We start from the raw sequence: 288,358 nt of genomic DNA, 5'->3' as shown, positions 1-288,358 counted from the left end.
GTAATTTTGCGCCGATTGTTCCCACAGCGTCCAAATCCCAGAGCAAAGTGAAACTCACACACATGAGTAAAGTTAAAGTATCTCAGAGGTACTCGGCTCTGTGACTCGTTGGATAACCTAAACCTTTGTTTGGTTCCGGCCAATAATTGATCAATATATCTTCCTGTCTGTGCGCATCAGCTCTACTCAATGGGGATACGCATACATTCAGCGTCAATCTCCACCTCTGCCCTGAATATGAATGCGTCTTGTTTCTCCAGAGCTGAAAAGATGAGAGAAGCTGGCTTTTGAATTAACCTCTTGGCTGCCGAATTCAGAGCCGACAGGAAATCAATGCAGGGTGGCCAAGCTTCCTGGTCTGATTAAAAGGCGGTGACACATTATATTGTAGTCATGTTATAGTCTTCTGGCCTCAACATTAGGTTCAACGTATCGAGTGATAAGCACCGCTCCCATTGTCTGGTAATCGTTCTGCTGTTCCCACTAACACGTCCTCTGGACCATCCTTTGTTACGTTATTGCCCGATTACCACTCACTTTGCCTTTATCCATTGTGCCCTTTATTATTTAATCACTGCTGCGTTCCACTGTATCACAGACGTTCCCATTTGACCTTTCTCGCTGCGTATTATTTCCAGGCGCTATTTTTGTTGACAAATCTGTAATCTTGAACTTTTTCCTAAAATATAGGAATGATTATCCGACAGAACGTGAAACCGGGTTCTTCATCCACAGAATCTGCACGACCTGCTGTGTTTTACATATTTCTCTGTTTTTATTCATCCTGTTTCATTGTCCCTTTTAAGGGGATGTGCTGTCTGTCTGGGATCATTCTCTGTCTCTTTAAAATGGTGTGCTATCAGCTCTGCAACATTCTGTATCTGTTTAAAAGCGATGTGCTGTCAATCCCGGTGTTCAAATTTAAAATTTCAAAAACTGCCTTTCGAGGGTGCAGGAATTTTAGTTTGTTTGTGTGTTTGTGTAAGCCAGTGTGTGTGCAAACGTGCTGTGCGATCTTACTGTTATATGAGAAAAATGCATTACATGCAGCTTGAAACCGTACTGATTTGATTGAACACTCTTTCGTGGACTCTCGGACGGTAGACGAATCTGCTATGGGATTTTGCTATTCCACATCTGAAAGAAGGGAAAATACACAAGTTAGAAATATAGCGATTATATCGAGGGCTTGCGTGTGGGCTGTGTGATGTGATGACATCCTCCACCCTTATTTTCAAATTCAACTCAAATCAAATAAAATCAAGACAAGACGAGACAAGACAAGACAAGACATGACTGACTGACTGAATTTGTATATATATATATATATATATATGTATATTTATATCCAATCCCAACTTTTTAACTTCAAAATTAAATGTACTTTTTCTGTTCTGTCTGCACGGGGCTCTATTACATTTGACCTCTTTCACAGCACAAGCAGCTGCTGTCAGATCCAGCAGAAAGACACACGCGACTTTAAAAGATCGCCTTTGTAGCCCACAGCTTCCCTCGTGTCTTGTCTTCCAGCATGGGCTTCCTGTGTTTGGGTATTTATTGACTGTACCTCCTCATTTCCAATGGAATTCTTCCAGTCACACAGCCTTCGTTCAATCAAAAATATATGGGTTATGAATCAATTATTTATTTATTTAAAACAAATCAAATTCAATTAAAAAAAAATTAAATGTATTTATTTTCTTAAAATGTTAAATATATCTATATTTAAAAATTGGCTTTCAGTCTGGGCTGGTTTTACGTCCTTCCCTCCTTCCTGCCTGTCTATCACCTGTGGCTTCAATAACCGTCTCTGTCCCGCGTGTTCCTGAGCCCGACTGCACAATTGCCTTCAGGGATGATAGAAATCTCACTTTATTCTTTTAAAAGGGAACTGCTGTCAGTCCAGGCTCATTCTGCATCTGGGTAAAAGGGATGTCCTTGCAGTCCCGGATCATTCTGTGTCTGTTTAAACGGGCTGGTTGTCAGTTCCGGTTCATAATCTTTCCCTTTAAAACGGATTGTCTCATAAACCCGGGTCATCCTGTATAGTTTGAGAAGGAGTATGATTTCAGCTGCAATGACCGAATTGTTAAACTTTTGTGTTCCCAATTACATTGGGGTTGCCTGCGCCGGTGCACACCCAGATCACAGGGCATCTGTTCATTTACTCGAAATATGCTCATCTTTTCCTGAATCAACTCCTTGATATTGCAGTTGCCTCGAATTTGCTCCCAATATACCCAACAACACAATTTACGGTCATGGCAGAGGCCGCTTGGCCTAATGGTTAAGGCGTCTGACTTCGATTTTTAACACTAAGTTATCAGAAGATTTCAGATTCGAATCCTGCCTCGGACAATTTGCTCGCTGCCAGAAACTTTATATTCTTTGTTGTGATTCTGCCAAAAGACCAACCATCACTTCCAGTCACTCAGCTGAAGTAAAGGAAGGCTGTTTGCTTTAACAATCTCATGGCACGTTTTCATCAATGTCGATCTGCATGCACGGGCAGACCAAGCTGTGAAGTGGACTTTCTTGCACATTATTTATGTTTGGATACAAAAAGCAGGAGATTGAACGGCTGAGGCTACGCTGTGTGTGAGATGAAATGGCCGAGAGGTTAAAGCGGTGGACTGTTAATCCACTATGCCCTGACACGGATTTTTTCGAATCCCATCCTCGTCGGTGTTTTGTATTACAGTTTGACCCATGCCTGGTCCTATTGTCAATCACATTTAACCTCATCGCCAAATTCCCCTTTTAATTACAAGGATACTGTATTTGCTCATGTCATGTCTCAAATTAATAATATATTCGTCAAAAGGATAACATTTGCCGGACTATGCGGAGGTGGACTAATTAGATAGGTCTCTGAGGGACAGCACAAGCACGAGGGGCCTAATATCTTTTCTCACAACCGTCAAATTTGAGAGCTACGCTCTTCACTGTGGCGGCTCGTTGGTCGAGGCGTACGATTCTCGCTTCGAGATGGTCACATTTGAAATGCGACAGGTCTCCGGACGAGCCCCGCCATTTTTTACTCGACATGTGAGAAAACAGACATATTTCATATTAAAATGTGTGATTTTGCGCGGATGTTCCCACAGCGTCCAAAACCCAGAAAAAATTGAAACTCACCCAACTGAGTAAAGTTAAAGTATCTCAGACGTACTCGGCTCTGTGTCTGGTTGGATAACCTAAACCCGTGTTTTGTTCCGGCCAATACTTGACCAGTATATCTTCCTGTCTGTACGCATAAGCTCACCTCACAGCGGATAAGCATACATTCAGCGTCAATCTCCACCTCTGCCCTGAATATGAATGCGCCCTGTTTCTATAGAGCTGACAAGATGTGAGAAGCTGGCTTTTGAATTAGTCCATTGGCGACCGAATTCCAAGCGGAGAGGATATCAATCCGCGGTGTCCAAGCTTCCTGGTCTGATTAAAAGGCGGTGACACCTTTTATTGTAGGCATGTTATAGTCTTCTGACCTCAACATTAGGTTCAACGTATCGGATCATAAGTACCGCTCCCATTGTCTGGTAATGATTCTGCTATTCCCACTAACACCTCCTCTGGACCATCCTTTGTTACGTTATTGCCCGATTACCACCCACATTTTGCCTTACTCCATTGTGCCATTTATTATTTAATCACTCCTGCTTTCCACTGTATGGCAGACGTTTCCATTTGACTTTTGTCGCTGCGTATTTTTTTCCAGGCGCTATTTTTGTTGAAAAAATCTGTAATCTTGAACTTTTTCCTAAAATATAGGAATGATTATCCGACAGAACGTGAAACCGGGTTCTTCCTCCACAGAATCTGCACGACCTGCTGAGTTTTACATATTTATCTGTTTTTATTCATTCTATTTCCGTGTCCCTTTTAAGGGGATGTGCTGTCTGTCCGAGATCATTCTCTGACTGTTTAAAATGGTGTGCTATCAGACCCTCATCATTCTGTGTCTGTTAAAAAGGGATGTGCTGTCTGTCCCGAATTTCAAATTTCAAATTTCAAAAACTGCCTTTGGATGGTGCAGGAATTTTAATGTGTGTGTTTGTTTGTGTAAGCCAGAGTGTGTTCAAACGTGCAGTGCGATCTTACTGTGCATTTCATGTCTTGTGAGAAACATGCATTACTTGCAACTTGAAGCCATACTGATTTGATTGAACCCTCCTTCGTGGACTTTCTGACGGTAGAAGAATCTGCTGTGGGATTTTGCTATTCCACATCTGAAAGAAGGGAAAATACACAAGTTAGAAATATAGCGATTTTAGCCAGGGCTTGCATGTGGGCTGTGTGACATGATGACATCCTCCACCCGTATTTTGAAATTCAAATCAAATCAAATCAAGACAAGACAAGACATAACTCACTGACAGACTGTGTATATACATGTATATATATATATGTATACATGAATTCAATCTGAACTTTTTAACTTTCACAATAAATGTGCTTTTTCTGTTCTGTCTGCATTGGCTCTATTACATTTGACCTCTTTCACAGCACAAGCAGCTGCTGTCAGATCCAGCTGAAAGACACACGCGACTTTAAAAGATCGCCTTTGGAGCCCACATCTTCCATCGTGGCTTGTCTTCCACCATGGGCTTACTGTGTTTGGGTATTTATTGACTGCACCCCTCATTTCCAATGAAATTCTTCTGCTCACACAGCCTTCGTTCTATCAGAAAATATATCCAGATAACGATTCATTTATTTATTTATTTCAAACAAATCAAATTCAATTAGTTTAAAATAAAATTAAAAGTATTTATTTTCTTAAAATGTCAAATATATATATGTTTGAGTGTGGGCTGGTTTTATGTCCCTCCCTCCTTCCTGCCAGTCGATCACCTGTGGCTTCAATAACCGTCTCTGCCCCGCGTGGTCCTGAGCCCCACTGCACAATTTCCTTCTGGGATGATAGAAATCTCACTTTATTCTTTTAAAAGGGAACTGCTGTCCGTCAAGGCTCATTCTGCATCTGGGTAAAAGGGATGTCCTTGCTGTCCCGGATCATTCTGTATCTGTTTAAACGGGCTGGTTGTCAGTTCCGGTTCATAATCTTTCCCTTATTTTCATAAACCCGGGTCATCCTGTATTGTTTGAGAAGGAGTATGATTTCAGCTGCAATGACCGAATTGTTAAACTGTTGTGTTCCAATTTACATTGGGGTTGCCAGCGCCGGTGCGCACCCAGATCGCATTGCATCTGTTCATTCACTCGAAATATGCTCATCTTTTCCTAAAACCACTCCTTGATGTTGCAGTTGCCCCCAATTTTCTCCCAATATACACAACAACACAATTCACGCTGTTGGCAGCGGTCGCGTGGCCTGAAGGATAAGGCGTCTGTCTTCGATGAAAACCGCGAAATTAACAGAAGAGTCCTGCCACGGTCAACTTAGCTCGCTGCGTGAAATGTTTTATTCTTTGTTGTGATTCTGCCGAGAAACCAACCATCTCTTCCAGTCACACACCTGAAGTGAAGGAAGACTGTTTGCTTAAAGAATCTCATGACACGTTTTCATCATTGTCGATCTGCATGCAGGGCAGAGCAAGCTGTGAAGTGGACTTTCTTGCATATTATTTCTGTTTGGAAACAAAATGCAGGAGATTGAATGGCTGACAATGCGCTGCACAAATGACGAGGTGGTCGAGAGGTTAAGGCGATGGACTGCTAATCCATTGTGCTCTGCACGCATGGGTTCATAGAAACATAGAAAATAGGTACAGGAGAGGAGTAGGCCATTCGGCCCTTCTAGCCTGCACCGCCATTCAATGTTTCATGGCTGAACATGCAACTTCAGTACCCCATTCCTGCTTTCTCACCATACCCCTTGATTCCACGAGTAATAGAAACGTTTCGAAGCTGCAATCTTCTGATAACTTCGTGGTTATAATCGAAATCAGACGTCTCAATCATTAGGCTAAGCGAGTTCGAATCCCATCCTCGTCGTCGTTGGCTTACAGCTTTGACCTCGTTTTGTCAATCCCATTTAACCTCATCGCCAAATTCCCGTTTTACTTACAAGGATGCTGTACTTTCCTCATGTCATGTCTCAAATTAATAATATATTCGTCAAAAGGAGAACAGTTGCAGGACAATGGCGAGGGGGACTAATTAGATAGGTTTCTGAGGGACAGCACAAGCACGATGGGCCGAATATCTTTTCTCACCACCGTCAGAATCTGAGAGCTGCGCTTTTCACTGTCGGCGGCTCGTTGGTCTCGACGCATGAATCTCGCTTAGGAATGATCACATTTGAAATGCGAGAGGTCTCGGGCCAAATCCCGGACGTGCCCCGCCATTTTTTACTCAAAGTTCCGCTTCTCACTTCCACTCGACATGTGAGAAAACAGACATATTTCACGTTATAACGTTTGATTTTGCGCCGATGTTCCCTTAGCATCCAAATCCCAGAGCAAAGTGAAACCCGCCAAACTGAGTAAAGTTAAAGTATCTCAGAGGTACTCGGCTCTGTGACTCGTTGGATAACCTCAACCCTTGTTTGGTTCCGGCCAATACTTGGATCAGTATATTTTCCTGTCTGTACGCATAAGCTCACCTCAATTGGGATAAGCATACATTCAGCGTCAATCTCCACCTCCGCCCTGAATATCAGTGCGTCCTGTTTCTCCAGAGCTGAAAAGATGAGAGAAGCTGCCTTTTGAATTAATCCCTTGGCTGCCGAATTCAAAGCGGACAGGAAATCATTCCGGGCTGGCAAAGCTGCCTGGTCTGATTAAAAAGCGGTGACACCCGATATTGTAGGCATGTTCTCGCCTTCTGGCCTCAACATTAGGTTCAACGTATCGGATCAAAAGCACCGCTCTCATTGTCTGGTAATGGTTCTGCTGTTCCCAATAACACCTCCTCTGGACCATCCTTTGTTACGTTATTGCCCGATTACCACCCACTTTGCCTTTCTCCATTGTGCCATTTATTAGTTAATCACTCCTGCGTTCCACTGTATCCCAGACGTTCCCATTTAACCTTTCTCACTGCGCATTTTTTCCAGGCACTATTTTTGTTGAAAAAATCTGTAATCTTTAAATTTTTCCTAAAATATCGGAATGATCATCCGACAGAACGTGCAACCGGATTCTTCCTCCACAGAATCTGCACGACCTGCCGAGTTTTACATATTTATCTGTTTTTATTCATTCTATTTCCGTGTCCCTTTTAAGGCGATGTGCTGTCTGTCCGAGATCATTCTCTGTCTCTTTAAAATGGTGTGCTATCAGTCCAGCATCATTCTGTGTCTGTTTAAAAGGGATGTGCTGTCTATCCCGGATTTCCAATTTCAAATTTCAAAACCTGCCTTTGGAGGTTAAGGAATTTGAGTTTGCTTGTGTGTTTGTGTAAGCCAGAGTGTGTGCAAACGTGCTGTGCGATCTTACTATCATGTGAGAAAAATGCATTACATGCAACTTGAAACCGTACTGATTTGATTGAACACTCCTTCGTGGACTCTCTGACGGTAGACGAATCTGCTGTGGGATTTTGCTATTCCACATCTGAAAGAAGGGAACATACACAAGTTAGAAATATAGAGATTTTAGCCAGGGCTTGCGTGTGGGCTGTGTGATACGATGATATCCTCCATCCTTATTTTCAAATTCAAATCAAATCAAACCAAGACAGGACTGACTGATTGACTTTGTTTATACATGTATAAATATGTATATATTTATATGTATTCGCAAATTTTGAACTTACAAAGTAAATATGCTTTTGCTGTTCCGCCTGCAACGGGCTCTATTACATTTGACCTCTTTCACAGCACAAGCAGCTGCTGTCAGATCCAGCAGAAAGACACACGCGACTTTAAAAGATCGCCTTTGTAGCCCACATCTTCCCTCGTGACTTGTCTTCCACCATGGGCTTACTGTGTTTGGGTAATGATTGACTGCACACCTCATTTCCAATGAAATTCTTCCAGTCACACAGCCTTCCTTCAATCAAAAAATATATAGATTATGAATCAATTATTTATTTATTTAAAACAACTCAAATTCAATTTTTTTTAAATAAAATTTAAATGCATTTATTTTCTTAAAATGTTAAATATATATACATATTTCAATCTGGGCTGGTTTTACGTCCCTCCATCCTTCCTGCCTGTGGCTTCAATAACCGTATCTGCCCCGCGTGGTCCTGAGGCCCAATACACAATTGCATTCAGGGATGATAGAAATCTCACTTTATTCTTTTAAAAGAGAACTGCTGTCAGTCAAGGGTCATTCTGCAACTCGGTAAAAGCGATGTCCTTGCAGTCCCGGATCATTCTGTGTCTGTTTAAACGGGCTGGTTGTCAGTTCCGGTTCATAATCATTCCCTTTGAAACGGATTTTCTCATAAACCCGGGTCATCCCTTATAGTTTGAGAAGGAGTATGATTTCAGCTGCAATGACCGAATTGTTAAACTGTTGTGTTTCAATTTACATTGGGCTTGCCTGCGCCGGTGCGCACCCAGACATCCGTGCATCTGTTCATTCACTCGAAATATGCTCATCTTTTCCAAAATCCAGTCCTTGATGTTGCAGTTACCCCGAATCTGCTCGCAATATGTACAATAACACAATGGATGGTGTTGGTAGAGTCCGCGTGGCCTAATGGATAAGGCGTCTGACTTCGATTATAACCGCGAAGTTATCAGAAGATTGCAGGTTCGCGTACTGCCGCGGTCAACTGAACTTGCTTCTGTGAAATTTTACATTCTTTGTTGTGATTCTGCCGAGAAACCAACCATCTCTTCCAGTCACTCACCTGAAGTGAAGGAAGGCTGTTTGCTTTAAGAATCTCTTGACACGTTTTCATCACTGTCGATCTGCATGCACGGGCAGAGCAAGCTGTGAAGCGGACTTTCTTGCACATTATTTCTATTTGGATACAAAATGCAGGAGATTGAATGGCTGACAATGCGCTGCACAAGTGACGAGGTGGCCGAGAGGTAAAGGCGATGGACTGCTAATCCATTGTGCTCTGCACGCATGGGTTCATAGAAACATAGAAAATAGGTACAGGAGAGGAGTAGGCCATTCGGCCCTTCTAGCCTGCACCGCCATTAAATGAGTTCATGGCTGAACATGCAACTTCAGTACCCCATTCCTGCTTTCTCACCATACACCTTGATTCCCCTAGTAATAGAAACATTTCGAAGCTGCAATCTTCTGATAACTTCATGGTTTTCATCGAAATCAGACGCCTTAACCATTAGGCCAAGCGAGTTCGAATCCCATCCTCATCGTCGTTGGCTTACAGCTTTGACCTCGTTTTGTCAATCCCATTTAACCTCATCGCCAAATTCCCGTTTTACTTACAAGGATGCTGTACTTTCCTCATGTCATGTCTCAAATTAATAATATATTCGTCAAAAGGAGAACAGTTGCAGGACAATGGCGAGGGGGACTAATTAGATAGGTTTCTGAGGGACAGCACAAGCGCGATGGGACGAATATCTTTTCTCACCACCGTCAGAATCTGAGAGCTGCGCTTTTCACTGTCGGCGGCTCGTTGGTCTCGAGACATGAATCTCGCTTCGGAATGATCACATTTGAAATGCGAGAGGTCTCGGGCCAAATCCCGGACGTGCCCCGCCATGTTTTACTCAAAGTTCCGCTTCTCACTTCCACTCGACATGTGAGAAAACAGACATATTTCACGTTATAACGTGTGATTTTGCGCCGATGTTCCCTTAGCATCCAAATCCCAGAGCAAAGTGAAACCCGCCAAACTGAGTAAAGTGAAAGTATCTCAGAGGTACTCGGCTCTGTGACTCGTTGGATAACCTCAACCCTTGTTTGGTTCCGGCCAATACTTGATCAGTATATTTTCCTGTCTGTACGCATAAGCTCACCTCAATTGGGATAAGCATACATTCAGCGTCAATCTCCACCTACGCCCTGAATATCAGTGCGTCCTGTTTCTCCAGAGCTGAAAAGATGAGAGAAGCTGCCTTTTGAATTAATCCCTTGGCTGCCGAATTCAAAGCGGACAGGAAATCATTCCGGGCTGGCAAAGCTGCCTGGTCTGATTAAAAAGCGGTGACACCCGATATTGTAGGCATGTTCTCGCCTTCTGGCCTCAACATTAGGTTCAACGTATCGGATCAAAAGCACCGCTCCCATTGTCTGGTAATGCTTCTGCTGTTCCCACTAACACCTCCTCTGGACCATCCTTTGTTACGTTATTGCCCGATTACCACCCACTTTGCCATTCTCCATTGTGCCATGTATTAGTTAATCACTCCTGCGTTCCACTGTATCCCAGACGTTCCCATTTAACCTTTCTCACTGCGTATTTTTTCCAGGCACTATTTTTGTTGAAAAAATCTGTAATCTTTAACTTTTTCCTAAAATATCGGAATGATCATCCGACAGAACGTGCAACCGGATTCTTCCTCCACAGAATCTGCACGACCTGCCGAGTTTTACATATTTATCTGTTTTTATTCATTCTATTTCCGTGTCCCTTTTAAGGCGATGTGCTGTCTGTCCGAGATCATTCTCTGTCTCTTTAAAATGGTGTGCTATCAGTCCAGCATCATTCTGTGTCTGTTTAAAAGGGATGTGCTGTCTATCCCGGATTTCCAATTTCAAATTTCAAAACCTGCCTTTGGAGGTTAAGGAATTTGAGTTTGTTTGTGTGTTTGTGTAAGCCAGAGTGTGTGCAAACGTGCTGTGCGATCTTACTACCATGTGAGAAAAATGCATTACATGCAACTTGAAACCGTACTGATTTGATTGAACACTCCTTCGTGGACTCTCTGACGGTAGACGAATCTGCTGTGGGATTTTGCTATTCCACATCTGAAAGAAGGGAACATACACAAGTTAGAAATATAGAGATTTTAGCCAGGGCTTGCGTGTGGGCTGTGTGATATGATGATATCCTCCATCCTTATTTTCAAATTCAAATCAAATCAAACCAAGACAAGACAAGATAAGACAGGACTGACTGATTGACTTTGTTTATACATGTATAAATATGTATATATTTATATGTAATCCCAAATTTTGAACTTCCAAAATAAATATGCTTTTTCTTTTCCGCCTGAAACGGGCTCTATTACATGTGACCTCTTTCAGAGCACAAGCAGCTGCTGTCAGATCCAGCAGAAAGACCCACGCGACTTTAAAAGATCGCCTTTGTAGCCCACATCTTCCCTCGTGACTTGTCTTCCACCATGGGCTTACTGTGTTTGGGTAATGATTGACTGCACACCTCATTTCCAATGAAATTCTTCCAGTCACACAGCCTTCCTTCAATCAAAAAATATATAGATTATGAATCAATTATTTATTTATTTAAAACAACTCAAATTCAATTTTTTTTAAATAAAATTTAAATGCATTTATTTTCTTAAAATGTTAAATATATATACATATTTCAATCTGGGCTGGTTTTACGTCCCTCCATCCTTCCTGCCTGTGGCTTCAATAACCGTATCTGCCCCGCGTGGTCCTGAGGCCCAATACACAATTGCATTCAGGGATGATAGAAATCTCACTTTATTCTTTTAAAAGAGAACTGCTGTCAGTCAAGGGTCATTCTGCAACTCGGTAAAAGCGATGTCCTTGCAGTCCCGGATCATTCTGTGTCTGTTTAAACGGGCTGGTTGTCAGTTCCGGTTCATAATCATTCCCTTTGAAACGGATTTTCTCATAAACCCGGGTCATCCCTTATAGTTTGAGAAGGAGTATGATTTCAGCTGCAATGACCGAATTGTTAAACTGTTGTGTTTCAATTTACATTGGGCTTGCCTGCGCCGGTGCGCACCCAGACATCCGTGCATCTGTTCATTCACTCGAAATATGCTCATCTTTTCCAAAATCCAGTCCTTGATGTTGCAGTTACCCCGAATCTGCTCGCAATATGTACAATAACACAATGGATGGTGTTGGTAGAGTCCGCGTGGCCTAATGGATAAGGCGTCTGACTTCGATTATAACCGCGAAGTTATCAGAAGATTGCAGGTTCGCGTACTGCCGCGGTCAACTGAACTTGCTTCTGTGAAATTTTACATTCTTTGTTGTGATTCTGCCGAGAAACCAACCATCTCTTCCAGTCACTCACCTGAAGTGAAGGAAGGCTGTTTGCTTTAAGAATCTCTTGACACGTTTTCATCACTGTCGATCTGCATGCACGGGCAGAGCAAGCTGTGAAGCGGACTTTCTTGCACATTATTTCTATTTGGATACAAAATGCAGGAGATTGAATGGCTGACAATGCGCTGCACAAGTGACGAGGTGGCCGAGAGGTAAAGGCGATGGACTGCTAATCCATTGTGCTCTGCACGCATGGGTTCATAGAAACATAGAAAATAGGTACAGGAGAGGAGTAGGCCATTCGGCCCTTCTAGCCTGCACCGCCATTAAATGAGTTCATGGCTGAACATGCAACTTCAGTACCCCATTCCTGCTTTCTCACCATACACCTTGATTCCCCTAGTAATAGAAACATTTCGAAGCTGCAATCTTCTGATAACTTCATGGTTTTCATCGAAATCAGACGCCTTAACCATTAGGCCAAGCGAGTTCGAATCCCATCCTCATCGTCGTTGGCTTACAGCTTTGACCTCGTTTTGTCAATCCCATTTAACCTCATCGCCAAATTCCCGTTTTACTTACAAGGATGCTGTACTTTCCTCATGTCATGTCTCAAATTAATAATATATTCGTCAAAAGGAGAACAGTTGCAGGACAATGGCGAGGGGGACTAATTAGATAGGTTTCTGAGGGACAGCACAAGCGCGATGGGACGAATATCTTTTCTCACCACCGTCAGAATCTGAGAGCTGCGCTTTTCACTGTCGGCGGCTCGTTGGTCTCGAGACATGAATCTCGCTTCGGAATGATCACATTTGAAATGCGAGAGGTCTCGGGCCAAATCCCGGACGTGCCCCGCCATGTTTTACTCAAAGTTCCGCTTCTCACTTCCACTCGACATGTGAGAAAACAGACATATTTCACGTTATAACGTGTGATTTTGCGCCGATGTTCCCTTAGCATCCAAATCCCAGAGCAAAGTGAAACCCGCCAAACTGAGTAAAGTGAAAGTATCTCAGAGGTACTCGGCTCTGTGACTCGTTGGATAACCTCAACCCTTGTTTGGTTCCGGCCAATACTTGATCAGTATATTTTCCTGTCTGTACGCATAAGCTCACCTCAATTGGGATAAGCATACATTCAGCGTCAATCTCCACCTACGCCCTGAATATCAGTGCGTCCTGTTTCTCCAGAGCTGAAAAGATGAGAGAAGCTGCCTTTTGAATTAATCCCTTGGCTGCCGAATTCAAAGCGGACAGGAAATCATTCCGGGCTGGCAAAGCTGCCTGGTCTGATTAAAAAGCGGTGACACCCGATATTGTAGGCATGTTCTCGCCTTCTGGCCTCAACATTAGGTTCAACGTATCGGATCAAAAGCACCGCTCCCATTGTCTGGTAATGCTTCTGCTGTTCCCACTAACACCTCCTCTGGACCATCCTTTGTTACGTTATTGCCCGATTACCACCCACTTTGCCATTCTCCATTGTGCCATGTATTAGTTAATCACTCCTGCGTTCCACTGTATCCCAGACGTTCCCATTTAACCTTTCTCACTGCGTATTTTTTCCAGGCACTATTTTTGTTGAAAAAATCTGTAATCTTTAACTTTTTCCTAAAATATCGGAATGATCATCCGACAGAACGTGCAACCGGATTCTTCCTCCACAGAATCTGCACGACCTGCCGAGTTTTACATATTTATCTGTTTTTATTCATTCTATTTCCGTGTCCCTTTTAAGGCGATGTGCTGTCTGTCCGAGATCATTCTCTGTCTCTTTAAAATGGTGTGCTATCAGTCCTGCATCATTCTGTGTCTGTTTAAAAGGGATGTGCTGTCTATCCCGGATTTCCAATTTCAAATTTCAAAACCTGCCTTTGGAGGTTAAGGAATTTGAGTTTGTTTGTGTGTTTGTGTAAGCCAGAGTGTGTGCAAACGTGCTGTGCGATCTTACTACCATGTGAGAAAAATGCATTACATGCAACTTGAAACCGTACTGATTTGATTGAACACTCCTTCGTGGACTCTCTGACGGTAGACGAATCTGCTGTGGGATTTTGCTATTCCACATCTGAAAGAAGGGAACATACACAAGTTAGAAATATAGAGATTTTAGCCAGGGCTTGCGTGTGGGCTGTGTGATATGATGATATCCTCCATCCTTATTTTCAAATTCAAATCAAATCAAACCAAGACAAGACAAGATAAGACAGGACTGACTGATTGACTTTGTTTATACATGTATAAATATGTATATATTTATATGTAATCCCAAATTTTGAACTTCCAAAATAAATATGCTTTTTCTTTTCCGCCTGAAACGGGCTCTATTACATGTGACCTCTTTCAGAGCACAAGCAGCTGCTGTCAGATCCAGCAGAAAGACCCACGCGACTTTAAAAGATCGCCTTTGTAGCCCACATCTTCCCTCGTGACTTGTCTTCCACCATGGGCTTACTGTGTTTGGGTAATGATTGACTGCACACCTCATTTCCAATGAAATTCTTCCAGTCACACAGCCTTCCTTCAATCAAAAAATATATAGATTATGAATCAATTATTTATTTATTTAAAACAACTCAAATTCAATTTTTTTTAAATAAAATTTAAATGCATTTATTTTCTTAAAATGTTAAATATATATACATATTTCAATCTGGGCTTGTTTTACGTCCCTCCATCCTTCCTGCCTCTGGCTTCAATAACCGTATCTGCCCCGCGTGGTCCTGAGGCCCAATACACAATTGCCTTCAGGGATGATAGAAATCTCACTTTATTCTTTGAAAAGAGAACTGCTGTCAGTCAAGGGTCATTCTGCAACTCGGTAAAAGCGATGTCCTTGCAGTCCCGGATCATTCTGTGTCTGTTTAAACGGTCTGGTTGTCAGTTCCGGTTCATAATCTTTCCCTTTGAAACGGATTTTCTCATAAACCCGGGTCATCCTGTATAGTTTGAGAAGGAGTATGATTTCAGCTGCAATGAGCGAATTGTTAAACTGTTGTTTTTCAATTTACATTGGGCTTGCCTGCGCCGGTGCGCACCCAGATATCCGTGCATCTGTTCATTCACTCGAAATATGCTCATCTTTTCCTAAATCCAGTCCTTGATATTGCAGTTACCCCGAATCTGCTCGCAATATGTACAATAACACAATGGATGGTGTTGGTAGAGTCCGCGTGGCCTAATGGATAAGGCGTCTGACTTCGATTATAACCGCGAAGTTATCAGAAGATTGCAGGTTCGCGTACTGCCGTGGTCAACTTCACTTGCTTCTGTGAAATTTTACATTCTTTGTTGTGATTCTGCCGAGAAACCAACCATCTCTTCCAGTCACTCACCTGAAGTGAAGGAAGGCTGTTTGTTTAAAGAATCTCATGACACGTTTTCATCATTGTCGATCTGCATGCACGGGCAGAGCAAGCTGTGAAGCGGACTTTCTTGCACATTATTTCTATTTGGATACAAAATGCAGGAGATTGAATGGCTGACAATGCGCTGCACAAGTGACGAGGTGGCCGAGAGGTTAAGGCGATGGACTGCTAATCCATTGTGCTCTGCACGCATGGGTTCATAGAAACATAGACAATTGGTACAGGAGAGGAGTAGGCCATGTGAGAAAAATGCATTACATGCAACTTGAAACCGTACTGATTTGATTGAACACTCCTTCGTGGACGCTCTGACGGTAGACGAATCTGCTGTGGGATTTTGCTATTTTACATCTGAAAGAAGGGAACATACACAAGTTAGAAATATAGAGATTTTAGCCAGGGCTTGCGTGTGGGCTGTGTGATATGATGATATCCTCCATCCTTATTTTCAAATTCAAATCAAATCAAACCAAGACAAGACAAGACAAGACATGACTGACTGATTGACTTTGTTTATACATGTATAAATATGTATATATTTATATGTAATCCCAAATTTTGAACTTCCAAAATAAATATGCTTTTTCTGTTCCGCCTGCAACGGGCTCTATTACATGTGACCTCTTTCAGAGCACAAGCAGCTGCTGTCAGATCCAGCAGAAAGACACACGCGACTTTAAAAGATCGCCTTTGTAGCCCACAACTTCGCTCATGGCTTGTCTTCCAACATGGGCTAACTGTGTTTGGGTATTGATTTATTGCACCCCTCATTTCCAATGAAATTCTTCCCGTCACACAGCCTTCCTTCAATCAAAAAATATATAGATTATGAAACAATTATTTATTTATTTAAAACAACTCAAATTCAATTTTTTTAAAATAAAATTTAAATGCATTTATTTTCTTAAAATGTTAAATATATATATATATTTCAGTCTAAACTGGTTTTACGTCCATCCCTCATTCCTGGCTGTGGCTTCCATAACCGTCTCTGCCCCGCGTGGTCCCGAGGCCCAATACACAATTGCCTTCAGGGATGATAAAAAATCTCACTTTAATCTTTTAAAAAAGAACTGCTGTCAGTTAAGGGTCATTCTGCATCTGGGTAAAAGGGATGTCCTTGCAGTCCCCGATCATTCTGTGTCTGTTTAAATGGGCTGGATGTCAGTTCCGGTTCAGCACATGGGATTGAGAACTGGTTGTCAGACAGGAAGCAAAGAGTAGGAGTAAATGGGTACTTTTCAGAATGACAGGCAGTGACTAGTGGGGTACCGCAAGGTTCTGTGCTGGGGCCCCAGCTGTTTACATTGTACATTAATGATTTAGACGAGGGGATTAAATGTAGTATCTCCAAATTTGCGGATGACACTAAGTTGGGTGGCAGTGTGAGCTGCAAGGTGGATGCTATAAGGCTGCAGAGTGACTTGGATAGGTTAGGTGAGTGGGCAAATGAATGGCAGATGAAGTATAATGTGGATAAATGTGAGGTTATTCAATTTGGTGGTAAAAAGAGAGAGACAGACTATTATCTGAATGGTGACAGATTAGGAAAAGGGAAAGGGCAACGGGACCAGGGTGTCATGGTCCATCAGTCATTGAAGGTTGGCATGCAGGTACAGCAGGTAGTTAAAAAAGCAAATGGCATGTTGGCCATCATAGCGGGGGGATTTGTGTGCAGGGGCAGGGAGGTGTTGCTACAATTGTACAGGGCCTTGGTGAGGCTACAGCTGGATTATTGTGTACAGTTTTGGTCTCCTAACTTGAGGAAGGACATTCTTGCTATTGAGAGAGTGCGGCGAAGATTCAACAGACTTATTCCCGGAATGGTGGGACTGACCTATCAAGAAAGACTGGATCAACTGGGCTTGTATTCACTGGAGTTCAGAAGAATGAGAGGGGACATCATAGAAACTTTTAAAATTCTGACGGGTTTAGACAGGTTAGATGCAGGAAGAATGTTCCCAATGTTGGGGAAGTCCAGAACCAGGGGTCACAGTCAAAGGATAAGGGGTAAGCCATTTAGGACCGAGATGAGGAGAAACTTCTTCACCCAGAGAATGGTGAACCTGTGGAATTCTCTACCACAGAAAGTAGTTGAGGCCAATTCACTAAATATATTCAAAAGGGACTTAGATGAAATCCTTACTACTCGGGGGATCAAGGCTTATGGCGAGAAAGCAGGAAGGGGGTACTGAAGTTTCATGTTCAGCCATGAACTCATTGAATGGCGGTGCAGGCTAAAAGGGCCTGCTCCTGCACCTATTTTCTATGTTTCTATGTTTCTATAATCTTTCCCTTTGTAACGGATTTTCTCATAAACCCGGGTCATCCTGTATAGTTTGAGAAGGAGTATGTTTTCAGCTGCAATGACCGAATTGTTAAACTGCTGTGTTCCAGTTTACATTGGGGTTGCCTGCGCCGGTGCGCACCCAGTTCGCCGTGCATATGTTCATTCATTCGAAATATGCTCATCTTTTCCTAAATCCAGTCCTTGATATTGCAGTTGCAACGAATCTGCGCCCAATATGTACAATAACACAATAGCTGCCGTTGGCAGAGGCCGCGTGACCTAATGGATAAGGCGTCTGACTTCGATTATAACTGCGAAGTTATCAGAAGATTGCAGGTTCGAGTCCTGCCGCGGTCAACTCAGCTTGCTGCGTAAAATTGTACATTCTTTGTTGTGATTCTGCAGAGAAACCAACCATCTCTTCCAGTCACTCACCTGAAGTCAAGGAAGGCTGTTTGCTTAAAGAATCTCTCACGACACGTTTTCATCATTGTCGATCTGCATGCACAGGCAGAGCAAGCTGTGAAGTGGACTTTCTTGCACATTATTTTTGTTTGCAGACAAAAAGCAGGAGATTGATCGCTGACGATGTGTTAAAGAAGAGACGAGGTGGCAGAGAGTTTAAGGCGATGGACTGCTAATGGGCTCTGCGCAATGGGTTCGAATCCCATTCTTGTTGTCATTGTCTCACAGCTTTGACCTTCCTGGTCGTTTTGTCATTCACATTTAACCTCATCGCCAAATTCCCATTTTACTTGCAAGGATGCTGTTTTTTGCTCATGTCATGTCTCAAATTAATAATATATTCGTCAAAAGGATAACATTTGTAGGACTATGGAGAGAGGGACGAATAAGATAGTTCTCTGAGGGACAGCACAAGCACGATGGGCCTAATATCTTTTCGCACCACCGTCAGAATCTGAGAGCTCCACTCCTTACTGTCGGCGGCTCGTTGGTCTAGTGTTATGGTTTTTGCTTAGGTATGATCACATTTGATATGTGAGAGGTTCGCGGACGAGCCCCACCATTTGTTACTCAAAGTTCCATTTCTCACAGCCGGTCGACATGTGAGAAAACAGACATATTTCACATTAAAACGTGTGATTTTGCGCCGATGTTCCCACAGCGTCCAAATCCCAGAGCAAAGATTTAATCCCCTTCCCACTGAATACTGCGGACAGACATGGTCACCTTGGTAACGGAATGGTCATTCTGTCATCACTTTCTAAACAATAGCACACAAGACAATGGGTCATCAATAAATGGTAACTGAATTAAACACTCTGCAATTACATTGTAAATAATAGGAAATAAAATGCTGGATAATAGCTGGTGCAGAAAGTAGCTTATCTCTCGCAAAGATTAAGAATGATGTGTTTTATTTACACACACACACACGCACATAGCAACGACTCTGTGTGCATTTTTTTCAGTTGTTCTACTTAACCTATGCAATTTATTTCTTAGGATTTTAGGAACCGGCGGGAAGCCATTCGGCGGTGTTTGCTGTGTCAGTATCTCAAGAGGTTGCGCGCGGTTGCTCCTCCAACTGCCCGGGGGAATGGGGAAGCTATTTAAAGGGACAGGGACTCTCTTTTCTCTGCGTATTTATACTTAAAGGATCAATCCAGTTTATCTCAGAGTGTTGGCGGACTTCACGAACCGAGCTCCCATTAACATTCGCTCCCTTCTGTATTGTCCTGTCATTGTAAAGCTGTCTATTCGAGTGACTTGAGCCTTTCTAAAATGGCACATTGAATTTATAATCCATTTGACTTGCTTGTTTAATTTGGGAAACTTTCAGGATTGTGCAGTGTGACGAAGGTTTTGTTTAAAGGTGGAGTAAAATGTGTTTCAAAATATTCTTTCCAACCCTCCCTCAACCCCCCAAATTTTAGAACACTCTGCAATACTGACTGGGAAGTTCCCAAGTTCGGTCCATGGTCTGGACTGTTAGTTTATCTCAGCCAAGGCAGCAGTTCAGGGGTTATAATTGTCCTCAGTACCATTGGGCTAAATGTGAGTAATAATTAGCCACTACCCTTGCTCTTGATACTGACCCAGTGACATCAATTTGGAGGTTTGTGGATGTCATTTGGAGGTAGGATTGGATTCGGCTCTGGTGACTACCACGGTGGAATTCCTGCTGACACTCTCTGAGTCGACTGATGGTGAAGCAGCAGAGGTTAACAAATTTCTGTGGATTTGCACCCAGCCATATTTCCTGGATTAAGTAACTCGCAGTTGATTTTAGACCGTAAGGATAGAGGGAGAGTGTCTAGAATAAGGCTTTTACATCTTTGGAGGGGCAGGAGGGGACAGAATGTCCTATAGAATCTAGATTTGTCGATTCTGAATTTATATCCTGTACTTAAAATAACAACTCTTGTAACCTACATTTGCAGGGTATTAGAATGGGAGGATCTGCAGCTTGGTAACTCAAACCAAACATCACTTCAAAATTGAGAGATTCACCAGATTCAACAGAATCACCTTATCATCAGCCTTTGGAAAAACACCAATCACAGCGGTGAGAAACAGGACACATGTTCTGTGTGTGGATAGAACTTCAACCATTCGTCAACCTCTGAGACTCGTGTGCCCAGCTGACTAAACACTGTAAATGTGGGAACTGTGGGAATGGATGCAGATGCGCGTTGGGTGGAAACGCATCAGGGAGAGACCGTTTACCAGCTGAGTGTGGAAAGAGATTCAGTCTCTCATCTCACCAACTGATATTCGAGGACTTAGATAACAGACTTTCTCCTGTGAATATAGAGCTGTGTTATTGGGCCATGATGTTTTTACTTATTCATCTAGTTGACTGTAAACCTTTGCCAATTAGTTGATGTGATCGGTTTACTTGTAGATATTTAAAAAAATACATTTCCTGAGTGGATTCAAATTTAAATTGAAACCAGCTTTGCAGGGGTGATACTCTACTCACACATTGAAGGTGTGAGAGATGCTGTGGACACACGTAAATTCCAGTATCAGAAAGTGATTAACAGACTGGATTTTCTTTTTTGTGATCCCGGGTGTGTTAACTATCCCTACCCTGGACATCAAGGCACTCTGGACGGTATGGGGAACTGGGACTTGTCCTGAGAGTAACCAAAGATCTGAGAACTGAAACAATCTACAGTTAGAAAGGAGTAAAGGCGCAAAATGAAGCAGTCGATAACAAGACATCAATTTTTCTCCTCTTATCATGGAGGCATCAAGTATCGACACACTGTGTTATTTGAAATATCAAAATAGTAAACTCCAGCTCAGTTTTATGGGTGATTAACATCAGCAGAAACAAATCCCAGCTCACAGAATGAACACGATTCTCTCAGGATGTGATTAACAGCAGTAATGACAGTAGAACCCAAGCCATGCAGTCACTTGCGAGCTCGCAATTCAAATGACTGAGTAAATCCCTTCCCACACTTCGCCATTGTGAACTCGCAGGAGTTTCAGCAGATCAGATGACTGAGTGAAACCTTGGCCACACATCCCGAGGTGAATGGTCTCTCCCCAGTGTGACTGCGATGATGGATTTCTTGGTCAGACCAGGAACTGAATCCCTTCCCACAGTCTCCACATTTTCATGATTTCTCCATGGAGCAGGTGTCCTTGTGTCTGTCCAGGTTGGACGATCAGTTGAAGTTTCGTCCACACACAGAACACGTGTAGTTTCTCCCCGCTGTGAATGGTGCGATGTTTTTCAGGCTGTATAACTGGTTGAAGCTCTTTCCACAATCAGTGCACTGGAACATTCTCACTCGGATAGGGTATGGTTGTCTCGGTGCTTTTCCAATCACACTGATGTTTGAAATATTTTCCCAGACAGAACAGAAAAATGTTTCTCCTTCCACATTCAAAGGCCGATGGTATTCATCATTTCCAGCTTACATGGTTGGGTAAATACGCAAAGTGAGAATAAAATCAATGAGTTGCTGATTTTCTCTGCTGGTCACTGGGCCTTTTGTTTTGGCCCAATACAGTGAACCCGGGCTGAGCAATAGGGTGAACCTGGGTGGCTCAAGAGGGTGAGCCCGGTCTGGCCCAATAGTTTGAGCCTGGGCTGACCCAATGGGGTGAGACTATGTTTGCCCAATAGGGTGAGCCTGGGCTGGCCCAATAGGGTTAGCTTGGGCTGGGTTGGCCCAATAGGGTAAGGTGTGCAGGCCCAGGGTCACCAGACATCTATCAGAACAACAAGGCTCCCTTTCAGGAGTGACTGAGCTGTACATAAACATGTGACCAATCCAATTGACAGATATCCTGAAGCCCCGCCCACCCTTTGTCCCTGCACAAAGGACCGTGCATGCGCTGTGAGTCCGCCCTGACCAATACGCCGCTCAGCACACTCCCACCACCGGGGAAAACAGTTACTACCAAGAACGGTGCCAAGAAAACGGTCACTAAAACACCACCGAAGAGCGGTAAGAAGCGCAGAAAGTCGAGGAAGGAGAGTTACTCCATTTACACCTACAAAGTGATGAAGCAGGTTCACTCTGACACTGGCATCTCCTCCAAGGCCATGGACATCATGAACTCGGTTGTGAAGGATATTTTGGAGCGCATTGCGAGTGAGGCTTCCCGCCTGGCCCATTACAGCAAGCGCCGCACCATCAGCTGCCGGGAGATCCAGACCGCCGTGCGCCTGCTGCTGCCCGGGGAGCTGACCAAGCACGCCGTGTTGGAATGGACGAAGATGGTGTCCAATTAAACCAGCTCCAAGTCAAACTGCACGCTGTCCTGAGAGATCAGATCCAAACACAACGGCTCTTTTAAGAGCCAGCCACAAGTTCTCTGAAAGAGCTGCACAAACGCATCTCCCTTTAAACTTAAATGACGAATTATTTCATCAACAATTGTGTGAGAACCTTCGGAGTTCCAGCTGTAGATTTAGTTTTGACTTCTCAGATAAGCAGCTTCACTCTCAGACCTGTTCATTTACACACCCTGCCGAATTAAGATCATGTTTAGGGGCTGAGACTCAGATTTCAGTCACAAATTCTCTCTCACAAGTACTTATCAAGTTTATTTTTCAATTCCTGTTGCGTCAGTCCGTTTATTAACCCGACATTCCCCGCAGTGTAACAATCCAGAATGGGAGTTCTTACAGAGACCAGAACCGGGGCATTTTGTCCTAATATGTCCTTACTATACAGTATTAATGCACACGAAGCTCATACTTGAGAGAAGGTCACTCTGTGGCCAGTAAAATTTATTAGCCAGCACTGAATTGATGAAGGTGGGTGGAGCTTCCCCCTTTATACCTGAAAGTCCAGGTTAGGAGTGTCTCCCACAGGTTCACCCCCTTGTGGTCAATGTACTCACTGTGTACAACATAGATCAGTTTATACATGGGTTACAATGACAGTTGAATACATGACATCACCTCTCCCCAAAGTCTTATTTGGATCACTGGTTAAGTCGCTCTGGTGGTTTATGCTCCCTTGTAGAGCGCCTGATTTGGGGCTCCAGTTGTTGGGCGCTGGTCTGAGTGTCTGCTGTTTGCGGTGCCTCAGGCCTGTCCGGACTGCTCACAGTGACTGGGCACTCCTCCGCTTGGTTCCGGTGTTCGGTCACCTGTGGAGGAGCGAACTCTATATCGTGTTCTTCCTCTGCTTCTTCGATGGGGTTGCTGAACCTCCTTTTTGTTTGATCCACGTGTTTGCGGCAGATTTGTCCATTGGTAAGTTTAACGATCAGAATTCTATTCCCCTCTTTGGGAAATCACAGTGCCAGCGAGTCATTTAAGCCCTGCAGCGTAGTTGAGGACAAAGACAGAGTCATTGACATCAATACATCGCGCCCTTGCATTCCCGTCATGGTAGTCACATTTTGACTGGCGCCTGCTCTCAACAATTTATTTCATGATGGGGTGTATAATGGATAACCTGGTGTTGAGTGTCCTTTTCATTAGCAGCTCTGCGGGTGGAACCCCTGTGAGCGAGTGTGGTCTGGATCTATTGGCCAACAGGAGGCATGATAAGTGGCTTTGTAGGGAACCCCTTGGATTCTGAGCATCCCCTGTTTGATTATCTGCACTGCTCATTCCACCTGACCATTTGAGGCCGGCTTGAACGGTGCCGTTCTGACACGGTTGATACTAATTCCTACCATGAAGTCCTGGAATTGAGTGCTTGTGAGACACAGGCCATTGTCGCTGACGAAGTCGTCCGGTAGACCATGGGCAGCGAACATTGTGCATAGACTTTCTGCCTTGGCAGAGGATGTGCTTGAATTGAGAATGTCACACTCGATCCATTTGGAGTAGGCGTCGACTACAACCAAAAACATTTTTCTCATGAAAGGACCTGCGTAATCCACATGGATGCATGACCATGGTTTGGCGGGCAAGGACCAGGGGCTAAGAGGGTTGATGCCTTGGCGCTTTGCCCCGCTGGGCACACGTGTTGCATCTGTGAACACAAAGTTCCAGGTCTGCATCTATCCCTGGCCACCAAACGTGTGACCTGGCAATTGTCTTCATCATGACAATGCCCGGGTGCTGATTGTGGAGTTCTCTGATGAAAATCTCTCTGCCCATCTGGGGCATGACAATACGGTGTCCCCATAGTAGGCAATCGGCCTGAATCGAGAGTTCATCCTTGCGCCAGTGAAATGGATTGAGTTCCTCAGGGAATGCCCCGTGCGTGGCTGCCCAGTCCCCATTCAGGACACATTTCATGACTAAAGACAGTAGCGGGTCTCTATTTGTCCAGACATAGATCTGATGGGCTGCCACAGGTGAGCCTTCGCTTTCAAAACTACAACAGCCATGACCATCTCAGCAGCATGCTAGGTTGCCCCTCGGTGGTGGCTAGTGGGAGCCTGCTGAGTGTATCGGCGCAGTTTTCAGTGCCCGGTCTGTGCTGAATTGTATAGTCATAGGCGGCTAACGTGAGTGTCCACCTCTGTATGCGGGCCAATGCATTTGCATTTATGGCCTTGTTGTCGGCCAAAAGGGACGTTAGGGGTTTGTAATCTGTCTCCAGCTCAAACTTCCTGCCAAACAGGTACTGGTGCATTTTTTACAGCATATATCCATGCAAGCGCCTACTTTTATACAATCCCGTAGCCCCGTTCTGCCTGGGACAGACTTCTGGAGGCATAAGCTACTGGCTGTAACTGAGCATTGGCATTCACATGCTGCTTCACAAACCTGACCCCATAGGACGACGCATCGTATGTTAAAACAAGTTTCTTACATGGGTCATATCACGTTAACAGATTGTTGGAGCATAACAAATTTTGTGCTCTATCAGAAGCCCTTTCCTGGCTGTTCACCCAGACCCATTCACGACCTTTGGCAGGAGCACGTGTCGCGGCTCTAACAGCGTGCTCATTTTGGGATGAAAGTTCCCAAAATAATTCAGGAGCCCCAGGAATGAATGCAGCTCCGTTGTGTTACGGGGTCTGGGTGCTCTCTGGATCGCTTCCGTTTTGAACACAGGAGGTCTTATCCCGTCTGCTGCTACCCTCAACCCCAGGAATTCTACCTCTGGAGCTAGGAAGATGCACTTCAACTTTTATAATCGCAGACATACCCGGTCCAGTCTGCGTAGCACCTCCTCCAGGTTGCGGAGGTGTTCTTCAGTATCACAACCCGTGATGAGGATGTCGTCTTGAAAAACCACTGTCCTTGGAATCGACTTGAGGAGGCTTTCCATATTTCGTTGAAAGATTGCGGCGGCCAAGCGAATTCCAAACGGACATATGTTGTACTCAAACAACCTTTTTTGTGTCATGATGGTGGTCAGCTTATTCGCCAGCTCCTGGGTCATGTAAGCTGAGGTCAGGTCCAATTCTGAAAAAAGTTTGCCACCGGATAGCGTGGCGAAGAGGTCCTCCGCTCTCAGTAGCGGGTACTGGTCTTGTAGTGACACCCAATTGATGGTGGCCTTGTAATCACCACATATCATAACCGACCCATCCGCCTTGAGCACCGGCACAATCAGGCTCACCCAGTAACTGAATTCGACTGGCGAGATAATGCCTTCCCTCAGCAGGCATTCCAATTCGCCTTCTATCTTATCCCGCATCATGTACAGTGCCACTTTGGCCTTTTGGTGTACTGGACTGGCGTCCGGGTTTATGTGAATCACTACCTTGGTCCCCATGAAAGTGCCAATGCCTGGTGGAAATAGTGAGTCAAATTTGTCCAGGACCTGTGAGCATGATATTCGCTCCACAGAAGAAATTGCGTTGACATCGCCCCATTTCCAGTTCATGACAGCAAGCCAACTCCTCCCAAGCAGTGCGGGACTGTCTCCCAGGACAATCCAGAGTGGCAACCTGTTCTCTGAATCTTTGTGGGTCACAACTACCGTGGCACTGCCTAGCACCGGAATGATCTCCTTTGTATATGTCCATAGCTGTGCGTCAATTGGCAATAATGTTGGCCTCCTGGCCTTGGACGCCCACAACTTGTCGAACTGTTTTATACTCATCAGGGACTGGCTGGCCCCCGTGTCTAACTCCATTGATACTGAGATGCCATTGAGGAGCACTTTCATCATTATCGGTGGCGTCCTGGTGTATGAACTGTACATGTGCTCCACATGAACTCGCTAAACTACAACTTCCAGCAATTTCCCCCATTGTCCCTTTGGCCACATAGGGCTTACATCGGGCCCGTCCTCCTTGTACATCAATGCGGCTGCAGACTTCCTGCACATATGCGCCAAGTGACCGCTGACGTTGCAGTTTCTGCAGGTATATTGCTGATAGCTGCAAGCTCTGGCTGTGTGTTTTCCTCCACATCTCCAACATGAGCCGTTGTTGGAAACAAAAGGTCCATTACCAGTCGATCGTCTCTGACTGTCTCTGTAACTGTCCTTAAGCGCACCATTGTCAGGTGTTGATGGCCCCATTACTCGTCGCATTGTCCCTTGCGATGGCATGAATCACCGTTCAGTTAGCCATTGTCTATGTTGAATTCCCACTTTGGCTTCGACTACATGCGTGGGCATGTCCGATTGACCCTGTCTGCTTAGAGAACTGTGTGCCACGTTAACAATGTTGACTCCCTGTCCATTTGCTGCATTTAAACCAACATTTTTGTCAAACATCATTCTGGTCTCTTCCTCCCCCGAAATAAATGTCTGGGCCATCAAAGCCGCTGTTCCAGGGTCAAGTCTTTAGTCTCAATCAGTTTCCTGAAAACCCCAGTGTGCCCGATGCCCTAAATAAAAAAGTCTCACAGCAATTCCGCTCTGCAATCATTTGTGAACTTACATCGCTCGCCGGTCGCTGGAGGTCTGCCATGAAGTCTGGAACACTTTGCCTTTCTCGCCGCCGGTGCATGTAAAACCGATGTCAGTCATGTGCATGCTGCTCGCCAGTTTAAAGTGTTCCCCGATCAACTTACTGAGCTCTTCAACAGCGTTGTCCACCGCCTTCTCCGGCACGAGGAGGTCCTTCATCAGTGAGTAGGTCGTGCATCCACAAACCATCAGTTGATGAGCCCTGCCTTTGTTGGCCGAATCCTGTCTCAGCCATTCCTTACTGAGGAAACTTTGCTGCAGTCTCTCAATAAACTCGTCCCAATCATCACCAACACAGTATCTCTCGTTTGTTCTGCTAGTGGCCATGCTCGGGTGCTTTAAATCCCAGTTTCTCGTCGCCAATAATATGTCCTTACTCTACAGTATAAATGCACATGAGGCCCATACTTGAGACAAGGTCATTCTATGACCAGTAACCTTTATTAGCCAGCACTGAAGTGATGAAGGTGGGTAGAGCGACGCCTTTTGTACCTGAAAGTCCAGGTTAGGAGCGTCTCCCAAAAGTTCACCACCTAGTGGTCAATGTTCTCACGGTGCACAACTTCGGTCAGTTTATGCATGGGTTACAATGACAGTTGAAGACATGACACTGTCCCTCTACCCTTTTCACAGAAGGACTCCCAGTTCTGGTCTCACTGCCGCCTTTGCGGGGGGTTGATCGACAATCTATGAAACCCAAATTTTTCAAATATTGGGTTGGAATGTGTCCATTACAGAATCAGTGAGGATAGATTCCCGCCCATTACAGACAGTTTGAAATAGCACACGAATTTAATCCAGCCTGTAACTTGCAAGGGACACCTGGAATAAGACTAAATAAATTAAAATCTGTTGGCAAATCTTTGACTAATGGTGAATTTATTAACATAATTGCGCTATTTTTAAAATTTATGGCGGGGTTTTTTAATGAAAAATCGTTATACTGACTGTTGGAGACAGCAATTTCGGCCCTACTTTCATTGGTGGGCTAAATAGACTGGGCTTGGTTATTGGAAAAGACCAATGAAATTCACTCGCGAGCGACTAATCACAAGTTCGCTCCCTGCATTTCTCCAGAAGGTTAACAAGGGCAGATGTGGGAGGAGTTTCTCACTCTTTCTCTGAACATGTGGATTGTCTAGAAGAGGAAAAACCGGCGGTAAAGCTCGACCCAAGGCCAAGTCTCGCTCCTCCCGGGCGGACTGCAGTTCCCTGTGGGCCGTGTTCACAGGCTCCTTCGGAAGGGGAACTACGCTGAGCGTGTGGGTGCTGGAGCCCCGATCTACATGGGTGCTGTGCTCGAGTATCTGACCGCTGAAATCCTGGAGCTGGCCGGCAACGCGGCTCTCGACAACAAGAAGACCCGCATCATCCCAGACATCTGCAGCTGGCCATCCGCAACGACCAGGAGCTCAGCAAGCTGCTGGGAAAGGTGACCATCGCTCAGGGCGGGGTGCTGCCTAATATCCAGGCTGTGCTGCTGCCCAAGAAACCCACCGGTCCGTCCAAGAGAAAGTAAAGCGGACAAGATTTAATCTGATAACCCAAAGGATCTTTTCCGAGCCACCCACAGTATCAATATAAGGGCAGGCTAAAGTTATATGGATGACAATTGTCCCAGATCTAAATGAACATTGAATATCAGCATTTAAGCGGTTAGTTTCCTGATCAGAAATGACCCTCAGACATTGTCGGTTATAAACTGATCACTGTCGACAGACAAGTGCAACAGGTTTGCTGTTCTAAAATCCTGCTGCAAGGTACCATAAATCATTTCTGGCCTGCGAGGCGGTAAACTTATCCCGTTTCCGATGGCCGGGAATCGAAGCCAGGCCCAGTGCTTGACAGGCAGCTCACTGCTCACTGTACCATCATCGCTCACATTTCAGAAAGTGACAGGAAGAGGATGTTTAAATATACCAAACTTAGTGCCTTCAGCAGGTTATGTCATACAAATTAGTTAATTTACAAAAAACATTCCTCATATCTGTTGATTATTTTTTAAACTAAAATGGCTTAAAACTAATAAATATGGTGCGGGCTCAGCCCAAGCAAGGTAACAATTCACAATGACCGTTTTTAATTGTAGGGAAAGTGGCCCAGCACCGTGCTTACATTCTGATTACTGAACATAATATTTGTCCCACTTAAGAGCCGCAAGAATTAGTTAGTCCGCAAATACAAGGCATATTGTGTGGTGGATGGTGGTATAGTGGTGAGAATAGCTGCTTTCCAATGCAGGTTAGACCGGGTTTAATTCCCGCCCATAGCAGTCGATGTAACTTTAAAATCCCTGTCAGATCAGAAATGAATTATGTGAGCTTCCAACAACAGCATTTTATATATAACAATAATTGTTAATGAAATGAATTTTGACGAAAATCATTCATGTGCGTCTCCCATAGCATTAAAACAGAATTTGAACCAATACTTGAATTCTCAGTCAGAATTGTTGGACCCATCAACCGCTCATTCCCTTTATACTCGGCTCTTAACATCCATTTATATTCGGCTCACACAAAGTGTGCAATGACGGCCGGTCGCACGATCAGGTTCCGTCTTCTTTGTATTTCACTGAAGCCGGTCTCTCTCTATTTTGACTCGCTGATCCCAATATCCGCTAACTGCAAACCTGCGGCAGTGTTTGTTGATCTAGATTTCTACATGTTCGACAGAGAGTGACCGATTTATTACCGAGATCAGGCAACGCCCAGCGTAATTGCAGAGATTTAATGTTAATTTAGATCTGGGACAATTGTGATCCAGAGAGCATTAACCTGCCCTTACATTGATATTGTGGGTGGCTCTGAACAGAGCCTTTGGTTTATTAGATTAAATCCTGTTCGCTTTACTTGCTCTTGGAAACACTGGTGGATTTTTTGGGCAGCAGCACAGCCTGTATTTCAGGCAGCACCCCGCCCTGAGCGATGCTCACCTTTCCCAACGGCTTGTTGAGCCCCTGGTCGTTGCGGATGGAAGCTGCAGATGTCTGGGGTTGATTCGGTTCTTCTTATTATCGCGGGCCGCGTTGCTTGCCAGCTCCACGATTTCAGCGGTCAGATACTCGAGCACAGCACCCATGCAGACCAGGGCTCCGGTACCCACAGGCTCAGCGTAGATCCCCTTCCGCAGGAGCCTGTTAACACGGCCCACAGGGAACTGCAGTCTGGCCCGGGAGGAGCGAGACTTGGCCTTGGCCCGCGCTTTACCGCCGGTTTTTCATCTTCTAGATATTTCCACAATCTACACGCTCATGGAAAGAATGAGAAAATCCTCCCACATCTGCCTTATACCTTCTGGTGGAATGCAGGGAGCGAACTTGTGATTGGTCGCTCTGTGGTGAATTTCATTGGTCCCTTCCGATGACCAATCGCAGCCTGTTTAGCCCACCAAAGAAACCTGGGCAGAAATGACTGTTCTCAACAGTCAGTCTATGAAGACTTAGACATTCAAAAATCACGCCAATAATTGTTAAAATTGCGGATTAGGATAGTAACTTCCCCATTAGCCACATATTTCCAAACACTTTTTGTTTCCTTTTGTCTTAATCCATGTTTCACTTGCAAATTCCAGGCTGTTACAATCAGGATTAAATTCGGGTTCAGTTTCAAACTATCTGTAATGGGAGGAATCACTCCCCACTTACTCTGTAACGGGACACACTCCAGCTCAATCTTTGTAAAAGTGAGCTTTCATAGATTATCGATCGATCCCCCGCACAGGCAGCAGTGAGACCAGAACTGGGAGTCCTTCTGTGAAAAGGGAACAGGGACAGAGTGTTCAAACTGTCCCGGTTCTTGTCTCTGTAAGAACTGCCATTCTGGATTGTTACACTCGGACTCGAAGGTTAATAAACGGTGAGCCTATCGGGCCAGCCCAGGCTCACCGTATCGGGCCAGCATGGTCTCACACTATCGGGTAAGCCCAATCTCATCCTATCGAGCCAGCACAGTCTCATCCTATCGGCCCAGCACAGGCTCATCATATCGGGCAGCACAATCTCACCCTATCGGGCAGCACAGGCTTACACTATTGGGCCAGCACAGTCTCACTCTATCGGGCCAGCACAGGCACTCACTATCGGGCCAGCACAGTCTCACCCGATTGTCCCAGCACAGGCTCACCCTATCGGGCCAGCCCAGGCTCACCCTATTGGCCCAGCACAGGCTCACCCTATCGAGCAGTACAGTCTCACCCTATCGGGCAGCACAGGCTCACACTATCGGGCAGCACTGGCTCACCCTATTGTCCCAGCACAGGCTCACCCTATCGGGCCAGCACAGTCTCACCCTATCGGGCCAGCACAGTCTCACCCTATCGGCCTAGCACAGGCTCACACGATCGGCCCAGCACATTGTCACACTATTGGGCCAGCACAGTCTCATCCTATCGGGCAGCACAATCTCACCCAATCGGGCAGCACAGGCTTACACTATTGGGCCAGCACAGTCTCACTCTATCGGGCCAGCACAGGCACTCACTATTGGGCCAGCACAGTATCACCCTATTGGGCCAGCCCAGGCTCAGCCTATCGGGCAATTCTAAAACTCATCCTATTGGGCCAGCACAAAAGACCCAGTGGCCAGCAGAGAAAATCAGCATCTCATTGATTTTATTCTCAGTTTGCACACAGCTGGTGCAGGTCTGAACCCAACTATGTAACGTGGAAATGATCAACATCCTCGGCCTTTGAATGTTGAAGCAGGAATGTTTGTCTGTTCTCTCTGTGGGAAAATATTACAAACATCTGGGAAAGCACCACGACACACAAACATCTGAGTGAGATTGTTCCAGAGCACTAGAAAGAGATTCAACCAGTTACACAACCAGTTACACAGCCTGAAAAAACTTTGCATCATTCACAGGGGAGAGAAGCTACACGTGTTGTGTGTGTGGACGAATTTTCAACTGATCGTCCCACCTGGAGAGACACAAGGACACCCACACCATGGAGAAACCGTTGGAATGTTGAGACTGTGGGGAGGGATTCAGCTCCCCGTCTGATCTAGAAATTCATTGTCACAGTCACACTGGGAAGAGGCCGTTCACCTGCTCCGTGTGTGGGTAGGGTTTCACTCCATCATCTGCTGAATCTCCAGCGAGTTCACACTGGGGAAGTGTGGGAAGAGATTCATTCAGTCATCAGAATTGCGAGTTCTCAAGTGACTGCAGGGGTTGGGTTCTACTGTTATGACTGCTGTTAATCATATTCTGACTGAATCGTGTTCGTTCTGTCAGTTGGGATTTGTTTCTGCTGATTTTCATCATAATGAAAACTGGGCTGGAGTTTAATATTTTTATATTTCAAATTACACAATGTGTCAATATTTGATATCTCGATGATAAGTGTCGACTATTGATGTCCTGTTACCGACTGTTCCATTTTGAGCCTTTTCTCCTTCTAACTCTCGATTGTTTCAGTTCTCATGCCTTTGGGTTACTCTCAGAGACACGTTCTAGTTCCCCACACCTTCCAGAATGCCTCTTTGCCTTGATGTCCAGATTAGGGATAGCGAACACGCCCGGGGTCACTGAACACAAAATCCAGTCTGTTAATCACTTTCAGTTACAGGATTAGCATGTGCCTAGAGCAGTTGTTGAGATAAGCGACTGCATCTCTTTCCAAACTCAGCTGGCAAACGGCCTCTCCCTGATGTGTTTTCACCCGACGCGACTCTGCATCCATTCGCACTGTCCTCACATTCACAGTGTTGAGTCAGCTGGGCACACGAGTCTCACAGGCTAGACGACTGGTTGAAGGTACATCCACACACAAAACATATATTCTGTTTCTCCCCGCTGTGATTGGTGTTTTTCCAAAGACTGATGATAAGGTGATCCTGCTGAATCCGATGATTCCCTCAAATTTTGACGTGATGGTTGCTTTGAGTTTCCAAGCTGCAGATCCTCCCCTTCTAATACCCAGCAAATGGAGGTTACAAAAGTTGTTACTTTAAGTACAAGATAGAAATTTCCACTGTGATAGTCATCAGAGCCGAGTTCAATCCTGCCCTCAAGTGACATCCACACACTTCCCAGTTGATGTCACTGGATCGGTATCAAGAGCAAGGGCACTGGATAATTCTCACTTATATTTAGCCCAGTGGTAGTGAGGACAATTAGAACCCCTGAACTGCTGCCTTGACTGAGAACAACAGCCCAGATCAAGTAGCGAACTTGGGAGCTTTCCAGTCAGTATTGCAGAGTGTTCTAAAATTTGTGGGGTTGGGGGAGGGTTAGAAAGAATAATTTCAAACAAATTTAAATCCACCTTTAAACAAAACCTTCGTCACAATGCACAATTCTGAAATCCTTTCAAGTTAGAATAGCAATTCAAATGGATCATCAAAAACAATTAAGACATTATAGAAAGGCTCAAGTCACTGAAAATAAATAACTTTACAATCACTGCACAGTACAGAAGTGCGCGACTGTAAATGGGAGCTCGGCTTGTGAAGTCCTCCGACACTGCGAGATAAACTGGACTGTTCTTTTAAGTATAACTAGGCAGAGAAAGGGGAGTCCCTGTCCCTTTTAATATCTGCTCCATTCCCCGAGGCAGCGGGAGGAGCAATTGCGTGCGGTATCTTTATATCCTGACGCAGCAAGACCTAATAAAACATATTGCATCAGCTTAAGCACAACAACTGAAAAGTGTGCAGACAAACTCTTTGCTATATATATAGGTGTAAGTGTGTGTGTAAACTAAACACATCATTCTTATTGTTTGCAAGTGAATTCCACAGAGATAAGCTATTATCTGCACCAGTTATTTTTCAGCATTTATTTCCTATTATTTATGATGTAATTGCAGAGTGTTTAATTCCTTTATCATTTATTGATGACACATTGTCCTGTGTGCCCTTGTTTAGAAAGTGATGTCACAATGACGATTCCGTTACCAAGGTGACCGTCTGTCCGCAGTATTCAGTGGGAAAGGGGATTAAATCTCACCGAGGGTAATGAGCAGCCACCCATCAGTCTCTGCAGTTTATTGTCCAGTGATCACCTCACCATCACACAGACGCTCCTCAGATTTACCTCCAGTGTGGATGACTTGTGTAAGTGATGTTGAAAATGAAATTGTAGGAGTGAAAGAGGAGTTGGGGGAGGTGGGTTTGGTGAGTAGGGGCGAAAGAGTAGATGGTGAGGGGGAGTTGGAGAGTAGAGGTGAATGAGGTGTATGAATGAGGGGTATTTACTGCCCATTAATTGCCTTTCTTGAACTATGATGGGTTTCTTTTTCCTTTAAAATGTTTTGTATTGTGTGTTCCACCGAAGCTAAATGCGGGGCTGCAGTTCTTTGCAGGCACGGGGCTGTTTCTGGTGAATTAATGTGGGTAGTGTTAATTGGGAATAGATTTTAGTGGGATCATTTTGTGCTGAATGCGTTGATGGTCTGCGGGGTTGTCCACAGTCCCAATGACGAGTTGCTGTTGACAACAAATCCAGGATTCCCTTACATTGTGACACCAAATCCAGGGACCACTTACATTGTGACACCAAATCTGACATGTCCTTACTATACCGTATAAATGCACACGAGGCCCATACTTGAGAGAAGGTCACTCTGTGACCAGTTACATTTATTACCAATACCTCAAGTGATGAAGGTGGGTGGAGCTTCCCCTTTTATACTTGAAAGTCAAGGTTAGGAGTGTCTCTCACAAGTTCACGCCCTTGTGGTCAATGTTCTCAAGGTGTACAACTTCGGTCAACTTATACATGGATTACAATGATAGTTGAATACATGACATCACCTCCCCCAAAATCTTATTGAGATCACAGGTTAAGTCTCTCTGGTGGTTTACACTCCCTTGTAGAGCACCTGAGTTGGGGTTCCGGTTGTTGGGCGCTGGCCTGAGTGTCTGCTGTTTGCGATGCCTCAGGCCTGTCCGGACTGCCCACAGTGACTGGGCTCTCCTCCACTTGGTTCCGATGTTCGGTCACCTGTGGTGGAGTAAACTCTACGTCGTGTTCTTCCTCTGCTTCTTCTATGCGGTTGCTGAACCTCCTATTAGTTTGATCCACTTGTTTACGGCAGATTTTTCATTGGTAAGTTTAACTACCAAAACCCCAATTCCGCTCTTTGGCAATCACAGTGCCTGCAAGCCATTTGGACCCTGCAGCGTAATTAAGGACAAAAACAGTGTATTGACATTAATGCATGGCGCCCTCGCATTCCTGTCATGGTAGTCACATTGTGACTGACGCCTGCTCTCAACAATTTCTTTCATAGCAGTGTGTATAAGGGATAACCTGGTTTTGAGCGTCCTTTTCATTCGCAGCTCTGCGGGTGGAACCCCTGTGAGCGAGTGTGGTTGGGACCTATTGGCCTACAGGAGGCGTGATAAAGCACCTTTGAAGGGAACCCCCTTGGATTCTGAGCATCCCCTGTTTGATTATCCTCACTGGTCGTTCCGCCTGGCCATTTGAGGCCGGCTTGAACGGTGCCATTCTGACATGGTTGATTCCATTGCCTGCCACTAAGTCTTGGAAATCAATGCTTGTGAAGCACGCGCCATTGTAGCTGACCATGGCATCCGTTAGACCATGGGCGGCGAACATTGCCCGTAGAATTTCTACCGTGGCAGAGGATGTGCTTGAATTAAAAATGGCACACTCAATCCATTTGGAGTAGGCATCTACTACAACTAAAAACAGTTTTCCCATGAAAGAACCCGCGTAGTCCAAATGGATGCGTGAGCATTGCTTGGTGGGCCAGGACCAGGGGTTAAGGGGGGCTTCTCTGGGTGCGTTCCCCAGCTGAGCACACGTGTTGCACCTGCGAACACAAAGTTCCAGGTCTGCATCTATCCCTGTCCACAAAATGTGTGACCTGACAATTGCCTTCATCATGATAATGCCCGGGTTCTCAATGTGAAGTTCTCTGATATAAACCTCTCTGCCCATCTGGGACATGACTACTTGGTTTACCCATAGTAGGCAATCGGCCTGAATCGAGAGTTCATCCTTGCGCCTATGAAACGGTTTAAATTTCTCAGGTTATGCCCGATACGTGGCTGGCCAGTCCCCATTCAGGACACATTTCTTAACTAAAAACAGTAGCGGTCTTTATTTGTCAAGACTTTAATCTGACGGGCTGTCACAGGTGAACCTTCGCTTTCGAAAGCTTCAACAGCCATGAGCATCTCAGCATCATGCTCAGTTGCCCACTCAGTGGTGGCTAGTGGGAGCCTGCTGAATCTGTCGGCACAGTGTTCAGTGCACGGTCTATGCTGAACTGTGTAGTCACAGGCGGTTAACCTAAGTGCCCACCTCTGTCTGCGAGCTGACACATTCGCATTTATGGCCTTGTTGTCGGCCAAAAGGGACGTTACGGATTTGTGATCTGTCTCCAGCTCAAATTTCCTGCCAAAGTAGGGCCTTCCAAGAGCAATTATTTTACCTCAGCCTGAGCCAGAAGCAGTGTGGGAGGTGTCTGCTCTTTACAAAGGAGGTGTTCACAAAACTCTGCCACCTCTTGTAACCAAACCTGCAGCCTCACTCCATGACAAGGACAGCGCTGCTACTAGCTGTGCAGGTGACCGTGATTCTGAATTTCCTCAGTCTGGGATCCTTCCAGGCAGTCTTCTCTCTTTCCAGAGAGAAGCAGGTAGAGCATGGGTCATGCAATGTTAACAGTTTGTTGGAGTGCAACAAGTTGCGTGCTCTATCAAAAGCAACTTTCCTGGCTGTTTCCCCAGACCCAATCGGGACCTTTGCGTGGGCGCACGTGTAGCGGCTCTAACAGCACGCTCAATTTGGGAAGAAAGTTCCCAAAATATTTCAGGAGCCCCAGAAATGAATGCAGCTCCGTCGTGTTACGCGGTATGGGTGCTCTCCGGATCGCTTCCGTTTTGGACACAGTAGGTCTGATCACATCTGCTGCTACCCTCCTCCCCAGGAATTCTACCTCTGGAGCTAAGAATACGCACTTTGCCTTTTTCAGTCGCAGCCCTACCCGGTCCAGTCTGTGTAGCACATCATCCACGTCGTGGAGGTGTTCTTCAGCATCGCGACCCGTGATGAGGATGTCGTCCTGAAAAACCACCATGCTTGGAATCGACTTGAGGAGGCTTTCCATATATTGCTGAAATATCACGGCGGCTGAACGAATCTCGAATGGACATCTGTTATACTCAAACATCCCCTTGTGTGCCGTGATGGTGATCAGCCTTTTCGACTCACTCGCCAGCTCCTGGGTCATGTGAGCTGAGGTCAGGTCCAATTTTGAAAAAGGTTTGCCAGCGGATAGTGTCGCAAAGAGGTCCTCCGCTCTCGGTAGCGGGTACTGGTCTTGGAGTGACACCCGATTGATGGTGGCCTTATAAGCGCCAAATATCCTGACCGACTCATCCGCCTTGAGCACCGGCACAATCGGGCTCGCCCAGTCACTGAATTCAAATGGCAAGATGATGCCTTCCCTCAGCAGGTGGTCCAATTCCCATTCAATTTTTTCCCGCATCACGTACGGCATCGCTCTGGCCTTGTGGTGTACTGGCCTGGCGTCCGGGTTTATGTGAATCACTATCTTGGCCCCCATGAAAGTGCCGATGCCGGTTTGAAATAATGAGTCGAATTTGTCCAGGACCTGTGAGCATGATACTCGCTCCACAGAAGAAATGCATTGACATCGCCCCATTTCCAGTTCATGACAGCAGGCCAACTCCTCCCCAGTAGTGTGGGACCATCCCCCAGGACAATCCAGAGTGGCAACCTGTTCTCCGAATGATCTCCGTAGCTGTGCATCAATCATCAATAATTTTGGCCTCCTGGCCTTGGACACGCACAATCTTTCAAACTGGTTGATACTCATCAAGGACTGGCTGGCCGCCGTGTCTAGCTCCATTAATACTGGGATGCCATTGAGGAGCACTTTCATCATTATCGGTGGCATCCTGGTAAATGAACTGGATATGTGCTCCACATGAACTCGCTGAACTTCAGCTTCCAGTGATTTTCCCCAGTATTTCTTTGGCCTCCTAGAGCTTACATCGGGCCCGTCCTCCTCGTACATTAACCTGGCAGCAGGCTTCCTGCACATACGTGCCAAATGACCGCTGACTTAGCAGTTTCTGCAGGTATATTGCTGATAACTGTGGGCTCTGGCTGGGTGTTTGGCTCCACACCTCCAGCATGAGCTGGAGGACCAGTTGTTGGAAAGAAAAGGTCAATTACCAGTCGATCGTCTCTGACTGTCTCTGTAACTGTCCTGAAGTGCACCATTTACAGGTGTTGGTGGCCCCATTACTGGCCGCATTGTCCATTGCAATGGTATGAATCACCGTTCAGCTAGCCATTGTCTCTGTTGAATTCTCTTTTTGCGTTCGACTGCATGCTGGGGCATGTCCGATTGCCCTTGTCTGATTAGAGAACTGTGTGTCGCATTAACAATGTTGACTAACTGGTCGTTTGCCGCATTTGAGCCAAGATTTTTGTCATACATCATTCTGGTCTCTTCCACCCCTGAGATAAATGAATGGGCTATCAGAGCCGCCACTTCCAAGGTCAAGTCTTAGGTCTCAATCAGGTTCCTGAAAACCCTAGCATGCCCGATGTCCGCAATAAAAAATTCTCGCATCATCTCCGCTCTGCCTGCATCTGTGAACTTACATATGCACGCCAGTCGCCGGAGATCTGCCATGAAGTCAGGAACGCTTTTCCCTTCTCACCGCCAGTGAATGTAAAACTGGTGTCTCGCTATGTGCATGCTGCTTGCAGGTTTAAGGTGTTCCCCGATCAACTTACTGAGCTCTTCGAACGTCTTGTCCCCAGTTTCTCTGGTGCTAGAAGTGCCTTCATCAGGGAGTACGTTCTGGATCCACAAACCATCAGGACATGAGCTCTGCATTTGTCAGTCGAATCCTGTCCCAACCAATACTTAGTGAGAAAACTTTGCTGTGGTCTCTCAATAAAGTCGTCCCAATCATCGCCAACACAGTACCTCTCTTCTGTGCTACTAGTGGCTATGCTCACGTGGTTTAAATCCCAGTTTCTCGTCGCCAATGATACGTCCTTACTATACAGTATAAATGGATACGAGGTCCATACTTGAGAGAAGTTCACTCTGTGACCAGTTACCTTTATTACCAAGACCTCAAGCGATGAAGGTGGCTTGAGCTTTCCCTTTTATACCTCTAAGTCCAAGTTAGGAGTGTCAGCCACAAGTTCACCACTTTGTGGTCAATGTTCTCAAGGTGTACAACTTAGGTCAGCTTATACATGGGTTGCAATGATAGTTGAATACATGACAACGTCCAGGGACCACTTACATTAAGACACTAAATCCAGGAACAACTTGCATTGTGACTCCAAATCAGGGGACCACTTGTACTGGGGCATGAAATCCAGGGACCACTTACACTGAGACATCAAATCCGTAGAACCCTTACACTGTGGCACCAAATCCAGGGACCAGTTACAATGAATCATCAAATCCAGGGACCACTTACAATGAGACTACAAAATTACAGAATTACACAGAAATGAGCCATTCGGACTAATCAATCTGTGCTGGTGATTATGCTCTGCTTGGTAATGAGAGAGCCTCAGTATGGAGAATGGTCATGCCGGTGAAAGCAGCTCTAGTGGGAGAGGTGGGTAATGAATGAAGAGACAATGGAGGAATCAAACGGTGACTGGTGGGGCCTGGTGACAGATTATTGTCAGAAGTCATTTTTAGGCAGGTTGATGATTAGATATAACCAGTGCAACAATTGTATCCATCTGTTATTGTTCCAAGATACACAAATCTAATGTCACTAATTTATTTTTCCATGAGTAATGTAGAGATTACGATGTGTTGTTGACAGAAAGAAACGAGGCTTGCACAGGAAAGAAGGTTCCTTAAATGAACACATTGTGAGGCTGTTTTGCGACTCGGCTCTGTGAGGTTAAAAACATGAAATGGAAAAGGGCATGTCCAGTAACACTTATATTGCCAATAGTGCTTTCTAAGTTAATCATTATATCCTGAGCCGAATATCCTAATGACTATCTCAATCACTAATCCCAATCCTAACAACTAACCACAAACCACAACCACTAAACCTACATCTAAACCCAGCCCCTCACCAAGGCTAAGAACATAAGAAATATGGGCCGCAGTAGCCATCTGGCCCCTTCAGCCCACCCCGCCATTCAAGAAGATCTTGGCTGATCTGATCTTGACCTCAATTCCATTTCCCTGCCCTCTCCCCATAAACCTTGACTCCACTATCTTTCAAAAATCACTCTATCTGCAACTAAAATATTTTCAATGACCCAGACTCCACTGTTCTTTGGGGTAGATAATTTCAAGGATTCACGAACCTCTGAGAGAAGAAATTCCTCTTAATTTCCATTTTAAATGGGCGCCCCCTTATGCTCAGACTTTGCCACCTAGTTCTCGATTCCCCCACAAGAAGAAACAGAGATCAGTGGGGAAGCTAAAGACCTGATAAAGGAAGTATTTAAACAATTATTTTGATGCAAGAAATACTGCAAGGTATGTTAGTAACAAGTAATTGTTATCAACTAACCCATCAAAATTAGCAAAGGCAATTACAAATGTCAGAACATTTCAAAGTTGATCATATGCAGTAAGTGTGAAGATCTATTTACCGCATTCAAAAATCGTTAAATACAGAAAATAACAGATTTACAGTCTGACGCAAGATAGTTCTTTGAAGGGTTGGTTTAAAGGAACGTTAAATGAGTGTAAATTGAGACACGCCGGTTCAGTCTGAGACTTCCACAAGCCGTATAATCAAACAAAACAAGTTTGGGATTTGATGTGGTAATAGATGAATTACGTGAGAAGTGAAATAATCTAGAGTAAGAAAAGGCCGAAAATGAAAGTGAAGGAAACATTTATTCGTCTCTTTTTATGGAGAAATGAAATATTGGACACACGGTGTTTGAAACAAGCTGATTTATTCAATATTGAGACAGAACACTAATCTCCAGCTCAGGTATAGGGTTATTCAGATCAGCAGAAACAAAGTCTCAGTGCCAGAATGAACATGGTTCAGTGCCCAATCGGAGCCCAGTAAATCCTCTTCCATTCACAGACGTAACCTTTGGCTTTTACCCAGCATTCCCCGCGACGGAGGACTTGCCGAGGCCAGACTTCAGAGACCCAGTGCGCAGGCGCGAGACCAAGCTGTGTTTGGAGCATGCGCGGTGCGTGCAATGGCGGCGCGGACATGGTGATCATCTGTTCCGCAAAACAGTCCATTTTCAGCGGGTCGGAGGTGAGTAATTGACCAGCGGGTAGGCGGGAAGGCTTCATAAACAACTGGTGCCTGCCGGAAGCTCGGAATAATAACCGGAATATCGGCGGCTGCAGCCTCGAGGCTTTCTCCCGGTCACAGGCCCAGTGTAACGGCGGCCATGTTCGTACAGTAAGGCAGGGTCAGTTCTCCGCCATTTTGATTCAGTGAGCAGCAAAGTGCATGCGCGGCCATCTTGGTAAAGTAACAGCTCAGTTATTTTATTCTCGACACCTCGGATTTCTCACCATCTCCGAGAGGCGCTGCTCAGTGCTCAGCTTCTGGTTACATCCCAGACAATTGTAACGGGAAAGCCCCAGAGCTGTTCACTCCCTGGGTTAGAGTCCCCATGTACAGTCCCAGGGTTAGAGTCCCCATGTACAGTCCCAGGGTTATTGTTTCGTAAGAACATAATAACATTAGAAATAGGAGCAGGAGTGGATCATTTGGCCCTTGGATCCTGCTCTGCTATTCAATAAGATCATGGCTGATCTGATCATGGACTCACATCCACTTCTCTGCCCGCTCCCCATAACCTTTTAATCCCTTATCGCTCAAAAATCTGTCTATCTCTGCCTTAATTATATTCAATGACCCAGCCTCCACAGCTCTTGGGCAGAGAATTCCACAGATTTACAACCCTCTGAGAGAAGAAATTCCTCCTCATCTCAGTTTTAAATGGGTGACCCCTTATTCTTGAAACGATGCACCCTCGTTTTAGTTTATCCTATGAGTGGCAATATCCTCTTTGGATCCACCTCGTCGACTTCCCTTGATATCAGATGTTTCAATAAGATCACCTCTCATTCTTTTGAACTCCAAAGTGTATCAGCCAACCTTCTCAACATATCCTCATCAGACAAACTCTCATCGCCGGAATCAACCTCTGAACAGCCTCCAATGCAAGTATATCCTTCCTTAAATACGCAGACCATACTGCACGCAGTATTCCAGGTGTGGTCTCACCAATACCCTGTACAGTTGTAGCAGGATTTCTCTGCTTTTATATTCTATCCCCATTGCAATAAAGGCCAACATTCCATTTGCCTTTCTGATTACTTGCTGTACCTACATACTAACTCTTTGTGTTTTATGCACAAGCACCCTCAGGTCTCTCTGTCCTGGGTAGCACATGCAATTTTTATCCATTTAAATTATAAGTTGCTTTTCTATTATTTCTGATAAAGTGGATAACCTCAAATTTTCACACATTATACTACATCTGACAAATTTTTGCCCACTCATTTAGCCTGTCTATATCCCTTTGCAGATTTTTTGTGTCTCAATTTGCTTTCTCACCCAGCAAACTTGGCTATATTACACTCGGTCCTTTTAGCCAATTCATTAATATAGATTGTAAATAGTTGAGGACCTAGCACCGATTCCTGCAGCACCCCATTAGTCACCATTTGGCAACCAGAAAAATAACCATTTATCCCGACTCTCTGTTTTCTGTTCGTTAACCTATCCTCTATCCATGCTAATACACTGCCCCCAACCCAGTGAGCTTTTATCTTGTGCAGTAAGCTCTTATGTGCCACCTTATCAAATGCCTTCTGGAAATCCAAACACACCACATCCACTAGTTCTGCCTTATCCATCCTACTCATTATATCTTCAAAGAACTCCAGCAAATTTGTCAAACATGAGTTCCCTTTCAAATGTTTTCCAAATGTCCCACTACTGCTTCCTTAATAATGGTCTCCAGCACTTTCCCAATGACAGATGTTAGGCGAACTAGTCTATAGTTTCCTGCTTTTTGTCTGCCTCCTTTTTTAGAGAGAGGCGTTACATTTGCAGTTTTCCAACCTGTTGGGACCGCCCCAGAATCCAGGGAATTTTGGTAGAATACAACCAATGTGTCCACTATCTCTGCAGCCACTTTTCTTAAGACCCTATGATGTAAGCCATCAGGGCAAGGTGACTTGTCTGCCATTATTTTTCTGAGTACTGCTTCATTATGAATAGTTATTGTATTAAGTTACTCCCTCACTATAGCCCCTTGATTATTCACTTCAGTATTACTCTCAGTGACCGAGTGTTTTACTGTAATTAAACTGATCTCAAATTGTTTCTGTCAGATATTAACTCCTGCACGGTCCCAGCAAACACTCCCATTCCCTTGTCCCTCTGATGTTTCTGCAGGATGGCTTTGTGAAGACGGGCTCATGGAGAGAAACACCCTGCACGGAATGATCCCAAATTGAGAATCTCCAAGGGACAAGGTTCCCAGCTTTAATCATTCTCTGTCTTTTCTCCCCAGGCCCAGTTCCTTTGCTCAGATTCTGATAAAAGTAAATTGGGAAAAGTGCACTTTGATTTTTACAGAGTGATTTATTGCAGAGAGCTGCGCATGCACAGTTCAGACCCGCCGCCTGTGTCGATTCCCAGTGAAGAGACTAGCACATGCGCCCTCCCCTCCCCCAGCCCTGCCTGTGATCACCATTCACTCAGTGAGTAGAAGAAGATGGTTTAAAACAGCCAGGAATGGAGACACCATGATCCCGGTGTAAGGCAGCAAGCAGCAGCGCAGCGCTTTGGGAGCGTGTCCGCAGATGGGCTCAGAGATCGGCGCTGAGTCCGGGGGAGTTCAGGGGTGTCGGGAGCTGTGTGCAAGGGGCAGAGTGGAGCAAGAACCAGTCTCAGTGCATGGTGTGAGTGGGGGAAGGGAGAGGCCATTCTCGGGCTGTGTGTGGACAGCGTGTGTCCAGGGTAAGGGAGATAGAATGGTCAGAATCTGCTAATTACAATCTGCTGCTTTCTCTCTCCAAACCAGTCGTGAATATTCCTGGTTTAGTTCCGTCGGGGGCTGTGTGTAAGAGGCAGAGTGGAGCAGGATCTAGTTCCAGAACTTGATGTGAGTGGGGGAAGGAAGGGGCCATTCTCGGGCTGTGTGTGGACAGCGTAAGGTAACAGAGAAAGTAAACCACCTCGCTCTTTCAAATCATTGCTGCTTTCTTTCCCCAAATCAGCAGTGAATGTTCCTGATTCAGTTCCAATCTCACCGTGTCTGTTGTGCTTGGGCAGTGAGCAGTGGAAACACAGCCTGACAGTGAGGATGTGAGGAGTTTCACAAAGTGCATCTATTACAGGCACCAGGAGAGGAGTGTGGGGGAAGATATTTTAAGGACGGGTTATGTTGTTTCGGTGAGCTGAGTTCTCCAGAACCGTGTTGCTGATGATGGAGAGATACATTGTCACTGACTCATGTACATCATATTCTCCCTGTATCCATATGTTAGAACTAATAATGTTCTCGTATTATTAATCTCAGAGCAAAATTCTTCAGCCAGAACAAATGTGATCTTTCCTCCACAAGGAATAGTGCAGGCAGCTCCTTCTCACATACAGTAAGTAGAATATCATTCAAAGAGCGCAGCGACACAGAACTGGCCTCAATCCTATTGTCACAGACAGCAGAAGCAGTCAGTCCCACAGTGATCCGAAGCGGCAGAGTTACATTGTGAATCTTACAGCCACATGGAGCAGTCGAATCAGATGCTGTTTCACCATTGAAACAGATCACACTGACAGATACATTAAACACCCACACTCACTTGACAGAAACTGGCAGGTAGAGAATAAAAGACAATCATCGATCAGAAAAAATGTCAAACAGGTAGTATAAACCACACTCGCCTATTAGAAGCTGATGGGTACAGAGCAAAAGCCATATTCATGTTTCAGAATCTGACGGATTCAGTATTTAGTCCCCCGAACATACCAGAAGATGACAGGTGCAGAATAAACCCCACATTCCCGTACCATAGACTGACAGATACAGTATACAACACACACCCACATATATGAAAGTGACAGTAACAGAATAAAATCCCCACTTGCACACCAGAGAGTGACAGGTAAAGTGTAAATCCCATGTGCACATATCTGAAAACTGAAAGACAGTAAGTAAAATTGTTACTTGCATCGCAGAAACTGATCGGGGCAGAGTAAAACCCACACCCACACATCTGAAAAATGACAAGTGGAAGGCAAAATCTTCATTCACATATCTGAGAAATACAAGTAAAAAGTAAAATTGATTCTCACGTTCACATACTAGAGACTGGCAAATACAGATTAAACCCAGACTACCATAGCAGAAACTGAGAGGCACAGATTAAACCTCAACACACACCAAAACCTGACAGTTACAGAAAAATACACACACTTGCATATCAGAGACTGAGAGATACAGTATAAAACCCATACTCACATATCAGAGGCTGACATATTACAATCCATATTCCCTTAACATAAATTGGCATACAGTGACATGCCCATACTCACGAACTAGGAATTGACAGGTACAGAATAAAGATCTCTCTTTCATTCCAGAAACTGACAGGTACAAAGGAAAGTCCACTCATAATTAAACAGAAACTGGCAGCTATAGAGTAAGGCCCACAATCACATCTCAGAACTTGACAGTTTCAGAATAAAACCCAGGCTCCCATAACAGAAATGGAGAGATACAGAGAAAGGCTCACACTCACATACCAGAGACAGATAGATACAGAGTAAAACTCAGATACATTTACCAGAGACCGACAGATTCAGCGTAAAACTCACCTCCATAACACAAATTGAAAGTTAGAAAGTAAAACCGATACTCAATCAGGAATTGGTGGTACACAGTAAAACAATATTAACATACTGGAGAATGCCGGGTATGGAGTAGAGCTCACATTCACATAACAGAGATGGACAGATACAGCACAGAACACACACTCACTCACCAGGAATGCAAAGAAACATAGAAACATAAAAAATAGGTGCAGGAGCAGGCCATTCGGCCCTTCTAGCCGGCACTGCCATTCAATATGATCAAGGGTGATCATGCAACTTCAGTACCCCACTCCCGCTTTTTCTCCATACCCCCTGATCCCCTTAGCCGTAAGGACCACATCTAACTCCCTCTTGAATATATCCAACAAACTGGACTCCACAACTTTCTGTGGTAGAGAATTGCACAGGTTTACCACTCTGGGTGAAAAGATTTCTCCTCATTTCAGTCCGATATGGCTTACCCCTTATCCTTAGACTGTGACCACTGATTCTGGACTTCCCCATCATCGGGAACATTCTTCCTGCATCTAACCTGTCCAGTCCTGTCATAGTTTTATATCTTTCTATGAGATCCCCTCTCATTCTTCTAAATTCCAGTGAGTGTTAGCCTAGCCGATCCAGTCTTTCTTCATATGTCAGTCCTGCCATCCCGGGAATCAGTCTGGTGAACCTTCGCTGCACTCTCTCAATAGCAAGCACGTCCTTGCTCAGATTAAGAGAACACACCTGCACACAATACTCAAGGTGTGGTCTCACCAAGACCCTGTACAACTGCAGTAAGACTTCCCTGCTCCTATACTAAAATCCTCTCGCTATGTAGGCCATAATGCCAGTTGCTTTCTTTACTGCCTGCTGTTCCTGCATGCCAACCTTCAGTGACTTGATGTACCATGACACCCAGGTCTCTTTGCACCTCCCATTTTACTAATCTGTCACCATTCAGAAAATAATCTGCCTTCCTGTTTTTGCCACCAAAGTGGATAACCTCAATTTTTCCACATTATACTGCATCTGCCATGCAATTGCCCATTCACCTAACCTGTCCAAGTCACCCTGCAGCCTCTGAGCATCCTACTCACAGCTCACACAGCCACCCAGCTTAGTATCATCTGCAAACTTGGAGATATTACCCTCTATTCCATCATCTAAATCATTAATATATTTAGTAAATATATGGGATCCCAGCACTGACCCTTGCGGCACCCCACGAGTCACTGCCTGCCATTCTAAAAAAGACCCGTTTATTCCTACTCTTTGCTTCCTGTCTGCCAACCGGTTCTCTTTCCACGTCAATACATTACCCCCAATGCCATGTGCTTTAATTTTGCACACTAATCTCTTGTGTGGGACCTTGTCAAAAGTTTTTTGAAATTCCAAATACACCACATCTACTGGTTCTCCCTTATCCACTCTACTAATTACATCCTCAAACAACTCTGGAAGATTTGTCAAGCATGAATTCACTTTCATAAATCCAAGCTGACTTGGACCAATCCTGTCACTGCTTTCTAAATGCTCTGCTATTACATCTTTCATAATTGATTCCAGCATTTTCCCCACCACCGATGTCAGGCAAACCAGTCTATAATTCCATGTTTTCTCTCTCCCTTCTTTTTTTAAAAAAGTGGGGTTACATTAGCTACTCTCCAATCCATAGGTACTAATCCAGAGTCTATGGCATTCTGGAAAATGACCACCAATGCATTTACTATTTCTCGGGCCACTTCTTTAACTACTCTGGGATGCAGACTATCAGGCCCTGGAGATTTATCGGCCTTCAGTCGCATCAGTTTCCCGACAACCATTTCCTGACGAATAAAGATTTCTCTCAGTTCCTTCCTTCCCGTTAGATCCTCGGGAGGTTATTCGTGTCTTTCTTAGTGAAGACAGAACCAAAGTATTTGTTCAATTGGTCTGCCATTTCCTTGTTCCCCATTATGAATTCACCTGATTCTGATTGCAAGGGACCATGTTTGTCTTCATTAAACTTTTTCTCTTCACATATATTACGAAGCTTTTGCAGTCATTTTTTAATGTTCCCTGCAAGCTTACTCTCATACTCTATTTTCCCCCTCCTAATTAGACACTTTGTCCTCCTCTGCTGAATTCTAAATTTCTCCCAGTCCTCAGGTTTGCTGCTTTTTCTGGCCAATTTTTATGGATCTTCCTTGGATTTAACACTGTCACAATTTCCCTTGTTAGCCACGGTTGAGCCACCTTTTCGGTTTTATTTTTACGCCAGACAGGGATGTACAATAGTTGTAATTCATCCATGTGATCTTTAAATATCTGCCACTGCCTGTCCACCGTCAACCCTTTAAGTATCATTTGCCAGTTTATCCCAGCCAAATCACGTCTCATACCATTGAAGTTTCCTTTAAGTTCAGGACCCTAGTCTCTGAGCTAACTGTGTCGCTCTCCAGCTTAATGAAGAATTCTACCATATTATGGTCACTTTTCCCCAAGGGGCCACGCACGACTAGATTGCTAATTAATCCTCTCTCGTTGCACAAGACCCAGTCGAGGATGGCCTGCTCTCCAGTTGGTTCCTCGACATATTGGTCTAGAAACCCATCCGTTATACACTCCAGGAAATCCTCCTCCACAATATTGCTACAAGTTTGGTTAGCCCAATCAATATCTAGGTTAAGGTCACCCATGTTAACTGCTGTACCCTTATTGCACGCATCACTAATTTCCTGTTTGATGCCATCCCCAACCTCCCTACTACTGTTTGGTGGTCTGTACACAACCCCAACTAACGTTTTCAGCCCTTTGGTGTTTCACAGCTCTACCCATATAGATTCCACATCATCCCAGCTAATGTCCTTCCTTACTATTTCATTAACCTCCTCCTTAACCATTAACACTACCCCACCTCCTTTTCATTTCTGGCTATCCTTCCTGAATATTGAATACCCCTGGATGTTATGTTCCCAGCCTTGGTTACCCTGGAGCCATGTCTCAGTAATCCCAATTACATCATATCCGTTAACAGCTATCTGTGCAGTTAATTCGTCCACCTTATTACGAATGCTCCTCGCTTTGAGACTCGGAGCCTTCAGGCTTGTTTTTTTTAACAATCTTTGTCCTTTTAGAATTATGTTGTAATGTGGCCCTTTTTGATACAGAATGAAACCCACAGGCAATTACCAGAAATTGACAGATACAGGATAAAATCCATGCTCTCGTATCAGAAACTAACATACAGAGTAAAACCCTCATCCACATACCAGAGATGGACAGATCGAGTCAATCCACACTCCCATACCAGACACCCATTATAAGAAAATAAGAACATAAGAAATAGGGGGAGGAGTAGGGCATACGGCCCCCCGAGCCAGCTCCACCATTTAATACGATCATGGCTGATCCGATCATGGACTCAGGACCACTTCCCTGCCTGCTCCCCATAACCCTTTATTCCCTTATCGGTTAAGACACTGTCTATCTCTGTCTTAAATATATTCAATGTCCCAGCTTCCACATGTCTCTGAGGCAGCAAATTCCACAGATTTACAACCCTCTGAGAGAAGAAATTCCTCCTCACCTCAGTTTTAAATGGGGGCCCCTTATTCTAAGATTATGCCCCCTAGTTCAAGTCTCCCCCATCAGTGAAAACATCGTCTCTGCTACCACCTTGTCAAGCCCCCTCATTATCGTATACGTTTCAATAAATCACCTCTCATTTGTTCTTCTGAATTCAATGAGTAGAGGCCCAACATCCTCAATCTTTTCTCATAAGTCAACCCCCCATCTCCGGAATCAACCCAGTGGACCTTCTCTCAACTTCCTCCAAAGCAAGTGTATCCTTTCATAAATATGGAAACCAAAACTGCACGCAGTATTCCAGGTGTGGCCTCACCAATACCCTGTGTAACTGTAGCAAGACTGCCCTGATTTTATACCCCAGCACCTTTTCAATAAAGGCCAAGATTGCATTGGCCTTCCTGATCACTTGCTGTACCTGCATACTAACCTTTTGTGTTTCATGCATAAGTACCCCCAGGTCCCGCTGTACAGCAGCACTTTGCAATCTTTCTCCATTTAAATAATTACTTGCTCTTTGATTTTTTTTCTGCCATAATGCATGACCTCACACTTTCTAACATTATACTCCATCTGCCAAACTTTTGCCCATTCACTTAGTCTATTCTAAGACTATGTCCCCGAGTTTTAGTTTCTCGTGAAAGTGGAAATATCCTCTCTGCATCCACCTTGTCGAACCCGCTCATTATCTTATGTTTCGATAAAATCACCTCTCATTCTTCTGAGCTCCAATGTGCTGAGGCCCAACCTACTCAAGCTATCTTCATAAGTCAACCCCCTCATCTCTGGAATCAACCGAGTGAACCTTCTCTGAACTGCCTCCAATGCAAGTATATCCTTCCTTAAATACAGAGACCAAGATATGGAGTCCATTACAGGCAAAATTTCAATCAAACCAGTAGCACACTGGCAGCTTAACAGTGTCTCATTGGCCTGCAGACTTTTCTTAAATAGATTTGCTGAGTGGATATAAACTTAAACCAGCTTTGCAGGCGTGATGCTCTATTCACATATTGAGGGTAGAAGAGATGCTGTAGGGTACATGCTAAGTCCAGTAGCTGAAAGTGATTAACAGACTGGGTTTTGTGTTTAGTGATCCCAGGCGTGTTAGCAATACCAGCAAAATCGAAGCCCATGGAATAACGGGGACAGTGGCAGCATGGATATGAAAGTTGCTAAGTGATACAAACAGAGTAGTGGTGAACGGTTGTTTTTCAGACTGGAGGAAGTGGTGTTCCCCAGGAGTTGGTATTGGGGCCACTGCTTTTTTTTTAATCTATATTAATGACCTAGACTTGGGTGTACAGGGCACAATTTCCAAATCTACAGCTCACACAAAACTTGGAAGTACAGTGAACAGTGAGGAGGATGGTGACAGACTTCAGGAAGACATAGACAGGCTGGTGGAATGGGCAGACAATTGGCAGATGAAACTTAATGTAGAAAAGTTCAAAAGTGATACATTTTGGGAGGAAGAAAGAGGAGAGGAAATATAAACTAAAGGGTACAATTGTAAAGGGGTGCGTGAACAGAGAGACCCAGGAGTATATGTGTACCAATCACTGAAGGTGGCAGCACAGGTTGAGAAAGTTGTTACAAAAACTTACGGGATCCTAGGCTTCATCAATAGAGGTATATAGTACAGAAGTGTTGATATTATCTTTAACCCACATAACACTCTGGTTTGGCCGCAACTGGAATATTGTGTCCAATTCTGGTTCATCATCATCATCATAGGCAGTCCCTCGGATCGAGGAAGACATGCTTCCACTCTAAAAATGAGTCCTTAGATGGCTGAACAGTCCAAAACGAGAGCCACAATCCCTGTCACAGGTGGGACAGATAGTCGTTGAGGGAAAGGGTGGGTGGGACAGGTTTGCCGCACACTCTTTCTGATGCCTGCGGTTGATTTCTGCATGCTCACGGCGATGAAACTCGAGGTGCTCAGCGCCCTCCCGGATGCACTTCCTCCACTTCGGGCAGTCTTTAGCCAGGGACTCCCAGGTGTCGATGGGGATGTTGCACTTTATCAGGGAGGCTTTGAGGGTGTCCTTGTAACGTTTCCTCTGCCACACCTTTGGCTCGTTTGCTGTGAAGGAGTTCCGAGCAGAGTGTTTGCTTTGGGAGTCTCTTGTCTGGCATGCTAACAAAGTGGCCTGCGCAGCGGAGCTGATCAACTGTGGTCAGTGCTTCAATGCTGGGGATGTTGGCCTGGTCGACGACGCTAACGTTGGTTTGTCTGTCCTCCCAGGGAATTTGTAGGATCTTGCAGAGAAATCGTTGCTGGTATTTCTCCAGGGACTTGAGGTGTCTACTGTACATAGTCCATGTCTCTGAGCCATACAGGAGGGTGGGTATTACTACAGCCCTGTAGACCATGAGCTGGGTGCTGGGGGTGAGGTACCTACTGTACATAGTCCATGTCTCTGAGCCATACAGGAGGGTGAGTATTACTACAGCCATGTAGATCATGAGCTGGGTGCTGGGCGTGAGGTACCTACTGTATATAGTCCATGTCTCTGAGCTATACAGGAGGTGGGTATTACTACAGCCCTGTAGACCATGAGCTGGGTGCTGGGGGTGAGATACCTACAGTACATAGTCCATGTATCTGAGCTATACAGGTGGGTGGGTATTACTACAGCCCTGTAGACCATGAGCTGGGTGCTGGGGGTGAGGTTCCTACTGTACATAGTCCATGTCTCTGAGCCATACAGGAGGGTGGGTATTACTACAGCCCTGCAGAACATGAGCTGGGTGCTGGGGGTGAGGTACCTACTGTACATAGTCCATGTCTCTGAGCCATACAGGAGGGTGGGTATTACTACAGCCCTGCAGACCATGAGCTGGGTGCTGGGGGTGAGATACCTACTGTACATAGTCCATGTCTCTGAGCCATACAGGAGGGTAGGTATTACTACAGCCCTTTAGACAGGATCTACTGCAATATAAACAGAGACAGGGTCTAGTGCAATATAAACAGAGACAGAATCTAGTGTAATATAAACAGAGACAGGACCGAGTGTCATAGAAACAGAGACAGGGTCTAGTATAATATAAACAGAGAAAGGGTCTAGTGTAATATAAACAGAGACAGGGTCTCGGGTAATATAAACAGAGAAAGGGTCTAGTGGAAAATCAACAGGGACTGGGTCTAGTGTAATGTAAACAGAGACAGGTTCTAGTATGGAAGTGAACATGGGGAGTCTAACCCTAGGAGTGAACATGGGGATTCTCACCCTGGGAGTGAACATGGGGATTCTAAACCTGGGAGTGAACATGGAGATTCTAACCCTGGGAGTGAACATGGGGTTTCTCACCCTGGGAGTGAACATGGGGATTCTCACCCTGGGAGTGAACATGGGGATTCTAACCCTGGGAGTGAACATGGGAATTCTAACCCTGGGAGTGTTCATGGGGAGTCTAACCCTGGGAGTGAACATGGGGAATCTAACCCTGGGAGTGAACATGGGGATTCTAACCCTGGGAGTGAACATCCCGTCCTATTCTCAGTATTTGCGGCTGTTAATGGGACTGCCACTTTTTTGCCTTCTCTTTTGTAATTAAAAGGACATTGTGTCTCCTTACCTCAGCGTAACACCTAGATATTTAAAGGGACATTGTCTCTGTTTCCATGGACACATAGAATAGCACAGAAGGAGGCCATTTGGCCAATCCAGTCTGTGCCACATCTTGCGAAGAGCAATCACATTAGTCCGACTCCTCCACTCTTTCCCCATAGCCCTGCTATTTGTTTCCCTTCAGGTATTTATCCAGTTCCCTTTTGATAGCTGCTGTTGAATCTGCTTTCACTGCCCTTTCAGAGACTGTGTTCCAGGTCACGACGACTTGCTGTGGAAAAAAGTTTATGTAACTTGTTAGCGTTAGTGTTTTCTTAGAAGAATCACTCAACACTCAGAGTCGGTTCCAATGCTGATGCAGCTTTTATTACGCTCAGCGGGGAGGAAAAACTCACGACCGTATCCAGGTTTCTCTCCACAGAACAAAGGATTACATGCACCTTTATATGTTTCACAACAGTTACAAAACAGTTTACTACAGCTACACAGCCCATCACGGCTGGACACAAGCCAATCACAATGATTATAGATTACATATAGGTTATTTTAACCCAATAGAATTCCCCTCGTATCCAGGGAACCATATGTTCGGTTATTGTCAGCTTGGGCTGATCGATGACTTTATAGGTTCTCTCCCTAATTCTTTCATCTGGGAGAAATAATTGGTTTATAACCTTGTTTACAGGAGATGGTTTCCCTCTTATCTTTCTTCCTGGGGAATTAATTGGTTTATGACCTTGTTCACAGGAGATGGTTTCCTTCTTATCTCTGTCTTCCCGCATCCCAGGCATTCCTACAGTGGGCCTCACAGGGTTATTGCTTGGTCATTGAACGTTCAACAGTTCAAAGCTTGACTACCTGATTTCCCATCATGCCTGGGCAGCCATTTTATGTGTGTGTCCATTTTAAGCTTATGTGAGTTTTGATATATCTAGCAGGTGCCTAATGCCTAGTATTCTGGTATAATCTAAAGGTGCCTACCTCCTACAACAACTCCCCCTTTCGGTAAAGGGACTAGTCCTAGTCCCCTTTTAACCAACCATTCGACCTTTATTAGATTTTGTGCACGGCCCGGTACTCCCTGCCTTAACGTGTTGGCCAGTCACGCGGTTTCAGGAGTCCCGGTTGCTTAAATCGAATTGAGAAAGGCCAAATCCTCCTGCCCCCTTACAAAACAGGCTTGTTTAGTATCCGGGGAACGGTGATTTGTCCGTCTTCGTTGTGCGTGGTGTCTGCATGCCTGGCAGGCCATTACGCCCCATGTTATTGCTAAGATCAATTGTATCCCGACCAGTATATGTGAAATTATTCGAATCCATGGGTGGATGTTCACATTTATTCCCCAGTCCCAGACCTTTCTCCACCAACTCTGACTTTGTAAGTCTACCTCGGTATCTTCTTCCAGTACTTTGATTTTAGTTTGCAGTTGGTGATATAGTTTTACAGATTGACCCACTCTGAGCCTCAACTCTCGTAATACTTTGGTTAGATGTGGGATAAGGACCTGCTCTGGCTCGTCATAATCCTGTAAATGATGATGGAGCTGATCGGTTACCTCGATAACTTCGGACTTCTGGCGCCTAACCTGGGTGATATGCGCTTGCCCGATCGCGACAGGTCGTAGTGATGTAAAGCAAAGGTTTGGCTGCGGTATAGGGCACTGCAGGTCATTATACCGGTATGAACGCTCTGTGGTAGAGACGCAGTATCTTCCCCTCCCTCCGTAGCCTGCCCTCGCGAAGTGCATGTGTGCGGGCACTATTTCTAGTACACACCCGTCGGTTCGGTTAAACCCGCACTCCTCTCGCTCCCCTCTACCCACCGGGTGAGGACATACTGTGATTTCCCCCTTTTGCTTGCAATCTGCTAGGGAAATCCCGGTAAGTATGTTGTTTCGACGAATGGCAGAGGTGGTGGTCAGGTAGTAGCGTATGGAGACATTTTCCCGGATTATTCCGATATTCTCTCGTTGGTATAGGGGGAACGGCCCTGAGTCCGGCGTGGCTATAGGGATCATCAGGACTATCCCTATCCCGGTACTCCTACCCATCTGGCAATCTGGAATTGCTGGGTATACTCTGGTCAGTCCCTTCAGAGTACAATTATCCAGTGTCCCCCTTTGGTTAGCCAACTGAGCTAAATGTGAACTGTCTATCTAATCAGGTACTTCCCCGCGTTGGATCTGGTCGAGATTGTGGCAGATCTGTCCCACTATCCACAGACCATAAGCGTGACAGAGTTGCCCCTGTCTTTGCTTTCCCAGTATCTTCCTGTTCTCTATCAATGAGGTGATTGATGGTTCTGGCGTGAGCTTCCAGGACTGAGATGCCATCCAGCTGGATTTTGGCACACTCCTTTCCTAGGTTGGCTTGGTCTTCCTGGTTTTGCTCCACCCTCTCCAATAACCCCTTCATCACCCCTCTAAGCTGTTCCACCCTCTCATTTAATCCTTGTATGTCTATCGAGTTCACTACGGAGGTCCCTGTATTGAAAACGGTAGCAACATCATTAACTATTTCCCTCTTCATCCTGGGAGCTAACCCCTGTCTCCGGAACCTACTGGCACCCATTGCATCGGCAGCCTGCTGCATTACAACTTTACTTAATACATTGTACATCTTCCTTGACTGTTCTGTACAGTATTCTGGCATCTGGATGCCTGAAATATTGATCAGAACAGGCACAATTTCATGTTTAACATTATCATACAACAGTTCCCCCTCGTACATTACAATCCCATTCTCTGGTCCCTTCGTAGTTATGGGGCAAGGCAGTTCCTCGGGAAATGTAGTGATTCTTATGGGGCGCGGTGTCGGAGGGGGTGAGAAACATACATACAATGATATTGCAGCCGCCCCCGCCTCCTCGTAATACCCACACAGCCCCATTCCCTTCTTGCGGATGACTGATTGCTGGGATTGTCCCGGAGGCGCGCAAATTATGCCGAAAGTACATTCATCAGGCCCTTTGACATCCCTCCGTTTAATGCATCTGCTCCTTATACCCGTGGAGCACTGTACACATAATCTTATTCTTATTAGGATTCTTATTAGGATTCACTTGTAACCATGCATTAAAATAAGTCCTGTCCTTGCTCCAGTCCTTGGCTGCTGGGATGCACATTCCGTCCGTTAAATTAAACAAGACTCCATAGTTCAGGTAGTTGTTTATTTCCAGCGTGCTCTGCTGTCCGTCGGTGTTGCCCAGGGTACGTGCATGTCGCAGGGCTATCCATATTACGAGTAGCGCCTTTCGTATTCCCATTCCGGTAAGTATTATCTGTAATTTTAAACAGACGGCCTGGTCGTCACCAGGGGTTAAGTTTTTTTTGCTCTACGAGTGTCCCTGTCACCCTGCAATATCAGAAGCACAAGGTTATAATCGAACCATTTCGAGCTGACTCTGTCGGGCGTGCGCCCGTGTCTTTACCCACTTAAATATTACCCAAACTTCTATGACCAAGGCCAAAGCTATTCCTCCAAACATCGCTGTCTGCTTTACCGTTAGGTTGGGTTTGTGGACTACACCTACCCACCGTGGGGTACATTGGCTCTGCTGCCAGAGGTGATGGTGCTATGGCTGCGCACTGCACTATCCGTCTAGTCCTGTTATCTCTTCCAGCCTGTTTATCTTAGGTTTTAACTCTTCAATTTGTTTTATTGAATATCTATTTCTTTATTGTATCAGGCAAGTATTATTACGTAAGCTAGTTCTGTTTTTATTTTTGTTTCCTCTGTTAGGTGAGTCTTTTTTTTCCTATTAAGAAATCCAAATTAATAATGTTCAGTATAAAACGGCTGTCAATGGAAAGGGTTAACTCCTTTCCAGGTTTGTAAGAAGACCTGATGTCATTACGTGACTTCACGTAATCATCTGAAAAAAAAGTTTTTGTGCCTTCAAAACTGGCTTCGAAATTAGGAATCCGTTAAAAACAGCATAAATCATTAGAGTAAACTCCAATGTTTTCTTAACTTCTAATTCAAGTACTTGCCAAATAATTTTTTTTTTTAATTGTTTTAAAACAAGACCACACATACAATAGCAATTTTGTTTACTGAAATTCAATTCTGTTTTTTTTTTATTTCTCTCTTTCTCCTCGTTATCTTCAAAACCCTCCTGCTTGTTTAGACTGTTCGGGACATTTTTGATAAACACTGTCCATTTTGGAAATCTTTTCAAACTGCATTGAAACATTTTCATAATTGAAAATTCGAATCCATGTAGAGTGTTTTTTACTTATTCCAATTTTTTTTTTCTCTTCTAATTAAACCAATATCTTTTTCACAGCAAACATCTACTAGTATTTAGTAAGTTATCTCTTTTTCCATTTAGTCCGTTACATCTTTTTTTCCTTTCTTCAAATTAGGTTTTGTATTTTACACGGAGGGTTCGTAACTCCATAAAGTTGTTAATTTAAAATCATTTGTTTACTTTCAAAGTGGCGTCTTTATCTTTTTCTTTTTCTCCATAACTGGAATGGAGTCCAGCTTTGAGAGTTTGAGTGCTGCCTTTCGTTATCTCAAAATGCTCCAGTTTCAAAGTCGTTACTAAAGCTTGCTGTTTTTTAACATTTTCCAAAAGTTCCTTTTACACCTTCGCAGATAGCTCGCCACTTGCCCAGGAGTTTGACCTGATCAGATTTAATTTAATCTTTTTCTTTTTTTTAAATCCACCTCAGTATTTCCTGTGCCTTCTCTGAATATCTCAAAATCCCAATTCAAACTTTGTAATTTCAATCTTTATTTAAAATTTTTTTTTTTAAAGCATTCTTTATCTCATTCCGAGACTAAATTTATGTCTTTCAACCCAATCAATCATTGCATGTTTTCTTTCGGCAAGTAAGTGAGCGTGTCAAATAAATATTTTGCTCAACAAACCTATCCTTTATTTGTTTATTTTCCTAGCTCCGTAACTTATCATCCGAATAAATCCACACCTGCGTTTCTAACTTAAATGTCTTAAAACTTCCCACATACAGGACAACATTACAAAGGGTTAAAAAAAGACTTTCACTCTGATTCTAAAATAAACAGACACTTGCATTCCTCTTCCAACCAGGCTTTCGGAACATGAAAACATAAAAAAATTCATTCTGCAGTCAAAAATCACACAGACACTTCTCACTCAACGATCAGACATTTACAACAGTCTCTCTTCTTGTTTTGGCCGGCTCTATTTTTGGATCCATGACCTTTCAGGGAATTCGTAGTTTTATCTAAATAATTCCTCACATAACTAGTTCCTGAGGATTCCACCCTGCTTTAATCATTTTTTCAATTAGCTTCTTTTGTTTTTCCGCCAGGTGGCGGGTAAGCGACCCTTCTGGTCCCCACTCGAGTTTACTTGTTTTCATGGCCATTCCTGGGTAGGACTAGTACCGTTAGGAATCTACTCTCAGAGGTCCGCTTTCTTTCTAGCGCGACTTGTAGTAAACTGTCTCTTGGCTACTGTCAGGTCACAAGTTCTGCTGTTACACAAACTTATACAATTCTTAAAAATGCGTTTAAGCAATTCCCGCAGTGCTCTACGTATCCTTAACGACTACCTACCACCGCTCAGCCCGTTGGTCCGACCCTGTTCACAGGTTTGGATTCCGTTAGCCGCTGTACACCGCTTGGTTCTACCCCGGGGTATTTCAAATTACACTACTGGGTCCGGAAGATGTCTCTCGGTATCACGATCCCACGGTCTAAATGTGTTCCCTACGCCTACTTGGTTCCTGGCCGTCACGTGGGACAAAAGTCCTCTTAATTCAGGCTCAGGCTAGGCGTTTGAGTTATTAGACCGTCTCCTCATGTCGATCAACCAGCTTCCACCTTCCGCACCCTTTATACTTAAAAATTGTTTTTTATACTCACCCGGGTTTTTTCCAAGGGCGTCCAGCGACTCCGGGAAATCCTGCCGACTACGCCATTGTTAGCGTTAGTGTTTTCTTAGAAGAATCACTCAACACTCAGAGTCGGTTCCAATGCTGATGCAGCTTTTATTACGCTCAGCGGGGAGGAAAAACTCAGGACCATATCCAGGTTTCTCTCCACAGAACAAAGGATTACATGCACCTTTATATGTTTCACAACAGTTACAAAACAGTTTACTACAGCTACACAGCCCATCACGGCTGGACACAAGCCAATCACAATGATTATAGATTACATATAGGTTATTTTAACCCAATAGAATTCCCCTCGTATCCAGGGAACCATATGTCCGGTTATTGTCAGCTTGGGCTGATCGATGACTTTATAGGTTCTCTCCCTAATTCTTTCATCTGGGAGAAATAATTGGTTTATAACCTTGTTGACAGGAGATGGTTTCCCTCTTATCTTTATTCCTGGGGAATTAATTGGTTTATGACCTTGTTCACAGAAGATGGTTTCCTTCTTATCTCTGTCTTCCCGCATCCCAGGCATTCCTACAGTGGGCCTCACAGGGTTATTGCTTGGTCATTGAACGTTCAACAGTTCACAGCTTGACTACCTGATTTCCACTCATGCCTGGGCAGCCATTTTATGTGTGTGTTCATTTTAAGCTTATGTGAGTTTTGATATATCTAGCAGGTGCCTAATGCCTAGTATTCTGGTATAATCTAAAGGTGCCTACCTCCTACAACAAACTGAAGTCCATTATCCCTGGAACTAATCTCCTAAATCATGTCTACACCTTCACTAAGGCCTTCTCATCCTTTCTAAAGTGTGGTGCCCAGAATTGGACACAATACTCCAGTTGTGGCCGAATCTGTGTATTATACAGGTTCATCATCATTTCTATGCTTTTGTACTCTATACCTCTATTCATGAAGCCCAGGATCCTGTAAGCGTTTTTAACCGCTTTCTCAAGCTGCCCTACCACCTTCAACGATTTGTGCACATGTACCCCATGGTTTCTCTCTTCATGCATCCCCTTTTGCATTGTACCCTTTAGTTTATATTTCCTCTCATTCTTTCTACCAAAATGTATCACTTTGCAATTTTCTGTGTTAACTTGCAACTGCCACGTGTCCGCCCATTTCACCAGCATGTCTATATCTTCCTGAACTCTATCACTCTCCACCTCACTGTTCACTATACTTCCAAGTTTTGTGTCACCTGCAAATTTTGAAATTGCCCTGTCCAAGCCATTAAATCACATGCACTCCAAACCTATCTTAGTCTGCCTCGCTTTTGCCCCATCTGATCCCTCCTATTTCTGAACTATTCTTTACTCTGGTGCTATTTCTATCTCTTATATCTTCGATTTACGGCCTCTACTTCTGGTCTCCTCCAAAAGTGGAAACATTTTCTCCACAGCTACCCTATCAAACCCTCTCCTAATCTTAATGACCTCCATCAGGCCAACCCTCGGCCTTCTCTTCTCTAGAATAAAGAGCCTCCAGCCTGTTCAACGTTTCCTGATAGGTTTTTCCTCACAGTCCTGGTATCAGCCTTGTGAATCGTTTTTGCACAACCGCTGATGTCAGGCTCACCGGCCTATGGTTCCTTGTTTTCTCTCCCCCTCCTTTCTTGAACAGCGGGGTTAAATTTACCACCTTCTCATGATAGAAAATGACAGCATGGAAGGAGGCCATTCAGCCCATCGTGTCCCTGCCGGTCGACAAAGAGCTATTCTGCCTCAACCTACTTTCCAGCTCCTGGTCCGTAGCCTTGTAGATCACGGCACTTCAAGTGGATATCCAGGTTCATTTGAAATGCGATGAGGGTTTCTGCCTCTACCACCTTTTCAGGCAGTGAGTTTCAGACCCCCACCATCCTCTGGGTGAAAACAATTCTCCTCAAATCCCCTCTAAATCTCTGACCAATTAAATCTGTGCCCTCTGGTTGTTGACCCGTTTTCTAACGAAAATAGATCCTTCATATCCACTCTGTCCTGACCCCTCATAATGTTATACACCTTAATTCCATCTTAGTGCACGAACAATGGGCGCGGCTTCAGGGTCCCAGTGACCAGAAAAGAAATAACAATTTGTATTTAGAAAGCGCCTTTCACGACCAATGAAGTACTTTTGGAGTGTAGTCACTGTCATAATGTGGGAAACGCGGCAGCCAATTTGCGCACAGCAAGCTCCGACAAACAGCAACGTGATAATGACCAGAAAAGCTGGGTTTTTTCTATTGATTGAGGGATAGATATTGACCAGGACACCAGAGATACCTCCGCTGTTCTTTTTTGAAATAGTGCCATGGGACCTTTTACATCCACCTTGGCAAGGTCTCATCCGAAATACAGCATCTCCGACAGCACAGCATTTCCTCAGCACTGCAGTGGAATGTAAACCTAGATTTTGTGCTCAAGTTCCTGGTGTGGGACTCAATTCCACAACCTTCTGACCCAGCGGTGAGTGTGCTACCCACTGAGCCGCAGTATTATAAAGCAAAAAAAATAAATGAGGAGAAATTAGGGCAGATTACCTAAGATAGGTTTTAAGGTGCGTCTTAAAGGAAGAAAGAGTAGTGAGGGCACTCCAGAGGCTAGGGCCTTGACAACAGAAGGTGCCAATGGTTGAGTGATTATAAAAACTTAAGAAATAAGAGCTGGAGTAGGCCATATGGCCCTTTGAGCCTAGTCTGCTCAGTCTGTCCTCATCGGACAATCTCCTCATCCTATGAAATAGTCTCGTGAAGTTTCATTGCATTCCCTCTATGGCAAGTATGTCTTTCCTTGGGTAAGGGGACCAGAAGTGTACACAGTATTCCAGGTGCGATCTCACCAACGCCCTGTATAATTGTAGTATGATTGTTGTATGTAACAATCCTAATTATAAAAGGAGGCAGACAAAAAACAGGAATCTATAGACCAATTAGCCTAACATTTGTGGTTGGGAAAATATTGGAGTCCATTATTAAAGAAACAGCAGTAGGACATTTGAAAAAGCAAAATTCGTTCAGGCAGAGTCATCATGGATGTATGAAGGGGAAGTCATTTTTAACAAATTTGCTGGAGCTCTTCGAGGATGTAACGAACAGGATTGATAAAGGGGAAACAGTGGATGTGTTGTATTTGCACTTCCAGAAGGCATTTGACAAAATGTCACACAAAGGTTACTGCACAAGATAAATGTTCACGGAGTTGGGGGAATATATTAGCATGGATAGAGGATTGGCTAACTAACAGAAAACAGAGAGTCGTGATAAATGGTTCATTTTCTGGTTGGCAACCAGTAACTAGTGGGGTGCCGCAGGGATCAGTGCTGGGGCGCCAGCTATTTACAATCTATATTAACGACTTGGAAGAAGGGACTGAGCGTAATGTAGCCAAGTTTGCTGATGATACAAAGATGGGAGGCAAAGCCATTTTTAAAGAGGACACAATAAAATCTACAAAAGGACATAGGCAGTGCAGTGGAGTATTTAAAATTAACACTCAACACTAGATCTGTGTTCGAAGATCCAAGTAGTCTTTAATTTCTTGCAAGGGAGAGACAAGTCTGTAGTCAACCTATTGCTGAGCTGTCCACACTTTCTCTCTCTGAACAAAGAAAACACAGGGTCTGTATACAGATCCTCGGCCTATAATGGCCAGACATTCAATATATGGGACATACATTGATTTGAATGGTCAAAACCTTGTCACGCAAAGTAAAGGTACAATCCTGGCCACACCTTTCTCCAGTACTTTTCCATAAAGCTCACTGTGTCCCCAAAGTTCATTAGCACATTGGAATGTTATCTTATCTCTCTTGCCTTGACCAGATGGTGTTTTTCGCTTGTGTCACTTTTGACACCTTGCTCTGTTTATTTGCCCCTTTGGATTTCCTGTTGTTCAACAGTTAGGCTTCCTGTAATTGGGCCTCCTGTAATTGTCCTCAGAATACAGAGCTTGTAACAATTCATCATTCTGATGTATTATTTCCCTTTAAACACCCTTAAAGTTGATCACCACAAAAGCCTACGTCAGCTCGTTTTAATTCCGTGACCCATTCTTAAGCCTTTAATTATAACAGAGCTCGATAGCCCCATTTCAGAAAGGCTAAGTGAGTGGGCAATAATTTGGCAGATGGAGTATAATGTTGGAAAGTGTGAGGTCATGCAGTTTGGCAGAAAAAAAATCAAAGAGCAAGTTATTATTTAAATGGAGAAAGATTGCAAAGTGCTGCAGTACAGCGGGACCTGGGGGTACTTGTGCATGAAATGCAAAAGGATTATATGCAGGTAAAGCAAGTGATCAGGAAGACCAATGGTATCTTGGCCTTTATTGCAAAGGGGTTGGAGTATAAAAGCAGGGAAGTCTTGCTACAGCTATATAAGGTATTGGTGAGCCATACCTGGAATACTGCGTGCAGTTTTGTTTTCCATATTTATGAAAGGACATACTTGCTTTTGAGGCAGTTCAAAGAAGGTTCACTAGGTTGATTCTGGGGATGAGGGGGTTGACTTATGAGGAAAAATTGAGTAGTTTGGGCCTCTACTCATTCGACTTCAGAAGAATGAGAGGTGATCTTATCGAAACGAATAAGATAACGAGGTGGCTTGACAAGTACATGCAGAGAGGATGTTTCCACTGATTGGGGAGACTAGAACTAGAGGGCATGATTTTAGAATAAGGGGCCTTCCATTTAAAACAGAAATGAGGAGAAATTTCTTCTCTCAGAGCATTGTGAAGCTGTGGAATTCGCTGCCTCAGAGAGCTGTGGAAGCTGGGACATTGAATAAATTTGAGTCAGAATTAGACAATTTCTTAAACGATAGCGGGATAAGAGGTTATGGGGTGCAGGCAGGGAAGTGGAACTGAGTCCATGATCAGATCATCCATGATCTTATTGAGGGCCTACACCTATTCTTATTTACTCTTATAACAAAAGCTAACATTTGTAACATAAGCTAACATATCATTTGATGTCTTAATTGCTTGCTATACCTACAAGGACATACTTTCTGTGATTCATCTACAAGGAGACCCAGGTTCCTCTGAAAGCTAACATTTTGCAGTCATCATTAAAAAAATATTCTCTTCTTTGTTTTTCCAACTAACCTGGATAACTTCACACTTCCCAACATTGTATTCCATTTGTCATGTTCTTGCCCACTCAGTTAACCTGTCCATATCTGTCTTCAGCCTGTTTGCAATGAAAAAGGAATTAATAACTTGTAGTAAAGAGGCCTTTTGGGGAAGAGTGACCATAATGATAGAATTTTATTTTCAGCTTGAAAGTGATTTAAGTGCAATTCGAAACTAGGGTCTTAAATCTAAATAAAGCAAACTACTTGGGTATGAAGGGAGAGTTGGCTAAGGTAGATTGGGGAAACTTCATTAAAAGATATGGCAAACATTTAAAGAGTTAATACATAGTTTACAACAAATATACTTTACTTAAAGCCCAAAGGGAATGTCATCATCGTCATAATGCGAGCCTCACGACCTCACAGCCTCGCTATTGGCCCATGCTGTGGATGGGACCTCCCCTGGTCCCATCCAAAGGGAAAGTGGTCCAACTGTGGCTAACAAGACAAATTAAAGATAGTCTTCGATCAAATGAAGAGGCTTATTCCATTGCCAAAAAGAGCAGTAAGCCTAAACTAGCAAGAGGCATGAAAACAGATTGTAAAAGCTTCTATAGGTATATAAAAAGGAAAAGATGAGAGAAAGTAAATGTGAGACCCCACAGGCTGAGACAATAGATTTTATAATGGGGAATAAGGAAATGCCAGAGAAATTAAACAAATACTTTGTGTCTGTCTTCACGGAAGAAGACACAAAAAAACATCCTGGAAATAGTGGAGAACCACGGGTCTAGCGAGAATGAGGAATTGAAAGAAATTATTATTATTATTAAAAAAATAGTACTGGAATACTGAATGGGACTGAAACCTGATAAATCCCCTGGACCTGATGGCCTTTATCCTAGGGTTTTGAAAGAGGTCGGTATAGAGATAGTCGATACATTGGTTGTCATCTTTCAAAATTCCATACATTCTGGAACGGTTCCCGCAGATTGGAAGGTAGCTAATGTAACCCCGCTATTTAAGAAAGGAGGGAGGCAGAAAATGAGGAACTACATCCAGTTAGCCTGACATCAGTAGGAGGGAAAATGCTAGAATCTATTATTAAGGCTGTGGTAACGGCACTTAGAAAATAATAATAAGATTTGGCAGAGTCAACAAGGATTTATGAAAGGGAAATCACTTTGTCAAATCTATTGAGTTTTCTGAGGCTGTAACTAGTAGAATAGATAAGGCGGGACCAGTTGATGTGGTGTATTTGGATTTTCAGAAGGCATTCGATAAGGTGCCACACAAGAGGTTATTAAACAAGAGTAGGGCTCCTGGGATTGATGTTACAACATTAGCATAGTTACCGAATGGAAAACAGAGTGTAGGAATATACTGGTCATTTCCGGGTTGGCAGGCTGTAACTCCTGGGGTGCCACAAGGATCGGTGCTTGGGCCCCAGCTATTCACAATCTATATCAATGATTGGGATGAGGGGACCAAACTAATATATCCAAGTTTGCTGCTTACAAAGCTAGGTGGGAATGGAGGTTTTGAGGAGGATGGAAAGAGGCTTGAAGGGGATATAGTCAGGCGAAGTGATCGCTGCAATGTAGAGGATGGTCCTATGAGGAGATATTGTGTACACTGGGCCTATATTCTCTAGAGATTAGAAGAATGAGAGGTGCTCTCATTGAAACATACAGAAGTCTAATCAGGCTTGATAGGGTAGAAGCAGGACGGACATTTCCTATGGCTGGGGAGTCTAGAATCAGATGCTACAGGCTCAGAATAAGAGATGAGGAGAAACTTCTTCACTCAGAGGACTGTGGAGTCACAGTCTTTGAGCACATTCAAGACAAAGATCAATAGATATTTGGATATTTAGGGAATCAAGGGATACGGGGATAGTGCAGCCCTCGAGCCTGCTCCGCCATTTAATAAGATCATGGCTGATCTGATCCTGGGCTCAGCTCCACTTCCCTGCCCGCTCCCCATAACCCTTTACTCCCTAATCGTAAAAAAAATTGTCCACCTCCACCTTAAATATATTCATTGACCCAGCCTCCACAACTCTCTGGGGCAGAGAATTCCACAGATTTGCAACGCTCAAAGAAGAAATTTCTCCTCATTTCAGTTCTAAATCGGCGACCCCTTATTCTTAAACTATGCCCCCTAGTTCTAGCTGCCCCCACAAGTGGAAACATCCTCTCTGCATGCACCTTGTCGAGCCCGTTCAGTGTCTTATAAGTTTCAATAAGATCACCTCTCATTCTTCTAAACTCCAATGAGTATAAGCCCAATCTGCTCAACCGTTCTTCATTAATCAAACCTTCATCTCAGGAATCAAGCTCGTGAACCTTCTCTGAACTGCCTCCAGTGCAAGTATAACCTCCTTTAAATAAGGAGACCAAAACTGCTATACTTCGAGCAGTGAAGGTTGAGAGTAGATTGGATAGAAGTTTTCAAAATCATGAGAGGTCTAGACAGAGTAGATAGAGAGAAAGTGTTCCCATTGGCGGAAGAGTCGAGAACCAGAGGACACAGATTTAAGGTTATTGAAAAAACAACCAAAGGCGACATGAGGAAAAAAAAAATTTGTGCAGCGAGTAGTTAGGATCTGGAATGCACGGCCTGAAAGGGTGGTGGGGGCAGATTCAATCCAAGGACAAAAATTTGCAGGGCTACGGGGAAAGGGCGGGAACTAGCAAAGAGCCAGCGCAGGCTCGACAGAACGAAAGGCCTCACTCTGTGCTGTAATCATTCTATGATTCGATGAAATCCAGAAAATCGAACACCAGCCCAGTTATTACATCAGCAGCAACACACCCCAAATGTCAGAGTGAACATGGTTCAGGCCAGGATGTGATTAACAACTACAGTATCAGCAGAATCCAAACCCTGCAGTCACCTGTGAACTCGCGGTGTGTCAGCAGGTTGGATGAACGAATTAATCTCTTCCCACACTCAGAGCAGGGAAACGGCCTCTCCCCAGTGTGAACTCGCTGGTGTCTCAGCAGGTTGGATATCTGAGTGAATCCCTTCCCACACACGGAACAGGTAAAAGGTATCTCCCCAGTGTGAACTCGCTGGTGTCTCAGCAGGCTGGATGATTGAGAGAATCCCTTCCCACAGTCAGAGCAGTTGAACGGCCTCTCCAGAGTGTGAATTCGCTGGTGGCTCAGAAGATGAGATGATTTAATAAACTCTTTCCCACATATGGAGCAGACGAATGGTCTCTCTCCAATGTGAACTCGCTTATGTTCAGTGAGGTGGGAAGAACAAGTGAATCCCTTCCCACACATGGAGCAGGCGAACGGCCTCTCCCCAGTGTGAACTCGCTGGTGTTCAGTGAGGTTGGATGACTGAGCAAATCCTTTCCCACATTCAGAGCAGGTGAATGGCTTCTCCCCGGTGTGACTGCGTCGATGAGTTTCCAGCTGGGATGGGGATTTGACTTCCTTCCCACAGTCCCCACATTCCCACGGTTTCTCCATGGTGCCCGTGGCCTTGTGTCTCTCCAGTTTGGACGATGAGTTGAATGCTCGGCCAGGCACACAACACGTGAATGGTGCGATGTTTTTTTCAGGTTACTTGTTAAAGCTCCTTCCTCAGTCTGTGCACTGGAACACTCACTCGGATGTGTGTGTGTGTCTCGGTGCTTTTATAGTCACACTGATGTTTGAAATCTGTTTCCACAGACAGAACAGACAAACATTTCTCCTTCCACAATCAAAGGATGATGATATTTAGATGAATCGAATGACTGTCAGACCTTGATAAAATTATTGGTTCGAGTTTTCCATCTGCGAATCCTCCTCATCGAATATCCTGTAATAGTTTACAAAAGTTAGCACTGGAAGTGCAGGATAGAAAATGTGAAGAGGCAATTCTAGTTCCTATGGAACATTCTTTCCTCTCTTGTTCCCCGAAAGCTGTAAATCCCCGTCCCACACACTCTCCCTCCTCCCTGTGCTGAAATCCCAAACCCATCGCACCTCTCCATTATTACTTTCCTCCATCCCGGTTTCTCCCTCCCTCTGCTCTGGTTGGGTTCAGTTCTTCCCCCGCTCTGTACAGTGGCAATAAAATTAATGAGGCAATGATTGTCTCACCTGATCATTGGGGCCGTGAAGCCCCGCTCACTCCCTTCTCCTGTACCAGATGGCCACCTCGCTGCCCTAAACCCTCCCTGTCCAAGATGGTGACCACTTACCCCGACAGCCTGTACTGGCCTGGCCGATCACCTCCCAGAACCGTCGCATCTGCCTCAGACGATCTCCACCACTGGCACTGCGCATGCTCACAGCACAGGCCGGCTCCGCGCCTCTGGTCATTGATTGGGCACTTTCTGCCGCGTGGGAATTCTGGGTAACGAAGCCGCCGTTAAACGACGCATTTGCTCCAATGGAGATGTTTTGTTGTTTTACTTTTCCAGACAAAGACCATCTCTTTACACATCCCCTTTCTACACAGTTGCAGCAGACATGAGAAAGGACCTGAGATTAAAACACTCCAACATTTCATAACAGCAAAGGTTACACTGGAACAAATCATCAGTCATTTCCCATTCAGGCAGAATGCAGAGCACTGCAGCAACACACCGGCACCTTAACCGTGTCTCCGCAGCCTGCAGGCTCCTGTTAAACTTAAAACCAGGTTTGCAGGCGGGATGTCCTATTCGCACTTCGAAGGTGGGAAAGATCCTGTGGGGAACACGTCAAGTTCAGTCGCAGAAAGTGAGTAACAGTCTTGGATTTGTGTTTAGTGATCCCGCGTGTGCTGCATCTCTTCTTCTTAGGCAGTCCCTCGGAGTTGAGGATGACTTGCTTCCAGATGAACATGTGTTCTAAGATGACTGATGAGACCAATGCGGGATCTGCAGTCACTGTCATAAGTGGGCCATGAAAGTCCTGATGTTCCAGGTACAGATCTTCACTCTAGAGGGTGGAAGATGTCTTTACGTGAATTATTTAAATGTGGGTTGACTGCTGCACACCCAGCTACCACACGGACTTAACAGAGCAAGGTCTTGGTCCTATGGCGAGGGGATACAAGATGATTGGAGACGAGGCTGTGCTGCATGGACCCAGTACACACAGAAACACATATTCTAACTGACACCCTCCGTCAGGTCCTCTCTCCCTGGATTTCAGAGATCGCAGTGTAGGTGAGCGCATTAATCTTTGAGCAGCTTACAATTTGTCCACAGTATGCTGAACCTGTGCCCCGAGTCCCCCGGTTCCAACTCCAGCTCACTGCCCTCCATGGGCAAGCTCTGCTGTACTTTTTCCGCTCTCTCCAGCCGCTCACGCTTTGGTCGTTGGTTCTTTACTAATGACTACACCGATTCTGGCCTCATGTCCCGACCTCGCTGCTGGTCCCGATTTCGCTGCTGGCCTGTACTGTACCTTTTCTGTCTCCTGTCTTCGCTGCTGGAACGTGCTGTACCTTCCCTGGTTCCCGACCTCACTGATGGCCCGTGCTGTACCTTTGCTGGGCCCCGACCTCACTGATGGCCCGTGCTATAACTTTCCTGGGTCCCGACCTCAGGTGATGGCCCGTGCTATAACTTTCCTGGGTCACGACCTTGATGCTGGCCCGTGCTATAACTTTCCTGGGTCGCGACCTCGATGCTCTCCCGTGCTGTACCTTCCCTAGTCCCCGACCTCACTGATGGCCTGTGCTATAACTTACCTGGGTCGCGACCGCGATGCTGGCCAGTTCTATAACTTTCCTGGGTCCTGACCTCAATGATGGCCCGTGCTATAACGTCCCTGGGTCCCGACCTTACTGATGGCCCGTGCTATAACTTTCCTGGGTCACGAGCTCGATGCTGGCCCGTGGTGTACCTTCCCTGGGCCCGGACCTCACTGGTGGCCCGTGCAATAACTTTCCTGGGTCAGGACCTCGATGCTGGCCCGTGCTGTACCTTCACTGGGCCCCGACCTCACTGATGGCCCGTGCTCTAACTTTCCTGGTTCACGACCTAACTGATGGCCCATGCTATAACTTTCCTGGGTCACGACCTCACGGATGGCCCTTGCTATAACTTTCCTGGGTCACGACCTCACTGATGGCCCATGCTATAACTTTCCTGGGCACCGACCTCGATGCTGGCCCGTGCTGTACCTTTCTTGGGATACCTCCCGGTGGTTTCCATGGCCGCAATCATTTCTGCGTGTAACATAGGAACAGTAGTAGGCCATTGAGCCCCTGGAGCCAGTTCCGCTATTCAATGAGACTGTAGCTGATCTATGACCTAATTCCACATCCCTTATTACCTTTGGCCTACATCCCTAAACATGGGTTAACAGAAAGCTATCAATCTTTGATTCAAAACGATCAATTCATCGTGCATCATTGGCCGTTTGCAGAAGATAGTTCCAAACATCTTCCACCTTGTGTGTAGAAGCGTTTCATAATCTCACTCTTGAAACGTCGGGCTCTAATTTTTAGACTATGGCCCCTAGTCCTAGAATCGCCAACCAGCAGAAATAGTTTCGCTATATCTACCCTCTCTGTTTCCCGTAATATCCTGAAAATTTCAATCAGATCACACCTTAACTTTCTGAATTTTGGGAATACAACACTAATGTGTGTAGTCTTTCCTCATACCCTAACACTTGAAGTCCGGGGGGATCATTCTAGCACTCCTTCCAAGGCCAATATATACTTCCTAAGGTGTGGTGCCCAGAACTGCTCACTGTACTCCAGGGTCCAATTAGGGTTTTGTTTGGCTGCAGTATAACTTCTATCCCCTTATGGTCTAGTTTTCCAGATATAAAGGCCAACATTCCATTAGTTTGTTTAATTATTTTTTGTACCTGTGTCTGGCATTTTAATGATCGATGTACCTGGATCCCCCAGTCTCTTTGGATCTCCAATGTTTCTAACTTTTCACCATTTAGAAAGTACCATGTTATATCCTTCTTAGGTCCAATGTGGATAGAAACATAGAAATTTACAGCGCCGGAGGAGGCCATCGTGTCCGCACCTGCAGTCAAAGAGCCACACAGCCCTTTGTCAGCAGCCCCAAATGTTACACATAAACCTATGAACAACGACGGAAATGCAAAGTGCACCCAGCCCAACCAGTCCTTCCCACACCACTGCAACATCCCTTATACTAAAAACATCTACACTCCACCCCAACTCGAGCCATATGATATCCTCAGAGAGGCGAAAGCCAGGTAAAAACCCTGGCCAATTTAGGGAGAAAATATTTGGGAAAATTCCTCTCCAACCCGTCGAGGACATCACTCTGGCTGTATTCTATTTCCTGCAGTATTTACCATTATATCTGTGCCGACCTACAAAAGGTCATCTAATCTAATCTCAATTACGAGCTCTAGTTCAGTAACCCTGCAGGTTACTGCACTTTAATACCCATCCAGCCATCTCTTAAAAGTGACGAGGGTTTTTGCATCCACCACTCGTCCAGGCAGCGAGTTCCAGATCCCCACAACCCTCTGTGTAAAGAAGCCCCCTCTCAAATCCCCTCTAAACCTTCCACCAACCACCTAAACACTATGCCACCTCGAAATAGCCCCCTCCACCAATGGAAATATACCCTTATTATCCAGGCCTCTCAATATTTTGTATACCTCGATGAGGTCTCCTCTCAATCTCCTCTGTTCCAATGAGAACAAACCCAGCCTATCCAATCTGTCCTCATAACTAAGATTCTACATTCCAGGCAACATCCTCGTAAATCTCCTCTGCACCCTCTCTAGTGCAATCGCGTCCTTCCGAAAATACAACGAACAGGACTGCACGCAGTACTTCAGCTGTGGCCTAACCAAAGTATAATACAATTTAAGCATAACCACCCTGCTATTATATTCTATGTCTCGGCCATTAAAGGCAAGCATTCCGTATGCCTTCTTGACCACCTTATCCACCTGGCCTGCTACTTTCAGGGATCTGTGGACAAGCGCTCCAAGATCCCTTTGTTCATCGACACTATTAACTGACCTACCACTTAATGTGTACACCTTTTCCTTATTGGCCCTCCCAAACTGCATCACCTCACACTTCTCTAAATTAAATTCCATTTGCCGCTGCTCTACCCACCTGACCAGTAGATAGATATCCTCCTGCAGCCCATGACTTTCCTCTTCATTATCAACCATACAGGCAATTTTAGTATCGCCTGCAAACTTATTATTCATACTTCCTATATTCAAATCTAGATCATTGATATATATCACAAAACGCAAGAGATTCAGTACTGAGCGCTGTGGAACACCACTGGAAACATCCTTCCAGTCACAAAAGCATCCATCAATCATTACACTTTGCTTCCTACCTCCAAGCCAATTTTGGATCCAACTTGCCACTTTGCCCTGGATCCCATGGGCTTTAACCTTCATGACCGGAACTAATATCCTAGGGGGAGTGTTTGCTACTGCTCTTGGGAAGGAGTAAAACTAACATGGAAGGGGGATGGGAACCTATGCAGGGAAAATAAGAACATAAGAACATAAGAAAATAAGAACATAAGAATTAGCAACAAGAGTAAGCCAACTCGTCCCTCAGCCTGCTCCGCCATTCAACAAGATCATGGCTGATCCAGCCGTGGACTCAGCTCCACTTACCCGCCCGCTCCCCGTAACCCTTAGATCCCTAATTGGTTAAAAATATTTCTACCTGTGATTTGAATACATTCAATGAGCTAGCCTCAACTGCTTCCTTGGGCAGAGAATTCCACCGATTCACAACCCTCTGGGAGAAGCAATTCTTTCTCAACTCGGTTTTAAATTGGCTCCCCCGTATTTTGATGCTGTGCCCCCGAGTTCAAGTCTCCCCGACCAAAGGAACCAACCTCTCTGCCTCGATCTTGTCTATCCCTTTCATGATTTTAAATGTTTCTATAAGATCACCCCTCATCCTTCTGAAATCCAACGAGCAAAGACACAGTCTACTCAATCTATCATCATAAGGTAACCCCCTCATCTCCGGAATCATCCTAGTGAAACGTCTCTGTACCCCATCCAAAGCTAGTATATCCTTCCTGAAGCAAGGTGACCAAAACTGCACGCAGTACTCCAGGTGCGGTCTCACCAATACCCTGTACAGTTGCAGCATGACCTCCCTGCTTTTGTACTCCATCCCTCTCGCAATGAAGGCCAACATTGCATTCGCCTACCCGATTCCCTGCTGCACCTGCAAACTAACTTTTTGGGATTCATGCACAAGGACCTCCAGGTCCCTCTGCACTGCAGCATGTTGTAATTTCTCCCCATTCAAATAATATTCCCTTTTACTGTTTTTTTTCAAAGGTGGATAACCTCACACTTTCCGGCATTGTATTTCATCTGCCAAACCTTAGCCCATTCGCTTAACCTATCTAAATCTCTTTGCAGCCTCTCTGTGTCCTCTACACAACCCGCTTCCCCACTAATCTTTGTGTCATCTGCAAATTGTGTTACACTACACTCTGTCCCCTCTTACAGGTCATCTATGTATATTGTAAACAGTTGTGGTCCCAGCGCCGATCCCTGTGGCACAACACTAACCACCGATTTCCATCCCGAAAAGGACCCATTTATCCCGACTCTATGTTTTTTGTTAGCCAGCCAATTCTCTATCCATGCTAATACATTTCCTCTGACTCCGCGTACCTTTATCTTCTGCAGTAACCTTTTGTGTGGCACCTTATAGAATGCCTTTTGGAAATGTAAATGCACCACATCCTTCTGTACACCTTTATCCACCATGCTCATTATATCATCAAAGAATTCGAGTAAATTAATTAAACATGATTTCCCCTTCATGAATCCATGTTGCGTCTGCTTGATTGCACTATTCCAATCTAGATGTCCCGCTATTTCTTCAGTAATGATAGCTTCAAGCATTTTCCCGACTACAGATGTTAAACTATCCGGCCTAAAGTTACCTGCCTTTTGTTTGCCCGCTTTTTTAAACAGAGGTGTTACATTAGCTGCTTTCCAATCCCCTAGTACCTCCCAAGAGTCCAGAGAATTTTGGTAGATTATAACGAATGCATCTGCAATAACTTCTGCCCTCTCTTTCAATACCTTGGGATGAATTTCATCAGGACCAGGGGACTTGTCTACCTTGAGTCCCATTAGCCTGTCAAGCACTACCTCCCTAGTGATAGTGATTATCTCAAGGTCTTCCCTTCCCACATTCCAGGGACCAGCAATTTTTGGCATGGTTTTTGTGTCTTCCACTCTGAAGACCGAAGCAAAATAATTGTTTATGATCTCAGCCATTTCCACATTTACCATTATTAAATCCCCCTTCTCATCTTCTAAGGGACCAACATTTTCTTCAGTCAACCTTTTCCGAGAGACAGAGGGAAATAAAAAGGAGGCAGGAGCAAAATATAGAAAGGAGAATAGTAAAAGTGTAGGGCAGATAAACCCAAGGCAATAAACAAACAGGGCCACATTGCAGTAAAATTCTAAAGGGACAAAGTGTGTTTAAAAAAAGGACAAGCCTGAAGGCTCTGTGCCTCAATGCGAGGAGTATTCGGAATAAAGTGGATGATTTAACTGCACAGATAGCAGTTAACGGATACAATGTGATTGGCATCACGGAGACATGGGTCTCGGTTGATCAGGGCTTGCAAATCAACATCCAAGGGTATTCAACATTTAGGAAGGATAGACAGAAAATAAAAAGAGGCGGGGTGGCGTTGCTGGTTAAAGATGAAATCAATGCAATTGCATGGAAGGACATTAGCCTGGATGATATGGAATCGGTATGGGTGGAGCTGTGGAATTCCAAAGGGCAGAAAACGCCAGTGGGTTTTGTGTACAGACCACCAAATAGTAGTAGTGAGGTTGGGGACAGCATCAAACAAGAAATAAGGGATGTGTGCAAGAAAGATACAGCAGTAATCATGGGATACTTTAATCTGCACATTGATTAGGTTAACCAAACTGGTAGCAATGCGGTGGGGGAGGATTTCCTGCAGTGTATTAGGGATGGTTTTCGAGACCAATATGTCGAGGAACCAACCAGGGAGCTGGCCATCCAAGACTGGGTGATGTGTAATGAGAAAGGACTAATTAGCAATCTTGTTGTGCGACGCCACTTAGGGAAAAGTGATCATAATATGGTAGAATTCCTTATTAAGATGGAGAGTGACAAAGTTAATTCGCAAACTAGGGTCCTGAACATAAGGAAAGGTACCTTCGACGGTATGAGGCGTGAATTGGCTAGAATATTCTGGCAAACGATACAAAAAGGGTTGACGGTGGATAAGCAATGGCAAACATTTAAAGATCACATGGTTGAACTTCAGAAAATGTACATCCCTGTCTGGAGTAAAAATAATACTGGGAAGGTGGCTCAACCATGGCTAACAAAGGAAATTAAGGATACTGTTAAAGCCAAGGAAGAGGCATAAAAATTGGATAGAAAAAGCAACAAACCTGAGGACTGGGAGAAATTTAGAATTCAACAGAGGAGGTCTAAGTGTTTCATTAAGAGGGGGGAAACAGAGTACGAGAGGAAGCTTGCAGGGAATATAAAAACTGACTGCAAAAGCTTCTGTAAATATGTGAAGAGAAAAAGATTAATAAAGACAAATGTAGGTCCCTTGCAGTCGGATTCAGGTGAAACTATAATGGGGAACAAAGAAATGGCAGACCAATTGAACCAATACTTCGGTTCTGCCTTCAAGAATGAAGATACAAATAACCTTCCGAAGGTACTAGGGGACAGTGGGTCTAGTGAGAAGGAAGAACTGAAGGATATTCTTATTAGGCGGGAAATTGTGTTAGGGAAATTGATGGAATTGAAGGCCGATAAATCCCCGGGGCCTGATAGTCTGCATCCCAGAGAGCTCAAGTAGTGGCCCTAGAAATAGTGGATGCATTGGTGATCATTTTCCAAGAGTCTATCGACTCTGGATCAGTTCCCAAGGATTGAAGGCTAGCTAATATAACACCACTTTTTAAAAATAGTGGGTGAGAGAAAACGGGTAATTATAGACCGGTCAGCATGACATCAGTAGTGGAGAAAATGTTGGAATCGATCACCAAGGATGAAATAGCAGCGCATTTGGAAAGCGGTGACAGGATCGAACTAAGTCAGCATGGATTTATGAAAGGGCAATCATGCTTGACGAATCTTCTGGAATTTTTTGAGGATGTAACTAACAAAGTGGACAAGGGAGAACCAGTGGATGTAGAGTATTTGGACTTTCAAAAGGCTTTTGACAAGGTCCCGCACAAGAGATTGTTGTGCAAAATCAAAGCACATGGTATTGGGAGCAATATACTGACGTGTATAGCGAACTGGTTGGCAGACAGGAAGCAGAGAGTCGGGATAAACGGATCATTTACAAAATGGCAGGCAGTGACTAGTGGAGTGCCTCAGGGCTCAGTGCTGGGACCCCAGCTCTTTACAATATACATTAACGATTTGGATGAAGGAATAGAGTGTAATATCTCCAAGTTTGCAGATGACACGAAGCTGGGTGGCGGTGTGAGCTGTGAGGAGGACGCTAAGAGACTGCTAGGTGACTTGAACAGTTTAGGTGAGTGGGCATATGCATGGCAGATGCAGTATAATGCGGATAAATGTGAGGTTTTCCATTTTGGGGGCAAAAACACGAAGGTAGAATATTATCTGAATGGTGGCAGACTAGGAAAAGGGGAGGTGCAACGAGATCAGGGTGTCATGGTTCATCAGTCATTGAAAGTTGGTATGCAGCTACAGCAGACGGCAAAGAAGGCAATTGGTATGCTGGCCTTCATATCTAGGGGATTTGAATATAGGAGCAGGGAGATCTTACTGCAGTTGTACAGGGCCTTAGTGTGGTCTCACCTGGAATATTGTGTTCAGTTTTGGTCTCCTAGTCTGAGGAAGGACGTTCGTGCAGTTGAGGGAGGGTCGTGAAGGTTCACCAGAGTGATTCCAGGGATGGCTGAGCTGTCATATGAGGAGAGACTGGATCAACTGGGCCTTTATTCACTGGAGTTTAGAAGGATGAGAGGGGATCTCATAGAAACATATTAGATTCTGATGGGACGGGACAGGTTAGATGCGGGAAGAATGTTCCCGATGTTGGGGAGGTCCAGATCCAGGGGACATAGTCTTTGGATAAGTGGTAGGCCATTTAGGACTGAGATGAGGAGAAACTTCTTCACTCAGAGTTTTGTTAACCTGTGGAATTCCCAGCTGCAGAGAGTTGTCGATGCCAGTTCACTTGATATATTCAAGAGGGAGTTAGATATGGCTCTTACAGTTAAGGGGATCAAGGGGTATGGAGAGAAAGCAGGAAAGGGGTACTGAAGGAATGATCAGCCATGATCTTATTGAATGGCGGTACAGGTTCGAAGGGCCGAATGGCCTATTCTTGCATCTATTTTTTTTCGTTTCTAAGTTTCTATGACCAATCTACCATGCGGGTCCTTATCAATAGCCTTGCTAAAGTCCATTTAAGCTACATCGTACACACTACCCTATTTGACCCTCGTGGTTATCTCCTCAAAAAATTCAATCAGGTTAGTCAAACATGATCTTCCCTCAACAAATCTGTGCTGACTGTCGCTAATTATTTCTTGCCTATCCAAATGCAGATTTATCCGGGATGTCTTTCAGGACTTTTTCCAATAATTTTCCCTCCACTGAGGTTAGGCTGACAGGCCTGGAATTACTTGGCCTATCCCTTTTTCCCTTTTTAAACATTACCAGTCCTCCAATCCTCCGGCACCATGCCCATATCCAAAGAGGACTGGAAAATTATAGTGAAGGTCCATGCTGTTTCCTCTTTTACTTCGCGCAACAACCTGGGATGCATTTCATTCGGGCCTGGGGATTTATCTACTTTAAAAGCTGCTAAACCACTTAATATGTCCTCTCTCACTAAATATATTTCAACCAGAATATCGCACTCCTCCTCGGTAGCAATATCTGCATTACCTCTTTCCTTTGTGAAAACAGATGCAAAGTATTCCTGAAGAATCCTACCCAGATATTCCGCCTCCCCACAAAGATTACCCTCGAACAGGCCCTACCCTTTCCTTAGTTACCCTCTTACTCTTATATATTTATAGAACATCTTAGGGTTTTCCTTAATTTTACTGGCCAACAATTTCTCGTGCTCTCTCTTAGCATTCCTAATCTAATTTTAATTTTACCTCTGATCTTTCTATATTCCTCTAAAGATTCTAAAGTATTTAGCCGTTGATATGTGACCTAAGCGTCCCTTTTTTTCTTAAGTCCCTAGACATCCAGGGGGCTCTAAAATTATTTTTCCCAGCTTTTTTCTTTAAGGGCACATGTTTGGCCTAAACCTTTTGAATCTTCTTGAATGCCTCCCACTGTTCTGACACTGATTTACCTACAAGCAGCTGTTTCCAGTTCACTATGATAAATCACTCCTTATGACCTCATATTTGCCTACATTGAAATCTATTTGCCACTTTTGCCCATTCACTGAATCTGTCGATATCCTTTTGTAATTTTATGCTTTCATCTACACTGCCTGCAAGGCCGCCTATTTTTGTGTCATCGGCAAATTATGATATATGACTTTCTGTGCCATCGTCCAAGTCATTAATAAATACTGTGAATAGTTGAGGCCCCAGCACAGATCTCTGCGGGACACCACTAGTCACATCCTGCCAATTTGAGTACCGGCCTTTATCCCTACAGTCCGTCTCCTGTCGTTTAGCCAATTTCCCAACCACGTCAGTAATGTGCCCTCAATTGCATCGGCGTCAACCTCAGATAACAATCTCTTATGTGGGACTTTCTCAAATGCCTTCTGGAAATCCATAAAAATAAAATTAAACCAAATTAATAGCGAATTATTTCTCCCACTGAATTATTTTTAGTATTGCTTCTCTCACTGGTATTTTTCCAATAACTTCCCTGGATCCCAAGGCTAGGAGAAGCATTCTAGAACGTATGGTGAGCTGGGATTTGTCCATGAGAGTAACCTAATGTATAAAAATTGAGATAGTCTAGTGTGAGAAAGGAGAGAGTTCGAGAGGCCAGCGGTGAGTCAGGAGGCAGAGCGGGAATTTGCAGCTTCAGCAGCGAGGAAAAAAAGAAGTAGAAGGAAATCGAAAGGTAACTTCACATCCAAGGGGGTAAGTGATTGGCTGGTGGTTGCTAAGTAGTTTTTCTTTTTCCTTTCTATATCAGTAAGTAATCTTTAGCATTGTTGTTGCCAATTTAAGTTTATCTAAGGGTCAATTCATGGCAGGACAGCTCGGACACGTGTTATGCTCCTCCTGTACAATGTGGGTAGTCAGGGATGCTTCCTGAGTCTCTGACAACTACGTGTGCGGGAATTGTATCTGCCTGCAGCTCCTGACGGACCGCATTGTGGCACTGGAGCTGCAGGTGGATTCACTCTGGAGCATGCACGATGCTGAGAATGATGTGAATATCACGTTTAGTGAGTTGGTCTTACCGCAGGAAAAGGGTACACAGCCAGAAAGGGGATGGGTGACCAACAGGAAAAGCAGTGCAAGGAAGGTAGTGCAGGGGTCCCCTGCGGACATCACCCTACAAAACAGATACACTGCTTTGCCTGCTGTTGAGCGGGATGGCTCATCAGGGGAGGGCATCAGCAGCCAAATTCATAGCACCGTGGGTTGCTCTGCTGCACAGGAGGGCAGGAAAATGAGTGTGAGAGCGATAGTGATAGGGGATTCAATTGCAAGGATAATAGATAGGCGTTTCTGGTGCAAGGGTCAAGAATGTCTCGGAGCGGGTGCAGGGCATTCTGAAAAAGGAGGGTCAACAGCCAGTTGTCGTCGTGCATATAGGTACTAAAAATATCGGTAAAAAAACATGATGAGGTCCTCCGAGACGAATGTAGGGAGCTAGGAGCTAAATTAAAAAGTAGGACCTCAAAAGTAGTAAACTCAGGATTGCTACCAGTGCCACGTGCTAGTCGGAGTAGGAATCCCAGGATAGCACAGATGAATACGTGGCTTGAGGAGTGGTGCAAAAGAGAGAGATTCAAATTCGTGGAACATTGGATCCAATTCTAGGGAAGGTGTGGCCAGTACAAACCGAACGGGCTGCACCTGGGCAGGACCGGGATCAATGTACTAGGCGTTTATATTTATGTCCTAAATGTTTATCATTTTCTATCATTGAGTTTTCAAACTCACTTTTTTCACACCCAGAGACTCGATTCAACTTCCTCTTTCTTCTCATTCAACTGGAAGATTTAAAGTTCAAATTCTTGCAACATTTATAATACATTAATTTGTAGCATTATAATATATATGCACCGTCATTCACGATTAATAGTAATAGTTTATTAACAGCAGAAAGAGGATGATGACTGACATTGTGATGACTGCAGGCATCAGGAATGAAAAATGTTACAAACTACAGGTACATCCAATTGTAATGTTGATCACACAGACATGGAAAATTGTATATATTAAAACTACACATGTATCCAATTGTATTATAAAGTATTGGAAATTTGCAATGCATTCAAAACTACATGTATACTCAATTATAATATTAATGACTACAGACATGGGGAATTGTAATATATTAAAACTACAACTGTAGCTAATTGCAATAATGACCACTAGTGATAAGAGATATTGTAAGATATTAAAAATAGAGGAATTCCTATTTGTAATATTGATCACCCTGCTAACAAGCTCCCAGGTAGACATAGAATCAGAGAATCATGGACATTTACAACATGGAAGGAGATCATTTCGATCCGTCATGTCCGCGCTGGCCAACCAAGAGCTATCCAGCCTAAACCCACTTTCCACCTCTAGATCCGTTGCCCTGTAGGTTATGGCATTTTAAGTTCACATCCAAGTATTTTTTAAATGTAATGAAAGTTCCTCCCTCTACAACCTTTCAGGCAGTGAGATTCAGATGGCTGCCACACTCTGCTAAAAATATTGTCGATCATATCTCATCCAAACCTCTTACCAATTATTTTAAATCTATGTCCCCTGCTCGTTGAGCGCTCTGCCAAGCGAAACACGTCCTTCCTATCCACGCTAGCCAGGCCCCTAATCATTTTATACACCCCAAGCTGGTCTCCCCTCAGCGTCCACCTTTTCAAAGAAAACAGACCCAACATCTCCAAACTTTCCGCACAGCCAAAATTTTCCAGTCCAGGCAACATTCTTGTAAATCTCCAGTGCAATCAATATCTTTCCTGTAACGTGGTGACCAGAACTGCACGAAGTCGTTCAGCTGCAGCCTACAATTCAAGCATAACCTCCTTGTTCTTGTATTCCATGCCTCGACTAATAAAGGCATATGACTTCTTAACCACCTTATCGAGCTGGCCTGCTAGCTTCAGGAATATGTGGACCTGCACTCCAAGGCCACTTTTTTTCCTCTACACTTTTCAGTGTCCTACCATTTAATGTATATTCCCTTGCCTTGTTCGACCTCCCTAAATGCATTATCTCACACTTCTGCGGATTGAATTCCATTTGCTTCTGTTCTGCCCAACTGACCAGTTCATTGATATCTTCCTGCAGTCTGCAGCATTCTTCTTCATTGTCAACCGCACAGATATTTTGGTGTAATCTGTAAACTACTTAATCATACCCTCAACATTCAAGTCAAGTTCATTGATATATAGCATAAAAAGCAAGGGACCCAAAACTGAGCCCTATGGAACCCCACTGTACAGCCTTCCAGTCTCAAAAACACTCATAAATCATTACCCTTTGCTTCCTGCTCTGAGCCAATGTTGGATCCAACTTATCTCTTAACCCTCGATCCAATGGGCAATTACTGTCGTGGCCAATCTGCCATGTGCGACATTATCAGAAGCTTTGCGAAAATCCATATACACTGCATCATACTACGGTATTGGGCCTTTGAGCAGCGGGAATATAATTAAAACACTGCTCTGAGGTTACAGCTGGCGATTTGTGGGGATTCGGTTGTTGCACACCTAGACCACAGAATCGTCTCACCCATGTATAATAGTTGTATATTACATTATGGTTATGTTACTGAACTAGTACATCAGAAATCTAATGACCTGGAGATATTAGATAAATTACATCACGAAGCAGGGAAATTTACATTGAGTTAAGTAAATGAATCTGGAGTAAAAGGTGAGCATCATGTAACTACCAGATTGTCGTTAAACCCCATCTGGTTCACGAATGTCCTTTACGGATGGAAATCTGCCATTTTTACTTGGTCTGCCATATATGTGACTCCAGACCCACAGCAATGTGATTGGTGCTTAACCCCCCTGTGAAATAGTCTAGCAAGCCACTCCATTGAACCAAACAGCTATAAAGATGTATATTCTGGCAATACCTTCACCACACGACTGCAGTGATTTCAGCAGACAGCTAACCACCAGCTTCTCAAGGCTGGCCTTGGCAACGGCGGCCAGGTCCCAGGAAGGAATACAAAAATAACAATTACAGCTTAATTAAATGTTATTGAAATATAAACCGCTGATAAAATTATGACGAAGCATTATACGTTTTTACGTTAAGAGTCCTAAGATTAATTCAAATTGAATATGTTGTGTGTTATGTCAGAATAAAGGTTCTCAGCTGTCTCCTGATCCAGCTCCCTGCGTCGGTCAAGGGATCCTTTTATTAAACTGAGAGCGGTATTTGTGCCAATAGTTTATAGATTCGTTTCCATACTCGTTCAACACAATCACCTGATTATTGAGGGGAAATTATTTTAACAGCAAATAAACACGAGTTTTCAGTCCAGTAAAGAGGAACTGGTTTGATGAAATGACGTGTTTAGTGACATTTTATAATGTTTCAGATATGTCAAGATGTTGTAAAGCAGATATTGGCCATCAAATTAAATTTTTTTGCATCAATTGAAATGGTTATTGTTAGCTTTAACTGATTTAGACGGTTTTAAGATGATCATATTTTGCAAGGTGACTTTTCCATTTATAACAATGTGAATATTTTATCGGTGTACTTCTGTAGATGAGGCGCTGCTTCACATTTTCGACAGCTGGAACTGAAGGTGGATTCAGTACATCCGCAGTGTCAGGTCTGGTGGTGTAAAATAAACCTGTTACTGGAATCCTACTTTCCTGGTTAGAAAAACTGGCTGAATGTTCAGGGTTAATCTTCTTTTTAACTAAACTCAGAACATGTGATGTTGGTTTTGTAACTTCCCTTTTAATTTAATTTAGCTCAGTGATTTCCTCTGTTGCCAGGGTAACACTCTGTCAGATCTCAGCACAAGAGGAACTGGCTCCAATTTATATCCGAGAGACTGCGAATCATTCAATGTAAACTGCTGTCTGTGAGGTCAGCGGACCAGGCGTTGGGACATCTTCTGGATATCTGGAATAATTATAATACATTGGCCACAATATGAAAATAAGAGCATACAGCTGATGTGAGGGTGCAGTAGGTTTTACAGATGCACATAATTCGCGATACCCCCTCTTGCTGTGGTTTAATAATGGTTCTTATATTGATAAAGCCTGTTTCATCCCTTTTTAAAAAGAGAAATTGAGCAAACAGACTTGTTCGCACAATTGCACATGCCCGCCTGCTGTTCCGACCTCCTCCTACAAAAACAATAAAAATATTTTCCAATGCATCAGTGCAACTTTGAGCAATGCCATAGGTATTCACCAGTAATTAATTAATTCTTGTTTATAAAGCACCGTTCCTGCAAGATTCACACTTAACTTAGCCCAACCTATCTCCTGTCACATTAATTTCCTGCTACCACTCAGACAGCAAAGTTTAATGAAATGTTAAACGAGTTACTAATGGCAGAAGATCTGCTAGTTCTATTTACAAGAGACACACTTTATTCATCTGACAACTGTTTAGAGAAAGCCTTTACGCAAGTGAGTGTAATATTGGTTCCAGGCAATTAACAAATGCTCGATATATCGGACAGTACAAGAGCAAAGACAGATAGGAATAACTAGCCTTCATTCAGGTCCTCTATCCTGTTCCACCAATAATTTGGATGAGAGCACGTGATATACCTGGCTCTGTTGCGCAGGCGCACTCTTGCTTCCTGGCTCTCAAGCAGGCTCACTATTGCTCCCTGCAGTCTATCCGGAGAAAGATAGAAAATAGATGAGGAGTAGGCCATTAGGCCCTTCGAACCTGCACCGTCATTCAATATGATCATGGCTGATCATTCACCTCAGTACCCCTTTCCTGCATTCTCTCCATATCCCTTGATGCATTTATCAATGAGGGCCATATCAAACACCCTCTTGAATATATCAAACGACCTGGGATCAATAACTAACAGCGGTAGAGAATTCCTCAGGTTATCAACTCTCTAAGTTTCTCCTCATCTCAGTCCTAAATGGCTTACCTCTTACTCTTAGACTGTGACACCTGGTTCTGGAACTCCCCAACATCAGGAAAATTCTTCCTGCATCTAACAGGTCCAGTCCCGTCAGAATTTCAGACGTTTCTATGAGTTCCCCGCTCATTCTTCTAAACGCCAATGAATACAGGCCCAGTCGATCTAGTCTCTCCTCATATGTCAGTCCTGGGTGCCAGTCATGTCTCAGTTTGCATTCTGCGACTGGCGGCTCTGGACAATCTGTGAGACACGGTAAGAAAGTCACTGTTCGCTGGGATACAGTCTGTCACATTATTACTGAATTAACTCGACTCTATTCAGGACAAAGCTCTGACAGCACGGCTGCTCAGTTCCAAAATGTTATAAACAGACAAAGAGGGATTTTAAAGTATAACAGCGCTGGTCCGGGATATAAACCCCAGGGAATGGCTGGAACCGGAGCATAATACAGGGGATGGTCCAGGATATAAACCCCAGGGAATGTACTGTACCGGGACATAATAAATGGAATGGTCCGGGATATAAACCAATAGGGAATGTACTGAACCGGGAATTAATACAGAGGTGGTCCGGGATATAAACCTCAAGCAATGTACTGAACCGATACATAATACAGCGGGTCGTCCGGGATATAAACCCCAGGGAATGTACTGAACCAGGACATAATACAGGGGGTGGTCCGGGATATAAACACCAGGGAATGAACTGAACCGGGAAATAAACAGAGGTTGACCGGGATATATACCCCAGGGAATGTACTGAACCGGGAAATAATACAGAGGTGGTCCGAGATATATACCCCAGGGAATGTACTGAACCGGGACATAATACAGGGGGGGGGGGGGGGGTCCGGGATATAAAGACCAGAGTATGAACTGAACCAGGACATAATACTGGAGGTAGTCCGGGATATAATCCCCAGGGAATGTACTGAACCGGGACATAATACAGGGGGGGGGGTGTCCGGGATATAAACCCCAGGGAATGTACTGAACCAGGACATAATACAGGGGGTGGTTCCGGGATACAAACCCCAGGGAATGTACTGAACCAGGACATATTACAGGGGTTGGTCCTGGATATTAACCCCAGGGAATGTAGTGAACTGGGACATAATACAGGGGGTGGTCCGGGATATAAACCCCAGGGAATGTATTGAACTGGGAAATAATACAAGGGGTGGTCTGGGATATAAATCCCAGGGAATATATTGAATCGGGACATAATACAGGGAGTGGTCCGGGATATAAACCCCAGGGAATATACTGAATGAAGACATAATACAGGGGGTGGTCCGGGATATAAATCCCAGGGAATGTACTGACCCGGGACATAATACAGGGTGTGGTCCAGGATACAAACCCCAGGGAATGTACTGAACCACGACATAATACAGGGGATTGTTCGGGGTATAAACCCCAGGGAATGTATCGAACAAGGACACAATACAGCGGAATGTCCGGGATTAATCCCCAGGGAATGTACTGAACCAAGACATAATACAGGGGTTGATCCGGGATATAAACCCCAGGGAATGTACTGAACCTGGAAATAATACAGGGTGTGGTCCGGGTTATAAACCCCAGGGAATGTACTGAACCAGGACATAATGCGGGCGAAGGTCCGGGATACAAACCCCAAGGAATGTACTGAACCTGGAAAAATACAGGGTGTGGTCCGGGTTTTAAACCCCAGGGAATGTACTGAACCGTGACTTAATACAGGATGCGGTCCGGGGTATAAACCCCAGGGAATGTACTGAACCAGGACATAATACATGGGATTGTCCGGGATCGAAACCACAGGGAATGTACTGAACCAGGATATAATAGAGGGGGTGGTCTGGGATATAATTCTCAGGGAATGTACTGAACCGGGACATAATGCAGGCGGTGATCCGGGATATAAACCGCAGGGAATGTACTGAACTGGGACATAATACAGGGGGTGATCCGGGATAGAAACCCCAGGGAAAGAACTGAACCGGGACATACTACAGGCGGTGTTCCTGGATATAAACCCCAGGGAATGTACTGAACCGGCACATAATACAGGGGGTGGTCCGGGATATAATCTTCAGGGAATGTACAGAATCAGGACATTATACAGATGATGGTCCAGGATATAAACCGCACGGAATGTACTGAACCGGGATATTATACAGGAGGTGGTCCGGGATTTAAACCCCTGGGAATGTACTGAACCAGGTCAAAATACAGGTGGTGGTCCGGGATATAAGCCCCAGGGAATGTACTGAACCAGGACATGATACAGAGAATGGTCCGGGATATCAACCCCAGGGAATGAACTGACCCAGGACATAATACAGGGGATGGTCCGGGATATAAACCCCAGTGAATGTACTGAACCGGGATATAATACAGGGAATGGTCCGTGATATAAACCCCAGGGAATGCACTGAACTGGGACATAATACCGGGAATGGTCCGTGATATAAAACCCAGGGAATGTACAGAACCGGGAAATAATACAGGGTGTGGTCCGGGATATAAACCCCTGGGAATGTACTGAACCGGGACATAATACAGGGAGTGGTCCGGGATATAAACCCCAGTGAATGTACTGAACCGGGATATAATACAGGAAATGGTCCGTGATATAAACCCCAGGGAATGCACTGAACTGGGACATAATACCGGGAATGGTCCGTGATATAAAACCCAGGGAATGTACAGAACCAGGAAATAATACAGGGTGTGGTCCGGGATATAAACCGCTGGGAATGTACTGAACCAGGACATATACAGGGTGTGGTCCGGGATATAAACCCCAGGGAATGTACTGAACCAGGACATAATGCGGGCGAAGGTCCGGGATACAATCCCCAGGGAATGTACTGAACCAGGACATAATACAGGCGATGGTCCGGGATATTAGCACCAGGAAAGTACTGAATGAGCACATAATACAGGTGGGTGGTCCGGGACATAATCCCCAGGCAATGTACTGTACCAGGATTAATACAGGGGATTTTCCGGGATATAAACCCCAGGGAATGTACTGAACCGGACATAATACAGGGAGTGGTCCGGGATATAAACCCCAGGGAATGTACTGACCGGGACATAATACAGTGAGTGGTCCGGGATATAAACCCCAGTTAATTTACTGAACCAGGTTATAATATAGGGAATGGTCCGGGATATAAACGCCAGGGAATGTACTGAACCAGGACATACTACAGGGGGTGGTCCGGGATATAACCCCCAGGGAAAGTACTTAACCAGGACATTATACAGGGTGTGGTCCGTGAAATAAACCCCAGGGAATATACTGAACCAGGACATAATACAGAGGGAGGTCCGGGATATAATCCCCAGGGAATGCACTGATCCAGGAAATAATACAGCGGATGGTCCGGGATATAAACCCCACAGTATGAACTGAACCAGGACATAATACAGCGGAATGTCCTGGATTAATCCCCAGTGAATGTACTGAACCAGGACATAATACAGCGGATGGTCAGAGATATAAACCCCAGGGATTGTCCTGTACCAGGACATAATACAGGGGATGGTCAGGGATATAAACCCCAGGGAATGTACTGAACCAGAACATAATACAGCGGATGGTCAGGGATATAAAGCCGAGGGAATTTACTGAACCAGGACGTAATACAGGGGGTGGTCCGGGATGTAAACCCCAGAGTATGAACTGAACCAGGGCATAATACAGCGAAATGTCCTGGATTAATCCCCAGGGAATGTACTGAACCAGGACATAATACAGCGGATGGTCAGAGATATAAACCCCAGGGAATGTCCTGTACCAGGACATAATACAGGGGATGGTCAGGGATATAAACCCCAGGGAATGTACTGAACCACGACATAATACAGCGGATGGTCAGGGATATAAACTCCAGGGAATGTACTGAACCAGGCCATAATAGAGGGGGTTGTCCGGGATATAAACCCTAGGGAATGTACTGAACCAGAACATAATACAGGGAATACTCCGTGATATAAACCCCAGGGAAAGTACTGAACTGGGACATAATACAGGGAATGATCCGTGATATAAACACCAGGGAATGTACTGAACCGGGACATAATACAGGGGTTGGTCCGTGATATAAATCCCAGGGAATGTACTGAACTGGGACATAATACACGGTGTGGTCCGTGATATAAACCCCAGGGAATGTACTGAACTGGGACATAATACAAGGGTTGATCCGTGATATAAACCCCAGGGAATGTACTGAAGTGGGACATAATACAGGGAGTGGTCCGTGATATAAACGCCAGGAAATGTACTGAACCAGGACATAACACAGGTGGTGGTCCGGGATATAAACCCCAGGGAATGTACTGAACCTGGATATAATACAGGCGGTGGTCCGGGATGTAAACCCCAGGGAATGTACTGAACCAGGACATTATACAGGGAGTGGTCCGGGATATAATCCCCAGGGAATGTACTGGCCCGGGGCATAATACTGGCGGTGGTCCGGGATATTAACATCAAGAATGTACTGAACCGGGAAATAATACAGGGGGTGGTCCAGGATATAAACTCCAGGGAATGTACTGAAAATGGAAATAATACAGGGGGTTGTCCGGGTTATAAACCCCAGGGAATGTACTGAACCGGGACATAATACAGGGGATTGTCCGGGGTATAAACCACAGGGAATGTACTGAACCAGGGCATAATACATGGGATGGTCCGAGATATACACCCCAGGGAATGTACTGAACCAGGATATAATACAGGAAAGGGTCCGGTATATAAACCCCAGGGAATGTACTGAACTGGGATATAATACAGGGGGTGTTCCGGGATAGAAAACCCAGGGAATGTACTGAACCAGGATATAATACAGGGGGTGGTCCGGGATATAAACCCCAGGGAATGTACTGAACCGGGATATAATACACGGGCTGTTCCGGGATAGAAAACCCAGGGAATGTACTGAACCAGGATATAATACGGAGGGTGGTCCTCGATATAAACCCCAGGGAATGTACTGAACCTGGATATAATACAAGGGTTGGTCCCTGATATAAACGCCAGGGAATGTACTGAACCAGGACATAACACAGGGGGTGGTCCGGGATATAAACCCCAGGGAATGTACTGAACCGGGATATAATACATGCGGTGGTCCGGGATATAAACCCCAGGGAATGTACTGAACCGGGACATAATACAGGGGGTGGTCTGGGAAATAAACCTCAGGGAATGTACTGAACCAGGACATAATACAGGGGGTGGTCCGGGATATAAACCCCAGGGAATGTAATGAACCACGACATAATAAAGGGTGTGGTCCGGGATATAAACCCCAGGAAATGCGCTGAACCAGGACATAATACAGGGGGCAGTCCAGGATATAATATCCAGGGAATGTACTGAACCGGGACATAATACAGGGAATGGTCCGTGATATAAACCCCAGGGAATGTACTGACCCGGGATATAATACTGGCGGTGGTCTGGGATATAAACATCAAGAATGTACTGAACCGGGAAATAATACAGGGGGTTTTCCGGTATATAAACTCCAGGGAATGTACTGAACCTGGAAATAATACAGGGTGTGGTCCGGGATATAAACCCAGGAAATGCGCTGAACCAGGACATAATACAGGGGGTGGTCCGGGATATAATATCCAGGGAATGTACTGAACTGGGATATAATACAGGGGGTGGTCCGGGATATATTCCCCAGAGAATGTACTGAACTGGGACAAAATACAGGGAATGGTCCGTGATATAAACCCCAGGGAAAGTACTGACCCGGGATATAATACTGGCGGTGGTCCGGGATATAAACATCAAGAATGTACTGAACCGGGATTTAATGCAGGGGGTGGTCTGGGATATAAACTCCAGGGAATGTACTGAACATGGAAATAATACATGGGGTGGTCTGTGTTATAAACCCCAAGTAATGTACTGAACCGGGACATAATACAGGTGATTGTCCGGGGTATAAACCCCAGGGAATGTACTGAACCAGGACAAAATACAGCGGAATGTCTGCGATTAATCCCCAGGGAATGTACTGAAGCGGGACATAATACAGGTGATGGTCCGGGATATAAACCCCAGGGAATGTGCTCAACCAGTACATAATACATGGGATGGTCCGAGATATAAACCCCAGGGAATGTACTGAACCAGGATATAATACAGGAAAGGGTCCTGGATATAAACACCAGGGAATGTACTGAACTGGGATAAAATACAGGGGGTGTTCCAGGATAGAAAACCCAGGGAATGTTCTGAACCGGGATAGAATACAAGTAGTGGTCCGGGATATAAACGCCAGGGAATGTACTGAGCCGGGATATAATACAGGGAATGGTCCGGGATATAAATCCCAGGGAATGTATTGAACTGGGACATAATACAGGGGGTCGTCCGGGATATAAACCCCAGGGAATGCACTGAACTGGGACATAACACAGGGGGTGGTCCGGGATATAAACCCCAGGGAATGTACTGACCCGGGACATAATACAGGGGGTGGTCCGGGATCTAATCCCCAGGGAATGTACTGAACTGGGACATAATACAGGGGGTGGTCCGGGATATAAACCACAGAGAATATACTGAATCAGGACACAATACAGGGGGTGGTCCGGGATATAAACCCCAGGGAATGTACTGACCCGGGACATAATACAGGGGGTGGTCCGGGATCTAATCCCCAGGGAATGTACTGAACCGGAATTAATACAGGGGATGGTGCGGGGTATAAACCCCATGGAATGTACTGAATGAAGACATAATACAGGGGGTGGTCCGGGATATAATCCCCAGAGAATGTACTGAACCCGGACATAATACAGGGGGTGTTCCGGGATATAATCCCCAGGGAATGTACTGAAGCAGAACATAATACAGGGGGTGGTCCGGGATATAAACCCCAGGGAATGTACTGAACCAGGACAAAATACAGGCTGTGGTCCGGGATATAAACCCCAGGGAATGTACTGAACCAGGACATAATACTGGGGGTGGTCCGGGTAATAAACCCCAGGGAATGTACTGAACCAGGACATAATACAGGGGGTGGCCCGGGATATAATCCCCAGGGAATGTACTGAACCAGGATATAATACAGGGGGTAGTCCAGGATATAATATCCAGGGAATGTACTGAACCGGGACATAATACAGGGGGTGGTCCGGGATATATTCCCCAGGGAATGTACTGAACTGGGACAAAATACAGGGAATGGTTCGTGATATAAACCCCAGGGAATGTACTGACCCGGGACATAATACTGGCGGTCGTCCGGGATATAAACATCAAGAATGTACTGAACCGGGAAATAATACAGGGGGTTTTCCGGTATATAAACTCCAGGGAATGTACTGAACCTGGAAATAATACAGGGTGTGGTCCGGGATATAAACCCAGGAAATGCGCTGAACCAGGACATAATACAGGGGGTGGTCCGGGATATAATAACCAGGGAATGTACTGAACTGGGACATAATACAGGGGGTGGTCCGGGATATATTCCCCAGGGAAGGTACTGAACTGGGACAAAATACAGGGAATGGTCCGTGATATAAACCCCAGGGAAAGTACTGACCCGGGACATAATACTGGCGGTGGTCCGGGATATAAACATCAAGATTGTACTGAACCGGGATTTAATGCAGGGGGTGGTCTGGGATATAAACTCCAGGGAATGTACTGAACATGGAAATAATACATGGGAGGTCCATGTTATAAACCCCAGGGAATGTACTGAACCGAGACATAATACAAGGGATTGTCCGGGGTATAAACCCCAGGGAATGTACTGAACCAGGACAAAATACAGCGGAATGTCTGCGATTAATCCCCAGGGAATGTACTGAACCGGGAGATAATACACGTGATGGTCCGGGATATAAACCCCAGGGAATGTACTCAACCAGTACATAATACATGGGATGGTCCGAGATATAAACCCCAGGGAATGTACTGAACCAGGATATAATACAGGAAAGGTTCCTGGATATAAACACCAGGGAATGTACTGAACTGGGATATAATACAGGGGGTGTTCCAGGATAGAAATCCCAGGGAATGTACTGAACCGGGATATAATACAGGGGGTGGTCCGGGATATAAACGCCAGGGAATGTACTGAGCCGGGATATAATACAGGGAATGGTCCGGGATATAAATCCCAGGGAATGTACTGAACTGGGACATATTACAGGGGGTGGTCCGGGATATAAACCCCAGGGAATGCACTGAACTGGGACATAACACAGGGGGTGGTCCTGGACATTAACCCCAGGGAATGTACTGACCCGGGACATAATACAGGGGGTGGTCCGGGAACTAATCCCCAGGGAATGTACTGAACTGGGACATAATACAGGGGGTGGTCCGGGATATAAACCGCAGGTAATATACTGAACCAGGACACAATACAGGGGGTGGTCCGGGATATAAACCCCAGGGAATGTACTGACCCGGGACATAATACAGGGGGTGGTCCGGGATCTAATCCCCAGGGAATGTACTGAACCGGGATTAATACAGGGGATGGTGCGGGGTATAAACCCCAGGGAATGTACTGAATGAAGACATAATACAGGGGGTGGTCCGGGATAAAATTCCCAGGGAATTTACTGAACCCGGACATAATACAGGGGGTGTTCCGGGACATAATCCCCAGGGAATGTACTGAACCAGAACATAATACAGGGGGTGGTCCGGGATATAAACCCCAGGGAATGTACTGAACCAGGACAAAATACAAGCTGTGGTCCGGGATATAAACCCCAGGGAATGTACTGAACCAGGACATAATACTGGTGGTGGTCCGGGTAATAAACCCCAGGGAATGTACTGAACCAGGACATAATACAGGGGTGGCCCGGGATATAATCCCCAGGGAATGTACTGAACCAGGATATAATACAGGAGATGGTAGGGGATATAATCCCCAGCGAATGTATTGAACCAGGATATAATACAGGGGGTGGTCGGGGATATAAACCCCAGGGAATGTACTGAACCAGGACAACATGCGGGCGAAGGTCCGGGATACAATCCCGAGGGAATTTACAGAACCTGAAAATAATACAGGGTGTGGTCTGGCTTATAAACCCCAGGGTATGTACTGAACCAGGATATAATACAGGTGATGGTCCGGGATATAAGCCCCAGGGAATGTACTGAACCGAGACATAATACAGGCGGTGGTCCAGGATATAAACCCCAGGGAATGTACTGAACCAGGGCATAACACATGGGATGGTCCGAGATATTAACCCCAGGGATTGTACTGAACTAGGATATAATACAGGGGGTGGTCGGGATATATTCCCCAGGGAATGTACTGCACTGGGACAAAATACAGGGAATGGTCCGTGATATAAACCCCAGGGAATGTACTGACCCGGGACATAATACTGGCGGTGGTCCGGGATATAAACATCAAGAATGTACTGAACCGGGAAATAATACAGGGGGTGGTCTGGTATATAAACTCCAGGGAATTTACTGAACATGGAAATAATACAGGGGGTGGACCGGGTTATAAACCCCAGGGAATATACTGAACCGGGACATAATACAGAGGATTGTCCGGGGTATAAACCCCAGGGAATGTACTGAACCAGGACATAATACAGAGGAATGTCCAGGATTAATCCCCAGGGAATGTACTGAACGGGGACATAATACAGGTGATGGTCCGGGATATAAACCCCAGGGAATGTACTGAACCAGGACATAATACATGGGATGGTCCGAGATATAAACCCCAGGGAATGTACTGAAGCAGGATATAATATAGGGGGTTGTCAGGATATAAACACCAGGGAATGTACTGAACTGGGATATAATACAGGGGGTATTCCGGGATAGAAAACCCAGGGAATGTACTAAACCGAGACATAATACAGGGGGTGGTCCGGGATATAAACCCCAGTGAATGTACTGAACCAGGACATAATACAGGGGATGGTCCGGGATATAATCCCCAGGGAATGTACTGAACCGGGAAATAATACAGACAATGGTCGGTGATATAAACTCCATGTAATGTACTGAACCAGGATGCAATACAGGGGGTGGTCCGGGATATAATCCCCAGGGAATGTACTGAAACGGGATTAATACAGGGGAAGGTGCGGGGTATAAACCCCAGGGAATGTACTGAATGAAGACATAATACAAGTGTTGGTCTGGGATATATTCCTCAGGGAATGTACTGAACCGCTACATAATACAGGGAGTGGTCCGAGATATAAAATCCCAGGGAATGCACTGAATGAAGACATAATACAGGGGGTGGTCCGGGATATAAACCCTAGGGAATGTACTGAACTGGCATATAATACAGGGGTTGGTCCGTGATATAAACCCCAGGGAATGTACTGAACCGGGACATAATACAGGGTGTGGTCCGAGATATAAACCCCAGGGAATGTACTGAACCAGGACAGAATACAACGGATTGTCCGGTGTATAAACGCCAGAGAATGTTCTGAAACGGGACATAATACAGGAAATGGTCCGGGATATAAACCCAAGGGAATGTTCTTAAACGGGATATAATAGAGGGAATGGTCCGGGATATAAACCCCAGGGAATGCACTGAACCGGGATATAATACAGGGAATGGTCCGGGATATAAACGCGAGGGAATGACTGAACCGGGACACAATACAGGAAATGGTCCGAGATATAAACCCCAGGGAATGTACTGAACCGGGACATAATACAGGGAGTGGTCCGGGATATAAACCCCAGGGAATGCACTGAATCTGGATATAATACAGGGATGGTCCGAGATATAAACCCCAGGTAATGTAATGAACCGGGATATAATACAGGGAATGGTCCGGGATATAAACCCCAGGGAATGAACTCAACCGGGATATAATACAGGGAATGGTCCGGGATATAAACCACAGGGAATGTACTGAACCGCGATATAATACAGGGAATGGTCCAGGATATAAACCCCAGGGAATGTACTGAACCAGGACATAATACAGGGGGTGGTCCGGGATATAAACACCAGGGAATGCACTGAACTGGGACATAATACAAGGAATGGCCCGTGATATAAACCCCAGGGAATGTACTGAACCTGGACATAATAGAGGGGGTGGCCCGGGATATAAACCCCAGAGTATGAACTGAACCAGGACATAATACAGCGGAATCACTGGGATTAATCCCCAGGGAATATACTGAACCGGGACATAATACAGGAGTTGGTCCGGGATATAAACCCCAGTGAATGTACTGAACCGGGATATAATACAGGGAATGGTCCGGGATATAAACCCCAGGGAATGTACTGTACCGGGATATAATGCAGGAAAGGGTCCGGGATATAAACCCCAGGGAATGTACTGAACCGGGATATAATACAGGCGGTGGTCCGGGATATAAACCCCAGGGAATGTAAAGAACCGGGATATAATACGGGGGGGGGGATCCGGGATATAAACCCCAGGGAATGTACTGAACCGGGATATAATACAGGGAATGGTCCGGGATATAAATCCCAGGGAATGTACTGAACTGGGACATAATACAGGGGGTGGTCCGGGATATAAACCCCAGGGATTGCACTGAACTGGGACATAACACAGGGGGTGGTCCGGGATATAAACCCCAGGGAATGTACTGACCTGGGACAAAATACAGGGGGTGGTCCGGGATATAATCCCCAGGGTATGTACTGAACGGGGACATAATACAGGGGGTGTTCCGGGATATAAACCGCAGGGAATGTACTGAACCAGGACATAATACAGGGGTTGGTCCGGGATACAATCCCCAGGGAATGTACTGAACCGGGACATAATACAGGGGGTGTTCCGGGATATAAACCCCAGGGAATGTACTGAACCAGGACAAAATAGAGGGGGTGGTCCGGGATATAAACCCCAGGGAATGTACTGAACCAGAACATAATACAGGGAATAGTCCGTGATATAAACCCCAGGGAATGTCCTGAACTGGGACATAATACAGGGAATAGTCCGTGATATAAACCCCAGGGAATGTACTGAACCGGGACACAATACAGGGGGTGGTCCGTGACATAAACCCGAGATAATGTACTGAACTGGGACATAATACAGGGGGTGGTCCGTGATATAAACCCCAGGGAATGTACTGAAGTGGGACATAATACAGGGAGTGGTCCGTGATATAAACGCCAGGGAATGTACAGAACCAGGACATAACACAGGGGGTGGTCCGGGATATAAACCCCAGGGAATGTACTGAACCGGGATATAATACAGGCGGTGGTCCGGGATATAAACCCCAGGGAATGTACTGAACTGGGACATAATACAGGGGTTGGTCCGTGATATAAACCCCAGGGAATGTACTGAAGTGGGACATAATACAGGGAGTGGTCCGTGATATAAACGCCAGGGAATGTACTGAACCAGGACATAACACATGGGGTGGTCCGGGATATAAACCCCATATAATATACTGAAACAGGACATAATACAGGGGGAGGTCCGGGATATAATCCCCAGTGAATGCACTGAACCAGGAATTAATACAGCCGATGGTCCGGGATATAAACCCCAGAGTATGAACTGAACCAGGACATTATACAGCGGTATGTCCGGAATTAATCCCCAGGGAATGTACTGAACCAGGACATAATACAGCGGATGGTCAGGGATATAAAACCCAGGGAATGTCCTGTACCAGGACATAATACAGGGGGTGGTCCGGGATATAAACCCCAGGGAATGTACTGCATCAGGACATAATACAGGGAATAGTCCGTGATATAAACCCTAAGGAATGTACTGAACTTGGACATAATACAGGGGGTGGTCCTTGATATAAACCCCAGGGAATGTACTGAACCGGGATATAATACAGGCGGTGGTCCGGGATATAAACCCCAGGGAATGTACTGAACCAGGACATTATACAGTGGGTGGTCCGGGATATAATCCCCAGGGAATGTACTGAACCGGGACATAATACAGGGGGTGGTCTGGGATATTAAACCCAGGGAATGTACTGAACCAAGACATAATACAGGGGGTGGTCCGGGATGTAAGCCCCAGGGAATGCACTGAACCTGGAAATAGTACAGCGTGTGGTGCGGGTTATAAACCCCAGGGAATGTACTGAACCAGGACATAATGCGGGCGAAGGTCCTGGATACAATCCCCAGGGAATGTACAGAACCTGAAAATAATACAGGGTGTGGTCCGGCTTATAAACCCCAGGGAATGTACTGAACCGTGACATAATACAGGCGATGGTCCGGGATATAAACCCCAGGGAATGTACTGAACCAGGATATAATACAGGGAATGGTCCGGGATATAAACCCCAGGGAATGAACTGAACCAGGACATAATAAAGGTGGTGCTCCGGGATATAAACCCCAGGGAATGTACTGAACCAGGACATAATACAGGGGGTGGTCCGGGATATAAACCCCATATAATATACTGAAACAGGACATAATACAGGGGGAGGTCCGGGATATAATCCCCAGTGAATGCACTGAACCAGGAATTAATACAGCCGATGGTCCGGGATATAAACCCCAGAGTATGAACTGAACCAGGACATTATACAGCGGTATGTCCGGGATTAATCCCCAGGGATTGCACTGAACTGGGACATAACACAGGGGGTGGTCCGGGATATAAACCCCAGGGAATGTACTGACCTGGGACAAAATACAGGGGGTGGTCCGGGATATAATCCCCAGGGTATGTACTGAACGGGGACATAATACAGGGGGTGTTCCGGGATATAAACCGCAGGGAATGTACTGAACCAGGACATAATACAGGGGTTGGTCCGGGATACAATCCCCAGGGAATGTACTGAACCGGGACATAATACAGGGGGTGTTCCGGGATATAAACCCCAGGGAATGTACTGAACCAGGACAAAATAGAGGGGGTGGTCCGGGATATAAACCCCAGGGAATGTACTGAACCAGAACATAATACAGGGAATAGTCCGTGATATAAACCCCAGGGAATGTCCTGAACTGGGACATAATACAGGGAATAGTCCGTGATATAAACCCCAGGGAATGTACTGAACCGGGACACAATACAGGGGGTGGTCCGTGACATAAACCCGAGATAATGTACTGAACAGGGACATAATACAGGGGGTGGTCCGTGATATAAACCCCAGGGAATGTACTGAAGTGGGACATAATACAGGGAGTGGTCCGTGATATAAACGCCAGGGAATGTACAGAACCAGGACATAACACAGGGGGTGGTCCGGGATATAAACCCCAGGGAATGTACTGAACCGGGATATAATACAGGCGGTGGTCCGGGATATAAACCCCAGGGAATGTACTGAACTGGGACATAATACAGGGGTTGGTCCATGATATAAACCCCAGGGAATGTACTGAAGTGGGACATAATACAGGGAGTGGTCCGTGATATAAACGCCAGGGAATGTACTGAACCAGGACATAACACATGGGGTGGTCCGGGATATAAACCCCATATAATATACTGAAACAGGACATAATACAGGGGGAGGTCCGGGATATAATCCCCAGTGAATGCACTGAACCAGGAATTAATACAGCCGATGGTCCGGGATATAAACCCCAGAGTATGAACTGAACCAGGACATTATACAGCGGTATGTCCGGAATTAATCCCCAGGGAATGTACTGAACCAGGACATAATACAGCGGATGGTCAGGGATATAAAACCCAGGGAATGTCCTGTACCAGGACATAATACAGGGGGTGGTCCGGGATATAAACCCCAGGGAATGTACTGCATCAGGACATAATACAGGGAATAGTCCGTGATATAAACCCTAAGGAATGTACTGAACTTGGACATAATACAGGGGGTGGTCCTTGATATAAACCCCAGGGAATGTACTGAACCGGGATATAATACAGGCGGTGGTCCGGGATATAAACCCCAGGGAATGTACTGAACCAGGACATTATACAGGGAGTGGTCCGGGATATAATCCCCAGGGAATGTACTGAACCGGGACATAATACAGGGGGTGGTCTGGGATATTAAACCCAGGGAATGTACTGAACCAAGACATAATACAGGGGGTGGTCCGGGATGTAAGCCCCAGGGAATGCACTGAACCTGGAAATAGTACAGCGTGTGGTGCGGGTTATAAACCCCAGGGAATGTACTGAACCAGGACATAATGCGGGCGAAGGTCCTGGATACAATCCCCAGGGAATGTACAGAACCTGAAAATAATACAGGGTGTGGTCCGGCTTATAAACCCCAGGGAATGTACTGAACCGTGACATAATACAGGCGATGGTCCGGGATATAAACCCCAGGGAATGTACTGAACCAGGATATAATACAGGGAATGGTCCGGGATATAAACCCCAGGGAATGAACTGAACCAGGACATAATAAAGGTGGTGCTCCGGGATATAAACCCCAGGGAATGTACTGAACCAGGACATAATACAGGGGGTGGTCCGGGATATAAACCCCATATAATATACTGAAACAGGACATAATACAGGGGGAGGTCCGGGATATAATCCCCAGTGAATGCACTGAACCAGGAATTAATACAGCCGATGGTCCGGGATATAAACCCCAGAGTATGAACTGAACCAGGACATTATACAGCGGTATGTCCGGGATTAATCCCCAGGGAATGTACTGAACCAGGACATAATACAGCGGATGGTCAGGGATATAAAACCCAGGGAATGTCCTGTACCAGGACATAATACAGGGGGTGGTCCGGGATATAAACCCCAGAGAATGTATTGAATCAGGACATAATACAGGGAATAGTCCGTGATATAAACCCTAAGGAATGTACTGAACTTGGACATAATACAGGGGGTGGTCCGTGATATAAACCCCAGGGAATGTACTGAACTGGGACATAATACAGTGGGTGATCCCTGATATAAACCCCAGGGAATGTACTGAACCAGGACATAATACAGGGAGTGATCCGGGATATAATCCCCAGGGAATGTACTGAACCGGGACATAATACAGGAGGTGGTCCGGGATATAAACCCCAGGGAATGTACTGAACCTGGATATAAAACAGGGTGTGGTCCGGGTTATAAACTCCAGGGAATGTACTGAACCAGGACATAATGTGGGCGAAGGTAAGGGATACAATCACGAATGAATGTACAGAACCTGAAAATAATACAGGGTGTTGTCCGGCTTATAAACCCCAGGGAATGTACTGAACCATGACATTATACAGGCGATGGTCCGGGATATAAATCCCAGGGAATGTACTGAACCAGGATATAATACAGGTGATGGTCCGGGATATAAACAACAGGGAATGTACTAAATCGGGACATAATACAGGGGATGGTCCGGGATATTAACCCCAGGGAATGTACTAAACCGGGACATAATACAGGCGGTGGTCCGGGATATAAACCCCAGGGAATGTACTGAACCAGGACATAATACATGGGATGGTCCAAGATATAAACCCCAGGGAATGTACTGAACCAGGATATAATACAGGGGGTGGTCGGGATATAAACACCAGGGAATGTAATGAACAGCGTCACAATAAAGGGGGTGGTCCGAGATATAAACGCCAGGAAATGCGCTGAACCAGGACATAATACAGGGGGTGGTCCGGGATATAATCCCCAGGGAATGTACTGAACCAGGACATAATACAGCGGAATGTCCAGGATTAACCCCCAGGTAATGTACTGAACCGGGACATAATACAGGAGGTGGTCTGGGATATAAACCCCAGGGAATGTACTGAACCAGGACATAATACAGGGGGTGGTCCGAGATATAAACACCAGGGAATGTACTGAACCTGGATATAATGCAGGTAGTGGTCCGAGATATAAACCCCAGGGAATGTATTGAATGAAGACATAATACAGGAGGTGGTCCGGGATATAAACCCCAGGGAATGTACTGAACTGGCACATAATACAGGGGTTGATCCGTGATATAAACCCCAGGGAATGTACTGAAGTGGAACATAATACAGGGAGTGGTCCGTGATATAAACGCCAGGAAATGTACTGAACCAGGACATAACACAGGTGGTGGTCCGGGATATAAACCCCAGGGAATGTACTGAACCTGGATATAATACAGGCGGTGGTCCGGGATGTAAACCCCAGGGAATGTACTGAACCAGGACATTATACAGGGAGTGGTCCGGGATATAATCCCCAGGGAATGTACTGGCCCGGGGCATAATACTGGCGGTGGTCCGGGATATTAACATCAAGAATGTACTGAACCGGGAAATAATACAGGGGGTGGTCCAGGATATAAACTCCAGGGAATGTACTGAAAATGGAAATAATACAGGGGGTTGTCCGGGTTATAAACCCCAGGGAATGTACTGAACCGGGACATAATACAGGGGATTGTCCGGGGTATAAACCACAGGGAATGTACTGAACCAGGGCATAATACATGGGATGGTCCGAGATATACACCCCAGGGAATGTACTGAACCAGGATATAATACAGGAAAGGGTCCGGTATATAAACCCCAGGGAATGTACTGAACTGGGATATAATACAGGGGGTGTTCCGGGATAGAAAACCCAGGGAATGTACTGAACCAGGATATAATACAGGGGGTGTTCCGGGATATAAACCCCAGGGAATGTACTGAACCGGGATATAATACACGGGCTGTTCCGGGATAGAAAACCCAGGGAATGTACTGAACCAGGATATAATACGGGGGGTGGTCCTCGATATAAACCCCAGGGAATGTACTGAACCGGGATATAATACAAGGGTTGGTCCCTGATATAAACGCCAGGGAATGTACTGAACCAGGACATAACACAGGGGGTGGTCCGGGATATAAACCCCAGGGAATGTACTGAACCGGGATATAATACATGCGGTGGTCCGGGATATAAACCCCAGGGAATGTACTGAACCGGGACATAATACAGGGGGTGGTCTGGGAAATAAACCTCAGGGAATGTACTGAACCAGGACATAACACAGGGGGTGGTCCGGGATATAAACCCCAGGGAATGTAATGAACCACGACATAATAAAGGGTGTGGTCCGGGATATAAACCCCAGGAAATGCGCTGAACCAGGACATAATACAGGGGGCAGTCCAGGATATAATATCCAGGGAATGTACTGAACCGGGACATAATACAGGGAATGGTCCGTGATATAAACCCCAGGGAATGTACTGACCCGGGACATAATACTGGCGGTGGTCTGGGATATAAACATCAAGAATGTACTGAACCGGGAAATAATACAGGGGGTTTTCCGGTATATAAACTCCAGGGAATGTACTGAACCTGGAAATAATACAGGGTGTGGTCCGGGATATAAACCCAGGAAATGCGCTGAACCAGGACATAATACAGGGGGTGGTCCGGGATATAATATCCAGGGAATCTACTGAACTGGGACATAATACAGGGGGTGGTCCGGGATATATTCCCCAGAGAATGTACTGAACTGGGACAAAATACAGGGAATGGTCCGTGATATAAACCCCAGGGAAAGTACTGACCCGGGATATAATACTGGCGGTGTTCCGGGATATAAACATCAAGAATGTACTGAACCGGGATTTAATGCAGGGGGTGGTCTGGGATATAAACTCCAGGGAATGTACTGAACATGGAAATAATACATGGGGTGGTCCGTGTTATAAACCCCAGGGAATGTACTGAACCGGGACATAATACAGGTGATTGTCCGGGGTATAAACCCCAGGGAATGTACTGAACCAGGACAAAATACAGCGGAATGTCTGCGATTAATCCCCAGGGAATGTACTGAAGCGGGACATAACACAGGTGATGGTCCGGGATATAAACCCCTGGGAATGTGCTCAACCAGTACATAATACATGGGATGGTCCGAGATATAAACCCCAGGGAATGTACTGAACCAGGATATAATACAGGAAAGGGTCCTGGATATAAACACCAGGGAATGTACTGAACTGGGATAAAATACAGGGGGTGTTCCAGGATAGAAAACCCAGGGAATGTACTGAACCGGGATAGAATACAAGGGGTGGTCCGGGATATAAACGCCAGGGAATGTACTGAGCCGGGATATAATACAGGGAATGGTCCGGGATATAAATCCCAGGGAATGTACTGAACTGGGACATAATACAGGGGGTCATCCGGGATATAAACCCCAGGGAATGCACTGAACTGGGACATAACACAGGGGGTGGTCCGGGATATAAACCCCAGGGAATGTACTGACCCGGGACATAATACAGGGGGTGGTCCGGGATCTAATCCCCAGGGAATGTACTGAACTGGGACATAATACAGGGGGTGGTCCGGGATATAAACCACAGAGAATATACTGAATCAGGACACAATACAGGGGGTGGTCCGGGATATAAACCCCAGGGAATGTACTGACCCGGGACATAATACAGGGGGTGGTCCGGGATCTAATCCCCAGGGAATGTACTGAACCGGAATTAATACAGGGGATGGTGCGGGGTATAAACCCCATGGAATGTACTGAATGAAGACATAATACAGGGGGTGGTCCGGGATATAATCCCCAGGGAATATACTGAACCCGGACATAATACAGGGGGTGTTCCGGGATATAATCCCCAGGGAATGTACTGAACCAGAACATAATACAGGGGGTGGTCCGGGATATAAACCCCAGGGAATGTACTGAACCAGGACAAAATACAGGCTGTGGTCCGGGATATAAACCCCAGGGAATGTACTGAACCAGGACATAATACTGGGGGTGGTCCGGGTAATAAACCCCAGGGAATGTACTGAACCAGGACATAATACAGGGGGTGGCCCGGGATATAATCCCCAGGGAATGTACTGAACCAGGATATAATACAGGGGGTAGTCCAGGATATAATATCCAGGGAATGTACTGAACCGGGACATAATACAGGGGGTGGTCCGGGATATATTCCCCAGGGAATGTACTGAACTGGGACAAAATACAGGGAATGGTTCGTGATATAAACCCCAGGGAATGTACTGACCCGGGACATAATACTGGCGGTCGTCCGGGATATAAACATCAAGAATGTACTGAACCGGGAAATAATACAGGGGGTTTTCCGGTATATAAACTCCAGGGAATGTACTGAACCTGGAAATAATACAGGGTGTGGTCCGGGATATAAACCCAGGAAATGCGCTGAACCAGGACATAATACAGGGGGTGGTCCGGGATATAATATCCAGGGAATGTACTGAACTGGGACATAATACAGGGGGTGGTCCGGGATATATTCCCCAGGGAAGGTACTGAACTGGGACAAAATACAGGGAATGGTCCGTGATATAAACCCCAGGGAATATACTGACCCGGGACATAATACTGGCGGTGGTCCGGGATATAAACATCAAGAATGTACTGAACCGGGATTTAATGCAGGGGGTGGTCTGGGATATAAACTCCAGGGAATGTACTGAACATGGAAATAATACATGGGGTGGTCCGTGTTATAAACCCCAGGGAATGTACTGAACCGAGACATAATACAAGGGATTGTCCGGGGTATAAACCCCAGGGAATGTACTGAACCAGGACAAAATACAGCGGAATGTCTGCGATTAATCCCCAGGGAATGTACTGAACCGGGAGATAATACACGTGATGGTCCGGGATATAAACCCCAGGGAATGTACTCAACCAGTACATAATACATGGGATGGTCCGAGATATAAACCCCAGGGAATGTACTGAACCAGGATATAATACAGGAAAGGTTCCTGGATATAAACACCAGGGAATGTACTGAACTGGGATATAATACAGGGGGTGTTCCAGGATAGAAATCCCAGGGAATGTACTGAACCGGGATATAATACAGGGGGTGGTCCGGGATATAAACGCCAGGGAATGTACTGAGCCGGGATATAATACAGGGAATGGTCCGGGATATAAATCCCAGGGAATGTACTGAACTGGGACATATTACAGGGGGTGGTCCGGGATATAAACCCCAGGGAATGCACTGAACTGGGACATAACACAGGGGGTGGTCCTGGACATTAACCCCAGGGAATGTACTGACCCGGGACATAATACAGGGGGTGGTCCGGGAACTAATCCCCAGGGAATGTACTGAACTGGGACATAATACAGGGGGTGGTCCGGGATATAAACCGCAGGTAATATACTGAACCAGGACACAATACAGGGGGTGGTCCGGGATATAAACCCCAGGGAATGTACTGACCCGGGACATAATACAGGGGGTGGTCCGGGATCTAATCCCCAGGGAATGTACTGAACCGGGATTAATACAGGGGATGGTGCGGGGTATAAACCCCAGGGAATGTACTGAATGAAGACATAATACAGGGGGTGGTCCGGGATAAAATTCCCAGGGAATTTACTGAACCCGGACATAATACAGGGGGTGTTCCGGGATATAATCCCCAGGGAATGTACTGAACCAGAACATAATACAGGGGGTGGTCCGGGATATAAACCCCAGGGAATGTACTGAACCAGGACAAAATACAAGCTGTGGTCCGGGATATAAACCCCAGGGAATGTACTGAACCAGGACATAATACTGGTGGTGGTCCGGGTAATAAACCCCAGGGAATGTACTGAACCAGGACATAATACAGGGGGTGGCCCGGGATATAATCCCCAGGGAATGTACTGAACCAGGATATAATACAGGAGATGGTAGGGGATATAATCCCCAGGGAATGTATTGAACCAGGATATAATACAGGGGGTGGTCGGGGATATAAACCCCAGGGAATGTACTGAACCAGGACAACATGCGGGCGAAGGTCCGGGATACAATCCCGAGGGAATTTACAGAACCTGAAAATAATACAGGGTGTGGTCTGGCTTATAAACCCCAGGGTATGTACTGAACCAGGATATAATACAGGTGATGGTCCGGGATATAAGCCCCAGGGAATGTACTGAACCGGGAAATAATACAGACAATGGTCCGTGATATAAACTCCATGTAATGTACTGAACCAGGATGCAATACAGGGGGTGGTCCGGGATATAATCCCCAGGGAATGTACTGAAACGGGATTAATACAGGGGAAGGTGCGGGGTATAAACCCCAGGGAATGTACTGAATGAAGACATAATACAAGTGTTGGTCTGGGATATATTCCTCAGGGAATGTACTGAACCGCTACATAATACAGGGAGTGGTCCGAGATATAAAATCCCAGGGAATGCACTGAATGAAGACATAATACAGGGGGTGGTCCGGGATATAAACCCTAGGGAATGTACTGAACTGGCATATAATACAGGGGTTGGTCCGTGATATAAACCCCAGGGAATGTACTGAACCGGGACATAATACAGGGTGTGGTCCGAGATATAAACCCCAGGGAATGTACTGAACCAGGACAGAATACAACGGATTGTCCGGTGTATAAACCCCAGAGAATGTTCTTAAACGGGATATAATAGAGGGAATGGTCCGGGATATAAACCCCAGGGAATGCACTGAACCGGGATATAATACAGGGAATGGTCCGGGATATAAACGCGAGGGAATGACTGAACCGGGACACAATACAGGAAATGGTCCGAGATATAAACCCCAGGGAATGTACTGAACCGGGACATAATACAGGGAGTGGTCCGGGATATAAACCCCAGGGAATGCACTGAATCTGGATATAATACAGGGATGGTCCGAGATATAAACCCCAGGTAATGTAATGAACCGGGATATAATACAGGGAATGGTCCGGGATATAAACCCCAGGGAATGAACTCAACCGGGATATAATACAGGGAATGGTCCGGGATATAAACCACAGGGAATGTACTGAACCGCGATATAATACAGGGAATGGTCCAGGATATAAACCCCAGGGAATGTACTGAACCAGGACATAATACAGGGGGTGGTCCGGGATATAAACACCAGGGAATGCACTGAACTGGGACATAATACAAGGAATGGCCCGTGATATAAACCCCATGGAATGTACTGAACCTGGACATAATAGAGGGGGTGGCCCGGGATATAAACCCCAGAGTATGAACTGAACCAGGACATAATACAGCGGAATCACTGGGATTAATCCCCAGGGAATGTACTGAACCGGGACATAATACAGGAGTTGGTCCGGGATATAAACCCCAGTGAATGTACTGAACCGGGATATAATACAGGGAATGGTCCGGGATATAAACCCCAGGGAATGTACTGTACCGGGATATAATGCAGGAAAGGGTCCGGGATATAAACCCCAGGGAATGTACTGAACCGGGATATAATACAGGCGGTGGTCCGGGATATAAACCCCAGGGAATGTAAAGAACCGGGATATAATACGGGGGGGGGGATCCGGGATATAAACCCCAGGGAATGTACTGAACCGGGATATAATACAGGGAATGGTCCGGGATATAAATCCCAGGGAATGTACTGAACTGGGACATAATACAGGGGGTGGTCCGGGATATAAACCCCAGGGATTGCACTGAACTGGGACATAACACAGGGGATGGTCCGGAATATAAACCCCAGGGAATGTACTGACCTGGGACAAAATACAGGGGGTGGTCCGGGATATAATCCCCAGGGTATGTACTGAACGGGGACATAATACAGGGGGTGTTCCGGGATATAAACCGCAGGGAATGTACTGAACCAGGACATAATACAGGGGTTGGTCCGGGATACAATCCCCAGGGAATGTACTGAACCGGGACATAATACAGGGGGTGTTCCGGGATATAAACCCCAGGGAATGTACTGAACCAGGACAAAATAGAGGGGGTGGTCCGGGATATAAACCCCAGGGAATGTACTGAACCAGAACATAATACAGGGAATAGTCCGTGATATAAACCCCAGGGAATGTCCTGAACTGGGACATAATACAGGGAATAGTCCGTGATATAAACCCCAGGGAATGTACTGAACCGGGACACAATACAGGGGGTGGTCCGTGACATAAACCCGAGATAATGTACTGAACTGGGACATAATACAGGGGGTGATCCGTGATATAAACCCCAGGGAATGTACTGAAGTGGGACATAATACAGGGAGTGGTCCGTGATATAAACGCCAGGGAATGTACAGAACCAGGACATAACACAGGGGGTGGTCCGGGATATAAACCCCAGGGAATGTACTGAACCGGGATATAATACAGGCGGTGGTCCGGGATATAAACCCCAGGGAATGTACTGAACTGGGACATAATACAGGGGTTGGTCCGTGATATAAACCCCAGGGAATGTACTGAAGTGGGACATAATACAGGGAGTGGTCCGTGATATAAACGCCAGGGAATGTACTGAACCAGGACATAACACATGGGGTGGTCCGGGATATAAACCCCATATAATATACTGAAACAGGACATAATACAGGGGGAGGTCCGGGATATAATCCCCAGTGAATGCACTGAACCAGGAATTAATACAGCCGATGGTCCGGGATATAAACCCCAGAGTATGAACTGAACCAGGACATTATACAGCGGTATGTCCGGAATTAATCCCCAGGGAATGTACTGAACCAGGACATAATACAGCGGATGGTCAGGGATATAAAACCCAGGGAATGTCCTGTACCAGGACATAATACAGGGGGTGGTCCGGGATATAAACCCCAGGGAATGTACTGCATCAGGACATAATACAGGGAATAGTCCGTGATATAAACCCTAAGGAATGTACTGAACTTGGACATAATACCGGGGGTGGTCCTTGATATAAACCCCAGGGAATGTACTGAACCGGGATATAATACAGGCGGTGGTCCGGGATATAAACCCCAGGGAATGTACTGAACCAGGACATTATACAGGGAGTGGTCCGGGATATAATCCCCAGGGAATGTACTGAACCGGGACATAATACAGGGGGTGGTCTGGGATATTAAACCCAGGGAATGTACTGAACCAAGACATAATACAGGGGGTGGTCCGGGATGTAAGCCCCAGGGAATGCACTGAACCTGGAAATAGTACAGCGTGTGGTGCGGGTTATAAACCCCAGGGAATGTACTGAACCAGGACATAATGCGGGCGAAGGTCCGGGATACAATCCCCAGGGAATGTACAGAACCTGAAAATAATACAGGGTGTGGTCCGGCTTATAAACCCCAGGGAATGTACTGAACCGTGACATAATACAGGCGATGGTCCGGGATATAAACCCCAGGGAATGTACTGAACCAGGATATAATACAGGGAATGGTCCGGGATATAAACCCCAGGGAATGAACTGAACCAGGACATAATAAAGGTGGTGCTCCGGGATATAATCCCCAGGGAATGTACTGAACCAGGACATAATACAGGGGGTGGTCCTGGATATAAACCCCATATAATATACTGAAACAGGACATAATACAGGGGGAGGTCCGGGATATAATCCCCAGTGAATGCACTGAACCAGGAATTAATACAGCCGATGGTCCGGGATATAAACCCCAGAGTATGAACTGAACCAGGACATTATACAGCGGTATGTCCGGGATTAATCCCCAGGGAATGTACTGAACCAGGACATAATACAGCGGATGGTCAGGGATATAAAACCCAGGGAATGTCCTGTACCAGGACATAATACAGGGGGTGGTCCGGGATATAAACCCCAGGGAATGTATTGAATCAGGACATAATACAGGGAATAGTCCGTGATATAAACCCTAAGGAATGTACTGAACTTGGACATAATACAGGGGGTGGTCCGTGATATAAACCCCAGGGAATGTACTGAACTGGGACATAATACAGTGGGTGGTCCCTGATATAAACCCCAGGGAATGTACTGAACCAGGACATAATACAGGGAGTGATCCGGGATATAATCCCCAGGGAATGTACTGAACCGGGACATAATACAGGAGGTGGTCCGGGATATAAACCCCAGGGAATGTACTGAACCTGGATATAATACAGGGTGTGGTCCGGGTTATAAACTCCAGGGAATGTACTGAACCAGGACATAATGTGGGCGAAGGTAAGGGATACAATCACGAATGAATGTACAGAACCTGAAAATAATACAGGGTGTTGTCCGGCTTATAAACCCCAGGGAATGTACTGAACCATGACATAATACAGGCGATGGTCCGGGATATAAATCCCAGGGAATGTACTGAACCAGGATATAATACAGGTGATGGTCCGGGATATAAACAACAGGGAATGTACTAACTCGGGACATAATACAGGGGATGGTCCGGGATATTAACCCCAGGGAATGTACTAAACCGGGACATAATACAGGCGGTGGTCCGGGATATAAACCCCAGGGAATGTACTGAACCAGGACATAATACATGGGATGGTCCAAGATATAAACCCCAGGGAATGTACTGAACCAGGATATAATACAGGGGGTGGTCGGGATATAAACACCAGGGAATGTAATGAACAGCGACACAATAAAGGGGGTGGTCCGAGATATAAACGCCAGGAAATGCGCTGAACCAGGACATAATACAGGGGGTGGTCCGGGATATAATCCCCAGGGAATGTACTGAACCGGGACATAATACAGGGGATAGTCCGGCGTATAAACCCCAGGGAATGTACTGAACCAGGACATAATACAGCGGAATGTCCAGGATTAACCCCCAGGTAATGTACTGAACCGGGACATAATACAGGAGGTGGTCTGGGATATAAACCCCAGGGAATGTACTGAACCAGGACATAATACAGGGGGTGGTCCGAGATATAAACACCAGGGAATGTACTGAACCTGGATATAATGCAGGTAGTGGTCCGAGATATAAACCCCAGGGAATGTATTGAATGAAGACATAATACAGGAGGTGGTCCGGGATATAAACCCCAGGGAATGCACTGAACTGGCACATAATACAGGGGTTGGTCCGTGATATAAACCACAGGGAATGTACTGAACCGGGACATAATACACGTGGTGGTCTGGGATATAAACCCCAGGGAATGTATTGAACCAGGACATAATACTAGGGATTCCCTAGGGTATAAACCCCAGAGAATGTTCTGAAACGGGACATAATACAGGGAATGGTCCGGGATATAAACACAAGGGAATGTTCTTAAACGGGATATAATACAGGGAATGGTCCGGGATATAAACCACAGGGAATGTACTGAACCGCGATATAATACAGGGAATGGTCCGGGATATAAACCCCAGGGAATGTACTGAACCAGGACATAACACAGAGGGTGGTCCGGGATATAAACCCCAGAGTATGAACTGAACCAGGACATAATACAGCGGAATGTCTGGGATTAATCCCCAGGGAATGTACTGAACCGGGACATAATACAGGGATTAATCCGGAATATAAACCCCAGTGAATGTACTGAACCGGAATATAATACACGGAATGGTCCGGGATATAAACCCCAGGGAATGTACTGAACCAGGACATAATACAGGGGGTGTTCCAGGATATAGACCCCAGGGAATGTACTGAACCGGGACATAATACAGGGGGTGTTCCGGGATATATACCCCAGGGAATGTACTGAACCTGGACATAATGTATGTAACAGAGCCTCCAAGGGAGCAAGCCATTTTGGATCTGGTCCTGTGGAACGAGACAGGAAAAATAAACGATCTCCTGGTAAAATATCCTCTCTGAATGATTGATCACAATATGGTTGAATTTTTAATACAGATTGAGGATGAGGAAGATGTGTCAGAAACGAGCGTACTATGCTTAAACAAAGGGGACTACAGTGGGATGAGGGCAGAGTAGGCTAATGTAGACTGGAAACAAGGACTAAACGCTAGCACAATTGAGGAACAGTGGAGGACTTTTAAGGAGCTCTTTCATAATGCACAGCAAAAATATATTCCAGTGAAAAAGAAGGGCGGCAAGAGAAGAGATAACCATCTGTGGATAACCAAGGAAATAAAGGAAAGTATCAAATCACAGACCAATGCATATAAGGTGGCCAACGTTAGTGGAAAACTAGAGGATTGGTAAAATTTTAAGCAACTGCAAAGAATGACTGAAAAAGCAATAAAGAAAGGGAAGATAGATTACGAAGGTAAACTTGTGCAAAACATAAAAACAGATAGTAAAAGCTTCTACACATATATAAAACGGAAAAGAGTGACTAAAGTAAATGTTGGTCCTTTAGAAGATGAAAAGGGGGATTTAATAATGGGAAATGTGGAAATGGCTGAGACCTTAAACAATTAATTTGCTTCCGTCTTCACAGTGGAAGACACAAAAACCATGCCAAAAATTGCTGGTCATTGGAATGTGGGAAGAGGGGACCTTGATATGATCACTATCACTCGGGAGGGAGTGCTGGACAGAATAATGGGACTGAAGGTAGACAAGGCCCCTGGTCCAGATGAAATGCATCACAGGGTTGTAAAGAGATGGCGGAAGTTATAGCAGATGCATTTGTTATAATCTACCAAAATGCTCTGGACTCTGGGGAGGTACCAGCGGATTGGAGAGCAGCTAATGTAACGCCTCTGTTTAAAAAAGGGGTCAGGCAAAAGGCAGGTAACTATAGGCCGGTTAGTGTAACATCTGTAGTGAGGAAAATGCTTGAAACTATCATGAAGGAAGAAATAGCGGGACATCTGGATAGGAATAGGTCAATCAAGCAGACGCATCATGGATTCATGAAAGGGAAATCTTGTTTAACTAATTTCCTGGAATTCTTTGAGGATGTAACGAGCATCGCGGATAGAGGTGTACCGATGGATGTGGTGTATTTAGATTTCCAAAAGGCATTCGATAAGGTGCCACACAAAAGGTTACTGCAGAAGATAAAGGTATGCGAAGTCAGAGGAAATGTATTAGCATGGAAAGAGAATTGGCTGGCGAACATAAAGCAGAGAGTCGGGATGAATGGGTCCTTTTCCGGTTGGAAATCAGTGGTTAGTGGTGTGCCACAGGGATCAGTACTGAGACCACAACTGTTTACAATATACATAGATGACCTAGAAGAGGGGACAGAGTGCAACAAAATTTGCAGATGACACTAAGATTAGTGGCAAAGCGGGTTGTTTCGAGGACTCAGAGAGGCTGTAAGGAGATTTGGATAGGTTTAGCGAATGGGCTATGGTTTAGCAAATGGAATACAATGTCGGAAAGTGTGAGCTCATCCACCTTGGGAAAAAAAACAGTAAAAGGGAATATTATTTGAATGGGGAGAAATTACAACATGCTGTGGTGCAGAGGGACCTGGGGGTCCTTGTGCATGAAACTCTTTTTGGAGTTCATCTGCAAAACAAAAAACATTAAACGCTGCCACCCGACCTGGGTGACACACCAGACATTTACAAGGCCCCTTTTTTTTTTTCCCCTTTTTTTTTTTTTTTGTTTTTCCTTTTTTGGGGTTTTTTTTTGGGCACTAAAATCACAATTTCCCCCAGTACCCCCTATAAAAGGGAAGGGGGACACTAAAAGCACCGGCAATTAAAACAAATTAAACTTAAAAACAAATTAAAATTTGGTTGCCAGGCATGATGATGCACTCCAGTCCTTCCGGTGCCCACCTCTCGCGGAAGGCCGCAAGAGTACCGGTGGACACCACGTGCTCCATCTCCAAGGACACCCTGGACCGGATTAAAGTCATGCTTTAAACAGAACGCCCGAACAGGGACTTGAACCCTGGACCCTCAGATTAAAAGTCTGATACTCTACCGACTGAGCTATCCAGGCTTTTTCTTGTGCCTGAATCACAAAAAAGGTTAGTTTGCAGGTGCAGCAGGTAATCAGGAAGGCAAATGGAATGTTGGCCTTCATTGTGAAAGGGATGGAGTACAAAAGCAGTGAGATGTTGCTGCAACTGTATAAGGTATTGGAAAGGCCGCACCTGGAGTACTGAGTGCAGTTTTGGTCACCTTACTTAAGGAAGGATATACTAGCTTTGGAAGTGGTACAGAGACGATTCACTCGGCTGATTCGAGAAATGAGGGGGTTACCTTATGATGATAGATTGAATAGACTGGGTCTTTACTCCTTCGAGTTCAGAAGGATGAGGGGTGATCTTATAGAAACATTTAAAATCATGAAAGGGATAGACAAGATAGAGGCAGAGAGGTTGTTTCCACTGGTCGGGGAGACTAGAACTAGGGGGGCACAGCCTCAAAATGCGGAGTAGCCAATTTAAAACCGAGTTGAGAAAGAATTTCTTCTCCCAGAGGGTTGTGAATCTGTGGAATTCTCTGCCCAAGGAAGCAGTTAAGGCTAGCTCATTCAATGTATTCCAGTCAAAGATAGATAGATTTTTAAGCAATAAGGGAATTAAGGGTTATGGGGAGCGGGCGGGTAAGTGGAGCTGAGTCCGCGGCCAGATCAGCCATGATCTTATTGAATGGCGGAGCAGGATCGAGGGGCGAGATGGCCTACTCCTGTTCCTAATTCTTATGTTCTTATGTTCTTATTTACCTCCTTCACCCCTACTCTCCAATTACTCACTCCAAGTCCGCTTTCACCCCTACGATTTCATTTATACCATCACTTACACTAATCATCCACAGTGGAGGTAAATATCAGGAGCTTGTGTGTGATGGTGAGGTGATCACTGGACAATAAAGCTTAGAGACTGGTGGAGGGCTGCTCATTATCCTCGGTGTTATTTAATCCCGATTCCCACTGAATACTGCGGATAGACATGGTTATCAATAAATGGTAAAGGTATTAAACAGTCTGCAATGTAATTGCAAAGAAAATGGAAATAAAATGCTGGAAAATAATTGGTGAAGATAGTAATTTGTCTCTGTGGAATTGACTTAAATATTAAGAATGATGTGCTTTACACATACACACACATATATATAGAGCAAAGAGCTTGTGTGCTCTTTTCAGTTGTTCTGCGTAACCTGATGCGATACACATTCTATGTTCTTTACCCCATCCGGCGGTGCTTGCTTCGTCAGAATATAAAGAGACCGCGCACTGTTCCTCCTCCCACTGCCTGGGGGAATGGGGCAGATATTTACAGGGACAGGGACTCCCCTTTCTCTGCCTCTTTATAGTTAAAGGGACAGTCCAGTTTATCTTGGGGCGTTGGAGGACTTCACTAACAGAGCTCCCATTAACAGTTGCTCACTTCTGTACTCTGCAGTGAGTATAAAGCTGCCTATTTCAGTGACTTGAGCCTTTCTAAAATGTCTCACTGTTTTTGATGATCCAGTTGTATAATTTGTAAATATTTCAGAATTGTGCAGTGTGACGATCGTTTTGTTTAAAGGTGGAGTCAAATTTGTTTCAAAATATTCTGTTCTAACCCTCCCCCAAATTTTACAATACTGCAATACTGACTGGGAAGTTCCCAAGTTCGATCCGTGATCTAGGCTGTGAGCTGATCTCAGCCAAGGCAGCAGTTCAGGGATTATAATTGTCCTCAGTATCACTGGGCTAAATATGAGTAAAAATCAGCCAGTGCCCCTGCTCTTAATACCGATCCAGTGACCACAACTGGGAAGTGTCTGGATGTCATTTGAGGACAGGATTTGAAGCTGTGATGCCTACCACAGTGTAAATCCTGCTGTCTCTCACTGAGTTGACTGACGGTGAGGCACTGGAGGCTAACTAATGTCTGTGGAATTGCACCCAGCCAGATTCATCACTTTCTGGAGATAATAAAGCTCGGACAATGAAAGGAATGTTGAATTAAACAGTGAAGTTTGAGGGTGAGTGTCTAGAATAAGGAATGTACAGCTTTGGAGGGACAGGAGTGGACAGAATTTCTGTAGAATCTTTAATTGTCTGTTCTGAATTTCTATCCTGTACTTGAAGTAACAATGTTTGTAACCACCATTGTTTTGCAGGGTATTAGAAGGGGAGGATCTGCAGCTGGGAAACTCAATCCAAACATCGCCTCAAGATTTGCCAGATTCCCGGATTGATCAGGATCACCTTCTCATCAGCCTTTGTAAAAACACCAATCACAGCGGGGAGAAACAGGACACGTGTTGTGTGTGTGGATATACCTTCAACCAATCGTTCAGCCTGTGAGACTCGTGTAGCCACCTGACTCAACACTGTAAATGTGCGGACAGTGGGAATGGATGCTGTTGTACATGGAAAGTGATTCAGTCGCTCATCTCACCAACGGACATTTGAGGAGTTAGATAACAGACTTTCTCCTGTGAATATAGAGCTGGTTTATTGGGCTGTGATGTGTTTACTTATCCATCTTGTTGTCTTTAAACCTTTGCCAATTATTTGATGTGATCGCTTTACATTTACATATTTTTAAAACTACGTTTGCAAAGTGGATTCAAATTAAAATTGAAGCCAGGTTTGCAGGCGTGATGCTCCATTCACACATCGAAGCTGAGGGAAATGGTGTGGGGAACACGCTAAGTCCAGTATCTGTAAGTGATTAACAGACTGAGTTTTGTGTTTAGTGATCCTGGGCGTGTTACCGATACCTTCCCTGGATACCACGCTCAGAGAGACATTCTGGAGGTATGGGGAACTGGGACTTGTCCGAGAGTAATTGAAGGTATGAGAACTGAAATAGTCTAGAGGTAGAAATGTGCAAAATGGTGCAGTTGGTAACAAGATATTAATTGGTCTCATTTTATTTAGGAGACATCAAATATCGACACGCGGTGTTATTTGAAATATCAACATATTAAATTCCAGCCCAGTTATAGGGGTTATTAACATCAGCAGAAACAATCCCCAAATGTCAGAATGAACACGATTCAGTTAGGATGTGATTAACAGCAGCAATAACAGCAGAATCCAACCCCTGCAGTCACTTGTAAACTCATTGGTGTCTCAGCAGGTCGGATGAATGAGTGAATCCCTTCCCACACTCAGAGCAGGTGAACAGCCTCTCCCCAGTGTGACTGTGACGATGCATTTCCAGTTTACAAGGTTGGGTTCAGTTCAACAACCGCTGTGTGTAGAATGAGAATAAACTCAATGAGCTACTGATTTTCTCCACTGGGTCTTCTGTGCTGGCCCAATAGGTTGAGCCCAAGCTGGCCCAATATGCTGATCCCGGGCTGGCCCAATAGGGTGAGCTGTGCCTGGAACCGAGGGGCAAACACGGGGCCTGTGGGCCGTGATTCAGGGCCTGGGGCCGAGCCCGGGTGTGCGTGAAGCGAATGGTGCGGAGTGTTGTCTCTCAGACCTGGGCTCGCACTCGGGCTGTGTGAAGCCCGCGTCCCCCTGGGGTTAATTAACCCATGGAACTATTTGTTCTGCACTTTTCTGACCGACAGGCGACAAGTCCCACGCCCGCACCCCCTCCCGGCCCGAATCATTCCATGCAGGTGGTGCTGAGAAACAGGACTGGGGGAGTATGCACTGAGACTGGTGTAAAGCACTTCGCCTTGGAGAGGCATACACTGGGACTGGGGTAAGGCACTTCGGCTGGAGGAGGCATGCACTGGGACTGGCTTAAGGCACTTCGGATGGGGGAGGCATACACTGGGACTGTGGTAAGGCACTTCGGCTGGGGCAGGCATGCACTGGGACTGGGGTAAGGCACTTCAGCTGGAGGTTTGAGGATGTAACGAGCACAGTGGATAAAGGAGAACCAGTTGATGTCATATATTTGGGTTTCCAGAAAGCATTCTATAAAGTGCCACACAAAAGGTTACTGCACAAGCTAAGAGCTCACGAAGTTGGGAGTAATATATCAGCATGAATAGGGGGTTGGCTAACTAACAGAAAACAGAGTCAGGATAAATGGGTCATTTTCAGGATGGCAAACTGTAACTAGTGGGGTGCTGCAGGGATCAGTGGTGGGGCCTCAACTATTTAAAATTTATATGAATAATTGGATGAAGGAACCGACTGTATTATCAGCAAATTTGGCTGCATTACAAAGATAGGTGGGAAAGCAAGTTGTGAGGAGGATGAAAATAATCTACAAAGGAATATGGATAGGCTCAATGTGTGGCCAAAAATCTGGCAGATGGACTACAATGTGGTAAAATGTCAGATAATCTCCTTTATAGGAAAAATAAAACAGCAAATTATTTAAATGAGGACAATTACAAAATGCTGTAGTACAGAGGGATCTGGAGGTTCTTGTGCATGAAACTCAAAAAGTTAGCATGCAGGTAGAGCAAGTAATCAGGAAGGCAAATGGAATGTTGGGCTTTATTGAAGGAAGATGGAGTATAAAAGTAGGGAAGTCCTGCTACAACTGTACAGGGTATTGGTAAGACCACACCTGGAGTACTGCGCATAGTTTTGCTCTGGACTTGTCTCCATTCCCGTGCCAAGGGGATTGCTACACCAGACTCGAGGGGCAACATTTGGGGACACTGATCCCCCATCAATTCCCATTCCCCTTTTTTCTGGTGGATAATGGAGGGGCCACTGTGTGTAATGTGCAAGTCAGTAAGAATTGTCAGCAAGCTCTTTCTAATCGGAGATTTTATTCAGTGAAAACTTTCACACACTATTGTAGATTTTGTATCAAAGATCAGTTTGGGATTAAAGAAAGTTCACAATTTTAATGCAAACTAAATTTCTGTTGTGAGTCGCTGAATTAAGGGGAAACGTAACACACAGCATTTCTTAAATGGACACTGTTTTCTCGGAGCTGCAATCAGCAATATTTCCAGAATATTAATGTCCAGCGCAGTTATAGGGGTATTAACATTAGCAGAAACAAACCCCAACTGTCAAAATGAACATGGTTCAGTCGGGAAGTGATTAACAGCAGCAGATTCCAACCCCTGCAGTCACTTGTGAACTCGCTGGTGTGTCAGCAGGTGGGATGAGTGAGTGAATCGCTTCCCACACTCAGAGCAGGTGAATGGCCTCAACCCAGTGTGAACTTGCTGGTGTCTCAGGAGAGTGGATGACCGAGTGAATCCCTTCCCACACACAGTGCAGGTGAACGGTCTCTCCCCAGTGTGACTGCGTCGATGAATTTCCAGCTCAGATGGTGATCTGAATACCTTCCCACAGTCACCACATTTCCACAGTTTCTCCATGGTGCGGGTATCCTTGTGACTCTCCATGGTTGGCCGATCAGCTGAAGCCTCGCCCACGCACACATCACGTTTACAGTTTCTTTGCGCTGTGAATGGTGCGATGTTTTTTCAGGCTGTATAACTAGCTAAAGCTCCTTCCACAGGCAGTGCACTGGAACACTGTCACTCGGGTGTGTGTGTCTCGGTGCTTTTCCAGTCACACTGATGTTTGAAATCTTTTTCCACAGACAGAACAGACAAACATTTCTCCTTCCACTTTCAAAGGCCGATGATATTCAGGTCCTGGTGAATCGATTGACTCCGTCAGATCTTGATGTGATGTTTGGTTTGTGTTTCCTGTCTGAAAGTCTCCCCTTCTAATATTCTGTAAAAGGAGAAAATAAAACTCATCACTGTCAGTACAAGACAGAAATTGAGAATACACATATCTAGTTTCCATGGAACATTCTTTCCTTTCTTGTTCTTCCAAAGCTGTAAATCCCTATCCCACACATTGTCCCTCCTGTTGTGCTGAAATCCAAACTCATTGCACATTTGTAGACTGTTTCTTCTCCACTCCCAGTTTTCACCACCAATTCTGGCTGCGTTCAGGTCCACACTCACTGATTCCACTCCCTCTCCACCCCTGAAGGTGCTGACTCTGGCTGGGTTCAGTTCTACACTCACTGGTTCCCCTCCCTCTCCACCCCTGAAGGTACTGACTCTGTCTGGGTTCAGTTCTACACTCACTGGTCCCCCTCCCTCTCCTCCCCTGAAGGTGCTGACTCTGGCAGGGTTCAGTTCTACACTCACTGGTTCCCCTTCCTCTCCACCCCTGAAGGTTCTGGCTCTGTCTGAGTTCAGTTCTACACTCACTGGTTCCCCTCCCTCTCCTCCCCTGAAGGTGCTGACTCTGGCTGGGTTCAGTTCTACACTGACTGGTTCCCCTCCCTCTCCGCCCCTGAAGTTGCTGACTCTGGCTGGGTTCAGTTCTACACTCTCTGGTTCGCCTCCCTCTCCACCCCTGAAGGTGCTGAGTCTGGCTGGGCCCCGTTCCACAGTTACTGGTTTCCCTCCCTCTCTTCCCCGAAAAGTGCTGACTCTGGTTTTGAGGAACAGGGTGAATGAAGGGGACCCAGTGGATGTGGTGTATTTGGACTTCCACAAGGTATTTGACAAGGTGCCATATAAAAGGTTACTGCACAAGATAAAAGTTCATGGGGTTGGGGTAATATATTAGCATGGATAGAGGATTGGCTAACAAACAGAAAACAGAGAGTCGGGATAAATTCTCGGTTTGGCAATCAGTAGCTAGTGGGGTGCTGCAGGAATCAGTGTTGGGACCTCAACTATTTACAATCTATATCAACAACTTGGATGAAGGGACCGAGTGTAATGTAGCCAAGATGGGAGGAAAAGCAAAGTGCGAGGAGGACACAAAAAACCTGCAAAAAGACTGACAGGCTAAGTGAGTGGGCGAAAATTTGGCAGATGGAGTATAATGTTGGAAAGTGTGAGGTTATGCACTTTGGCAGAAAGAAATTCAAAGAGCAAGTTATTATTTAAATGGAGAAAAATTTGCAGTTTAGCGGGACCTAGGAGGTCCTGCTGCATGAAACTCAAAAAGTAAGTATGCAGGTACAGCAACTGAACAGGAAGGCCATTGGAATCTTGGCCTTTATTTCAAAGGGAATGGAGTATAAAAGCAGGGATGTCTTGCTACAGTTATACGGGGTATTGGTGAGGCCACACCTGGAATACTGCGTGCAGTTTTGGTTTCCATATCTAGGAAAGGATATATTGCTTTGGAGGCAGTTCAGAGAAGGTTCACTCGGTTGATTCCGCAGATGAGGTGGTTGCCTTTTGAGGAATGATTGAGAAGTTTGTGCCTCTATTCATTGGAATTCAGACGAATGAGAGGTGATATTATCGAAACATATAAGATTAGGAGGGAACTTCACAAGGTGGATGCAGAGAGGATGTTTCCACTGATAGGGGAGACTAGAACTAGAGGGCATAATCTTAGAATAAGGGGCCGCCCAATTAAAACTGAGCTCAGGATAAATGTCTTCTCTCAAAGGGTTTGTAAATCTGTGCAATTTTCTACCTCAGAGAGCAGTGGAAGCTGGCTCAATGAATAAATTTAAGACAGAGATAGACAGTTTCTTAACCGATATGGGACTAAGGGGTTATGGGGAGCAGGCAGAGAAGTGTACCTGTGTCCATGATCGGATCAGCCATGATCATATTAAATGGTGGAGCAGACTTCAGGGGCCGTGTGGCCTACTCCTGCTCCTATTTCTTATGTTCTTATGCTGACTCTGTCTGTCTGGGTTCAGTTCTACACTGACTGGTTCCCCACCCTCTGCTCCCCTGAAGGTGCTGACTCTGGCTGGGTTCTATTCTACAATCACTGGTTTCCTCTCTCTCTCCTCCTCTGAAGTGCTGGTTATCTTAGCTCTTGTCCTGTGTAATGATACAGGATTACTTAACAATCTCCGAGTAAAGGACCCACTTGGAATGAGTGATCAGAGCATGGTTGTATTACAAATTCAGATGGAGGGTGAGAAAGTTGGATCTCAAACCAGCGTTCTAAGCTTAAATGATGGAGACTACAAAGGTATGAGGGCAGATTTGGCTAAAGTGGACTGGGAAAATAGATTAAAGTGCAGGACATAAGAACATAAGAACATAAGATTTAGGAACAGGAGTAGGCCATATAGCCCCTCGAGCCTGCTCCACCATTCTACAAGATCATGGCTGATCTGGCCGTGGACTCAGCTCCACTTACCCACCTCCTCCCCATAACCTGTAATTCCCTTATTGGTTAAAAATCTATCGATCTTTGATTTGAATACATTCAATGAGCTAGCCTCAATTGCTTCCTTGGGCAGAGAATTCCACAGATTCACAACCCTCTGGGAGAAGAGATTCCCTCTCAACTCGGTTTTAAATTGGCTCCCACGTATTTTGAGCCTGTGCCCCCGAGTTCTAGTGTCCTCGACCAGTGGAAACAACCTGTCTGTCTCTATCTTGTCTATCCCTTTCATTATCTTAAATGTTTCTACAAGATCACCCCTCATCCTTCTGAACTCCAACGAGTAAAGACCCAGTCTACTCAATCTATCATCATAAGGTAACCACCTCATCTCCGGAATCAGCCTCGTGATTCGTCTCTGTACCCCCTGCAAACTAGTATATCCTTCCTTAAGTAAGGTGACCAAAACTGCATGCAGTACTCCAGGTGCGGCCTCAACAATACCCTATACAGTTGCAGCAGGACCTCCCTGCTTTTGTACTCCGTCCCTCTCGCAATGAAGGCCAACATTCCATTCGCCTTCTTGATTAACTGCTGCACCTGCAAACTAACTTTTTGGGATTGATGCACAAGGTCCCCTAGGTCCCTCTGCACCTCAGCATGTTGTAATTTCTCCCCATTCAAATAATATTCCCTTTTAATGTTTTTTTTTCCAAGGTGAATGACCTCACACTTTCCGACATTGTATTCCATCTGTCAAACCTTAGCCCATTCGCTTAACCTATCTACATCACTTTGCAGCCTCTCTGTGTCCTCTGCACAACCCGCTTTTCTACTAATCTTTGCCTCATCTGCAAATTTTGTTAGACTACACTCTGTCCCCTCTTCCAGGTCATCTATGTATATTGTAAACAGTTGTGGTACCAGCACCGATCCCTGTGGCACACCACTAACCAATGAATTTCCAACCCGCAAAGGACCCATATATCCAGATTCTCTGCTTTCTGTTATCCAGCCAATTTTCTACCCATGCTAATACATTTCCTCTGACTCCGCGTACCTTTATCTTCTGCAGTAACCTTTTGTGTGTCACCTTATCGAATGCCTTTTGGAAATCTAAATACACCACATCCATTGGTACACCTCTATCCACCATGCTCGTTATATCCTCAAATAATTCCAGTAAATTAGTTAAACATGATTTCCCCTTCATGAATCCATGCTGCGTCTGCTTGATTGCACTATTCCTATCTAGATGTCCCGCTATTTCTTCCGTTGATGAACAGTGGCATTAATTGAAGGAAATATTTCACAACTCTCAAGGAAAATATATTCCATTGAGGAGGAAAAGATGTAAAAGAAAAGATAGCCATCCAGGTTTAAGTAACGAAATAAAGGATGGTATCCAATTAAAAACAAGGGCATACAAAGTGGCCCAAACTACTGGGAGGACAGAAAATTGGGAAGCTTTTAAAAGGCAGCAAAGAATGACTAAAAAAATGATTAAGAAAGGGAAGATATACTATGCAAGTAAACTAGCACGAAATATAAAAACAAATCGCAAGAGTTTCTACAGGTATATAAAAAAGAAAAGAGTGACTAAAGTAAATGTTGGTCGCTTCGAGGACGAAACCAGGGAATCAGTGATGGGGAACATGGAGGTTGGCAGAAAATCAGAACATATATTTTATTTCAGTCTTTATGGTCGAAGACACTAAAAATATCCCAACAGTGGATAGCCAAAGGGCTATAGGCGGGGAAGGATCTTACCACAATCACAAAGGAGGTGGTGCTCAGTAAGATAATGGGACTAAAGGCTCCTGGACCTGATGCCTTACATCCTAGGATCTTAAGAGAAGTGGCTGCAGAGATAGTGGATGCATTGGTTGTAATCTACCAAAGTTCCCTGGATTCTGGGGCGGTCCCAGCAGATTGGAATACTGCAAATGTAACGCTCCTGTTTAAAAAAGGAGGCAGACAAAAAGCAGGAATCTATCGACCAGTTAGCCTAATATCTGTGGTTGGGAAAATGCTGGAGTCCATTACTAAGGAAGCAGTAGCGGATTTGGAAAAGCATGATTGGATCAAGCAGATGCAGCATGGTTTTCTGAAAGGGAAATCATGTTTGACAAATTTGCTGGAGTTCTTTGAGGATGTAATGAGCAGGGTAGATAAGGGGGAACCAGTGAATGTGGTATATTTGGATTTCTAGAAGGCATCCCTTAAGGGGCGACTTAAGAGGTTACTGCATAAGATAAAAGCTCACAGGGTTGGGGGTAATATATTAGCATGGATAGAAGATTGGCTAACTAACAGAAAACAGAGTCGGGATAAATGGGTCATTTTCCGGTTGGCAAACAGTGACTAGTGGAATGTTGCAGGGATTGGTGCTGGATTCCCAACTATTTACAATCTATACGAATGACTTGGATGAAGGGACCGATGCAATGTAGCCAAGTTTGCTGACTACACAAAGATGGATGGGAAAGGAAATTGTGAGGAGGATACAAAAAATCTGCAAAGGGATAGACAGGCTAAGTGAGTGGGCAAAAATTGGCACATGGAGTATAATGTGGGAAAATGTGAGGTTATTCACTTTGGCAGAAATAATAGAAAAGCAAATTATAATTTAAATGGAGAAAAATCTGCAGTACAGAGCGACATGGGGGTCTGGTGCATGAAAGACAAAAAGTTAGTGTGCAGGTACAGCACGTAGTCAGAAGGCAAATGGAATGTTGGCCTTTATTGCAAAAGGGGATACAGTATAAAAGCAGATAATTCTTGCTACATATGTAAAGGGTATTGGTGAGGCCACACCAGGAGTACTGCGCACAGTTTTGGTCTCCGTATTTAAGGAAGGATATACTTGCATTGGAGGCTGTTCAGAGAAGGTTCACTAGCTTGATTCCGGAGATGAGGGAGTTGACTTATGAGGATAGGTTGGGCCTATACACATTGGAGTCCAGAAGAATGATGGGTGATCTTGTTGAACCTTATAAGATAATGAGGGGGTTCGACAAGGTGGATGTAGAGAGGATATTTCCACTCATCAGGGAAACTAAAACTCTTGACACAGTCTCAAATAAGGGGCCACTCATTTAAAACTGAGATGAGGTTGTAAATCCATGGAATTCTCTGCCCCAAAGAGCTGTGGAATCTGGGTGCCATTGAATATATTTAAGGTGGATTTAGACACATTTTTGAGTGATAAAGAAGTAAAGAGTTATGGGGAGCGGATAGGGAAGTGGAGCCTAGTCCATAGAAACATAGAGAATAGGTGCAGGAGTAGGTCATGCGACCCTTCGAGCCTTCACTGCCATTCAATAAGATCATGGCTGATCATTCCTTCAGTACCCCTTTCCTGCTTTCTCTCCATACCCCTTGATCCCATTAATCGTAAGAGCCATATCTAACTCCCTCTTGAATATATCCAGTGAACTGGCATCAACAACTCTCTGAATGAAGAGGTTTCTCTTCATCACAGTCCTAAATGGCCTACCCCTTATCCTAAGACTATATCCCCTGGTTCTGGACTTCCCCAACATCGGGAACATTCCTCCCGCATCGAACCTGTCCAGTCCTGTCAGAATCTTATAATCTTATATGTTTCTATGAGATCCCTTCTCATCCTTCTAAACTCCAGTGAATAAAGACCCAGTTGATCCAGTCTCTCCTCATATGAAAGCCCAGCCATCCCTGGAATAAGTCTGGTGAACCTTCGCTGCACTCCCTCAATAGCAAGAATGTCCTTCCTCAGACGAGGAGACCAAAACTGAACACACTATTCCAGGTGAGGCCTCAGAAAGGCCCTGTACAACTGCAGTAAGACTTCCCTGCTTCTATATTCAAATCCCCTAGCTATTAAGGCCAACATACAATTTGTCTTCTTTACCGCCTGTGTAGCTGCGTGCCCACTTTCAGTGACTGATGAACCATGACACCCAGGTCTCGTTGCACCTCCCCTTTTCCTAGTCTGCCGCCATTCGGATAATATTCTGCCTACGTGTTTTTGCCCCCAAAATGGATAACCTCACATGTATCCACATTATACTGCATCTGCCATGCATTTGCCCACTCATCTAATCTGTACAAGTCACCCTGCAGCCTCTTAGCGTCCTCCCCAGTTTAGTGTCATCTGCAAAATTTGAGATATTACACTCTATTCCTTCATCCAAATCGTTAATTTATATTGTAAAAAACTGGGCTCCCAGCACTGAGCCCTGCAGCACTCCACTAGTCACTGCCTGCCATTCTGAAAACGACCCGTTTATCCCGACTCTCTGCTTCCTGCCTGCCAACCAGTTCTCTCTCCACATCAATACATTATCCCAATACCATGTGCTTTAATTTTGCACACAATCTCTTGTGCGGGACCTTGTCAAAAGCCTTTTGAAAGTCGAAATACACCACATCCACTGGTTCTCCCTTGTCCACTCTACTAGTTACATCTGAAAAAATTCTAGAAGATTTGTCAAGCATGATTTTCCTTTCATAAATCCATGCTGACATGGACCGATCCTGTCACTGCTTTCCAAATGCGCTGCTATTTCATCTTTAATAATTGATTCCAACATTTTCCCCACTTTCGATGTCAGGCTATCCAGTCTATAATTCCCCGTTTTCTCTTCCTCCTTTTTAAAAAAATGGTGTCACATTAGCTACCCTCCGGTCCATAGGAACTGATTCAGAGTCGACAGACTGTTGAAAAATCACCAATGAATCCACTATTTCTCGGGCCACTTCTTTAAGTCCCTGGGATGCAGACTATCAGGCCCTGGGATTTATCGGCCTTCAATCCCAGCAATTCCCTAACACAATTTCCTGACTAATAAGGATTTACTTCAGTTCCTCCTTCTCGATAGACCCTCAGTGCCCTAGAATTTCTGGAAGGTTATTTGTGTCTTCCTTTGTGAAGACAGAACCAAAGCCTTTGTTCAATTGGTCTGCCATTTCTTTCACCTGATTCTGACTGCAAGGGACCTACGTTTGTCTTCACTAATCTTCACATCTCTATGGAAGCTTTTCCAGTCAGTTTTTTATGTTCCCAGCAAGCTTCCTCTCATACTCTATTTCCCCCCTCCTAATTAAACGCTTTGTCCTCCTCTGCTGAATTCTAAATTTCTCCCAGTCCTCAGTTTTGCTGCTTTTTCTGGCAAATTTATATGCCTCTTCCTTGGATTTAACACTATCCCTAATTTCCTTTGTTAGCCACGGCTGAGCCACCTTCCCCGTTTTATTTTTATTCCAGACAGGGATGTACAATTGTTGAAGTTCATCCATGTGCTCTTTAAATGTCTGCCATTGCCTATCCACCATCAACCCTTTAAGTGTCATTTGCCAGTCTGTTCTTGCCAATTCACATCTCATACCATCGAATTAAGTGTGTCACTCTCCATCTTCATAAAGAGTTCTACCATTTTATGGTCACTCTTCCCCCAGGGTTCTCGCACAAGATTGCTAATTAGTCCTTTCTCATTACACATCACCCAGTCTAGGATGGCCAGCCTCTAGTTGGTTCCTCGACATATTGGTCTCGAACATCATCCCTAATACACTCCAGGAAATCATCCTCCACCGTATTGCTACCAATTTGTTAGCCCAATCTATGTGTAGATTAATGTCGCCCATGATAACTGCTGTACCTTTATTGCACGCATCCCTAATTTCTTGTTTGGTGCTGTCCCCACCCTCACTATTACTGTTTGGTGTTTGTACACAACTCCCACGAGCGTTTTCTGCCCTTTGGTATTCCGTAGCTCTAACTGTACATATTCCAAATCATCCAAGCTAATGTCCTTCCTTACTATTGCGTTAATTTCCTCTTTAACCAGCAATGCTACTCCATCTCCTTTTCCTTTCTGTCTATCCTTCCTGAATGTTGAATATCCCTGGATGTTGAATTCCCAGCCTTGGTCAACCTGGAGCCATCTCTCCATAATCCCAATCATATCATATTCGTTAAAAGCTGCATGCACAGTTAATTCGTCCACTTGATTATGTATACTCACATTGAGGCACAGAGCCTTTAGGCTTATCTTTTTAGCACACTTTGTTCCGTTAGAAATTTTCTGTAATGCGACCCTTTTGATTTTTGCCTTGGGTTTCTCTGCCCTCCAGTTTTACTTTGCTTCTTCTATATTTTGCTTCTGCCCCCATTATATTTGCCTCTGTCTCCCTGCATAGGTTCCCATCCCCCTGCCATATTAGTTTATCCCCCCTCCCCCCGAACAGTAGTAGCAAACACTCCCCTTGGTCATTGATTCCAGTCCTGCCAGGTGCAGACCATCCGGTTTGTACTGGTCCCACCTCCCCGAGTCCCAGACATTTGAATCCCTCCCTCCTGCACCTCTCCTCAAGCCACATATTCATCTGAGCTGTCCTGCTATTTCTACTCTGACTAGCACGTAGCACTGGTAGCAATCCTGAGATTACTACCTTTGAGGTCCTGCTTTTTAATTTAACTTCTCACTCCCTAAATTCAGCTTGTCGGACTTCATCCCGTTTGTTTACCTATATTGTTAGTACCTATATGCACCATCACAACTTGCTGTTCACCCGCCCCTTCCAAAATGTGCTGCAGCTGCTCCGAGACATCCTTGACCCTTGCACCAGGGAAGGAATATGCCATCCTGAAGTCTCGATTGCGGTTGCATAAATAACTATCTATTCCACTTACAATAGAATCCCCTATAACTTTTATACCTCACCCCTCTTTTTCCTGCCCTCCTGTACAGCAGACCCACCGTTGGTATCGTGAACTTGGCTGCTGCTACCCGCCCGCCCCCACTCCCCGCGATGAGTCATCTCCCCAACAGCACCCAAGGTGGTGTATCTGTTTTGGAGGGGGATGACCGCAGGGGACCCCTGCACTACCTTCCTTCCGCTGCTCTGCCTGATGGTCATCCATTCCCTATCTGCCTGAATAAACTTCAGCTGCGGTGTGATCAACTCACTAAACGTGCTATTCATGACAGCTTCAGCATCGCGGATGCTCCAGAGCGAATCCATGCGCAGCTCCAGTGCCGCAATGCGATCCATTAGGAGCTGCAGCTGGATACACTTCCTGCACATGTAGTCATCAGGGTCATTGGAAGCGTCCCTGACTTCCCACCTAGCACAGGAGGAGCATGACATGGGTCTGGGCTATCCAGCCATGACTTACCCATTAGATTAACTTAATTTTGCAACAATGTCAAAGGTTACCTCCTGATAAAGAAATAAAAAGAAGAAAAAAAAGATTAAATACTCACCAACCCACCAGCTAATCACTTACCCACTTGGCTGTGACGTCACCCTTTGATTTTTTTCTACTTCTTTGTTTTACCTTCTGCCTCTGCACCAGCTGCTCCCTCGGACTGCTGCCACACTCAGTCGCTGCCACCACCCTTCATCCTGCTGCGTGGCTCCTCTTGCGATGTTAGCCCCTCGGACTGCCGCTGCTCTTAGTCGCTGCTGCCGCACTTCATCCTCCCACGCTGCTCCTCTCACGATGCTGGCCCCTCGGACTGTCGCGCTCCGACTCGCTGCCGCCGCCCTTTATCCTCCCACGCCGCTCCTATTGCCTGCCTTTGGAATGTCTGCTGAGACAGTGTTGAGGAAGCTTTACTCTGTTTATCGAAGCAAGGCAAATACATCCTTCCTTAGCAAAGGAGACCAAAACTGTGCACGGTACTCCAGGTTTGTTAAGGGAGCGAATGGTTCTGGGGAGCTGGCAGGGAAGTGGAGCTGAGTCAATGATCAGACCACCCGTGATCTTATTGAATGGGGAGTAGGCTCGGGGGTCCGGGTGGCCCACTACTGCTCCTATTTCTCATGGTCTTATGTACCCAGTATGCACCGCGGTGGAGAATGTGCCGCACCCAGACTACAGGAGCTCAGTGCGCAGGCGTGGGCACTGGCTGGGTTTGGAGCATGAGCGCTGTGTGCAATGTCAGAGGAGACACATTTTGGACAGGCTCCTCGGAAGTGTCCTTTTCAGCGGGACGGAGCGGAGTAATGGACCAGCGGAGAGCCGGGGAGGCTTCATAAACAACCGGTGCTCGCCGGAAGCCCGGAATAATAACCGGAATATTGGCGGTTGTCGGTTCGGGGCTTTCTCCCGGTCACAGCCCCAGGCTAACGGCGGCCATATTTGTACAGGAAGGCAGGGTCTACGCTCCGCCATCTTGATTCAGTGAGTTGCCATCTTGGTGCAGGAACCAAGCGAATGATATCAGTTTCTGGAACTGAACTCAGCCAGAGTCAGCACCTTCAGGGGAGTGGAACCAGTGAGTGAAGAATTGTACCCAGCCTGAGTCAGCATCTTCAGGGGAGGAGAAAGATGGATGGGAGGGGAACCGGTATTGTAGAACTGATCCCAAATAGAGTCAGCATCTTTAGGGGAGGGGAACCAGTGAGTGTGGAACTGAACCCAGACAGATTCGGCACTTTCAGGGGAGAAGAGAGAGGGGAACAAGTGAATGCAGAACTGAACCCAGCCAGAGACAGCATCTTTAGGGGAGAAGAGGGTAGCCAGTGAGTTTGGAACTGAACCCAGTCAGTCAGCACCTTCACGAGAGGAGAGGGAGGGGAACAAGTGAGTGCGGAATTGAGCACAGTCAAACTCAGCAACTTCAGAGGAGGAGAGAGCTGCGAGCGAAGGGAACCAGCGAGTCTAAATCTGTACCCAGGCAGAGTCAGCATCTTCAGGGAAGGAGATGGAGGGGAACCAGTGAGTCTAGAACTGAATACAGCCTTAGTCAGCAGCTTTAGGGGAGGAGAGAATTGTGAGGGAGGGGAACCAGTGAGTATAGAATTGAAACCAGACAGAGTCAGCAACTTTAGCGGAGGAGAGGGGAGCCAGTGAGCATGGAAGTGAACACAGCCACAGTCAGCACCTTAAGGGGAGAAGAGGGAGAGGAAGCAGTGATTGTAGAACTGATCCCAGACAGAGTCAGCAGCTTTAGGGGTGAAGAGGGAGGGGAATCAGTGAGTGTAGAACTAAACCCAGCCAGAGTCAGCATCTTCAGGGGAGGGGGATGGATTGGAACCAGTGAGTGCAAAACCGATTCCAGACAGAGTCAGCAGCTTCAATGGAGGAGAGCGGAGCCAGTGCGTCTATATCTGAACCCAGCCAGAATCAGTACCGACAGGGAAGGAGCAGCAGGGGAACCAGTGAGTGTGGAACTGAACCCAGCCAGAGTGAGCATCTTGAGGGGAGCGAGTGAGTGTAGAACTGAACCCAGCCAGAGTCAGCATCATCAAGAGAGGAGAGGCAGGGGAACCAGTAAAAGAAGAACTGAATGCAGCCAGAGACAACATCTTCAGGGGAGGGATAGGGTGGGGAACCAGTGAGTCTGCACCTCGGCAGGACCGGAACCAATGTCCTAGAGGGAGTGTTTGCTAGTGCTGTTGGGGAGGAGTTAAACTTATATGGCAGGGGAATGGGAAACAAAAAGGAGACAAAAGCAAAAGAGAGAAAGGAGATGAGTAAAAGTGGAGGGCAGAGAAACCCAAGGCAAAAAATCAAAAAGGGCCACTGAATATAAAGGGGCTGCAGGAGGGGTCAAACTGAAATCATTGTTTAAAAACTAATATTAAAACACTCTACCTGAACTCACGCAGCATTCAAAATAAAGTAAATGAGTTGACGACACAAATCATTACAAATGGGTATGATTTGGTGGCCATTACAGAAACATGGTTGCAGGGTAGCCAAGACAGGGAATTAAACATACAGGGGTCTCTGATGATTCGGAAAGATAGACAAGAAGGGAAAGGAGGTGGGGTAGCTCTGTTAATAAACGATGATATCAATGCAGTTGTGAGAGACGATATTGGCTCTAATGAACAAAATGTTGAATCATTGTGGGTGGAGATTAGAGATAGTAAGTGGAAAAAGGTCACTTGTGGGTGTAGTTTATAGGCCCCCAAATAATAACGTCACGGTGGGGCGGGGAATAATGGAGGCATGTGAAAAAAGAACGGCAGTAATCATGGGGGATTTTAACCTACATATCGATTGGTCAAATCAAATCACACGGGGTTGCCTGGAGGAGGAATTCATAGAATGCATACGGGATTGTTTCTAAGAACAGTATGTTACAGAACCTACAAGGGAGCAAGCTATCTTAGATCTGGTCCTGTGTAATGAGACAGGAATAATAAACGATCTCCTAGTAAAAGATCCTCTCGGAATGAGTGATCACAGTATGGTTGAATTTTTAAAACAGATTGAGGGTGAGGAAGTAGTGTCTCAAATGAGCGTACTATGCTTAAACAAAGTGGACTACAGTGGGATGAAGGCAGAGTTGGCTAAAGTAGACTGGAAACACAGACTGAACGGTGGCACAATTGAGGAACACTGGCGGACTTTTCAGGAGCTCTTTCATAGTGCTCAACAAAAATATATTCCAGTGAAAAAGAAGGGTGTTAAGAGAAGGGATAACCAGCCGTGGATAACCAAGGAAATAAAGGAGAGTATCAAATTAAAAACCAATGCGTATAAGGTGGCCAAGGTTAGTGGGAAAATAGAAGATTGGGAACATTTTAAACCACAGCAAAGAATGAGTAAGAAAGCAATAAAGAAAGGAAAGATAGATTACGAAGGTATACTTGCGCAAAACAAAAAAACGGATAGCAAAAGCTTTTACAGATATATAAAACGGAAAAGAGTGACTAAAGTAAATGTTGGTCCCTTAGAAGATGAGAAGGGGGATTTAATAATGGGAAATATGGAAATGGCTGAGACGTTAAACAATTATTTTGCTTCGGTCTTCACAGTGGAAGACAAAAAAAACCATGCCAAAAATTGCTGGTCATAGGAATGTGGGAAGGGAGGACCTTGAGACAATCACTATCACGAGTCGGGTAGTGCTGGACAGGCTAATGGGACTCAAGGTAGACATGTCCCCTGGTACTGAAGAAATGCATCTCAAGATATTAAAAGAAATGGTGGAAGTTATAGCAGATACACTCATATTAATCTACCAAAATTCTCTGGAGGTACCATCGGAATGGAAAGCAGCTTATGTAACGCCTCTGTTTAAAAAAGGGGGCAGACAAAAGGCAGGTAACTATAGGCCGGTTAGTTTAACATTTGCAGTGGGGAAAATGCTTGAAACTATCATTAAGGAAGAAATAGCGGGACATCTAGATAGGAATAGTGCAATCAAGCAGACGCAGCATGGATTCATGAAGGGGAAATCATGTTTACCTAATCGACTGGAATTCTTTGAGGTTATAACGAGCATGGTGGATAGAGGTGTACCGATGGATGTGGTGTATTAAGATTTTCAAAAGGCATTCGATAAGGTGCCACACAAAAGGTTACTCCAGAAGATAAATGTACGCGGAGTCAGTGGAAATGTATTAGCCTGGATAGAGAATTGGCTGGCTAACAGTAAGCAAAGAGTCGGGTTAAATGGGTCCTTTTCGGGTTGGAAATCGGTGGTTAGTTTTGTGCCACAGGGATCGGTGCTGGGACCACAACTGTTTACAATATAGATAGACGACCTGGAAGAGGGGACAGAGTGTAGTGTAACAAAATTTGCAGATGACACAAAGATTAGTGGGAAAGCGGGTTGTGTCGAGGACACAGAGGCTGCAAAGAGATTTAGATAGGTTAAGCGAATGGGCTAAGGGTTTGCAGATGGAATACAATGTCGGAAAGTGTGAGGTCATCCACCTTGGGAAAAATAAAAATAAAAGGGAATATTATTTGAATGGGGAGAAATTACAATATGTTGCGGTGCAGAGGGACCTGGGGGTCATTTTGCATGAATCCCAAAAAGTTAGTTTGCAGCTGCAGCAGGTAATCAGGAAGGCGAATGGAATGTTGGCCTTCATTGCAAGAAGGATGGAGTACAAAGCAGGGAAGTCCTTCTGCCACTGTACAAGGTATTGGTGAGGCCACAGCTGGAGTACTGCGTGCAGTTTTGGTCACCTTACTTAAGGAAGGATAAACTAGCTTTGGAGGTGGTACAGAGACGATTCACTAGGCTGATTCCGGAGATGAGGTGGGGTTACCTTATGATGATAGATTGAGTAACTGGGTCTTTACTCGTTGGAGTTCAGAAGGATGAGGGGTGATCTTTTAGAAACATTTAAAATAATGAAAGGGATAGACAAGATAGAGGCAGAGAGGTTGTTTCCACTGGTCAGGGAGAGGAGAACTAGGGGGCACAGCCTTAAAATACGGGGGAGCCAATTTAAAACCGAGTTGAGAAGGAATTTCTTCTCCCAGAGTGCTGCGAATCTGTGGAATTATCTGCCCAAGGAAGCAGTTGAGGCTAGCTCATTGAATGTATTCAAGTCACAGATAGATAGATTTTCAACCAATAAGGGCATTAATGGTTTTGGGGAGCGGGTGGGTAAGTGGAGCTGAGTCCACGGCCAGATCAGCCATGGTCTTGTTGAATGGCGGAGCAGGCTCGAGGGGCTAGATGGCCTACTCCTGTTCCTAATTCTTATGTTCTTCTGAGTGTAGACCTGAACACGGCCAGAGTCAGCTCCTTTCGGAGAGCAGAACCAGTGAGTGCAGAACTGAACCCAGCCGGAGTCTGTACCTTCAGGGCAGGAGAGGGAGAGGCACCAGTGAGTGTAGAACTGAACCCAGCCCGAATTGGTGGTGAAAACTGGGACTGGAGGAGAAACAGTCGAGAATAGTGCGATGGGTTTGGATTTCAGCACAGCAGGAGGGACAATGTGTGGGACAGGCATTTTCAGCTTTGGAAGAATGAGAGGAAAGAATGTTTCATGGAAACTAGATGTGTCTGTTCTGAATTTCTGTCTTGTACTGACAGTAATGAGTTTTGTTATCTCCTTTTACAGCGTTTTAGAAGGTTAGATTTTCAGACAGGAAACACAAATCAAACATTGCGTCACCATCTAACGGAGTCAATCTATTCATCAGGTCCTGAATATCATCGGCCTTTGAAAGTGGAAGGAGGAATGGTTGTCTGTTCTGCCTGAGGGTAAAATTTCAAATATCTGTGTGACTGGAAAAGCACTGTCACACACACACCTGAGTGAGTGTTCCAGTGCACTGCCTGTGGAAAGAGCTTTAGCCAGTTGCACAGCCTAAATGAACATTGCACCATTCAAATTGCAGAGAAACTGTAAACGTATTGTGTGCGTGAGTGAGGCTTCAACTGATCGTCCAAACATGGAGAGTTACAAGGATACCCGCATCACGGAGAAACCGTGGAAATGTGGTGACTGTGGGAAGGGACGCAGATCACCATCGACGCAGTCACACTGGGGAGAAGCCGTTCACCTGCTGTGAGTGTGGGAAGGGATTCACTCGATTATCCCATCTAAAGTCACAATAGCGAGTTCACAATTGGGGAGAGGCCGTTCACCTGCTCTGAGTGTGGGAAGGGATTCACTCAGTCATCCACTCTGCGGAAACACCAACGAATTCACACTTGGGAGAGGCCATTCATCTGCTCTGAGTGTGGGAAGGGATTCACTCAGTCATCCTTCCTGCTGACACACCAGCGAGTTCACAATGAGGAGAGGCCATTCACCTGCTCTGAGTGTGGGAAGCGATTCACTCAGTCATCCACCCTGCTGAGACACCAGCGAGTTCACTCTGGGGAGAAGACGTTCACCTGCTCTGAGTGTGGGAAGGGATTCACTTGGTCATCCACCCTGCTGACACACCAGCGAGTTCACAAGTGACTGCAGGGTTTGGAACTTGCTGTTATTTCTGCTGTAAATAGCATACTGACTGAACCATGTTCATTCTGATAATTGGAGTTTGTTTCTGCTGATTTTAATAACCCTATAACTGGGCTGGACTTTAATATTCTAGATATATTGCTGATTGTGTTCTCGGGGCTGCAGTGTCCATTTAAGAAACGCTGTGTGTTATCTTTCCCCTTAATTCAGCGACTCTCAACAGAATTCAGTTTGGAATAAAATTATGAACTTTTACTTTAATTTTAAATTGATATTTGGTACAAAATCTACAATAGTGTGTCAAAGTTTCCACTGAATAAAATCTGCAATTAGAAAGAGCTTGCTGACAGTTCTTACTGACTTGCACATTGCACACAGTGGTCACTCCATTATCCACCAGAAAGAAGGGGAATGGGAATTGGTGGGGAATCCGTGTCCCCAAATGTTGCCCCTCTCGTCTGGTGTAGCAATCCCCTTGGCATGGGAATAGAGACAAGTCAAGATCTAAACTGTGTGCTGTACTCAAGGTGTGGTCTTACCAATGCCCTGTACAGTTGTAGCAGGACTTCCCTACTTTTATACCATCCCCCAGCATTCCATTTGCCTATTGCTGTACCTGCATACTAACTTTTTGAGTTTCATGTACAAGAACCCCCAGATCCTTCTGTACTACAGCATTTTGTAATTGTCACATTTGAATAATAATTGACTTTTTTATTTTTCCTACCAAAGGGATAACCTGACATTTTACCACATTATAGTCCATCTGCCAGATTTTTGCTAGCTCATTGGGCCTAACTATATCCCTTTGTAGATTATTTGTGTCCTCCTTGCAACTTGCGTTCCCACCCATCTTTCTATCATCAGCAAGTTTGGCCACGTTACACTCGGTCCCTCCATCCAAGTAACTAATATAAATTGTAAATAGTTGAGGCTCCAGCACTGATCCCTGCAGAACACCACTAGTTACTGATGGTCAACCAGACAATGAACCAGTTATCCCACCTCTCTGTTGTCTGTTAGTTAGCCAATCCTCGATCCATGCTGATATGTTACCCCCATCCCCATGAACTTTTACCTTGTGCAGTAACTTTTTACGTGGCAACTTGTCAAACGCCTTGTGGAAGTCCAAATGCACTGGTTCCCCTTTATCCACCCTGTTCGTTACATCCTCAAAGATTTCCAACAAATTTGTCAAACATGTCTTCCCCTTCATAAATCGATGCTGACTCTGCTTGACCGAACTTTGTTTTTCCAAATGTCCTGCTACTGCTTCATTAATAATGGACTCCAACACTTTCCCAACCACAGATGTTCGGCTAAGTAGTTTCCCGCTTTTAGTCTGCCTCCTTTTTTAAATAGGAGCGTTACATTTGCAGTTTTCCAATCTGCTGGGACCTACCCAGAATCCAAGGAATTTTGGTAAATTACAACCAATGCATCCACTATCCCTGCCGCTACTTCTCTTCAGACATGAGGATGCAAGCCACTCCTCTTGCCTCATAACCCTGCAAATCTTTCCAACTCAAATATTTATCTCTTTTGAAAGTAACATGTGAATCTGCTTCCATCACCCTTACAGGCAGTGCGTTCCAGGCCATAACATCTGGCTGCTCAATTTTTCCCCCTCGTGTAGCATCTGGTTCATTTGCAAATCACATTAAATCGGTGACCTCTGGTTTCCGAGCATTCTGACACTGAAAATTATTTCTCCTTATTAAGAGAGTTGATGGGCAGGAAGAGATTACAGAGATAGTGAGCGGCGAGGCTTTGGTGGGATTTGGACGAGATGAGTATTTTAAAGATTGAGGACACCAGCTCTCTCTCAGAGTGCAGAATGTGACTCACTGCGAACAGGAAAGGTTTTTGTTTAATGACTAAAGATGCATAATGAGGGTAAATCAATCTCTGTACATTTTAACTAACAGCAAGACAGACCCCCGACACTGTAAATTGTTTCTCATTATAGAAGCATAGAAATTTACACGGAAGGAGGCCATTTAAACCATCGTGTCTGCGCAGGCTGACAGAGAGCTATCCAGCCTAATCCCACTAGACCAGTACCAGACCCCCCACCACTCTCTAGGTGAAGAAATTCCCCTCTAAACCTCCTACCAATTACTTTAAATCCATGCCACCTGGTTGTTGACACCCCTCTGCGATCGGAAATAGGTCGGTCCTATGCACTCGATTTAGACCCCTCAAAATTTTAAACAGCTCAATAACGTCTCCCTTCAGCCTCCTCTGTTCCAAAGGAAAAAAAAAACTGTTAAGAGGATTGCTGGGCTGGAGGAGGCTACAGACATAGGCAAGGGTGATACTTTGTAGGAATTTCAACAAGTGGAGGAGTATTTTAAAGGCTGAAACCACCAGCCATCTCCTCCAGCACAGAATGTGACTCACTACCAATAGGAAGGCTGTTACTTTAACTACTACAAATGCATAATGAGGGGAAATCAATCTCTGTTCCTTTAACTAACAATGACATGCTAAGAGGGAAATGAATGATCTTTTCAATTTTTATTCGACTTGGCACTGAAGTGCCTGGAACTCATAATAGGAACTCCAGGGAAACAAAATACTGACAAATGTTCACCTGTTACGTTGCCAAAACAAACCTCGATTTAACTGTGAAAAGATAAATTCTTTAAGAGGGGTTCGCACTGACTCACCTGACAGTCCGACATAGGATCCAACCCTCAATCAGCGCGATTGGTCGCAGAACACGCTGCTGCCTTGGCCCACCTGTCATGTATTATACAGTTTGCCTGGGGTTGCATACTACCAGCAGACGGCTTAACTGTTGGAGTCCTAAGGGATCCCAGCATCCCTTAGGAGTACTGTATATAAGCATGTCTCCCACACTGTACCAACACTCTGGAGTCTGAATAAAGGAGCTGAGGTCACAGTTAATCATTGTCATATAAATTAGCCAGAAAAAGCAGCAAACTGGTGGACTTGTAGAAATTTAGAATTCAGTAGAGGAGGATAAAGGGTTTAATTAAGAGGGGGAAGCTTGCTTGAAACATAAAAACTGACTGCAAAAGCGTCCATAGATATGTGAAGAGAAAAACATTAGTGAAGACAAACGTAGGTCCCTTGCAGTCGGATTCGGGTAAATTTATAATAGGGAACAAAGAAATGGCTGACCAATTGAACAAATACTTTGGTTCTGTCTTCACAAAGGAAGACACAAATAACCTTCCGGATGTACCAGGGGACCGAGGGGCTAGAGAAGGAGGAACTGAAGGATATCCTTATTAGGCGGGAAATAGTGTTTGGGAAATTGACGGGATTGAAGGCCGATAAATCCCCAAGGCCTGATAGTCTACATCCCAGAGTAATTAAGGAAGTTTCCCTATAAATAGCGGATGCATTGGTAATTTTCCAACAATCTATAGACTCTGTATCAGTTCCTATGGACTGGAGGGTTGCTAATGTAACACCACATTTTTTTAAAAAGGAGGCAGAGAGAAAACGGGTAATTATAGACCGGTTAGCCTGACATCAGAACTGGGCAAAATGTTGGAATCAATCATTAGGGATCAAATAGCAGCGCATTTGGAATGCAGTGATAGATTGGTCCAAGTCAGCATGGATTTATGAAAGGGAAATCATGCTTGACAAATCTTCTGGAATTTTTTGAGGGTGTATCTAGTAGAGTGGACAAGGGAGAACCAGTGGATGTGGTCTGTTTGGACTTTCAAAAGGCTTTGACAAGGTCCCAATGAAGAGATTGGTGTGCAAAATTAAACCACATGTATTGTGGGTAATGTACTGATGAGGATAGAGAACTGATTGGAAGACAGGAAGCAGAGAGTCGGGATAAATGGGTCCTTTTCAGAATAGCAGAGAGTGATTAGTAAAGTGCCGCAGGGCTCCGTGCTGGGACCCCAGCTCTTTACGATATATATTAATGATTTAAATGATGGAATTGAGTGCAAAATATCCAAGTTTGCAGATGATACTAAACTGGGTGGCGGTGTGAGCTGCGAGGAGGACGCTAAGAGGCGGCAGGGTGACTTGGACAGGTTAGGCGAGTGGGCAAATACATGGCAGATGCAGTATAATGTGGATAACTGTGAGGTTATCCATTTTGGAGGCAAAAACACGAAGGCAGCATATTATCTGAATGGCGGCAGATTAGGAAAAGGGGTGATGCAGTGAGACCTGGGTGTCATGGTTCATCAGTCAGTGAATGTTGGCACGCAGGTACAGCAGGTTGTGAAGAAGGCAAATGGTATGTTGGCCGTCATAGCAAGGGGATTTTAGTATAGGAGCAGGGAAGTCTTACTGCAGTTGTACAGGGCCTTGGTGAGGCTCCACCTGGAATATTGTGTTCAGTTTTGTTCTCCTAATCTGAGGAAGGACGTTCTTGCTATTGAGGCAGTGCAGCGAAGGTTCACCAGACTGGTTCCAGGGATGGTTGCACTGAGATATGAGGAGAGACTGGGTCAACTGGGCCTTTATACACTGGAGTTTAGAAGGATGAGGGGATCTCATAGAAACATGTAAGATTCTGATGGGACTGGACAGCTTAGATGCGGGAAGAATGTTCCCAATGTTGGGGAAGTCCAGAACCAGGGGATACAGATTTAGGATAAGGGGCAGGCCATTTAGGACTGATATGAGGAGAAACATCTTCACCCATAGAGTTGTTAACCTGTGGAATTCCCTACCGCAGATAATTGTTGATGCCAGTTCACTGGATATATTTAAGAGGGAGTTGGATATGGCCCTTACAGCTAAAAGGAACAAGGGGTATGGAGAGAAAGCAGGAAAGGGGTACTGAAGGAATGATCAGCCATGATCTTATTGAATGGTTGTGCAGACTCGAAGGGCCTACTCCTGCACCTATTTTGTATGTTTCTATGTCTACAGTATTCAGTTGCATTACTTTATTATGAGCATAACAATTGGCAACGAGATAATGAACAACCACGCGAACAACTACGGAACAATGTTGGTCTCGTGGAGAAATTCTCAGAAGGGGATGATTGAGAGGCCTTCATGGAGTGACTCGACAAATACTCTGTAGTCAATGAGCTAGAAGCAGATGAGAACACTGCCAAACGAGGGGTGATCCTCCTCACCGTCTGCGGTGCAACAACCTCTGGCCTCATGAAGAATCTTCTCGCTCCGGTGAAACCAACAACCAAATCCTATGAAGAACTGTGTACGCTGGTCCGAACGCACCTACATCCGAAGGAAAGCGTTCTGATGGCAAGGTATCAATTCTACACGTGTCAGTGGTCTGAAGGTCAGGAAGTAGCAAGCTACATCGCCGAAATAAGGCGCCTTGCAGGACATTGGAATTCGATGGATTCCTTGAGCAAATGCTTAGAGACTTTTTTGTGCTTGGCATTGGCCATAAGGTTATCCTTCACAAACTGTTGACTGTTGACACACCGAATCTGAGCAAAGCCATAACGATAGCCCAGGCATTTATGGCCACCAACGATAACACTAAACAAATTTCGCAGCATAAAGAGTTTTTGGCAAGCACTGCACACAAAGTAATGTCCTTTTCAGGCAGAAATGGATATGGCAGAATGTATACCCCTGCAGCTGCACGTCCGCAGATGACCCAGAGTCTGCCATCAATCATTAATGCAAGGCAGTTAACCCCTTGTTGGCGCTGGGGAGGTGATAATCGAGCCCATCAATGCCGCTTCAAACACTATGTGTGCAAAGGCTGTGGAACAATGGGACACCTCCAACCAATGTGCAGATGAGTTGCAAACCCTGCAAACCACCATGTTGCGGAGTAGAACAGATCCATGGCGGATCAGGCTGAACTAGAGACTAGAACTGAGGTGGCAGAAGTGTACTGGGTACACACCTTCACCACGAAATTGCCACCGATCATGCTAAAAGTCAAACTGGAAGGAATTCCAGTATCCATGGAACTGGACACGGGTGCGAGTCAGTCTATCATGAGCAAAAAGGCCTTTGACAGGCTGTGGTGCAACAAGGCACACAGGCCCTAGATTAGCTCCATTCATACCAAGGTAAGAACTTACACTAAAGAGCTGATCCCTGTAATTGGCAGCGCAGCAGTAAAAGTCTCCTATGATGGAGCAGTGCACGAACTCCCACTATGGATTGTAGCAGGAGATAGCCCCGCACTGTTCGGCAGAAGCTGGCTGGGAAAAATCAGCTGGAACTGGGACAGCATCCGAGCGCTCTCGTCCGTTGATGACGCCTCATGTGCCCAGGTTCTGAGCAAGTTCCCGTCATTGTTTGAGCCAGGCATCGGAAGTTTCTCGGGGTCAAAGGGACAGATCCACTTGGTTCCCGGTACACAACGCATCCACCAAAAGGCACGGGCGGTACCATATATGATGCGAGATAAAGTGGAAATTGAGCTGGACAGGCTGCAGTGAGAAGGCATCATCACGCCCGTAGAGCTCAATGAGTGGGCCAGCCCTATTTTTCTGGTTCTCAAAGGCGACGGCACAGTCAGAATTTGTGGGGACTAGAATGTAACGATTAACTGTTTTTTACTACAGTACCAGAACCCGCTACCCAAGGCAGATGACCTATTTGTGACTCTAGCAGGAGGAAAGAAGTTCACTAGGTTGGACCTGACCACGGCCTACATGACGCAGGAGCTGGCGGAATCTTCGAAAGGCCTCACCTGCATCAACACGCACAAAGATCTCTTCATCTAGAGTAGGTGCCCGTTTGAGATTCGATCGGCCGCAGCCATTTTCCAAAGGAACATGGAAAGTGTGCTGCAGTTGGTTCCACGCATCGTGCTTTTCCAGGAGGATGTACTGGTCACAGGTCGGGACACCATCGAATACTTGCAGAACATGGAAGAGGTTCTAATTCGGCTAGGTCACGTGGGACTCAGGTTGAAATGCGCAAAGTGTGTTTACCTGGCACCAGAGGTCGAGTTCTTTGGGAGAAGAATTACGGCAGATGACATCAGACCCACCGACACCAAGACGGAGGCCATCAATAATGCGACGAGACCACAGACCATGACAGAGCTGCCATCGTTCAGAGGACTACTCACCTATTTTGGTAATTTCATATCTGGGTTAAGCACCTTGCTAGAACCTCTACATGTACTACGCAAGGGAGATGACTGGGTATGTGGTAAATCACAAGAGGCTGCTTTTGAGAAAGCCAGAAATCTGTTATGTTCCAACTAATTGGTTGTCTTGTATAACCCATGTAAACGCTTAGTAGTAGCTTGCAATGCGTCTTCATACGGGTTCGGGTGTGTGTCACAAGAAGCAAACAAATCGGGAACATTGCAACCGGTCCCTTATGCATCCAAGAGTTTGTCCAAGGCCGAAAGAGTCTATCGCATGATTGAAAAAGAAGCTCTGGCATGCATTTACCGGGTGAAAAAAAGGCACCAGTATCTGTTTGGTCTCATGTTTGAGCTGGAAACTGACCATAAGACGCTCATATCGCTATTCTCAGAGAGCAACGGGATTAATGCCAATGTCTCTGCCCGCATCCAAACATGGGCTCTTATGCTGCCTGCATACAACTATGTAATCTGCCACAGACCAGACAGAGAAATGCGCTGATGCTCTCAGTCTGCTACTATTGCCCACCACCGGGCTGGAAATGGCAAAGCCTGCAACTTGCTCTTGGTGATGGATGCATTCGAAAATGAAAAGTCACCCGTTACCGCCCGCAAGATCAGGACCTGGACCAGCCAGGATCCTTTACTGTCCCTTGTAAAAAACGGTGTCCTCTATGGGAGCTGGTCCAGCATCCCAGCGGAGATGCATGAAGAGATCAAGCCGTTCCAGCGGTGCAACGACGAAATGTCCATACAGGCGGACTGTCTTTTGTGGGGTAATCTCGTGGTTTTGCCGAAGAAAGGCAGGGAAATGTTCATTCACGACCTACACCGTACCCACCCAGGCATAGTAATGATGAAAGCTATAACCAGATCCCATGCGTGGTGGCACGGAATCGTCGCAGACTTAGAGTCATGCATGCGCCAATGCAACATTTGCTCTCAACTGAGCAATACACCCAGAGAGGCACCGCTACGTTTGTGGTCATGGCCCTCCAAACCATGGTCGAGGATGCACAATGACTTTGCAGGCCCGTTCCTAGGCGAAATGTTTTTGGTTGTTGTGGATGTTTAAAAATGGATTGAATGTGTAATATTGCCTGTAAGCACATCCACTGCCACCATCGAAAGCCTTCAAGCCATGTTTGCCACACATGGTCTGCCCGATGTCCTTGTCAGCGACAATGGGTCATTCATCACCAGTGCTGAATTCAAGGAATTCATGACCCGCAATGCGATCAAGCACATCACATCCGCCCCGTTCAAGCCCACATCCAACGGTCAGGCAGAACGGGCAGTCCAGACCATCAAGCAAAGCTTGAAATGCTTATCGGAAGGCTCCCAGCAGACCCGCCTGTTCCAAGTCCTGCTCAGCTACCGCACCAGACCCCCCTCACTCACGGGGGTTCCGCCCGCCAAACTGCTCATGAAAAGGGCGCTCAAAACAAGGCTCTCTCTTGTCCACCTTGATCTCCATGATCACGTCGAGGACAGGTGGCATCAATGAAGCATGTACCATGATCATGCAGACTTCTCACGTGATATTGAAACAAATACCCTGTATTAGTATGCAATTTTGGACATGATCCCAAATGGTTTGCTGGCACTGTCATAGCCAAAGCTGGGAGTCAGATGTTTCAGGTCAAACTTGCCAATGGACTAATGTGCAGAAATCATTTGGACCAAACCAAACTGCGATTCACAAACAGCCACGAGCAACCTGATGAGGACACCACCAACTTCGACCCTCCAATATATATACAAGCGACAACCGAAATTATGGTTGACCACGAAACTGAACTCACCATCCCCAGCAGCCCGGCAAGGGCAGCTGTCCAGCAGCACAGCGAAGAACCAACCAACTCACCCACAACTGCATTTGTACCGAGACGATCGACAAGGGAGTGAAAAGCCCCAAATTGTCTCACCTTGTAAATAAGAGTACTATTGACTTTAGGAGGGAGTGATGTCATGTATGCAACCCCAGGCAACCTGTATAATACTGCAACCTGAGGGCTTACCAGTTGGATCCCAGCATCCCTTGGGAGCACTGCATATAATCAGGCCTCCCACACTGTACCAACACTTTGCAGTCTGAATAAAGGAGCTAAGGTCACACATACTCATTGTCTACAGTACTCAGTTGCATTACTTTATTATGAGCATAACACCACCGATCTCGAAGCACTCTTCCTGTTGATTCCCAGGGCAATCAATCACCACTCGCCAACATTATGGTGCCAGATTACGTTGAGGGTCTCAGAGAAGTTAATAAATTGAAGCCGTGAATCTGAGTTAAGAAATAAAATTAGAGAAGCATGAATAAACGAACGAGTAGAGGCAACATAAACTAAAGGGTACAATCCTAAAGGGGGTGCATGAACAGTGAGCAGGGTTACGCACACAAATCGCTAAAGGTGGCAGGACAGGTTGAGAAAGCAGTTAAAAAATTTACAGGATCCTGTGCATCACAGAGGCATGGCATACAAAAGCAAGGAGGTTATGATGAATGTTTGTAAAACATTAGTTCAGCCTCAACTGGAGCATTGTGTCCAATTCTGGGCACCGCACATTAAGATGTGAAGGTCTGAGAGAGGGTGCAGAAAAGATTGACAAAAATAATTCATGAGATGAGGGACTTCAGTTACGTGGAGAGACTGGAGAAGCTGGGGTTGTTCTTCTTTGAGCAGAGACGGTTGAGAGCAGAGTTGATAGAGGTGTTCCAAATCATGAGTGGTCCAGACAGATTAGATAGAGAGATACTGTTCCCGCTGGCAGAAGGGTTGAGAACCAGATGAGACAGGTTTATGGTGATTGGCAGAAGATCATCATCATCATCGGCAGTCCCTCGAATCGAGGATGACTTGCTTCCATGTTTAAAAAGTTCACACGTGTTTCAATGAAGGACCTAAAATTTCAGGTCTAAACTAAATCTTGAAGGGTGGAAGATGCCTGTGCGTGGAATTTTTAATGTGTGGTGATCGTTGCATGCCAGCCACCACACGACCTTGACAGAGCTAGGTCTTGGTCCAGTGGCAAGGATTAATCAAGACGAATGGAGAGCAGCTCTGCTGCACGGACCTCGTGCGCACACAAATCGCAGTGTGGGCTGGTCCATGCTGCACCTGGGTCCTCGCCTCTTCTAGGCCCTGAACTCGCGCTTCTCCTGGGTCCCGATCACGTCGCTCTACAATCTCTCGCCGCTCCTTCACCCCGACCTCGCCGCTCCTGCTGTACCTGCCCACGCTCCAATCACTGACCTGGACCTTGGTGACGGCCCTTTTCACGGCCATTGCTGACCTGCTGCAGCACATTCTGCTCCCTGGAGTGGTACGCCCCCACGCTGCTCCTTCCGCTCCCCGGCCTGCTTCAATGGTGGTCGCAGGCTGGCGCCCGCTCATACTGCTCGTCTAGGCCACCACGCTACTGCGCCCGCTCGCTGGCCTGCTCCGATGGTGCTCGCAGGCCGGGGGCCGCTCAGTCTGCTGGGCTAGGCTGCCATGCTTCTCTTTCTGCTCCCCGGCCTGCTCCAATGGTGGTCGCAGGCTAGGGTCCGCTCAGACTACTGGGCCAGGCCGACATGCTGCTCCTTCTACTCCCCGGCCTGCTCCGATGGTGCACTCTTTGGTAGACTGCGGGTAAGGCACACAAAGAAACTACACACAGGACAGTTGAACAGCTTCTCCCCAGTGTGAATTCGCTCGTGTACCAGTAGGTGGGATGAACGAGACACACACACGCACACACGAGTGAGAGCGTCCCAGTGCACTGCCTGTGAAAATAGCTTTAACCAGTTACACAGTCTGAAAAAACATCGCACCATTCACAGTGGGGAGAAACCGTACACATGTTCTGTGTGTGGATCAGGCTTCAACTGATCGTCCAACCTGGAGAGACACAAGGACAGCCGCACCACGGAGATACCGTGGAAATGTGGGGATTGTGGGAAGGGATTCAATTGCCCCTCTGCACTGGAAAATCATCGACGCCGTGACAATGGAGAGAGGCCGTTCAACTGCCCTGTGTATGTGAAGGGATTCCCTCGTTCATCCAACCTGCTGGTACATGAGCGAATTGGCAGAAGAACCAAAGGTGATGTAAGAAAAATCTTATTCATGCAGCAAGTGGTTCCGATTTGGAATGCACGGCCTGAAAAATATGCTGGAGGCAGACTCAATCACTGCTTTCAAAAGGGAGTTGTATAATTATCTGAAAGAAAACATTTGCAGGGCCGGAGGAAAGGGCGGGGCAGTGGGACTAGCTGGGAGCCAGCAAGGTCTGGATGGGCTGAATGGCCTTCCGTGCTGTAACCATTCTCTGATTGTGTGAGCAGAACACATAAGTCTGGTCCCTGACTCAATCTAAAGCGTTCCTGATTGTGAGCACCTCTGTTAACCCTGCCCTGCACCTTCACTGCTCCAAGGAGGAACACCAAAGATGCTTCAGCCATCATCTTATTGAATGGCGGCAGGCTCGAGGGACCAAAAGCCGACTCATCTCCGATATCGGATGTTCTCATGTATTCATGTCACTGGTCCCCATCCTGCACCTGATGGCCGCCCTGCAGTAAGATGGCCGCCACGCATGCTCCCTGCCCTGCAGCGGGTCAATGGCAAGCATTGTGACGTCGAGGAGGCCCTGCTGCTGTCGCTCCCTGCGGCGGGCAGTTCTGCGCTGCCCAAAGATGGCGGCCGAAATCCCCGCAACTCCCGACAGTAAACCAGGCTCGTCCACACCCGAAAGTGCGCCGCAGCCGCCACCCGCCGACTCGGCGGCCAAATCTCGCTGCCCGCGCGTGTCCGTGAGTCCACAGGGAGGCCGGGTGCGCTGCTCGGGCCGCTCCTCCATCCTCCACGGCGGTGGCGAAACGTCCGTCCATCCACGGCCAATAGGCTGGCCCGCGCCTGCGCACAACGCCGCCCCGCCTCACACGGGCCCCCGAGTTGAAAGGCCGCGAGCGGAGCCCGCCAACAAACCGCCAACCGCCCGCCCACGTGCAGCACTCAGCCCGCAGACAATGGCGAGGCGGTCAGTCAGCGAGCACAGGGGTGATGGGTGAGCTGGACTTGTTAGGACATGGGCAGCCGAGTTTTCGATCAACTCTAGTTTATGTAGGGTAGAATGTGGGAGAAGTGCATTGGAATAGTCAACACCAGAAGTAACAAAGGCATGGATCAGGGCTTCAGCAGTGGATGAGTTGAGGCAGGGGCGAAGACGGGCGATGTTACAGAAGTGGAAATAGGCAATCTTATTTATGTTGTGGATATGTGGTCAAACTGTTATTTCAGGGTTAAGTATGACACCAAGGCTGTGAACAGTCTGTTTCAGCCTCAGAACGAAGTTGGGGCGAGGGATGGAGTCAGTGGCTTGGGAAAGGAGTTTTTAGAAAAGACAATTACAAATATTAGAATATTTCACAGGCTATCACATGTAAAATGTGTGGATGAGTTTTTTAAATTCAATCGGTTCCAAAACTGGGTTAATTAACACAGAAAGTAACGGATTTCAAATCTTATGCAAGACAGTTCAATAACGGGGTGATTCAAAGGATTTCAGCTGTGTTTAAAGTGAGACACTGCAGTTAAGTCTACTACAACCACAACTCATGTACTCAAACGGAACAAGTTTGGGGTTTGTTATGATAGAAGGTGAACTAGGTGAGAAGTGATAAAAGTTAGTTTCAGAAAAAGCACTAAAATGGAACACCGATTGGTCTCCTCTGATCATGGAGGAATCAAATATTCCACACGCTGTGTTTGAAACAAAGATAATTTTTTCAACTTTTATACAGTGTATTAATTTCCAGCTTAGGTATAGGGGTTATTAAGATTATCAGAAACAAACAAAAGCTCCCAGAATGAATATGGTTCAGTGCCCAATGCAATCAAAGTAAATCCTGTTCTATTTACAAATGCAGCATTTCTCCTCAGCCCATTTAAAACTGAGCTGAGGAGGAATTTCTTCTCTCAGAGAGTTGGAAATCCATGGAATTCTCTGCCCCAAAGAGCTGTGGAAGCTGGGTCATTGAATATATTTATGGCGGAGATAGACAGATGTTTGAGCGATAAGGGAGTAAAGGGCTCTGGGGAGCAGGCAGGAAAGTGGAGCTGAGTCAATGATCAGATCAGCCATGATCTTTTGAATGGGGAGCAGCCTCGGGGGGCTGCTCCAATGTCTCATGGTCCAATGTCTCATGGTCTTATCTACCCAGCATGCCCCGCGGTGGAGAATGTGTCGCAGCCAAACTACAGGAGCTCAATGCGCAGGCGCGGGCCCTGCCTGGCTTTGGAGGAGGAGACACGTTTTGGACAGGCTCTACAGAAGTGTCTTTTTCAGCGGTACGGAGCGGAGTAATTGACCAGCGGGGAGCAGGGGAGGCTTCATAAACAACCGGTTCCCGCCGCAAGCCCGGAATGTTTACCGGAATATCGGTGGTTGCAGCATCTGGGATTTCTACCGGTCAGAGACCCAGGCTAACGGCGGCCACCTTGGTGTAGGAAGGCAGATTCAGTGCTCCGCCAACTTGATTCCGTGAGTAGCACAGCGCATGCGTGGCCATCTTTGTGCAGGGACGAAGTGAATAAAGAGAACTGAGAGTCAACACCTTTAGGGGAGGGGATACCAGTGAGTGTGGAACTGAACCCAGACAGATTCAGCGTCTTCAGGCGAGGAGAGGGGAACCAGCGAGTGTGGAACTGATCCCTGCCACAGTCAGCATATTGATGGGAGAGAGGAGAAACAGTGAGTTTAGAACTGATCCCAGCCAGAGTCAGCACATTCAGGGGAGGAGAGGGAGGGGAACCAGTAAGTATCGAACTAAACACAGCCAGATCCGGTGGTGAAAACTGGGAGTGGAGGGGAAACAGGTAAGACCATAAAAAATAGGAACAGCAGTAGGCCATTTGGCCCCTCGAGCCTGCTCCCCCTTCAATAATGTCATGGCTGATCCGATCATGGACTAGGCTCCACTTCCCTGTCCGCGCCCCATAACCCTTTACTCCCTTATCGCTCAAAAATGTGTCTATCTTCAACTTAAATATATTCAATGACCCAACTTCCACAGCTCTTTGGGGCAGAGAGTTTCATGGATTTCCAACCCTCAGAGAAGAAATTTCTCCTCATCTCAGTTTTAAATGGGTGGCCCCTTATTCTGAGACTATGTCCCCTAGTTTTAGGTTCCCTGATGAGTGGAAATGTCCTCTCTACATCCACCTTGTCGAGCCCCGTCATAATCTTATAAGTTTCAATAAGATCACCCCTCGTTCTTCTGAACGCTAATGTATATAGGCCCAACCAACTCAACCTATCCTCATAAGTCAACCCCCTCATCTCCGGAATCAACCCAGTGACCTTCTCTGACCCACCTCTAATACAAGTATATCCTTTCTTAAATGCGGAGACCAAAACTGTACGCAGTACTCCAGGTGTGGCAACACCAAAACCATGTACAGTTTTAGCAGGACTTATCTGCTTTTATATTGTGAGGTTATCCACACTGGTGGTAAAAACAGAGAGATAGACTATTATCTGAATGGTGACAGATTAGGAAAAGGGGAGGTGCAACGAGACCTGGGTGTCATGGTACATCAGTCATTGAAGGTTGACATGCAGGTACATCAGGCAGTTAAGAAAGCAAATGGCATGTTGGCCTTCATAGTGAGGGGATTTGAGTACAGGGGCAGGGAGATGTTGCTGCAGTTGTACTGGGCCTTGGTGAGGCCAGACCGGAAGTATTGTGTACAGTTTTGGTCTCCTAACTTGAGGAAGGACATTCTTGCTATTGACGGAGTGCAGCGAAGGTTCACCAGACTGATTCCAGGGATGGCGGGACTGACATATCAGGAAAGACTGGATCAACTGGGCTTGTATTCATTGGATTTCAGAAGAATGAGAGGGGATCTCATAGAAACGTTTAAAATTCTGATGGGTTTAGACAGGTTAGATGCAGGAAGAATGTTCCCAATGTTGGGGAAGTCCAGAACCAGGAGTGACAGTCTAAGGATAAGGGTTAGCCATTTAGGACCGAGATGAGGAAAAACTTCTTCACCCAGAGAGTGGTGAAGCTGTGGAATTCTCTTCCACAGAAAGTTGTTGAGACCATTTCACTAAATATATTCAAAAAGGAGTTAGATGTAGTCCTTAATACTAGGGGGATCAAGGGGTATGGTGAGAAAGCAGGAATGGGCTACTGAACTTGCCTGTTCAGCCATGAACTCATTGAATGGCGGTGCAGGCTCGAAGGGCCGAATGGCCTACTCCTGCACCTATTTTCTATGTTTCTACTCTATCCCCTTTGCAATAAAGGCCAACATTCCATTTGCTTTCCTGATTACTTGCTGTACCTGCACACTAACTTTTTGTGTTTCATGCAAAACGACCGCCAGGTCCCTCTGTACTGCAGGCACTTTACAATATTTCTCGATTTAAATTATAATTTGCTTTTCTATTATTTCTGCCAAATTGAATAACCTCACATTTTCCCACATTATACTCCATCTGCCAGTTTTTGCCCACTCACTTAGCCTGTCCCTTTGCAGATTTGCTTTGCCACCCATATTTGTGTAGTCAGCAAACTTGGCTACATAACACTCGGTCCCTTCATCCAAGTCATTAATATAGAATGTAAATAGTTGGGTACCCAGCACCGATCCCTGCGGCATCCCACTAGTCACTGTTTGCCAACCGGAAAATGACCCATTTATCACGACTCTGTTTTCTGTTAGTTAGCCAATCTTCTATCCATGCTAATATATTACCCTCAACCCTGTGAGCTTTTATCTTGTGCACTAACCTCTCATGCTGCCCCTTATCGAATGCCTTTTAGAAATCCAAATACACCACATTCACTGGTTGCCCCTTATCGACCCTGCTTGTTATATCTTCAAAGAACTCCAGAAAATTTGTCAAACATGATTTCCCTTTCATAAAACCATGCTGACTCTGCTTGATCGGATCATGCTTTTCCAAATGATCCGCTACTGCTTCCTTAATATTGGACTCAAGCATTTTCCCAACCACAGATGTTAGACGAATGGTCTATAGTTTCCTGCTTTTTGTCTGCCTGCTTTTTTAAATAGGGGCATTACATTTGCAGTTTTCCAATCTGCTGGGAGCGCCCCAGAATCCAGGGAACGTTGGTAGATTACAAACAATGCATCCACTATCTCTGCAGCCACTTCTCTTAAGATTCTAGGATGTAAGGCATCAGGCCCAGGGGACTTGTCCGCCTTTATTCCGAATATCACCTCCTTTGTGATTGTGGTAAGTTCCTTCCCCCGCTATAGCCCCTTGACTATCCACTGTTGGGATATTTTAGGTGTGTTCGACCATAAAGACTGATACAAAATATATTGTCAGATTTTCTGCCATCTGCATGTTCCCCATCACTGATTCCCTGGTTTCGTCCTCTACGGGACCAACATTTACTTTAGTCACTCTTTTACTTTTTATATACCTGTAGAAACTCTTGCTATTTGTTTTTATATTTCGTGCTAGTTTACTTTCATAGTCTATCTTCCCTTTCTTAATCATTTTTTTAGTCATTCTTTGCTGGCTTTTAAAAGCTTCCCAATCTTCTGTCCTCCCAACAGTTTTGGCCACTTTGTATGCCCTTTATTTCTTTAGCTAGCCACGGATGGATATCTTTTCTTTTACACATTTTCCTCCTCACTGCAATATATTTTTCTTGAGAGTTGCGAAATATTTCCTTAAGTGGACGCCACTGTTCATCAACTGTCCTACATTTTAATGTATTTTCCCAGTCCACTTTAGCCAAATCTTCCCTCATATCTTTGTAATCTCCATCATTTAAGCTTAGAACGCTGGTTTGAGATCCAATTTTCTCGCCCTCCAATTGAATTTGAAATTCAACCATGCTATGATCATTCCAAGGGGGTCCTTTATTCGGAGATTGATTATTAATCCTATCTCATTACACAGGACCAGATCGAAGACAGCCAGCACTTCAGAGGAGATGAGGGAGAGGAAACCAGTGATTGTAGAATTAAACCCAGCCAGAGTCAGCACCATCAGGGGAGGGAGGGGAACCAGTGAGTGGAGAACTGAACCCAGCCAGAGTCAGCACTGTCAGGGGAGGAGACAGAAGGGAACCAGTGAGTGTAGAACTGTACCCAGACAGAGTCAGCACCTTCAGTGGAGGAGAGGGAGGGGAACCAGTGAGTGCAGAACTGAACCCAGACAGAGTCAGCACTATCAGGGGAGGAGAGGGAAGGGAACCAGTGAGTGTAGAACTATGTTCAGACAGAGTCAGCACATTCAGGAGAGGAGAGGGAAGGGAACCAGTGAGTGTAAAATTGAACCCAGCTAGAGTCAGCATCTTCAGGGGAGGAGAGGGAGGGGATCCAGTGAGTGTAAAACTGAACACAGTCAGAGTCAGCACCATCAGGAGAGGAACCAGTGAGTGTAGAAATGAACCCAGCCAGAGTCAGCACCATCAGGGGGGGGGGGAGGGAGGGGAACCAGTGAGTGTAGAACTGTACCCAGTCAGAGTCAGCACCTTCAGTGGAGGAGAGGGAGGGGAACCAGTGAGTGTAGAACTGAACCCAGCCAGAGTCAGCACCTTCAGGGGAGGAGAGGGAGGGGAACCAGTGAGTGTAGAACTGAACCCAGCCAGAGTCAGCATCTTCAGGGGAGGAGAGGGAGGAGATTCAGTGAGTGTAGAACTGAACACAGTCAGAGTTAGCACCTTCAGGGGAGGGGAGGGAGGGGAACCAGTGAGTGTAGAACTATACCCAGCCAGAGTCAGCTCCATCAGGAGAGGAGAGGGACGGGAACCAGTGTCTTAAATTTATTCAATGAGCCAGCTTCCACAGCTCTCTGAGGCAGCAAATGGCACAGATTTACAACCCTTTGAGGGAAGACATTCCTCCTTATCTCAGTTTTAAATGTGCGGCCCCTTATTCTAAGATTATGCCCCTTGTTCTAGTTTCCACTATCAGTGGAAACATCCTCTCTGCATCCACCTTGTCAAGCTCCCTCATAATCTTATACGTTTCGATAAGATCACCTCTCATTCGTCTGAATTCCAATGAGTAGAAGCCCAAACCACTCAACCTTTCCTCATAGGTCAACCCCCTCATCTCTGGAATCAACCTCGTGAACCTTCTCTGAACTGCCTCCAAAGCAAGTATATCCTTTCTTAGATATGGAAACCAAAACTGTACGCAGTATTCTTGGTGTGGCCTCACCAATACCCCGTATAACTGTAGTAAGACTTCCCTGCTTTTATACTCCATCCCCTTTGCAATAAAGGCCAAGATACCATTGGCCTTCCTGTTCACTTGCTGTACCTGCATACGAACCTTTTGTGTTTCATGCAGCAGGACCCACCAGGTCCCGTTGTACTGCAAATGTTTCTCCATTTAAATAATAACTTGCTCTTCACATTTTTTTCTGCCGAAGTGCATAACCTCACACTTTCCAACATTATACTCCATCTGTCAAATTTTTGCCCACTCACTGAGTTTGTCTATGTCGTTTTGCAGGTTTTTTGTGTCCTCCTCACACATTGCTTTTCCTCCCACCTTAGCTACATTACACTCGGTCCCTTCATCCAAGTCGTTAATATAAATTGTAAATAGTTGGGGTCCCAACACTGATTCCTGCGGCACACCACTAGTTACTGATTGCCAACCCGAGAATTTATCCTGACTCTCTGTTTTCTGTTAGTTAGCCAATTCTCTATCCATGCGAAAATATTACCCCCAACCCCATGAACTTTTATCTTGTGCAGTCACCTTATTATGTGGTACCTTGTCAAATACCTTCTGGAAGTCCAAATACACCACATCCACTGGTCCCCTTCATCCACCCTGTTCCTCAAAGCCAGAGACAGCACTTTTAGGGGAAGAGAGGGAGGGAAACTAGAGAATGTGGAACTTAATGCAGCCAGACTCAGCACCTTCAGGGGTGGGGATGGAGAGGAACCAGAGAGTGTAGACATGAACCCAGCCAGAATTGGTGGTGAAAACTGGGAATGGAGGAGAAACAGTGTAGAAATGTGCGATTGTTTGGATTTCAGCACAGCAGGAGGGACAATGTGTGGGACAGGGATTACAGCTTTGGAAGAACAAGAAAGGAAAGAATGTTCCATGGAAACTAGATGTGTCTATCCTGAATCTCTGTCTTATACTGACAGCGATGAGTTTTATTATCTTCTTTTACAGAATATTAGAAGGGGAGATTTTCAGACAGGAAACGCAAACCAAACATCATGTCAAGATCTGACGGAGTCAGTCGATTCATCAGGACCTGAATATCATCGGTCTTTGAAAGTGGAAGGAGAAATGTTTGTCTGTTCTGTTTGTGGGAAAAGATTTCAAACATCAGTGTGACTGGAAAAGCACCGAGACACACACACGCGAGTGAGAATGTTCCAGTGCACTGCCTGTGGAAAGAGCTTTAACCAATTGCACAGCATGAAAAAACATCGCACCATTCACAGCACGGAGAAATTGTAAACGTGTTGTGTGCGTGTGCGAGGCATCAACCCATCGTCCAACCATGGAGAGTCACAAGGATACCCGCACCAAGGAGAAACCGTGGAAATTTGGTGACTGTGGGAAGCTATTCAGATCACCGTCTAAGCTGAAATTTCATCGCCGCAGTCACACTGGGGAGAGGCCATTCACCTGCTCCGAGTGTGGGAAGGGATTCACTCAGTCATCTGACCTGATGACACACCAGCGAGTTCACACTGGGGAGAGGCCGTTCACCTGCTCCGAGTGTGGGAAAGGATTCACTACGTCATCCAGCCTGCTGATACACCAGCGAGTTCACACTGGGGAGAGGCCATTCACCTGCCCTGAGTGTGGGAAAGGATTCACTTGTTCATCCAACCTGCTGAAACACCAGCGAGTTCACACTGGGGAGAGGCCATTCAGCTGCACTGAGTGTGGAAACGGATTCACTCAGTCATCTGACCTGCTGAAACACCAGCGTGTTCACACTGGGGAGAGGCCATTCACGTGCTCAGAGTGTGGGAAGGGATTTACTCAGTCATCCACTCTGCTGAAACACCAGCGAGTTCACACTGGGGAGAGGCCATTCACCTGCTGCGTGTGTGGGAAGGGATTCAATGTGTCACACGACCTTGTAAATCACCAGCGAGTTCACACTGGGGAGAGGCCGTTCACCTGCTCTGAGTGTGGGAAGGGTTTCACTTCTTCATCCAACCTGCTGAAACACCAGCGAGTTCACACTGGGGAGAGGCCATTCATCTGCACTGAGTGTGGAAACGGATTCACTCAGTCATCTGACCTGCTGAAACACCAGCGAGTTCACACTGGGGAGAGGCCATTCACCTGCCCTGAGTGTAGGAAAGGATTCAATGTGTCACATGACCTTGTAACTCACCAGCGAGTTCACACTGGGGAGAGGCCGTTCACCTGCTCTGAGTGTGGGAAGCGATTCACTTGTTCATCCAACCTGCTGAAACACCAGCGAGTGCACACTGGGGAGAGGCCGTTCACCTGCTCCGTGTGTGGGAAGGGATTCATTTGTTCATCCGACCTGCTGAGACACCAGCGAGTTCACACTGGGGAGAGGCCGTTCACCTGCTCCGTGTGTGGGAAGGGATTCACTTGTTCATCTGACCTGCTGAGACACCAGCGAGTTCACACTGGGGAGAGGCCATTCACGTGCTCTGAGTGTGGGAAGGGATTTACTCAGTCATCCACCCTGCTGACACACCAGCGAGTTCACAAGTGACTGCAGGGGTTGGAATCTGCTGTTATTACTGCTGTTAATCACATCCCGACTGAACCATGTTCATTCTGACAGTTGGGGATTGATTCTGCTGATGTTAATAACCCTATAACTGGGCTGGACTTTAATATTCTGGATATATTGCTGATTGTGTTCTCGGGGCTGCAGTGTCCATTTAACCAACGCTGTGTGTTATATTTCCCCTTAATTCAGCAACTCTCAACAGAAAGTTAGTTTGCAATAAAATTATGAACTTTTACTTTAATCCTAAATTGAACTTTCGTACAAAATCTGCAATAGTGTGTGAAAGTTTCTGCTGAATAAAATGTCCAATTAGAAAGAGCTGGCTGACAATTCTTACTGACTTGCACATTACACACAGTGGCCCCTCCATTATCCACCAGACAGAAGGGGAATTGGAATTAGTGGGGAATCCGTGTCCCCAAATGTTGCCCCTCCCATCTGGTGCAGCAATTCCCTCGGCATGGGAATAGAGACAAGTCCAGACCAAAACTGTATGCAGTACTCCAGGTGTGGTCTTACCAACGCCCTGTACAGTTGCAGCAGGACTTCCCTACTTTTATACTCCAGCCCCCTTGCAATAAAGGCCAGTATTCCATTTGCATTCCTGATTACTTGCTGTACTTGCATGCTAACTTTTTTAGTTTCATGTACAAGAACCCCCAGATCCTTCTGTACATAGAAACATAGAAAATAGGTGCAGGAGTAGGCCATTCGGCCCTTCGAGCCTGCACCACCATAAGATCATGGCTGATCATTCACCTCAATACCCCTTTCCTGCTTCCTCTCCATACCCCTTGATGCCTTTCGCTATAAGGGCCGTTTCTAACTACCCCTTGAATATATCCAATGAACTGGCATCAACAACTCTCTGCGGTCGGGAATTCCACAGGTTAACAACTCTAAATGAAGACGTTTCTCCTCATCTCAGTCCTAAATGGCTTACCCCTTATCCTTAGACTGTGTCTCCTGGTTCTGGACTTCCCCAACATCGGGAACATTCTTCCTGCATCTAACCTGTCCAGCCCCGTCAGAATCTTAGACGTTTCTATGAGATCCCCTTTCATCCTTCCAAACTTCAGTGTATAAAGGCCCAGTTGATCCAGTCTCTCCTTATGTGTCAATCCTGCCATGCCGGGAATCAATCTGGTGAACCTTCGCTGCACTCCCTCAATAGGAAGAACGTCCTTCCTCAGGTTAGGAGACCAAAACTGAACACAATATTCTAGGTGAGGCCACACCAAGGCCCTGTACAACTGCAGTAAGAACTCCCTGCTCCTATACTCAATAGCCCGAGCTATGAAGGCCAACATACCATTTTAATTCTTCACTGCCTGCTGTACCTGCATGCCAACTTTCAATGAGTGATGTACCATGACACCCAGGTCTCGTTGCACCTCCCTTTTTCCTAATCTGCCGCCATTCAGATAATATTCTGCCTTCGTGTTTTTGCCCCAAAGTGGATAACCTCACATTTATCCACATTATACTGCATCTGCCATGCATTTGCCCACTCAGCTAATTTGTCCAAGTCACCCTTCAGCCTCTTAGCATCCTCCTCACAACTCAAACCGCCATCCAGTTTAATGTCATCTGAAAACTTGGAGATATTATGCTCAATTGAGATAATCACTAGCACTGGTGGGGTAGTGCTGGGCAGGCTAATGGGACTCAAGGTAGACAAGTCCCCTGTTCCTGATGAAATGCATCCCAGAGTATTAAAAGAGATGGCGGAAGTTATAGCAGATGCAATCGTTATAATCTACAAAAATTCTCTGCATTCTGGGGAGGGACCAAAGAATTGGAAGCAGCTAATGTAACACCTCTGTTTAAAAAAGGGGGCAGACAAAAGGCGGGTAACAATAGGCCGGTTAGTTTCACATCTGGAGTGGAGAAAATGCTTGAAGCTATCATTAAGGAAGAAATAGCGGGACATCTAGATAGGATAAGTGCAATCAAGCAGAAGCAGCATGGATTCATGAAGGGGAAATCATGTTTAACTAATTTACTGGAAATCTTTGAGGATATCACGAGCATGGTGGATAGAGCCGTACCGATGGATGTGGTGTATTTAGATTTCCAAAAGTCATTTGATAAGGTACCACACAAAAGGTTACTGCAGAAGATAAAGGTACGCGGAGTTAGAGGAAATGTATTAGCATGGATAGAAAATTGGCTGGCTAACAGAAAGCAGAGTCGGGATAAATGGGTCCTTTTCGGGTTGGAAATCAGTGGTTACTGGTGTGCCACAGGGAACGGTACTGGGACCACAACTGTTTACAATATACATAGATGACCTGGAAGAGAGGACAGAGTGTAGTGTTACAAAATTTGCAGATGACACTAAGATTTGTGGGAAAGCGGGTTGTGTAGAGGATACAGAAAGGCTGCAAAGAGATTTAGATCGGTTAAGCGAATGGGCTAAGGTTTGGCAGATGGAATACAATGTCGGAAAATGTGAGGTCATCCATCTTGGAAAAAAAAAACAGTAAAAGCGAATATTATTTGAATGGGGAGAAATTACAACATGCTGCGGTGCATGGGGCCTGGGGGTCCTTGTGCTTGAATCCCAAAAAGTTAATTTGCTGGTGCATCAGGTAATCAGGAAGGCGAATGGAATGTTGGCCTTCATTGCGAGAGGGATGGAGTACAAAAGCAGGGAGGTCCTGCGGCAACTGCACAGGCTATTGGTGAGGCCGCAACTGGAGTACTGCATGCAGTTTTGGTCACCTTACTAAAGGAAGGAAATACTTACTTTGGAGTGGGTACAGAGACGATTCATTCGGCTGATTCCGGAGATGAGGGGGTTACCTTATGATGATAGATTGAGTAGACTCATTGATGTTCAGAAAGATGAGGGGTGATCTCATGGAAACATTTAAAATAATGAAAGGGTAGACAAGATAGAGGCAGAGAGGTTGTTTCTGCTCGTCGGGGAGACTAGAACTAGGGGGCACAGCCTCAAAATACGGGGGAGCCAATTTAAAACCGAGTTGAGAAGGAATTTCTTCTCCAAGAGGGTTGTGAATCTGTGGGAATTCTCTGCCCAGGGAAGCAGTTGAGGCTAGCTCATTGAATGTATTCACGTCACAGATAGATAGATTTTTAACCAGTAAGGGAATTAAGGGTTATGGGGAGCAGGCGGGTAAGTGGAGCTGCGTCCACGGCCAGATCAGCCATGATCTTGTTGAATGGCGGAGCAGGCTCGAGGGGCTAGATGGTCTACTCCTGTTCCATGTTCTTATGTTCTTGTGTTCTTATTCCTTCATCCAAATTATTAATGTGTATTGTAAATAGCTGGGATCCCAGCACTGAGCCCTGCGGCACACCACTAGTCACTGCCTGGCATTCTGAAAAGGACCCGTTTATCCCGACTCTCGGCTTCCTGTCTGCCAACCAGTTCTCTATCCACGTCAGTGCATAACCACCAATACCATGTGCTTTAATTTTGCATACCAATCTCTTGTGTGGGGCCTTGTCAAAAGCCTTTTGAAAGTCCTAATACAACACATCCACTGGTTCTCCCTTGTCCACTCTACTCGTTACATCCTTAATAAATTCTAAAAGATTTTCAAGCATGATTTCTCTTTCATAAATCCATGTTGATTTGGACCGATCCTGTCACTGCTTTCCAAATGCACTGTTATTTCATCTTAATAATTGATTCCAGCATTTTCCCCACTACTGATGTCAGCATAACTGGTCTATAATTACCCGTTTTCTCTCTCCCTCCATTTTATAAAAGTGGTGTTAAATTAGCTACCCTCCAGCACATAGGAAATGATCCAGAGTCGATAGACTGTTGGAAAATGATCCCCAATGCATCCACTATTTCTAGGCCACTTCATTAAGTACTCTGGGATGCAGACTATCAGGCCCCGGGGATTTACCGGCCTTCAATCCCATCAACTTCCCGAACGCAATTTCCCGCCTAATAAGGATATCTTTCAGTGCCTCCTCACTAGACCCTCGGTCCCCTTGTACTTCCGGAAGGTTATTTGTGTCTTCCTTCGTGAAGACAGAACCAAAGTATTTGTTCAACTGGTCTTCCATTTCTTTGTTCCCCGTTATAAATTCACCTGAATGTGACTGCAAGGGACCTACATTTGTCTTCACGAATCTTTTCCTTTTCACATATGTATAGAAGCTTTTGCAGTCAGTTTTTATGTTCCCGGCCAGCTTCCTCTCATTTTCCCCCTCCTAATTAAACCCTTTGTCCTCCTCTGCTGAATTCTAAATTTCTCCCAGTGCTCAGAATTGCTGATTTTTCTGGCCAATATATATGCCTCTTCCTTGGATTTAACACTATCCCTAATTTACCTTGTTAGCCACGGTTGAGCCACCTTCCCCGTTTTATTTTTTACTCCAGACAGCGATGTACAATTGTTGAACTTCAGCCATGTGATCTTTAAAAGTTTGCCATTGCCTATCCACCGTCAACCCTTTAAGTATCATCTGCCGGTCTAAATTCCTTAAGTTCAGGATCCTCGTCTCTGAATTAATTGTATCACTCTCCATCTTAATGAAGAATTCTACCATATTATGGTCACTCTTTCCCAAGGGGCCTCGCACAACAAGATTGCTAATTGGTCCTTTCTCATTACACATCATCCAGTCTAGGATGGCCAGCCCTCTACTTGGTTCCTCGACATATTGGTGTAGAAAACCATCCCTAATACATTCCAGGAAATCCTCCTCCACCGTATTGCTACTAGTTTCGTTAGCCCAATCGATATGTAGATTAAAGTCACCTATGATAACTGCTGTATGTTTATTGCATGCATCCATAATCTCTTGTTTGCTGCTGTCCCCAATCTCACTGCTACTGTTTGGTGGTCTGTACACAACTCCCATTAATGTTTTCTGCCCTTTGGTATTCCGCAGCTCCCCCCATACAGATTCCACATCATCCAAGCTAATGTCCTTCCTTATATTGCGTTAATTTCCTCTTTAACCAGCAATGCTACCCCACCTTCTTTTCCTTTCTGTCTATCCTTCTTGAATGTTGAAGACCCTTGGATGTTGAGTTCCCAGCCTTGGTCACCCTAGAGCCATGTCTCTGTGATGCCAATGATATCATATTCATTAATTGCTGTCTGTGCAGTTAATTCGTCCCTTATTCCGAATACTCCTCGCATTGAGGCACAGAGCCTTCAGGCTTGTCTTTTTAAGACACTTTGCCCCTTTAGAATTTTGTTGTAATATGGCCCTTTTTGATTTTTGCCTTGGGTTTCTCTGCCCTCCACTTTTACGTTTCTTATTTCTATCTTTTGATTGTGCCCCCATTCTACTTCCCTCTGTCTCCCTGCATAGGTTCTCATCCCCCTGCCATATTAGTTTAACATCTCCCAACAGCACTCGCAAACACTCCCCTAGGACGTTGGTTCCAATCCTGCCCTGGTGCAGACCGTCCTGTTTGTACTGGTCCCACCTCCCCCAGAACCGGATCCAATGTCCCAGGAATTTGAATCCCTCCCTTCTGCACCACTCTTCAAGCCACGTATTCATCTCAGCTAACCTGCTCTGACTAACACGTGGCACTGGCAGCCATCCTGAGATTACTACCTTTGAGGTCCTACTTTTTAAATTTAACTCCTAGCTCCAAATATTCAGCTTGTAGTACCTCATCCCATGTTTTTCCTATATCGTTGGTACCTATATGCACCACGACAACTGGCTGTTCACCCCCCATCCCCCTCCAAAATGTCCTGCAGCCGCTCTGAGACATCTTTGACCTTTGCACCAGGGAGGCAACATACCATCCTGGAGTCTCGATTGTGGCCGCAGAAACATCTATCTATTCACCTTACAATAGAATCCCCTACCACTAGAGCTCTACCATTCTCAAGAGTAACAAGTGTTTCATTCTCTTCAAATGAGGGAACTATTCAGGCAGAGAATTACAGGTTTATTAATCTCATGCCAGGTACAGGTAGCTTTATTTTTACCATCACTTACACGAATCATCACACACTCCAGGTGTATATCAGGAGATTGTGTGTGATGGTGAGGCGATCAGTGCAGAGACCAGTGTGTGGCTGCTCATTATCCTCAGTGTGATTGAATCCCCTTACCTACTGAATACTGTGGACAGACATGGTCACCTTGGTAACGGAATGGTCAGTGTGACATCACTTTCTAAACAAGACAATGGGTTATCACTAAATGGTAATGATATTAAACTATCTGCAATTACGTTCTGAATTAAAGGATATAAAATGGTGAAAAATAACTGGTGAAGATAATCATTTATTTTTGCAGAATGCACTTGCAAACATTAAAAATGATGTACTTTGTACACCCACACACCCCACATATATAGAGTGAAGTGTGTGCTTTTTTTCCCCCGTTGTTCCTCTCAACCAGATGAGAGTTATTGAACCCGGCGGACATTAGGACCCTGCGGCTTCCCATCCGGCGGTGCTGTGAGGTCCCGGTTCCAGGCTCTGTCTGACCCAATCAGTAGGCCAGGCAAAGCTCAATGGAAAACACTGCAGGAAAAACAATCCTTAGCATTAAAATCTGTGAGCAGTTGGCACAGGACACAGTGTGAATTAGTAACCTTTAACACATAGAGTGCCACTAAGTAGTGCAAAGTGAATTGCACCCCTTCAGTCCTGTCCCTCAATCACAGTCCACCTCTGGGAGATTGTTACAAGATTCACCACATCCTCTCAACACAAATATTAACCACAAAATACCAGATCAATAGGACATTGCCCACAGCTGCTGATAGCTATTAACAAGAATAAACCTGCTTCAAAGTAAAAAAAACAAAATGATTGCATCCTCTCACACATGCAAATACATATCTTTACGATTATCAATATATATATATTCCTCTATCTATCATCTGTCTCTCTATCTTACAGACGCAAGGTCTGGTTCAATATTAGCTGAGACAGGTTCTATTGTAATATAAAGTGAGAAATGCAATCGTGTCAAGTAAACGGGTTAGGGGCTCGTGTCATATAAACAGTGCCAGGGTCTAGTGCAGTATTAACTGATACAGGGCCCAGAGTGATGTAAACAGATACAGGATCTAGTGTAATACAGAGACAGAGTGTGGTGCAATATTAACAGAGACAGGGTCTCGTGTAATAAAATAGAGACAGGGTCTCGTGTAATATAAACAGAGACAGGGTCTTGTGTAATATAAACAGAGATAGTGTCTTGTGTAATATAAACAGAGACAGGGCCTAGTGTAATATAAACAGAGGCAGGGTCTAGTGTAATATAAAAAGGGACAGGGTCTAGTGTAATATAAACAGAGACAGGGCCTAGTGTAATATAAACAGAGGCAGGGTCTAGTGTAATATAAACAGAGACAGGGTCTAGTGTAAAATAAACAGAGACAGGGTCGAGTGTAATTATAAACAGAGACAGAGCCTAGTGTAATATAAACAGAGACAGGTCCTAGTGTAATATAAACAGAGACAGGGTCTAGTGTAATATAAACAGAGACAGGGCCTAGTGTAATATAAACAGAGACAGGGTCTAGTGTAATATAAACAGAGACAGGGCCTAGTGTAATATAAACAGTGCCAGGGTCTAGTTTAATATAAACAGACAGGGCCTAGTTTAATATAAACAGAGACAGGGCCCAGTGTAATATAAACAGACACAGGGTCTCGTGTGATATAAACACAGACAGGGCCTAGTGTAATATAAACAGACACAGGGTCTAGTGTAATATAAACTGAGAGGGCCTAGTTTAATATAAACAGAGACAGGGCCCAGTGTAATATAAACAGACACAGGGTCTCGTGTAATATAAACACAGACAGGGCCTAGTGTAATATAAACAGACTCAGGGTCTACGGTAATATAAACACAGACAGGGTCCAGTGTAATATAAACAGACACAGGGTGTTGTGTAATATGAACAGAGACATGATGTAGTTACTGAATCACAGAGTCGAAGAATGATACATTTCAGATCGTGTACATCCAGCCCACTGGTGCAAGTGACATCACTCATGTGAAAGATCTATCCAATTATCCCACTCCACCTGCTCCTTGCCAATATCCTAATCAATCCTATTCCCCCGGCTCCTTCCTAATATCCCAATTAGTCCCATTCCCTCTACTCTTTCCCAATATCCCTGCATTTATTCCAATTCAAGTATTTACTCAATTCCCTTTAGAACCTTATTACTGCATCTGCTCCTGGCACCCTTTCAGGCCGTATATTCCAGATCATAACAGCTCACTGCGTACTTTCTTTCCTCATTTCGCCTCTGATTCTTTCGCTAGTTAAAACATTGTCCTCTGGTTACACACCCTTCATCTCTGGAAACTAGTTAAGAACATAAAAGCATAAGAATTGGAAGCAGGGGTAAGCCATACATCGACCTCAATTCTACTTTCAGGCCTGTTCCTCATAGTCCCGTGATTCCCCTAGAGTCCATAAATCTATCTAGCTTAGCCTTAGATACACTCAATGACTCAGCATCCACAGTCCTTTTAGGTAGACAATTCCCATGATTCACAACCCTCTGAGTGAGGACATTCCTCCTCAACTTAGTCTGAAAAGGCATACCCCTTATCCTGAAACTATGCCCGCTATTTCTGGATTCTCCAGCCAGGGGAAGCAACCTCTCAGCATCTACCCTGTCAATCCCCCTCAGAATCTTATATTTTTCAATGAGATCCCCTCTCATTCTTCTAAACTCCAGAGAGTATAATCTACTCAATCTCTCCTCAGAGAACAACCCTCTCATCCCAGGGATCAATCTCGTGAACCTTCATTGGACCGCCTCTGTGGTCTCACCAAAGCCCTGTACAATTGTAGTAAGACTTTCTCACTGTTGTCATCCAAACCCCTTGCAATAAAGGCCAACATGCCATTCACCTTCCTAATTGCTTGTTGTACCTGCATGCCAACTGTGTGTTTCCTGTACGAGGATACCCAAGCCTCTCGGAACACCCAACATTTAACATTTTCTCACAACTTAAAACATTCTGTTTTTCTGTCCTTCCTACTAAAGTGAATAACCTCACAGTTCCCCACATGATGCTCCATCTGCCATCTTATTGCCCACTTTCTTAACCTCACCATATCCCTTTGCAGATGCTTTGTGTTCTCCTCACAGCTTACTGTCCCACCCATCCCCGATACTGCTCCCGATACCCAGCACCTCTCGATACTGCTCCAGATACCTGTCATCTCTTGAACCACTGCATCAAGATTGGGAACAAATGACTGGGCTGAGGCCTGTCTTAGATTAAACACATGAGGACCACTGTGTCACCATCTGCAGCTGCCAGTCAACAATGCTTCTGCGACTGCACCTTCTAAACCCACAATCTCCACCGTGTAGAAGGACAAGGACAGCAGGTCCATGGAAAGACCAGCACATCCAAGTTCCCCTCCAAGTCACACACCATCCTGACCTCAGCACATAGACTGCAGCATGGTTCAAGAAGGCAGCGGCTCACCACCACCTTCTAAAGGGGCAATTAAGGTTGGCAATAAATGCCGACCTGGCTCGCCCACATTCCGAGAATGAATGAAGAAATAAAGAATTAACTCACAGTGAGAAAGGAGCTGCAGAACTGCCGACACCGTCAGCTTAAGGAGGCCTTTTCCTTTGGAGATCGTATTGCCCATTGAGTTGAACTGATGTTAAAGTAACAATGCTGCTTTGCCCCGTGACAATAACAGATTATCAGAATATTTCCCATAATTTGAAATCGAATGTCAGACTTGGACATTTTATAGATTCAGTTTTTAAAAAGTTGTGGTAACTCTGTACTAAATGGATTCCACCCAGTTCTATGTTCTATGTTCTATGTTCTAGTTCGTAACAAGTCGTCAATCAGCTTGGCTTGTCATTGAGATATCAAGGACGAGGCACACGGTGTTTATAAGAAAGCTGATTGATTTATTTCACATTTATACAGAGTATCAAACTATAGCCCAGTTATAGGCAGAAACAAATCCCAACTTCCAGAATTAACATAGTTCTGCCTTGGGTGTAATTAACAGCAGAATCCAACCCCTGCAGTCAGTTGTGAACTTGTTGGTGTATCAGGAGGTCGGATGAAACAGTGACTCCCTTCCCACACACGGAGCAAGGGAATGGTCTCTCCTTCATGTGAACTCGTTTGTTGTGTACCAGCAGGTGGGATGACTGAGTGAATGTCTTCCCACATTTGGTGCAAGTGAACGGCCTCTCCCAAGTGTGAACTCGCTGGTGTGTCTGGAGGTTGTATAACTGAGTGAATCTCTTCCCACAGACAGAGCAGCTGAACGGCCTCTCTTTAGTGTGAACTCGCTGGTGTTTCAGAAGGGTGGATGACAAAGCGAATCGCTTCCCTCATTCAGAGCAAGGGAACGACCTCTCCTCAGTGTGAACTCATTTGTGTGTCAGCAGGTTGGATAACCGAGTGAATCCCTTCTCACACACAGAGCAAGTGAACGGCGTCTCCTCAATGTGATCTCGCTTGTTGTGTGCCAACAGGCCAGATGACTGAGTGAATCCCTTCCCACAGACAGAGCAGGTGAACGGCCTCTCCGCAGTAAAACTCGCTGGTGATTCAGCAGGGAAGTTGACTGAGCGGATCCCTTGCCACATATGGAGCAGGTGAATGGCCTCTCCCCAGTGTGAACTCGCTGGTAATTCAGCAGGAAGCTGCCTGAGTGAATCCCTTCCCACAAACGGAGCAGGTGAACGGCCTCTCCCCAGTGTGAACTAGTTTTTGTGTCAGCAGGTTGGATAACTGATCAAATCCCTTCTCACACACAGAGCAGCTGAATGGCCACTCTCCGCAATGTGAAATCGTCGATGAGTTTCCAGCTGGGACGGGTAATTGAATCGCTTATCACAGTCCTCACATTTCCACGGTTTCTCAATGGTGTGGGTGTCCATGTGTTTGTCCAGGTTGGATGATCAGTTGAAGCCTCATCTACACACAGAACACATGTATGGTATCTCTCCGCTGTGCAATGTTTTTTCAGGCTGTGTAACTGGTTAAAGCTCTTTCCACAGTCAGTGCACTGGAACACTCTCACTCGGGTGTGTGTGTCTCGGTGCTTTTCCAGTCACACTGATGTTTGAAATCGTTTCCCACAGACAGAAGAAACAAACATTTCTCCTTCCACTGTCCAGATCCGATGATATTCAGATCCTGATGACTCGAGTGACTCTGTCAGATCTTGATGTGATGTTTGGTTTGAGTTTCCCGTCTGTAAATCCTCCCCTTCTAATACCCTGCAAAAGGAGTTTACAAAAGTCATCACTGTAAGTACAGGATAAAAATTCACAACAGACAATTCTAGTTTGTTCACACGCCCGGGATCATTTAACCCACTCTCTTAATTGCTTTTAGCTACTGAACTTAACGTGTGCCCCACAGCATCTCTCTCACCTTCAATGTGCGAATAGAGCATCACGCCTCCAAATCTGGTTTTCAATTTACTCAGCAAATGTATTGAACAGGAGATGAACAAGTAAACAGATCATGGCCTAATGTTACACCTCTAAATTCAAAGGAGAAAGTCTGTTATCTAACTCCTCGAGTGGACAAAATAAAGATCCAAAATGCAAGAGTCCCTCGAATCCGTTGTTAAAACATTTCAAATCTTGCCCGGTTCCTTCCTTATTACAGAATTATTCCTCACTGTGGGAGTCGATATTGGTCAAAAACTACCAATTGTACATTTATAACTTTCAGTTTCAAGCTGACCAGATCCTTCTCTCAGAGAATCTCCAAAGAGATTATTTGATTTAAACACAGCTCTCCTCTCCTTTAAATCCAGGATTAGAGTTACCGGGAATTTGAATACTTGACCACATAAATTTAAAAGGGCATGTCAGTGAATTATTCATCTCTCCAGCCTTATACTGATGAAACTTGTAACACCGAGCCTGAAATTCCACTTACGTGCACTGGATTCCAAACCTGGGACTGTACATGGTGATTCTAATCCTGGGACTGTAGATGGGGATTCTATCCCTGGGACTGTACATGGGGATTCTAACCCTGGGACTGTACATGGGGATTCTATCCCTGGGATTGTACATGGGGTATTCCAACCCTGGGACTGTACATGGGGATTCTATCCCTGGGACTGTACTTGGGGATTCTAACCCTTGGACTGTAAATGGTGATGCTATCCCTGGGACTGTACATGGGGATTCTATCCCCGAGACTGTACATGGGGATTCTAACTCTGGGACTGTAAATGGGGATTCAATCCCTGGGACTGTACATGGGGATTCTATCCCTGGGACTGTACATAGGGATTCTATCCATGGGACTGTACATGGGGATTCTAACCCTGGGATTGTAAATGGGGATTCTAACCCTGGGAATATACGTGCAGGTTTTAACCCTAGGACTGTTGAACGGGGCCCAGCTCTGCGGCTGGCTCTTCTGTTAGAATTGTGTGGGATGTAAACCGTAAGCTGGGCACTTACCAACACCTTCAGGTGAGATGGTGAGAAATACGATGTGTGGAGAGTGGGGATCAAACAAATGAGGCGATGATTTCACTCCCGGACACTGGGACCCGGTTGGGAACAGACTGCAGCCCCGCCCACTCTGTACCAAGATGGCTGCGCATGCGCTGTTACGCCATGAAGCGAGCAGGCCGCACTTTGAACCTTCCCACCTTCCTGCACAAAGATGGCGGTTAATCTGGGCCTGTTACCGTGAGAAAAAGCCCGTCGCTGCAAACGCGGGTGTTTCGGGTAATTACTCGGGGCTTGCGGCCTACACGAAATGCTTATGAAGCCTCCCCGCCCAGTTACCGATCGATGGCTTATCTGTGCCCCGCTGACTCTCACCCGGTGCAGAATCCGGCTCCGGCATGAGCTCGGCTCAGCATGCGTGTGTCTCCAGTGCTCACTCTGCGCATGCTCAGCTCACACTGCCGGGGAGATTGACGGCAGCTCCGGACCAATAGGAAGAGCTGGGGGGCGGTACTGGAGGACCGGGTGGACGGTTGGTCCTCCAATCAATCGGAGTGTGAGAGGGGCGGGGCTTGCGGTCGCCCAGTGGGCGGGGCTGAGGCCAGATCTCCCTCACTGAGCATGCGTGGCCAGAGCAGCCGGATGTTGGTGGAACAGACGCTTCGGGTAGGCGCTAGGAGATGGTGGCCGCGGGGGCGGAGATGGATCCGTGGGTGGGCCGGCGAGCATCATAAACACCCGGTGTAGGTCTCAGGCGCAGAATAAGAGCCCGCAGGCCCCTTGGTTGCCTCGCGGTGACAGGCCCGGTTCAGTGGGGTCTCTGGCCGCCATCTTCGGCAGGGCGGGGTCATGGCGCATGCGCGGCCGCCTTGGCCAGGTACAATGAATGGGTGGGGCTTCAGGGTCCCAGTGCCCGCGAGACACTGCAACCTGGGCAACAGGCGGATCATCACCTCACAGCAGTAACCTCGACAATAGGTGCAGGAATAGGCCATTCGGCCCTTCGAGCCTGCACCACCATTCAAAAAGATCATGGCTGATCATTCACCTCATTATCCCTTTGTTGCTTTCCCTCCATACCCCTTGAACCCTTTAGCCACAAGGGCTATATCTAACTCCCCCTTGAATATATCTAATGAACTGGCCTCAACAAAACTCTGCGGCAGGGAATTCCACAGGTTAACAACTATGAGTGAAGAAGTTTCTCCTCATCTCAGTCCTAAATGGCCTACCCCTTATCCTTAGACTGTGTCCCCTGGTTCTGGACTTCCCCCAACATCGGGCACATTCTTCCTGCATATAACCTGTCCAATCCCGTCAGAATTTTATATGTTTCTATGAGATCCCCTCATCCTTCTAAACTCCAGTGTATAAAGGCCCAATCGATCCAGTCTCTCCTCATTTGTCAGTCCTGCCATCCCGGGAATCAGTCTGGTGAACCTTCGCTGCACTCCCTCAATAGCAAGCACGTCCTTCCTCAGATTAGGAGACCAAAACTGAACACAATATTTCAGGTGAAGCCTCACCAAGTCCTGTACAACTGCAGTAAGACCGCACTGCTCCTATACTGAAATCCCCTCGCTATGAAGGCCAACTTGCCATTTGCTTTCTTCACTGCCTGCTGTACCTGCATGCCAAACTTCAATGACTGTTGTACCATGACACCCAGGTCTCGTTGCACCTCCCCTTTTCCGAATCTGTCAGATAATCTGCCTTCCTGTTTTTACCACCAAAGTGGATAACCTCACCGTTATCGACATTATACTGCATGTGCCAGGCATTTGCCCACTCACCTAACCTGTCCAAATCACCCTGTAGCCTCTTAGCATCCGCTTCATAGCTCACAATGCCACCAAGCTTAGTGTCATCTGCAAACTTGGAAATATTACATTGAATTCCTTTGTTTAAATCATAATGTATATTGTAAATAGATGGGGTCCCAGCGCTGAAACTTGCGGTACCCCACCAGTCACTGCCTGCCATTCTGAAAATGACACGTTTATTCCTACTCTTTGCTTCCTGTTTGCCAACAAGTTCTCTATCCACGTCAGTACATTACCCCCAATACCATGTGCTTTAATTTTGCACATTAATCTCTTAAGTGGCACCTTCTCAAAAACCCTTTGAAAGTCCAAATACACCACATCCACTGGATCCCCCTTGTCCACTCCGCTAGTTACATCCTCAAAAAATTCTAAAAGATTTTTCAGGGGTGGGTGGAGGGATAGAGGGGAAGAGGTTACAGGAAGATAATAGAGGGGGAGGGGTTACAGGGGAAGGGGAAGGGTTACAGGGGAAGGGGGATAGAGGGGGAATAAATACAGGGGGAGGGATTGCAGTGGGAGGGTGATAGAGGATGCGGGGTTACAGCGGAAGCGGGGTTACAGCAGAAGCAGTTACAGAGGTTGAGGGCTTACAGGCGGAGGGGATAGAGGGGGAGCGGTTACAGGGGAAGGGGGATAGAAGGGAAAGGGTTAGGGGGAGGGGGATAGAGGGGAAGGCTTTACAGGGGAGGGGGATAGAGTGGACGGGTGTACGGGGAGGGGGATAGAGATGAAGGGGTTACGGGGGGAGGGGGATAGAGGGGAAGGGTTTACGGGGGGAGGGGATAGTGGGGAAGGGGTTACAGGGGGAGGGGATAGAGGGGAAGAGGTTACAGGGGGAGGGGGTAGAGGGGAAGAGGTTACGGGGAGGGGGATAGAGGGGAAGGGTTTATGGGGAGAGGGATGGAGGGGGATAGAGGGGAAGGGGTTAAAGGGGAGCGTGATAGAGGGGACGGGTTTATGGGGAGAGGGATAGAGGAGAAGTGCTGACAGCGGGAGCGAGATAGAGGGCCACGGTTGCAGGGGAGGGGATAGATGGGGCGGGGTTACACGGGGCGGGGATAGAAGGGGATGGGTTACAGTGGGAGCGATTACAGGGGGAGGATAGAGGATGCGAGGTTACAGGGAGAGGGGGTGGGGTTGCAGGGGGAGTGATATAGAGGGGGAGGGAGATAGAGTGGGAGGGGTTAGAGAGGCAGTTCTCCCCCCCCCGCTCTCCAGCCCAGTATTGCATGGAGCTGACCGACCTGGGGAGGCCTCACAGATTCACCCCTGGGCTGTGCTTGGTTATGGGGAGAAGGCTGCAATTAGCAGAGAACGGTTGGGCCGAATGGTCTGTTTCTGTGAAAATGTTACAGGAGGGCGCGTAAATGGAGCTGAGTACGCGCTCTGATTGCGGGATCTTTCTATGCTAGCATTTCAGTACATTAAAAAGTGGGGCAGATCGAGGCCGTAGGCTACAGGAGTGACCGAGGTCCCGTCCCACGCCTGCCTCCGCCCGGTAGGAAGGTCACCACCCCAAACCCATTGTCAAACGGTTTGTCCGTTCGGGTCACCCTGACCCCAATCCCCCGCCCCCAGCCCAACAAGTGGAGGGGGCCGAGGGGATACACGTGGGACCTGTCCACACAGCGCTCGCAGGGAAGGCCCAGTCTCCATCCCTGGCCCCATCTGAGTTAACCTGATCTCGGCCGGTGTGCAGGAATAGGGACATGATTGGAGCTTGATATCCCGGGGGTGGGGTGTGCAAATCAGCCGAGTACGCTGCTCCTACTCGCTATCCAACGGCTCAAGAATTCAAGAGCAGGGAGGTTATGCTTAAATGTATAAAACACTTGCTAGGCCACAGCTAGAATACTGCGATCAGTTCTGGTCACCACATTACAGGGAAGATATGCTTGCACTCGAGAGGGTACAGAGGAGATTTATGAGGATGTTGCCCTGGATTGCAGAATTATAGCTATGAAGAAAGACTGGATAGGCTGGGTTTGTTTTCTTTGGAACAGAGGAGGCTGAGGGGAGACTTTTCTGAGATGTATAATATTAAAAGGGGCCTAGATAGAGTGAATAGGACGGACCTATTTCCCTCAGCAGAGGGTCAACAACATTCGGCATAGATTTAAAGTAATTGGTAAGGGGATATGAGGGGTAATTTGAGAGTTGTGGGGGACTGGAACTCACTGCCTAAAAGGGTGGTAGAGGCAGAAATCCTCACCACATTTAAAAAGTGTTTGGACGTGCACCTAACGTTCTGTAACCTACGGGGCTACGGACCAAGGGCTGAAAAATGTGATTTAGCTGGATAGCGCTTTGTCTGCTGGCGTGGACACGATGGGCCGAAATGAATTCCTTCTGTGTTGTAAATTTCCACGATTCTGTGACCCTTGTGAAGCGGGTAAGCGTGTATGGAGTGTGTGCCGAGAGCCTGTGCATGGGAGAGGCAATGTTTAGGGTTCGTTGTGAAGCACTTCACAGGGGAATAGCTTGTTAGCAAAATGTTACATCATAGTGTGGGTGTCATTGCCTCGAAAAGGAGGAGATCTTGGGACATTATTGGAGAACACCGAGGGTTAGTTAAAAGAAGACATTTATTGCTGACTCCTCTGTTACACCAGACTCTGTCGGATCTTTTATAGATGTCAGGCTAGATGTCACTCACGTGTCATTGGGCCCAGCCCGGGCTCACACCTCGGGGACTCCATGTAAATACTGACACACTCCACGGGAATTCCCTGGAAATACTGACACACTCCTGGGGACTCCCTGTGCTACTTGCACACTCCCCGGAACACCTGTATAAACTAACACACTCCCAGGGACCCCATGTAAATATCGACACTGTTTCAGGGACCCTTGTAAATACTGACACACTCCCCGGGACCCATTGTAAACACCCAGGGACCCCCTGTAAACACTGACACACTCCTGGGGACCCCTGTAAATACAGACGCACCATCGGGGGTCCTTGTAAATACGGACACACACTTGGGGACCCCCTGTAAACACTGACACACTCCCGAGGACCCCCTATATTTATAGACACACTCCTGGGGATCACCTGTAAATACTGACAAAAATCTGGCGGCTACTTGTAAATACTGACACACTATCGGGGGACCTTGTAAATACAGGCACACTCCTGTCGACACCCTGTTATTACTGACACACTCCTGGATACCCGTTGTAAACACTGACACACACCCGGGAATCCACTGTAAGTACTGACACACTCCCGAGGAGCCCCTGTAAACACTGACACACTCCCGGGAACTCCCAGTAAAAACCGACACAATCCCGAGGACCCCCTGTAAATACTGACACACTCCCTGGGAAACCTCCTGCAGACACTGACACATTCCTTGTGGATCCCCTGTAAATACAGACACACTCCTGGGGGCAGCTTCTGTACATACAGACATAATCCCCGGGGATCCTCTGTAAATACTGGCACACTCCCGGGGACTCCCGTAAACGCTGATACAGTTACCAGGACCCCTTGTGAATACTGAGACACTCCCGGGAACCCCTGTAAATACAGATAAACTCCCGGTAAATACTGACACACCCCTGGTGACTCCCTGTCAGGACTGAGAAACTCCTGGGGACCCCCTGCTAAGTACTGACTCACTCACTGCAACATTCTATGTATATCAACACTCTCCCGGGCCCCCCTGTAAACACCGACACACCTCTGGAGAGCCCCTGTAAATATAGACACACTCCTGGGGATCCCATGTAAATACTGACACACTCCTGGCAACACCCCTTGTACACACTGACATATTCCCCGGCGATCCAACATAAATACTGCCACACTTCCCGGGATCCAGGTAAATACTGACACACTCACAGGGACCACTTGTAAATACTGACACACTCCTGAGAACCCCCTATAAACACTGACACACACCCGTGGAACCCCTGTAAACACTGACATACTCCCGGGAACTATCAGTAAAAACCGACACACTCCCGGGGACCCCCTGTAAATGCAGACAAACTCCCGGGGATCCCCTGTAAATAGAGACACCCGCTGTACATGCTGACATACTCCCGGGGACCCCTGTAAAAACTGACACATTCCCAGGGACTCCTAATAAATATTGACACACACCCAGCGTACCGCTGTAAACACCGACACACTTGCGGGAGTCCCTGTAAATACTCACACACCTCTGGGGACCCCCTGTCAACATTCAGACACTCCGGGATATCCCCTGTTAATTACTGACTCACTCACGGGAACCCTCAATGAATACCGACACACTCTCCGGGGACTCGCTGTAAAAGTCGACACACACACAGGGACGCCCTCTAAATACTGACACACACCCGGGGACACCCTGTAAATACAGACATACTCCCTGGGACAACCCCTGTACATACTGACACATATTCTGGGGCAACCCCTGTTGACACTGACACATTCCCGGGGTATCCCCTGTAAATACAGACACACTCCTGGGGACACCCCTGTACACACTGACATATTCCCCGGGATCCGCTATAAATACTGCCACACTCCCGGAAACCCCCGCAAATACTGACACAGTCACAGGGACTCCTTGTAAATACTGAGTCACTACCGGGGACCCCTGTAAATACTGACTCACTCCCGGTGACCCCCTGTAAACACTGACGCACACCCGAGGGCTTCCTCTAAATACAGAAACCCCCGTACATGCTGACACACTTCCGGGAACTCTCGATAAATACTGACAACTCCCAGGGACCCCCTGTAAACACTGACACACTAGCGGGGGTTCCTGTAAATACTGAAACACCCCTGGGGACCCCTGTCTACACTGAGACATAAGAACATAAGAATATAAGAATTGGGAACAAGAGTAGGCCATCTAGCCCCTCGAGCCTGCTCCGCCATTCGATAAGATCCACTGAGCCGCCCTCTCCCTGTAACCCGTAATTCCCTTATTGGTTAAAAATCTATCTGTCTTTGCCTAAAACATTCAATGAGCTAGCCTCAACTGCTCCCCTGGCCAGATAATTCCACAGATTCACAACCCTCTGGGAGAAGAAATTCCTTCTCAACTCTGTTTTAAATTGGCTCCCCTGTATTTTGAGGCTGTGCCCCCTAGTTCTAGTCTCCCCTACCAATGGAGACAACCTCTCTGCCTCTATCTTGTCTATCCCTTTCATGATTTTAAATGTTTCTATAAGATCACCCCTCATCCTTCTGAACTCCAACGAGTAAAGACCCAGTCTTCTCAATCTATCATCATAAGGTAACCCACTCATTTCTGGAATCAGCCGAGTGAATCGTCTCTGTACCCCTTCAAAAACTAGTATATCCTTCCTTAAGTAAGGTGACTAAAACTGCACGCAGTACTCCAGGTCCGGCCTTACCCATAACTTATACAATTGCAGCAAGACCTCCCTGCTTATGCACTCCATCCCTCTCACAATGAAGGCCAACATTCCATTCGCCTTCCTGATTACCTGCTGCACCTGCAAACTAACCTTTTGGGATTCATGCTCAAGGTCCCCCAGGTCCCTCTGCACCACAGCATGTTGTAATTTCTCCCCATTCAAATAATATTCCCTTTTACTGTTTATTTTCCCAAGGTGGATGACCTCACACTTTCCGACATTGTATTCCATCTGCCAAAACTTAGCCCATTCGCTTAACCTATCCAAATCTCCTTGTAGCCTCTTTGAGTCTTCTACACAACCCGCTTTCCCACTAATCTTTGTGTCATCTGCAAATTTAGTTGCATTACACTCTGTCCCCTATTCTAGTTCATCTATGTATATTGAAAACAGTTGTGGTCCCAGCACTGATCCCTGTGGCACACGACTAACCACTGATTTCCAACTGGAAAAGCACCCATTTATCCCGACTCTCTGCTTTCTGTCAGCCAGCCAATTCTCTATCCATGCTAATACATTTCCACTGATTCCGCATACTTTTATCTTCTGCAGTAACCTTTTCTGTGGCTACTTATCGAATGCTTTTTGGAAATCTAAATACACCACATCCATCGGTACACCTCAATCCACCATGCTCGTTATATCCTCAAAGAATTCCAGTAAGTTAGTTAAAGATTATTTCGCCTTCATGAATCCTTGCTGCGTCTGCTTGATTGCACTATTCCTATCTAGATGTCCCGCTATTTTTTCCTTAATGATAGTTTCAAGCAATTTCCCCACTGCAGATGTTAAACTAACCGGCCTATAGTTACCTGCCTTTTGCCTGCCCCCTTTTTTAAACGGAGGCGTTACATTAGCTGTTTTTCAATCCGCTGGTACCTCCCCAGAGTCCAGAGAATTTTGGTAGATTATAACGAATGCATCTGCTATAACTTCCGCCATCTCTTTTAATACCCTGGGTTGCATTTCATCAGGAACAGGGGACTTGTCTACCTTCAGTCCCATTAGCCTGTCCAGCACTACCCCCCGAGTGATAGTGATTGTCTCAAGGTCCTCCCTTCCCACATTCCTGTGTCCTGCAAATTTTGGCATTGCTTTTGTGTCTTCCACTGTGAAGACGGAAGCAAAATAATTGTTTAAGGTCTCAGACATTTCCACATTTCCCATTATTAAATCCCCCTTTTCATTTTCTAAGGGACCAACATTTACTTTAGTCACTCTTTTCCGTTTTATATATCTGTAAAAGCTTTTACTATCTGTTTTTATGTTTTGCGCAAGTTTACCTTCGTAATCTATCTTCCCTTTCTTTATAGCTTTTTTAGTCATTCTTTGCTGTTGCTTAAATTTTTCCCAATCCTCTAGTTTCCCACTAACCTTGGCCACCTTACACGTATTGGTCTTTGATTTGATAATGTGAATGTTTAAAAATGTATCGAGACATTGAAGTTGAGAACGTGGGAATTGTATAGGGACAGTATAAGCTAACAAAGAATTCATGGTGGAATAGCCATGACATCTCAGACTCGAGACTGCGAAATGTTACAACACTAACACATATTGAAACTAAACCTACAGCTTGCAGAAAAACCTCAAGGTCTTATTAAATCATGTTATTAACCTGAAATATTAACAGAAGGTCTTTGTTTAAAATCAGACCATACTTAGGTCGGCTTATGAGTGGACAAAGGCAAAGAGAGATCAAAAGGGATAGGCTGGACTAGGATGTCACTCTAGCCCTATCTTGTTATCTTTTGCCGAAAATGTATAACCGTCGTCCCTTTACAATGTAACATCACTTTGTCCGTAGGAAGTGGGTGCGTTCTATCAGAGTTGCATTCCTTCTGTCTGATAAGGTCCTCGATCGGGATTTGCTTTTCAAATAAAAGCTTGCTTTGTTTAAAGCACAAACGGTATTCGTTTCAGTAATTTTGCTGAACCAGATTGAGGTAAAATAATCTACATTTACAGTTACATCCTCAAGAATTCCAGAAGATTCGACAACCATGATTTCCCTTTCATAAATCCATGCTGACTTGGACCGATCCTGTCACTGCTTTCCAAATGCCCTGCTGTTTCATCCTTAATGAGGCAAAAGCAAAAGACAGAAAGGAGATGAGGAAAAGTGGAGGGCAGAGAAACCCAAGGCAAAGAACAAAAAGGGCCACGGTACAGCAAAATTCTAAAAGGACAAAGGGTGTTAAAAAAGCAAGCCTGAAGGCTTTGTGTCTTAATGCAAGGAGTATCCGCAATAAGGTGGATGAATTAACTGTGCAAATAGATGTTAACAAATATGATGTGATTGGGATTACGGAGACGTGGCTCCAGGATGATCAGGGCTGGGAACTCAACATCCAGGGGTATTCAACATTCAGGAAGGATAGAATAAAAGGAAAAGGAGGTGGGGTAGCATTGCTGGTTAAACAGGAGATTAATGCAATAGTTAGGAAAGACATTAGCTTGGATGATGTGGAATCTATATGGGTAGAGCTGCAGAACACTAAAGGGCAAAAATCGTTAGTGGGAGTTGTGTACAGACCTCCAAACAGTAGTAGTGATGTTGGGGAGGGCATCAAACAGGAAATTAGGAGTGCATGCAATAAAGGTGCAGCAGTTATAATGGGTGACTTTAATATGCACATAGATTGGGCTAGCCAAACTGGAAGCAATACGGTGGAGGATTTCCTGGAATGCATAAGGGATGGTTTTCTAGACCAATATGTCGAGGAACCAACTAGGGGGGAGGCCATCTTAGACTGGGTGTTGTGTAATGAGAGAGGATTAATTAGCAATCTCATTGTGCGAGGCCCCTTGGGGAAGAGTGACCATAATATGGTGGAATTCTGCATTAGGATGGAGAATGAAACAGTAAATTCAGAGACCATGGTCCAGAACTTAAAGAAGGGTAACTTTGAAGGTATGAGGCATGAATTGGCTAAGATAGATTGGCTAATGATACTTAAGGGGTTGACTGTGGATGGGCAATGGCAGACATTTAGAGACCGCATGGATGAATTACAACAATTGTACATTCCTGTCTGGCGTAAAAATAAAAAAGGGAAGGTGGCTCAACCGTGGCTATCTAGGGAAATCAGGGATAGTATTAAAGCCAAGGAAGTGGCATACAAATTGGCCAGAAATAGCAGCGAACCTGGGGACTGGGAGAAATTTAGAACTCAGCAGAGGAGGACAAAGGGTTTGATTAGGGCAGGGAAAATGGAGTACGAGAAGAAGCTTGCAGGGAACATTAAGGCGGATTGCAAAAGTTTCTATAGGTATGTAAAGAGAAAAAGGTTAGTAAAGACAAACGTAGGTCCCCTGCAGTCAGAATCAGGGGATGTCATAACGGGGATCAAAGAAATGGCAGACCAATTGAACAAGTACTTTGGTTCAGTATTCACTAAGGAGGACACAAACAACCTTCCGGATATAAAAGTGGTCAGAGGGTCTATTAAGGAGGAGGAACTGAGGGAAATCTTTATTAGTCGGGAAATTGTGTTGGGGAAATTGATGGGATTGAAGGCCGATAAATCCCCAGGGCCTGATGGACTGCATCCCAGAGTACTTAAGGAGGTGGCCTTGGAAATAGCGGATGCATTGACAGTCATTTTCCAACATTCCATTGACTCTGGATCAGTTCCTATCGAGTGGAGGGTAGCCAATGTAACCCCACTTTTTAAAAAAGGAGGGAGAGAGAAAGCAGGGAATTATAGACCGGTCAGCCTGACCTCAGTAGTGGGTAAAATGATGGAATCAATTATTAAGGATGTCATAGCAGCGCCTTTGGAAAATGGTGACATGATAGGTCCAAGTCAGCATGGATTTGTGAAAGGGAGATCATGCTTGACAAATCTTCTGGAATTTTTTGAGGATGTTTCCAATAAAGTGGACAAAGGAGTACCAGTTGATGTGGTATATTTGGACTTTCAGAAGGCTTTCGACAAGGTCCCACACAGGAGATTAATGTGCAAAGTTAAAGCACATGGGATTGGGGGTAGATTGCTGACGTGGATTGAGAACTGGTTGTCAGACAGGAAGCAAAGAGTAGGAGTAAATGGGTACTTTTCGGAATGGCAGGCAGTGACTAGTGGGGTACCGCAGGGTTCTGTGCTGGGGCCCCAGCTGTTTACATTGTACATTAATGATTTAGACGAGGGGATTAAATGTAATATCTCCAAATTTGCGGATGACCCTAAGTTGGGTGGCAGTGTGAGCTGCGAGGAGGATGCTATGAGGCTACAGAGTGACTTGGATAGGTTAGGTGAGTGGGCAAATGCGTGGCAGATGAATTATAATGTGGATAAATGTGAGGTTATCCATTTTGGTGGTAAAAACAGAGAGAAAGACTATTATCTGAATGGTGACAGATTAGGAAAAGGGGAGGTGCAACGAGACCTGGGTGTCATGGTACATCAGTCATTGAAGGTTGGCATGCAGGTACAGCAGGCGGTTAAGAAAGCAAATGGCATGTTGGCCTTCATAGCGAGGGGATTTGAGTACAGGGGCAGTGAGGTGTTGCTACAGTTGTACAGGGCCTTGGTGAGGCCACAGCTGGAGTATTGTGTACAGTTTTGGTCTCCTAACTTGAGGAAGGACATACTTGCTATTGAGGGAGTGCAGCGAAGATTCACCAGACTGATTCCCGGGATGGTGGGACTGACCTATCAAGAAAGACTGGATCAACTGGGCTTGTATTCACTGGAGTTCAGAAGAGTGAGAGGGGACCTCATAGAAACGTTTAAAATTCTGACGGGTTTGGACAGGTTGGATGCAGGAAGAATGTTCCCAATGTTGGGGAAGTCCAGAACCAGGGATCACAGTCTAAGGATAAGGGGTAAGCCATTTAGGACCGAGATAAGGAGAAACTTCTTCACCCAGAGAGTGGTGAACCTGTGGAATTCTCTACCACAGGAAGTAGTTGAGGCCAATTCACTAAATATATTCAAAAGGGAGTTAGATGAAGTCCTTACTACTCGGGGGATTAAGGGGTATGGCGTGAAAGCAGGAAGTGGGTACTGAAGTTTCATGTTCAGCCATGAACTCATTGAATGGCGGTGCAGGCTAGAAGGGCTGAATGGCCTGCTCCTGCACGTATTTTCTATGTTTCTATGTTTCTAATGATTGATTCCAACATTTTCCCCACTACTGATGTAAGGCTAACTGGTCGATAATTACTCGTTTTCTCTCTCCCTCCATTTTAAAAAAGTGGCGTTACATTAGCTACCCTCCAGTCCATAGGAACTGATCCCGAGTCGGTAGAATGTTGGAAAAACACGAGCAATGCATCCACTATTTCTAGGGCCACGTCCTTAAGTACTCTGGGATGCAGACTATCAGCCCCCGGGGATTTATCAGCCTTCAATCCCATCAATTTTCCTAACACAATTTCCCGCCTAATAAGGATATCCTTCAGTTCCTCCTTCTCACTAGACCATCGCTCCCCTCGTACATTCGGAAGGTTATTCGTGTCTTCCTTCTTGAAGACAGAACCGAAGTATTTGTTCTATTGGTCTGCTATTTCTTTGTTCCCCATTATAAATTCACATGAATCCGACTGCAAGGGACCGACGTTTGTCTTCACTAATCTTTTTCTCTTCACATATTTACAGAAGCTTTTATTTTCCAAGCAAGCTTCCCCTCCAAATGAAACCCTTAGCCCTCCTCTGTTGAATTCTAAATTTCTCCCAGTCCTCAGGTTTGCTGCTTTTTCTGGCCGATTTATATGCCTCTTTCTTGGTTTTAACACTATCCTTAATTCCCCTTGTTAGCCACGGTTGAGCAACGTTCTCCGTTCTGTTTTTACTCCAGACAGGGTTGAACAATTGCTGAAGTTCACCCATGTATTCTTTAAATGTTTGCCATTGCCTCTGCACTGTCAACCCTTTAAGTATCCTTGGCCAGTCTATTCTCGCCAATTCACACCTCATACCGTCAAAGTTCCCTTTCCTTAAGTTCAGGACCCTAGTTTCTGAATTAACTGTGACACTCTCCATCTGGCATTTGGAACATGCTGTCCCTGGGCCCTCGCCTCTCCTGAGCCCCGATCACGACGCTCCTGGGCGCCGATCTCTCACCGCTCCTCCACCCCGATCAAAAATGGAACTGTCAGAAACAGGACATCAATTCGTCTCTCTTATCTTGGAGACATCAAATATCAACAATTTTATTTGAAATATCAAAATACTAAACTCCAGCCGAGTTGAAGGGTTATTAACATCAGAAGAAACAAGCACCAACTTTGTTAATATTGAACCATTAATGTCAATTATTCCTTTTTTTCTAATATTTAATTGAACAATGTTCAAAATGTCTCCACCCGGTTTTGAACCGGGGAACTTTTCGCGTACTAGGCAAACGTGATAACCACTACACTACAATTGACATAGTGCTAGGAACATAACCAGAGCTTTAACCTACACAGCTGGCCGATACTTCAGGAGCTCGTTTGCTAGAATAGAATGACGGTGCTACATTTAGGGAGGCGGTGAGTGTGGCAGGAATTGATCTCGTGTTTCTCAGACTTTACACATAGGAACAGGAGCGAGTGGTTAGGATCTGGGATGCACGGCTTGAAAGGGCGGTGGAGACGGACTCAATCTTATCTTTCAGATGGGACTTGGATAAGTGTCTGAAGGAAAAACAATTGCAGGGCTACGGAGAAAGGGCGGGGGAGTGGGACTCGCTGAGAGTCGGTACAGTCTCGACGGGCCGAATGGCCTTCCGTGCTGTAACCATTCCATGATTCGATAAGTTAGTGGCACATTTCATAGTGTGGGTGGAAGCAGAACATTGCAAAGGGACATGGATTGAGTCGGCAAAACTAGAGGCATCTGATTCAGGAGATTCGCGGGACATGGAAATTCGTGAGTTTAATGACTTTGAAAGGAACAATTTTGTTTTGTGCTGTTTCGGTCAGAGAAATGTTTGTGAAAGGAATTTTTTGCAGAAAGGGATGCAGCATTTAACCATCTGCCTTAACACTTCTTTCTGGGTGTCAGGTCACATTTCGTTTCAGTGTTATTCTTCCAGAATTGCTATAAGAACATAAGAACATAAGAATTAGGATCAGGAGTGGGTCATCTAGCCCCTCGAGCCTGCTCCTACTTCCCAACATCGGGAACAATCTACTCACATCTAACCAGTCCTGTCCCATCAGAATCTTATATGTTTCGATGAGATCCCCTCTCATCCTTCTAAACTCCAATGTATAAAGGCCCAGTTGATCCAATCTCTCCTCATATGTCAGTCCAGCCATCCCGGGAATCAGTCTGGTGAACTTTCGCTGCACTCCTTCAATAGCAAGAACATCCTTCCTCAGATTAGGAGACCAAAATTGAAAACAATATTCCAGGTGAGGCCTCACCAAGGCCCTGTACAACTGCAGTAAGAACTCCCTGCTCCTATACTCAAATCTCCTAGCTATGAAGGCCAACATACCATTTTCCTTTTTCCTGCCTGCTGTACCTATATGCCAACTTTCAGTGACTGTTGAACCATGACACCCAGGTCTCATTGCACCTCCCCTTTTCCTAATCTGCCACCATTCAGATAATATTCTGCCTTCACGTTTTTGCCCTCAAAGTGGATAACCTCACATTTATCCACATTATACTGCATCTGCCATGAATTTGCCCACCCAGCAAACCTGTCTATGTCACCCTGCAGCCTCCTAGCGTCCCCCTCACTGCTCACACCGCCACCCAGTTTAGTGTCATCAGCAAACATGGAGATATTACACTCAGTCCCTTAATCCAAATCATTGATGTATATTGTAAAGAGCTGGGGTCCCAGCATTGAGCCCTGCGGCACTCCACTAGTCACTGCCTGCCATTGTGAAAAGGACCCTTTTATCCCGACTCTCTGCTTCCTGTCTGCCAACCAGTTCTCTATCCACGTCAGTATTTTACCCCCAATACCATGTGCTTTGACTTTGCACACCAATCTCTTGTGTGGACCCTTGTCAACAGCCTTTTGAAAGTCCAAATATACAACATCCACTTGTTCTCCCTTGTCCACTCTACTAGTTACATCCTCAAAAATTCCAGAAGATTTGTCAAGTATGATTTTCCTTTCATAAATCCATGCTGACTTGGACCGATCCTGTCGCTGCTTTCCAAATGCGCTGCTATTTCATCCTAATTAATTGATTCCAACATTTTCCGCACGACTGATTCAGGCTAACCGGTCAAAAATTACACGCTTTCTCTCTCCCTCCCTTCTTAAAAAGTGGTTTTACATTAGCTACCCTCCAGTCCATAGGAACTTATCCTGAGTCAATAGACTGTTGGAAAATGATCACCAATGCATCCACTATTTCTAGGGCTACATCCTTAAGTACTCTTGGATGCAGACTATCAGTCCCCAGGGATTTATCTTCCTTCAATCCCATCAATTTCCCACCTAATAAGGATATCCTTCAATTGCTCCTTCTCACTAGACTCTCGATTCCCTAGTACTTTTGGAAGGTTATTCGTTTCTTCATTCATGAAGGCTGAACTGAAGTATTTGTTCAATTGGTCTGCCATTTCTTTGTTCCCCATTTTAAATTCACCTGAATCCGACTGCAAGGGACCTCCGCTTGTCTTCACTAATCTTTTTCTCTTCACATATTTACAGAAACTTTTGCAGTCAGTTTTTATGTTCCAAGCAAGCTTCCTCTCATAATCCATTTCCCCCTCCCAATGAAACCCTTCGTCCTCCACTCTTGAATTCGAAATTTCTCCCAGTCCTCAGGATTGTTCCTTTTTCTGGCCAATTTATCTGCCTCGACCTTGGTTTTAACACTATCCTTAATTTCCCTTCTTAGCCACGGTTGAGCAACGTTCTCCGTTCTCTTTTTGCTCCAGACAGGGATGTACAATTGCTGAAGTTCCCATGCGATCTTTAAATGTTTGCCATTGCCTATCCACCGTCAACTCTTTAAGTATCCTTGGCCTGTCTATTCTCGCCAATTCACTCCTCATACCGTCAAAGCGACCTTTCCTGAAGTTCAGGACCCAAGTTTCTGAATTAACTGTGACACTCTCCATCTTGATGAAGAATTCTACCATATTATGTTACTCTTCCCCCAGGGGCCTCGCACAACAAGATTGCTAATTAGTCGATTCTCATCACACATCACCCAGTCGAGGATGGCCAGCTCTCTTATTGGTTGAGAAAACCATCCATAATGCACTCTATGAGATCCTCATCCACCACATTACTACCATGTGGTAAGCCCAATCACTATGTCGATCAAAGTCACCCATGATAACTGCTGTACCACCACTGCACACATCCCTTATTTCTTGTTTGATGCGGTCCCCAACTAACCAGTGAGACAGACATTGCAGCAAAGGTTGGGTTATTTTAAAACAGCAATTCTAGAAGAACAGTGACCCCGACGTGATTTGAACACATAACCCTTTGATTTAGAGTCAGACGCACTACCGTTGCACCACAAGGTCTACATAGTAGTTAAGGGATGTTCGTCTATATGAAGGTTCTGCAATACAAGGGGATTTAAAATCCTCGCCCATTCCCACCAGGTATCACAAGCAACGCTCACCTGACAGGCACCGTATGCATTCTTCTTAAACGTTTCTCTTGCTTTCACGGGAAACCATCATTAATTAACCCCTCACCTTCTTTTGCACAATCAAACAAATGCTAACTCAGGGACACTCCATACTTCAATCATTTGTCCTGTGATTTGCATCTTAACTGTTAAATCACATCCAATTTTACTCACTGTATTTTAGCTTTCTGGTACAAAGTATTCATTGCCGATGACACCAGGAATCTGGGGCAACTTTTATCAAATTTAACAGCACCGGTTATTTCTACCATGCAAAGAAAATACAATCAGTAGTGAAGATAAAATCCCACTGTGCGTATTTTCTGATTCAACGCAGTAGGATTTCAAATAAAGTGAATGAATTTTACAGTGAAAAATTTTGCAAGTGTTACTTGTATTTGTGTCTTTAATTAAACTTTGTGGCGTCTGACTCCCGTTCATGCCACTGCTGAATAAGAAAGGAGGGTGTGACATTGACCAGACTGCACTGCCCCTGATATTTGTGAGCTCATCCTTTATATTCAGTGGTTTCTCGCCCTTTGATGGGCTGCAATGTAGCGGATATCACGTTAGTCTCACACGCGAAATGTCCCCGGTGGATCCGTTTTCTCTCACGCAAAGTTATCCATTTATTGAAGTGAAATAAAGAGCAATTAAGGAATAAGGGAGCCCTTTTGCCAGGAGAATAAATAGCAAATAAAAACAGCAAATGCTGGAAATCTCAGCAGGTCAGGCAGCGTGTGCCGGGAGACGAAACTCGGGATCGAACCAGGGAGCTTCCGCGTGTAAAGCAAACATGATAACCAGGACAGAAACCTCTGGTACAATAACCCCAACAGAGGAGAGGTGACCAGTGAGCTCCCTCTGTGCCAATCGGGAATGTGTTGGCTCACCTTGAGCAACTCCTGTCCCAAACTGAAAGTTCTCAATCCTTCTACTCCGCTGCCCTTTACAGAATTGTCATGGATCACCCAGCCACGTGTTCACTTCCACAACCTCACAGTGGGGCCACACAGGCTGCTACCGTCTCCCCGCGATCAGCGAACTCACCCAGTTTACAAAATTAAACCCGGAACACGTGCCCAGCAAAGGGCAGGAGAAGCCAGATAGTCTGTAAGCTCGGTCTATCACAGAAAGTATTGGTATTCATGGTAGTTACAGCAATTATTAATCGTCTCACAGACCTCAATTATTTTTATGCGATGAATTGATCGAGGAATTGAAACCAGATTAGTGCGCCGGGTCTTAACCCCTCGACCACCAGGGAACAGTTACGATACATGTCGATATATTTATATATATTTATATATGAACCTGAATATCAACGGCTACCTACATAGACCTCATGGTGCAACGGTAGTGCGTCTAACTTTGAGTGAAATAAATTGTTCCACAGTGACACCCATTTCATCGTTTGATCCCTTTTAAACACTAGAAACTGAGACAGGGGAATAAATAGAGAAACCAAAGCACAGGGATATTGACAGGAGGAAGAGAGAAGGGGAAAGATTCTGTCCCCACCCAGAAATAATGCAGAAACCCCTCTGCTGCGCTCGGGGTGACCACCCACAGCCTGGATACACTAACATCCCAACAGCTCATTGACTGTCGGAGTGGGACCGTGCGGTGCTTCAGAAGACAGGTCGAAAAATCGAAGTCACTGATTCCATCTCATGTGCTCCTCCGATCAAGAATAGCAACACACTAAAAATGTTTTAATAATGGTTACACCTTATCACCATATTTGTCAAGCAGTTGGCTAGTTGGTCTAGGGATATGATTCTTGCTATGGTGTTGTTACTTGAAATTTGCACGAGGTCCTGTCTTCAAATCCCAGACGAACCCTCAGTTTACCAATGAATTTTGAAATTGCATCGAACTTTTGCAAAGAAGACTTGCATTTCTGCAATCCCTTTCAGGAACTCATGACGCCCCAAAGCGCTTTACAGCCGTTGAGTTATGTTTGAAGTGTTGTAGTGTGGGGAAAGATGTTCCCAAATCACCCCACACGAACCGCAACACTTTGCGAAGGAGTTCGGTGCAAAGAATCAGGTATCTCAGGGACTTGGACTTTCTATGAATGAGTTTTGCTTGGACCTGCGTTCAAGCTTGAAACAGTAACTGGGCTTTCATCTCACGGGAGCAGCGTGCAGCGGTTAGTGAGTAGGTGACCAGTTGATGTGCGCCGCTTTCAATCTTTGAAATTTCACCAAACAAAGAAACGGTGAATCTAACTGCCCCTGTAAGCGACGGATTGAAGGGATCGGTGCTCCAAACAGAGCTGTAACACGCGGAGTGCAGGAATAGGATCCGCTACGTTAAATGTCAGAGTTATTAAGCAGACAATAATTAAACATACACTTAACAGTACTTTCACCCAAACCATGCGAATGTTAGCCGAAGAACTCAAACACTTTACAGTTCCCAGCTCGTGTACAACTTGATCAAACATTCATCGGATTCTAAACTATCTGTTACAAATGCCACATTTTATATATTTTCCTTATCCCTGCTACGTGACAATTTAAACGTTTAATAGTATTACCTAACACAAGTGCCCAACTTCGGATGGAAGGTCATTAACCTGAAACGTTAACTCTGTTTCTCTCTCCACAGATGCTGGCTGACCTGCTCAGTGTTTCCAGCATTTACTCTTTTTATTCTCCAAACTTATAATCAGAAAATCACTTCCTTTGTCATCTAATTACACTCCTTCCTGATATGAAGCCTTGTCCTACAAATCAGGCACCTTTCGGATGAATAAAACAAATAATCTTCACCCACCACCATCCCCGACACACAGTTTAATTCGTTGCATGTCATTATTTTAAAGATTTTGAATGAAAGAGTTACTTTCTGAATCCGGGCTCCCTCTGTGAGCGCCGCACCACTAAACGAACAGGAAACACATTAAAGAGTTTATCATAATTGCTGACATTTCTTAGCTTTTTTCTTGTGTTTTTTCAGCTCTTCGTCCTTTTCAGCTCCTGACTGCGGATATTGCTGTGATTAAACCTGAACACAATGCAATGTCTCACAGCCCCTGCCTCGGTTAATACCACCAGATCTAAGCCGCATTTCAAACCCACAAACAACTCATTAGTTATTCGCTCTTCCCAGTTCCAGATCTCAGAGGGTTATTGTCCATCGCTGGGATGCAAGCTACCTCGGACCCGGGCCAAAGCTCCCCGTACACCGAGCACAGGCTGAGGAAAACCCCCGGGGAGAGAATATCCTGGTGTGGGGAGCTACAGGACCCTCGGACCCTTTAATAATCTCGCACAGCTCATCTGAAAGCAGCCTGAATGTGCTTGCCTCAGCCGGGAGGCTACACTTGTTTATTTATAAAAAGAGAAGCAGCTATCCTCATTCAGCAGATATAAGGCAAGATATCATCAAAAGAGGTTTTTAGACATTATAAGTGATGTGGTTAATGCTTCAGTCCTTTTTGTGTTTAATTCGCACCCCCTCTCTGGCTGTGCCTGCACTGTGCTTACCTCTAGGTAAGGTTGTTCTGAACTTACCAAAGTGGGCACTTACTCCAGCCTAAGTTAGCTTGTAGTAAGTTTTCACTGCCGAAACTTGCAAAACAGGCCTGAGTGGCTGGACACACACCCTTTTGAAAAAAAAATACCTTATCTGAAGCCAACCTCAACTAACTCAGTCGAACTGGAGCAAACTAATATCCGAGAATTGCAATTTCTAACATTCTCCAAACTAAACTCGTTGCTCCAAAAAACTAGGAGCAACTCCACCCGAAACTTGGGCCCTCAGTGTGGGACAGAAGTTGTTTAAGGTGAGCCAACACATTCCCGATCAGCACAGAGGGAGCTCACTGGTCAGCTCCCCTCTGTTGGGGCTGTTGTACCAGAAGTTTCTGTTAAGGCAATAAACGCTAATGCCTCGGCGCGAATTCAACGGTGATCACTCATGCTGGCGTCCTACGACTATACCATAAGGCACAGACCAGGTAAAGACAACTGTGCCGATGCGCTCAGCAGGCTACCCCTGGCGACCACGGAACGGTCTGACGAACAGGACTGTGAGATAGTCATGGCAATGAATGGCTTTGAGTCCACAGATTCGCCCATAACAGCTCACCAAATCAGAGCCTGGACGGCCAGCGACCCCACGTTATCCTTAGTAAAAAGGTGTGTCCTAACCGGTGACTGGGCAGAGGCTCGTGATGCCTGCCCCGAGGAATTAAAACCCTTTCACAGGAGCATGCATGAACTATCACTACAAGCACACTGCCTGATGTGGGGCAGCCGAGTAGTCATGTCTCTGCAAGGCAGAGAGGCATTTGTCCGGGAGCTCCACCGCGAGCACCCGGGGATCATTCTCATGAAGGCCATAGCCAGATCCCACGTCTGGTGGCCTGGTATTTACGCGGACTTGGAGCTCTGCGTCCAAAGGTGCACTATTTGTGCCCAACTCAGCAATGCCCCCAGGGAGGCTCCACTGAGCCCCTGGCCCTGGCCTACCAAACCGTGGTCGCGGGTGTACGTAGACTATGCGGGCACATTCATGGGCACAATGTTCCTCGTAGTTGTAGATGCATTTTCAAAGTGTATCGAATGCATCATTTTAAACTCCAGCACAACCTCCATCACTGTGGAGAACCACACGTGAAAGGTCCCCGTTTTGAACCCGTGTAGAAACATTATTTTGGAGACTACTTTTGCTATGAAATAAATTGAACAAAATTCGCCCCAGGTTCCTTGTTGCATGAGCAGTGAACATTTTAATCCAATCTCCGAAATACAGAGTGTGTAAATTCAGATAGAGGAGAAAACTTCATCAATGATTCAAGCTCCTTAAATGATTAACATAAGAACACAAGAAATAGGAACAGGAGTCGGCCATTCGGCCCCTCGATCCTGCTCTGCCATTCAATAAGATCATGGCTGATCTGACCATGGACTCTGAGTTAAGGGACTCGGGAGCCTGTTCTCTCTCCCCTGAGAAGGTTCACGTTCTGCAGTCCAGCCATTAAAAGGCACCACTCTGTGTACAGTACTTGCCGGGTTTGAGTCCTGAGGATGAGTCATCTGCCGAGAGCCACAGGTCGAGGTCATGAATGCTAGGCTCACGGAGATGGCCTTCTGCAGTGTGACTGCGGTATCCGCTGACAGTAGCTTGTGAAGAAGGCCCTCGTGGCCGATTCCGATGACAAAGATATCCCGCAGTGCTTCGGTGAGGTGGTCACCAAAATCCCACGGTGCCGCCAGCCTCCTGAGGTCTGCAGCATATTTCGTGATCTCCTGGCCTTCAGGCCGTCGGTGTGTATAAAACCGGTGTCTGGTTGTGAGGATGCTCTCTTTAGGCTTGAGTTGTTCTTGGATCAGTGTTACAAGATCCTCGTACGCCTTGGTCGTTGTCCTCGCTAGTGCCAGCAAGTCCCTGACGAGGCCAGAGACGGTGGGCCCACAAATGGTTAGCAGGATAGCTCTGCACTTATCAACCAGTGTGGCCGGGTTGTCACCTGCCAGGTCGTTTGCTGTGAAGAAATGGTCGAGCCTCTCCACAAATACTTCCCAATCATCACCGTCAGCGAACTGCTGCAACGTACCAAGGTTAGCCATTTTTGTGTGAAGGTCCGTAATCTCGTCGCCAATTGTTACACCTTCAGATGCTCTGATGATGACTCCACGAGACAATGTGTCGTGCTTGAACTGTAGTGACCTTACTCCTTTATTGATAAACACAGAGTGAGGATCACACCTGGTGGCCTGCCTTTTACACTCGGCCAGGCACACCTGTACAGGTAAGCTACAAGTCTCCCACTGCAGTGCCCTCTGGTGCACACCTTGTAATAGTACAAGCAGTAACCATGTAGAACACATGACAGGTTTCACTGTGGAACAATTTCTCTCACTCAAAGTTAGGCACACTACCGTGGGCACCACGATGTCTAGGTAGCTAGCCATTGACATTCAGTTTCCTATATAAATATATATAAATATATCGACATTTATCGTAACTGTTCCCTGGTGTTCAAGGGGTTAAGATCTGGCGCACTAACCTGGTTTCAATCCTCGATCAATTCATCGCATAAAAATAATTGAGGTCTGTGAGACGATTAATAATTGCTGTAATCACCATGAATACCAATACTTTCTGTGATAGACCGAGCTGACAGAATATCTGGCTTCTCCTGCCCTTTGCCAGGCACGTGTTCGGGGTGTAATTTTGTAAACTAGCTGAGTTCGCTGATCGCGGGGAGATGGTAGGAGCCTCTGCGGCCCCACTGTGACGATGTGAAAGTGAACACGGTGGCTGGGTGATCCATGACATTTCTGTAAAGGACAGCCGAGGAGAAGGATTGAGAACTTTCAGTGTGGGACAGAAGTTGTTGAAGGTGAGCCAACACAGGTCAGCTCCACTCTGTTGGGTCTGTTGTGTCAGAGGATTCTGTAGTGCAGTGGTTGTCACGTTTGCTTTACATGCAAAAGGTCCCTGGTTCGATCCTGAGTAGAAACATTATGTTTAAACTTGCTGTGGATGAACAATCGGAGGCGAGTTTAGTCTCCCTGCAAATGTTGCCTGACCTGCTGAGATTTCCAGCATTTTCTGTTTTTATTTGCTATTTATTCTCCTAGCAAAAGGGCTCCCTTATTCCTTAATTGCTTTTTATTTCATTTCAATAAATAGATAACTTTGAGTGATAGAAAACGGATCCACCGAGGACCTTTCGCGTGTGAGACCAACGTGATATCCGCTACACTGCAGCCCATCAAAGGGCGAGAAACCACTGAATATAAAGGATGAGCTCACAAATATGCGGTGCAGTGCAGTCTGGTCAACGTCAAACCCTCCTTTCTTATTCAGCAGTGGCATGAACGGGAGTCAGACGTCACAAAGTTTAATTAAAGACACAAATACAAGTAACACTTCCAAATCTTTTCAGTGTAAAATTATTTCACTTTATTTGAAATCCTACTGCGTTGAATCAGAAAATACGCACGGTGGGAATTTATCTTCACTACTGATTGTATTTTATGTGCACGGTAGGAATAACCGGTGCTGTTAAATTTGATAAAATTTGCCCCAGATTCGTGGTGTCATCGGCAATGAAGACTTTGAACCAGAAAGCTCAAATACAGTGAGTAAAGTGGGATATGGTTCAACAGTTAACATGCAAAGCACAGGACAAATGATTGAAGTATGGAGTGTCCCTGAGTTAGCATTTGTTTGATTGTGCAAAAGAAGGTGAGAGGTTAATTAATGATGCTTTCCTGTGAAAGCAAGAGAAAAGTTTTCGAACAAACCGTCCGGTGACTGTCAGGTGAGCGCTGCTTGTGATGCCTGGTAGGAATGGGCGGGGATTTTAAAGCCCCTTGTATTGCAGAACCTTCATATAGACGAACATCGCTTAACTACTGTGTAGACCTTGTGGTGCAACGGTAGTGCGTCTGATTCTAGATCCAAGGGTTGCGTGTTCAAATCATGTCGGTGTCACTGTTCTTTTTGCAATTGCTGTTTCACAATAACCAGACCCTTGCTGTAATGTCTGTCTCACTGGTTGATCGTGGTAAGATTGGGGACAGCATCAAACAAGAAAGAAGGGATGTGTGCAGTGGTGCTACAGCAGTTCTCATGGGTGACTTTAATCTACATAGTGATTGGGCTAACCACATGGCAGTAATGTGGTGGAGGAGGATTTCATGGAGTGTATTATGGATGGTTTTCTCAACCAAGAAGAGAGCTGGCCATCCTTGACTGGGTGATGTGTGATGAGAAGGGACTAATTAGCAGTCATGTTGTGCGAGGCCCCTTGGTGAAGAGTAACATAATATGGTAGAATTCTTCATTAAGATGGAGAGTGTCACAGTTAATTCAGAAACTTGCATCCTGAACTTAAGGAAAGGTAATTTTGATGGTATGAGGTGTGATTTGGCTAGAATAGACTGGCCAAGGATACTTAAAGGGTTGACGGTGGATAGGCAATGGCAAACATTTAAAGATCACACGGGTGACTTCAGCAATTGCACATCCCTGTCTGGAGTAAAAATAGAACGGAGAACGTTGCTCAACCGTGGCTAACAAGGGAAATTAAGGATAGTGTTAAAACCAAGGAAGAGGCAGATAAATTGGACAGAAAAAGGAACAAACCTGAGGGCTGGGAGAAATTTAGAATTCAACAGAGGAGGATTAAGGGTTTCATTAGGAGGGGGAAAATTGATTATGAGAGGAATCTTGCTTGGAACATAAAAACTGACTGCAAAAGCTTCTGTAAATATGTGAAGAGAAAAAGATTAGTGAAGACAACTGTAGATCCCTTGCAGTCGGATTAAGGTGATTTATAATGGGGAACAAAGAAATGGCAGACCAATTGAACAAATACTTCAGTTCCGTCTTCACGAAGGAAGACACGAATAACCTTCCAAAAGTACTAGGGGACCGAGGGTCTAGTGAGAAGGAGGAACTGAAAGATATCCTTATGAGAAGGGAAATTGATGGGATTGAAGGATGATAAATCCCTGGGGCCTGATAGTCTACATCCAAGAGTACTTAAGGAAGTCGCCCTAGAAATGTTGATGCATTGGTGATCATTTTCCAACAGTCTTTTGACTCGGAATCAGTTCCTATGTACTGCAGGTTAGCTAATGTAAAACCAGTTTTTAAGATGGGAGGGAGAGAGAAAGCGAGTAATTATAGACCGGTTAGCCTGACATCAGTCATGGGGAAAATGTTGGAATCAATTATTAAGGATGAAACAGCAGCGCATTTGGAAAGCAGTGACAGGATCGGTCCAAGCCAGCATGGATTTATGAAAGGGATGGATTTATGCTTGAAAAATCTTCTGGAATTTTTGAGGATGTAACTAGTAGAGTGGACAAGGGAGAACCAGTGGATGTGGTGTATTTTGACTTTCAAAAGGCTTTTGTCCTGGGTCCACACAAGAGATTGGTGTGCAAAATCAAAGCAAATGGTATTGGGGGTAATATATTGACGTGGATAGACAACTGGTTGGCAGACAGGAAGCAGAGAGTCGGGATAAAAGGGTCCTTTTCAAAATGGCAGGCAGTGACTAGTGGAGTGCCACAGGGCTCAGTGCTGTGACCCCAGCTCTTTACAATGTACATCAATGATTTGGATGAAGGAATTGAGTGTAATATCTCCATGTTTTCAGATGACACTAAACTGGGTGGCGGTGTGAGCTGTGAGGGGGACGCTAAGAGACTGCAGCGTGACTTAGACAGGTAAGGTGAGTGGGCAAATTCATGCAGATGCAGTATAATGTGGATAAATGTGAGGTTATCCACTTTGAGGGCAAAAACGTGAAGACAGAATATTATCTGAATGGTGGCAGATTAGGAAAAGGGGAGGTGCAACGAGACCTGGGTGTCATGGTTCATCAGTCACTGAAAGTTGGCATACAGGTACAGCAGGCAGCAAAAAGGTAAATGGTATGTTGGCCTTCATAGCTAGGGGATTTGAGTATAGGAGCAGGGAGTTCTTACGGCAGTTGTACAGGGCCTTGGTGAGGCCTCACCTGGAATATTGTTTTAAATTTTAGTCTACTAATGTGAGGAAGGACGTTCTTGCTATTGAGGGAGTGCTGCGAAGGTTCACCAGACTGATTCCCGGGATGGCTGGACTGACATATGAGGAGAGAGTGGATCAACTGGGCCTTTATACATTGGAGTTTAGAAGGATGAGAGGGGATCTCATCGAAACATACAAGATTCTGATGGGACAGGACTGGTTAGATGCGGATAAATTGTTCCCGATGTTGGGGAAGTTGGAGCAGGCTCGAGGGGCTAGATGGCCCACTACTGTTCCTAATTCTTATGTTCTTATGTTCTTATAGCAATTCTGGAAGAATAACATTGAAACGAAATGTGACCTGACACCCAGAAAGAAGTGTTAAGGCAGAAAGTTAAATGCTTCATCCCTTTCTGCAAAAAAATCCTTTCACAAACATTTCTCTGATCGAAACGGGACAAAACAAAATTGTTCCTTTCAAAGTCATTAAACTCGCGAATTTCCATGCCCCGCGAATCTCCTGAATCAGATGCCTCTAGTTTTGCCGACTCAATCCATGTCCCTTTGCAATGTTCTTCTACCACCCACACTATGAAATGTGCCACTAACTTATCGAATCATGGAATGGTTACAGCACGGAAGGCCATTCGGTCCATCGAGCCCGTGCCGACTCTCAGTGAGTCCCACTCCCCCGCCCTTTCCCCGTAGCCTTGCAATTGATTTTCCTTCAGACACTTATCCAACTCCCGTCTGAAAGATAAGAATGAGTCTGTCTCCACCGCCCTTTCAAGCCGTGCATCCCAGATCCTAACCACTCGCTCCTGTTCCTATGTGTAAAGTCTGGGAAACACGAGATCAATTCCTGCCACACTCACAGCCTTCCTAAATATAGCACCATCATTCTATTCCCGTAAAACGAGCTCCTGAAGTATCGGCCAGCTGTGTAGGTTAAAGCTCTGGTTATGTTCCTAACACTGTGTCAATCGCAGTGTTTCTGTAGTGTAGTGGCTATCACGTTCGCTTAACACGTGTAAAGTCCCCGGTTTAAAACCGGGTGGAAACATTTTGAACATTGTTGAATTAAATATTAGAAAAAATGGAATAATTGACATTAATGGTTCAATATTAACAAAGTTGGTGTTTGTTTGTGCTGATGTTAATAACCCTTCAACTAGGCTGGAGTTTAATATTTTGATATTTCAAATAACACTGTTGATATTTGATGTCTCCAAGATAAGAGAGACTGATTGATGTCCTGTTTCTGACTGCTCCATTTTTGATCGGGGCGGAGGAGCGGTGAGAGATCGGGGCCCAGGAGCGTCGTGATCGGGGCTCAGGAGAGGCGAGGGCCCAAGGACAGCACGGGCCAGCCCACACTGCGATCTATGGATAGTTGGCGCATGTGTACACACTAGGTCCATGCAGCAGAGCTTCGTCTATGGTCGTCTTGGGTAATCCTTGCCACTTGACCAAGACCTAGCTCTGTCAAGTCCGTGTGCTGGCTGGTGTGCAACGGTCACCCCACGTTAAAACAATCCACCCACAGGCATCTTCCAACCTTCAGGATGGAGTTCGGGACCTAGATTGTCAAGTCCCTCATCGAAACATGTGTAAACTCATCCCTTTTTAGTGTGGAAACAAGTCATCCTCGATACGAGGGACTGCCTAATACTATACTATTAACAAAATGCAGTGTCTCACAGCCCTGTTACATTGCCTGGTTTCTTTGTACAGTTCTGTACACACTCAAACTCTACACAGTGTCTCTCACTCCCTCCCGTTTCCAGCCCTGACGGTGCAGAAAGCCCCACTCAAAGCTGCACGTTCCGGCTGCTTTCAGTTGAGTTGTGAGAGATTATTAAAGGATCCTGCATCCCCGCCTCGCTTCACAACAGCAGATCGAAGCCGCAAACAACCCATCGACTAATCGGTCGTCCCCAGCTCCAGAGTGAGTGAGGCTGGGACTGTCATGTATTGAGCCAGCATTGTAACCCATGTATAATCTGACCTCAGTTGTACACCATGAGAACAATGACCACTAGGTGGTGAACTTGTGGGAGACACTCCTAACCTGGACGTTCAGGTATAAAAGGGGAAGCTCCACCCACTTCCATCACTTGAGTGCTAAGGAATAAAGGGCAGGTCACAGACTGACCTTCTCTGAAGCATGGGCCTCGTGTGCATTTACACTGTATATAAGGACGTATCAATGGCAACGAGAAACTGGGATTTAAACCACGCGAGCATGGCCACAAGCAGAACAGACGAGAGATACTGTGTTAATCAATGTTTGGGACAGAGATTCAACATTGTTAAAGCATCACACAGTTCTCCAGGCAGCCAAGGGCAGTCAGGCACGCCCCAATATGTAGCCGAACCCAGAGGAGGAGTTCGACAGAGACAATGGCAAGCTGAACGGCGATTCACGCCATTGCAAGGGACAATGCGGCCAGTAATGGAGCCATCAACACCTGTTAATGGTGCAATCAAGGACAATCACGGGGCAGTCAGTGACGATCGACTGGAAAGAGACCTTTTGTTTCCAACAGCAGCTCAAGTTGGAGGCGTGGAGGCACACACTCAGCCGGAGTTTGAAGAGATGAGCAAAATACCTGCAGAAATTGCAGAAATGGACACTGGGGGAAATCGCTGGAAGCTGAAGTTCAGCGAGTTCATGTGGAGCACGTATACAGTTCATACACAAGGACGCCACCGATAATGATGAAAGTGCTCCTCAATGGCATCCCAGTATCAGTGGCGCTAGACACGTGGGCCAGCCAGTCCCTGATGCGTATCAAATAGTCAAAAAGTTGTGGGCGTCCAAGGACAGGAGGCCAAAATTATTGCCGATTGACGCACAGCTGCGAATATACACAAAGGAGATCATTCCGGTGCTAGGCAGCGCCATGGTATTCGTGACCCACAAAGTTGGCTTGCTGTCATGAACTGGAAATGGGGCGATGTCAATGCAATTTCCTCTGTGGAGCGAGTATCATGCTCACAGCTCCTGGACAAATTTGACTCATTATTTCAACCCGGCATTGGCACTTTCATGGGGGCCAAGGTAGTGATTCACATAAACCCGGACGCCAGGCCAGTACACCACAAGGCCAGGGCGGAACCGTACGTGATGCGGGAAAAGATAGAAGGCGAATTGGACTGCCTGCTAAGGGAAGGAATCATCTCGCCAGTCGAATTCAGTGACTGAGCGAGCCCGATTGTGCCGGTGCTCAAGGCGGATGGATCGGTCAGGATATGCTGTGATTACAAGGCCACCATCAATTGGGTGTCACTCCAAGACCAGTACCCGCTACTGAGAGCGGAGGACCTCTTTGCGATGCTATCCGGTGGCAAACTATTTTCAAAATTAGAGCTGACCTCAGCTTACATGACCCAGGAGCTGGCGAGTGAGTCGAAGAAGCTGACCACCATCACGACACACAAGGGGTTGTTTGAGTACAACAGATGTCCATTCGGGATTCGCTCGGTTGCCGCGATCTTCCAATGAAATATGGAAAGCCTCTTCAAGTCGATTCCAGGGACGGTGGTTTTTCAGGACGACATCCTCATCACGGGTTACGATTCTGAAGAACACCTCCACAACCTGGAGGAGGTGCTACGCAGACTGGATCGGATAGGGCTGCGACTGAAAAAGGCGAAGTGCGTCTTCCTAGCTCCAGAGGTAGAATTCCTGGGGAGGAGGGTAGCAGTAGACGGGATCAGCCCTACTGCCTCCAAAAGGGAAGCGATCCAGAGAGCACCCAGACCCCATAACACGACGGAGCTGCATTCGTTCCTGGGGCTCCTGAACTATTTTGATAACTATCTTCCCAAATTGAGCACGCTGCTAGAGCCGCTACACGTGCTCCTACGCAAAGGTCGCGCATATGTCTGGGGGGAAAGCCAGGAAAGGGCTTTTAATAGAGCACGCAATTTGTTATGTTCCAACACTCTGTTAACGCTATATGACCCATGTAAGAAACTTGTGTTAACGTGCGATGCGTCGTCCTATGGTGTCGGATGTGTGTTGCAGCATGTCGATGCCAAGGGTCAGTTACAGCCGGTAGCTTTGGCGTCCAGAAGGCTGTCCCAGGCAGACAGGGGCTACGGGATGGTAGAAAAGGAGGTGCTCGCATTTGTATATGCGGTGAGGAAAATGCACCAGTACTTGTTTGGCAGGGAATTTGAGCTGGAGACAGATCACAAATCCCTAACCTCCCTTTTGGCCGACAGCTAGGCCATAAATGCAAACGCATCGGCCCGCACACAGAGTTGGGCACTCACGCTAGCCGCCTATGACGAGACAATTCGGCACAGACCGGGCACCGAAAACTGCGCCGATGCACTCAGCAGGCGCCCACTAGCCACCACTGAGGGGGCTACTGAGCATGGTGCTGAGATGGTCATGGCTGTTGAAGCTTCCGGAAGTGAAGGCTCACCCGTGACAGCCCGTCAGATTAAAATCTGGACAAATAGAGACCCGCTATTGTCTCTAGTCAAGAAATGTGTCTGAATGGGGACTGGGCAGCCACGTACAGGGCAAGCCCTGAGGAAATTAAACTATTTCACAGGCGCAGGGATGAACTCACGATTCAGGCCGATTGCCTACTGTGGGCAAACCGCGTAGAAACCAGATGGACAGAGAGGTGTTCATCAGAGAACTCCACAATGAGCACCCCGGCATTGTCATGAGGAAGGCAATTGCCAAGTCACACATTTGGTGGCCAGGGATAGATGCAGATCTGGAACTTTGTGTTCGCAGGTACAACACGTTTGCCCAGCTGGGTAATGCGCCCAGGGAAGCCCCCCTTAGCCCCTGGTCCTGGCCCACCAAGCCTTGGGCACGCATCCATGAGGACTACGCAGGTCCTTTCAAAAATGTTTTTGGTTGTCGTAAGAAACATTAGAAATATAAGAATTAGGAACAAGAGTAGGCCATCGAGACCCTGGAGCCTGCTCCGCCATTCGACAAGATCATGGCTGATCTGGCCGTGGACTCAGCTCCACTTACCCGCCCGCTCCCCGTAACCCTTAATTCCCTTCGTGGTTAAAAATCTATCTATCTGTAACTTGATGACATTCAATGAGTTCGCCTCAACTGCTTCCTTGGGCAGATAATTCCACAGATTCACAACCCTGGGAGACGAAATTTCTTCTCAACTCGGTTTTAAATTGGCTCCCCCGTATTTTGAGGCTGTGCCTCCTCGTTCTAGTCTCCCCTACCACTGGAAACAACCTCTCTGCCTCTATCTTGTCCATCCCTTTCATTATTATAAATGTTTCTATGAGATCACCCCTCATCCTTCTGAACTCCAAGGAGTAATGACCCAGTCTACTCAATCTATCATCATAAGGTAAACCCCTCATCTGCGGAATCAGCCGAGCGAATCGTCTCTGTATCCCCTCCAAAGCCAGTATATCCTTCATTAATTAAGGTGACCAAAACTGCACGCAGTACTCCAGGTGCGGCCTCACCAATACCCTCTACAGTTGCAGCAGTACCTCCCTGCTTTTGTACTCCATCCCTCTCGCAATGAAGGCGAACATTCCATTCACCTTCCTGATTACCTGCTGCACCTGCAAACTAACTTTTTGGGATTCATGCACAAGGATCCCCAGGTCCCTCTGCACCGCAGCATGTTGTAATTTCTCCGTATTCAAATAAGATTCCCTTTTACTGTTTTTTTTCCCAAGGTGGATGACCTCACACTTTCCGACATTGTATTCCATCTGCCAAACCTTAGCCCATTCGCTTAACCTATCCAAATCTCTTTGCAGCCTCTCTGTGTCCTCTGCACAACCCGCTTTCCCACTAATCGTTGTGTCATCTGCAAATTTTGTTACACTACACTCTGTCCCCTCTTCCAGGTCTTCAATGTATATTGCAAACAGTTGTGGTCCCAGCACCGATCCCTGTGGCACACCACTAACCACCGATTTCCAACCTGAAAAGCACCCATTTATCCCGACTCTCTGCTTTCTGTTCGCCAGCCAATTCTCCATCCATGCTAATACATATCCTCTGACTCCGCGTACCTCTATCTTCGGAAGTAACCTTTTGTGTGGTACCTTTTCGAATGCCTTTCCAAATCTAAATACATCATATCCATCGGTACCCCTCTATCCACCATGCTCGTTATATCGTCAAAGAATTCCAGTAAATTAGTTAAACATGATTTCCCCTTCATGAATACATGCTGTGTCTGCTTGATTGCACTAAGCCTATCTAGATGTCGCACTATTTCTTCCTTAATGATAGTTTCAAGCATTTTTCCCAATACAGATGTTAAACTAACCGGCCTATAGTTACCTGCTTTTTGTCTGCCCCCTTTTTTAAACAGAGACGTTACATTAGCTGCTTTCCAATCCGCTGGTACCTCCCCAGAGTCCAGAGAATTTTGCAAGATCATAACGAAAGCATCTGCTATAACTTCCGCCCTGGGATGCATTTCATCAGGACCAGGGAACTTGTCTACCTTGAGTCCCATTAGCCTGTCCAGCACTACACGCCTAGTTATAGTAATTGTCTCAAGGTCCTCCCTTCCCACATTCCTGTGATCAGCAATTTCTGGCATGGTTTTTGTGTCTTCCTCTGTGAAGACCGAAGCAAAATAATTGTTTAAGATCTCAGCCATTTCCACATTTCCCATTATTAAATCCCCCGTCTCATCTTTTGAGGGACCAACATTTACTTTAGTCACTCTTTGCCGTTTTATATATCGGTAAAAGATTTTACGATCTGTTTTTATGTTTTGCGCAAGTTTAATTTCGTAATCTATCTTTCCTTTCTTTATTGCTTTCTTAGTCATTGTTTGCTGTCGTTCAAAATTTTCCCAATCTTCTAGTTTCCCACTAACCTTGGCCACCTTATACGCATTGGTTTTTAATTTGATACTCTCCTTTATTTCCTTGGTTATCCACGGCAGGTTATCCCTTCTCTTACTGCCCTTCTTTTTCACTGGAATATATTTTTGTTGTGCACGATGAAAGAGCTCCTTAAAAGTCCTCTGCTGTTCCTCAATTGTGCCACCGTTTAGTCTGTGTTCCCAGTCTACTTTAGCCAACTCTGCCCTCATCCCACTCTAGTCCCCTTTGTTTAAGCAGAGTATGCTCGTTTGAGACACTGCTTCCTCACCCTCAATCTATATTGCAAATTCATCCAAACTGTGATCACTCATTCCGAGAGGATCTTTTACTAAGAGATCGTTTATTATTGCTGTCTCATTGCACAGGACCAGATGTAAGATAGCTTGCTCCCTTGTAGGTTCTGTAACATATTGTTCTAAGAAACAATCCCGTATGCGTTCTATGAATTCCTCCTCCAGGCTACCCCGTGCGATTTGATTTGACCAATCAATATGTAGGATAAAATCACCCATGATTACTGCCGTTCCTTTTTCACATGCCTCCATTATTCCCTTGATTATTGCCCACCCCACCGTCAAGTTATTATTTGGGGCCTATAAACTACGCCCATCAGTGACTTTTTCCCCTTACTATCTCTAACTCCACACACAATGATTCAACATTTTGTTCATTAGAGCCAATATCATCTCTCACAACTGCCCTGATATCATCCTTTATTAACAGAGCTACCCCACCTCCTTTCTCTTCTTGTCTATCTTTACGAATTGTCAGCTACCCCTGTATGTTTCATTCCCAGTCTTCGCCACCCTGCAAACACGTTTCTGTAATGGCCACCAAATCATACCCATTTGTCATGATTTGTGATGTCAACTCATTTACTTTATTTTGAATGCTGCGTGCGTTTAGGTAGAGTGTTTAATACTAGTTTTTAAACCATGATTTTTAGTTTTGACCCCTCCTGCAGCCACTTTATATTCATGCATATTATCCCTTCCTGTTACCTTGTGGTTTACACTTACCCCAGTGCTGCTCTGCTCTGTTGCCTCCTGCCTTTGGCATTCTTTCTTGGAGTCCTGTTTATCTGCGCTCTCACCCACTCTAACAAGCTCAGAGCCCTCTCCTGCGTTCGGAATACTCCTCGCATTGAGGCAGCAAGCTTTCAGGCTTGCCTTATTATTGCACTTTGATCCTTTAGGATTTTGCTGTATAGTGGCCCTTTTTGTTTTTTGCCTTGGGTTTCTCTGCCCTCCACTTTTAATCATCTCCTTTCTGTCTTTTGTTTCTGTCTCCATTTTGTTTCCCTCTGTCTCCCTGCATTGTTTGCCATTCCCCTGCCATATTAGTTTAACTCCTCCCCAACAGCACTAGCAAACATTCCCCCTAGGACATTGGTTCCGGACCTGCCCAGGTGCAGACCGTCTGGTTTGTACTGGTCCCACCTCCCCCAGAACCGGTTCCAATGCCCCAGGAATTTGAATCCTTCCCTGCTGCACCACTGCTCAAGCCACGTATTCATCTGAGCTATCCTGCGATTCCTACTCTGACTCGAACGTGGCATTGGTAGCAATCCCGAGATTATTACTTTTGAGGTCCTATTTTTAATTTAGCTCCTAGCTCCTTAAATTCATCTCGTAGGACATCATCCCTTTTTTTTACCGAAATCTTTGATACCAATGTTCACACTACAACTGGCTGTTCACCCTCCCTTTTCAGAATGTCCAGCACCCGCTCCGAGACATCCTTGACCCTTGCACCAGGGAGGCAACATACCATCCTGGAGTCTCGGTTGCGGCCGCAGAAACGCCTATCTATTCCTCTTGCAATCGAATCTCCTATCACTATCGCTGTCCCACTCTTTTTCCTGCCCTCCTGTGCAGCAGAGCAAGCCACGATGCCATGAACTTGGCTGCTGCTGCCCTCCCCTGATGAATCATCCCCCTCAACAGTACTCATTGTGAGGCCAACGTGATATCCGCTACACTGCAGCCCATCAAAGGGCGAGAAACCACTGAATATAAAGGATGAGCTGACAAATATCCGGGGCAGTGCAGTCTGGTCAATGTCAAACCCTCTTTTCTTATTCATCAGTGGCATGAACGGGAGTCAGACGCCACAAAGTTTAATTAAAAACATAAATACAAGCAACACTTGCAAATCTTTTCAGTGTAAAATTCTTTCACTTTATTTGAAATGCTACTGCGTTGAATCTAAAAATACGCATGTTGTGATTTTATCTTCACTACTGATTGTATTTTGTGTGCACGGTAGGAATAACCGGTGCTGTTAAATTTCATAAAAGTTGCTCTAGATTCGTGGTGTTATCGGCAATGAAGATTTTGAACCAAAAAGCTATAATACAGTGAATAAAATGGAATATGGTTTTCGAGTTAAGATGCAAAGCAGAGGACAAATGATTGAAGTATGGACTGTTCCTGAGTTAGCATTTGTTTGATTGTGCAAAAGAAGGTGAGGTGTTAATTAAGATGCTTTCCCGTGAAAGCAAGAGAAAAGTTGAATAAGAAACGATACGGTGCCTGTCAGGTGATTGCTGCTTGTGATACCTGGTGGGAATGGGCGGGGATTTTAAAGCCCCTTGTATTGCAGAACCTTCATATAGACGAACAACTCAAAATCACTGGGTAGGTCTCATGGTGCAACGGTAGTGCGTCTGCCTCCCGCTCAGAAGATTGTGTGTTCAAATCACGTCGGGGTCACTGTTCTTTTGGATATTGTTCTTCCAGAATTAATATTTCCTTTGCTGTTTGGCAATAACCAGATCCTTGCTCCAAGGTCTGTTTCACTGCTTCCCCGATGTCAGGCAGAGATTTTTTTTTTATTTAAAAAAATACTTTATTGATCTAAAAATTTGTACAGCACATTCAAAAGCAGTTCAGTACACTTAGCTGTGGTCAGTAATCCTATACACTACATTTGTGTGCTGACGGCAGTTCTGGTCGATATATTCCCTTGCTTTTCAGTTCCAGTACAATTCGGTACAATACGGGATACCTTGTAGTACATTCAACAAATTACATCACACGTGTCACTATATAGTACATGGAATGGGTGCCGCCGGTACATTTACACTTTTTTTCAACGTGCATCACGAAACAGACCTTACATTGTACATGGCACTACATAGGTGTTTACAGATCATGGTGCTCCATGTACACAATAAAGAAGTTACAAGTACGGCCCGAGGGGAGTTTTATAATGATTCCAGCCCCGGGGTTTACCGTGTCAGAAGGGCTTTAAACTGTGGCCCTTCCCCACCCTGCCTTTGCGGCAACTACACCAATTTTAAGTGGGTCCCTCAGCACGTAATCCTGGATATTGGATTGCGCAAGTCTGCAACAGGCAGACTTGGACATCTCCTTGCTCTGGAGATGGACCTGCTCCTCGAGCCTGTTGCACAGGAACAGGAGGAGTCCCATTCAGCCCCTCGAGCCTGTTACACAGGAACAGGAGAAGGCCATTCAGCCCCTCGAGCCTATTACACAGGAACAGGAGGAGGCCATTTAGCCCCACGAGCCTGTGACACAGGAACATGAGAAGGCCTATTCAGCCATTCAGCCTGTTGCATTGGAAAAGGAGGAGGCCCATTCAGCCCCTCGAGCCTGTTACACAGGAACAGGAGTAGGCCCATTCAGCTCCTCGAATCTGTTACACAGCAACAGCAGGAGGCCCATTCAGCCCCTCGATCCTGTTACACAGGAACAGGAGGATGCCCATTCAGCCCCTTCAGCCTGTTACACAGGAACAGGAGGAGGACCATTCAGTCCCTCGAGCCTGTTACACAGGAACAGGAGGAGGCCCATTCAGCTCCTCGAGTCTGTTAGACAGGAATTGAAGGAGGCCCATTCATCCCCTCGAGCCTGTTACACAGGAACAGGAGGAGGCCCATTCAGCCCCTCGAGCCTGTTACACAGTAACAGGAGGACGCCATTCAGGTCCTCGAGCCTTTTACACAGGAACAGGAGGAGGCCATTCAGCCACTCGAGCCTGTGACACAGGAACAGGAGGAGGCCATTCAGCCCCTCGAGCCTGTTACACAGGAACAGGAGGAGGCCAATCAGCTCCTCGAGCCTATTACACAGGAACAGGAGGAGGCCATTTAGCCCCTCGAGCCTGTGACACAGGAACATGAGGAGGCCCATTCAGCCATTCAGCCTGTTACACTGGAACAGGAGGAGGCCCATTCAACCCCTCGAGCCTTGTACACAGGAACAGGAGGAGGTCCATTCAGCTCCTCGAATCTGTTACACAGGAACAAGAGGAGGCCCATTCAGCCCCTCGAGCCTGTTACACAGGAACAGGAGGGGGCCCAGTCAGCCCCTTCATCCTGTTACACAGGAACAGGAGGAGGACCATTCAGCCCCTCGAGCCTGTTACACAGGAACAGGAGGAGGCCCATTCAGCTCCTCGAGTCTGTTACACAGGAATAGAAGGAGGCCCATTCAGCCCCTCGAGCCTGTTACACAGTAACAGGAGCACGCCATTCAGGTCCTCGAGCCTTTTACACAGGAACAGGAGGAGGCCATTCAGCCACTCGAGCCTGTGACACAGGAACAGGAGGAGGCCATTCAGTCCCTCGAACCTGTTACACAGGAACAGGAGGAGGCCATTCAGCCCCTCGAGCCGGTTCCGCCATTCAATGTGATCATGGCTGAGCTGTGACGAAACTCCATATACCCATCTTTGGCCCATATTCCTTAAAAATTTTAGTCAAAATGCGATGTAAAATGAACAACTGACCCCGCACCAAATGCCCTTTGCAGAAGGCAGTTCCAAACATCTCCCACCCTGTGTGTGTAGGAATGTTTCCTAATTTCACACCTGAAACGTCTGGCTCCAATGTTTAGACTATGGCCCCTAGTCTGGGACTCCCCAACCAGCGGAAATCATTTCTCACTATCTACTCTATCTGTTCCCTTATTATGTTGAAAATTTTTATCAAATCACTGCTCGACCCTCTAATTTCCACTGGGTGTAATCTCATATCTTAATTTAAATCTTGGAATCCAGGTATCATTCTGGGAAACCTGCACAGTGCTCCCTCCAAAGCCAATATAGCCTTCCTAAGGCAAGGTCAGTGAAAACTGAATCAAGGTACGTGTCTTACTAGATTTAATCTGAAGGTTTCCAGCAGGCATTTGGTAAGGTCCCACACATCATCATCATCATCATCATAGGTGGGTCCTGGAACGAGGAAGGCTTACTTCCACATGGGTTCACAGGTGTTGCAATGAAGGACCCGATGTTCCAGTCCTGCACGCCAAAAAAGGGTGGAAGATGCCTGCGAGTGGATTGTTTTAACGTGGTGTGACCATTGCACACCAGCCACCACACGGGCTTGACAGAGCGAGATCTTAGTCCAGTGGCAAGGGTTAACCAGGACGGCTGGAGACCTGCTCTGCTGCACGTCATCAAAACCCAGGTTGCCGTTTGGTGCATGGGCAGGAACATCGGCGGGACCCAGGTACAGCGGAGGAGCGGGAAGGTCAGTGTGGAGGAACGGTGAGAGATCGTGGTGGAAGAGCAGTGATAGGTCGTGGTGGAGGAGCGGTGAGAGGTCGTGGTGGAGGAGCGGTGAGAGGTCATGGTGGAGGAGCGGTGAGAGTTCGTGGTGGTGGAACGGTTAGAGGTCGTGGTGGAGGAGCGGTGAGTGGTCGTGGTGGAGGAGCGGTGAGAGGTTGTGGTGGAGGAGTGACGAGAGATCGTGGTGGTGGAACGGTGAGATGTCGTGGTGGAGGAACGGTGAGAGATCGTGGCGGAGGTGCGGCGAAGATTAAACACAAGGGATGTTGGCAGAAATCAAAGTTGAGGCAATGTATGTGTTGTGTATCTGTAAAGCATGCACTCCCATGTTCCGCCACCAGGGAGCTCATCCCCTGAAGTCCCAAGGAATCCCAGCACCCCTTGGGAGCACTGTATTTAACCGGCCCCTAAGGCCAGTTTCTCACTCTGGAGTGTCTTATGAGAGACTGAGGTCACTATTACTTTACCATCCCTGTGTGCAGCATCATCTGTGTTAGGACCACAATAACTGGCGACGAGAATACGAATCCAACAAAAACCAGCAGCATACTTTGTGAATCGTGAAGAAGTTCTCGGACGGTGAGGTCTGGGAAGCCTATGTCGAACAGCTAGACTAGTACATTGTAGCCAATGAGCTGGACGGAGAAGGAAGTGCTGCAAAAAGGAGAGCGGTCCTCCCCACAATCTGTGGGGCACCGACCAACAGCCTCAAGAAGAATCTTCTGGCTCCAGTGAAACCCACAGATAAGTCGTATGAGGAGCTGTGTACACTGATTCTGGACCATCTTAACCCGAGGAAGAGCGTGCTATGGGGAGGTATCGGTTCTACACCTGCCAGCGATCTGAAGATCAGGAAGTGGCGAGCTACGTTGCTGAGCTAAGGCGACTTGCAGGATAATGTGAGTTTGATGGCTACCTGGAGCAAATGCTCAGAGAATTTTTTGTACTGGGCATTGGCCAGGAGACCATCCTACGAAAACTTTTGGCTGTAGAGACACCGACCCTCAGTAAGGCCATTGCGATAACAAAGGTATTTATGTCCACCAATGACAACACCAAACAAATCTCTCAGCACACAAGTGCTAGCAATGTTCATAAATTAAGTGGAACTGTGTTTGTGAGCAGACATGTACAGGGCAGAAACCAGGAGTCTGCAACTGCCAGCAGGCCTCAGGTGACCCAGATGACTGAGAGTCCCCAACAAAGGATGAATGCAAGGCAATTCACACATTGTTGGCGTTGTGGAGGCTTCCATTCAGCCTATTCATGCCGCTTCAAAGGGTGTGTTTGCAAGAGCTTTGGAAGAATGGGGCATCTCCAACGGGATTGCGAATGAGCTGCAAGCTCTGCAAAACCTGCTAACCACCATGTGGCAGAGGAAGATCGGTCCATGGTGGATCAAAGCAATTTAGAGCCTCAGAGAGAGGAGGCAGATGCTAAAGTACACGGGGTGCACACATTTCCGACGAAATGTCCACCTATAATGCTAAATGTAAAATTGAATTGCTTACCAGTACCCATGGAACTGGACACTGGCGCTAGCCAATCCATCGTGAGTAAAAAGATGTTTGAGAGACTGTGGCGCAACAAGGCATTCAGACCAGCCCGAAGCCCCATCCACACGATACTGAGAATGTCCACCAAAGAGCGTATCACTGTCCTGGGCAGCGCCATGGTCTAGGTCACCTACGAGGGCACGGTGCACAAACTGCCACTCTGGATTGTCCCGGGCGATGGCCCCATACTGCTTGGAAGGAGCTGGCTGGGCAAAATCCGCTGGAACTGGGATAACATCCGAGTGTTATCACATGCCGATGAGGCCTTATGTACCCAGGTTCTGAACAAATTTACTTCCCTTTCTGAGCCAGGCATTGGAAACTTTTCCGGGGCAAAGGTGCGGATCCACTTGGTCCCAGAGGCACGACCCATTCACCACAAGGCGCGAGAGGTACCTCACATGATGAGGAGAGAGTGGAAATCGAGCTGGACAGGCTGCAACACGAGGGCATCATCTCCCCAGTGGAATTCAGCGAGTGGGCCAGCCCGATTGTTCCAGTACTCAAAAGTGATGGCACGGTCAGGGTTTGCGGCGATTATAAAGTAACTATTAATCGTTTCTCGCTACAGGACCAATACCCGCTACCTAAGTCAGACGACCTATTTGGCGCGCTGGCAGAAGGCAAGGCGTTCACCAAGCTCGACCTGACTTCGACTGACATGACGCTGGAGCTGGACGAGTCTTCGAAGGGCCTCACCTGCATCAACACGCACAAGGGACTATTCATCTACAACAGATGCCCGTTTGGAATTCGGTCGGCTGCAGCGATCTTCCAGAAAAACATGGAGAGCCTACTCAAGTCGGTACCACACACGGTGGTCTTTCAGGACGACATATTGGTTATGGGTCGGGACACTGCTGAATACATATAAAAAACCTGGAGGAGGTCCTCCAGCGACTGGATCGTGTAGGGCTGCGGCTGAAGTGGTCGAAATGCGTCTTCATGGCAACAGAAGTGGAGTTTTTGGGGAGAAAGATCACGGCGGACGGCATTCGGCCCACAGACGACAAGACAGAGGCTATCAGGAATGCACCCAGGCTACAGATCGTCACAGAGCTGCGGTCGTTCCTGGGACTCCTCAACTATTTTGGTAACTTCCTACCGGGGTTAAGCACCTTTTAGAGCCCCTACATGTGTTATTGCACAAAGGTGAGAACTGGGTATGGGGAGAAAAACAAGTAATTGCTTTTGAGAAAGCCAGAAACATTTTATGCTCCAACAAGCTGCTTGTATTGTATAAACCATGTAAAAGACTTGTGCTAGCATGTGATGCGTCGTAGTACGGAGTCGGGTGTGTATTACAACAAGCGAACATTGCAGGCAAGTTGTAACCTGTCGCCTATGCTTCCAGGAACTTGTTTAAGGCCGTGAGGGCCTACAGCATGATTGAGAAAGAGGCATTAGCTTGTGTGTTCGGGGTAAAGAAAATGCATCAGTACCTGTTTGGCCTGAAATTTGAGCTGGAAACCGATCACATGCCCCTCACATCCCTGTTCGTTGAAAACAAGGGGTTAAATACTAATGCCTCAGCCCGCATACAAAGGTGGGCACTCACGTTCTCAGCATATAACTTTACCATCCGCCACAGGCCAGGCACTGAGAACTTTGCGGATGCTCTCAGTCGGCCACCATTGCCCACCACGGGGGTGGAAATGGCGCAGGCTGCAAACTTGTTGATGGTGGCGCAGCCCGCTGACTTGTTGATGGTCATAGAAGCGTTTGAAAATGATAAATCACCTGTCACGGCCCACCAGATTAGGACTTGGACCAGCCAAGATCCTCTGCTGTCCCTCGTAAAAAACTATGGACTACATGGGAGCTGGGCCAGCATCCCCGTTGAAATGCAAGAGCCAATCAAGCCGTTCCAGCGGCGAAAGGACGAGCTGTCCAGTCAGGCAGACTGCCTGTTGTGGGGTAACCGCATAGTGCTACCAAAAAAGGGCAGGAAGACGTTCATCTCGGATCTCCACAGCACACACCCGAGTATAGTAATGATGAAAGCGATAGCCAGTACCCACGTGTGGTGGCACGGTATCGACTCTGACTTCGAGTCCTGTGTAAGGCAATGCAGCGTATGTGCTCAGTTGACCAACACGCCCAGAGAGCCACCACTAAGTTTGTGGTCCTGGCCCTCCAGACCATAGTCGAGGATCCATGTCATCTATGTGGGCCCGTTTCTCGGTAAAATAATCCTGGTGGTGGTGGATGCTTTTTCAAAATGGATTGAATGTGAAATAATGTCGGGAAGCACTGCCACCACCACCACTGAAAGCCTGAGAGCCATGTTTGCCGCCCACGGCCTGTCTAACATACTGGTCAGTGACAACGTGTCATGTTTCACCAGTGCCAAATTTAAAGAATCCATGACCCGCAATGGGATCAAACATTTCATCTCGGCCCGATTTAAACCAGCCTCCAATGGGCAGGCAGAGCGGGCAGTACAAACCATCAAACAGAGCCTTAAACGAGTCTCAGAAGGCTCACTCCAAACCCGCCTGTCCCGAGTACTGCTCAGCTATAGCACGAGACCCCACTCGCTCACAGGGGTGCCCCCGGCTGAGCTACTCATGAAAAAGACACTAAAAGCAGACTCTCGCTGATCCACCCCAACCTGCATGATCAGTTAGAGAGCAGGCGTCAGCAACAAAATGTACATGATGGTCGCGCCACTGTGTCACGGGAAATTGATCTGAATGACCGTGTATGTGCTAAACTATGGACATGGTCCCAAGTGGATCGCGGGCACGGTGATAGCTAAAGAAGGAAGTAGGGTGTATGTCGTCAAACTAGAAAATGGGCAAATTTGCAGAAAGCACCTGGACCAAACTAGGCTGCGGTTCACAGACTGCCCTGAACAACCCACAGCAGACACCACCTTTTTCGAACCCACAACACACACCCAAAGGATCAACGACACCACAACGGACCAGGAAATCGAACCCATCACGCCCAACAGCCCAGCAAGGCCAGGCTCACCCAGCAGCTCTGCACGACCAACAACACGCCAGCCCAGGGAGGGCACAGCCAACACACTAGAACAGACATTTGTACCGAGGCGGTCCACCAGGGAAAGAAAGGCTCCCGACCGCCTCACCTTGTAAATAGTTTTCACATTGACTTTGGCGGGGGAGTGATGTTGTGTCTCTGTAAAGCATGCACTCCCATGTTCCACCACCGGGGTACGCATCCGCTGAAGTCCGAAGGGCTCCCAAGGGACTGTTGGATGCTCTAGTTACAAGTCATTACTCTGGAAAGTTTCAGACCGGGCACTTGTTCAGTGTTGCTGGAAGGCCCAGTGACCGGGATATCCTCTACCCGGGGTTTGCCTGAGCCTGTGCTCGGTGTACGGGGAGCTTTGGTCCGGGTCCGAGGTAGCTTGCATCATGTGACAATGTACCCCGGACTGCTCTTGTTCCATTTTATCGTTCACAAGTTTCCATTTCAAAAATGTTTCTGCCAACAGGCGCTCAATCCCTCTCTCTGCAAAAAGTTCCTTTTACAAACATTTCTCTGACCGGAACTGCACCAAACAACAATGTTCCTTTCAAAATCATTAAACTCCGCAATTTCCACGTCCGCAATTTTAAGGACAAGGACGGAAAGCGCATTGCGATCAGAAAATTGCCGGACCCCCTGTGGTTAATGACAGAGCTTTTGATGGTTGATCTCCGTACACACCTTGGAATTCAGGAGAACCTGTTTCGTGGTTTGAAGTTGGAGGTAAACCCACGGGGCGGAGCCAACAGGCGCCTTGCAGCAATCAGCGACAGGAAGATCAAACTTAAGCAGGACCGGCTATCAACGGCATTACCATCGCTGAATCCCCCGCCATCAACAGCCTGGAAAGTTTCAGACCGGGCACTTGTTCAGTGTTACTGGAAGGCGCAGTGACCGGGATATTTTCTCCCCCGGGGTTTTCCTGAGCCTCTGCTCGGTCTACGGGGACCTTTGGAACGGGTCCGCAGTAGCTTACATGTGTATGCAGCTTGCTGGCTTCAGGCTGTAATCTTACCAGTGTGCTCAATTCTTCAAACGACTTGCTTACTGGGTTCTCGGTTGCCAGCAGGTCCTTCATTAAAGCGTATGTTTTCGAGCCACAGCTGGTCAAGAGATGGGCTCTTCTCTTGTCTGCCTTATTGTCGCCGAACCAGTCTTTGGTTACAAAGCTTTGCTGGAGCCTTTCTATAAAGTCCTCCCAATTATCTCCAGCATTGTATTTTTCATCTGAGCCGTTGGTCGCCATTCTATGGATTCTGTAATCCCGTAACTCTTCGCCACTGTAAAGTCCTTACCCTGTAATACAGACACATACGAGGCACATACTGAAGTCAAGGTCACTCAGGACCTGCACCTTTATTACACAGCTCTCGAATGCCACACTTGCCTGAGAACTTTCCTGATATACCTGTCTGGGAAAGGTATTCAGTGTCTCCTGCAAATGCACCCCTGGTGGTAAGGTAAGCTTATGGTTACAGGTCATCTCTGGTTACAGTCATGTATGGCGTGGTAAGGTACAGTTATGTACAGTATTGTGAGATACATGACAGTATTGGTAATCATGGTGATTACAGCAATTATTAATCGTCTCACAGACCTCAATTATTTTTATGCGATGAATTGATCGAGGATTGAAACCAGTTTAATGCGCCAGATCTTTACCCCTCGACCACCAGGAACCGTTACGATACGTGTCGATATATTTATATATATTTATATATGAACCTGAATATCAATGGGCTACCGACCTAGACCTCATGGTGCAACGGTGGTGTGTCTAACTTTGAGTGAGAGAAATTGTTCCACAGTGACACCCATTTCATCTTTTGTTCCCTTTTAAACACTAGAAACTGAGACAGGGGAATAAATAGAGAAACCAAAGCCCAGGGATATAGACAAGAGGAAGACAGAAGGGGAAATATACTGTCCCCACCCAGAAATAATGCAGAAACCCCTCTGCTGCGCTCGGGGTGACCACCAACAGCCTGGATACACTAACGTCCCAACAGCTCATTGACTGTCGGAGTGTGACCGTGCGGTGCTTCAGAAGACAGGTCGAAAAAGCAAAGTCACTGATTCCGTCCCATGTGCTCCTCCGATCAAGAATGACAACACACTAAAAATGCTTCAATAATGGTTACACCTTATCTCCACATTTATCAAGCAGTTGGCTCATTGTTCTAGGTGTATAATTCTTACTTCGCGGTTATTACTTGAAATTTGCGAAAAATCGCGGGTTCAAATCCCGGACGAGCCCTCAGTTTACTCACGAATTTTGAATTTGCATCGAACTTTTGCAAAGAAGGACTTGCATTTCTTCAACACCTTTGAGGAACCCATGACGCCCCAAAGCACTTTACAGCCGTTGAGTTATGTTTGAAGTGTTTTACTGTGTGGAAAGATGTGCCCAAATCACCCCACACGAACCGCAACTCTTTGCGAAGGAGTTCGGTGCAAATAATCAGGTGCCTCAGGGACTTGGACTTTCTATGAATGAGTTCTGCTTGTAGCTGCGTTCAAGCTTGAAACAGTAACTGGGCTTCCATCTCACGGGAGCAGCGTGCAGCGGTTAGTGAGTAGGTGACCAGTTGATGTGCGCCGCTTTCAATCTTTGAAATTTCAGCAAACAAAGAAACGGTGAATCCAACTGTCCCTGTAAGCGACGGATCAAAGGGATCGGTGCTCCAAACAGAGCTGGAACACGCGCAGTGCAGTAATAGAGTCCGCAACATTAAATGTCAGAGTTATTAAGCAGACAATAATTAAACATACAGTTAACAACAGTACTTACACCCAAACCTTGCGAATGTTAGCCGAAGAACTCAAACACGTTACAGTTCCCAGCTCGGTGTACAAATTGATCAAACATTGATCGGATTCTAAACGAACTGTTCCAAATGCCACATTTTATATATTTTCCTTACCCCTGTTACGTGACAATTGAAACTTTTAATGGTATTACCTAACACAACTGCCCAACTTCTGATGGAAGGTCATTAACCTGAAACGTTAACTCTGTTTCTCTCTCCACAGATGCTGCCTGGCCTGCTCAGTGATTCCAGCATTTACTCTTTTTATTCTCCAAACTTATAATCAGAAAATCACTTCCCTTGTCATCTAACTACACTCCTTCCTGATATGTAGCCTTGTCCTACAAACAGGCTCCTTTCGGATGATTCAGGCATTCATTGGAATTATAACTTCTCAATGATAACAATTATGTGATGTATGTAACTCTAATACTTGCCACCAGAGGGTGCGAATGTTGGAGTCCTATTGTCACCTGCCCACACGTGCAGAGCCAGTATAAAAGGTAGGCTGCCATGTTGTTCAGGCACTCTGGAGTTGTAATAAAGAAGACTAAGTTCGCACTATGTTTAGCTCTTAGTACTCAGCCTCGGGGAGTTCTTCTATACACAACAATTGGCGACGAGTAACAGAATACGAACCTTCACACAACCATGGCTGCCGTTTGAATATTAGAGAGATCCGTAGAGGGTGATGAATGGGAAGCCTTCGTCCAGCAGCTCGACCAGTACTTTGTGGCCAACGAGCTGGAAGGAGACACTAACGTGGCCAAGCACAGGACGGTTCTCCTCACTGTCTGTGGGGCTAAGATATACAGCCTCATCAAGAATCTGCTCACACTGACAAAAATAACGGAGAAGGAATATTCAGAGCTGTGCACACCCGTTTGGGACTACCTCAAGCCAAAGGAGGGTATCCTCATGGTCAGATATCGTTTTTACACGCACCATCGCTCCGGGACCCGGACCTGGCGGATTATGTCACCGACCTGAGACACCTCGCGCGACCTTGCGATTTTGGAGCTGCGTTGGGGCAAATGCTGTGGGACTTTAACGTGCTGGGCATCAGCCACGAGATCATTCTTCGAAAGCTTCTGGCTGCTGAAACCCTCGACCTGAGCAGGGCAATCGCGATCGCCCAGGCCTGCATGGCCACGGACGATAACACCAAACAGATATCTTCTCAACATAGAAGGTCACCGGCAAGTACTGTGCATAAAATGATGTCGCTAGCAGGCCGAACTGCACATGGCAGGGCCTATAACTCTGCGGCTGCAAGACCAGTGATGATTCAGAGTCCGCCATCGGGGATGAATGTGAATCTATTAGCACCGTGTTGGTGCTGCGAGGGTAATCATCGGGCCCATCAATGTCGATTCAAGCACTCCGTGTGCAAAGGCTGCACAACGATGGGGTACCTCCAGTGAATGTGCAAACGTGCTGTGACATACCACGTGGCTGAGGATGATCGATCCGGCATGGATCATGCAGCACAGGCAACTCAACCCGAGGAACAAGGACTCCCAGGTGCCGGTGGGGATGTTGCATTTTATCAGGGAGGCTTTGAGGGTGTCCCCGAAATGTTTCCTCTGCCCACCGGGGCTCGCTTACCGTGTCGGAGTTCTGAGTAGAGCGTTTGCTTAGGGAGTCTCGTGTTGGGCTTGTGGACAATGTGGCCCGCCCAACGGAGCTGGTCGAGTGTGGTCAGTGCTTCAATGCTGGGGATGTTGGCCTGATCGAGTACACTGATGTTGGTGCGTCTGTCCTCCCAGGGGATTTACAGGATCTTGCGGAGACAGCCCTGGTGTTATTTCTCCAGTGATTTGAGATGTCTGCTGTATATAGTCCATGTCTCGGAGCTATACCACGGGGCAGGTATCACCACCGCCCTGCACACCATAAGCTTGGTGCCAGAATTGAGGTCCTGGTCTTCAAACACTCTCCTCCTCAGGTGATCGAAGGCTGTGCTGGCACACTGGAGGCGGTGTTGGACCTCGTCATCGATGTCTGCCCTTGCTGATCGTCGGTTCCTGAGGCGCGGAAAATGGTCCACGCTGTCGAAGGCCACACTTACAGCCTTCCTAAAGATAGCACCCTCATTCTATTCTCTTAAAATAAGTTCCTGAATTCTTGGCTAGCGGTGTAGGTTAGAGCTGTGGTTTTATCCTACAATAGATTCTATCATAGTGTTTCCGTAGTGTAGTCGTTATCAAATTCGCCTCACACATGAAAGGTCCCCGGTCCGAAACCGGGCGGAAAGATCTTGAAAACTTGAAAATGGGCCGAATGGCTGACTCCTGTTCCTAACTCTTACGTTCTTATGATCTCTTGACCTTTCACAGTAAAACAAACTCTCCTCTGAACATGCATGAGAAAGCTCCAGAAAATATTTCCCCCCGAGGTGCTTTCGCGTGTGAGGCGAACGTGTTAACCGTCACACTGTGGAAACATCTCCACTTTCAGCACCAGATTACCAAAATTAAACCCAATGAGATCGGGATAAAAGTTCCTCACATGCTCAGGGCAAAATATCTGATTGATGGTCTACAAAAGAATGAACAAACTTCAGCACCAGGTCAGACGGAAATGTTAAGCGAGCAGGTGGACTGCTGAAATGCACTTTTAAAGAGTTGGTGATGACAAACCAAACGGGTTCCGCTTAAAGATAAGAAAAGTCACAAGTGGTATTCGGACCCATACCTTCAGAGAAAACTGCAATTTGAACACAGAACCTTAGACAACTCGACCATCCTGACTATTCAGTGCTGTGTGTGGCCACCTGCAGGTTGGTTTTGAAATTTTGTGTCCTGTCACATGAAATAAATGAGGGCAGCAGGCGTATCTCTGCCTACCAGCGGGTAAACAGTGAGACAGACATTGCAGCAAGGGTCTGGTTATTGTCAAACCGCAAATGAAATAATAATTCTGGAAGAAAAATATCCAAAAGAACAGTGACCCCAACGTGATTTAAACACGCAACCTTCGGATCTGGAGTCAGACACACTACCGTTGCACCATGAGACCTACACAGTGAACTGGAGATGTTCGTCTATATGAAGGTTCTGCAATACAAGGGGCTTTAAAATCCCCGCCAATTCCCACCAGGTATCACAAGCAGCACTCACCGGACAGTCACCGTATGGTTTGTTCGAAAACTTTTCTCTTGCTTTCACGGAAAACCATCATTAATTAACCCCTCACCTTCTTTTGCACAATCAAACAAATGCTAACTCAGGGACACTCCATACTTCAATCATTTGTCCTGTGCTTTGCATCTTAATTCGAAAACCATATCCCATTTTACTCACTGTATTTTAGCTTTCTGGTTCAATGATGACACCAGAAATCTGGGGCAACTTTTGTCAAATTTAGCAGCACCAGTTATTCATACCGTGCACACAAAATACAATCAGTAGTGAAGACAAAATCCCACCGTGCGTATTTTCAGGTTCAATGCAGTCGGATTTCAAATCAAGTGAAAGAATTTTACACTGAAAAGATTTGCAAGTGTTACTTGTATTTGTGTCTTTAATTAAACTTTGTGGCGTCTGACTCCCGTTCATGCCACTGCTGAAAAAGAAAGGAGGGTTTGACATTGACCAGACTGCACTGCACCTGATATTTGTGAGCTCATCCTTTATATTCAGTGGTTTCTCGCCCTTTGATGGGTAGCAGTGTAGCGGATATCACGTTGGCCTCACACGCAAAAGGTCCCCGGTGGATCCGTTTTCTTTCACTCAAACTTAACTATTTATTGAAGTGAAATAAAGAGCAATTAAGGAATAAGGAAGCCCTTTTACCAGGCGAATAAATAGCAAATAAAAACGGCAAATGCTGGAAATCTCAGCAGGTCAGGCAGCATTTGCCAGGATACTAAACTCGGGACCTTTCCCGTGTAACGCAAACGTGATAACCACGACACTACAGAAACCTCTGGTACAATAACCCCAACAGAGGGGAGGTGACCAGTGAGCTCCCTATGTGCTGATCGGCATTGTGTGTTGGCTCACCTTAAACAACTTCTGTCCCACACTGAAAGTTCTCAATCCTTCTCCTCCGCTGCCCTTTACAGAAATGTCAGGGATCACCCAGCCATGTGTTCACTTCCACATCCTCACAGTGGGGCCACAGAGGCTCCTACCGTCTCCCCGCGATCAACAAACTCACCCAGTTTACAAAATTAAACCCGGAATACGTGCCCGGCAAAGGGCAGGAGAAGCAAGATAGTCTGTTATCTCAGCCTATCACAGGAAGTATTGGTATTCATGGTGGTTACAGCAATTATTAATCGTCTCACAGACCTCAATTATTTTTATGCGATGAATTGATCGAGGATTAAAACCAGGTTAGTGCGCCGGGTCTTAACCCCTCGACCACCAGGGAACAGATACGATACATGTCGATATATTTATATATATTTATATATGAACCTGAATATCAACGGCTACCTACCTAGACGTCGTGCTGCGCACGGTAGTGTGTCTAACTCTGAGTGAGAGAAACTGTTCCACAGTGACACCCATTTCATCTTTTGTTCCCTTTTAAACACTAGATACTGAGACGGGGGAATGAATAGATAAACCAAAGCCCAGGGATATAGACAAGAGGAAGAGAGAAGGGGAAAGATACTATCCCCACCCAGAACTAATGCAGAAACCCCTCTGCTGCGCTTGGGGTGACCACCCACAGCCTGGACACTAACGTCCCAACAGCTCATTGACTGTCGGAGTGGGACCGTGCGGTGCTTCAGAAGACAGGTCGAAAAAGCAAAGTCACTGATTCCGTCTCATGTGCTCCTCCGATCAAGTATAGCAATACACTAAAAATGTTTCAATAATGGTTACACCTTTCTCCACATTTATCAAGCAGTTGGCTCGTTGGTCTTGGGGTATGATGCTTGCTTCGGGTTTGTTAATTGAAATTTGCGAGAGATCCCGGACGAGCACTCAGTTTACCCATGAATTTTGAAATTGCATTGAACTTTTGCAAAGAAGGACTTGCATTTCTAAAACACCTTTCAGGAACTCATGACGCCCCAAAGCGCTTTACAGCCGTTGAGTTAAGTTTGAAGTGTTGTAGTGTGCGGAAAGATGTGCCCAAATCTCCGCACATGAACCGCAACTCTTTGCAAAGGAGTTTGGTGCAAATAATCAGGTGCTTCAGGGACTTGGACTTTCTATGAATGAGTTCTGCTTGTACCTGCGTTCAAGCATGTAACAGTAACTGGGCTTCCATCTCACGGGAGCAGCGTGTAGCGGTTAGTGAGTAGGTGACCAGGTTCATGTGCGCGCTTTCAATCTTTGAAATTTCACCAAACAAAAGTCCGTTGAATCCAACTGTCCCTGTAAGCGACGGATTGAAGGGATCGGTGCTCCAAACAGAGCTGGAACACGCGCAGTGCAGGAATAGGGTCTGCAACATTAAATGTCAGGGTTATTAAGCAGACAATAATTAAACATACAGTTAACAACATTACTTACACCCAAACCTTGCGAATGTTAGCCGAAGAACTCAAACACGTTACAGTTCCCAGCTCGGTGTACAAATTGATCAAACATTAATCGGATTCGAAACTATCTGTTCCACATGCCACATTTTGTATCTTTTCCTTACCCCTGCTTCGTGATAATTGAAACTTTTAATTGTATTACCGAACACAAATGCCCAACTTCTGATGGAAGGTCATTAACCTGAAAAATTAACTCTGTTTCCCTCTCCACAGATGCTTCCTGCCCTACTCAGAGTTTCCAGCATTTACTCTTTTTATTCTCCTAACTTATAATCAGAGTATCACTTCCCTTGTCATGTAACTACGCTCCTTCCTGAGATGTAGCCTTGTCCTACAAACCAGGCTCCTTTCGGATGATTCAGGCATTCATTGGAATTATAACTTCTTAACGATAACAATTATGTGAAGTATGTAACTATGTAATACTTGCCACCAGAGGGCGTGACTGTTGGAGTCCTAATGGTCACCTACTCACACGTCAGAGCCAGTATAAAAGGTTGGCTGTCATGTTGTTCAGGTACTCTGGAGTTGTAATAAAGAAGACTAAGATCACACTAAGTGTAGCTCACAGTACTCAGCCTCGCGGACTTCTTCTATACACAACAATTGGCGACGAGTAACAGAATACAAATCTTCACGCAACCATCGCTGCTGTTGGAATATTAGAGAGATTCATAGAGAGTGAAATAAATGAGGGCAGCAGGCGGATCTCTGCCTGAAACTGGGGAAACAGGGAGACAGACCTTGGAGCAAAGGGATATGGGTTGAGTCGGCAAAACTAGAGGCATCTGATTCAGGAGATTCGCGGGCGTGGAAATTCGGGACTTTAATGACTTTGAAAGGAACATTTTTGTTTTGTGCCGTTTTGTTCAGAGAAATGTTTGTGAAAGGAATTTTTTGCAGAAAGGGATGCAGCATTTAATCTTCTGCCTTAACACTTGTTTCTGGGTGTCAGGATCACATTTCGTTTCAATGTTATACTTCCAGAATTAATATTTCATTTTCTGTTTGACAATAACCAGACCCTTGCTCCAAGGTCTGTCTCACTCTTTCCCCAGTGTCAGGCAGAGATACGCCTGCTGCCCTCATTTATTTCATGTGACAGGACACAAAAGTTCAAAATCAACCTGCAGGTGGCCACACACAACACTGAATAGTCAGGATGGCCGAGTGGTTTAAGGTGCTGTGCTCAGCTTTCGAATCCTATTTCAGACATTTCTTATGTTTAATCATTAGGCAGAACCCATTTGTTTTGTCACCACCAATTCCATGAAAGTGCGATTCAGCAGTCCACCTGCTCACTTAACATTTCCGTCTGACCTGGTGCTGAAGTTTGTTCATTCTTTTGTAGAACGACAATCATATATTTTGCCCTGAGCATGTGAGGAACTTTTCTCCCGATATCATTGGGTTTAATTTTGGTAATCTGGTGCTGAAAGTGGAGATGTTTCCGAAGTGTAACGGTTAACACCTTCTAGTTTTTTGAGTTCTTGCTCAACTTTCTCCTTGAGTGCATATGGTACGGAACGAGGCTTGTATTAAAACAATCAAGCGTCCTTCTGTACCCTGACACTCGCCTTGAAGCCTTCGATCGGACTGCCCGTTTCGCAGAACACCTTTGGCTACTTCTTGATAACCTCATCCATTGATGAAAATCTCGCTTCTACACAGAAAATCTTACTCCAATCCAGCTTCAGTGAGATTAATCAATTGCTTCCTTGTAAGGCACACTTGTCTCCTTTCACTACTATTAGAGGCAAGTTCTGAAATTGATCTTTATATTTCACGGGTACAGCAAAATGATCTACCACAGGAATTTACTCTCCCGAGCAGCCTCGCAGCTCTAACTTGGGTTTCTCCAGTTGGAAATCACGCAATTTGTCGCGGTACAGTGACTCCGGTATTACACTCACGGGTGCACCAGTGTCAATTTCCATTGTTATCTTGAATCCCGCAACATCTATTTGGATTTTGATGCTTTCCGAATCGCTGTCCGTTAACCTCGTGCTCCTGATGATGTGTAACTCTAAGATCTCCTCGTCCTGTTGTTGTTCTTCCATACTATGTAGTCTCTTGGGATTTATACTCATAGCTTTGAACGCTGGACTCATAGCTTTGAAAACAGGTTTACCCTTCAGTCGGCATGCCTTCGCAAGATGCCCAGACTTTCTGGAGAAGAAACACTCTGCCTTCACGTGTGGACAACTTTGAGCAATGTGTTGTCCCAGGCACCGACAGCATGACTTCGAAGCTCTGGCAGAATTTCCAGTTTCTGAGGCTTTGGGCTCCCTTGTTATACCTTCAAATGGTCTGATAATGACTCGACGAGACAATGTGTCGTGCTTGAATTGTCGTGAACTGAGTCCTTTATTGATAACCACAGAATGAGGATCACACCTGGTGGCCTGCCTTTTATACTAGGCCAGGCACACCTGTGCAGATAAGCTACAAGTCTCCCACTGCAGTGCCCTCTGGTGGCACACATTGTAATAGTACAAGCAGTAACCATGTAGAACACATGACAGGTGTCACTGTGGAACCGTTTATCTCACTCAAAGTTAGACGCACTACCGTGGGCGCCACGAGGTCTGGGTAGATAGCCATTGACATTCAGGTTCATATATAAATATATATAAATATATCGACATGTATCATAACTGTTCCATGGTGGTCGAGGGGTTAAGACCCGGCGCACTAACCTGGTTTCAATCCTCGATCAATTCATTGCACAAAAATAATTGAGGTCTGTGAGACGATTAATAATTGCTGTAATCATCATGAATACCAATACTTTATGTGACAGACTGAGCTTACAGACGATCTGGCTTCTCCAGCCCTTTGCCGGGCACGTGTTTGGGGTTTAATTTTGTAAACTGGGTGAGTTCGCTGATCGCGGGGAGACAGTAGGAGCCTCTGTGGCCCCACTGTGAGGATGTGGAAGTGAACACGGTGGCTGGGTGATCCGTGACATTTCTGTAAAGGGCAGCGGAGGAGAAGGATTGAGAACTTTCAGTGTGGGACAGAAGTTGTTTAAGGTGAGCCAACACATTCCGGATCAGCACAGAAGGAGCTCACTGGTCAGCTCCTCGCTGTGGGGGCTGTTGTACCAGAGGTTTCTGTAGTATAGTGGTTATCACGTTTGCTTTGCACGTGCAAGGTCCCTGGTTCAATTCCAGGCAGAAACATTATGTGTATACTTGCTGTGGATGAACAATCGGAGGCGAGTTTCGTCTCCCTGCAAATGCTGCCTGACCTGCTGAGATTTCCAGCATTTGCTGTTTTTATTTGCTATTTATTCTCCTGGCAAATTGGCTCTCTTATTCCTTAATTGCTCTTTATTTCACTTCAATAAATCGATAAGTTTGAGTGAAAGAAAACGGATCCACCGGGGATCTTTTGCGTGTGAAGCCAACGTTTAATGATAATAATTGTCAGAATTGGAATTCAAGCTGAATTGGAACACGTGCAGAGGAAACAGTAACCTGAACTCAGCACCTCAGACCGCTCGGCCATCCTGACTATTTAGTGCTGCGTGTGGCCACCTGCAGGTTGATTTTGAACTTTTGTGTCCTGTCACATGAAATAAATGAGGGCAGCAGGCGTATCTCTGCCTGACACAGGCGAAACAGTGAGATCGACCTTGGAACAAGGGTCTGGTTCTTGTCAAACAGCAAATGAAATATTAATTCTGAACGAACAATATCCAAAAGAACAGTGACCCCGACGTGATTTGAACACGTAACTTTCTGATCTGGAGTCAGACACACTACCTTTGCACCACGAGGCCTACACAGCGAGTTGGAGATGTTCGTCTATATGAAGGTTCTGCAATAAAAGGGGCCTTAAAATTGCCACCCATTCCCACCAGGTATCACAAGCAGCGTTCACCTGACAGTCACCGTATGTTTTTTTTCTTAACCTTTTGTATTGCTTTCACGGGAAAGCATCATTAATTAACCCCTCACCTTCTTTTGCACAATCAAACAAATGCTAACTCAGGGACACTCCATACTTCAATCATTTGTCCTGTGTTTTGTCTAATGTATAGAATGACGCGAAAGACTTGTTACTGTCAACTCACTCGGCTGGAAAACTGGTTGAACTTTATTTACTCCCAAAGTGCCCACGTGACATGGTACTCGCTCTTATATACCAGGGCCTGCGCACACTCGCGTAGAGCACGATGACCTCCGACAGTGGCGCCCCCTGGTGTCTAGTGACCCCAAGCATCAACACATGACACTTTGCATGTGACTGTTAAACCATATGCCATTTTACTCACTGTATTTTAATGGGCGGGGATTTTAAAGTCCCTTGTATTGCATAACCTTCATATAGACGAACATCCCTTAACTACTGTGTAAACCTCGTGGTTCAACGGTAGTGCGTCTGATTCTAGATCAAAGGGCTGCTTGTTCAAATCATATCGGGGTCACTGTTCTTCTAGAATTGTTGTTTCACCCTTGCTGCAATGTCTGTCTCACTGTTTAGTAGTGGTAAGTTTGGGAACATCATTAAACAAGAAATAAGGGATGTGTGCAGTGGTAGTACAGCAGTTATCATGGGTGACTTTAATCTACATATTGATTGGTCTAACCACATGGTAGTAATGTGGTGGAGGATGATCTCCTGGAGTGTATTTGGGATGGGTTTCTCGACCAATATGATGAGGAACTAATACTAGACTGGGTGATGTGTAATGAGAAGGGACTAATTAGCAATCTTGTTGTGCGTGGCCCCTTGGGGAAGTGTAACATAATATGGTAGAATTCTTCATTAAGATGGAGAGCGTCACAGTTAATTCAGAAACTAGTGTCCTGAACTTAAGGAAAGGGAACTTTGACGGTCTGAGGTGTGAATTGGCTTGAATAGACTGGCCAAGGATACTTAAAGAGTTGACAGTGGATAGGCAATGGTAAACATTTAAAGAACACACGGGTGAACTTCAGCAATTGTACATCCCTGTCTGGAGTAAAAATAGAACGGATAACGTTGCTCAACCGTGGCTAACAAGGGAAATTAAGGATAGTGTTAAAACCCAGGACGAGGCATGTAACTTGGCCAGAAAAAGCAGCAAACCTGAGGACTGGGAGAAATTTAGTATTCAACAGAGGAGGACTAAGGGTTTCATTAGGAGGGGAAGCTTGCTTGAAACATAAAAGCTTCTGTAAATATGTGAAGAGAAAAAGATTAGTGAAGACAAACGTAGGTCCCTTGCAGTCGGATTCAGGTGAATTTATATAGGGAACAAATAAATGGCAGACCAATAGAACAAATACTTCGGTTCTGTCTTCACGAAGGAAGACAAGAATAACCTTCCGAATGTACTAGGGGACCGAGGGTCTAGTGAGAAGGAGGAACTGAAGAATATCCTTATTAGGTGGGAAATTGATGGGATTAAAGGCTGATAAATCCCCACGGCCTGATAGTCTGCGTCCCAGAGTACTTAAGGAAGTGGCCCGAGAAATAGTGGATGCATTGGTGGTCATTTTCCAATATTCGATCGACTCAGGATCAGTTCCTATGGACTGGAGGGTAGCTAATGTAACACAACTTTTTTAAAAAGGAGGGAGATAGAAAACGGTTAATTATAGACCAGTTAGCCTGACATCAGTAGTGGGGAAAATGTTGGAATCAATTATTAAAGATGAAACAGCAGGGCATTTGGAAAGCAGTGACAGGATCGGTCCAAGTCAGCATGGATTTGTGAAAGGGAAATCATGGTTGACGAATCTTCTGGAATTTTTGAGGATGTAACGAGCAGAGTGGACAAGGGAGAACCAGTGGATGTGGTGTATTTGGACTTTCAGAATGCTTTTGACATGGTCCCACACAAGAGATTGGTGTGCAAAGTCAATGCACATAGAATTGGGGTTATTGTACTGACGTGGATAGAGAAGTGGTTGGCAGACAGGAAGCAGAGAGTCGGGATAAACGGGTCCTTTTCAGAATAGCAAGCAGTGACTAGTGGAGTGCCGCAGTGCTCAGTGCTGGGACCCCAGCTCTTTACAATATACATCAATGATTTGGATGAAGGAATTGAGTGTAATATCTCCAAGTTTGCAGATGACACTAAACTGGTTGGCGGTGCGAGCTGTGAGGGGGACGCTAAGAGGCTGCAGGTTGACTTGGACAGGTTAGGTGAGTGGGCAAATGCATGGCAGATGCAGTATAATGTGGATAAATGTGCGGTTATCCATTTTGGGGGCAAAAACACTGGGGCACAATATTATCTGAATGGCTGCAGATTAGGAAAAGCGGAGGTGCAACGAGACTTGGGTGTCATGGTGCATCAGTCATTGAAGGTTGGCATAAAGGTGCAACAGGCAGTGAAGAAGGCAAATGGTATGTTGGCCTTCATAGCTCGGGTATTTGATATAGGAGCATAGATTTCTTACTGCAGTTGTACAGGGTCTTAGTGAGGCCTCACCTGGAATATTGTGTTCCGTTTTGGTCTCCTAATCTGAGGAAGGACGTTCTTGCTGTTGAGGGAGTGCACCGAAGGTTCACCAGATTGATTCCCGGGATGGCTGGACTGTCATATGAGGAGAAACTGGATCAACTGGGCCTTTATTCACTTGAGTTTAGAAGATGAGAGGGTATCTCATAGAAACGTATAAGATTCTGACGGGACTGGACAGGTTAGATGCGGGTAGATTGTTCCCGATGTTGTGGAAGTCCAGAACCAGGGGACATAGTCTTCGGATAAGCGGTAGGCCAATTAGGAAGGAGATGAGGAGAAACTTCTTCACTCAGAGAGTTGTTAACCTGTGGAATTCCCTGCAGAGGTGTATGAGGAGCTTTGGCTGATATTTGGCCGTACCCCAGCACACAAATATCAGCATTTGATGTTTTGCTAAATGCCTTGGTTCCTGCAAAAAGGTGGCCGCACATGCGCCATGAACCGTCCAAGATGGCGGCCAGTGACCCCGCTGACCCGGGCCTGTCACCACGGGGCCATCCCAGGGCCTGTGGCCTGTGATTGGGGCCTGGGACCGAAAGCAGGTGTTTATGAGGCTCACCAGCCCACTTACGGCTCCAATTCCTGCCCCGCACCGACAATCTACCGTCTCCTGTCCAATATCATCTGGGCTCCACCAATGTAACAAACAGGGTGGATAAAGGGGAATCAGTGGATGTGCTGTATTTGGACTTCCAGAAGGCATTGACAAGGTGCCACATAAAAGGTTACCACACAAGATAAAAAAAGCATGGGTTTGGGGGTAATATATTAGCATGGATAGAGGATTGGCTAACTAACAGAAAACAGAGAGTCGAGATAAATGGTTCATTTTCGGGTTGGCAATCAGTAACTAGCGGGGTGCCACAGGGATCAGTGCTCGGACCCCAACTATTTACGATCTACATGAACGACTTGGAAGAAAGGACCGAGTGTAATGTAGCCAAATTGTTGGGGTGGAATCTATATCAAAGAATATGACTCAGACACCCATCTGCTCAAGTGGAAAACACACAAGTTTATTATATGTATACAGAGACTCGGCCGAGTTGGAGATCAGTCTAAAAGCTCCGCAGCCTGTTGCCCCCGAACTCGCGGGCTGGGCCCGGCCGTTCCATATTTAATCTGACATCCCACAAGCACGTGCGTCATTGTGGTTACAATGGAAGAGAAAAACGTTTCACAATAAAGTACATGGGACCCTGAGGTCACCGTTTAGGGCATTCGATTCCTCCTTATCAGAAAAAAAACATGCATACATCTGTTTGCACTGCAACCATACTTTTTCCAACTTCTTCTTTCCCCATGACTCAGAATGAGCAAACTTTCTTTGACCATTTTAACATCGCCAGAATGCATAAAGCGGGGTTTCTAAAAATTCCCACTGCACTGATGATACAAATATGGGAGGAAAAGCAACGTGTGAGGAGGACACAAAAAATCTGCAAAAGGATATAGGCAGGCTAAGTGAGTCGGCATAAATTTGGCAGATGGAGTACAATGTAGGAAAGTGTTAGGTCATGCACTTTGGCAGAAAAAAATATCAAAGAGCAAGTTATTATTTAAATAGAGAAAAATTGCAAAGTGCTACAGTACAGTGGGACCTGGGGGTACTTGTGCACGAAACAAAAGTTTCGTATGTAGGTACAGCAAGTGAACAGGAAAGCCAATGTAATCTTGGCCTCTATTGCAAAGAGGATGGAGTATAAAAGCAGTGAAGTCTTGCCACAGTCATACAGGGTATTAGTGAGGCCACACTTAGAATACTGCGTGCAGTTTTGGTTTCCACATTTATGAAAGGATATACTTGCTTTGGAGGCAGTTCAGAGAAGGTTCCTAAGTTGATACCAGAGATGAGGTGTTGACTTAAGAGAAACGTTTGAGGAGCTTGGGCCTCTACTCATTGGAATTCAGAAGAATGAGAGGTGATCTTATCGTAACGTATAAGGTTTTGAAGCAGCTTGACAAGGTCGATGCAGAGAGGATGTTTCCACTGAAAGGGGAGACTAGAACTAGGTAGCATAATCTTAGAATAAGGGACCTCCCATTTAAAACTAAGGTGAGGAAACATTTCTTCTCCCAGAGCATTGTAAATCTGTGGAATTCACTGCCTCAGAGAGCTGTGGAAGCTGGGTCATTGAATAACTTTAAGAGATTGACAGTTTCTTATCCGATAATGGATTAAAGGGTTATGAGGAGTGGGCAGGGAGGTGGACCCGAGTCCTATTAAGCCATGATCCTATTAAATGGCGGAACAGGCTCGATGGGCCGTATGGACGACTCGAGCTCCTATTTCTTATCTTTTTATGTTACCCTCCCATTAAGTGCTGACTCTGGCTAGATTCAGTTCCACTCACTGGTTCCCCTCTCCTCCCCTGAAGGTGCTGACTCTGTCTGGGTTCAGTTCTACACTTAGTGGTTTCCTTCCCTTGAAGGTGCTGACTCTGTCTGGGTTCAGTTCTACACTCACTGGTTCCCTTACCCTGAGGGTGCTGACTCTGGCTTAGTTCAATTTCAGACACGAACATCATTCACTTTGTTCCTGTATCAAGATGGCCGCGCATGCGCTGTGCTACTCACTGAATCAAGATGTTGGAGCGCTGAACCTGCCTTCCTGTACGAACATGGCCGCCTGGGCCTGTGACCAGGAGAAAGCCCCGAAGCTGCAACCGCCGATATTCCGGTTACTGTTCCGGGCTTGCGGCGGGCACCGGTTGTTTATGAAGCCTCTCCGACTCCTCGCTGGCCCATTAGTCCCCTCCGCCCCGCTAAAAAGGACACTTCTGAGGAGCCCATCTAAAACTTGTCTCCTCCGCCATTATACGCACCGCGCATGCTCCAAACACTGCCAGGGCCCGCGCCTGTGCACCGAATTCTTGTAGTCTGTGTGTGGCACATTCTCCCCCGCGGACCATGCTGGATACATATGACCATGAGGCACAGGAGCAGGAGTGGGCCACCGGGCCCCCCGAGCCTGCACCCCATTCAATAACATTTGATGGAACAGTCTCGAGGGAGCTTTGCTCTGTATTTAACCCGTGCTGTACCTATTCTGCAGTGTTTGATGGGACAGCATACAGGGAGAGTAACTCTGTACCTAATCAAAGCAGTACCTAACCTGGGATTGCTTGGGACAGACTAGAGGGAGATTTAATCTTTATCTAACCCGTACTGCATCTGCCTGGGAATGTCCGGTGAGACAGCATCTAACCTGTGTTGCATCTGCCCTGGGAATCTTTAATGGGACAGTGTCGAGGGAGCTGCACACTTTATCCAACCAATGCAGTATCTACTATGTAATGCTTGGGGCAGGGTCGACGGAGATATACACCGTATCTAACCTGTGTTGAGCCTGCCCTTGAAATGTCTGCTGGACATTAGTGAGGAAGCTTTACGCTGTATCCAAGCAAGGCAAGTATATCCTTCCTGAGATAAGGAGACCAAAAGTGTGCACAGTACTCCAAGGTTGGTCTCACCAAGGCCCTGTACAAATGTAGAGTGAGATTTGCGAGGGTTACACTTTATCTAAATTAAGCTGTACTTGCCCGAGGAGTGTTTATTTGGAAAGTGTAGAAGGAGCTTTACTTCGTATCTCGCCAATGCAGTACCTACCCTGGGAGTGTTTGATGGTACAGTGTAGATGCAGCTTTACTTGTATCTGAGTCAGGATAAATCTGTAATTTTTCTATTGGCAAATAGCTCCAGCATTGTCATAGGCATCAGTGCTCAGTCCTCAATCTATATTAATGACTTGGATGAAGGGACCGAGTGTCATCTATCAAGGTTTGCTGATGATACAATGATGGTTGGGAAAGAAACATGTGAAGTGGACACAATAATCTGCAAAGGGATATGGACAAGCTAAGTGAGTGGGCAAAAATTTGGCAGATGGAGTGTAATGTGGGAAGATGTGAGGTTATCAACTGGGGCAGAAAAAAACAGAAAAACATCTTATAATTTAAATGGAGAAAAATTGCAAAGTGCTGCAATGTAGTCACAACTTGATGTCCTTGTGCATGAAACACAAAAAGTTAGTATGTAGGTACAGCAAATAATTAGGAAGACAAATGGAATCCTGGCCTTTATTGCAAGGTGGATAGAGTATAAATGCAGGGAAGTCCTGCTACAACTGTACAGGATATTGTTGAGGCCACACCTAGAGTACTGCATACAGTTTTGGTCTCTCTATTTAACGAAGGATATACTTGCTTTGGAGGGTCTACAGAGAAGGTTCACCAGGTTGATTCTAGAGATGAGGGGGTTGACTTATGAAGATAGGTTGGGCCTGTACCCATTGGAGTTCAGAAGAATGAGCGGTGATCTTATCTAAACTTATAAGATAATGAGGGGGCTCGACAACGTGAATGCAGAGAGGATGTTTGCACTTATAGCGAAAAAAAAACTAGGGGACATAGTCTCAGAATAAGAGGCCACCCATTTGAAACTGAAATGAGATGGAATTTCTTCTCTAAGAGTTGTAAATCGATGTAATTTCTGCCCCAGAGAGCAGTGGAGGCTGGGCCATTGAATATATTAAAGATTTAGATGGAAAAATATTTGAGGGATAAAGGAATAAAGTATTATGGGAAGCGGGCAGGGACCTGGAGTTGTGCCCAAGATCAGATCAGCCATGCTTTTATTAAATGGCAGAGTGGGCTCGAGGTACCAAGTGGCCTGCTCCTGCTCCTATTTCTTATATTATAATCTACCCTGTGCTGTACCTGCCCTGGGGTTGTCTGTTGGGACAATGTAGAGAGAGCTTTACTCTGTATCTAATCCGTGCTGTACCTGCCCTGGGATTGTATGCTGGGACAATGCGGAGGGAGAGATTACTCTCTATTTATCCCGTGTGTACTTGCCCTGGGAGTGTTTGATTGGACTGTGTAGATGGAGCATTATTCTGGATCTAATCAATTCTGCATCTACCCTGGAATGCTTTGGACAGTGTACAGGGAGAAATATTCCATACCTAACCAGTGTTGTTCCTGCCCCTGGAATGTCTGGTGGGACAGTGTTGAGGGAGCTTTACTCTGTACCTAACGCATGCTGTACTGCCCTGGGAATGTCCGGTGGAACAGTATGGAGGGAGATTTACTCAATATTTAAACCATGTTGTACCTGTTCTGGGAGTGTTTGATGCGGCAGAGGGAGCTTTACTCTGTATCTATCCCGTGCTGTAGTTGCTTTTGGAGTGTTTGATGTGACAATGTAAAGGAAGATTTATTCTTTACCTGCCCTGGAGGGTTTTATGGGTCAGTGTAGAGTTGCTTTATTCTGTATCTAACCAATGCAGTATCTACTCTCGAATGCTTGTGCCAGGGTAGAGGGAGATATACTCCATATCTAGCCTGTGTTGTACCTGCCCATGGAATGTCTGGTGGGACAATGTTGAGGGAGCTTTACTCAATATCTAAGAAAGGCAAGTATATCCTTCCTTAGATAAGGGGACCAAAGCGGTGCACAGTACTCCACGTGTGGTCTCACCAAGGCCCTGTACAATTATAGAGTGAGGTTTGAGAGGGTTACCCTTTATCTAAATTATGCTGTACTTGCCTTAGGAGTGTTTATTTGGAAAGTGTAGGGGGAACTTTACTCTGTATCTAATCAAAGCAGTACCTGTCCTGGGAGTGCTTGATGGGACAGTGCAGAGGAAACTTTACTCTGTATCTAACCTGTGCAGTCCCTGCCATGGGAATGTCCAGTGGGAAAGTGTATTGCGATCCTCAGAGTGTATCTAACCTGTGCTGTACCTGCCCTGGGAGTGTTTCATGGGACAGTGTAGAGGGAGCTTCACTCTTTTTCTAGCCCGTGCTGTACCTGCCTTGGGAGTGTTTGATGGGGCAGTGGAGATGGAGCATTACTTTATATCTGAGTCGGAATAAATGGATAATTTCTCTATTGGCTAACAGTGACTAGCGGTGTGCCACAGGGATCGGTGCTGGGTCCTCAACTATTTACAATCTATATTAATGTCCTGGATGAAGGGACCAAGTGTAATGCAGCCAAGTTAGCTGATGAAACAAAGATGGGTGGGAAAGCAAATAGTGAGGACACAAAAAATTTGCAAAGGGATCTCGACAGGCTAAGTGAGTGGGCAACATTTTGGCAGATGTTGTACAATGTGGGAAAATGTGAGGTTATCTAGCTTGGCAGATAAGACAGAAAAGCAAATTATAATATAAATGGAGAAAAATTGCAAAGTGCTACAGTGCAGTGGGACCGAGGGGTCCTTGTGCATGAAACACAAAAAGTTAGTATACAGGTATGGCAATAACCAGGAAGGCAAATGGAATGTTGGCCTTTATTGCAAGGGGGATAGAGTATAAAAGCAGAGAAGTACTTCTACAACTGTACACATTATCGGTGAGGCCACGCCTAGAGTACTACTTCCAGTTTTGGTCTCCGTATTTAAGGAAGGATAGACTTGCATTGGATGCTGTTCAGAGAACGTTCACTAGATTGATTCTTGAGATGAGGCGGTTGACTTATGAAGATAGGTTGGGCATATATGATAATGAGGGGTCTCGACAAGATGGATACAGAGAGGATATTTCCATTCATAGGGGAAACCAAAACCAGGGGACTGAGTCTCCAAATAAGAAGCTGTCCATTTCTTCTCTGAGGGTTGTAAATCTTTGGAATTATCTGCCCCAGAGAGCTGTGGAGGCTGGGTCATTAAATACATTTGAGGCAGAGATGGACAGATTTTTGATCGATAAGGGAACAAATGGTTATAGGGAGCAGGTAGGGAAGTGAAGCTGAGTCCATTATCAAATCAGCCAGGATTCTATTAAATGGCGGAGCAGGCTCGAGGGCCTAAGTGGTCTATTCCTGCCCTTGGAATGTCAGGTGAGACAATGTTAAGGGAGCTTTACTCTGTATCTAAGCAAGGCAAGTATATCCTTCCTTAGAAAAGGAGACCAAAACTGTGCACGTACTCCAGGTGTGGTCTCATCAAGGCCCTGTACAATTGTAGAGTGAAGTTAGAGAGAGAATTATATGGTATCGTAATTGTGCTGTACCTGCCCTAGGAGTGTTTATTTGAACAGTGCAGAGGGAGCTTTACTTGGTATCTAACCAATGCAGTACCTGCCCTGGAAGTGGTTGATGGGGCAGTGTTGAGGGAGCTTTACACTGTATCTAAAGCATGCTGTACCTGTTCTGTGAGTGTTTGATGGAACAGTGTAGTGGGAGAAGTTACTCTGCATTTAACCCGTGCTGGAGCTGCACTGTGACTTTTGATGGGACTGTTCAGAGAGAGTTTTATGCTGGACTTAACCTGTACTGTTCCTGCCCTAGGAGAGTTTGATGGGACAGTGTAGAGGGAGCTTTACTCTGTTCTAACCCGTGTGTAACTGCCCTGTGAGTGTTTGGGATACTGTAGACTGAGATGTACTCTGTATCAACCCTAGTAGTGTTTGGGACATGATGGAATGGGATTTACTTTGTATCAAACCCTTGCAGTAACGGTAGTCCTGACATCAGTAGTCAGGAAAATGCTAAAATCTATTATTAAGTCCGTAGTAACAGGGCATTTCGGAATTAATAACAGGATTGGGCAGAATTAACACGGATTTATGAAAGGGAAATTGTCCTTGAAAATCTGTTAACATTTTTTGTGGTAGCTCGCAGGATAGATAAGGGGGAAACCACTGGATGTGGTATATTTAGATTTACAGAAGGAATTCAATGAGGTGCCACACAAGAGATTAATAAACAAAATTATGGCTCATGGGATTGGGTGTGAAATACTTGCAAGGATTAAGGATTGAAAAACAGAGAGGAGGAATAAACAGGTCATTTTCGGGTTGGCAGGTTGTAACTGGTGGGGTCCGAGCCTCCCTTGGGAGCACCGAAGCAAGCCTCCCATGCGGTACCATCACTCGAGTTTGAATAAAGGAGCTAAGGTCACACTTACTCATGTCTACAGTACTCAGTTACACTGCCAGTTTTTATGTTCATAATAAAGCAATGAGATAACGAACAATCACTCGAAAATGCAGAGAACTGTTGGTATCCTGGAGAAATTCTCAGAAGGGGACGATTGGGAGGCCTTCGTGGAGCGACTCGACCATTATTTCGTGGCCAACGAGCTGGAAGGGGATGAGAATGCTGCCAAACGAAGGGCGATCCTCCTCACCGTCTGTGGGTCAACAACCTATGGCCTCATGAAGAATCTTCTAGTTCCGGTGAAACCAACAACCACATTGTATGAAGAACTGTGTACACTGGTCCAGGAGCACTTAAATCTGAAGGAAAGCGTTCTGATGGCACAGTATCGATTTTACATATCAACGGTCTGAAGGCCAGGAAATGGTGAGCTACGTCTAAGGCGCCTTGCAGGACATTGCGAATTCGATGGATTCCTTGAGCAAATGCTAAGAGACTTCTTTGAGGTTTGGCATTGGCCATGAGGTTATCCTTCGCAAACTATTGACTGTTGAAACACCGAAACTGAGCAAAGCCATAACGATAGCCCAGGCATTATGTTCACCTGCGATAACATTAAACAAATTTTGCAACATAGAGGTTTTTGCAAGTATTGTACATAAAGTAACGTCGTTTTCAGACAGGAATGCATATGGCAGAACGTTCACACCTGCAGCTGCACAACCTCAGGTGACCCAGAGTCTACCATCAAATGTAATTCGAGTCAGTTAACACCTTGTTGGCGCTGTGGAGGTGATCATCGATCCCATCAATGCCGCTTGAAACACTATGCTGTGGAACAATGGGACACCTCCAGCGAATGTGCAGACAAGCTGCGAACCCTGCTAACCACCACGTTGCAGAGGAGGATCGATCCATGGTGGATCAGGCTAAACTAGAGACTCGAACCGAGGTGGCAGAAGTGTACGGGGTACACATCTTCACCACAAAATGTCCACCGCTCATGCTAAAAGTCGAATTGGATGGATTTCCAGTATAGATGAAACTGGACACGGGTGTGAGCCAGTCTATCATGAGCAAAAAGGTCTTCGACACGCTGTGATGCAACAAGGCACACAGGCCCAAACTTAGCTCTATTCAGACCAAGCTAAGTCCTACACTAAAGAGCTGATCCCTGTAATTGGAAGCGCAGCAGTAAAAGTCTCCTTTGATGGAGCAGTGCACGAACTCCGACTATGGATTGTAGCAGGAGATGTGCCCACACTGTTCGGCAGAAGCTGGCTGTGAAATATCCACTGGAACTGGGATGACATTCGAGCGCACTCGTCCGTCGACTATGCCTCATGTGGCCAGGTTCTGAGCAGGTTCCCGTTGTTGTTTGAGGCAGGCATCGGAAGTTTCTCAGGGGCGAAGGTGCAGATCCACTTGGTTCCCGATATATGACCCATCCACCACAAGGCACGAGCGGTGCCATATATGATGCGAGAGAAAGTGGAAATTGAGCTGGACAGGCTGCAGCGAGAAGGCATCATCGCCACGGTGGAGGTCAACGAGTGGGCCAGTCCGATTGTTCCAGTGATCAAAGGCAATATCATGGTCAGAATTTGTGGGGGCTATAAAATAATGATAAACTGTTTTTCGTTACAAAAGCAGTACTCGCTACCCAAGGCAGACGACCTATTTGCGGCCCTGGCTGGAGGAAAGACGTTCACCAAGTTGGATCTGACCACGGCCTACATGATGCAGGACCTGACAGAATATTCGAAAGGTGTCACCTGCATCAACACACACAAACGTCTGTTCATCTACAATAGAGGCTCGTTTGGGATTCGATCAGCCGCGGCAATTTTTCAAAGGAACATGGAGTACCTGCTAAAGTTGGTTCTGCGCACCGTGGTTTTCCAGGATGACATACTGGTCACAGGTCGGGACACCATCGAACACTTGAAGAACTTGGAAGAGTTTCTAAGTCAGCTAGACCGCTTGGGACTCAGGTTGAAACACTCGAAGTGTGTTTTTCTGGCACCAGAGGTCGAGTTCTTTGGTCGAAAAATCACGGAGGCCATTCGGAATGCACCGAGACCACAGAAAGTGACAGAGCTGTGTCATTCTTGTGACTCCTCAACTATTTGATAATTTCCTACCTGGATAAAGCACATTGCTAGAACCCATACATGTGCTGCTACACAAGTGAGATGACTGGGTATGGGGGAAATCATAAGAGGCTGCTTTTGAGAAATAAATAAATCTGTTATGTTCCAACAAACTGCTTGTTCTGTTTAACCCATGTAAACAATTACTGCTAGCTTGTGATGTATCTTCGTATGGGGTCGAGAGTGTGCAACAGCAAGTAAACAAATCAGGAACATTGCAACCATCTAGGAGTTTGTCCAAGGCCGAAAGGGCCTACAGCAGGATTGAAAAAGAAGATTTGGCATGCATTTACGGGGTGAAAAAAATGCACCCGTATCTGTTTGGTCTCAAATTTCATTTAGAAACCGACCATAAGCCGCTCATATCGCTACTCTCAGAAAACAAAGGGATTAATACCAAATCCTCTGCCCGCATCCAAAGATAGGCGCTTACGCTATCTGTATATAAATATGTAATCCGCCACACACCAGGCACAGAGAACTGTGCTGATGCTCTGTCAGCTACCATTGCCCACCACTGGGGTGGAAATGGCACTGCCTGCAGACTTGCTCTTGGTGATCGATGCATTCGAAATTGAAAAGTCACCCATTGCGACCAACCAGCATCCTTTACTATCCCTTGTAAAAAAACCTGTGTCCTCCATGGGAGCTGGTCCAGCGTCCCAGCGGAGATGCGTGAAGAGATCACGCTGTTCCAGCGGCGCAAAGATGAAATGTCCATACAGGCGGACTGTTTTTTTGGGGGCAATCACGTGGTTTTGCCTGAGAAAGGCAACGAAACATTCATACGTGACCTACACAGTACCCATACTGGCATAGTAATGATGAACGCTATAGCCAGATCCAATGTTGACCCAGCATTGACTCAGATTTGGAGTCATGTGTGCGCCAATGCAAAACTTGCTCTCAACTGAGCAATGCACACAGGGAGGCAGTTTGTAGTCATGGCCCTCCAAAACGTGGTCTAGGATCCACGTTGACTTTGCGGGCCCGTTTCTAGACAAAATGTTTTTGGTTGTTCTGGACGCTTATTCTAAATGGATTGAGTGTGTAATAATGTCTGTAAGCATGTCCACTGTCACCATTGAAAGCCTATGAGTCATGTTTGCCACGCAAGGCCTGCCTGATGACCTTGCGAGCGACAATGGGCTGTGCTTCACCAATGCTTAATTCAAGGAATTCATGACTCACAATGGGATCAAGCCTGTCACATCTGCCCCGTTCAAGCCCAGATCCAACGGCCAGGCAGAACGGGCAGTCCAAACCATCAAGAAAAGCTTGAAACATGTGTCGGAAGGCTTCGTGCAGACCCACCTGTCCCGAATCCTGCTCAGCTACTGCACCAGACCCCACTCACTCACCAGGGTTTCCCCCATCCGAGCTGCTCATGAAAAGGGCGCTCAAAACAAGGCTCTCGCTTGTCCAGCCTGATCTCCATGATCATGTCGAGGACAGGCGGCATCGACAAAGCATGTACCATGATCGCGCAAACTTTTCACGCAATATTGGAGTTAATGACCCTGTATTTTTATTCAGCTATGGACATGATCCCTAATGGTTTGCTGGCACTGCCATAGCCAAAGAAGGGAGTAGGGTGTTTCAGGTCAAAGTTGCTAATGGACTAACTTGCAGAAAGCATTTGGACCAGACCAAACTGCGATTCACAGTCAGCTATGTGCAACCCGAAGAGGCCACCGCCAACTTCGGCCCTCCAATACACACGCAAGTTGCAACCGACATCACGGTTGACCACAAAGCTGAACTCACGATCCCCAGCAGCCCAGAAAGGCCAGCTGCCCAGCAGCCCAGCGAAGAACAAACCAACTCACCCACACTGCATTTGTACCGAGACGATCGACAAGGGAGCAAAAGGCCCCAGATCGTCTCACCCTGTAAATAAGTGTACTATTGACTTTGAGAGGGAGTGATGTTATGTATGCAACCTATATCATCCCACCACTAGAAGGCATACCTGTTGGAATCCCAATGGATCCCAACATCCCTTAGGAGCACTGTATATAAGCAGGCCTCTCATGCTGTGCCATCACACTGGAGTTTGAATAAAGGAGCTAAGGTCACACTTACTTATATCTACATACTCAATTATATTGCTTTATTATGAACATTACAACATTGGCCTTTATTACAAGAGGATTTGAGTATAAGAGTAAAGACGTCTTACTGCAATTATACAGGGCCCTGGTGAGACCGCACCTGGAGTATTATGCACAGTTTTGGTCTCCTTACCTAAGGAAAGATAAACTTGCTATTAAGGGATTGCAAAGAAGGCTCACCAGACTGATTCCTGGGATGGGGGTATTGTCCTATGAGAGATTGAGTAGACTAGCCTATATTCTCTAGCACTTAATGAGAGTCAATGCCCACATCCCATGAACTAATTTTAAAAAGAGATGAGTGAGGTGTTTAAATTTGATCAAGGACATCAGACAAATTATTAGAGACACTCACTGTCCTTCAGGACCTGTGTCCAGGGGAGAAGCTGATGGGTTTATCCGATCATCTTTGGGTTAAATGTTGTGCTCATCGAGCTGCGCACCTCGTGCAAGCATCAAACACTCTCCAGTCGGGCACAGTACGGCTTAGATACAGAGTGAACCCATCAGTCGCTCCCCAACACAGATACTGAGGGACAGGGAGTGTCCGGGACAATAACATTTCTCACTTAATAAGGCATAAATTGATCCTGTATCTCTCCCCATAAATCCTGGGCTCCACAAGGGCCGAATTCTGCTCCTGTTTCCCTTCCTGCAACAGCACTGAGCTCAACCTAGCCCATAATGAGCAGGGCTTAGGAAGGTTGGTTGCTAGGCATTGAAGTGATGTCAAAAAGCAGGGCCATTCAGCCCAGCGGGTCCTCGCCTTGTCCCTTTAAAGGAGGAGAGCTGGGACATCCTGTCTCAACACACATCCCCCTGTTCATACTGAGAATCCCCGGGGAAGGCCCAAGGCCCACAGTGTGGAACACAACCAAGGGGGAAAGAAGAGGGAGCTGGAACATCTTGTCTCAACACACCTCCTCCTGTTCATACTGAGAACCCCCGGGGAATGCCCAAGGCCCAGAGTGTGGAACACAACCCAGTGGGGAAGAGGAGGAGAGAAGGGGAGGTAAATCAAGGAGTAGGGACTGAGGGACACCAAGCTTCATTTTTAGGGCCTATAGAATTAAGGTTGAGAAAAGCGAGTTTTGTAGTTTCAGGATCCAGGGAGAAAGCAAGGAGCAGATGGGGAGACTGGTGTGGATTCCAGCAGAGTGAGGTTGTTGGGGAGGGAGATTGTGTCGGGCCGTGTATTAGGGGTGTAGGAGGGTCAAGAGTGGAAAGGTCAGAGGAGCAATTACTGCAGCAGTGTCCATCAATAGTGAGAGAGAGCAGCTGGAGTCAGAGTTGGCCCTGGATCGGCCGGTAAACTGTTTCTTTGCTGCGACCAGTTTTCCCTCTGTCACAAATAGCCTCCTGTAGCCTAGTGACACAAGCAGCCCGTTAAACGCCACCAATGTCCTTTGGTCTGGTGAGGTCTCCCTTTATGAAACATTGGCTGTTGTTAAAGCTTCTCATTCTGACTCACTCACAGTGAGACAGTATTCACTGTCCCTTTTATTCCTTCGGCTTCATCTTTGCTGGTATTGGTAACACACCCGGGATCACTAAATACAAAGCCCAGTCTGTTAAGCACTTTCAGTTACTGGACTTAGCGTGTACCCCACAGCATCTCTCTCACCTTCAATGTGTGAATAGAGCATTTCACCTGCAAAGCTGGTTTAAGTCCATATCCACTGAGCTATTCTATTTAAGAAAAGCCTGTAGGCCGATGAGACACTGTTCAGGTGCCGGTGTGCCACTGATTTGCCCGGCATTTTGCCTGTAATGGGAAATAACTGAACATTTCTCCCAGTATAACCGTTGCTGTAATGAAATGTGTCTTTTAATAAGCCTCACTTCCTTGCTCGTGTCTGCTGCCTTTGTGTAGAAAGGGGATGTAAGAAGTGATGGTCTTTGTATGGAGATGTGAAACAAGAAAACGTTATCTGTGTGTGGCAGTGACACAGCCTTGTGGTCACAGGCAGAACCATGCACCGATATCCTTGTGGTTATAGTTTGAGCAGGGTCAGTTCTCCAATGCTCAAGCGAAGAGGTGACAGGGATCGGGAGCAGCGGTAGTTAATAAAAGCTAAATGTAAATTCCAACATAGCTTATCTTCATTTATTCCTATTTTAATAGCTTTTGCTGAATGTGGCCCATGCCAAGTGTCAGGATATTGGATCAGACCCACCATAAAAAATTAGTTTGACACCCCTGAGGTCGACAATGTCAACCGGATTCCCCATCCACCAACTTAAGAACGTCTTAACAAACTCAAGCTAGTTAGTAAGATGTGGCCTTGTTTACCGGAATCCGTATTCAGTATCTCTAACGGCCCCTTCCCTTTCCCCATGATGGAAAACTCCATCTCTCCGGATCCCTTCAAGCACCTTCAAGGACACATTGATGAGCCTTCAGTTCCTGAGCTCAGACTTGTGCCCAATTTGCAAAATGGGAACGACGCGTGCTGCCATCCAATTTCAGGGAACAACCCATGACTCTACTGAGCTGATGGAGATGTGGGCAAGGGTCTGACAGAGCACCAGTCCAATCTCTTTAAAAACCCTTGGGTGGCTATCACCCGCACCTTACACGCGTCAAGATTAACCCGCACGGTGACTTTGCTGTCAGTGAAGAGAGATGAGAAAGACGAAAGTGCCGTTTACCCCTCTCAGTGGGGCCCTGAAGGACTATGTCCAGGATGAAGTTCTCCTCCCATGCAATCCTCCCCCAAGATTGTCCTTTCTCAGTGCCAACCAGGTGATGCTAAACACTCTGGTGGGAAAGACAAAAATCTACAGCAATATGTTGAAAGCGACATTAATTTATGTGTCTGTATCCCACATATTAAATTTCAGTCCAGTTACAGGAGTTATTAACATCAGCGGAAACAAACCCCAACTGTCAGAATGAACATGGTCCAGTCGGGATGTGATTAACAGCAGCGATAACAGCAGATTCAAGCCCCTGCATTTACTTGTGAACTCGATGGTGTTTCAGCAGGTGGATGACCGAGTGAATCCCTTCCCAAACTCAGAGCAGGTGAACGGCCTCTGCCCAGTGTGAACTCGCTGGTGCGTCAGCAGGCTGGATGACCCAGTGGATCCCTTCCCACAATCGGAGCAAGTGAACGACCTCTCCCCAGTTTGAACTCGCTGGTGTTTCAGCAGGTTAGATAAACTAGTGAATCCCTTCCCACAATCAGAGCAGGAGAATGGCCACTCCCCAGTGTGAACTCGCTGATGTTCCAGCAGGTTGAATAAACTAGTGAATCCCTTCCCACACTCAGGGCAGGTGAATGGCCTCTCCCCAGTGTGAACTTGGTTGTGTCTCAGCAGGGTGGATGACCGAGTGACTCCCTTCCCACACTCAGAGCAGTTGAACGGCCTCTCCCCATTGTGAACTCGCTGGTGTTCCAGCAGATGGGATGACCGAGTGAATCCCTTACCACGCTCAGAGCAGGTGAATGGCCTCTCCCCAGTGTGAAATCGCTGGTGTCTCAGCAGATCGGATGATGTAGTGAATGCATTCCCGCAGTCGGAGCATGTGAATGGCCTCTCCCCAGTGTGAGCTCGCTGGTGTGTTTCCAGCTGGGAAGGGTATTTAAAACGTTTCCCACAGTCCCCACATTTACAGTTTCTCCCCAGTGTCACTGCACTTGTGTCTCTCCAGGTTGGATGATCGGCTGAAGCCGTGTCCACACACAGAACACGTGTACCGTTTCTCCCCGCTGTGAACAGTACTTTTTGCTTCCATGGCCAAAGGCCGATGATATTCAGATCCTGATGAATCGCGTGACTCCGTCACATCTTAATGTGATGTTTGGTTTGAGCCTCCGGTCGAACAATCCTCCCCGTTTAATACCCTGTATATTGAATTTCAAACAGAAAAAAGTTTGAGTGAGAGAAAACTCGCAAAAACACAAAGGCAGGTTGTGGAATTGAGCTGAATGAACCTGGCTATTTGTGCAGCCATCCGCAGAAAAAAAGTGAGCATGAAAGCTGTCGGATTGTCGTAATAACCCAACTGGTCACTAATGTTCTTCAGGGACGGGAACCCACCACCCGGTCAGGGCCTACACAACAATCTATGGGCGGAGGGAGAGGTGGCCAGGGGGAAGGTGAGGCACTTTATATATTTGCAACTAGAACCAGAACTTTGACAGAACCTCCCACAACCACAACCTCTCCGTGGACTTGGAGCAGGGCAGCAGGTGCATGGGAAATCCATCACCTCCAAGTTCCCCTCCAAGTCTCACACCATCCTGACTTGAGCATATATCACCATTCAGACATCGTCACTGGGTGAAAATCCTGGAACTCCTCACCTAACAGCTTTGTGGGAGGACCTTCACCATGCGGACGGCAGCGGTTTGAGAAGATCCACCATCAACTTGTCAAGGGACAAATGGAAATTGGAAATATATTTTGGCCTTACTAGCGACACCCCATTCCCCAGAATAGGTTAAAACAAATCTGTACATTGAAAGCCTCTATAGAAATACTTGTTCCTAAACCAATACTCTCCAACATTGTGCCGACAGTGTGTGTTTTTCAACCAAATCGCCCCTAGAATCCACCGCCGTTGACAGTCTCTCATCGGAAATTCTTGGGCCCTACTGGGCTCAGAGGTACTGGGGGTTAAACCCAGCAACTTCTCCCCCCTCTCCACTCCAGCTCAAACTGATGCAACAAACAGACCCACACAGGAGGCCAGGGAGCGAATTCCGCATCCATTGCACCCTGATACAGAGCGGCTCTGGATTTGTCGCTCTGTGTTTCCAGTATCGATGCACATAGGATCAGTATATGAGGGAGAAGGGAATATGGCTTATACTGAGAGAGTTAGAACCACAGAATACGAGAATGGTTACAGCATGGAAGACGACCATTCGTCCCGTCAAGCCCGTGCTGGCTCTCTGCAAGAGCACCTCAGCCAGTTCCACTCCCCCGCCCTTACCCCACTGCCCTGCAACAGTTTTTCTTTCAGGTACTTATCCAACTCCTTTTTGAAAGCCAGGAGTGCGTCTGCCTCCACCACCCTTTCAGTCCATGCATTCCAGATATTAACCACTCGCTACGCAAACAGGTTTTTTTCTTGTGTCATCTTTGGTTCTTTTGCCAATCACCTTAAATCTGTGTACTCTACTCCTCGACCATTCAATAAGATCATGGCTGATCCGATCATGGACTCAGCTCAACTTCCCTGCCCACTCAACATAACCCTTTACTCCCATATCGCTCAAAGATCTGTCGATCTCAGCCTTGAATATATTCAATGACCAAGCCTCCACAGCTCTCTAAGGCAGAGAATTCCACAGCCTTACAACACTCAAGAGAAGAAATTCCCCCTCATCTCAGTTTTAAATAGGCAACCCCTTATTCTCAAATTATGCTCCCTAGTTCGAGATTCCCCGATGAGTGGAAACATCCTCTCTGCATCCACCTTGTCAAGCCCCCTCAGTATCTACTCAACCTTTCTTCATAAGTCAACCCCCTCATCTCAGGAATCAACCTTGTGAACCTTCTCTGAATTGCCTCCAATGAAAGTATATCCTTCCTTAAATACGGAGATAAAAACTGTATGCAGTACTCCAGGTGTGACCTCATCAATACCCTGCACAGTTGCAGCAGGACTTCTCTGCTTTTATACTCTATCCACGTTGCAACACCAGTTTCTTCAGTCTGTCCAGGTAACTGAAGTGCCTCTTCCCTGGAATCATTCTCGTAAATCTATTCTGCACCCTCTCTAAAGCCTTCACATTATTCCTACAGTGCTGTGCCCAAAATTGCGCATAATATTCCAGTTGAAGCCAGACAACTGTTTTGTACATGTTCATCTTCTATTTTTAAACAGAAAGACTGTCTAATGTATTATAAACAGAGACAAGGTCTCGTGTAATATAAACAGAGATAGGGTCTATTGTAATAAAGACAGAGACAGGGTCTGGTGTAATATAAAAAGACACAGGGTCTAGTGTAATATAAACAGAGACAGGGTCTGGTGTAATATAAACAGAGACAGGGTCTGGTGTAATATAAACAGAGACAGGGTCTGGTGTAATATAAACAGAGACAGGGTCCAGTGTAATATAAAAAGACACATGGTCTAGTGTCATATAAACAGAGACAGTGTCTCGTGTAATATAAACAGAAATAGGGTCTAGTTAATTTTAAAAAGAGACTGAGTCTGGTGTAATTTAAACAGAGCCAGGGTCTCGTGTAATTTAAACAGAGCCAGGGTCTGGTGTAATATAAACAGTGACATGGTCTAGTGTAATATAAACAGAGACAGGCTCTAGTGTAAAATAAAGAAAGACAGGATCTAGTGAATTTTAAACAGAGAAAGGGTACTGTTGTAATATAAACAGAGAAAGGGTCTAGTGTAATATAAACAGAGACAGGGTCTAGTGTAATATAATCAGAGAGAGGGTCTAGTGTCATATAAACAGAGAGAGGGTCTCGTGTAATATAAACAGAGTCGGGTCCAGTGAAATATAAACAGAGACAGGGTCTAGTGTAAAATAAACAGAGACAGGGATTGGTGTAATACAAAAAGAGACAGGGTCCGGTGTAATATAAACAGAGACAGGGTCTAGTGTAATATAAACTGAGACAGGGTCCAGTGTAATATAAAAAGACACAGGATCTAATGCAATATAAACAGAGACAGGGTCTGGTGTAATATAAACAGCGACAGAGTATAGTGGGTCTAGTGAGAAGGAGTAACTGAAGGATATCCTTATTAGGCGGGAAATTGTGTTCGGGAAATTGTTGTGATTAAAGGCCGATAAATCCCCGGGGCCTGATAGTCTGCATTCCAGAGTACTTACGGAAGTGGCCCTAGAAATAGTGGATGCATTGATGATCATTTTCCAACAGTCTATCGACTCTGGATCAGTTCCTATGGACTGGAGTGTAGCTTATGCAACACCACTTTTTAAAAACGGAGGGAGAGAGAAAAGGGGTAAATATACACCGTTTAGCCTGACATCAGTCGTGGGGAAAATGTTGGAATCAATCATTAATGATGAAATAGCAGCGTATTTGGAAAGCAGTGACATGATCGGATCAAGTCAGCATGGGTTTATGAAAGGGAAATCATGCTTGACGAATCTTTTAGAATTTTTTGAGGATGTAACCAGCAGAGTGGACAAGGGAGAACCAGTGGATGTGGTGCATGTCAACTTTCAATAGGCTTTTTGACAATGTCCCGCACAAGAGATTGCTGTGCAAAATCAAAGCGCATGATATTGGGCGTAATGTACTGACATGGATGAAGAAAGGGTTGGCAGAAAGGAAGCAGAAAGGCGGGATAAAGGGGTCCTTTGCAGAATGACAGGCGGTGACTAGTGGAATGCCGCAGAGCTCAGTGTTGGGACCCCAGCTATTTACAATATATATTAACGATTTAGATGAAGGGACTGAGTGTAATATCTCCAAGTTTGCGGATCGCACTAAACTGGGTGGCGGTGTGAGCTGTAAGGAGGACGCTAAGAGGCTGCAGGGTAACTTGGATAGGTTAGGCGAGTGGACAAATGCATGGCAGATGTAGTATAATGTGGATAAGTGTGAGGTTATCCTTTATTTCGACAAAAACACGAAGACAGAATATTATCTGAATGGCGGCAGATTAGTAAAAAGGGAGTTGCCACGAGACGTGGGTGTCATGGTTCATCACTCAGTGAAAGTGGGCATGCAGGTGGAGCAGGACGTAAAGAAGCCTAAAGGTATTTTGTCCTTCATAGCTAGGTAATGTGAGTATAGGAGCAGGGACGGCTTACTGCAGTTGTCCAGGGACTTATTGAGTCGTCACCTGGAATATTGTGTTCAGTTTTGGTTTCCTAATCTGAGAAAGGACTTTCTTGCTATTGTGGCAGTGCAGCAAAGGTTCACCAGACTGATTCCAGGGATGGCTGGAGTGTCATATGAGGAGAGACTGGAGCAACTCGGCCTTTATTCACTGGAGTTTAGAAGGATGAGAAGGGATCTCGTAGAAATGTATAAGTTTCTGACGGGACTGGACAGGTGAGATGTGGGAAGAATGTTCCCGATGTTGGGGAAGTCCAGAACCAGGGGACAAAGCCTTAGGATAAGGGGTAGGCCATTTAGGACTGAGATGAGGAGAAACCTCTCCATTCAGAGAGTTGTTCACCTATCGAATTCCTTTCCGCAGAGAGTTGTTGATGCCTGTTCATTGGATATATTTAAGAGGGAGTTAGATTATTCCCTTATGACTAAGGGCAGCAAGGGGTATGGAGAAAAAGCAGGAAAAGGGTACAAATGGAATGATGAGCCATGATCTTATTGAAAGTCGGTGCAGGCTCAAAGGTCAGAATGGCATACTCCTGCACTTTTTTTCAGTGTTTCTATGTTTCTATGTCAAACCCACTGCCTCGATAACGCTTGTAGAAGTAGACCAGAGTACAGCAGGTAAACTGACGTGCTTAACTGCGGGAGTCAGCATATCACTGCTTGAATATGCAGACCAAAACTGTACGCAGTACTCCAGGTTTGCCCTCACCAGTACCCTGTACCATTGAAGCAGGACTTCACTGCTTTTATACTCCACCCCGCTTGCAATTAAGACCAACATTCCATTTGCCATCCTGATCACTTGCTGTACCTGCATACTAACTGTTTGTGTTTAATGCACAAGGACCCTCATGAGGTTCAATCAGTTTGCCTCTCATTGTTCTAAACACCTGATTATAAAAGTCCAGTTCACTCAATTTCTCCATATAGCACAGCCCTGAACCTTGATGGCACCCCCTCTAGAGCAAGTTTAAAATTTCCTGAGCTATGGAGGCACAAACTGTACTCAGTACAAATTCTTCATTATTTTCTCCCACCGATTGGTGCTGAATGGAGACACAGCCCGAAGTCCCAGTGAGCCGAACTGGCCCCGAGCTGCGGGGATCACCTTTAAAATCAATCTAAACCTGCAACACACAAAACCACCAAATGTGCGTTTAAATCCAACGATTCTGAAAGTAAGAGAATCATGCTCGACCTAGCCACACAGGCCCAAGACATTCTCACAAACTGACCAATTGCCCATCAGCAAACCCAACACATGGAAGCTGGCCGATCACCCAGAAACTGACCAATTGACCATAACCGAAACTAACTCATCCAAAGTGACCCAGCAGCCAGAAACTGACCAAGTGATCATTATATAAACCAACACGTGTAAACTGACCGATCACCTAGACATTGGTCCAGGAGAAATTAACTGAAACAGAAACCTTAAAGTTACTCATCCCCCTAAAATAATGCCAGCACTCGGTTCCATCATTACATGTTGTCTGGAAACATTAACCTGAAAACTTTGAAACATTACTGATGTAGGAAAATCAAAGTATATTCGATTCAGATTAACGCGATTACATAGAATAGACAATAAAAGGTGAAGAACAATGGGGCTGAATAGTCAAACAGGCGTGAGAGAAGCGATCTTAACTGGAGATATACATCTATGCAATTCGGGATTGTCCAGAAACATCACTGACCAGAGAGTTTGATGGCGAATGTTGGAAAACAACGTTTGTTCTAATATCGATCAAATCTGGATGCAGTTTATGTGAGAAGTGCTGATGCAGTCCTTCTTGGAGAGGCTGCTGATCACTAGACCGGATGCCTGATTATCACACAAAGGAAACCTGCATTTAGATGCTCAGGTTACCTTATCCCATTAGTGCCAGTCAGCTGGGCACAACAGTGTGAGAGTTTCTTCCCACTCATGCTTGCAGTAGAATATCATATATTAAAACAGAGGTATTGAGAATGAACAGTCAGAGCAATACTTTAGACAATGTCCAGTCAATCATCAAACTCCCTGCATGTAATATCCTAAGAGATTCCGTAAACTGACCTGTTTAATTGCGAGAACCAGGCTCAGTAACGAAGATCCGGTTGTCTGTATTGGTGGAAAAGTTCTCAAAAACTGTTTATCATAAATAACGTTTTGGACTCCAAGGTAATTGAGGATTAGGGGCTTGGGTGGAAATGTGGCGTTAATGTCAAAGATCAGACATGATCTTAAAGAGTAGCGAGCAGGCTCGATGTGACATGTTTCCTACTCTGGCTTCTAATTTTTATTTCTTTATATACTTACTGTTTCCGGGAATAAGATTTTAACCCAAACTCAGTCTTTATTGAGCTGAAAAATTGATGCAGATTAAACACCACGAGGAAGAGCTGAAGGGACAGCGGTCTCTGCTGGAACAGTGCCAACTCTGTATCAGTTACATTCATAATCGGGGAATAGATGTTTATCTGTGTACCTGTGGCTTAAATATACACCATAAATCGATGTATTGGTTGTCGCATCGCACAAATTTGAATAAAATGCAATGTGGGATTCCAATTTTTACCAACATCTGATATAACTGTAATATATCCGAGGATCTGACTATTCTCCTGATCGATGCGATTGTTTATGATTTGATGAATTTGCAACAAATTGAACATCATGGATGCAGCGCAATCGTCAATGAGGAGATTTAACACAGAGTGCAGGGTGGGAGATGAGATCATTTAAAATATTATACACTGCCAATATATGTACACGGAACAACATATTGTTTACCCGCGCTGGTTCGGACCCTGCTCGCAGCTGATCTGCTCAGTGTTGGACACAATGCCTGCAATAGTCTTTATTATTTAATCAGCATCCCCGAGAAGGATTTTGGAGATTTAAATACCGCTTTTCAAGACACTAAAGGATTGGCTAGAAAGCTGTATTACTGATCTGCTAATGGAGCAAACGTTGCTTAAAGTTGGTATTTCAACAAAGGACAAGTTAAACTGACTGTTGAAGAAGGCGTGCTGGAAATGTTGACCAAACTCCAAAGTGTGATTTAGGCTGTCTGCAAAGCTACAAACAAGGAGGCATCGAGAGACGATGGGGAAACGCTGTCAACACTAGTTGCTGTCTGGTAGCGTCAGTCTGTGTAACCATGGGGGGAGAGCAAATTGAAAGTCAATGGATAGCTGGTTCTAGTAAGCCGGATTGTTCTCAGAGCAGCGGATCCAAAATGACGAAGGGAACACTCTGCAGCAAATACTCCAGCTGACAGACAAACTGAAGGGCAGCATGAAAAGAGTCAAGAAAAACATCAAGGAAGACACCAACTAATACTGAGCTTTTCTTTCATCCGAATCAGAAGAATTGCAATTCTGACTCACTGAAAGATTGGCTGAACCGCCATCTGTCTTCCGTGGCTTAGCTTGGAGTGCAACCACCTCTGAGTTTGAAGCTCCAAGCCCTTTATTAAATCCATACATAAGAAAAAACAACATAAGAAATGGGAGCAGGAGACGGCCATTTTGCGCCGCCCTTCAGTAAGATCTTGGCTGATCTGATCATGGGCTCAGCTCTTCCCTGTGCGCTCCCTGTGTGCTCCCCATAACCCTTCCGACCCGTATCGCCCAAAAATAAGTCTATCTGCGCCATGAATATATTCAATGACCCAGCCTCCACAGCTCGCTGGGGCAGGAAATACCATAGGTTTAAAACACTCTGAGAGAAAGATTTCTCCTCATCTAGGTTTTAAGTGGGTGGCTCCTTATTCTAAGGTTATGTCCCCTTTGTTTGGCTTTCTCTTATCGGTGGAAATATCCTCTCGGCATCGACCTTGTCGAACCCCCTCATTATCTTAAAACTTTCAATCATATCACCAAAAGCAAGCCTGAAGGCTTTGTGTCTTAATCAAAGGAGTATCCGCAATAAGGTGGATGAATTAACTGTGCAAATAGATGTTAACAAATATGATATGATTGGGATTACGGAGACGTGGCTCCAGGATGATCAGGGCTGGGAACTCAACATCCAGGGGTATTCAACATTCAGGAAGGATAGAATAAAAGGAAAAGGAGGTGGGGTAGCATTGCTGGTTAAAGAGGAGATTAATGCAATAGATATGAAAGACATTAGCTTGGATGATGGGGAATCTATATTGGTAGAGCTGCAGAACACTAACGGGCAAAAAACGTTAGCGGGAGTTGTGTACAGACCTCCAAACAGAAGTATTGATGTTGGGGACGGCATCAAACAGGAAATTAGGAGTGCATGCAATAAAGGTGCATCAGTTATAATGGGTGACTTTAATATGCACATCGATTGGGGTAGCCAAACTGGAAGCAATACGGTGGAGGAGGATTTCCTGGAGTCATAAGGGATGGTTTTCTAGACCAATATGTCGAGGAACCAACTAGGGGGGGAGGCCATCTTAGACTGGCTGTTGTGTAATGAGAGAGGATTAATTACCAATATCATTGTGCGAGGCCCCTTGGGGAAGAGTGCCCATAATATGGTGGAATTCTGCATTAGTATGGAGAATGAAGCAGTTAATTCAGAGACCATGGTCCAGAACTTAAAGAAGGGTAACTTTGAAGGTATGAGGCGTGAATTGGCTAAGATAGATTGGCGAATGATACTTAAGGGGTTGACTGTGGTTGGGCAATGGCAGACATTTAGAGACCGCATGGATGAATTACAACAATTGTACATTCCTGTCTGCCGTAAAATTAAAAAAGGTAAGGTGGCTCAACCGTGGCTATATAGGGAAATCAGGGATAGTATTAAAGCCAAGGAAGTGGCATACAAATTGGCCAGAAATAGCAGCGAACGTGGGGACTGGGAGAAATTTAGAATTCAGCAGAGGAGGACAAAGGTTTTCATTAGGGCAGGGAAAATGGAGTACGAGAAGAAGCTTGCAGGGAGCATTAAGGCGGATTGCAAAAGTTTCTATAGGTATGTAAAGAGAAAAAGGTTAGTAAAGACAAACTTAGGTCCCATGCTGTCAGAATCAGGGGAAGTCATAACGGGGAACAAAGAAATGGCAGACCAATTGAACAAGTACTTTGGTTCAGTATTCACTTAGGAGGACACAAACAACCTTCCGGATATAAAAAGGGTCAGAGGATCGAGTAAGGAGGAGCAACTGAGGGAAATCTTTATTAGTCGGGAAATTGTGTTGAGGAAATTGATGGGATTGAAGGCCGATAAATCCACAGGACCTGATGGACTGCATCCCAGTGTACTTAAGGAGGTGGCGTTGGAAATATCGGATGCATTGACAGTCATTTTCCAATATTCCATTGATTCTGGATCAGTTCCTATCGAGAGGAGGGTAGCCAATGTACCCCCACTTTATAAAAAAGGAGGGAGAGAGAAAGCAGGGAATTATAGACCGGTCAGCCTGACCTCAGTAGTTGGTAAAATGATGGAATCAATTATTAAGGATATCATAGCAGCGCATTTGGAAAATGGTGACATGATAGGTCCAAGTCAGCATGGATTTGTGAAAGGGAGATCATGCTTGACAAATCTTCTGGAATTTTTTGAGAATGTTTCCAGTGAAGTGGACAAAGGAGAACCAGTTGATGGGGTATATTTGGACTTTCAGAAGGCTTTGGACAAGGTACCACACAAGAGATTAACGTGCAAAGTTAAAGCACATGGGATTGGCGGTCGTGTGCTGAAGTGGATTGAGAACTGGTTGTCAGACAGGAAGCAAAGAGTAGGAGTAAATGGGTACTTTTCAGAATGGCAGGCAGTGACTAGTGGGGTACTGCAAGGTTCTGTGCTAGGGCCCCAGGTGTTTACATTGTACATTAATGATTTAGACGAGGGGATTAATTGTGGTATCTCCAAATTTGCGGATGATACTAAGTTGGATGGCAGTGTGAGCTGCGATGAGGATGCTATGAGGCTGCAGAGTGACTTGGATAGGTTAGGTGAGTGGGCAAATGCGTGGCAGATGCACTATAATGTGGATAAATGTGAGGTTATCCACTTTGGTGGTAAAAACAGAGAGACAGACTTTTATGGTGACAGATTAGGAAAAGGGGAGGTGCAACGAGACCTGGGTGTCATGGTACATCAGTCATTGAAGGTTGGCATGCAGGTACAGCAGGTGGTTAAGAAAACAAATGGCATTTTGGCCTTCATAGCGAGGGGATTTGAGTCCAGGGGCAGGGAGGTGTTGCTACAGTTGTAAAGGGCCTTGGTGAGGTCACAGCTGGAGTATTGCGTACAGTTTTGGTCTCCTAACTTGAGGAAGGACATTCTTGCTATTGAGGGAGTGCAGCGAAGATTGACCAGACTGATTCCCGGTATGGTGGGACTGACCTATCAAGAGAGACTGGATCAGCTGGGCTTGTATTCACTGGAGTTCAGAAGAGTGAGAGGGGACCTCATAGAAACGTTTAAAATTCTGACGGGTTTGGACAGGTTGGATGCAGGAAGAATGTTCCCAATGTTGGGGATGTCCAGAACCAGGGGTCACAATCTAAGGATAATGGGTAAGCCATTTAGGACCGATATGAGGAGAAACTTCTTCTCCCAAAGAGTGGTGAACCTGTGGAATTCTCTACCACAGAATGTAGTTGAGTCCAATTCACTAAATATATTCAAAAGGGAGTTAGATGAAGTCCTTACTACTCGGGGGATCAGGGGGTATGGCGTGAAAGCAGGAAGGGGGTACTGAAGTTTCATGTTCAGCCATGAACTCATTGAATGGCGGTGCAGGCAAGAAGGGCTGAATGGCCTGCTCCTGCATCTATTTTCTATGTTTCTATATTTCTATGTCAACTTTCAATAAGTGATGAAGTATGACACCCAGGTCTCGTTGCACTTCCTATTTTCCTAATCTGCCGCCATTCAGATAATATTCTGCCTTCCTGTTATTGCCTCAAAAGTGGATTACCTCATATGTATCCGCATTATACTGCATCTGCCATGCATTTGCCCACTTACCTAACCTGTCCAAATCAACCTGCAGCCTCTTAGCATCTCCTCACAGCTCACACCGCTACCCAGTTTAGTGACATCTGCATCTTGGAGATATTACATTCAATTCCATCATCCAAATAATTGATGTATATCGGAAAGAGCTGGTGTCCGGGTACTGAGCCCTGTGGCTCTCCACTAGTCACTGCCTCCAATTCCAAAAAGTACGCGTTTATCCCGACTCGGCTTCCTATCTGCCAACCAGTTCTGTATCCACGCCAGTACATTATTCTTAATACAATGTGCTTTGATTTTTCACACCAATCTCTTATGTGGGACCTTATCAAAAGCCTTTTGAAAGTCCAAATACACCACATTCACTGCTTCTCCCTTGAACACTCTACTAGTTACATCTGCAAAAAATTCCAAATGATTTGTCAAGCATGATTTCCCCTTCATAAAGCCATACTGACTTGAACCGATCATGTCACTGCTTTCCAAAAGCGCTCCTTTTTCAAACTTAATAATTGGTTCCAACATTTTCCCCCTTTTGATATCAGGCTAACCGGTCGAAAATTACCCGTTTTCTCTCTACCTTCTTTTTTAAATAGTGGTGTTACATTAGCTACCCTGCAGTCAATTGGAACTGATCCCGAGTTGATAGACTGTTGGAAAATGATCAGCAATGCATCCACGATTTGAATGGCCACTTCCTTAAGTATTCTGGGATGAAGACAATTAGGCCTCAGGGATTTTCGGCTTTCAATCCCATCAATTTCCCCAACACAATTTCCCGCCTAATAAGGATATCCTTCAGTTCCTCCTTCTCTCTAGACCCTCGGTCTCCTGGTGCATGCGGAAGGTTATTTTTGTGTTCCTTCCTGAAGACAGAACCAAAATATTTGTTCAGTTGGTCTGCCATTTCTTTGATCCACATTATAAATTCACCTGAGTCCGACTGCAAGTGACCTATGTTTGTCTTTACTAATCTTTTTCTCTTCACATATCTATGGAAGCTTTTGCAGTCAGTTTTTATGTTTCCGGCAAGCTTCCTGCCGTACTCTTTTTTCCCCCTCCTAATCAAACTCTTTTTCCTCCTGTGCTGAATTCCAAATTTCTCCCAGTCCTCAGGTTCGCTGCTTTTTTTGGCCAATTTATATGCCTCTTCATAGGACCTAACACTATCCTAAATTTCCCCTGTTAGCCACGGTTGCGCCATTTTCCCTGTTTTATTTTTTACTCCAGATCGGGATGTACAATTGTTGAAGTTCATCCATATGATTTAGAAATTTTTGCCATTGCCGATCTACTGTCAATTCTTTAAGTATCATTTGCAAGTCTATTCTTGCCAATTTACTCCTCATGCCATCGAAGTTAGCTTTCCTTAAGTTCAGGACCCTAGTTTCTGAATAAAATGTGTCACTCTCCATCTTAAAAAAATAATTCTACCATATTATGGTCACTGTTCCCCAAGCGGCCTCCAATCCAGTCTTTCTTCATATATCAGTCCTGCCATGCCGGGAGTCAGTCTGGTGACTGATCACCTCTCATTCTTCTGAAATCCAATGAGTAGAGTCCTAAACTACTCAACCTTTCCTCATTGGTCAACCCCTCATCTCCGTAATTAACTGAGTGAACCTATATCTAACTTGTCCACTCCCGTCTGAATTTCATATGTTTCTTTGAGGTCCCCTCTCATTCTTCTAAGGAAGGATATACGTGCCATAGAGGAGTGCAACGAAGGTTCGGCAGACTGATTCCTGGGATGGGGGAATTGTCCTTTGAGGAGAGATTGAGTAGACTAGGCTGATATTCTCTAGAGTTTAGAAGAATGAAGTGTGATCTCATTGAAACAGACAACATTCTTACAGGGCTTGACTGGATAGATGCAGGAAGATTTGAGGGAAGTCCAGAACCAGGGGTCACAGTCTGAGGATAAGGGGTTAGCCATTTAGGACTGAGATGAGAAGAAACCTCTTCACTCCGAGAATTGTGAACCTGTGGAATTATCTACTACATAAAGTTGTTGATACCAGTTCATTAGATGTATTTAAAAGGGAGTTAGATGTGGCCCTTATGGCTAAGGGATCAAGGGGTATGGAGAGAACGTAGGAATGGTTTCTGAAGTTGCATCATCAGCCATGATGTTATTGAATGGTGGAGCAGTTTCGATTGACGATTGGCTTAATCCTGCTCCTAATTCATATGTTCTTATGTTCTACCGGTTGGGCTCCTCTTGTGGCCCATTGCAAACCCCCTGCTCCCTGGTGGGGCGTTGTGCCCAATATCGCTGGTGGGGGTGGGACATCCGCTCCCAGCCTCATGGCTGTTACTGCCCAGATTTCCCCCACCCCTTCTATATCCTTCCTTAATTCTTCCAACAATCCACAGACCTGTCCTCCATGAATCGGGATTGCTTCATGCCAGGGTTTCAATTAGGACCAGGTCTAATCCTAGTCTCTCAATTGGGTCCAGCCTAATCTTAGGCCCTTGCTTCGGACCAGGCCTAATCCTAGGCTCTCAATTGGGCCCAGGCCTGATCTTAGGCATCGATTAGGACCAGGCCTAATCGTAGTTTCTCAATTGGTGCCAGGCAGAATCCTCGGCTCTTGATTAGGACCAGACATAATCCTAGGCTCTCAATAGGATCCAGGCCTGCTCTCAGGCTCAACATTGGCTCCAGGCCTAATCGTAGGCTCTCAATTAGGACCAGGCCTGATCCTAGGCTGTCGATTAGGACGAGGCCCAATCCTAGTCTCTCAATTGGCTCCTGGCCTAAACCTAGGCTCTCGATTGGCTCCAGGCCTAATCGTAGGCTCTCATTTTGCTTCAGATCTAATCCCAGGCTCTCGATTATGCCCCATGCCTAAATATGTGCTCTCAATTAGGACCAGGCCTAATCCTGGGCTCCCAATTAGGACCAGGCCTAATCCTGGGCTGTGAATTAGGACCAGCTCTAATCTTAAGCCCCCGATTAGGCCCCAAGCCTATTCGTAGGCAGTCGATTGGCTCCAGACCTAATCCTAGGCTCTTGATTAGGACCAGTCCTAATCCTAGTTTCTCAATTGGCTCCAGATCTAATCCTGGGCTCTCAATTTGGCTCCAGGCCTAAACCATGGCTGTCGATTACGACCACGCCTAAGCCTAGGCTCTCAATTAGGCTACAGGCCTAATCCTATGCTGTTGATTCGGCTCCTGGCCTAATCCTAGGCTGTCACTTACAACCAGGCCTAATCCAAGGATCTCAATTGGCTCCAGGCTTAATCTTAGGCCCTTGATTAGGACCAGGCCTAATTCTAGGCTCCTGATTTGAATCGGGCCTAATCCTATGCTCTCAACTAAGCTCCAAGCCTAATCCTAGGCTCTCAATTGGCTCCAGGCCTAATCCTAGGCTCTCAATTAGGACCAGGACTAATCCAAGGCTCTGAACTGGTGCCAGGCTCAATCTGTGGCCCTCGATTAGGTCCAGGCATAATCCAAAGCTCCTGATTTGGATCAGGCCTAATCCTAGTCTCTCAATTAGGCTCCAGTCCTAATCCTAGTCTTTAAATTGGCTCCAGGTCTAATCCTAGGCTCTCAATTAGGACCAGGCCTAATCCTAGGCTCTCGATTAGGACCAAACCTAATGCTGCACTCTCGATTAGGATCAGACCTAATCCTAAGCTCCTGATTAGGAGCAGGTCTAATCTTAGGCTCTCAATTAAGTGCAAGGACTAATTCTATGCACTCAATTGGCTCCAAGCTTAATCCTAGGCTGTCGAGTCGGACCAGGCTTAATCCTTGTCCCTCTATTAGGTCCAGGCCTAATCGTAGGCTCTCGATTCGGAACAGACATAATCCTAGACTCTTGATTAAAACCAGTCCTAATCCTGGACTCCTTCACATGCCACATTAGCGACAGCAGGTCGATCCACTACCGGAGAGAGGCGAGTAGGGTCTGGGGCACCTGCTGCCTAGGCTGTACCCCTCCAACAAGGCCACTGTCAGCGCCAGAGCCTAGGGCATGTGGGACACCGGCCCAGGGAGCGGGAGCGAAGAGGCCTCGTTCAGCATCTGATCAGAGGCCTGTATTAGTATGCCGATAGGCTCACAGGCCTTTCAGGGTAGGCCGAGGGGGAGTTGGTCCTTTCAATGTGGGGCTGAGAGGAAGTTGGACCTTTCCGGTTCGGCCAAGGGGGAGTCGGGCATTTCAGGATGGGCCGAGGGGGAGTTGGGCCTTTCAGGATCTGCCGATGGGGACTTCGACCTTTCAGGATGGGCCGAGGGGGAAACGGGCCTTTCAGGGTGTGCCGAGGGTGAGTCGGGCATTTCAGGATGGGCCGAGTGGGAGTTGGGCCTTTCAGGGTGGGCCGAGGGGGAGTCGGGCCTTTCAGGTTGGGCCGAGGTGGAGACGGTCCTTTCAGGGTGGGCCGAGGGGGAGTCGGGCCTTTCAGAGTGGGCCAACGGCCAGTCAGGCCTTGGCGAGCAGCGATGTTGTCGCGAACGTCCGATCTCGGACTCCGAGTCATCCTGTGTCCGGACATGGACTGGATCCTCGGGGGTCTCCTCACAGATCTCATCCAGGTTGGTGTCGGAATGACTCCTCCACAGGCTGTTGCGTCGCTGCCTGCTGTAGAGGGAGAGAGAGAGTGAGAGAGTGGGAGAGTGAGAGAGACAGGGAAGGAGAGAGATGAGAGGGAGAGAGAAGGAGAGAGAAGGAGAGAGAAGGAGAGAGAGAGAGAGAGAGAGAGACAAAGAGAGTGAGAGAGAGAAAAAGAGAGAGACAGACAGTCTGAGAGAGAGAGAGAGAGAAAGACAGAGAGACCGAGAGAGAGATAGAGACAGAGAGAGATAGAGAGACAGAGTGAGAGAGTGAAAAAGAGAGCGACAGACAGTCTGAGAGAAAGAGAGAGAGAGAAAGACAAAGCGAGGGAGGTGGAGGGAGAGAGAGGTGGAGGCTGAGAGAGAGAGGCAGAGACAGAGAAAGAGAGGGCTTGAGTGAGTGATGGATGGTGGGAGAGAGAGAAAGACAGACAGAGAGAGAGAGAAAGAGCACGATGGAGGGAGAGACAGAGAGAGAGTGAGAGACAGAGAGTGAGTCCCGTGCAAAATCAGGCCCCAGGTTACACTCCCCCACATTCCATCCCGTTCCCGCCCTCCCACTCCACACCGCCATCCTCCCTCCCACTCCGATCTGCTCTGCCCCTCACACTCTGCCCCACTCTCCCTCGCGATTCCACCCGGTTCATCCCCGTCCGACTCCGCCTTGCTCTCCGCCCGCACTCCGCCCCACTCTCCACACTCCCCTCCCACTCCGCCCCGCTCTCCCCGCTACCCTCACCCTCCACTCCGTTCTGCCCCCTCCCACTGCGCCCTGCTCTCCCGCCTCCCACTCCGCCCTGTTCTCCACCCTCCCACCATGCCCCACTCTCGCCACTCCCCTTCCGCCCCACTTTCCCCCCTCTGTCCCACTCTTCCACTACCCCCACGCTCCCCATCCCACTCTGACCCGCTTTCTCCCTCCCCCTCCGCCCCGCTTTCCCCCACCCCCTCCGTCCCACTCTCCCGCATCCCGCTTTGCCCCACTCTCCCACTCCCCCTCTCCCTCTCCCCCGTTCTCCCCCTCGCTCTCCCCCCACTCTGCACCTCAGCCTCCCCGCCCCCCGTTATAACCCACCCCCTCCCACCCACTCTCACATACACTCTCAGAAACACTCTCACACACACTCAAACACACACACACACTCACACACACACTCACACTCTCACGCACATATCCACAGAGACACACTCTCTCAAACACATTCACACACACACACTCTCACAGACAGACACAGACACTTACGCACAGAATCTCACACACACACACTCTCACACACACACTCACACATACACTCACGCACACGCACACACAGAGACACACACACACACTCACACACAAACACACACACTCTCACACATTCTCAAACTCTCACACACACACACGCATGCCACACATACACACACACACAAAGACGTAGAAATGTACCCATTTCGTTGCAATTCATCATGGTTTGTAGCATTCCATTCCGAACCCTGAGAATATGTTCACAGGTAAACTGTGTCCTGAATGACAGGACAAGCAGAGAGAGAAGGAGAGAGAGAGAGAAAGACAGAGAGAGACAGAGTGAAAGAGACAGAGAGAGACAGAGAGAGAAAGAGACAGAGAAAGAATGAGAGAGAAAAATCAGACAGATTGAAAGAGAGCGAGAGAGAGAGAGACTGAGAGAGAGCAAGAGAGGGAGAGAAACATAGAGAGACAGAGAGAGAGGGAGACAGAGACAGAGAGACAGAGAGAGAGCAAGAGAGGGAGACAGAGAGCGAGAGAGAGACAGACAGACAGAGAGAGAGACACAGACAGAGAAAGAGAGAGAGAGCGACAGAGAGAGAGAGAGAGAGGGAGAGACAGAGAGAGAGAGAGAGAGAGAGACAGACAGACAGACAGAGAGAGAGACAGAGCGAAGATACACAGAGAAAAAGACAGAGAGCAAGAGAGAGAGTGAGAGAGCGAGGCATAGAAACATGGAAAATCGGTGCATGAGTAGTTCATTTGGCCCTTCGAGCGTGCACCACAATTCAATAAGATCATGGCTGATCATTGACCTCACTACCCCTTTCCTGCTTTCTCTCCATACCCCTTGATCCATTTAGCTGTAAAGGCCATATCGATCTACCCCTTGAATATATCCAATGAACTGGCATGAAAAACTCCCTGTGGTTGAGAATTTCACAGTTGAACAAATCTGTGAGTGAAGAGGTTTCTGCTCATCTCAGTCCTAAATGGCTTACCCCTGATCCTTAGATTATGTCCCCTAGTTCTGGACTTCCTCAACATCGGAATCATTCTTCCTGCATCTGGTCTGTCCAACCTCGTCAGAATTGCATATGTTTCTATGAGATCCCCTCTCATCCTTCGCAACTCCAGTGACTACTGTCCCAGTCGATCCAGCCTCTCCTCATATATCAGTACTGCCTCCCCCGGTAATCAGTCTGGTGAACCTTCGCTGCACTCCCTCAATAACCAAAACCTCTTTCCTCAGATTAGGAGACCAAAACTGAACACAATATTCCAGGTGAGGCCTCACTAATGCACTGTGCAACTGCAGTAAGAACTCCCTGCTCCGATACACAAATCCCTTAGCTATGAAGGCCAACATACCATTTGCCTTCTTCACCGCCTGCTGCACCTGCATGCCAATTTCAATTACTGATGTACCATGATACCAAGGTCTCGCTGCCTCCATGTTGTTGCCCCCAAATTGGATAATCTCACATTTATCCACATTATACTGCATCTGCCATGCATTTTCCCACTCGCCTAACCTGTCCAAATCACCCTGCAGCCTCTTAGCGTCCTCCTCACAGTTCATACCGCTACCCAGCTTAGTGTCGTCTGCAAACTTGGAGATATATCACCCAATTCGTTCACCTAAATCCTTTATCTATATTGTAAATAGCTGGGGCTGCCGACACTGAGCCCTGCGACACTCCACTAGTCACTGCCTGCCATTCTGAAAAAGACCCGTTTATTCCGACAATCTGCTTCTTGTCTGTCAACCACTTCTCGATCCACGTCAGTACATTACCCCCAATACCATGTGTTTTAATTTTGCACACCAATCTCGTGTTTGTGACCTTGTCAAAACCCTTTTGTAAGTCCAAATACACCACATCCACTGGTTCTCCCTTATCTACTCTACTATTTACATTCTCAAAACAATTCTGGAAGATTTGCCAAGCATGATTTCCCCTTCATAAATTCATGCTGACTTGAACCACTCCTGTCACTGCTTTCCAAATGCGCTGGTATTTCATCTTTAATAAATTATTCCAACATTTTCTCAACTACTGATGTCAGGCTAACCGCTCTATAATTACCCGTTTTCTCTCTACCTCCTTTTTTAAAAAGTGGTGGTACATTAGCTACCCTTCAGTCAGTAGGAATTGATTTAGAATCGATAGACTGTTGGAAAATGATCACCAATGCATCCACTATTTCTAGGGCCACTTCCTTCACTACTCTGGCATGCAGACTATCAGACCCCGGGGAGTTACTTGCCTTCAATCCAATCAATTTCACGAACACAATTCCGTGCATAATACGGATTTCGTTCAGTTCCTCCTTCTCACATGACCCTCGGTCCCCTAGTATTTCCACAAGGTTATTTGTGTCTTCCTTTGTGAAGATAGAATCAATATATTTGTTCAATTGGTCTGCCATTTCTTTGTTCCCCATTATAAATTTACCTGAATCTGACTGCAAGGGACCTACGTTTTTCTTCATTAATCCTTTTCTCCTCACATATCTATCGAAGCTTTAGCAGTCAGTTTTCTGTTCCCAGCAAGCTTTCTCTCATACTCTATTTCCCCCTCCTAATTTGTCCTCCTCTACTGAATTCTAAATTTCTGCCAGTGCTGACTTTTGCTGCTTCTTCTGGACAATTTATATGCCTCTTCCCTGGATTTAACACTATCCTTAATTTCCCTTGTTCGCCAGGGTTGAGGCACCTTCGCCGTTTTATTTTTACTCCAGGCAGGGATGTACAATTGTTGAAGTTCATCCATGTGACCTTTAAATGTTTCACATTGCCTCTTCGCTGCCAACCCTTTAAGTATCATTCGCCTGTCTATTTTTGCAAATTCAGGTCTAGAAACATAGAAACATAGAAAATAGGTGCAGAAGTAGGCCATTCGGCCCTCCTAGCCTGCACCGCCATTCAATGAGTTCATGGCTGAACATGCAACTTCAGTACCCCATTCCTGCTTTCTCACCATCCCCCTTGATTCCCCTAGTAGTAAGGACTTCATCTAACTCCTTTTTGAATATATTTAGTGAATTGGCCTCAACAACTTTCTGTAGTAGAGAATTCCACAGGTTCACCACTCTCTGGGTGAAGAAACTCCTCCTCATCTCGGTCCTAAATGGCTTCCTCCTTATCCTTAGACTGTGTCCCCTGGTTCTGGACTTCCCCAACATTGGGAACATTCTTCCTGCATCTAACCTGTCTAACCCCATCAGAATTTTAAACGTTTCTATGAGGTCCCCTCTCATTCTTCTGAACTCCAGTGAATACAAGCCCAGTTGATCCAGTCTTTCTTGATAGGTCAGTCCCGCCATCCCGGGAATCAGTCTGGTGAACCTTCGCTGCACTCCCTCAATAGCAAGAATGTCCTTCCTCAGGTTAGGAGACCTAAACTGTACACAATACTCCAGGTGTGGCCTCACCAAGGCCCTGTACAATTGTAGCAACACCTCCCTGCCCTTGTACTCAAATCCCCTTGCTATGAAGGCCAACATGCCATTTGCTTTATTAACCGCCTGCTGTACCTGCATGCCAACCTTCAATGACTGATGTACCATGATACCCAGGTCTCTTTGCACCTCCCCTTTTCCTAATCTGTCACCATTCAGATAATAGTCTGTCTCTCTGTTTTTACCACCAAAGTGGATAACCTCACATTTATCTACATTATACTTCATCTGCCATGCATTTGCCCACTCACCTAACCTATCCAAGTCGCTCTGCAGCCTCATAGAATCCTCCTTGCAGCTCACACTGCCACCCAACGTAGTGTCATCCGCAAATTTGGAGATACTACATTTAATCCCCTCGTCTAAATCATTAATGTACAGTGTAAACAGCTGGGGCCCCAGCACTGAACCTTGCGGTACCCCACTAGTCAGTGCCTGCCATTCTGAAAAGTCCCCATTTACTCCTACTCTTTGCTTCCTGCCTGACAACCAGTTCTCAATCCATGTAAGCACACTACCCCCAATCCCATGTGCTTTAACTTTGCACATTAATCTCTTGTGTGGGACCTTTTACGAAAGCCTTCTGAAAGTCCAAATATACCACATCAACTGGTTCTCCCTTGTGCACTCTACTGGAAACATCCTCAAAAAATTCCAGAAGATTTGTCAAGCATGATTTCCCTTTCACAAATCCATGCTGACTTGGACCTATCATATTACCTCTTTCCAAATGCACTGCTATGACATCCTTAATAATTGATTCCATCATTTTACCCACTACCGCTGTCAGGCTGACCGGTCTGTAATTCTCTGTTTTCTCTTTCCTTCCTTTTTTAAAAAGTGGGGTTACATTGGCTACCTTCTACTCCATAGGAACTGATCCAGAATCAATGGAATGTTGGAAAATGACTGTCAATGCATCCACTATTTCAAAGGCCACCTCCTTAAGTACTCTGGGATGCAGTCCATCAGGCCCTGGGGATTTATCGGCCTTCAATCCCATCAATTTCCCCAACACAATTTCCCGACTAATAAGGATTTCACTCAGTTCCTCATCCTTACTAGACCCTCCGACCCCTTTTCTATCCGGAAGGTTGTTTGTGTCCTCCTCAGTGAATACCGAAACAAAGTACTTGTTCAATTTGTCCGCCATTTCTTTGTTCCCCGTTATGACTTCCCCTGATTCTGACTGCAGGGGACCTACGTTTGTGTTTACTAACCTTTTTCTCTTTACATATCTATAGAAACTTTTGCAATCCGTCTTAATGTTCCCTGCAAGTTTCTTCTCGTACTCCATTTTCCCTGCCCTAATCAAATCCTTTGTCCTCCTCTGCTGAGTTCTAAATTTCTCCCAGTCCCCGGGTTCGCTGCTATCAAAGTTATATTTCCATAAGTTCAGGACCCTAGTCTCTGAACTAACTGTATCACTCTCCATCTTAATCAAGATTTCTACCATGTTATGGTCACTCTTTCCCAAGGGGTCTCGAGCAACAAGATTGCTCATTAGTCCTTTCTCATTACACATCACCCAGTCTGGGATGGCGAGCCCTCTGGTTGGTTCCTCGACATATTGGTCGAGAAAACCATCCCGAATACACTAAAGAAAATCTTCCTCCACCAGTTGCAAGCAGTTTGGTTAGCCGAATCAATATGTAGCTCAAAGTCTCCCATGAAAACTGTTGTACCTTTATTGCATGCATCCCGAATGTATTGTTTGTTGCTTTCCCCAACGTCACTACTATTGTTTGATGGTCTGTACACAACTCCCTCTAGCATTTTCCACCCTTTAGTTCCAACCATACAAATTCCATATCATCGAAGCTAATTACTCTCTTCTGATCATGGACACATCAAATATTGGACAGACTGTGTTTGAAACAAAGCTGATTTATTCGATATTTATACACAATAATAATCTCCAGCTCATATATAGGGGTTATTAAATCATCAGATACAAACAATAACTGCCAGAATGAACATGGTTCAGTGCCCAATGAAATCACAATAAATCCTGGTGTATTCAAAAAATTCAGGCATCCAATGTCGGCATGCTGAGCCAGCATTCCTCGCGGGTTGAAGATACCGCACACAGACTACAGGAGCTCAGTGCGCAGGCGCGGTCCCTGGCTGTGTTTGGAGCATGCGCGGTCCGAGTAATGGCGGGGGACGCACGTTTTGCACAGGCTGATCAGAATTTTCAATTGCAGCGGGTCGGAGGGGATTATTGGACGAGCGGCGAGCAGGGGAGGCTTCATTTACAACTGGTGCTCGCCGGAAGCCCGGAGTAATAACCGGAATATTGACGGCTGCAGCTTCCGGGCTTTCTCCCGCTCACAGGGCCAGACTAACGGCGTCCATCTTTGTACAGCAAGTCAGATAAAGCGCTCCGCCATCTTGATTCAGTGAGAAGAATATCGCATGCGCGGCCATTTTTGTGCAGGAACGAAGTGAATGATGTCACTGTCTGTTTCCAACCAGGTCCAAGTGGGGAAAGAAATGTCTCAAATATTTCATTTTCACTCTCCACACTCGGATTTCTCACCATCTCCGCTAAAGACGATGCTCAGTTCTGAGCTTACGGTTTATGTCCACACAATTACATTAGAAATAGGAGCAGGAGTAGGTCACTTTGCCCTTCGAGTCTACTCCACCTTTCAGCAAGATCATGTGTGGTCTGATCATAGACTCAGCTCCACTTCCCTGCCCGCTCCCCATTACCATTTATTTACTTATCGCTCAAAAATCGGTCTATCTCTGCCTTAAATATATTCAACGACCCGGCCTCCACAGCTCTCTGGGGCAGAGAATTCCACAGATTTACAAACCTCTGAGAGAAGAAATTCCTCCTCAACTCAGTTTTAAACGGCTGGCCTCTTATTCAAAGATGATGTCCTCTAGTTTTAGTTTCCCCTGTGAGTGGAAATATCCTCTCTGCATCCACCTTGTCGAGCCCCCTCATTATCATTAAGTTTCAATAAGATCACCTCTCATTCTTGTGAACTCCAATATGTATAGGCCCAACCAACTCAACCTTTCTTCATAAGACAACCCCCTCTTCTCCTGAATCAACCTAGTGAACCTTCTCTGCACTGCCTCCAATGAAACCATATCCTTCCGTTAATACGGAAATCAAAACTGTACGGAGCACTCCATGGGTGGCCTCACCACTACTCTGAACAGTTGTATCAGGAATTCTCTGCTTTTATACTCTATCCCCCTTGCAATAAATGCCAACATTCCATTTGCCTTCCTCATTATTTGCTCTACCTACACACTAACTTTTGTATTTCATGTACAAGGGCCCCCAGGTCTCTCTCTAATGCAGCTCTTTGCAATTTTTTTCCATTTTAATTATAATTTTTTTTTCTATTATTTCTGCCAATGTGGATAACCTCACATTTTCCCACATTATACTTCATCTCGCAAATGTTTGCCCACTCACTTAACCTGTCTATATCCCTTTGTGTCCTCACAATTTTTGTATCAAGGGGTATGGAGAGAAAGCAGGAAAGGGTATACTGAAGGAATGATCAGCCATGATATTATTGAATGGCAGTGCAGGCTCGAAGGGCTGAATGGCCTAATTCTGCACCTCTTTTTCTATGTTGCTATGTTTCTTACAGCAAACTTGGTCCCTTCATCCAAGTCATTAATATAGATTGTAAATAGTTGAGGAACCAGCACCGAGCTGTACGACATTCCACTAGTCATGTTTGCCAATTGGAAAATTGCCCATTGATCCCGACCCTCTGTTTTCTGTTTAGCCAATCCTCTATCCATGCTAATATATTAGCCCCAACCCTGTGAGCTTTTATCTTGTGCAGTAACCTCTTATGTGGCACCTTATCAAATGCCTTCTGGTAATCTAAATACACCACCCACGGCTTTCCCCTGCTCATTACACACTCAAAGAACTCCAGCGAATTTGTCAAACATGATTTCACTTTCATAAAACCATGCTGAATCTGGTTGATTGAATCATGCTTTTTCAAATGTCCTGCTACTGCTTCCTTAATAATGGACTTAACGGGTAGATAGTGTCCTGCTTTTTGTCTGCTTCCTTTTTCAAATAGGGGCGTTACATTTGCGGTTTTCCAATATGTTGGGATTGCCCTAGAATCCAGGAAATGTTGGTAGAGTAAACATAGAAACATAGAAATTAGATGCAGGAGCAGGCCAACGCGGCCCTTCGAGCCTGCACCGCCATTCAATAAGATCATGGCTGATCATGCAACTTCAGTACTCCATTCCTGCTTTCTCTCCATACCCCGAGATCCGTTTGGCCGTAAGGGCCATATCTAACACCCTTTTGAATATAACTAATGAACTTGCCTCAACAACTTTCTGCGGCAGGTACCTCCACAGGTTAAGCACTCTCCGAGTGGACAAGTTTCTCCTTATCTCGGTCCTAAATGGCTTACCCCTTATTTTTATACTGTGACCCCAGGTTCTGGAACTCCCCAGCATCAGGAACATTCTTGCTGCCTCTAACCTGTCCAATCCCATCAGAATTTTATATGTTTCTATGAGATCCCCTCTCATTCATCTAAACTCCAGTGGATACAAGCCCAGTTGATCCAGTCTCTCCTCATATGTCAGTCCTGCCATCCCGAGAATCAATCTGGTGAACCTTTGGTGTACTCCCTCAATAGCAAGGACTTCCTTCCTCAGATTAGGAGACCAAAACTGAACACAAAATTCCAAGTGTGGCTTCACCAAGGCTCGTTGCAACTGCAGTAAGAGCTCCCTGCTCCTATACTCAAATTCCCTAGCTATGAAGGCCAACATGCCTTTGCCTTCTTCATCACCTGCCATACCTGCATGCCAAACTTCAATGACTGATGTACCATGACACACAGATCTCGTTGCATCTCCCCTTTTTCTAATGTCATCATTCAGATAATATTCTATCTTCCTGTTTTTGCCACCAAAGTGGATAACCTTACATTTATCCACATTATACTGCATTTGCCATGCATTTTCCCACTCACCTAGCCTGTCCACGACCCCTGCAGCCTCTTAGCATCCTCCTCACAGCTTAGTGTCATCTGCAAACCTGGAGATATTACATTCAATTCCTTCATCTAATTCATTGATGCATATTGTACATAGCTGGGATCCCAGCACTGAACCCTGCAGCACACCACTGGTCACTGCCTGCCATTCTGTAAAGGACCCGTTCATTACAACCACTGCATATACTATCTCTGCAGCTACTTCTCTTAAGACCCGAGGATGCAAGCCATCAGGTCCAGGTAACTTGTCCGCCTTTAATCGCATTATTTTATCAACTACTACGTCATTCGTGATAGTGATTGTATTATGTTCCTACTGACCTAAAGCCCATTGATTATACACTATTGGGATGTTTTAATGTCTTCTACCATAAAGCACTCTTACCATCTGTTTTCATATTTTGTGCTAGTTTACTTTCACAATGTATCTTCATTCTCAATCATTTTTTTAGTTGTTCTCTGCTGCCTTTTAAAAATGTCATCAATCTCTGGCCTCCCACTACTCTTGGCCACACTATTTGCCTTTGTTTTCAATTTGATACCCTCCCTTATTTCCTTAGTTAGCCATGGATGGTTATCACTTCACTTACATTCTTTCCTTCTCATTGGGATATATTTTTGTTGGAGGTTATGAAATATCTCCTTAAATGTCTGCCTCTGCTCATCAACGATCCCATTCTTTAATCTATTTTCCCAGTTCACTTCAGCCAACTCTGCCCTCATACCATTGTAGGCTCCTTTATTTAAGCCTAGGACCCTGGATTGAGAACCAACTTTCTCACCTTCGAACTGAATTTTAAATTCAGCCTGTTAGCGCGAGCGAAATCCTGGAAGAATCACTCGTTGCTTTGCGTCGTTTCCAAACATCAAAACGGTCTTTATTACGCCGCCGGGGAGAAAGCCTCTGGATACTTCAGACACAACTCTCCACCGAACAAAGAAATTCATCGATATTTATATGTTTTACAACAGTTCATTACAATTACTCAGCCCATGTCGGCCGGACACAATCCAATCATAACGGTAATAGATTACAAATCGGTTTCTTTGGGCCAATTGGGATTGGCCCCCAGGCACCGGAGGACTGCGTGATCATTTCATGTTTAGCTGTGGCTTACTCGTGTCCTCGTGATATTCGCCAGACCCCCTCATCTCTACTGTCCTTGGGTTCTGCCTGTGTCTAACCTTATCTTAACCTAGTTGCAGGAATTCCTTTGTTCAGTATTCTGCTAGGATATCTTTTCTGGGAGTTGCTGATCAGAGTCATTCTGCTGAGCTCGCCCTTTCCTGTGTTCCTGTACACGGAACTGGAATGTCATCAGCTACCCAGAAATGTACTTAAGCTGGTTAGCTGAATTCCCCTCGTGCTTTGCAGAATCCCTGGCAGTCAGTTAATATCTGGCTGCTATTTTACGCATACATACAAATATATATTCAGCAGGTGCCTTTGCCTTTGGAAGCAATCTACAACAAACCATATTATCGTCACTTAATCCCAGAGGATCTTTTACTATGAGATCATTTATTAATCCTGCCTCATTACTAGATCTAAGATAGCCTCATCCCTGGTTCCTTCCGCAATGTACTGTTCAAATAAACTATCCCGGATCCACTCTATGAACACGTCCTCAAGGCAACCCTGACCAATTAGCTTTGTCCAATCAACTTGAAGTTAAAAATCATTATTATTATTATTGCCGTACCTTTATTGCAAGCTTCCATTATTTGTTGATTTATACTCCGTCCAACAGTGTAGATACTGTTAGGAGGCCTATAGACTTCGCCCACCAGCGACTTTTTCCCTTTATTATTCCTGATCTCCACCCTAACTGATTCAATATCTTGATCCTCTGAGCAAATATAATTTCTCACCAATGCACTGATCCCATCCTTTATTAACAGAGCTACTCCACCTCCATTTCCATTCTGTCTGTCCTTCCGAATTGTCAAATACCCGTGAATATCAAGTTCCCAGTCCCGGTCAACTTGCAACCACGTCTCTGTAACGGCTATCAGATCATACACATTTGTATCTATTTGTGCCGTCAACTCATCTATTTTGTTACGACTGTTATGCGCATTTAGACAGAGAGCTTTTACGTTTGTTTTTTTACCCTTTTTTCCTGCTTTTTTCCTCTGTCCTTCAAACTCACTGTCTACATTTTTGCGTTCTAATTGCAGCTTTACTTCCCTCCCGAATGAATCTATTCTCAGGTACCTATCTCCCTGCCAACCTAGCACGAACCCTCCCCAAAAGCACGAGCAAAAGCCAGCGCGATGATATTGGTCCAGGCTCTGTTGAGGTGGAACCAATCCGGCTTGCAGACGTCCCACTATCTCCAGAAGCAGTCCCAATGCGACAGGAATCGAAAGATCCCCCTCCTGCACCATCTTTTCAGTCACGCACTCATCTGCTCTATCTTCCTATTGCTGTACTCACGAGCTCGTGGCACTGGGAGTAATTTTAAATATTACCCGAGACCATGTCACTGTTTAATATAAACCCCGTCTCGGTTTGTATTACACTGGACCCTGTCTCTGTTTATATTACACTCGACCCTGTCTCTGTTTATATTACGCTAGACACTGTCTCTGTTTATATTACACCAGGCCATGTCTCTGTTTATATTACACCAGACCCTGTCTCTGTTTATATTATACTCGACCCTGTCTCTGTTTATATTGCACTAGACCCTGTATCTGTTTATATTACACTGGACCCTGTCTCTGTTTATATTGCACTAGACCCTGTCTCTGTTTATAGTACACTACATCCTGTCTCTATTTACATTACACTAGACCCTGTCTCTGTTTGTATTACACGAGGCCCTGTCTCTGTTTGGGTTCACCAGCCCCTGTCTCTGTTTATATTACAAAAGACCCTGCCCCTGTTTATATTACACTAGGCCTTATCTCTGTTTATATTTCAATTGACCTTGTCCCTGTTATATTGCACCAGACACTGTCTATGTCTATATTACACTGGGCCCTATCCCTGTTTGTATTACACTAGACCCTGTCCCTGTTTATATTACACTAGACCCAGTCTCTGTTTATATTACACTAGACCCTGTCTCTATATTATTACATGGGACTCTGTCTCTGTTTATATTACACCAGACGCTGTCTCTGTTTATATTACACCAGACGCTCTCTCTGTTTATATTACACCAGACCGTGTCTCTGTTTATATTACACTAGACCCTGTCTCTGTTTATATTACACTGGACCCTGTCTCTGTTTATATTACACTAGTTCCTGTCTCTGTTTATATTACACTAGACACTGTCTCTGTTTATATTACATTAGACCCTGCCTTTGTTTATATTACACCAGTCCCTGTCTCTGGTTATATAACACCAGACCATGTCTCTGTTTATATTATACTAGACCCTGTCTCTGTTTATATCACACTAGACCCTGTCTCTGTTTATATTACACCAGACCCTGTCAATGTTTATATTACACGAGACCCTGCTTTGCTTATATTACAACAGTACCCTTTCTCTGTTTAAAATTCACTAGACCCAGTCTCTCTTTATTTTACACTAGTGCCTTTCTCTGCTTATATTACACCAGACCCTGTCTTGTTTATATTACACTAGACCCTGTATCTGTTTATATTACACTGGACCCTGTCTCTGTTTATATTACGCCATACACTGTCTCTTTTTAAAATTAACGAATCTCTTTCTCTGTTTATATTACACTAGACCCTGTCTCTGTTTATATAACACCAACCCTTTCTCTGTTTATATTACACAAGACCCTGTCTCTGTTTATATTACATTAGACCCTGTGCCATTTTATATTACCATGGACCATGTCTCTCTATATTTTACACGAGAGCCTGTCTCTGTTTATATTACACTAGAACCTGTCTCTGTTTATGTTACACCAGACCCTGTCTCTGTTTAAATTACACTAGACCCTGTTTCTGTTTATATTACAACAGACCCTGTCTCTGTTTATATTAGACTCGACCCTGTGTCTCTTTATATTACACTGGACCCTGTCTCTGTTTATATTACGCCAGACCCTGTCTCTGTTTATATTACACTAGACTCTGTCGCTGTTTACATTACACCAGTCGCTGTTTACATTACACCAGACCCTGTCTCTGTTTATATTACACTAGACCCTGTCTCTGTTTATATTACACTAGACCCTGTCTCTTTTAAATTACACTCGACTCTGTCTCTGTTTATATCACCCCATATTTTGTTTCTGTTTATATTACACTAGACCGTGTCTCTGTTTATATTACACTAGACCGTGTCTCTGTTTATATTACACTAGACCCTCTCTCTGTTTATATTACACGAAACACTTTCTCTGTTTACATTGCAGCAGTACCCTTTCTCTGTTAAAATTCACTCGAGCCTGTCTTTCTTTATTTTACACTCGAGCCTGTCTCTGTTTATATTACACTAGACCCTGTCTCTTTTTATATTACACTAGATCCTGTCTCTGTTTATATTACACCAGACCCTGTCTCTGTTTAAATTACACAGGACCCTGGCTCTGTTCATATCACACCAGACCCAGTCTCTTTTTAAAATTAACTAGACCCTGTTTCTGTTATATTACACCAGACCCTGTCTTTGTTTATATTACACCAGACCCTGTCTCTGTTTATATTACACCAGACCCTGTCTCTGTTTATATTACACTAGAAGCTGTCTCTGTTTGTATTACACCAGACCCTGTCTCTGTTTATATTACAGTAGATACTATCTCTGTTTATAGTGCACGAAACCCTGTCTCTGTTTATATTACACTAGACCCTGTCTCTGTTTATATTACACCAGACCCTGTCTCTTTTTATTTTACACTACATCCTATCTCTGTTTTTAGTACACGTGACCCTGTCTCTGTTTATAAAACATTAGACAGTATTTCTGTTTATAAATAGAAGATGAACCTGCACAAAACAGTGGTCTGGCCTCAATTGGAGTATTATGCGCAATTTTGGGCAAAGCACTATAGAAATAATGTGAAGGCCTTTGAGAGGGTGCAGAATAGATTTACGAGAATGATTCCAGAGATGAGGCACTTCAGTTACCTGGACAGACTGAAGAAACTTGTGTTGCAAGGTGCATCGAGTATAAAAGCAGAGAGGTCCTGCTGCAACTGTGCAGGGTATTGATGAGGTCACACCTGGAGTACTGCATACAGTTTTTATCTCCGTATTTAAGGAAGGATAAACTTTCATTGGAGGCAATTCAGAGAAGGTTCACAAGGTTGATTCCTGAGATGAGGGGGTTGACTTATGAAGAAAGGTTGAGTAGATTGGGCCCACACAAATTGGAGTTCAAAAGAAAGAGAGGTGATCTTATTGAACCATTAAAGATACTGAGGGGGCTTGACAAGGTGGATGCAGAGAGGATGTTTCCACTCATAGAGGAATCGAGAACTAGGGAGCATAATTTTAGAATAAGGGGTTGCCTATTTAAAACTGAGATGAGGGGGAATTTCTTCTCTTGAGTGTTGTAAGTACTGGGAATTCTCTGCCTCAGAGAGTTGTGGAGGCTTGGTCATTGAATATATTCATGGCGGAGATCGACAGATTTTTGAGCGATATGGGAGTAAAGGGTTCTGTGGCGTGGGCAGGGAAGTTGAGCTGAGTCTGTGATCGGATCAGCCATGATCTTATTGAACGGTCGAGGAGCAGAATACACAGATTTCAGGTGATTGACAAAAGAACCAAAGATGACATAAGAAAAAACCTGTTTGCGTAGCGAGTGATTAATATCTGGAATGCATGGACTGAAAGGGTAGTGGAGACAGATGCACTGCTGGATTTCAAAAGGGAGTTGGATAAGTACCTGAAAGAAAAACAGTTGCAGGGCAGTGGGGTAAGGGCGGGGGAGTGGGACTGGCTGAGGTGCTCTTGCAGAGAGCCAGCACGGGCTTGACGGGCCGAATGGTCGTCTTCCGTGCTGCAACCATTCTCTGATTCTGTGGTTCTAACTCTCTCCGTATAAGCCATATTCCCTTCACCCTCATATATTGATCCTAAGTGCATTGATAATGGAAACGCAGAACGACCAATCCAGAGCTGCTCTGTATCAGGGTGGGCAATAGATGCGGAAGTCGCTCCCTGGCCTCCTGTGTGGGTCTGTTTGAGCTGGAGTGGAAAGAGGGGAGAAGCTACTGGATTTCACCCCCAGTACCTCTGAGACCCGTAGGACCCAACAATTTCCGATGAGAGACTGTCAACGGCGGTGGATTCTAGGGGAGATTAGGTTGAGAAACACACACTGTCCGCACAATATAGAAGAGTATAGGTTTAGGAACATGTATTTCTGTAGAGACTTTCAATGTACAGATTTGTTTCAATCTATTCTTGGGAAGTGGGGTGTCGCTAGCAAGACCAAAATATATTTCCAATTTCCATTTGTCCCTTGACAAGATGATGGTGGATCTTCTCGAACCGCTGCAGTCCGTGTGGTGAAGGTCCTCCCACAATGCTGTTCGCTGAGGAATTCCAGGATTTTCACCCAGTGACGATGCAGGAATGGTGATATATGCTCAAGTCAGGATGGTGTGAGACTTGGGGGGGAACTTGGAGGTGATGGATTTCCCATGCACCAGCTGCTCTGCTCCAAGTCCAGGGAGAGGTTGTGGTTGTGGGTGGTTCTGTCAAAGTTCTGGTTCTAGTTGCAAATGTATAAAGTCCCTCACCTTCCGCCTGGTCACCTCTCCCTCCACCCATAGAGTGTTGTGTCGGCCCAGACCGGGTGGTGGGTTCCCGTCCCTGAAGAACATTAGTGACTAGTTGGGTTATTACGACAATCCGACAGCTTTCATGCTCACTTTTATTCCGCTGATGGCTCCACAAATAGCCAGGTTCATTCAGCTCAATTCCACAACCTGCCTTTGTGTTTTTATGGGTTTTCTCTCACCCAAACGTTTTCCTGTTTGAAATTCACTTTACAGGGTATTAAACGGGGCGGATTTGTCGACCGGAGGCTCAAACCAAACATCGCATTAAGATCTGACGGAGTCACGCGATTCATCAGGATCTGAATATCATCGGCCTTTGGCCATGGAAGCAAAAAGCACTGTTCACAGCGGGGAGAAACGGTACACGTGTTCTGTGTGCGAACAAGGCTTCAGCCGATCATCAACCTGGAGCGACACAAGTGCAGTGACACTGGGGTCAAACTGTGGAAATGTGGGGACTGTGGGAAAAGTTTCAAATTCCCATCCCAGCTGGAAACACACCAGCGAGGTCACACTGGGGATGGCCATTCACCTGCTCTGAGCGTTGGAAGGGATTCACTCGGTCATCCCACCTGATGGAACACCAGCGAGTTCACACTGGGGAGAAGCCGTTCACCTGCTCTGAGTGTGGGAAGGGATTCACTCGGTCATCCACCCTGCTGAGTCACCACCAAGTTCACATTGGGGAGAGGCCATTCGCCTGCCCTGAGTGTGCGAAGGGATTAACTAGTTTATCCAACCTGCTGGAACACCAGCGAGTTCACACTGGGGAGGGGCCATTCACCTGTTCTGATTGTGGGAAGGGATTCACTAGTTTCTCTAACCAGCTGAAACACCAGCGAGTTCACACTGGGGAGACGCCGTGCACCTGCTCTGAATGTGGGAAGGGATTCAATCAGTCATCAAACCTGCTGACACACCAGCGAGTTCACACGGGGGAGAGGCCGTTCACTTGCTCCGATTGTGGCAAGGGATTCACTACATCATCATACCTGCTGATACACCAGCGAGTTCACACTGTGGAGAGGCCGTTCACCTGCTTCGATTGTGTGAAGGGATTCACTGGGTCATCCAGCCTGCTGAGAAACCAGCGAGTTCACACTGGGGAGAGACCGTTCACCTGCTCTGAGTTTGGGAAGGGATTCAGTCGGTCATCCACCTGCAGAAACACAATCGGATTCACAAGTAAATGCAGGGGTTGGAAATTGTTGTTATTGCTGCTGTTAATCACATCCCGACTGGACCATGTTCATTCTGACAGTTGGGGTTTGTTTCCGCTGATGTTAATAACTCATGTAACTGGACTGAACTTTAATATTTGGGTTACAGACACATAAATTAATGTAGCTTTCAACACATTGGTGTCGATTTTTGTCTTTCCCACCCTAGTGTTTAGCATCACCTGTTTGGCACTGAGAAAGGACAATCTGAGGGGAGGATTGCATGGGAGGAGAACTTCATCCTGGACATAGTCCTTCAGGGCGCCACTGAGAGGGGCAAACGGCACTTTGATCTTTCTCATCTCTCTTCACTGACAGCAAAGTCACCGTGCGGGTTAATTTTGACACGTTTAAGGTGCGGATGATATCCACCCAAGGGTGTTTAAAGAGATGGGACTGGTGCTCTATCAGCCCCTTGCCCATATCTCCATCAGCTCAGCAGAGTCTTGGGTTGTTCCCTGAGATTGGAAGGTAGCACGTGTAGTTCCCATTTTTCAAATTGGGCACAAGTTTGAGTTCAGGAACTGAATGCCTATCAATGTGACCTCGAAGGTGCTTGAAGGGATCCGGATAGATGCTGTTTTCCATCCTGAGGAAAGGGAAGTGGCCATTAGAGACACTGTACAGGAATTCCGGTTAAAAAAAAGGCCACATCTTACTAACGAGCTTGAGTTTGTAAAGACGTTCTTAAGTTGGTGGATGGGGGAATCCGGTTGACATTGTCTACCTCAGGGGTGTCAAACTCATTTTCAATGGTGGGTCTGATCCAATATCCTGACACTTGGCATGGGCCATATTAAGTAAAGGCTATTAAAATAGGAATAAATTAAGATAAGCTATATTGGAATTTACATTTAGCTTTTATTAACTACCGCTGCTCACGATCCCTGTCATCTCTTAGCTTGAGCATTTGTGAACTGACCCTGTTCAAACTATAACCACACGGATATCGGTGCATGGTTCTGCCTGTGACCACAAAGTTGTGTGACTGCCATTCACAGATAGCGTTTCCTTATTTCACATCTCCATACAAAGACCATCACTTCTTACATCCCCTTTCTACACAAAGGCAGCAGACATGAGCAAGGACGTGAGGCTTATTAAAACACACATTTCATTACAGCAACGGTTATACTGGGAGAACTGTTCAGTTATTTCCCATTACAGGCAACATGCCAGGCAAATCAGTGGCACACCGGCACCTGATCAGTGTTTCATGGGCCGACAGGCTTTTCTTAAATAGAATAGCTGAGTAGATATGAACTCAAACCAGCTTTGCAGGCGGAATGCTCTATTCACACATTGAAGGTGAGAGAGATGCTGTGGGGCACAAACTAAGTCCAGTAACTGAAAGTGATTAACAGACTGGGATTTGTGTTTAGTGATCCCGGGTGTGTTACCAATACCAGCAAAGATGAAGCCCAAGGAATAAAAGGGACAGTGAATACTGTCTCACTGTGAGTGAGTCAGAATGAGAAGCTTTAACAACAACCGATGTTTCACAAAGGGAGACCTCACCAGACCAAAGGACATTGGTGGCGTTTAATGGGCTGTTTGTATCACTGGGCTACAGGAGGCTATTTGTGACAGAAGGAAAGCTGGTCACAGCAAACAAACAGTTTACCGGCCTATCCAGGGCCCACTCTGACCCCAGCTACTCTCTCTCACTATTGATGGACACTGCTGCAGTAATTGCTCCTCTGAACTTTCCTCTGTTGACCCTACTACACCCCTAATACACGGCCCAAAACAATCTCCCTCCCCCAACATCCTCACTGTGCTGGAATCCACACCAGTTTCCTCATCTGCTCCTTGTTCTCTCCCTGGATCCTGAAAGTACAGAACTCACTCTTCCCCTCCTGAAGTCTACAGGCTCCAAAACTGAAGCTTGGCAGCCCTCAGTCCGAACTCCTTGATTTATCTCCCCTTCTCTCCTCCTCTTTCCCTCTTGGTTGTGTTTCACACTCTGGGCCTTGTGCCTTCCTTGGTGATTCTCAGTATGAACAGGGGATGTGTGTTGAGACAGGATGTCCCAGCTCTCCACATTTTAAGGGACAAGGAGAGGTCCCGTTGGGCTGAATGGCCCTGCTTTATGGCATCACTGCAGTGCCTAGCAACCACCTTCCCTGAGCCCTGCTAATTATGGTCTGGGTTGAGCTCAGTGCTGTTACAGGAAGGGAAACAGGAGCAGGATTCGGCCCGTGTGGAGCCCAGGATTCATGGGGAGAGGTACAGGATCAATTTAAACCTTATTGAGAGAGAAATGTCAGTGTTGCGGACACTTACTGTCCCTCAGTATCTGTGTCGGGGAGCGACCGATGGGTTCGCTCTGTATCTAACCCGTACTGTGCCCGACTGGTGAGTGTTTGATGCTGGGCACGTGGTGCTCAGCTCGATCAGCACAACATTTAACCCAAAGATGATCAGATAAACTCATCAGCTTCTCCCCTGGACACAGGTGCTGAAGGACAGGGAGTGTCTAATAATTTGACTGGTGTCCTTGATCAAATTTAAACACCTCACTCATCTATTTTTTAAAATTCCTTCATGGAATGTGGGCATCGCCTCTCACCTCTCATTCTTCTAAATGCTAGAGAATATAGGCCTGGTCTACTCCATCTCTCATCGGACATTCCCTCTGATCTCAGGAATCAGTCTGGTGAGCCTTCTTTGCACTCCTTCTATAGCAAGTTTATCTTTCCTTCGGTAAGGAAACCAAAACTGTGCATAATACTCCAGGTGCGGTCTAACCAGGGCCCTGTATAATTGCAGTAAGACATCTTAACTCTTATACTCAAATCCTCTTGTAATAAAGGCCAGTATTGTAATGTTCATAATAAAGCAATATAACTGAGTACTTTAGATATGAGTACGTGTGACCTTAGCTCCTTTATTGGTAGAGTGTTGGTAGAGCATGGGAGGCCTGCTTATATACGATGCTCCCAAGGGATCTTGGAATCCATTAGGACTCCCAACAGGTATGCCCTCTGATGGCGGTATGATACAGGTTGCATAGGGTTGCATGCATAACATCACTCCCTCGAAAAATCAATTGTACACTTATTTACAGGGTGAGACGTTCTGGGGCTTTTCGCTCCCTTGTCGATCATCTCGGTACAAATGCAGGTGTGGGTGAGTTGGTTTGTTCTTCGCTGGGCTGCTGGGGATGGTGAGTTCAGCTTTGTGGTTAACCGTCATGTCGATTGCCACTTGTGTGTGTGTGTTGGAGGGTCGAAATTGGTGGTGTCCTCTTCGGGTTGTTCATGGCTCTCTGTGAATAGCAGTTTGTTTTGGTCCAAATGCTTTCTGCAAGTTAGTCCATTAGCGAGTTTGACCTGAAACACCCTACTCTCTTCTTTGGCTATGACAGTGGCAGCAAGCCATTCGGGACCAGGTCCACAGCTGAGGACAAATAGAGGGTCATTGACTCCAATATCGCATAACAAGTTTGTGCGATTATGGTACATGCTTTGTCGATGCCGCCTGTCCTCAATATGATCATGGAGATCAGGATGGACAAGAGAGAGCCTTGTTTTTAGCACCCTTTTCATGAGCAGCTCGTATGGGGAGCCCTGGTGAGTGAGTGGGGTCTGGTGCGGTAGCTGAGCAGGACTCGGGACAGGCGGGTCTGCAGGGAGCCTTCCGACACATGTTTCAAGCTTTGCTTGATGGATTGGACTGCCCGTTCTGCCTGACCATTTGATGCGGGCTTGAACGGGGCAGATGTGACGTGCTTGATCCCATTGTGGATCATGAATTCCTTTAATTCAGCAACGGTGAAACACGGCCCATTGTCGCTGACAAGGACATCAGGCAGGCCATCCATGGCAAACATGGCTCTTAGGCTTTCAATGGTGGCAGTGGACGTACTTACAGACATTATTACACACTCAATCCATTTTCAATAAGCAACCACAACAACCAAAAACATTTTGCCTAGAAACGGGACCGCAAAGTCAACGTGAATCTTAGTCCACGGTTTGGAGGGCCATGACCACAAACTTAGCGATGCCTCCCTGGGTGCATTGCTCAGTTTGAGAGCAAGTGTTTCATTGGCGCATGCATGACTCCAATTCTGAGTCGATGCCGGGCCACCACAGATGGGTTCTGGCTATAGCTTTCATCATTACTATGCCTGTATGGGTACTGTGTAGCTCGTGTCTGAACGTTTCCCTGCCTTTCTTAGGCAAAACAATGTGATTGCCCCATAAAAGACATTTTATGGACATTTCATCTTTGCGCCACTGGAACGGCATGATCTCTTCACGCATCTCCGCTGGGACGCTGGACCAGCTCCCATGGAGGACACAAGTTTTTAAAAGGGACAGCTAAGGATCGTGGCTGGTCCAGGTCCTGATCTGGCGGGCTGAAATGGGTGACTTTTCATTTTCGAATGCATCCATCACCAAGAGCAAGTCTGCAGGCAGTGCCATTTCCACCCTGTTGGTGGGCAATGGTAGCCGACTGAGAGCATCAGCGCAGTTCTGTGTGCCTGGTCTGTGGTGGAATGCACAGTTATATGCAGACAGCGTAAGTGCCCATCGTTGGATGTGGGCTGAGGGTTTGGTTTTAATCCCTTTGTTCTCTGAGAATAGCGATATTAGTGGCTTATGGTTGGTTTCTAAATCAAACGTGAGACCAAACAGATATTGGTGCATTTTTTTCACCCCGTAATTGCATGCCAGAGCTTCTTTTTCAATCATGCTGTAGGCCCTTTCGGCCTTGGACAACTCCTCGATGCATAGGCGACCGGTTGCAATGTTCCCGATTAATTTACTTGTAACACCCACTCGACCCCATATGAAGAAGCATTGCAAGCTTGCACTAAATGTTTACATGGTTTATACAGAACAAGCAATTTGTTGGAATATAACAGATTTCTGGCTTTCTCAAAAGCAGCCTCTTGTGATTTCTCCCATACCCAGTCATCTTCCTTGTGTCGCAGCACATGTATGGGTTCTAGCAAGGTGCTTAATCCGGGTAGGAAATTATTAAATAGTTGAGGAGTCCCAGGAACGACCGCAGCTCTGTCACGTTCTGTGGTCTCGGCACTTTCTTGATGGCCTCCGCCTTGGCGTCGGTGTGTCTGATGCCATCTGCCGTGATTTTTCTCCTCAAGAACTCGACCTCTGGTGCCAGCAAAACACATTTCGAGCATTTCAACCTGAGTCCCACGCTGACTTAGAATCTCTTCCAGGTTCTTCAAGTGTTCAATGGTGTCCCGACCTGTGACCAGTAAGTCATCCTGGAAAACCACGGTGCACGGTATCAACATTAGCAGGCTCTCCATGTTCCTTTCAAAAATTGTCGTGGCCGATCGAATCCCAAACGTACCTCTATTGTTGATGAACAGACCTTTGTGTGTGTTGATGCAGGTGAGGACTTTCGAATATTCTGCCAGCTCCTGCGTCGTGTAGGCCGTGGTCAGGTCCAACTTGGTGAACGTCATCCTCCAGCCAGGGCCGCAAATAGGTCATTTGCCTTGGATAGCGAGTACTGATTTGTAGTGAAAAACAATCAATCATTACTTTATAGTCCCCACAAATTCTGACCATGACATTGCTTTAGAGAACCGGAACAATCGGACTGGCCCACTCGTTGACCTCCACCGTGGCAATGATGCCTTCTTGCTGCAGCCTGTCCAGCTCAATTTCCACTATCTCTCGCATCATATATGGCACCACCCGTGCCTTGTGGTGGATGGGTCATGTATTGGGACCAGTTGGATCCGCACCTTCGCCCCCGAGAAACTTCCGATGTCTGGCTCAACCAACAACGGGAACTTGCTTAGAAGCTGGGCACATGAGGCATCATCGATGAACGAGAGCGCTCAGTTGTCATTCCAGTTCCAGCGGATTTTTCGCAGCCAGCTTCTGCCAAACATTGTGGGCCCATCTCCTGCTACAATCCATAGTGGGAGTTCGTGCACTGCTCCATCATAGGAGACTGTTACTGCTGCGCTGCCATTTACAGGGATCAGCTCTTTAGTGTAAGTTCTTAGCTTGGTATGAATGGAGCTAAGTTTGGGCCTTTGTGCCTTGTTGCACCACAGCATGTGGAAGACCTTTTTGCCCATTATAAACTGGCTCGTACACATGTCCAGTTCCATGGATACTGGAAATCCATCCAGTTCGACTTTTAGTATGATCGGTGGACATTTCGTGGTGAAGGTGTGTACCCCGTACACTTCTGCCTCCTCGGTTCGAGTCTCTAGTTCAGCCTGATCCACCATGGATCGATCCCCCTCTGCAACGTGGTGGTTAGCAGGGTTCGCAGCTCGTCTGCACATTCGCTGGAGGTGTCCCATTGTTCCACAGCATATTGTTTGAAGCGGCATTGATTGGCTCGGTGATCACCTCCACAGCGCCAACAAGGTGTTAACTGCCTCGCATTAACATTTGATGGCGGACTCTGGGTCATCTAAGGTCGTGCAGCTGCAGGTGTGAACGTTCTCCCATATGCATTCCTCTCTGAAAACGACGTTACTTTGTGTACAGTACTTGCCAAAACCTCTATGTTGCAAAATTTGTTTCATGTTATCGCAGGTGATCATAATGCCTGGTCTATCGTTATGGCTTTGCTCAGGTTAGGTGTTTCAACAGTCAATAGTTTGCGTAGGATAACCTCATGGCCAATGTCAAACCTCAAAGAAGTCTCTTAGCATTTGCTCAAGGATTCCATCGAATTCGCAATGTCCTGCAAGGCGCCTTAGACGTAGCTCACCATTTCCTGGCCTTCAGACCGTTGATATGTAAAATCGATACTTTGCCATCAGAACACTTTCCTTCAGATTTAGGTGCTGCTGGACCAGCTTGCACAGTTCTTCATACAATTTGGTTGTTGGTTTCACCGGAGCTAGAAGATTCTTCATGAGGCCATAGGTTGTTGACCCACAGACGGTGAGGAGGATCGCCCTTCGTTTGGCAGCATTCTCATGCCCTTCCAGCTCGTTGGCCACGAAATAATGGTCGAGTCGCTCCACGAAGGCCTCCCAATCGTCCCCTTCTGAGAATTTCTCCAGGATACCAACAGTTCGCTGCATTTTCGCGTGATTGTTCATTATTTCATTGCTTTATTATGAACATAAAAACTGGCAATGTAACTGAGTACTGTAGACATGAGTAAGTGTGACCTTAGCTCCTTTATTCAAACTCGAGTGATGCTGCAGCATGGGAGGCTTGCTTCGGTGCTCCCAAGGGATGCTCAGACCCGATCAGTTACAGCTTGCCAACCCGAAAATGACCTGTTTTTTCCTCCTTGCTGTTTTCCAATATTTAATCCTTGCAAGTATTTCACACCCAATCCCATGAGCCAAAATTGTGTTTAATAATCTCTGGTGTGGCACCTCATTGAATTCCTTCTGTAAATATAAATATACCACATCCAGTGGTTTCCCCCTTATCTATCCTGCTAGCTACCATAAAAAATTTTAACAGATTTTCAAGGACAATTTCCCTTTCGTAAATCCGTGTTAATTCTGCCCAATCCTGTTATTAATTCCGAAATGCCCTGTTTCTACGTACTTAATAATAGATTTTAGCATTTTCCAGACTAATGATGTCGGGACTACCGGTACTGCAAGGGTTTGATACAAAGTTAATCCCATTCCATCATGTCCCAAACACTACCAGGGTTGATACAGAGTAAATCTCAGTCTACAGTATCCCAAACACTCACAGGGCAGTTACACACGGGTTAGATACAGAGTAAGGCTCCCTCTACACTATCCCATCAAACTCTCCTAGGGCAGGTACAGTACAGGTTAAGTCCAGCATAAAACACTCTCTGAACAGTCCCATCAAAAGTCACAGGCCAGCTCCAGCACGGGGTAAATGCAGAGTAACTTCTCCCGCTACACTGTTCCATCAAACACTCACAGAACAGGTACAGCATAGGTTAGATACAGTGCAAAGCTCCCTCAACACTGCCACATCAACCACTCCCAGGACAGGTACTGCATTGGTTGATACCAATTAAAGCTACCTCTACACTGTCCAAATAAACACTCCTAGGGCAGCTACAGCACAATTATGATACAATATAATTCTCTCTCGAAATTCACTCTACAATTGTACAGGGCCTTGATGAGACCACACCTGGAGTGCACAGTTTTGGTCTCCTTTTATATTAGAATTAGCTTTTCTGTGTTATCTGCCAAGGTAGATAACCTCACATTTTCCCACATTGTACACCATCTGCCAAAAGTTTGCACTCTCACTTAGCCTGTCTATATCCCTTTGCAAATTTTTTGTGTCCTCACTATTTGCTTTCCCACCCATCTTTGTATCATCAGCAATCTTGGCAGCATTACATTTGGTCCCTTCATCCAGGACATTAATATAGATTGTAAATAGTTGAGGATCCAGCATCGATCACTGTGGTACCCCACTAGTCACTGTTTGCCAATAGAAAAATGATCCATTTATCCCGACTCAGATACAAAGTAGAGCTCCATCTCCACTGCACAATCAAACACTCCCAAGGCAGGTACAGCACGGGCTAGAAAAAGAGTGAAGCTCCCTCTACACTGGCCCAAGAAACACTCTCAGGGCAGGTACAGCACAGGTTAGATACACAGTGAGGATCGCTATATTCTTTCCCACTGGACATTCCCATGGCAGGGACTGCACAGGTTAGATACAGAGTAAAGTTTCCTTTACACAGTCCCATCAAGCACTCGCAGGGCAGGTACTGCTTTGATTAGATACAGAGTAAAGCTCCCTCGGCACTTTCCAAATAAACACTCCTAGGGCACGTACAGCCTAATTTAGATAAAGGGTAACCCTCTCAAACCTCACTCTATAATTGTACAGGGCCTTGGTGAGAACACACCTGGAGTACTGTGCACAGCTTTGGTCGCCTTATCTAAGGAAGGATATATTTGCCTTGCTTAGATATAGAGTAAAGGTCCCTCAACATTGTCCCACCAGATATTCCATGGGCAGGTACAACACAGGCTAGATATGGAGTATATCTCCCTCTACCCTGTCACAAGCATTCGAGAGTAGATACTGCATTGATTAGATACAGAATAAAGCTCCCTCTACACTGACCCATAAAACACTCCAGGGCAGGTACAGAATAAATCTTCCTTTACATTGTCACATCAAACACTCCCAAGGCAACTACAGTACGGGATAGATACAGAGTAAAGCTCCCTCTACTCTGCTGCATCAAACACTCCCAGAACATGTACAACATGGTTTAAATATTGAGTAAATCTCCCTCAATACTGTTCCACCGGACATTCCCAGGGCAGGTACAGCATGCGTTCGGTACAGAGTAAAGCTCCCTCAACACTGTCCCACCAGACATTCCAATGGCAGGTACAACACTGGTTAGGTATGGAATATTTCTCCCTGTACACTGTCCAAAGCATTCCAGGATAGATACAGAATTGGTTAGATCCAGAATAATGCTCCATCTACACAGTCCCATCAAACACTCCCAGGGCAAGTACAGCACGGGATAAATACAGAGTAATCTCTCCCTCTGCATTGTCCCAACATACAATCCCAGGGCAGGTACAGCACGGATTAGATACAGAGTAAAGCTCCCTCTAGACTGTTCCATCAAATCTTATTGAATGGGGAACAGGCTCGGCGGGCCCGGTGGCCCACTCCTGCCCCGATGCCTCATGGTCTTATGTATCCAGCATGCTCCGCGGGGGAGAATGTGCCACACCCAGACTACAGGAACTCGATGCGCAGGCGCGGGCCCTAGCTGTGTTTGGAACATGTGCGGTGCGTGTAATGGCGGAGGAGACAAGATTTGGATGGGCTCCTCAGAAGTATCCTTTTTAGCGGGGCGGAGGGGTGTAATGGGCCAGCGGGGAGTCGGAGAAGCTCCATAAACAACCGGTGCCCGCCGCAAGCCCGGAACAGTAACCGGAATATCGGCGGTTGCAGTTTCGGGGCTTTCTCCCGGTCACAGGCCCAGGCTAACGATGGCCATCTTCGTACAGCAAGGTTGGTTCAGCGCTCCACCATCTTGATGCAGTGATTAGCACAGCGCATGCGCGGCCATCTTGGTGCAGGAACAAAGTGAATGATGTTAGTGTCTGGAATTGAACCCAGACAGAGTCAGCACCTTCAGGGGAGGGGAACCAGTTAGTGGAGAACTGAACCCAGCCAGATTTACAATGCTCTGGGAGAAGACATTTTTCCTCATCTCAGTTTTAAATGGGAGGTCCCTTATTCTGAGATTATGCTCCCTCGTTCTAGTCTCCCTTATCAGTGGAAACATCCTCTCTGCATCGACCTTGTCAAGCTGCTGCAAAACCTTATACCTTTCTATAAGATCACCTCTCATTCTTCTGAACTCCAATGAGTAGAGGCCGAAGCACCTCAAACGTTCCTCATAAGTCAACACCTCATCTCCGGAATCAACTTGGGAACCTTCTCTAAACTGCCTCTAAAGCAAGTATATCCTTTCGTAAATATGGAAACCAAAACTGCACGCAGTATCCTAAGTGTGGCCTCACTAATACCGTGTGAGACTGTGGCAAGACTTCCCGGCTTTTATATTCCATCCCCTTTGCAATAGAGGCCAAGATTCCTTTGGCCTTCCTGTTCACTTGCTGTACCTACATTCTAAACTTTTGTTTCGTGCACAAGTACCCCCAGGTCCCACTGTACTGTCGCACTTTGCAATTTTTCTCCATTTAAATAATAACTTGCTCTTTTATTTTATTTTCGGCCAAAGTCCATGACCTAACACTGTCCTACATTTTACTCCATCTGCCAAATTTATGCCCACTCACTTAGCCTGCCTATGTCCTTTTGCAGATTTTTTGTGTCCTCCTCACACATTGCTTTTCCTCTCATCTTTGTATCATCAGTGTAGTGGGAATTTTTAGAAACCCCGCTTTATGCATTCTGGCGATGTTAAAATGGTCAAATAAAGACTGCTGATTCTGAGTCATGGGGAAAGAAGAAGTTGGACAAAGTATGGTTGCAGTGCAAACAGATGTGTTCATGTTTTTCTCTGATAAGGAGGAACCGAATGCTCTAAACGCTGAACTCAGGGTCCCATGTACTTTATTGTGAAAGGTATTTCTTCTTCCATTTCAACCACAATGAAGCATGTGCTTGTGGTCTGTGAGATTAAATATGGAACGGCCGGGCCCAGCCAGCGAGTTCAGGCGCAACAGGCTGCGAAGCTTTAAGACTGATCTCCAACTCGGCCGAATCTCTGTATACGTATAATAAACGTGTGTGTTTTCCACTTGAGCAGATGGGTGTCTGAGTCATATTCATAATATAGATTCCACGCCAACAATGTGGCTACATTACACTCGGTCCTTTCTTCCAAGTCGTTAATGTAGATTGTAAATAGTTGGGGTCCCAGCACTGATCCCTGTGGCACCCCACTAGTTACTGATTGCCAACCGAGAATGAACCATTTATCCCGACTCTCTGTTTTCTGTTAGTTAGCCAATCCTCTATCCATGCTAATATATTACCCCCAAACCCATGTTTTTTTTATCTTGTGTGGTAACCTTTTATGTGGCACCTTGTCAATGCCTTCTGGAAGTCCAAATACACCACATCCACTGGTTCCCCTTTATCCACCCTGTTTGTTACATTGGTTGAACACAGATGATATTAAACAGGAGATGGTCGGTTGTCGGTGCGGGGCAGGAATTGGAGCTGTAAGTTGGCTGGTGTGCCTCATAAACACCTGCTTTAAGTCCCAGGCCCCAATCTACAGGCCACAGGCCCTGGGATGGCCCCGTGGTGACAGGCCCGGGTCAGCGGGGTCACTGGCCGCCATCTTGGACGGTTCATGGTGCATGTGCGGCCACCTTGTTGCAGGAACCAAGACATTTAGCAAAACATTAAATGCTAATATTTGTGTACTGGGGTTTAGACGGGCGAGGATTATCCAGTCAGTTGGATGTGACTGAAACATGTACACTCGGAGCGGAGAGCCGGGTACACGCTGTGTACCAGGGCACAGACACTCTGCACAGCCCACACATCACTTGGCCCAAAAAGGAATATATTAATTGCAACAATTCATTAGATTTGACTTTAAATAGTTTTGTTTATAAGTTTAATCATGCTTCTCCAATTTTTTTTCTTAACTCAGATTCACAACCTCATTTTATTTCTTCCTTTGAGTCCCTCAACTTCATCTGGCAATGTAATGTTCGCGATTGCAGATTCATTGCCCTGGGAACCAACAGGAAGGGAGATCAGAGGCCGGAGGGCCCAGGGAGCAGCGTGGTCTGCAACCAATCGCGATGTTTGAGGGGTGGATCCTGAGTCGGCCTGTCAGGTAAATCTGTGTGAACCCCTGTTAAACAATTCATTTTTTAAAAGTTACATCGATTTTTCTTTTGTCAGCATAACAATTTAACATTTGTCAGTATTTATTTTCTTTGATTTCTCATAATGTGTTTCAGACACTTCAGTGCCAAGTGGACCAGGTGTTTAAAGGTCATTTATTTCCCCCATACCGCTGTTAGTTAAAGGTACAGAGATTGATTTACCCCTCATTATGCATCTTTAGTAGTTAAACGAAAATCCTTCCTGTTAGTAGTGAGTCACTTTCTGAACTGGGGGAGATGGCTGGTGGCTTCAGCCTTTAACATACTCATCCTCTTGTTCAAATCCCGCCAA

General features: G+C 45.8%; 1 protein-coding gene, 3 non-coding genes and 2 pseudogenes across 4 annotated transcripts; 3 read left to right on the top strand and 3 right to left on the bottom strand.

The window, feature by feature from the left end:
- Positions 1–17,984: 17,984 nt before the first annotated feature.
- trnar-ucg (transfer RNA arginine (anticodon UCG)) lies at positions 17,985–18,073 on the top strand. Its single transcript is given in 2 exon segments — positions 17,985–18,021; positions 18,038–18,073. It is a non-coding gene; the product is annotated as a tRNA-Arg (tRNA).
- An 11,760-nt stretch (positions 18,074–29,833) lies between these two features.
- Positions 29,834–37,042, bottom strand: LOC139238109 (histone H2A-like; annotated as a pseudogene).
- Positions 37,043–66,737: 29,695 nt separating this feature from the next.
- Positions 66,738–67,358, bottom strand: LOC139238108 (zinc finger protein 383-like). Its single transcript, XM_070867457.1, has one exon. The coding sequence runs from the start codon at positions 67,356–67,358 to the stop codon at positions 66,738–66,740; it is 621 nt and encodes a 206-aa protein (XP_070723558.1).
- Positions 67,359–113,685: 46,327 nt separating this feature from the next.
- On the bottom strand, positions 113,686–113,758 carry trnak-uuu (transfer RNA lysine (anticodon UUU)). Its single transcript has one exon. It is a non-coding gene; the product is annotated as a tRNA-Lys (tRNA).
- Positions 113,759–132,634: 18,876 nt separating this feature from the next.
- LOC139238107 (zinc finger protein 271-like) lies at positions 132,635–275,540 on the top strand (annotated as a pseudogene).
- On the top strand, positions 223,271–223,343 carry trnaa-ugc (transfer RNA alanine (anticodon UGC)). Its single transcript has one exon. It is a non-coding gene; the product is annotated as a tRNA-Ala (tRNA).
- Positions 275,541–288,358: the final 12,818 nt, after the last annotated feature.

Source organism: Pristiophorus japonicus, chromosome 25 (assembly GCF_044704955.1).
Source record: "Pristiophorus japonicus isolate sPriJap1 chromosome 25, sPriJap1.hap1, whole genome shotgun sequence".
NCBI classification, from domain to species: domain Eukaryota; kingdom Metazoa; phylum Chordata; class Chondrichthyes; family Pristiophoridae; genus Pristiophorus; species Pristiophorus japonicus.
Note: the sequence above shows the minus strand (reverse complement) of the source record. Positions and strands in the feature narration are given on the sequence as shown.

Coding starts and splice junctions, on each gene's coding strand:
- LOC139238108 (XM_070867457.1), bottom strand. CDS start 67,358: ATGGAGAAACCGTGGGAATGTGGGGACTGTGGGAAGGAAGTCAAATCC.